General features: G+C 38.7%; 6 protein-coding genes across 14 annotated transcripts; 3 read left to right on the top strand and 3 right to left on the bottom strand.

The window, feature by feature from the left end:
• Positions 1-6092: 6092 nt before the first annotated feature.
• On the bottom strand, positions 6093-103756 carry mtcl1 (microtubule crosslinking factor 1). Of its 7 annotated transcripts, none has more exons than XM_084731655.1 (17): positions 102445-103756; positions 96884-97108; positions 94286-94444; positions 62456-62515; positions 59433-60821; positions 51968-52114; positions 45279-45380; positions 44205-44429; positions 39164-39337; positions 33078-33245; positions 27904-28176; positions 25327-25659; positions 23016-23092; positions 18689-20267; positions 14775-14832; positions 8121-8147; positions 6732-6846 (listed from the first exon to the last, which is right to left on the bottom strand). In XM_084731655.1, the coding sequence occupies exons 1-15, from the start codon at positions 103291-103293 to the stop codon at positions 14794-14796; spliced, it is 5799 nt and encodes a 1932-aa protein (XP_084587781.1). In that variant the 5' UTR covers positions 103294-103756; the 3' UTR covers positions 6732-6846; positions 8121-8147; positions 14775-14793. The 7 variants fall into 7 exon arrangements, 6 of the variants coding, with proteins under 6 accessions (XP_084587783.1, XP_084587777.1, XP_084587779.1 ...); XR_014771626.1 differs by lacking the exon at positions 8121-8147 and adding an exon at positions 18461-18485 and having other exon boundaries at positions 6766-6846; XM_084731657.1 differs by lacking the exon at positions 14775-14832 and having other exon boundaries at positions 6093-6846.
• A 2445-nt stretch (positions 103757-106201) lies between these two features.
• rab12 (RAB12, member RAS oncogene family) lies at positions 106202-118500 on the bottom strand. The gene is made up of 6 exons (XM_084731675.1): positions 118093-118500; positions 116762-116822; positions 111577-111715; positions 110202-110291; positions 109629-109733; positions 106202-109297 (listed from the first exon to the last, which is right to left on the bottom strand). Exons 1-6 carry the CDS (start codon positions 118316-118318, stop codon positions 109190-109192), a joined length of 729 nt encoding a protein of 242 aa, XP_084587801.1. The 5' UTR covers positions 118319-118500; the 3' UTR covers positions 106202-109189.
• Positions 118501-119679: 1179 nt separating this feature from the next.
• Positions 119680-125992, top strand: napgb (N-ethylmaleimide-sensitive factor attachment protein, gamma b). The gene is made up of 12 exons (XM_084731670.1): positions 119680-119869; positions 120151-120218; positions 120679-120763; positions 120852-120869; positions 120958-120988; positions 121091-121200; positions 121515-121581; positions 121687-121757; positions 121997-122075; positions 122953-123032; positions 123186-123315; positions 125719-125992. Exons 1-12 carry the CDS (start codon positions 119814-119816, stop codon positions 125857-125859), a joined length of 936 nt encoding a protein of 311 aa, XP_084587796.1. The 5' UTR covers positions 119680-119813; the 3' UTR covers positions 125860-125992.
• A 3610-nt stretch (positions 125993-129602) lies between these two features.
• On the bottom strand, positions 129603-250208 carry piezo2b (piezo-type mechanosensitive ion channel component 2b). 2 transcript variants are annotated; one of them, XM_084731678.1, is made up of 55 exons: positions 249643-250208; positions 236465-236560; positions 226932-227057; positions 218149-218191; positions 211680-211842; positions 209364-209628; positions 207867-208080; positions 201121-201295; positions 196857-196976; positions 195184-195219; positions 194149-194266; positions 192027-192208; positions 190436-190666; positions 189427-189547; positions 187144-187337; positions 186015-186163; positions 184563-184736; positions 179974-180275; positions 176111-176271; positions 172864-173040; positions 171617-171739; positions 170289-170489; positions 169997-170201; positions 169309-169410; positions 169030-169195; positions 164484-164727; positions 163511-163616; positions 161511-161667; positions 161191-161280; positions 160099-160220; positions 158854-158922; positions 156581-156684; positions 155774-155872; positions 154948-155068; positions 154765-154845; positions 154014-154180; positions 153674-153867; positions 152776-152949; positions 151989-152175; positions 151375-151844; positions 149907-150165; positions 149248-149427; positions 146779-147085; positions 145667-145799; positions 143408-143555; positions 143117-143328; positions 142001-142159; positions 140145-140292; positions 138118-138306; positions 137559-137651; positions 136883-137052; positions 135982-136098; positions 134277-134356; positions 133192-133378; positions 129603-131440 (listed from the first exon to the last, which is right to left on the bottom strand). In XM_084731678.1, the coding sequence occupies exons 1-55, from the start codon at positions 249704-249706 to the stop codon at positions 131188-131190; spliced, it is 8928 nt and encodes a 2975-aa protein (XP_084587804.1). In that variant the 5' UTR covers positions 249707-250208; the 3' UTR covers positions 129603-131187. The 2 variants fall into 2 exon arrangements, with proteins under 2 accessions (XP_084587804.1, XP_084587805.1); XM_084731679.1 differs by lacking the exon at positions 155774-155872 and having other exon boundaries at positions 151375-151856.
• Positions 250209-260146: 9938 nt separating this feature from the next.
• LOC146317849 (cathepsin Z) lies at positions 260147-266029 on the top strand. Its single transcript, XM_084731671.1, has 6 exons — positions 260147-260306; positions 262602-262765; positions 263075-263254; positions 263931-264081; positions 265123-265288; positions 265889-266029. Exons 1-6 carry the CDS (start codon positions 260179-260181, stop codon positions 266015-266017), a joined length of 918 nt encoding a protein of 305 aa, XP_084587797.1. The 5' UTR covers positions 260147-260178; the 3' UTR covers positions 266018-266029.
• A 5956-nt stretch (positions 266030-271985) lies between these two features.
• On the top strand, positions 271986-286576 carry mppe1 (metallophosphoesterase 1). Of its 2 annotated transcripts, none has more exons than XM_084731668.1 (9): positions 271986-272541; positions 272681-272789; positions 276172-276275; positions 278282-278362; positions 279989-280199; positions 280407-280487; positions 283282-283404; positions 283638-283778; positions 285684-286576. In XM_084731668.1, exons 1-9 carry the CDS (start codon positions 272291-272293, stop codon positions 285867-285869), a joined length of 1287 nt encoding a protein of 428 aa, XP_084587794.1. In that variant the 5' UTR covers positions 271986-272290; the 3' UTR covers positions 285870-286576. The 2 variants fall into 2 exon arrangements, with proteins under 2 accessions (XP_084587794.1, XP_084587795.1); XM_084731669.1 differs by having other exon boundaries at positions 271991-272541; positions 279989-280097.
• The last annotated feature ends 1782 nt before the right edge of the window (positions 286577-288358 follow it).

Raw genomic sequence — 288358 nt, 5'->3', positions numbered from 1 at the left:
TTTTAAACATCTTTTGTGGTATTTTGCTCTAAATGTGTGCGGTTACAAAATTTAGTGTCAGGAGTGCAGAACCCTAATAAGACTGCAGACTCTCAGTCTCAGTTTTAGTCTGTAATTTATAATTTAAGGTATATTCCTAATCACTAAATCTCAATGGATTGAGTCAGGACTGAAAAAAAATGGTCTGGAAAAAGGATGTCTGTCCGCTATGGGTACTCTGGATTCCCACTTCATCTCCTTTTGTCTTGTTTGGTTGTTTGTATTTTGATTTGTTTTATTGTGTCTGTAGATTGTCTTTCTTAAAATTTGTTCTGCAAAAAAAATTGTTTGAACAATAAGGTATATTTCTAAATAAAAAATCCCTGCTTTCTGCTGCTTTTAAACAAACAAATCTACACACAGTGACCACAGATTGCTCTGATACCCACTGGACTTCAGCCCTGCAGTGTTCAGATTTAACTGTCAGCTGAAACTTCAGACAGCAGCTGCAAAATCCACACAACAACAACAACAACGAGGCAGGAGAGGAAACGAGAGGCTCGTCTCATCTGTTTAGTCAAACACACAAAGATTTGGGAACACGAGGGGAAACTGCTCTAAACAATCTGACAATGACGCCCAGACCGCCGCCGCTGCATTATTCATCAGAGCTGGAGAGGAAAACATCGCTCTTTTTATCTTTTTCAATCACAGTCAAATGTCAGAGCAAATATTCAAAAGCAGTTTCATTTATACAGGTGGTTTAATGCCGAGGAGGGTTAGACAGTCACAGTTTGAGTCAGTACACTTCAAAAACTCATCTGAACTATCTGTCACCCCTGGTTTGGCGTGAGAAAAAACAAATTCATATTGATTATTCTGTCAGACTTTTTTCATCCCAATGAAATTAGGTTTAGTTTGCAACAAGCGTCCTTCTTCTTGTTCTGATTTATTCATGGATCAGCATTTTTAGTTTTCAAACTGTGGTCTCAAAGCAGTAAAGACAATGCAGTGACCCATCAGAAAGTTTTATAGGTGTGAAACCTTGTCACTTCTTCGTGTGACTTTCGGCCCGCCAAAGACCCAATAATCAGTTTGATCAGCTGGAGATATCTGTCACTGAATGTCCTGACAAACGTCCAGTAGCCATTCTGATGCCTCATTTATCTTGCTTATCATTTAATTGGATCGGTTTCAGGTGACTTTGTAAAGTAGTGTGTAATTTCAGACATGGAATAAACTGTGAGGTGATGACAGACGTAAATCACATAATCCTATTGTTGTTGAAGTCTGATGCGTTTTCAGTTCAGATACATGATAAAATGAAGAGGAGGTGATGGCATTAGACTGAAAATCCTTTTATCAGTTCACCAGAGACAGTCATGGGATGTCAGTACTTTATTTTCAATCCTTTATTCAACCAGCATTTATTGTTACATATAAAATACGTTTTTAACTTTTGTAAAATACTTGAAGTTGGTAGCATGTGACCAGATGTAAAGCCACACACAAAAAAGATGGAGATAATAATTTTTTTCCATTTTTGATTTTGGTATTTTAGGTCCAGAGTGTAAAACTTAGGATGATCCATTGGCAGATTTATTTATAGATAGATATATTTATTTTCATAGGTGATTAATCTGATTATCTTCATTAACCAGTTTACTTAGCTGGTCTATAAAATGTCAGAATATTGATCTATGTCCCTCAAAGCTTAAGATGATGTCCTCCTCAGATGTCCTCAAAGTCTTGTTTTGTCCACAACCCAAAGATATTCAGTTTACTGTCACAAAAGAGTAAAGAAACCAGAAAATGATGGCTTTTATGAAACTGTAATCAGATAATATGAACTGTTTTTCTTAAAAAAAAAAACAAAAAAACAAACAAACAAAAACACTCAAACCAGTGAATCCATAATCAAAACAGGTGGTGTTCGTTTCTATGACATAGAAACAAAACCTAGCTTCTTTTTTTTTTTAAACAGCACAGAAGCTGTGCAATGTGAATACAGGCACTAATTAATATTCTTATATATTGCATATTTAATTGGGGGGAAATGGAGAAAGTCAAGATAAAAAAAAAAATCTTTTGCCCACAAGAAATCTTAAAAATATAAACACTTTCAGCTCCACTCTGGTCCTCCAGCAGACTGTTTCAACACCTCAGAGGTTGAAAGCTAAAAGCTGCTTCATGTCGAGGTTTGTTTGTAGTGAGCTGGGCAGCATTTAGCAAGAGTTCCACCTACAGAAACTTTACTTTCTGAAAATATCAAACATTAATTTTAAAGCAGTTGTCCTCCTCCATATTTGCTTCAGGATAACTTCTGTATTCGTGTGTAACCTCTATTTCACAGAGGTCACACCCTTCTGCTGCAGCTGACATCAGACATTAAAGCACAGTCCAGTGTTTAGAGACTACCAGTGTGTGTGTGTGTGTGTGTGTGTGTGTGTGTGTGTGTGTGTGAGGACTTGAGGGCTGGTGTAAATTATTCAGCAGTGGTGGGTTTCTCTCAGGGCGGATGGAAGTAAAAGCAGAGCATCTTCTTCTCCTTCCCTTCGCTGCCCCGCTCGGTGCCATCAGCAGCTCCCAGCGTGCAGCTGGGCCGCATTAATTATTCATCGTTATAACTCTGTGAAAGGTATACGGAGACCTTCAGCTCTGTCTCTACCTCTTTATCACTCCCTCCTTCCCTCGCTCCCACAATCAGCTCCCCTCCCTCGGAGCCAATAAAAGCTGAGAGCTCTCCGGTAAAAGCCGAGCCATTTTAAATTTACAGATTTAATTCTTGTATCGTGTTTTTCTGCTCAGATGTGAACAGCTGAAAATGAGAAGAATAAAGAAGAAATTTGTGATGTTTGTCTTTATTAGCTGGCAGCAACATCATACTCAAGAGGATGATGCACCTTAAAGATTTGCGGTTTAGACTTTATCTTTTTATTAAAGGATTAGTCTGTCGACACAAAGAAATATTCTTTCATATAAGCACATTTACTCAAGTATTGTATTTAAGCACAACTTTGAGGTTTGTGTAAACTTTACTCTGCTGTCTTTTCTTTCCACAGCTCTTTATACTTATACACCACAATCAGCTTAAGTTATAAATTTACAAATTAAGATTTTTGCATAAACAATATTTGGAGCCCATGAAATAGTTTATACAGTTTATACAAGTTTGTACAAGAACAAGTGAAATGATTTGTTGATAAATCAGACCTGTTTAACAGCACAGAGCTTTTTTGCACTATTCTCTGATCATTTCCTAAGCTGATTCAAACTAAACTCTTGTCTTGCAAATACATCCCTGCAGAACCAAAACTAATCTAAAACTGCTCAAAACATGTTATTTAATGACATATACTGGTAAAAGAGATGACTGAAAATGATCCTTGTGCTTTTTAATGTAGTTGATAAGAAGAACAAAATAGGAATTCTAACTTAGAAAAAAAAAAACTGCACATAGCTTCTTTGCATTAGCCTTTTTACAGCACACATTCTGACACATCACAGTCAGAAAAACACAGGTGTAACTAATAAAATCAGTGATGGCTGAATTCCATTTAGCTGCTTAAGTTTCAGGATCCTGGTATTGTGCATGCTAACTCACTGTCACAGCCTGCTGGGACACCTGAATAGAATGCAGCCATCATTAATATTATTAGTAATACTTGTGTGAAATGTCAAAATGACCTGCTGTGAAAAAGTTCCAGCGGCGGCAAACGTTTCAGTGGCAGAAATCTCACAATTCCGGTATATCAAATCAAAACTATTATATAAAATAGCGTCATATGTAAACACAGGTAAGGGCATGTTAAGAAACTGCAAAAACAGGTGACATTTTAAATAAACTCATCTGGGTTTACAGTGTATCACTGGACTTTATCTTGCGTGACAAACTGAGTAACATGAGTAAGGTGGCACATGTATGACTGTGATGCAAGAGGATTTGACTTCTGGGAGGGAGGACACAATCTTCTTATTCACGTTCTGTGTGTGTGTGTGTGTGTGTGTATCTGTCCCCCCTGACCCACTGTAATCCTGTGGTCTGCAACTGTAATCCACACACACACACACACACACACACACACACACACACACACACACACACACACACACACACGGTTCAGGATCAGTCTCTGCCAAGGGCGCAAACTCAGGTCTAATGAAACAGTGTGTAGGTTATGATGAGCTGTATCTAACCTTTACCATGGAGAGAGAAATATAAAACATGACACACACATGTACACACACACACACACAGGAGGAGGAGGTCTTGTAAATACACATTCATGTTTATTACCATTTACTATTTACATAAGACTATAGATCATTAGACTTTTGACATAGACTTTTCATTTAAAACATTCATATTTTTTCCACAATCCCTTTTTCCTGTCAAAAGAAAAAAGTAATTCATATCCAATAGTAACAACTGTACAAAGACAGCCTGTAGGTACAATAATTTACTTAAAAATTCTTCTTATTTTCAATGCAAATCATGTGACAACAAAAACAACAGCTCAAGAGTTCCCATCACAACATTTTTTTTTCTTTTTCCCCACAGCGGAGCCGAGTGATCACAAATGACTAGAGCTTGTATGTACATGCACTAAAGTGCTAGTGTTCAAAAGGCATGCAAATATTTGACTGATATTTGTACAACTGCCTTCCAAATATGCATAAGGTTATTCAGTTTGTTGTCACCCACCTTCTACATGTTTACAGAGCCAAACATTCATCCCAACGTAAAAATAAATAAGAACATTAGCATCAGAAATGACATCATGTGTCTCTGCTTCAGACCCGATGAAGCAGAAGTTGTTTTTTTTTGTTTGTTTGTTTGCTTGTGTTGTGTTGTGTTGTCCTCTCCTTGAAACAGAAAAGCTTCAAAGTCTGGCAACACAAAAATTAAGGTATGCTCTTATTGAAAAAAACAGCCTGAACATGAATTGATGCAGGACAATGTAAAAGACATTTGCTGTAAAAAAAAAAAAAAAAAAAGAAAGAAAGAAAGAAAGAAAGAAACGTAAACAGATGAAAATAGATGGTGTAAACTTCATACAAATGCAACAGCTGACCTACAGTTTTCACCTGAAAAAAGTTTCAGAATTGACCTTTCCTAAGCACCGCCCCTTTTTGCCCTGTGCTCCAATAACAGCTGAGTGAGCTTGGTACCCAGGGAAACTTGTTTCCCGAACTTAGATATGCTGCTAGGCTTGTCTATGTTGAAAAGAAAACCAAATTTAAGATGTAAAAGCTAAATATAAATCCCATCTTAAATCTACTACATGGAACATTCATATTTTGTTAATTTTGGAGTGCCCTGTGGACAAAAGTGGTAGCAACCACAAAATATAACATCAAACATAAAATGATCTAAATATCCTCCTTATTAACTTGCTAACACATGACTTACTGTTACTTTGGCTGCAAAAATGTAAACACAGGCTTGTTTCATCTGATTTTAGGGAGAATTCAACATGGTGGCAGCTATTAAATATTTGATCTTCTTGCACATGGTCTTATTAACTTATACAGGTCATATAGAGGCATCATTATTAAATTTAGACTATTTCATTGCCCCTTAAAAACTCCTTGTAGATGCTTTAAGTTGCTAATGTGCGCAAAATGCTAGGTAACTTGCTAGCTATAGATTTAGCTAGCATTTTTGCTAACGTTTGCTATCAAATGTAACTAGCTACCTCAGAAATGATTTAGATTAGCTAGCCAGTTAGCTAGTGTTTTGCTAACATTAGCTTTCAGATGTTACTACCTAACTGATGATTGATGTAATTTAGCTAGTTAACTTAAGATGTGACTATATAAAGGCTACATTGTTTGTACAGGTCCCAAGGCAACATATTTTAACCAGGGCCCAACCGACACATGCTGATACTGATGTTAAGGAGAAAAAAAAATCCAATATTGATATATCAGCTGATATTTTTTATTTACATATATAAAATCCAAATGACACCAGTGCACTGAAAAATTGAACAAAGAAAAAGGATCAAATATACACAAAAATGATTCCTATAAAAATAAAAAATTAAATCAAAACAAAACAAGAAATTGGTCGACATATATGTCAGTACTGATACAGACCAATTTGCAAGGCCAATATCTGGCTGATAAAATTGGCTGACTGATACATTGGGTCTATATTTAACCATCTTCAAAATTTGGTTCTCTTTTTAACATAGACGTGCCTAATAAAGAGCACATCTAAGTACAGGAAACAGGAAAAGATAAAGTTGATGGAGGTTCCACCAGCTACCAAGCTTGCTCAACTTTTAGTGGAGCACAGAGTGAAAAGGGGCGGGACTTAAGAGGGGTCAACTGTGACTAAAATATACATATATGTATTAAATACATATATACACACATGTGGGGTGATGAGAAACTCAAGTGTGTGCAGGCACCTCTTATGGAAATGTAGTTTTATGTCTTTTTTGATGGCGTTACAGTACATTCCAGGTTCTTCTACAGAGAAGTTCTGGTTCCTCGATGGTCAGCTGGTGCTACTGGGTGGATCGTGACCCCCCCGCCCCTTCAGGCTCCAGCTATTGGGAGTCTCTAGATTTGAGGGGGTGGGGGTGGTGTCTGAGGTACTGGGTCTTTTAGGCTGAGGTGGAGGAGGGTAAGAGGAGGTAGAGGACGGCCTCACGCTGGCTCCTCTCCCTCCAGGATGGTGGTCTTCCGGTGTCCCGGTGGCGGGAAGGTGAACCTCCTCTTCGAGCCCTCACTCCACTTGGGGGAAGAGGAGGGGGAGCGGGCGGCCCAGCGCGAGGGGGGTCGTCGGTTGGCCGGACGAGCCGGTCTCAGGAAGCAGGAGTCCAAGGGTGGAGCCACCGGAGAGCGAGGCAGGTCCTGCCAATGAGAAGCAGGTGTCAGAGAGGATAAGGGAAAAAAGAGGCGACTGCGGCTGGTCGGCGCCAAAAGAAAGAGGAAGTGAACAAACTGAGAAACATAAATGAAAGAAAGTGAGAGAAGAATGAGCAGGGGGCAGAAGTATAAATGATGTTTGCATAAACTGTTTACAAAAAACTAAACCTTAAAAGGATGATTCTGATTATTGGAAGTAGGGTTGTATAAGGTGTTTATCTATAGTATTACCTAAAGTAGATGGCAGTTGACACGCCCTCAGTTTGGAGAGGCAGAACCAGTGTATGAAGCTGAGCAATGTACTGCTGTGGACAGGGTCAGCAGCAAAATATATTTCAGATACCTAATAAAATCAATATCAGTCTAAGTGTATGCTATATTTAGGATATTTTTAACTGCATTATCTTACCCCCTGACAGCCTTATCAGACAGGAAACTACATTATATAAGCCAAAGAGAGCACGCTCTATTATCAGCCAAACTCCATAGGCAAAATCAGTAATTTTGCCTCACAGAACACTGGAATTGCTGGTCTACCGCTGCCTTGACTGATTAGCTTGTTTGTGTTATTTCTGCGACTAAAGTGAACCTGAACTAACCTTTTAAAACACTTAAGTCACACAATAACGCAAACAAACTAAATGACTGAGGCAGCTGTAGACCAGTGACTCCTGTGTTCTTTGGTCACTTTGGTTAAGTGAGAGAAACGGTGTTATTTAACTTTAATAACAGTGGTTTCCCGTTGGAAAAGGCTGATTAACAGCAAAGTAAAGCCGGTATAGGTATAGCAAACACTTGAACCAGAACATTGCTTAGCTTTCATGCTGGGACTCTGCTCTGCCTCTCCAAACTGTGGGCATGCCGACAGGCATCTACTGTCGCTAATACACTGATAAAATTACCTCATATAAACCCACTTCAAATAATCCAAACTATTACTTTAATGGTGACTTTTGAGGCTGCAGTGCATGATGCATATTCCTAATTTTCTGTACTCCTCATGTATGTAAATGAGGGACAGAAGATCAGAGACAGCTGTAAATAGATGTAATGCTGATAGCCCATATGAAGGGATGATGAGCTACAACTGTGGATAAAGCTGAAGAAAGAAAAAAAACTCAAAAAGTAAAAACAAGAAACAAAACAAAACAACAACAAAAAAATCTCAACAACTTAAAGCTGCAGTAAAAATGAACTGATGAAGCCTCACAGCAGCAACCAGCATTTTAATTTCCCAGCCTCACCTAACTGGAACTTACCATCTGCTCTGGTAAGCATGGGGTCACCTAAACAGGTGCAGGCGTGCAAATAATACACAAACAAAACAGTCATTTAGGATCGCCTAGTTACTGCTCACACTGACATTTACCTGTCCCCAACTTTAATGAACCAGCATTTACTGAAGGACAGTTTGACCCGTCCCACCACACCTTGATGGTGCTCAGTCACTCACTGATTACAGGACCTAATGATGCACACCTGTGTTCACTATCACTATCACAAGCACAACATGAAGATCATTTTAAAAATCCCACGTTTAACAGATTAAATAAAACCACACAAGTTTCAAAGAGTTCTGTTATTTGTGTAAATTTGTCACTGAACTGGCAAAACACTGGAGTAAAATTAATGATATAACACAAGAATAATGGTGGGTAACAAGGCTTATGTCACATTCATTTGATAAAGTTTATTTCTCTCCATTAAAATGTTACTTTCGGCTGTTACTCTTCAGAAAGTGCCAATATATGTGACTTGGCATTTGAGATTTCTGGAAACCAAATAAACATGGATGCAAAAGTCCCTCGTTCAAAGTAATTATACACAAATTCTAACTGATATAGTGTTATATTGTCAATGCACAGTTATTTTAACCCTCACACAACCAAATATGCAGTCATGTGACCATTTTGAGTTGTGCAATGACGTAAATAAGTAAATATGTACATGTTTCCCATCTTTACTGCACAGCCCACATGATATGCAGCATTAGTGAAATGTGAATGAAGGAAGCAGCCTCTTCACAATAAAATTCACTGAAAAATAAAACACTAGCATAAACTACAGCCTCAAAAATTACCATACAGCTGAATCAACACTTCTGTGTCAGTGTGTTGTTCTCACAACACATACGTGTGGAAGTGAAGGACACACAAACTGCTTTAGTGCTGTTAAAGGGATAGTTCAGATTATCTGAAATGGCGATGTATGAGACACTTATCCCTAGTCACTGTATTACCCAACATGTGTACATAGATACTCCATTGGCCTTTGGGTTGTGCATCAATGTTACCACCATTTTATATATGTTTATATGTGTTTATAGACCAGTTAAGACTGGCCTATAAAGCTGCATTTTTTCTGTATAAAATACACTAAAACACTTAGATTTCTTAGCCAATAAATATAGTTGATTTTGATTAAAGGGTTGATGATCTATGTAGAGTAAGTAAGAATTAAAAAGAAACTTTTTTCCTACTCTATGTAGATCATAGACATTTGAATATAACATAACTCACCGACACTCATCAGTTGAGAAATATAAACATTTTAGTGCTTTTTACACATAAAAAACAGCAGCGATGTTGGCGTATTACAACAACAGGCCAAAGCTGTCAATGCAATATCTCCGTATTATATATTTCTATGGATTGCCTACGGTAAAGGTAGATGACTTGCCCCCAGTTTGGAGAATCATCGAGGGCAACTAGCACAGAAGCTAAGAAATGCACTGCTGTGGACAGGGTCATCAGCAAAACATTTTAGCCACCTTTATCAATTTAAATGTACACTATATTTAGAATATTTTATTTGCTTTACTTTGCCGTCAGATAGCAATTTCTGGTGAGAGACCACTGTTGCATAAGCCCAAACACTGGTCCCTTTTACTCAACCAAACTCCATTTGCAAAACCAACAATTTTATCACACAGAACGCAGAGTTGCTGGGCAACCACTGCTACACATACTTTGTGTAATTTAAAAAATAAAAAATAAAGGCACACAGTCACACAAACAGACTAACCAATCGAGGCAGCAGTAAACCAGCAACTCCTGTGTTCTGCGAGGTAAAATTACTGACTTTGCTACGGGTGTCCAGGTAGTTTGGAAAGAGCAATATTAGGTTTATTTAATGATGTAAAAGTCTGTCTGACGGCGAGGAAAAGCAGTGAAAACTGACACTGATTTCACAGCAGTACGTTGCGCTGGTCCTACACTGGTATTCCTGCTGCTTCTCCAAACTGAGGGCGTGTCAACTACCGCTTCCTGTAGTTAATACACAGACTATATATAAGTACCTCATATAAACCCGCTTAAAAGAACATCCAAACGATCCCTTTAAAGGACACTGCTAGAGTCACGTGAAGGACAAAACTGACCTGGTTAATTTCATGGATGTAGAGTGATCACATCCATTTATGTATAAAGCACATAGGTATAATGTGATGCTGACTAAGATGTATAAAACACAGAATAATGCAAACACAAGACCTTATAAATCTGGTGTTTGCATATTTCTGCTGTGGTATATAAACAGATTAATAATTTTTATGTATCTGTCCCCTGGATGAAAAAGAAAAAGTGATGAAAAGTGGAGATGATAAGAAGAAAATAAAGTGTCCGTGGTTGAGTTTCTTTCCCCCTCAGAATGATGTCAGAGTGTGATTGGGTGAACGATCACACCGGGACATCACACCACTGGCCTGGTTTATAAATAGCTCATCTCCAGGAGTTAGATTTCGGCTGAAGGATGGTGGGACATTGAGCCCGCAAAGCAACAATCTAGTTCTGCTAAAAATACACGGCATTGAGGCTGCGGTGGTGTGAGAGAGGATGAACTGAAGGAAAAATATATCAGATGGATGAAATGATGGCTCCACCAGAGAGTGATGTGATACACAACCTGCTGAACAGGCGGGAAAACAAGGCACAGAGATGGATGGGCGGCATCTCCATCAATAAATAATTTGTTTATGAATGTGAGTGATGGATTGTGTACACACCGGAGATACAGACAAGCGGTTGTTTAATGGGCGGCTGGTGGGTTAATACAAGATTCCCTATCAGATCACACAACACCACAGATCATGCACCAGTAATACAGGAAGTCAGTGTACAGGGGCAGCTACAGAAGACAGTAACAACCTTCAAATTAACCCTGACTTCTCAGCAGCTTCAACCTTAAAGGAGAAATCCACCTTAAAACACTTTGACACGGTTAAAACAAATCATTTGGTTTTAGTTGTGGGCATATTCTGTTTTGGTTGGTATTGCTTTTTGTCACCATGGATACTTAACCAATGGCCAAATTGTGTAATTATCACATCCCAAGCAACCCAAAAAGCCTTTTTCCCATAGACTTACATTGTGAAATAAGCCACTGTAAAATGGTTGACACACTTTTTTGAGTGTCACAACCCCCATGAAATAACTTGTGTCACTATCAGTATTTGATGCATTCAGTCCAATAACATTTGCAGCAGCTCATCATCAGAATACTCTAGCGCACTTGCTCTATGAGCTGCACAATGTGGAAGCATATGCGGACATGGAAGTTGACTTCATGCACCACTGAGCAGCTGGTAATACATCTATGGTGCGTCCTCCAAAATTAAAGGGCAATTTCAGTATTTTTATTTATTTATTTATTTTTTACGGATTTTGGGGTCTAAATACTACGAGACGTTTTGGATTTGATTCAGCAGAAACGGGCTGCAATGGCTGCAACATAATCCTTGGGGTTAAATGCATCCATCATGGTATGGCTATGGTGTTTTAACACGTGTTGAAACACTAAAGTCACACAATAACACAAACTAACTGAGGCAGTGGTACACCAGCAACTTCTGTTGTCTGCAAAGTAACGTTACTGCTTTTGTAAATGGAGTCCGGTATCTTTGAAGAGAGTGATATGACAGTTGTTTCTTGGTTAAACAAAAAGAATTTTACTCAAACAAAAATGTCTCTCTGTAGGAAATGTTGCCAGACACTTAATAAAAGTCTGAGAAAAACAAAACCAAAAAAAAAAAAAACATATGTTGATGGGCATATTTGCCCCCAAGGATTATGTTGCAGCCATTCTGGCCTGTTTTGCAGCTGCCAGCTGCAGCAATCTATGGGACAAATTCAAAAAATTTTTTTGTACCTCTTACTTTTTACATTACTGGCAACACAGAGGCCAGCTCAACTTTTGTTTGTAATGTATAACTGGCTTCAAGTCACCAGCTTCCATTGAAAAAGACTTGTAGCCTGAAGCTTTGTCACCAGTAGTCCGACCACACCATATGTGATTTAGACCCCAAAATATGTAAAAACAGTGCCCAGGTTAAAAAATACCAGAATTACCGGTTAATGCTAAAGTCGGGGCAGTTATCAAGATCTGACATACTGTAAAGGCAGCAGCAAACGCTTTACAAATGTCAGAAAGTTTAAAAGACAAACTAATAGAGCTTATACTTACTGTTGCTTTTCCTGCTGTGATCTAATTAACAATACAATAAACTCGCCATGCTCTGTGTCACTATGTTTAATTATGTGTACATTGTGCAGAATTTAAAGTTCAGGGAAGATAATTTAACCTGTTTGCAGGCTAATGGACGTACTTTTTTTTTTTTTTGACTCTCCAGGTACACATGCCACCATCATGGTGTATACAAACTATTACAAGTGTGCGAGTACACCTCAAGACTTTAACGGCAACAGGACCGAACGTCATCTTTTTCTTTTTCAGTCCAGAAAGAGTCTGAGACCAAGGAAGCATTTTACACCAAATTCACATTATCTTTCTCATAATATCCAGCTCTGACTCTGAAATCTCAGTGGCTCTTCCAAGCACTTGGACTCATCAACAAGGGTTAATAAAACAGTCCAGAAAACTGTTTGCTCTAGTCATGATGCCACAGCTACATGCCAGAGACATTTTTCTGCAGATTTTGTTTTTCAAAGGTATTTTGTGTAATGTAGGAAAACACTAACTGAATCACAAGTAGGCGATGGAAGTTGAGGAAAACCAGGAGACTAAATTCCTGCACTGACAGGCTGTAACATGTTGTATAACAGTGTAAGAGTATTTGATGGATTTTTCCTTTGAGCATGCAAAACGGACCAGAGTAACCAGTTAATATCCACCAGGCATCACCCCTCAACCCCCCGCCCTCACAGGTAACAGAGTACAGAAAGTGATGAGTGTTAGCAGCTGTCTTCTTCAGTTAGTCTTTGGAGGACTTGTTAGTGTGAGAGGACATGGCTGAGGTGAACTGTAAGAGGAAAGAAAACACTGTATGGACAAAAAGGGTGAAAAAAGTAAAACATCACAAGAAAACATCACAGTCCATCCAGTCGCACACATAGTGACACAAAGAGGAGGACCTGGTAGAAACACAGTGTTAGAATAATTCAGATAAAGCTGTACAGGTCCGAAAAGACAATAAACCACCTGTGCTGCTGAGGAATGTGTGAAACGTCCAAAAGAGTCGTCTGTTAATGAGTCATGTTTACTGCTTCGTATTTTGGTGCAAATTTGACCAAAATTTGATCAGTAATCCAAGACACAATCTGACAACTCTTTGAGTCACATGAACTGTGAGTTTGTTTTAAAGGACCATACCAACGGTTTTGCAGGATCTATCCCATTAAAGTCACTTATAATTTATATTACAGCCAAACTTATTTCAGTTATTTCTGTATGATATGACAATCAACTTGCTGAAACGTCTAAATTACTTCAGATGCAGACTCCACCACAGTTAACGTTTCGTTCATGGGAAAATCCCACAGCAGAGTTTTGATTACAAAAAACTGCAGAACTGCAGGGATGACGTATTTTTGTAGGTCAGCCCAGAAGTTAGTTTCCTCAACAGAAGGCCAATGGGATTTTTCCATTGGATTTAGGATTAGTGCCAAAAATAAACTAAAGTTTATGATACTGACACATTTTGTTCAGCAAAATAATCTTCACAAACGCCACTTGATTTTTTTGAAGCGTGAATCACTAGAAGTAAAGAGTTGAGACTATAGAGAAGCGAAGTCATGCCCCTTTTGGAGGATCACCATAAAATGGCAGTCCGTGGCAAGAGACAAATTTTTTTCTGATACTGCAACGTATTACATTTACGATGTTTGTCATTTAAAAAACTAATTTTATGTGTCAAGAAAGTCACTGTCTGTCATAACTGTTGAAGTATAAGATTGTGAAGATACATAATTAGAAAGACTACAAACCCAATGGTTCGCTGTAACTGATTACGCTAGTCTGCTAAAGTTGATTTTCATACCATGCTGGCAGAAGCTTAAATTTAAATCTAATAGAGTCCTGCAGGAAGGAGTCCTAAAACCCAGGAATGAGTTAGCATATTAGCATTTCTTGTTCCCCTCATCTTGAAGTCAATGGGTTTTTCTTTTTGTTAAGATGCCTGAAAGGTCAGCGGTTAACACAAGCTTAAGAGATTTTCAATGGAAAAATCCCATTGGCTTTTTGTGGGGGGAACCAGAGCTATGCTAACTTCCAGGTAGCCACAAAAATATGTCATCCCTGCAGCACTCTACAATCTATAAATGCATGATATGGTATTGGAAAACAGTAAATGTGATTTATGGTTAATGGACTAAATGGACTAAAACATGCAAAAACACTATCATGGTCCTTTAAAAAAACAGATGATCTATATCAAAGAAAGTGACCATGCGTGCATTAACACGAAGAAACAGATGGATGGCCGTCGCACAACTTTTGACACCACTGACTCCGATGGCTTCACACACTGTCACTCTGCCGTCCTGTGAAGCATGCATTAATGAAGAGGGTGAGGAAGGGGGGGACGTCTGCAGGGCGTGAGGTGAGAGGTCCGTGTGGCTGGTGAACCCACCGCCAAAGGTCGTAGAGGAAGAGGAGGAGGAGGAGGAAGAGGAACTTACATCACGGAGACAAGCAGAGTTAGAGTCCCCAAGGAGTTGTTAGTATGACAGTGTGGTTCTGGATCAGAGCACAGCGGACAGGGAGGAGGAGGGAGAGATAAAGCCCAGAGGGGGAGGAGACAGGGGGGAAGGAGGGAAGATAGAGCGGGAAATGTTAATCGGTAAAATCGGGCAAAGAGGAAAAATAAGTTTGGCACATCAGAGGCAGAGAGGTTGACCAGGCTGATTTCAGCTTGCAGACCACACAGACAGCAGTAAACACACACCCATTCACTTTAGACCCGGAAAAAACACAAGGGCAGCTGGGACTTTGACCTTGATGCAGACACGCCAAGGCCAGTAGGACAGAGTAACCAAACATTCAATATAAGAAAAGTTACAAATAAACCAATGGGATATTGTTCCTGGGAGTTAATTTCACTGTTCATCATGGGACTGGAACTGAACAGGAAAAAAAAGTCAACTGCACTGGGAATCATAATAACAATATGTCAGTTATTTTATATATATATATATATATATATATATAAATCTGTGGTTCTTGTTTTCTTTGTTTTGAACATAATACTAGTCATTTTGTCATCTTTTTTAGTCTTTTGGTACTCTCTTCTGTCTCCTCCTGGTGGCTGCAGCTCCCTGACTAATGCATGACGTATGTAAACCGTGGTTGACAGGAACAGGACGGGACAGGATTCATTCCTCTGGGATTGGGACGGGACAGGATTTTTCATTCTACTCTGTCATGGGTTTGGGATGGGACAGGAGTATTTTTGAGGGAGTGGGATGGGAAAGGAGGGAAAATACGCTCCCACATCAGAAATAACCAAACAGTCAGTATCGTTAAAAATAAACCAAACTGAAAATTTTCACTCACAACAATTGTTCACTTTTTTATGTAAATATACAGATCTAATATGAATTTTCTTTATTTTGAACATAATGCTAGTGGTTTTATCGTCTATTATAGTCTTTTTTTAATTCTCTCCTGTCTGCTCTGGTGGTTGCAGCTACCCAGCCTTTGGAGTAATGGATTACATGTAACAGCATTACATAAATATGAATACAAAAAAAAAAAAGATACAAAAAAGGTAACTGTATTACAGTTACACATAAAAAAGATGTAATCAGATTCTAGATACATTATTTCAACATTTTTTTCTTTAAATTGATCAATCAGTCAATAAAATGTGCACAACAAAGGAAGCCTAAACTTAACAACGAACATAAAACACTTAGAGCTGCAATGATTAATCTATTATTAGTTAACTAATAAATTAATCTGCATCTATTTTCATAATCATTTAATTTTAATATAAAATGCCAAAAGGAGAGAAAATCTGCTCTCATTTCACCCTCTAATATGACACAAAATGATGACGTTTTGTCTACTGGGAGAGATTTTCCAACACTGATGTAGTTGAAAAAAACATTTGGATTTTGGTATAAGAATACTTTTTTTTTTTTTTACCTCAATGTGATGAAGTACCTTGATTTTATTTCAGTATTTCAGTCACTGCATCAATGGAATGGATGGAAAGAATATTAATGAAAAAATGTGATAATGATTTGTCATTTATTAAGCAAATTTGTCAAATATTTGCAGATTTAAGCTTATCAAAATGTGCTTTTCTCAGTTTTATCCTGCATCACTGTATATTAAATATCTCTCAGTTCTATTCTTTTGTTCAATGTGAAGATGTCACCTTCGGCTCTGGGATTTTTTTATGGACTGTTCTCACTATTTTTATAAAATTAATTGAATAATCTTGAATAACCATTTAACCTTTGATTATATTTCTTTAGAGCTAAAGCTTTACTTTATATGAATAAAGTTATTAGTAGTTTGAATGTAAGACAAATTAAAACTATTTGAGTTGAGCCCCTTGAGACTGTGATTTTTTTACTGATTAAACTATTGACAGTAACCGTTATTTAAAGTACTAATTCACTGGATTAGTTAAAAAAACAACATTTTGAAATAGTACACTTGCTTCACCGGTAAATTCACTGTTGTTCACAACATGCATAAAGTTATCGCAATATTAAATTCCATGTAACATGAATTGGTGTCACAAAAATTTATCCTCATTACCCTTCGTCACACTGATGTTTCAATCAGGTTTATTGGTGGCAATGTGAATGGAGGTCATGTTTGTATTAGGTTTTCTTTTCCCCTCATTTCTCTGTGTGTGTCCATTTGAAGCACGCACAAAATACAGAACTTTACGATCCATATCCAGGTCTGTATTACAATAGTGACACGCTGTGTGTGTAAGTACTGTCACAATCCATTATTTTGCTTTGTTCGAACTGTGACCGTCATCCGCAGAAGTCACGGCATCATTTTAATGAATGACACACTCGACTATGATCCATAAAATCACATATCAGACTCTAATCTTATTCTGTCTGTCCTGCAGATCAGTGAGCAGCAGCTGGTGAAACCCTGATGTTAGTGGACATACTAATCACCATATGTGAGATTATGTTGCTTACTGTTCATGTTATGGTTTCAAATATACAGTAAGTGTCTGATACATTGTTTTAATGTACAGATTTTATACTGCATGACCTACTTTTTTAATCTGTCTATGGAGTGGCAGGCCGGCACGTACAGTAAACTGAATGCATTTTCCTTTCTGTTTCATCACTTAAACATGACCAGAAAGATCATTCGTCTGTCTGTCATTTATTTTTTCCACAGGTCAGCTGAATGGGTGGTGAAAAGGGCCCGACCAACGTGTCAGAGCACTGATTTCATCCAGTAAAATTAGCACTTTTCTTGGTTTATTTTGGTATAGGGAAAATCATTTAAAATTCTGGTTGATCATTTAATTGGAGAGTGCTGATAATGATGAATAACAGGACTTAACTATGATCCCACTTTGATCATTACTGTGAGATCATTATTTTCACTTCTAAAGTTGTCTGACACATCGGGTCGGTCGATCGGGTCTCAGTGATACTTAAAGGGATAGTGTGGATTATTTGAAGTGGAGTTACATCAAGTGCCTGTCCGTAGTCAGTATATTACCTACAGCAGATGATGGTCAACGTGCCCCCAGTTTGGAGAAGAGGCAGGAGTACCAGCATGAAAGCTAAGCAATGCCATTCTGCTGTGACAGTGTCAGCAACAAACCATATTTTTGCCACTTGGAGCTACTACATAAATTTTTACCTGGTAATTGACCAGTCTCAATTTAATACACTGGCAAATAGGTAAAATCAGTGATTTAACTTGCAGAACATGGGAGTTGTCCACTACTCAAACTGTTATTTAGTTTGTTTTATTGTGTGAAGTGGTGAAATATTCTTAATACTGTGTACACTTTCACTAATGTTGATTTTCTTTAGGTGGACCTTATTTAAGTGGCTAAAATACCATTGTTTGCTGACCCTGTCCCGAACAATACCTCTCTGTTTCTCCAAATTAAGAGCATGCTGACTGCCATCTATTGTAGGTAATACACTGACTATTGTTAAGTATCTCATACAGCTGCACGTAAAAAAATAATCCAAACTATTCCATTAAAGCAAAGAAATAAAAGCCACACTACAAGAAAGTTGCTACAGTGAAGAAAAAAGTACAGAAGAAGAAGAAGAAGAGGAAACCTTAAAGAGTGTCTACACACAGCGAGGAAAGAAAGCTCAGTATTATTGAAGAGGGTCAAATATTTTGACATTACCATTGCATCAGTCAGTGCTTTCGATCTGAGAAAAAAGCATTTTAAACATTTTAGTGATGTTATAACAAAGTTGATTAGCTTTTTCTCTGAATAACCACAGAAGCTTTAAAGTTTGTCTTCAACCATTACTGGGAAAATCCAAAGTCATAAATATCTTTGCGTCATAAAACATGGGCCCCAGATCAAATGAATGATGAAGCGATGGATCCAGTGCGCCTGTATATTTACCTCCATACATCCAGACTGTCCTCTGTCTGAGTCGGCCTGCCTGGTGCTGTCTCTGCTGTGGCTGCTCTGTCCTCCAGCCTGCAGCCGTCTCTCCTCTCTAAAGCTCTGCTCCTGTAGCTTCTTATTGAGGATGCGGGCTGCGTTTTCAGCCAGCGTGTAGCCCGGCGGTGCCGACAGGTCCTGCCGTATGCTCACCACCTCTGGGTTTTTGTCCCCCTGCGTCTCCACTATCAGCTGCACGGGGCTGGGTGAGCGCCCGCGAGCAGTCCGCAAGCACTCCTGCACATTCCTGGGGTCCGTGGCGAGAGCCCCCTGAGCAGGGCTGGGCTCAGCGGAGGAGGGAGGGGTGGGGCGGGAGCGACTGGGGGACTTGTTGAACTTCTGCATGGAGTCGTAGGCCACCGGGGTGTGGTCGATGATGTTGAAGAGGCTGGAGAGGCCGTCGTTGATGGTGGTGTGCACGGGGCTGTCGCGGGTGGTGGTGGAGCGGGCCCACGCCGATTCATTGTTGCCCTTCTGCGGCGTGGTGGGGGTGGGGGCGCGGCTGGTGTTGGGGAGATCAGCCTTGTTGGATGAGGACAGTTTGCGTTGGAGCTTGGGTGAGCCGTACTTTGGCGAACAGCAAGGTCGCTCAAACTTGCTTTGGACGACAGGAGAGTACTGCACCTTCCTCATGCTGCGTGATGGCGAAGAAATAGGCGTGCTGCCACCCTTTGGGGTGAGGCAGCGGTGAGGGCTGCTGGTCAGGTTCCTCAGCAGGTCCGTTTGTAGACCTACACTGATGGTTTGGGTGGTCTGAGTGCCTCGGGTGGTGAATCCGTTGGTCTGGCAGGCGCTGTCCCGCACGACGGGCCCTGGCGGAGAGCGGATGGCGTTCCTCACAGAGATGGCCACCTCCTTCATGTCATCACTCAGGTTTCTGGAGAGCTGAAGCTCCAGAGAGGAGGTGTAGCCCACTGTGGGGCAAATAGGAGACTGATTCGGAGAAGTCCTCAATCCCCCACCCTCCAGAAGCCCGCACGGCCACCTCCCACCGCTGAACACCTCATCTGGCCCGCTGACACCCACCCCCGCCTCTCCTCCGCCCCTGGCTTTGGTCCCTTTGGTGTACAGGAAGTCTGGGTCGTGGGCAGTGGGGCGCTCAGCTGCCCCGGGCCTAGTGGGGCTGTGGAGGATGTGAACCCCGCAGTGCTCCACCCCCACCCCTGCTGCCCCTGCTCCGTTGCCCCTCAGCGGGGACTTGTGGCAGTGCTCGGGGCTGCTCAGGGTGCTGGTGGTCAGGGTGGCGCTGGTGGTGAGGAACCAGGAGGCTGGCTGGAATGGATCGAGAACGGGTTCCCCTCCCCGGGCCTCGGGGGGTTTGTCCGTCCACACTTCCCGGGTGCGACCCGGGCCAGATGTGGATGATGGGAAGTCCCAGCCCTTATTGTTGAACTCCTCAATGTACTTGAGGTCATCTGGAGACAGTGGAGGCGTGACATCGTCTTGGCCCTGATCACCATGGCGAGTCTTGTCGGGGAGGAACGGTGAGCTGTCCATTAATCGCTGGAAGTCACTCATGGAACACACAGACTTGGCTCTGCACAGGACACACACACACACACACACAGTTCATTAATATTAACTTGACCTGGGACACTGAAACAAATATCCCAACCCAGTCATGATCTCACCTCCCTTATGTTCCAGCCAGAGGTGGCAAACATTAGCACATTTTTTATCCAAGTAGAAGTACAGATTCTTGTGTAAAAAAAACACAATACAATGGAAATAATGGACATTATTTTTGCTCCAATGTACAAATCAGTTTTCAATGTCAGCAACAGAACTTGAAACACAAGAACACACTTCTGGTCTAATTAAACACTTTTTCTTTTGCTAGAAATTCCCTCATCTCTATAGGTCTCCCAAAATCTTTTGTTCAGAGTCTGCAGAAGCTGTTCTCAAAGTTCTTTGAATCAAGGCGTGCCCCTTTGTGTCTTAAAATCAGTCCTGCAGTGCAAAAAAAAAACGTCTCACAGGCAGATTCTCTAGATGCCCTCTCTCTGCATTGACTCTTCTTCTCTGGTCTGTTTCGTCTTATACATCATTTGTCTTGTTACATCTGTTGTGTTTGTGTGTGATATGCACTGATGGATACACCAAGTGATGGTCATGTATTATTGCCTGATCCATTTAGAATAAAACAAGGGCGGATATTTCATTCCACGCTTGGTGGGGATAATAAACATGGCCCAGCTGCAGCTATGAGTGGGTTCGCTCATGGCGAGTGAGCAAAATGAACCGCATTATTTCCTCTCGTCACTGCTGCCAGAGGAACACTGACTAAGATTACAGCATGCATGGAAACAGTTGACAAAATAATACATTTGTGTACTTTTTTTCACTTTCCCCCTTTTGGCTTGAAAAACTCCCTAGATTTGTTGCTATGGCTATATGTAAATAGTGGGGCGGAATGATTTTGGAAAAAAATATCAAACTGCGATTATCTTGACTGAAACTGCAATTGCAATATGATTTGCATTATTAGAGGGAATGATCATTTTTATATCATTATTCTCATTACATTGAAAACACATTAAAACGATTATAGTGTGATTTTTGTGGGGGTATGTACCAAACACCAGTGTTTTTGGAAGCCTAGAATATGATGTGTAGGTCAGGACACGTCTGCAGCACAATATTTAATTTAAAATTGTATTTTGACTAATATTTTGCCATCAACAAATATTGCATCTCCTGTGATTTGAAAATTTCAGCAGGCCATATCGCAATTTCAATCAAAATTTTGATCAGTTGTTCACCCCTAATGGGTAGTGGACAAAACCAACGTGAGGCATAATGAAGGGGAGACGCAACATAACATCTATAAGTAGCACAGGTGCTTTGTTACAATACTGAATCTCACTAACTAACATTGAGTAGACACTGATGGACAACAGTGGTTATATCTGAATTTTTCTGATCAAAATTATAGCCATGGACAATACGGTGGGTGGGTGGGGGGTTGAAATCACTATTGATGTTGAGAAGGTGGTGCACAATAATGCAAAATAAAAGTAATGGATAATTCCCCTGAAATACATTAAAACTAAGGTAAAAAGCCTGCTTTGAAAATGTTGGGAGTAGAAAGTATTTTTGAAGTTGCCAGAAAATGAATAATTAAAGTACAGACACCTGAAAACAAAGTATTTGTACTTTGTTACCTCTCTGATTCCCGCTAAAAACTAAACTATGCTACCACTACTAACTATTAGATGAATTAGATTTTAGAAGTGTTTTAAGTATACGCTATATTTAGAACATTTTCACTGCTTTATCTTGCAGTCCGACAGCTTCTTCTGATGGGGAAACCACTATTATACAACTCTCTGTTGTTCAACCAGACTCCTTTAGCAAAAACAGTCATTTTACTCTGCAGAACTTTGACTTTGGCGAATCTGAACTAACCCTTTAAAACACAGACTTCACATAATAACACTAACAAACTAACTGATCGGGCAGCGGTAGACCAGCAACTCCCGCATTCTCTGAGGTAAATGGATATCAGTGGAGTCTGGTTGATTTGGAGAGAGCAATATTTGGCTTATATGATGGCGGTTTCTCATCAGAAAAGACTGTCTGCCAGCAAGGTAAAGCAGTGAAAAAAATTCTAAATATAGCATACACCTAAACTGATATTGACCTTTTTAGGTAGGCCTTTTTAAAATAAAAATAATCAAAAATTCCCCTCAAATACATTAGAACAAAAGTAACAAGTCTGTTCTGAAAATGAATAAAGTAGAAAGTTTTAGAAAGGCATTTGTGTAAAAATGTAGGAAATAAAAGTAAAAAGTTGTCAGAAAAATAAATAAGTAAAGTACAGATCCCTGACAAGTCTACATAAGTACAGTAACAAAGTATATTTGTACTCTATTACTTCCCTGCTGCAGAAAAAAAGTGAAAAAGAGTGTGCTTATGTTTTCTGAAAAAGCAACTTAATACCTTTCAATGTTTTAAAACTGTCTGAATTATTTAACAACGCAGTGAAGTGGATCACTACCTCACTATAAGAGAAACTTTCAAAGAAAAGTCACCAGGGGGAAACTTGCTGTCACTTCAAGTAACAGTTAATAGAATCAACATCTGATCTCCAGAGGGATCGATGTGTATGTATGAGCAACAAAAATGCAGCAGGACGCCGAATAATCTGCAGCCAGTGAGACCAGTTTCTCTGTGATGAATTCACTGTTGACATCTATGAAAATGCATCAGCCTTTAAAGCATAATTTGACTGTTAAAACTCTCTTTGAACTCAGTTTGACTTGAAGCTTCGTCATGAGGTTACCTGAGCAGGCTCCCTCCACCCATCTCCTCCTCTGGGTACTCAGGATCACCTTCTCTTGCCGAAATCTCATTCAGAGCCTGAAACACAACGGATACAACAATTTAATCATGTGGGAAAGAGTTCAGTGTAAGACAGCCTTTTGCAACTAAAGGTTCACGTCTGATTGTTGAAAAATTTCAGAGGAACACCTTCCAAAATAATTCTTAAAAAGTAAAAATTGCAATTAAAAAATAATAAAATAAAACATGTGAATAAATAATAAATAAACATTCTCAAATGGCAACTATAGGTTTCCAAATGAGAACAGTAACTTAAAGGGTTATAGGTTAACAGGTGTAAATAAACACCAGCCTAGTAAAGATTAAGGAAAGTAAACAGGTTCTTTAGTTCTTTTGTTTTGGATGCCTCCTGTTCTGTATTTATTATTTTACCTCCATGTTCTCTTGTTACTCTCTTCCTCTGTCAGAGGTGCAGCTGTCTCTCTCATGTCACTTGAGAATGTGGTAAACAAAATCTGTAATTTTACCTCACAGAACACAGAAGGTGCTGGTCTACCACATCCGTGATTTGTTAGTTACTTGGTGTTGTTTTTTGATGTCAGTGAATCTGAACTTTTCTTTTCAAAAAAACACCAAAGTCACACAATAACACAAACTAACAGATCGAGGCAGCGGCAGACCAGGCGAGGAGAGAGTGACATTTGGTTTGTATAACAGTGGTTTCCCATCGGACAAGGCTGTCCAACCGCAAAGTAAAGCGGTGAAAATATTTTAAATATAGTGTGCAGTCAAACTGATATTGATTTATTTGAGGTAGACCTTTTTTTAAAGTGGCTATTATCTATTTGCTGCAGGCCCACATTGCTTTGCTTCAGTACTGGTATTCCTCTGCAGGTAATACGCTGACTGTTGATACATAGCTCATGCAATTCCACTTCAAATAATGCAAACTATACCTTAGGACACATTATGGTCATTCTTTTGATGTTAATAGCTCACAGACACTAGATAATGAATTTGAGAGACTAATTTTTATGCGCTTCAGATTATAATATACTTTTTAATATAACTCCTTTAAGTCTTACTTGATGTTAATGGCTTCTGATAAATGTTTTAGGATGAAACCTCTACTTCAATATATTTTTGTTAAGCAGGTGCAATAAAATGTAATGAATATATATATTAAAAGAAGTTATCCAGGTATACTTTACACTACCACCTAACCTGCCTGGTTTGGTTAAAATGGACACCAGTGTGTCACATCAGGGCTGGTGTGAAAGCTGTCGATTGAACCCTGGTGGGGCTGAAACAACTGGACAGAGACCACTTGATCAGGTGGGACTACACCTATCTGATGAAATCATGAAATCTGTTCAGGAAGCAATCCATTAAAATCCATATATAGGCTATATATATTATGCAAAGCATTTAATAACTATTGTAAAATATATGCACATCAGCGTGAGTATTTTTCCTGACTAATAGCTCAAACGCTGTTAAAACTGTGCTTGTTAATCTGCACTTTGTCAGTTTATTAAGTGCATTAAAAAGTGTGTAACAGCAATTCCACAGTAATAAAGACCTGAATCATTTCTGTACAGTGAGCTTCCTTTTCATCTAGTCTCTACCTGTTAGTTACCATAGTCAGTGTATTAGCTACAGCACATGGTGGTCGACATGCCCCCAGTTTGGAGAAGCAGAAAGGAATACCAGCATAGAAGACTTAATAAAGATCCACATCAGTAAATCACACCATGCACCATATTGAGAATATTTTCAGCACTTAACCTTGTCGTGAGACAGCCTTTTCCAATGGGAAACTACCGTTATATAAGCTAAATATTGCTCTCTCTTGTTCAGCCAGACTCCATTAGCATGATTTTTAGCATTTTACCATGCAGAACACAGGAGTTGCTGGTGTGATCTCTCACACACTAACACAAGTAAAGTAACTGATCAAGGCAGCGGTAGACCAGCAGCTCCCGTGTTCTCTGAGGTAAAATGACTGATTTTGCCAATGGAGACCTGTTGGCGTGAAGAGAGTGATATTTGTGTAATTCAGTGGTTTCCTGTCAGAAAAGGCTGTCTGATGGCAAGATTAACTGGTGACAATATTCTAAATATAGAGTGTACTTAAACTGATATTGATTTTTTTTGGTGGCTAAATTATGTTTTGTTGCTGACCCTGTCCACAGCAGTACATTTTTTAGCTGGATGGATAAATACCTCATACAACCTCACTTCAAATAATCCGAACTGTCCCTTTAAGCCCTACATTTATTAAGTCTTGACTGATGCGCTGTATTTGTTACCTCTTTCATGCAAGGGAACCTCTTCTCACTCTCCAGTCTGGAGGGGGGCGGGACCTCCAGGCCACTGAGGGGGTCCAGAGACAGCGCGTCCAGGAACAGGTTCTCCGTTGGGCCTTTCAGCCTCATCGCAGCCCCCTGCTCCTCCAGCATGGCCTCAGAGTCAGAGTGGGAACGCGTGGGGGGGGCGGGGATAGGGGTGGATGTGCGCGGGGAGCGAGGTGACCGAGGGACGTTGCATGGACTGTCCTGAGGGGAAAACACACCCCTGTGACCTGAGCTGCCATCTTTGACGTCCATGCCCTCTCCTCGCCGGTTGTTCAGCTCCCTCTGCATCTGCACAAAGAATGACATAGAAATTTGGTTGGTAATTTGTTGTACTGATAAACTGTCTTTTCTAATGATGTTGTAATTGCTGATGGTGTGTATCAAACTGGGAATTCAGTATCATTCTTCAGTTGTCTGTGTCAAGGTCGAGGTTTTGTTTCTCAGTTTTTCAGCTTTTAGCTACAATATTTATGGTGCAATACATGAACTGTGTTTTGACCCTGCTGACAAATTTATGAAAACAAACAGATTTTTTCTGTTTAAATAAACAACGCAAAAAAACATTTTTGATACAGATCCCTTAAGAGTAAGATGTGTTTTGTGTGATTGCATTTTGTAAGATTGCGTCTTGCAAAACTGTCATTTCAACATGAATTACTCACCATCTTTCTTAACAAGAAACAGCTGCAACTGGTCTCATCAAACTAACAAGATTCTCTTTGCAAAAACAGTCATTTTAACACTGCAATCTTAACTCAAATTAATCAGAAACACAGTAAAACTCACCAGAACCATCTTGGTTCATCTTTCCACTGTTCTAACAGTCACCAGCTCCAGCTTGGTTGAAATAAACCCATAACTCACCATGTTAAAATGTGAAGAGAGGAGTGAGAGGGAGGGCGACCGTCAGAGAAGCAGCAGGGATAACTCTGTGAATTAAGGGTTTATTGCGACTAAACCAGAACCAGTGATTGTTGGAACAGTGGAAAGACGAACCAAGATGTTTTCTGTGAGTTTTGCAAAGAGAGTCAGGTCAGTTTGGTGAGAGCAATAAAGCAACTGAATTTGATCAAACAACAAGGGTTATGCTGCAGCTCAGTTTTGCCTCTGTTGGGTACAGCACTCTCCTTCAATACTGATAGGATAGTAAATAGGATCTGCATTGAAAAATATATTAATTATCCTATAATCAAGCTCTATAAAACATGCTAAACCCTTACAGTATGTTTAAATTATTCAGGGCTGGCTGTTGTCATACATAAACACCTTACTTTCCCTCAGTGTAACAAACAAACATATTGTTTTCTTCCACTGCACTCCTCGACTATGAGCCACTGAGAAATCCACCTGCACCATTCGGGGTTAAGTGCCTTGTTTAAGGCTCAGTGTTAAAGGAGAACAGCCACATCACTCATTCACTTTCACTCTGCCAGTCTGAGCGGCTCAGCTGTTGACCTGCGCTTTATCGTTTGCTGCAACATCGCTGAATAATGCATCTCCGCTTCCTGCTCTGTGTCTCTATTCAGTGGTGCATCAGCAGTTTTTTTTGTGCGTTTTTGAGCTGGTAAAAGTGAGTGTGCTCCTGTTATTATTATTCCAGTCCCTGCTTTATATTTTAATACTCTCACACTCATTTATTAACAAGTGCTTGCTCCTACCTCCTATACCCTGAACATCACACATAAGCGAGGTGAGACGCTGCAGCTCTTCTAATTAAATCTCACAAAGGACATCAATTATTCAGTAATCCTCAGTATTTTTTATCGCCTTGGGTGCTTTGTCACTGTTTCTTGTATCTACTCGAACACAAACACACTCATACACATTGCTTAACTAGAAAAGGCTTCAGATCGTTTGGTTGTGGTGTGTTTTCCTGGTTAGATCTTTAAAGTGTGTGAAGAAGCAGTTCAGTTTAATGCAATTTTCTATACAGCTACTAATTGTTTTTTATCATCCATTATTCTGTTGATTATTATTCTGTTAATTAATGTCAATAAAATGAAAAAAAAAATAGTTGGAAAAAAGCTCATTAAAAAGTCCTATGACATTAAAGGACAGTTTGGGTAAGTTAGGTTACATGAGGTACTTATATCAGTGTATTACCTACATTAGTGGCAGTCGACAGGCCACAAGTTTGGAGAAGCAGCAGGTGTGCCAGTGTAGGAAGCTAAGTAATGCACTGTTGTGGACAGCATCAGTGGTCTTAGCCATGAGAAAACCTTTTCTGATGGGAAATAGACACTATCTATGCCAAATATCACACTTTCCAAACCTAACAAACTCCATAGGCGAAATCAGTAATTTTACCTTGCAGAACACAGGAGATGCTGGTCTGCTGCTGCCTTGACTTGTTAGTTTATCTTATTTTGTACACAGAAAAATATAAATTTAGAATTTTAAATACCCAGGTATGAACCTGCCTTGACTTTCTCTTCATTTTTCTCCACCTCTTTATGTTTCCCCTCCTCTCATCCCTGCCTTCTTTCTTTTCTTCACCTATAACCCTTCTTTCCACCTCCTCCCTTCTCTCACCCTCTCCATCTTGCGGTGGAGCTCCCTCATGCTGCCGTCCCACTCCTGACGCTCACGGTCGAAGCGTTCCAGCAGCTCGGCCCTCTCGCGGCCCCACCTCTTCTCTCCGTGCTGCAGTTTCCAGCGGAGGTCCAGGGAGGTGCTGTGGCTCTCAGCCAGCAGGCGCCGGTGCTCCTCACGCTCCTGATTCAGGGCCCACTCGGGGTCTCCGACTCGTTCCCCTTCACCTCCCTGAGCTTCGCCTCGCACCTTGCCTTGTGCCTCCTCCTGCAACTGATCAAAGAGCAAAAGACACAGGAATGTTGGGTTGATCATTCATTATTATATAATTAGTATCCTGAATAGTATATAAAAAATAAAACAATGACAATAAACAAAAACAGTGAAGTCAAATGCTTACAAAGCTACAAAATAAAACAGTTGTGTCAAAGCAGAATAAATGATAAGTTAATAATTAATAAGTTCGGCTACAAAGAGTCTCTCACATTAAAACAATTACAAAAATAAAGTTTGATCATCTTCAACATCTTGAATCAACCATCATTGCAGATGAAAATCTATGACATAATTTAGGCAGAAATCATGTTTATGGAGGAGGTAATACACTAGAATTTATTTATGATATATTCTGCCACATTCATCAACTTCCCTTCTCATTTTCTGACAAAAAAATGACCAGTGCGTAGGATCGAGTGGCATCTAGTAGTCAGCTTGCAGAACCACCTTGTCTGACCCTCCCCTTCCAAGTATGCAGGAGAACCTCAGGGTACAGCAAATCTCACACAAACTTTCAGGTGATTATACACTAATGAAAACATAAATATTACATTCCAGTTATATTTTGCCTATAAATCCTCCTAAATCACACTGGTCCTATAAAATTCCCCCAATCTAAAGATACACAGGGTTCACTGGACAGGAAGGATATGCAAAAATGTAATCTGAAAAGCAACCAGTAACTAAATCTGTCAGACAAATGCAGTGGAGAAAAAAGTACAATATTTGCCTCTGACATGTAGAGGAGTCTAAACATTAAGTTTCATCAAATACAACACAGACCTCTGCGTTGTTTTAATGCAGAGCTGTTTTCAGTGAACTACGTGAAGGAATCACACAGTTTTTGTTCTGCAGTCAACAGGGACACACAGTTCAGACTTGAGTGAAGGCTGCCCTCCCAAATTTATATTTCAGACTACTCGCTTGTAGAGGACGTGAACCGAGGATTCAGATGTACTGCAAAAATCTTCAAAGCTGCAGAGCGACAGAGTGAAGCCACTCTGGAAGCTTCTCTTTTCTGGGCAGAACAGAGCTTTGTAATCTTCAGACAGGCTTTGATCCCTCAACATAATGGTACAAACCAGAGTCTGCGGCACTGGAGCTGTGTGAAGAACGAGTCAAGGCTGTCTTCAAACATCAGCTTACATAACTCCCATTCAAAAATGTTTGTCTCACAGACTTTTATATTGGGTTTTAAAACTGTCTTATTACACTCTGTAGAGGATAACATGTACAGTAATAAGAGCCAAGATGTGAGACATTATAAATATAGACGGTTATTTAGGAGGCTTGATGCTGTGCCAGTGACCAAACCAGAGGAAGAAACATGAGCCGCCTTGAGCAATGATATTAATATCTGCTAACAGTGTCTCAAAAAATAATTACTACTTACAGGCAGTGGCCGCTTTATTATGTATACTTGTGTGGAGTTTTTGCTGCTAAATCATGCACCTTTACTTACCGACAATGTTAATTTTATCCATGTATTATTCTTTATTGCTACATCGGAGTTTTCTTGATGATTTTACTCTCGCCTCTCTAATTGTATGCCTGTACTGCGACACCATTGTAAATGGCTGTTCTCCCCGAATTAATTTTCCAAGGATTTAAATTAATAAATGATGAAATGATGATGACAATCTGTTGGTTTGATTGTTTGTTTTCTAGGGTTAGTGGAGATTTACCAAAGTCACTCAATAACACGAACAAACTCACAGATCAGCAACTCATATGTCCTTTACAGAGAGTGATATGTGGCTTGTATGACAACAGGTTTCCTCTTAGAAAAGGTTGTCTGATGACAAAGTAGAACAGTGAAAATATTGTAAATATAGTTTACGCGTAAACTGATATTGATTTTTTTAGCCCCTAAATTGGGGATTAGCCAATCGCCATATATGGATAAGTACCTCAACTCCACTTAAAAAAATCCAAACAATAACTGTAAGGTTAGGGAAAGATCTTGGTGAAGGTTAATACAAAGACGAACATCAAAGGGGGGAAACTTCTAATGTGAATGTAATTCAAGGTACTGGGCTGGAGGTTCAGTCTCGAGCTTCAGAATACAAATGTGTGATAAAATATTGTACAGTTTCAACCCATCTGAGCAAATTTCATTCCACACGATGAAGGCCAGTAGGTGAACTCTGAGTTTGCAGTATTTTATCACAAACATGTTAATTCAAGAAGGGTTTGTCCATGCATTTATGGCAGAGCTGCATTAGACTGTTCATGTGTACCTAATAAAGTGACCACTGAGTGTATATCCACATATAAATACACAGGTGAGAGTAATTTCCAGCTCTGCTCTGCTCTGCTGGGCTGTGTAATAATCACTAATATAAAAAATACAGCAGTTCAGGGGCATATTTCTAAAGTCTTAATCAGGAGGAAGCACAGGAGCAAGAAAAGTATTCAACACGGTGTTATCTGAGGAAACTAAGCAAATTAGTTCTGGTTAAGGTCCACTGTGACCTCTGTTCTGTGGAAGGATATGAACCATGTACAAGATGTAAAGATTAAAAGCATGAGAGTTAAAAGATCCTTCTATAACTCAAACTGCTTAATTGGTTCCCAAAGCTGTAGTTCATCAGAAAAAGCTGAGATAAGACAGCAAACTGCGGTTTTAAATTTTATCTTTCCACACGGCGGTCAAGAGCCAATATGTTCAATATCCTCAACCTGGTTATGAGTTTTGTTTTTTCCACCTTGTTGGCTACCTGTCCTGATTGTGCTCTGCCTCTCAAAGGGAAAGAAAATCTGGAGTTCAAATCAGACACAGCAGACAATAAGGCCCCGACTGTGATGTCCATCTGTACCGCAGAACAACACGGATTCAATATCCCTCTGTGCCACACTGACGTATCTCTCCTGGAAAATCACTTCTCGCTGAAAACTTGATCTTTTCGTCTGCCGTGAAATTGCAATCCAAAATAGCATGTGTAAGGCAGTAGGAGTCAGGATACTGTGCCTTAAACAACAGATACCATCTTGTAATGATGTCCACTGCCTATATAATGAGGTTGGTCCTGTGGACGGTAATGTGCAGAGCTAACACCTCTGCCCCCCGACACATTTGATCCCCAGAACGCTGAGATGAACAAGCAACACATGCAACTGCACCAGTTTTCACTAAGACGGCCTAAATTTTCTGCAAATCAGTCCTTGATTATGTTTGGCTGAGCTATATTTAAATCAGCTGTAAAATACTCAATAACCATACACTTGTATTACTGGGCAAGTGGTAAAAAAGGCATTAAACTGTTTTTATAATCAGCAAGTAAGCAAGTACATTTTTTATGCAGCCTCTCAAACATGGAGATTCACTGCTTTTCTCAATTATTATCATACTACAGTGAATATCTTTGGATTTCTAAGTGACAAAACAAGACATTTAAAGACATCACCATGGACTTTCAGAAAGTGGGCTGGACATTTTTCACTATTCTGACATTTTATAGACATGATATACCTAGACTAAACATTACAAATAACTTGAATCTTTGCTGGTATTTAATAACAACTTATTAGACAGTTTGTACAGGGCCAAGTCAAAACTGACTTTGGGCCCTTTTTTTGAGGGTGAAAACGTTAACGCTGAATCCTGCCGTGCTAAAGAAAATGTTTCAAAATGTTAGATTTTGTTGGAAATTTTGATTTACTAGATGGGCTAAGCATGGATGAATGGCTTAAGTGACAAAAAGTCTAGCAACAAATCTGGGACTGTTAAGCAAAGTATGCTGCCATTTAATGAATGCACAAAAAACTACAAAGATGCTGGTGAAAGAAAAAACAAAGATACACTACTTTGATTTATGTTTAAGCAGCCAGGGAACCCACTATGTCCTGACGTGTCATTGGAGAAATAGGCTACTTCACGTTGCTGCCGCCCAATTCACTGAACTTTTATCACCAACAATAGTACACTTCAATCTATACTAAGTTAATAATGTAACTTTAGCTAGCTTGCAGGTAGGAATAACAATTACATTGTGATAACCTTCCGGATTTTTAAGTCCTGTCTCACAATTTTATAAATTGCTGTGTAGCATTTTGGCATTTGTTAATACTTCAGACTCCTGGATTTGTTACTAATTTCATCATCTTAGCCCCTTGCCTTTATTAATGGTGAATCTTTTTTTTTTGCTGTTTTTTGGTGTGAACAACCAGAAAACCTTAAAAAAAGTGTTTTTTCTTGGGTGCTTTAGTGACCACCAGTGTTGTAAATTCTCATTTGTGAAAAAACAAAGAACCCTTCACTGTAATAACAAATTTAAATATTTTTGATACCGACACAAAAGTCATCTGTTAGCAGCCTCTGAACAAAACGACTTCTATGCGCTTTCATAGCAGCTTTTCATACACATCAGTTGAGATGAAGAATCTATAAAGTCTTTACACTCCCATTAGGAATATAAGAGAGCGCTTTAACAGCTGTTTTGAGTTCAGTAAGAAATGCTTAGAGGCACATCAAACAATTAGGCACAGTGTTGAATTAATTAGTTTGCACAACGATGAATATAGCCATTACATAATGCCAAACAAGTGATTCATCATGTTTTGTCTTATTGGAAGCTGTCCTTCTTTTTTTAATTTAATTTTTGAGGGTGATCATAAATTGGATTCTGTCCATTTGTTTGTCAGTTGTGATATGGATTAAGACACGACTCTGGCCTATTATTCATTTCCATTTCAAAATGACACTGACTGGCTCAGGTCAAAAATTAGAAAAAGATTTGTTGTTTTCGACTTGTTACCACTTTGCCCTGTGTGCGATTTCATCCGTGGAGAAGTCAACATGTTTACTGTCATGTGGCTGCTTACTGAATGCAACGCTAGTGTTCTACACCAGATTGTGTCCTGTCCCTTTAAGGTGGGCGCTGAGACGCCATCTGTACCTGGGCAACCTGGCACTTCATCTCTGCCCACTTGACCTCCCAGGCGGCTTTGTCATTGGCGTAGGACTGCTGCAGTTGGCATCGCCGTGTCTCCTCCTCCTGCAGCTCCTCCCGAAACTCCTCCAGTAGCGTCCGCAGGGCCTGCAGCACCTGCCGGTTCTCCCCAAACTGCACGGAGGAAATTAAGACCGAAAAAAAAAAACCAAAAAAAAAACTAGAGGTTAATGAAGACACACATGAACAAGTTCAGCAAGTTCTTTCCTTATCTCAGTGTCTCTTGTTTTTATCAGTGTCCTTTGTTTCTCTTTAAAGCACTTTGGGACGAACCTGCTTTGTAAGAGCTTTATAAATCAATTTGACTTGATCTTCTCCTTCCTGTTTCCCATCTGCCTCCTTGTCCTATTTTTTAAATCCTTGTTCTTACATCTATTCTTTTTTGACTCCTGACATTCAAAAACAAAAATATAAACACATGGACAGGTCTAAATATCTCTACTATCTGATGAACTGAAATGAACTGAAATTTCTTAGGAACCTCCGAACCTCAGTAACTGAAGAGATATTTCAGAGTTTTTGAAGTGAAGTTGTATGAAAACGCAAATTAGACTTTAAACGTAAGCTATATTTAGAATATTTTCATTGCTTAATACTTTCTGTCACACAGCCTTTTCTGACAGGAAGCCACCATTATATAAGCCAAATATCGCTCTCTGTAAGGCAACCAGACACCTTTAGCAAAAACAGTCATTTTGCCTTGCAGAGCAGGGGAGTTTCTGGTCTACTGCTAAAATTAATGATTTTGGAGGCTTTTGAGAGAGCAGTATTTGGCTTATTTAACAGTTTTTCCCATTGGAAAAGGCTGTCTGATGGCAAAGTAAAGCGGAAAAAAATACTCTAAATATAGCTTGTGCATGAGGGATGCACCTGAGTCTGAACACATTATTCAGGAAATAATGGTATGAAAACAGATATTTCTTCAGCTCAAATTTGCTCATTACTATCCAGAAAAAGTGAGCTTCAGCGTTACCTCGGCACTGTTAGAAAAGGCTGCATCTACCTTAATCAGTCACTGCTTTAGTGCACCAAAATTATTTGCTTCAATTTTCATATACATAAATCTATCATTTGATTTATAAAACATTATATTTGGTTTGTCAGTCATCCAGGTCACGGTATTCGTAGCAAGGATTGTCATAGGCAACTGGACTTGATAGAGTTCTTGAAGACGTTTCGCCTCTCATCCAAGAAGCTTCTTCAGTTTTTATATTTGGTTTCTTATTGCTCAATTAGAGGGAGGTGATGGTGATCTTCAGACAGCTTATAAAACTTAGCTTAGAGAGAGAGACAGCTGAAAAGTTCAATATGAGAAATGTAAATATATTTTACAATTAATTATATGCCAATATCATATGATTTTGATGCTTTGGTGACACAACAATTTCATTAATAGTGAGTATTTGGTTAGATGTGAACAGGAACAGTATAAACTATGCCCACTTCTGGTCTTCTATCCAAATACAGACACAGAGACAGATACTTTTGATGGTTGAGTCAATACAGATACAAATCAAAATAAGTATTTCATACAACCTCACTTCAAATACTCCAAATCATCCCTTTTAAGCCGCAACAAAAACCTTTTGGTGATTTACTTTAGTGCAATTGTGACGCAGGGGGATTGGGGAAGTTTAGACAGTTTTAAGATCTGCATTTGGGTTTATAATAGCTTCAGGCTATATGAGCTGTGACATCGTCTGGGTCACAGTGAAGAGAACAGCATGTTATTCCTGAAATGTCGGCTCAGAGAGGTGTGTGGAGAGCTGTTTGCCTCTGGTGGTCCTGCTGTAGAGAGTCTTCAGGTCTTGGCAGGAGGCAGTGAAGCACAAAGGAGTCTGTGAGTAAAACATCACCTAGAGGTACCACTACAGTGCCATACTCTGCCAGCCTCAGCTGAGAACACAATACGAGCTCAGGTGTTAAAAGGCCAATACACTTCAATACAGTCTAAGTATAACCAGGAAAAAAAAAAAAACAGGAACTCACACGAGAACAACCCCTATAGACCTTATTATTCTCACTTTTTGACAGTTGTGTATCTAAACACACATAAAACATTTTTCATTCAGTGGATTCCCTGATGACAATATATTTGAAGAAAATATCCACAAAATTCCCAAAGACACACTTTTAAGAAAATATATCTAGCAGGCCTGCCTGCGACCGGCTTGCCACCAATAGTGTAGCTTTGTAGGTAGATAGCTAATGAGCTAATTCACTTATTTCATAGGGAAAATTCAGCACTTTTCATGAGGATGTCCAGTCAGTGTTGATTGTAAATGTAGTAAGTTGAATCACTTACATTCTCAGTGCTGCTGTATTTACAGCATGGTACAGCACAATGCATCATGGTACATGTAGGCAGTGCCTACATGTACCATGATGCATTGTGGGTGAGCTTGTGTCTCCCACGCCAAGTTACCTTGTTATCACAATCCTAGCATATACCTACTACTTTGTTGTCCAAAACATAGAATTAGGTTGCAAAAGCACTCATCTAGAACACCTCCTGGTTACCCAGAGGCCGAGACTACAAATCCTAGATGAAATAACCTGTAGTTGTTCCTTAACACCAATGACATCACAGTGACATCACTGGAGGCAGGAAAAACAACAGATTTTGCAGCAGGAAGAATCAACTTTCTCTGTTAATATAGCAGCACTGGCTGACTGCATTTGCTACCATTTACTATATAACTTCAGTTTTCTGTCTAAACACACATTGCTGCCATTTGACAGCAAGGTAAAGTAGTGAAAATATTCTAAATATAGTAAACACTTAAACTGATATATTATTTTAGGTGTACCATTGTTAGGTGGCTAAAATCTGCTGCTGACCCTGTCCACAGCAGTTCATTGCTTAATTTCCTACACTGGTACTCTTCTCCAGAGTGTGAGTGTGCTGACATCCATCTACTGCAGGTAATACACTGACTGTAGATAAGTGCCTCATATAACCCCACTTCAAATAATCCGAACTATCTTTTTAAGCTTTTTTTTTTCTTTCCCTATGGGAAATTCATCCTTTGCAGTTGCTTAGGAGCAGTGGTCAGCGTCCAGGAGCTTTGCCAAGATGGACTAAGTACTTTTAATAATTCACATGCATGTCTGTTGATTTGGGAGGAAACTGTTAACTTTGACACAGAAAGGCCCCAGTCAGGCTCAAACTAAGGGCTCTTGATGCACCACCCAACTAAAACATTTAATATAAAACTTAATTAAATTGCGCCTTTGCAAGTGTCCATATATTTCAAGCTGATTTGCGTTTCTAATCACTTAACCGTTTGTAGTAACACTAGTTTTACATATTACCAAGAAGAATTCCCTGCACTACATTAGAAGAATGTTCACAACCACTGTGTAAAAATATCTCATCATCTCATCTACAGTATTTACAATATTTATATATACTTAAGCACTTCAGCAGTACCAGACGTTAAGAGCTCCAGAGGGAATGAATCAGGATTTTTCCTCACCAGCCTGCCAAACAAATTATGTTCAAGTCTTCACTGAAAACTTAAAGTGACCTCTTTTGGGCTTAATATATATTATCTGACTTTGGCTGCAGGAATTATCATCTGTGCTCTGTTCTACTGTAGTAGCCATATGTGCAAATGCTTACTAAGGCAAGTCCGCATTTCTGCTCTCGTGCATAAACCTTAATATAGTCCACTCTGCACACTTGTTAAAACTGAAAAACTGCTCACAGAGTAAAGCATCAGATCACTGTACAAACCATTTTTTATGATGTTGTGGAAAAATCAAAACACAAGACAAAGTAGAGCACTTAGGGCTGCTTAATAATGCATCTGACCCAAAATGCTTACGTACTTTCTTTACTTCTACAGAGGGGCAAAGCGGTCGACAGACGTGCTGAAAGTGGATCTCGCCACACGCCATGCCATGTCTGAGTAAAAATGTCCTCCTCTGGAACATTCAGCAGCCCGAAGAACACAGCTCCTTTTGTCTCCTTTGCATGTAGCTGAGAGTCAATGTTGTTGTTTGAACAATGAGCCCAAAAACTGGGTGTACTCAAAATAATTACTGCCTCTAACTTGTTATCTAGGCCAAAATTCTTGTCTGCATAATGTGCCAAACAGCTCCAATGATCGACTGCCAAACATTCATTTGAACACAATGAAAGTGAATGAGAAAAATAATGAAAGGATAAATGTCCAAACTCTCACTACACCCATTTACGAGAGAAAATAGAAGTTCCTACTACTTAATGTCTTTACAGTTATTTTGTTCATTATCTGTATGTATTTATATCTGTATATACAGTATCTGACCTGACTGTACATCTTTTTTTTGTACATGCAGTATTCTTTCTTGTCACTATTACTGAAGTCTTTCTATTGTATTTTACTATTTTGTTCTATTTTTTAAAATGTTTCTTGTCTATTTAAACATTTTGTATGTGTAATATGGATCATTGTATTATAAAATGACAATTAAGTTCAATAATAATCCTTGAACATTGTTAGCTACCATGACATTACTGTTAATACTTTAAAGGTCACTTTAAAGTGAGTAAGAGTTACAGGGATTTATTGTCAGAATATGGAATAAACAGAATATAATACTCATAAATATGTCTTCATTAATGGATAATCACCTGAAAATAAGAATTGTTGTATTTTCATTACCTTAGAATTAGTCTTTTGTATCTACAGTGGGAGCAGGTCCTCTTTTAAGGAGGCCGCCATGTTGCTCTGCCATGTTTCTATAGTAACCAAAACGGACAAACCAAACACTAAGGTAAAGAGGGCCTTTTGCAGCTTTTTGCGAGTTACATGCTGGGAAGGGGAGGGTGAGACGAGCTGGTGACAGTCAAACTCACCGCTAGATGCTACTAAGGCCTACACATTGGTCCTTTAATATTTAAACAAATATAAAATTTGATGGTGTCTGACGGTTGTCCTTTAAATGAAGATCTACATGAAGATGTTCAAGCGTTGTGAGCCTGGGATGCCTGAGACTCCATCTCCATAATTTAAAAAAAACAAACAAAACAAAAAACAAAAACAAAAACAAAACAGAGGTAGATAGCCACTCAAGGTGTAGTTTTCTAATTCAGTCAAATCTGTGAATCTGTAAATGGTTCTGATGTGAACTAATGCACATGCTGGTCTCACATATCCAGGGGTACTGGACTGGCCAGATTTGTAAAAAATGATTTGAATTGAATGATATTGTAGATTTGTATGACAGTTCAATATGAGTTTTGGGAGGATGAGGCATTATACCAGAGGGACCTGCTGACAGGATGCAATTGGATAGACCTACAACCAATCAGAGCAGCAAAACGTGTGACAACTGACTAATAAACCTGCACCATCAACACTTCTGGTCAGTCATTGTATAGAAACCACCCCATATAATATAAATGGCTGTGACTGGCCCAACCGGATCCAAGACTGGTGGAAATCTGTCTGAATGGAAGGGAGGCAGACGTATCTGCCAGAGCAAATGAAACGTTTGACAGATAGGTCTGTTTTCCAGGCTGGGGAATACCATCCGTACCGTAATGCTCTCAGTGTGCCTCACTATATCTAATTTATCTAAAAAAAAATACCTCTGTGCCATCAAATACCTTATAAATGCAAAGAATTTTGGAAGGATGTTTCTTGAGCAGTAGCAGCACTCACAGGGAGCAGGCTGGACTATAAACTAGACTAGTTCAGGAAATTACAACTTAAGTTACAATTCAGACCTGCATCACATGCCAGCAATATAAATGGAAGAATATGTCATTTCCAAAGCACAATGAAATTAAATTTGTTTAATAACGTGCTGATGTCAGGCAGCTAGAAAGCTGTGCGCAGGTTTTTAAAAGACTACGGACCTTCTTACCTCCACTGTGTTTTATTTTTCACCAGAAGCTAAGGTTAATATGAGTTTATCTGCCTGAAGGTTTCTTGATCAAAACATGGCTGATGAACTTGAACTTACTGATGTTAAATAATGTTTTTGTCATCATAAAATTCAGCTAAAACCCAGAGGGGGATGTGTGAGTGTGTGCGTACCTGTCTTTGATGCTGCAGGTGTCGATCAGGTGACGGCAGCGGGATGATGGGCCTGGTGTCAGGAACGTCCCCCGGGGTTTGTGGTAAACACAGTCTGCTGTCGTCTCGATCCGACTCCCCCTCCGCCTGCTCCATTATCACTCCCAACTCTGGGATGCCCTCCAACTTCTCAAACTGGAACAGATGATAGAGCCACGAAAAGCCTGCGTTTTAATTCATGCACTCATTTCTCTGTTCCAACACATTCTGTTTCAGGCTCACAGTCGCTGAGCCTTTCCCAGCATGCAATGAGAAAGAAGGCAGAGAAACACCCTGGATGAATCTCCAGGCGTCTGCCATCACAGGGATAATAATACACACAAACAACCTGTCACATTCACATGCATACCTGTGGACAATTACAGTCAAACACAGATTTAGTTTGGGTGTTTTTGGCTAAGTCTGGATGCAAAAATTATTTTCACCAGTTCCAACAGTAGAGCTGGTGATGTTTTCACCTTGAATCAGTGAAGGTCGAACCATGCTGGTACGTCCATGTGCTCCAGCATGTTTGGACCCTTTATTCAAGTCTTTTCTCTAGCAATTATGATCATTATTGATTAGGAGATACCACAGGTTCTGGCAGGTGGGTCAAGTGACAAAGCAGCATTTAACTTACAGAGACATTTAGTCCAATAGTCAATCTTCTACCTTCCTCCTTCTCTGTCACTTTCCCGCTCTGTCTCTCAAACACACACACATGCTGGCTGAAGCGGTGCACAGAGCAACCAGCGCATCTAGTGCACACTTTCAGCTCAGCAGGTTGGTGCTCAAATTGCATCTAAACAGGTTAAATCCTGGAACTGTGGACTCTTCTTTTCCTACACTGTGCAGCCAAAGATGAGACAGTATAGATGCATTTAGGCTGCTGTTTTGTTAAAAGTCAGTTTTAAGATGTGAAGAATGCATGGTGTGCATGTGAGAGAGAAAGGAAAAAGAGGGACACAGAGTTCACGCCTTTAATGGAGGGGTACTTGTTTTGCTGCTATTCAACACTGAAGAAAACTGTTGGGAACAATTCGTCTTTTTATTTAATAGCCTACATCTTCCCACCACTGTGCGCGGGTGAGAAACAGTGCACTCAGCGCGATCCTGACAATTGTGCTACTATAATGCATAAAGTCAGGTGGTGTGGACTGATTCTTATAATGGGTTAGGTGGGTGTGGATCTTTAAAAACCCCGATTGGTTGCATCACTAGACTCTACTATTTTCTTCTAACTGGATCCTCTGCTGACACTTATACGCTGCTCCTTATTTGTCTTAAGAGAGATGCTGTGGTAGGCGAGTAAAGCCACACATATTTGACATGAGATAAAAGTCTGCAGAGAAGAGAATTATATTTACAATCACTTTCTTTCCCAAACATAATCACGCCTTCATATGATAAAGAGCTAGATATATGGGGATCTTGATGCTACACACTTTAGATGGTTTGTACCATCTGAGATAAATATCAGGCGATGCTTTTATAACTCAATTGTAGGTTGGCCCTCTCGGTCGCTAGTATAGATTTATGAAGCCCTTCCAGGAAAACGGCCAATATATCTTGCATCTTATCTATAGTATAGACAAACTCACTGATTTACTCACTGATCTAAAGAGTATCTCTTTCTGGAGGTTTCCCAAACAGAGCTCTGATAGAATAAACTTAAACTTAATAATACTTTTCCACCATTTAATTGTATCCTTACCTTTTATTTGTAGTTGTATAAGTTTTAATGTCAAGTAATAGTTGGTTGAATTTAAACTTTAATTATCCTGTGTACATTGTCCTGTGTAATCTATAAAACAATACTGGACAAGCTTCCAGCCCACCTCAGTACTCTTTCTGCGTCAGCTCTGGTAGTTACCAGCTAAGTGGATGCTTTTTAATGTACCCCGGGTTTTAACTGATGTGGGGGAAACTGCATTTTCCTGCTGCCATGGGCATGGAGCAATCCACAAAAAGATCTCAAATTAGTCATATTTGAATCCATTGATGAATCTAAGAGCATCATAAAGAATATGCTGATGGAGACGTGTGCTTATTTTTCTTGAGAGGCCACCATGTTCAAAAAGTTGTTGTTCTTTTATTGTGGATTTTTGTTTAATATGTTTTATTAGTTGCATTTTGATATGTTGTGATTGGTTGATACCTTGGCCAGGTCTCTCTCATAAAAGAGATATTCACTTTCTGATTAAAGGTAAAATAAATAAAAAAAACAGAAACAGAACAGAACTCATTGCAAACAAGAGGGAACTGCTCTTATTAGATCATCTTTAAAGGCCTATAAAGATTGAGTGAATAAGGTAAATTTGTTCTCGGCAGCTTTTACCCTATTTATGTGTATGTTTTAATGATTTCTGATTTCTCTGTCATTAGGAATGGATCACGAGAACAGGTTCCAGTTGAGAACTGGACCCAAACGGTCTGATTCTCTATAATTAAATTCCTCTGAGCTTATCAATTCCTTTTGTCGATGCCGGCATGCATTCCTGATGGTTGTGCGTTGCAAATCAATGACGTCAAACTTGTGCAAAGAGAGAAATAAACGTTTTGAAGTGTGGCTTTATTTCACAATGAAAGATGACAATAGTGTACATCGTAATATTGTAAAATAGAGCAGCACGTCTGTAGCTGAGAGTAAATATCCCATGTTGTAATAACATTAGTGCCACTCAGGCACGCTTGGCAGACTTTTTCTTTGTCTAAATAAGGGAATCAGATAATGGCACTGGTAGCAATATATCTTATGGATTTCCATCCCTATCTGCCACCATCTTTAACATCAGACCACTAATTCATATTCATATTTCACTAATTCCTCCAACATAGTCAGCAGAATTGCAAGTGTCTTACAAGTGTGCAGAAAAGTTTCAAAAAGTCTACGAGAGTGTGTCCATTACACAGAGGGACGGCCCTGAACATGTGCAGACTAGGGACACTGGAACTGGGCCATTCTCTTTTGTTTCCACCTGGTTTATAAAATTGAGAGACGCTTTGAAACTGTAGCTGTGATTAAAGGCTTTAAAAATAAACACGACTTGAGAAAATGTTCTGCTGGGATTCAAAGTCAAGTCAAGGACGTGTGGTAAACATCCAGCGAGGAGGCACACGTGGGCTCCTCACTGCTGCACCATCTGCAGGAGCAAATTAGGTTTCACGACAAGATGCTGTATGAATAAACTGATGAGTCAGGACAGAGTCAAGAGAAATGAAATTAATCTAAGGAAAAGTAATATAGAATCACATAACAAGTGCTCAAACCAAGATACAATAATAATATTACACAACAAAGCAAGGCGATGTGTATGTAGTTTGTTTAGTATAAACAGGAGGATCTGGGTGGACACTGTCAGAAGTGATATCGAGCACTGCTGAGAAAAAAAAAGCAGTAATTACAGGAATTCAATATACATCAACAGAAACTTCAGGGGGAAAGACTTCACAGAGCTCTGTGATCTCTGGAGAAGTGCAGTGCAGAAATATGAGCGCTTATCGTGTGAAACATCTCAAAAACAAAACAAAACAAAACCAACCAAAACACGAATCTCACAAATTACAAGAAGAACCTGAGAAGATAACAAGAAAAAATGAAGCATCAAGTGCTGAATCAACAAGCTGAACAACAATAGGAGTTACACGATCAACTAATTAACCAAAATATCAATCAGTCCTGCAGACACTCCTGCATTCCAGTGGGAAGAACCTGCACCTCAAAGTTGTGCAGGACTGAGACTGATTTAGGATGAGTCACTGTTTTGTTGCCATTTTTGTCGTCTCACTCCAAATGACTGACTCCAACTACAACCTGATACGCTGTATTGGTTTGTGGATTAAAGGGATAGTTCAGATTTTCTTTAAGCGAGGTTGTGTGAGGTACTTGTCCATAGTCACTAAATCACCAGGAGAGCTAAGGGGTGCACTACCAGACAGAGTCAGCAGCAAAACATATTTTACTCAACTAAAAAAAAGGAATTTATATTAGTTTAAATGTACACTATACTTTGAATATTTTCTCCGCTTTATCTTGCTGTCAGACAGCTTTTCTAATGGGACACCGCTGTTATATAAGCCAAATATCGCCCCCCTTAAATCAACCAAACTCCTACAGCAAAATCACTCATTTTGCATCACAGAACACAGGGGTTGCTTGTCTACTGTCACCTTGATCTGTTCATTTGTTTGTGTCACTGTCACTTTGGTGAATTCTAAGTAACCCTTTAAAACACTGACGTCACACAATATCACAAACAAACTAACAGCTCTTGTGTCCTCCTAGGTAAAATGAGAGCGATTTTTGGCTCATGTAACAGCAGTTTCCCATCAGAAAAGGCTGTCTGACAGCAAGGTACAGTGGTGAAAACACTGCGAATACAGCACACACTTAAACTGATATTGATTTTTTTTAGGTGGCTAAATTACACAGGGTTGCTACAGCTTTTCCAAGTCAAATTCAAGCACTTTTCAGGAGTTTTTAAGGCGCATCTTCAAGCTTTTCCAGCACCTTACCGCTGTGATAAATGACATATTTATATACACATGCTCAAAATCATTATTTTATTTCTTCAACACATTAAATCAGTTGTATTTGTGATATAAACACCCAAAATTTTGTTTCATAATAGCATTCTACAGAGGGCTGATAAATCAAAGCAAAACATAAGGTAGCAATTTATTATGAAAGTAATGCAATTCAAATTTTAAGCAATTTCAAGCACTTTATCCAAAATCCAAGTGTTGTTTAAACCTTGAAAACACTACATTAAAATGTTCTCACAGATTTCCAGCACCTGTAAGAACCCTAAATACATCATGTTGCAGCAGCACATTGCTTTCTGCAATGATCCTCCTGCTGCTTCTCCAAACTGCTAAAGCGCCAACATCAATCTACTGCAGGTCATACACGGATTATGGATAAATGCCTCATAAAACTCCACTTAAGACAATCCAAACTGTCCCTTCAGGAACTGCACTCCATGCACTTAATCTGACCCAACTTATAAAACCTACGACTCACCTCTGGGTGCGCCGTCTCCTCTCCAGAGTCGTCCTTGCGGCCGAGCCGCCAATGCATGAGGATCCACCTGAGTTTCATGTAGAAGATAATGGTGTTGCGTCTGAAGAGGCGGATCTCTTGCTGCAGCATTGCTCTCTCCTGAGTCCACGGCACCTCATGACTCTGAAGTCCCTGCAGCTCCAGACCTCCACGCTGCGCCTCCACACGCAAATGCTCATCTTCCTGCTGCAGTAGGGATCAGGCAAAAGATTGATTCACATAATGAATGAAAAAAATTATTTTAAACTGTCAAACACTTTTTAATGGTAAGTAAGCAGGTGATGTGCGAGTAACCCATCATTTTTATCCATAATCTAAAGGGCTGAAGGAACCTTTCAGGTCCTTGTAAAGAAGATTGTGGGACTTAAAGTCTCAGGAGGCAAAAGCTGTACGGGAAAATCTCCTGCAAGTTAAGAAAACTAGAAAATGACACGTAAATACAGCTGGCGCTTTTTCATTAGTCAGCGGACTAAATTACCTAATGTTCATAGGTTTTTAGACTACAGTGTAAACGTAGACAACAAAAGCCTGGAGGAGTCTTTTAGTTCTTTGGAGAGATCCTGTGAATAAATGATCTGGGCACTTCGGGTGGACAAACACCTTTTGTGTGATTTCAGAACATTTAGAGAACAAAGAAAATATTTACATTTGAGAAGTAAGAACCAGATCATTTTTTGCATTTTCTTTTTATTTTGTTTAAAAGTAGAATTTGTAACAGTAGATGTCATCCTATTCTGAATATCATGTTTAAGTGCATGAAGTTGGTTGGTTTGTTGCAATTACAATAAAAAAGGATTTGGAAATTTTATGTGACACACTGAAGACAGCTTGATGTGAGAAGAAAATGCAGATTTGGCTATTAAAGATGAAATTCAGCAAAACTTTCTTCTCCCTCCAGTGGCGACGCTTAATTAAAACTACTTTAAAATTTCATCAAGGATTGCAGAGCAGGTGAAGTGTGATACTGGTGTTCTTGTGCTCATGTTCATAATCTAAAGGTATTCAAACATGGCGTGACTGACTGCATTATTGTACCTGCGGCAGAGAGACGACGGCCTCCCGTTCCTCCGTCGCTGCTCTCAGCCTTCGTTCATGATCCAGACGAAACTGGATGTCACAAGCTGGCGTGTCCCGGAGCTGAACCCACAACAGCACAGCACACAGTTACTTTACCAACACTTTGGATAAACTACATCACATATTGATGTCTCACTATCACTCTGTTTGTCTCTCTGTAAAGCTTTATTTGATCATCAAACAAAACCACAAGAATTTGTATGAGATGATTAAACTCGATTATATTTGCTCTGCAACTGCAAAACAAAAATTCACTGAGCGGGACTGAAAAACCTCAAATGAGATCCGACTTCCACACAAGCAGAAACCCTTCAAACTGTCTCTTCTGCAACGTCTCAGGAAATTATTATAATTTAATGCTGCACATTTTGAGCTTGACTACACATTTCTTCATCTGGCAACATCAAGGCTTTTTGATCAAACCTTAAATGAAAGTGTGTCAATCTTAAAGGGCTAGTCCGACATTTTGGAAAATTTGCTTCTTTACTTTTTTGGTGAAAGTTAGATGAGAAAAATCAACTGCACTCTCGTGTCCGTCTACTAATATGATGCCTGAGCCAGCACTTAGCTTACTTTAAAGACTGAAGATGCCAACAGCTAGCCTGACTCTGTCCACTGGTAAAGAAAGAAAAGAAATCTGCCTATCAACAACTCTAAAAAACTAAGCTGTAAAAATAATTTCCTTGAATCTTGAGCTCCTTTTTTGCTGGAAAAAAAACACTATCACCCACTGACATCTGCTGGGTTGGGTTAAATGTTAGTTTTTACTTGCCGCTGTACAAATTTGTCTTCAGTGGGAAAAAGTAAAAGCAGCATTTATTCCTGAGTCTAATAACTCTGCAGTAGTCACAGGTATTTATCATCTCCAGCTCTGGTCAGCAGTGATGGAAGCATGACACCTGTGTGGACACGCTAATTTCTGCCCCTTTTGGGCAGAGGCAATAAAAGTTTGTCACCTCCATCAGTAACTTATACTTTTTGCACCTTCTCATTGCACATGTGCTGGGTTGGCTTGACATGGTTTGATTTGGCATGTCAGCCCAGATTTGAATACCCACTTGAAGGTGCGTATTTAACTGAAAAGAACAGAAAGGCAAATTCATCTACTGGCAAATGGAAAGGAGTCACTCGTCTATTTTTAGTGAGTTTAGTCATGTTTAAAAAAAACTGTGCCAATTTTTAGAAGGTATATACAACATGAGGTTGCTGGGCAACCAGTAGAGATTCCAGGACGTCACTGCTGCTCTCAAAGAAACACTTGGGCACATAATTCCCCATAAGACTAGAGCTTAAGATCTGTGCCCAAACCCAATGGGATCCGAAGGAACCCAACAGGTTTGGGCCGGGTCGGGCCTACATTTCTTTTTCTTTCTGATTTTTATTTTTCAGTGTAGTCATTGCCAATCTGCCCCATACATTGTCCCTATCACTGCCATCTCCCACTGTTTGATGTATAGAAGGAAGCTTGTTAAGAAAAATGTCAGGTTGTACTCGGGTTTGGGCTGAAATATGCTATAAGTGTTGGGTTCAAGATGGTTTTGGGAACAATTTTTTCAGGCTTGGGCATCGTTGGACTCAACTATTCAGGCCTGATTAAAGCCCTACATAAAACTGTAAATGCTCTTTTTTCACTTATTCATTTATATGGATTAAACAAACAAGACATCACAGGTTAATTAGAGAGCTTTTGAGGTTCTAGTAGGCAGATTTAGCAACCTTTGGACAGAGCTAGGCTAGATGTTTCCAGCTGTTTCCAGTCTTTATTCTAGGCTAAGATCAAATGAGCTAAGCTAAGCTTACTACCTATTAGAAATATTGAGAGTGGTATCAACGTTCTCAGCAAAACCTGAGCAACAAAGCAAATATGTGTATTTCCCAAAATGTCAAACAATTTATAACTCGTTGGCTACCTTTTTTTTAATTATCAAAAGGTTAGGACGATGGGCAAAATTATACTGCTACTGTATAAATACTGTATATTAAAGGACCAGTGTGTAGGATTTAGTGGTATCTAGTGGTGGAGTTATAGACTGCAACCAAATGAATACTGACTTGCCTCACCATCACTTTCCAAGCGTGTAGAGGAACCTACAGTGGCTGTGAAATTCGCAAATTCCTTCAATATTCTGCCAATAAAGCCCTGTAAATATTACACACTGGAACTTTAAGACCGTTGATGTATTCTATGAGAGCTACAAAATACTGACAAAATAGCTTCATTTCAATTGTGTTTTCCATCTCTAAAATAAAACCAAACATTTCTAAAATGTTATTAATTGTCACAGCTGTAACTCTCAAAAATGCAATTTAAAAAGTAATTATGAAATATTTCTGTACTGAATACAACAATTGCCATAGAAACTGCATGCACATAAGGCTTGATTTGTTTACTATAGGTGAAAAAATGTTCTTAGGGAAATGAGATGCTTATGTTTATGGTTTTGAATGTCATGAATCTCGTTCACAAGACATCTCTGTCTGTCCTTATGAAAAACTCAAAGTGCAGACTCTGACTATTTGGAAATTGCAGCAGTATATAATGTGATTTCTTCTTTCTATCCTGCGTGCGGGCATCATTCGCTGCACCCTCCAACCGTAAGTTGAGCTGTTCAGTGTGTACTGACCCTGGATCACCTTCCTGTCAGCCCAATGTCAAATGCAAATCACACAGGCCGACAGTGCAGTGCTAATCCTGCCATATCCAAGCTGCTTTCCCATTCATTCATTTCACCTCACAGATTACACTGCGGCAGAAAGCACCGGGATAGACAAAAAAAGATCCACACGAATGTGCTCTAACTGTAACTGTAATAGTAATGTGTCACATCACTGCTGCCAGTGCTCTGTATTACATAACAGCGAGCAATTTCTCTATGAACACAAGCATGAGGCAGCGATTATGAATCAGTGTCCTGCGATTACACAGCCGGTTTATTAAACAGCCGAGTCACTGAAGGATTTAACCGATCTGTGTGTGTGTGTGTGTGTGTGTGTGTGTGTGTGTGTGTGTGTGTGTGTGTGTGTGTGTGGCAGCAACGTTACCACTCGCCTCTGTGACTGCGCTCTTTGACTTTCTCAGCGTGTGTTGTTTAAAGTGTATTGTGACACTTCTGTATAAGCTGCACTTTTACATGTATTTAATTTGCTGAGTGAGTCATGACAGTGCAGCCTGTAGTGATGAACCCGTGGCAGAAGGCATCACTACAGAGTGCACTGTGTGCAGAGTCAGCTGTGATACACTTAATAGCGTACGTACATACGCCTCACAAGTCAATATACTGTAGCTGTGCATGGCTGCTGTCTCACTGTTTGAAGGGCAACAAACTGTCTACCAATATGTTCCCTATAACACAACATGTGCAATAAATGAACAAAAATTTCTGAACTACTCTTAAAGGGATAGTTTGTATTTTTGAAGTGGGGTTGTATGACATATTTTCATATTCAGTGTATTACCGACAGTAGATGGTGGTTAACACACACCCAGTTTGGAGAAGCAGCGGGAGTACCGGTGTAGGAAGCTAAGCAATGTACTGATGTGGATAAAGTCAGCAGCCAAATGTATTTTAGTCACTTAAAAAGGACCTACCTAAAAAAATCAGTATCAGTTTAAGCATACACTACATTTAGAATATTTTCACAGTTGTGACTGCCTTTTTTGATGGAAAAGTGCTGTTATATAAGCTAAATAATACTCTCTCCAAAGCAACCCGACTCCACTCACAAAATCAGAAATTTTACCTCCCAGAACAGGGGACTTCCTAGTCTACCACTGCCACAATTGGTTAGTTTGTTTATTTTAATTTGTCACACACTAACAGATTGTGACAGCGGTAGACCAGCAACTCCCAAATTCTGTGTGGTTGAAATTACTGTTTTTGCAAGTGATATTCAGCTAATATAACAGCAGCTTCTTGTCAGAAAAAGGCTGTCTGACAGTGCTAACCTCAAAAGCCACTATCTGTGATGGTATGAGTGTGTGTTAGTGCCCATGGCATTGTGATTAACTGTCACATTTGTGAATGCTGAAAGGCACATACAGGTTTTGGAGCAACATATGCTGCCATCCAGATGACATCCCTGCTGGTTTCAATGAATGAGACAATGCCAAGACACATTCTGCATGTGTTACAACAGCGTGCCTTCGTAGTATGCCATTGCAAATGTGTGGTTCATTATGAAGCGCAAAATATGACAACAGAGACCACAGACTGTTGAGCACCTGCAGTCGTATATCAAGCAAGAATGACAAAGAATTTCACTTTTAAAATGTCAATAATTTCTGATCTCAGTTACCAAACGCTTATTGTATAGTGTTGTTACAAGAAAAGTTGGTGTATCACAGTGTTGTCCCAACATCTTCAGAACATGTTGCAGGCATCAAATTCAAAGTATTGTGAGTACTGTATTCTATTGAATAAAGGTCGAAAAATTTTTGAAAATCACTGCGTTCTGTTTTTATTTACATTTTACACTATATCCCAACTTTTTAGGAAATGGAGTTGGATGTTTTGCTGCTGACCAAGTCTCAAGCAATACTTTTGGTTAGCTTCAGTCACCAACCTTGAAGTGCGATTATGTTTGAATGTTCTGCTCAGAAGTAAATTTATTTTATTTATGAATTAATTTATTGTACTGGTGAACTGATTAGGAGAAGCTCTCCTAATTTCATTGTATAGCTGATGTACAATGACAATCTGCTCCTATAAACTGAAGGCGTGCCAACCGACATCTACTGCAGGTCATACACTGACTATTGATACGTACCTCATACGGCCCCGCTTCAAATAATCTGGACCATCCCTTTGACTACAGAGTACTTTGCGATCTACTTCCTACTTGTTTCTTCAAAGGAGTAAACCAATCACAAAATGTCCAGGGGCACATGGTACGAATTTAAAAAAAGCAATAAGAAGATGTTAAACCAAAAGAGTAATTAAAATGAATAAAGATCAGTGGCTGTAGGAGTGGATATTTAGTGTGAAAGTTGAGTGAGTGAATGAAGTGAAATCGTGTTCAGCATCAAAAAGTGACTGTGGCTGGAGTGTCACTAGACATGCTGGACTGAGCGGCCTTCTGATTATAACAAAAACCTTACTGATAATTTTAATCAAAATCTGCCAAATTCATTGTCCATTTTGGTTAAAAACACTTCATATAATTTGGTGAGATGAAAGGGCTTCTTATGGCAATTTTCCAAATTGACTTTAAATGGATGTATATAGTACTGTAGATAAACTTTTTCATCCTTTTTAATTTTTCTTTGTTTCCTCAGAGACTGTAACTGTAAATGTTATCAATTGCTTCACTGTAGGGCAAGTGAAAAGGATAGTTTGGATTATTTGAAGTGGGGCTGCACAAGGTATTTATCGATAGTCAGTGTATTACCTACAGTGGATGGCAGTCAGAACACATCGCCAGTTTGCAGGAGAGGGTAGGATAAGCAATGAATGGCTGTGGACAGGGTCAGCAGCAAAATGTATTTTAGCCACTTAAAAAAAAGGCCCATTAAAAAAAAACATGTATCAGTTTAAATCTATGCTATATTTGAATTTTTTTTTTTTTACTGATTTAGCTTGTGGTCAAAGAGCCTTTTCTGATGGGAAACCACCCTTATGTAAGCCCAAGTTTGCTCCCTCCAAACCAGCCGGACTCCACTGGCAAAAACAGTAATTTTATCTTGCAGAACACTTGACAACTATCTTGCAGGAATTACTGGCCTCCCACTTCCTTGAGCTGCTAGTTTGTTTGTTTGCAAACTCACAAATTGAGGCAGTAGTAGACAAGCAACTCCCACGTTTTGCAAGGTAAAATGATAGGGGGGGCATTTGGTTTATATAATGGTGCTTTCCTGTTGGAAAAGGCTGTTTCACAGCAAAGTAAAGTGGTGACAATATTCTAAATATAGTGTATGCTAAAACTTATATTAAGTTTTTAGGCGGACCTTTTTTAAGTGGCTAAAATATGATTTGCAGCTGACCCTGTCCACAGCAATGCATTACCTACATGCTGGTACTCCTCGTTTCTTACACAAACTGGGGCCGTGTCCACCAGAATCAACTGTATTAATACACTGATTATCCACAAATACCTCATTCAACCCTACTTCAAATAATCCAAACTGTCTCTTAAAGTCTTTTTTCCCATGGTGCATTGCTTCTTAGGCCAACAGACACTCCAAAAACAAACTCCAGAAGCCCACAGAACCTCGTCTTTTTTTGGTATAATGGCCCTCATTCTGTGCCAACATTCACTCTGTGTCAACTGAAGTTTGACCATGATGTGACAACTTTCAAACTGCATTTAGCAAAAGCATGAATGTAGATCATTTTCATATGCATGTCCTTATATGACTTGTATCACTTATGCAAAATGTAAAAATAATATATTTTAAATTAAATAAAGAAGGCATGCTTTGGGAGCATCTACAGGCCGTGCAGAACTAAATTTCAAAACATCTCACAATGGGAAAGAAAGGATGTTTCGCTCTACAGAGAAGAGACCAAACCAGAATTGTCTTCGGATCAATTTAAATGATTAGACTCTAAAGTATTCAACAGAAGGCCCCTGTACAGGGCTCGTGGTGGAGCCAGTGTCAACTCAGTCCCATAGCTGGAAGGGAGATGGAGGAGGGAGGAGGCACTGACCTCTGCTCTTAAAGCCAGGGGCCTGTGGTACCTAGTGAGTCCCGTGGCTCCCCTGCTCTGGGCCTGGCCCCCACCCTGGCTCTGGCTCTGGGGCTCCACGCCTCGCTCCTGTCCTAGACGCCACTCCAGCTCATCCCTCTGACCGGACTGTGAGTGACGTGGGGTGGGGAAGGGGAGGGAAGGGAAGGGGGGGGTGAGGAGGATGGTGTGTGTGTAAAGGGGATTAGGGGGATGGGTGACAGGTGTGGGATACAGGGGTGCAGGTAGTAGTGGTGATGGTGGTGTCAGGGGGAGATGTGTGAGGTGGATTGTGGACAAAACAGACAGAAGACAACAAACGGGGTGAGGGGGCGAGGAAAGAAAGCAGGGCGGGGAAAACAAACAAAAATAAAACAGAAAATGGGTAAAGAATATAAGCAGAGGGGGGAAATTAACTAACAGACTACACGGTGTGGAGAAGAACAAACGGACTAGAGTACGAAGAAAAGCGCAAAGAGAAAGACCAACTTAAAGATGACGGCGTATGAGAGAGATGAGAAGAGAACGAGAATGAGGATGAACAAAATCATGGGCTGAAACATCTGGCGGGAACACAAAGAGGAACAAAGAGAGGGAATCGGGGGGGAAAAGAATGCAAAACACTTGTTATGAAGCGCATGCAATGAGGGATACATGAGTCCAAACCAACAGCTGAGAGATACCACGGCAAACTGCAGAGCGAGAGCTAGCACGCTAAAGAGTTTCAACACATGCCGGTGCACAGCCGTGTGTGTCAGAGAAGCAGTCAACTAAAGAAAGTTGCGTCTTATGATGCACATTGTTTTCAGACATTACAGCATTTCAAATACACTGGAGGCATTTGAGGCTTCAGTCGAGCTTTAAGACAGTGCCATGCTAGCTGCCCCCTTTGTAGCAGTGCCGACATTTTTTTCCTGTAAGTGAGGATTTTTCAGCTTGCTGGAATGTGCTAATGTGCCAAAAAGGTATCTACAGTGTCTAGCATTCACCAAAGGAAAAATTTGGAGACATATTTTCATAATTATGAATTTTATAGATTAGATAAAATAGATAGATAACTATGACAAGTAATTATAGCAACTACCGTATTATCTCATATTTTTCTTTTAACTCATAATTAAATGTAGTTTATATAATAATAAAATAACAACAACAAAAAAAGTAAGCACACGTTCTCAACAGGTTCATGAATCAAGTTTTTCTCATAATTGACCTTTCCAAAGTCCCGACTCTGTCAACTTTCTGCTTTCCTCTTTCCTGTACTTATATAAGCTGTGAGCTAGGCTTAATTATGTTGAAAAGAAAAGATTTTGCTGTGGGACCTGCAAACACCACATATTATCTCATCTAAATTTAGCTAATATTAACACAATGCTAGCTAACTAATAGAACACTAGGTAGCTAGCATTTTGCTGTGTAGCAAAACATTAGTTAACTAGAGGACAATAACGAATGAATCTGAATTTGAATAGCTAATGTTAGCAAAATGCTTACTAACAAGTGGGCTAATCCACATCAATTATTCGCTAGCCAGTTAGCTAGCATTTTGCTAAAATGAGCTAACTTAAGATGTTACTATAAACCGCTTTTCCAGGTCACCCTGCTACATGAACATCTTTTAACTATCTTCAAAATTTGATTTTCTACACAGATGAGCCTGGCACATTGCATTTAAGTACAAGAAACAGGAAAGGAGAAAAAGGAGAAGTACTCAATTACATGATGCTAATTCATATTTATAGATAGATATCCAAGTCCAAATTATGTGAAAACATTTCTAACATGTACAAGTCAAATATCTCTTACTTACAAGATACATAAATCATTTTAACAAGATAAACATGCATTTCTGAAAAACTATTAGCTCATATTTATACCTTTATCTCATCATTTTCTTGTAAAGATCTCAAAAGTACAAGATCCAAACTTTACTTGATGGCCTGAAGGTCTAGATACTGATCATTAAAGAAATTACAAGGGATTAACACTGTGTGGGACACTTCTGTTAACTCAAGAGCCTAATCTTATAATTACGAGATACAAAAGTCATATTAACAAGAAAACATATTCAACACTTTACAAGATAATTGTGAGATCAAAATCTTAGCTTTTAAAAAAAAATAAAAATAAAAAAAAATAAAATAAAATAGGACTCTGAAGTAATAACTGCAAGAAAACATCACAACTTTTTTCTCTGGTGAATGCACTTCTGTACATATATCTATATTTTTGAAACGTTTTATATACTGTATACATTCACTGTACACCCGACTCTTTGCTGCTGCAGTCACAATTTTTGCTCTGTTGCCTATGACATTTAAAACTCCACTATTCTACAACTGTGATCATCTTCAACAACTCTGAAATGGACGAAGGCCTTAATGCTCTGAACAGGTGTGAGTTGTTAGTGCAGTGGTTAGCTGTGACTAAACCACCCAGCTTCACCCAGACTAACCAGCGAGTCCTACAGGCAGAGGAGCAAAGCAGAAACAAGTCATTGGATAGAATGAGTATGGAGGCAGCTTCGCTATATAATCTCTACAAAGCAGATTGGGATTCTTGAAGTGAGAAATGTTTGTTTTATTCCATACGGCAGTCTGGCTGATTAGAAAAGACATCCAAGATGTCTGCCTGATCATGCAGCACAGAGATAATGAACCTGCTTTGGAAGAGTACACAGTATGTTGACATGTTGACTGAGCTGCAATAAAACAAGAACAGAAAGCAGGATGCCAGCCAGCGAGGTTCTTCCACAGGCAACTCACACAGCACCATGCAACTCTGATTTAGGCTCTTTTTTTTTATTAAACAAGGTTATTTTAGAGACAGTGCACACATTTTTATGGTTCGTCTCCTTGGCAACACCATGGAGTAACCAATCCCACGTGTGTCTGCGTGTGTGTGTGATGATCTGTTGTGCAAACATAACAGCTACACCATTAATGAGTTGTACAAATGACAGCATGGTGTAGCAAAGCTGTAAAGAGACAAATATTTACTAAACTCCATCATGCAACATTTTTTCACTATACCAGGAAAAGCTTTGAGCCAAATGGAAGAAGCTGCCATAACTCCTTTAGTACTCACTCCATTCACACCAAGCACCCTTTCAAGCACCCTCCTAAGCACCCTCCCTTGGCCCTGGCTGACTGGAAGCAGGGCAGCTGCAGACAGTGAGTGCAGGGAGGAGGAGGAGGAGGAGGAGGAGGCAGGCAGGGCTGCTGGCTATGAGGATGTGCATGAAGATGCAGATGTGAATGTGGCGGCAGCACGAAGCGATGGCGGTGGCAGTGGGTCAAGGGAGGGGTGGCAGTGGCAGTTGTGCCAGTGTGGTAGAGCTGGGTGGCTCATGTTGGAGCAGGGGGCCTCTGCTATGTCACACTGTGCTGACACTGAATGCCTTGTTGAGGCTTTAGATGAGAGGTTCGGATCTTTTCAAGTTCATCTAACCTGTGTCATGATGGCCTAATCCCAGTGCACTTTCCCTGTGTGTGAGTGACCAACCTAATGCTTGGAAAAGGCACAGAAGGATCAAAAAGTGGCATATCTGTGAAGACTCGTCCACCACATACTAACTCTTCTGACAAATCCGGCTTAAAACATAAAAAGTCCACAATTTCACGGTCTGTATTCATGCTGGAAATCACTATCAAATTAGCTTTTGTCCTTTTTTTCCTCCCTGACCTCGCAGTGGATGCCCGTTTAACCAACTGACAAGTGACAACTCCCCACCTGTTGTTGTGTGACTCCACTGTGTGAAACAAAGGACAAAAACCACAGTCCATGCATTCTTTAAGTCTCTGAACAACCACACAGGTATTTTCAGTTATTCTATCTTCTTAGACCTCTGTCCAGGTTGAAGGTTGAGCTTTGATGGGAATATATATGGTCACAAATCTCATTTACCCAGATGAATGATAAAGGTGCAGTTTGTCCTGCCCTAACAGGTGCAACAAAGCCAGCAGGAGACTCAGGAAGATGTCAGTCAATTACAGTCTTTACATGCCCACACAGTCCCGAGAAGAGGTCTGATCAGCCAGATTAACTGAAATCACCTTTGTTGGTGTTCACAGGCTGGACAAGAATAACACGTGAAAAACTGCTCTACCTAATCCTGTTTTTGCAACGTTTTGAGCATTTGCTTCACCTCCGATCGGTTTTCTTCAAGGATGTATGTGACTAGTCAACTACACGATTAAACGTCACAATCCTTGCTAGTTGGCAACAGAAATACTGGTCGGTTAAATTATTTATCAGTATTTTATTCATGCACAATACCAGTTAACTGTTGCCTCTAATACGTTATGCAGCCGCCCAGCACTAGTCGGAGCTGCGGCCCCCTAAGACGACGTCAGCCAATGTCATCTCCGTGTGAACGATTTACGATTTACCCCCGTTTACCCTCCAACAATGTGATTCTGTTCAGGCTGAAAAGGTGAAGCATTTAGTGAGCTGTTATGTTTTGAAGGGTAATGTTTAATGTTCACAATGCACGGCGCAAAGTTTAAGTGGCATTTAAAGTACGATGACTTTAATACTCAGTATTTTTTTTTTTTGACAATTTTTAACATCGCTAAATAAACTGTGCTCAGTTTTAACTCCTGTTTTCTTACTGTTAGACTAGTTGACTAGTCTAAATTCAAATTTGCATTTCATCTGTAGTGACATTAGTCGCCAGGGGCATCCCTAGTTTTCTTTGGTCAAAATCAGCGCTAACATCCTTGGTGTTTCTTTTTCCCCTCTAGGCCGTGGTCAACATGAATGACATGAGGCTAATTTACATAGCTGTGAAGCGGCACATATTATATGATTCACAGCATGTTTAGTATGAATAACCTAAAAAAGGATGAGGTCTGGAGGGAGAACTTGGAGTTACAGGTACTATCCCCCAGCTATATAAAAACAAGACTGACTTAAGAAATTTGTGTAAGGTGTGTGAATAAATAACAACTCAATTACTGTACTCATTTGCAGTTTGCTCGCTCACTGTATATGTGTTATTTTAGTTTAATTAATTCAGTAGCTTTGCCGTGGTGAGACATATCCCTCCACTACATTTAAACAAGGAAAGTCTCTTCAGGAAACAAAAAAAGGGGAATTCATACAAAAAAGACCTACACCTACACCCTGTTGTTAACTTATCGCTAATAAAAGCCCCTAACCCTGCATTAACTTTGGCTGGCTTTAAAACAGTTCTCAGTTGATGTAGCATTGCACTCCTGTAACATCGCTGGGAACATTCAGAACCAGAGACATTGTGTTTTTTAATCCACGTATTCTTATTACTTGTTAACATCTGGCGCCTACATTACCAAAAAAGCAATTCGGCCTCCAAAAATTCACTCGAAGATTCACTGTAGCAGCTAAAGTAGCAACAAGCTGCCTCAAGCAGAGGTGATGAACAGTCTACAGAGGTCTGACAGACTCACTCCTTTTTAACTCTACAACTCCACTTTTTTGTAGTCTTCAGTTTAAACCAACACAACATAAACTAAGGCCATTTATCAGCGTTAACACAGCTCCCTCTGGAGCCACAAAGGCTTTATAAATGAGTAAAATTGGCACTCTTTAAGTGTACATTTTTCATGGGACAGTGTCCAGACAGGAACCTCAATCCCAGGAAAGATCTTGCGAGAGTGATCATTTTAACCCAAACCATGATCTTTTCCTAACCGTAAACCAGGTGCTTTCTGTCCCTGAACCTACCCAGATTTTAACTGCAGTGTTGCCATATTATAAAACATAATTGTGTAATGTGCACAATGATGAAAGAACGTCTACAAATCTTGCAAGAGTTTCACAGATAAAGGGTTGCCTTCCAGACCCGATCAACAAGGACTGTGAATTTTCTTTCCCGTTTCTTACAGTGGAGCTGCACTGTTGCCACTATTGAGAAGAGGTCTGATTATAGTGACCCATAACTCTCTCAACTTGCACGAGGATGCGAATATTGTATTAAGATAAACTTGAAAAAATCCGAACCTGTCCTTGAATCTGTTTGCTTGCAACATAATGAGATTCTCATTGACAGTCGAGGCTGTGGATATTATGTGTTCGGCTAAAGATGTACGGCGCTGCCACTGTCTTTAATTAGAGCTGATTTTCTGCACATAGTGCTGACTAAGGATCTCATTTAGTTTATTTTGGCCTTAAATGGTCTTCTAATGACTGCACACTGAGGGCCATTTAAATCAATCCTAAATAAATTCTCACATTTACAAAACACACCAGTGAGTTTTCGCATGGCTGTCTACACATCTGGATTCCGCTGTCTGGAATATTTAATGCTTGTCTTCTGCTATTTTAAAGCAATGAAGCCATCTGGTGTGATCAGTCTTCAGCCTTTCTTTCCTGAAACATGATATCATCTGGACAACCAGGTGGGACACTTCTGAGGTTGAATGTTAATCAAACTTCTTATGCAAGATTTTAAAAGAACATGTTTGCAATGGTCTCAAAGGGATGGTTGGGATTATTTGAAATGGGATTGCAAGAAGTAGTTATTGATAATCAGTGTATTAGCCACAGGAGATGCTGGTCAACACACCCCTACTTTGGAGAAGCAGAGAGGAGTACCAGCATGGAAACTAAGCAATGTACTACTGTTGACAGAGTGAGCAGCAATATGTATTTTGGTGACCTACAAAAGGTTCACCTTAAAAAACAGATATCAGTTTAAGTGTAAACTATATTTAGTTCACCCATTTACTTTGCCCTCAGGCAGCCATTTCCATTGGGAAACTGCCATATAAGCCAAACATTGTATTGAAATACATTGAAATACGTCCATTTAAGACACAGAACATAGGCATTGCAGATCTACCAATTTCTCAATCAGTGGGTTTGTTTGTGTCATTGTGAGACTTTGATGTTTTAAAAGAATAGGTTGGATTCACCAGAATTGCACAATAACACAAACAAGCTAATCAATCGAGGCAGTGGTGGACCAGCAACTCCCATATTCTGCAAGGTGTTTCGTTGTTTGGGACAGAGCAATCTTTGTCTTACATAATGGCAGTTTACAATCGGAAAAGGCGGTCTGACAGCCAGGTAACCCACTGAAAATATTCTAAATATAACGTACACTTAGACTGATGTTGATTGTTTTTAGGTGGACCTTTTTTAAGTGGTATTCCTCTCTGCTTCTCCTACCTGGGGGAGTACTGACCAGCATCTACTGTAGCTAATACACTGACTATCAACGAGTACCTCATACAACTGCACATCAAACAATCTTAACTATCCCTTTAAGAAAATATAGAGTATTGATTTTTTCCCCATCATGGCTGACTGCCATACTTGCTGACAGACCTTCTCCCTTATTATTGATATTTCTCTTTTTGCAAAAGAACAAAGCAGCCACAGAAAGGAAACATGTACATGTACAGAGAGAGGTCACTTCATAAACAGCAGAAAAGGTCACAGGAAGTTGATCCATTGAACTTACCTGGAAGTCTGTCACCAGGTCTCTTCCAAAGGTCCCGATGGGGGAGTCACGGGACATGGAGGTGACTGTGGACAGGAAGCTGCTGGACTCTGTGAGGTTTGGCATGGGTGACAGATCGTCTGTCCTTTCTCTCAGCCCCTCCCCCACATGGTCCAGCTTCTCCATGAAAATGTGCAGCTCAGTGCGGAAAGCCTTCATGCGCGTGTTGATGGTGTCCAGGACTTGGGTGTCTGGTTTGTTTCCAGATGCCGCCCCTCCTTCCAAGCTCTCTCCTGTTGTCACCAGCAGCCTTCCTTCAAAGATCAGACTGTCAGTGTCCGTGATCAGACGGTCCACCGTCTTCCCAAGCCTTTCTGCCTCACGCTTCACGTTGGTGAATGACTCACGCTCTTCCCTCCTGCGGTTGGCCAGTTCAGTGGCACTGAGTTCGCTGCCATCTGAGGGTTTGATGCTTCCGAACCCTGAGGTGGTTGTCGTTTTCTCAAACAGGTCTTCAGAGTCGCTCTCGCCCCCAATGGGGCCCTCCCTCTTGGGGTGGAGGAGAAGAAGTCGCCCTGCCTCCTCTTCCTCAGCAGCCTCTCGCCGGCCTGTGTCGCTTTCTGCGTCGCTGTCTCGAGGGCTGCCAGTACGCAGGCCGAGGTGTGCAGCCAGGTCGCAGCGTTGGACGTTGGACATGAGGACTCGGTTCTCGTATTGCAGCTTCATCACTTTCCCACTGAGCTCGTTTATCTGCATTCTGGCTGATTTAAGCTCCTCCATCATCATCCCGCCACTAGAGCCATTACCGTTCCCGCCATTACCAGGTTTGAATAATCCACTCTCACTTCCCTCCTCACCCACCAGTCCTGAGCTACTGCTGGGGCCAAACTTGAAGCGATTTAGTTCAGACGTCAGCTGCCTGTTGTGGTCTTCAATCTCTGAGATGGAGCGGCGCAGCAGCTCGGCCTCCTCTTCCACAAACTGTAGATGGCGACGCAGCTCACTTGCTGATTCCAACGCATCACCACCATACGGTGATGAGGGCATGCTGGAGAAGGGTTCCCGCCCAAAGCAGTCTCTTTCATATTGACAGCGTATGTCTTCGTTTTCCGCCCGCAGGCTGCGGTTCTCTACCTCCAGCTCCACGATCTTTCTGCCCAGGATGTTCGCTTCCTCCTCCACCAGCTTGAGCCGTAATCGCAGCTCCGCCTCTCGTGTGGTGTGAGGACCGCCGCCAGAACACTCAGCCAGGGGGAGGGGACTGTCCACATCCCCGTAAACTGACTTGTACTTCTGCAGCTCCTGCTCCAGCTCGTCCTTCTCCCGGCCGAGCTTCGCCATCTTTTTCCTCATCAGGCTCGACTCCTCCTTGGCAAACTGGAGCTGGCACCTGAGGTCTGCACTGTCCTCCTGGCAGGGTGAGGATAAATTATTAAGATTAAAAACCTTAAAGGATAAAGTTTGGTATATTTTATACTTTTGTTATTGTCAACAAATCCCCAAAAAGATGAAAACCAGCAAGATGGCCTCAACACCATTCATTCCTACTGAAGATGTGAATCTTCAAAAAATGGGTTAGGACCATTGTATATAGTTTAATTTTTTAAAAAGGCAAGATGATTTTCTAAATTAGCTGAGGACTGTTTAGCAAAGGAAAAAATACTGCATCTATTTTCAGCAGCAGAGTAAGATATCGGGCTTTGGCTACAGAAGCAGTCCTTCTCAATAAGATCTGACTCTTGACAGTCTAAGATTCAAATCATCAGTCAGCGATCACTCCATCGACTGAAATTCTTAAAGTTGAGCAGTTGTTTATTTATTCATTTATTTATTCATTTTCAGTATGTAGTGTGATTTTGGGACATTTCAGTCCTCAGAAGAAACCGCAGAGGGAGCGCTCCTTGCTTTCACGCTGCTCTCTGTGGTAAACTTATTCCACTATGTCGTCCCATCCACTCAGTAAAGATGCCTGTGACAGGTAAAGGCAGCTACAGACCTGGACCCACAGTGAGTTTGAAGGCCTGAATATACTTCCAAACGTACATGTACAAGGACAGCTGTGGACACCAAGGCCAAGGCATCTACCTGGAAGAAGAGGGGCCTTGCCTGCTAGCTGTATGTTCATCCTACTGACAACACAGCTACAAAACGGCCAAATGTCGCCAGCTACATTATTGCTGAGTTGTCAGTGTTGCTAAGTGCTTGCTGACGTCAATAAGCGCTTATGTGTTCTGAGTCAGTAAACATGAGTCATCAAGCTGCATTTTTTTGTTGATGTCGGATGAGGATGAAAGAAAATTGGAAAAACCGGAAAGAACACATTTTTCTTCCACTGTTTATATGGCAAAGCAATTATTGGGGGATGGGATGGGAGGCGGAAAAACAAAAACATATAATTGGTTGATGCGTCACTGCATTATTAGTGCCCTGAAAAAGTTGAGGTCAACTTTACTTTGATTTGTAGCGCCTCACGTCCGACATGCACAAGTGTTGTTCATCAGTTTCTAGGTTCATGTTGCCGGCTTCCATTAAAAATGACGTGTAGTTTGACGCCTTGTAGCAGTGCTGAATTTAGAGCTCACACCAACTTAATACGATACAGTTTTTGGCTTTTGTTTGATAACTAGTGTCAGCAAAAAAAAATGCATATTTCTAATCTGTCTTTAGCATAGTTGGCACAGGGCATGCATTTGGGAGTATATTCCAGGCTTTAACTTGGCTTGTCACTGTCACCCTGAATGTCCTGTGAAAACCCACCCAAAAATCTGACAGCTGATATTAGACAGAAGAAAAAACTTAAGAATGAGTAGTCAAACATTCATATTGCACATATCAATCATATTATCAAATATGATTTGACTGACAAAATTATGATCTTGTAAGATCAATTCATTGTTGGTTTTGCTCTTTTCATGGGAATTGTTGACAATAATAAAAATATTGAGTATCACCAAACAAAAATCTTTTAATGCCTATAACATGGAATATTATACTTTGAATTCACAGGAAGTGAAGAAGTGTGTTTAAGACTCTTTTTTTTTTACCTGACTTGAGGACTTCTTGTCTTTAAATGTTTCCCTGCTCCCTCGTCTCCTTAGTGCAGTCTGTAAAAGAACAGAGAAAAAAGATGCAATCATAAATAAGAAGAGTAATCATATACACTTAAACAATCTTTAAATATTCTTCCAACATTCAGTGGTGCTCCAGGAGGGACACAGAAAATAATATAAACCAACACACAGCACACCAAGGAAAGCAATAAAAAGAGGCTTTTTGAATCCAATAGTGAAGATCTCTGCAGTTTTAAGATGTTATTGATATTTCCATATATCACAGTGTCAGTGTTTATGCACATGTGCAATAACTGACCATCATGGTAATGACGGTACAGTATAACACCAATACAGTGGAACAAATGCATTCACTAACATGTAAGCTAACTCCCCTGATGTGAAGCAGACTCTGCAAAGGGCCAGAAGAACATTAATCTATGTGGACGTCTTACATAACATTTCCATCATCAGGTCAGAGCTAAGTCTAATGAGGAAGTATTTACTCTAATGCAGCTTGCAGATCACATGACATAATTACTGTCTGATTCATGCACATAGTAATGGTAATAGCCTGTATCAGAGGCCAACATCTGGTTACCATGTCAGTCTTAGTATGAGCGAGTTGAGGGGCAGAGTGAACAGACAGGACATGTGATGATTTACATGTTGTGAAGTTAATCGTCCCATTGGACGATTCTGCTCACTATTAAATTCACAAAAACTTCATGATGATGAGGACGTTCGGTTGTGCCTTTTCATAAATGATGCACCAAGGTGCCTGAGATCCAATTCAGAGCTCAGTGTGACAGACATCTTATCCCGGCTCAGATTCAGTGACACATGGATCTTCTACAACACTCTGGGGGGAAGCATCTGCCTGTCCAGTGGTGAAATCTGTGCTGTGGCTAATACTAGGCGTTGCACGCAAAGCCCGGATAAAACGGGGACTTCTGCACGCCAGCTTAGTCTTACCAACTAATAAAATCATTCATTTTTATCAAGTCTGTGCGCTTCCCTTCACCATCAGCTGCAGCATAAGACAGGGAAAAGGTCGTGAGAACGCACAAAGAGAGAGGAAAGGAGTGAGGAAATGAAGACAGGAGGAGAGGAAGAAATCCCCCTCTATAAATGCAGAGTGCAGAGCTTTCAAGTGTGAACCTTTTTTCCAGGAACAGATTGCTGCCCCGGCAGAGTTATTTAAAGGTTCTGATGATCAGTTAAGCCGCGCTCCTTTCTAGGAAGCATAACTTGATATTAATACTTCCGATCTCAGTCACAATCATACCTCAGTGTTCCCCTGCTTGATAAGAAGTGAAAGAAGACAACCACAAATCATTTCAGATCGTTTCACTGAGGCTGCAGCAAATTATTACTTTTTATGTAATATTTTGGATTAATTGTTCAGTTTACAGCAAAATAAAATGCAAAAAAAGTGAGTGTGTATTACAATATACGTGTGATTATCCCATACAATTATCCATATATCTGTACAAGTGAAAGGTGTATATAATGTACATAGCTTGATTTATTATTCATTTATTTCATTCTTACTCTTTTTCTACCTCTATTTTTGACTCTTGAGCTGCTGTAACTGGTAAATTTCCTTGGCGTGGGATCAATAAAATTTATCTTACTTTATCTTAATCTGCTACTTTTAATACAAAAGCTCTCCCTTAAATTCTGCCTATACAATGTTTAATATGTTCAGTTTTAGACTGACATTGCCTGAAAGGTGTGAACTGATTTATATATATACTACTGTTGCCACAGTTAAAAGATGTGATGTTGGTTGATACTGTTAGCAAGCAATCTTTTTTACATGATCAGTTTTAGTATTTTTAGACTTGATTTTGTCTGCTTTGTGAATAAAATGTGTGTGTTCTTTTGCTTGTAACCCCACTTGCCTCAAATTGCCGCTTGAGGGATGAATCAAGTATTTTGAATAGAGCCGACTTTTTCTCCTGTTAAGCCTGAAGCCAGTGAACAGAATATTATTCATCAGTGTTTGAGCTGCTGTTGTTTCAAGCTACAGTGGTCTTTTTCTTCTTCTCTCTTATTTTTGCTATGTATAAAATGAACTCTTCACCGTACAAGCTCTGTTGCCAGCCAAAATAGACCAGTAGGACAGGGTGAATCATTCATGGCCAGACGGATGGAAAGTGTGAGGGTGAACCTGTTTTGCCCGCAGCAGGGACGGACCTTGACTCAGTTGCTGGCTCTGCGACAGGAAGGGAGCGCCCACTTAGAAACAGCACCAAAACATGAACATAAGCATACTGTGGGCAGTCATAGTTACAGAGAGAGATATGCGTCTCCTGATGAGTGTGTGTTTTGTGAACTGAACCTTGAAGTTTCTCTGATGATAAACTCCCTGAAGCGGTGAATCAAATGTATGGCGCAGAAAAAATTTAATTTAGACAGGCTGAAGAGAGCTTTCTTTGCTGCTCAGAAGACCGAAAATGGTTCTTCGTGAAAGGCTGAGGTTCTTACCCAGAACCATTAGCTTATAAAGAAACCTTTTTACAGGAAGGGTTTGTCAAGTGTTCTTTGTAAGACTAGGGGTTCCATTAAGAACCCTTTTTGGAAGAAAGAGGTCTTCACGGATTGTTGAAAGCATGGGTGTTAAAAGATGTTTTCTTAATGTAAAAATCATAAATGGTAACAAATTGTGAAAATGATGGATGACTAATACACATCATACAACAATAATATACCATCTATGTGATTCATCTGTAGAATACAGTATGATTCTTCATGGAAACCACGGAAGACAAGAGAGTCATGCAGGAAACCCTAAAAAATCTATTTTTAGATCCCCATGAGTGGGTTGTACATGAAACCCTTGGAATATAAAAGGGTTTTTGGTAAAACGCCCTGATTGAATTCTTGTTAGCACCCTTGTTGGTGCAACCTAGCTTTAAAGCGTGGAAAGGCTCATGAAGGAACCTCCAGAGAGGGTTCTGGGTAGAACCATTACACTCTAGAAGGGTTCTCTGCAGAACTACGAGTGAAGCTCCGTGCTAGGGTGTGTTTCAGGATCAATATTTTCCTATTTGTCTTTCATCAGCGTGTTGCTGAAGAAAACACTGAACTTCTGAGAGTTTCAAGTTTTGCTCTGTCTGCCCTCTTGTTACCTTCACGGTCTCTTCTGAAGTTTCTGTGTCTGATCCAAACTCAACCTCTGTGCTGGTAAACTCAAAGGGATCAGTTCACCATGAGCTGAAAACAGATAGGTTGATAGTACACAGAGTTTTTTGCCTAGCAGCAATTACATGATGTGTTTGACATGTTGTTTGATCTCGTCATGGCGCAGACTGTCTGGTTTTCCCTTCAAAGGAAGGTAAACAGATTTGTTCGCTCCCAAATTTAACTTGTCAAATTCAATTTTTTAGTTACATGTCAAAATGACTGAGGGTGATGACACCGTGCCATTGTTTAGCTCACGGCAAACTGCACCTCTGCTCATATTTTCTTATAATCCAGATTGGTTCATATGACCCACTTCATCCTCGGGAATCCTCACCAAGACAGTAATTGTTTTTATTTGACGATGACAGACTGTAATTCACTGTTTACTCTAGTTATTTATTTACTGTCTACATCTGACGCGTGAACCCACACCCGTCCCCTCCACCCTCCCCTCCAGTCCAGCCTCAGCTTTGTGTCTGTGTCAGTATCTCCAACACCAGTCGTGGTTTAATTCCCAGCCTGGGTGACAGAGCTAATCTCTCTGGGGAGACGGCGGATTAGACGGCATCTTGTACAAAGCTCCTCAGAACCCCAGACTGCCACAACCAGGGATCCCTGCTGTTTACTGTACACAGAAGTCAAACTGAGGCTCAGAGAGACATCAGTGTGACCAGAGAGGAAAAGTGATGACACAACACTGACTCTAATAGTTTGTCTGAGCCAGTTATCAGTCAATTATTATTATTATTATTATTATTTATTATTAAATGTCTTAGCCACTTCCACCTTGTAAAGTACACAACATATCGTCGTTCACAGGCTATGTGATCAATAATTATCAATATCAACTGATATGAAACTTCACTATCATGATAGGTTTTTCAGCTGATTGAAATTTAGATTTTTTTACGATTTGATTTCAACAAACGTTTAAGTTAAAATCAATCCAATCACGATCATTCAAGATTTTTTTCCGATCACATTTCTTCCTCAAAGATGATGGTTCACCTCTGTCCTCCCAGGTAGCTAGACCTGCAAATGTTGATTAGACAAGTCGTTACTTCATCAGTTGTCAAAAGCAAGCTGCTAAAATGGTCAGTAATTCTCCTGAGATCAAACTTCCTATATGACGGTCTTTCAGTGGAGCTGCTGCTAAATGTAAATGCACACAGGAGACAGTTGAGTTTTGGTGGATACACTCACAACCCTAATCACTCTGTGCAGGATCAATAAGATTAGCATCTCACAAAGCGAGGTCACATAAACAGAGCAGTGAGGGATACAGAAGTCTGACAGAGAGGTCATAACTGCAGGGTTATAGGGTTGCTCTCTGCGGCAGATGGTGTATCTCTCCATACTGAAGTGCCTTAAAGACAAACACTAAACCTCCTCCTGAGTCACCACCTACTGTATGGTGAGATGCAAACACTTTGAGCGTGTTAGTTTAATTTGTTCATCACTTTCCTTTTATTGCCCTTAAAAGAATTCTTCTTCTTCGTCAAAACCTGGCACCTACATTACCCATGATACGACTCAAACGACCAGTAGTTCTGTCTGAGTTTCAGTTGTTTTATGCGAGGAGCAGCTGTAGCCTCAAGCCTGCAGCAGAGATGAGAGCTATAGAGATCTGGTGAGCTCACTTCTTTTTAACTCCACACCACTAGATTTTGTGTAGTTTTCAGCCCCGACACATACCATCACTGGAGGCAACTTATCAGACTTCACACAGCTCCCTCTGGAGCCACAAAAGGCTTTATACTGTACAGCTTTGTTCGCATATGCAATAGTGCCCAACAACACCTGTGAGCACACCTTGATGTGCAAAATCAGTGGACTTCCCCTTGAAGATTTGCCAGATATTCAAGATCAATAACACAATATTAACAATAATATTTTTTTAATATCTATATATGACTTTTGTAACTATACATACAGTACATGCCACTGGTTCCCAACTTTAAGGGTGGGGAGGTGTGCTCTTGATTTTAAGGGGTGTAGGAAAACTGATGCACTTAAGAAAGTATACAGTAAGCTAAAGCTGCAAAGATTAATCAATTATTAATTGATTATTAAATTAATCAGCAACTATTCAGATAATCAAAATATTTTTGGGGGTTTCTTCACTTCTCTCTGACAGTAAACTGAATATTTGTTGGTTGTCAGTAAAACAAGACATTTGAAGAACCATAGTGTCAGAGTATTTCAGTTGAGCTTGTTTCCTTAATCTCTGATGACATTTCATTGTCATTTTATGATACAATACAGTATATATATATTATATTTACTGTAATAATATTTTATATTTCTCCTTTATATATGTGTGTGACCATTAACAATATAAAAATACGCATATAACAGACAAAGAATTGTATAAAACGTCCCTAAAAATATCAGGAAAACTAATCTGTCATGAAATATTCATAGGAAATACTTTGCTCAAAATTCCCCAAATCACTTGTTTTACACAAACTTCCTGCAGTTATTGCATCCACTTTATAAATATTATAAATTTGTATTAATAAATAATAATTTAAATAATTAAATAATAATTATAGAATTAAACAATTAACAGATGAATCAATAATGAAAATAATCATATGCTCATTAGGTGTATTCCTAATTGCAGAACACTACCGGATGCTGTGCATAACTTCTGCTTCAAATATTTAAATTTGACACAACCACTGAGATTATTTTTGCCTCCTGAGCAGTTCTGCCTCTGAGTGTTTGTTGCAGAGCTAAAACCCCAATCTGCAAAACACACACACACACACACACACACACACACACACACACACACACACACACACACACACACACACACACACACACTTCCCTGTTCTTTGTGTGTCTGTATGTTTTCCACTTTAACACACAATTGCACTCATGCACACCATAAAAGCACGCAGGCACAAACACACACACACACATCTCTGTTGATCATCATCTGAATGCACCGCTCTGACAAGCCTGTTAGCATGGGTTAATGGCAGTCAGTCATGCAAGCTGGCAGCAGCTCCAGCTGGTGTGGGAGCGGCTGTAGTACTGGTACGGCTGGTTTTACTCCCCTGAGGCTCTGCCAGCCTGCAGGATTAGCAGATTGTAGTTACACAGTCGTTACCCTGCTGGGACTGAATGAAGCCGGCGCTGTGGGACCTGACTGACTGATTCACTGAGTGACTGACTGACTGACTGTATTTCTGTGGCCTTCTCCTGCACCTCCCTTCTGGACCCCCCCCCCCCAATCCCATTCTGCTTGGTCTTACTCCCTTCCTCCTTCACTCCCCCCTCCTTTTCTTCTCTCCTCCATTCTTTCACACACTATCTCTGGCCTCACACATGTCACCCGTAACGGACATCTGAAAGGTAGGGGGGTGGCTAATGGTGTGTGTGTAGTTTCCATCCTTCTATGACAGGGTTGAGGTTGTGTTATTGTGTGACTTTGGTGTTTTAAATGGTTAGTTCAGATTCACCAAAATTTCTGACTTTGCCAGTGGAGTCTGGTTGCTTTGAAGAGAGCGATATTGGCTTATATAACAGCAATTTCCCATCAGAAATGGCTGTCTGATGGCAAGGTAAAGCAGTGAAAATATTCTTAAAGTAGTGTACACTAAAACTCAAACTAACTCCATTTGCTGCTGACTCTGTCCACAAAAGCACATTGCTTAGCTTCTGTGTAGGTACTGCTTCTCCAAACTGAGGGTGTTCAAACTGCCATCTCCTGACTATAGATAAATATCTCAAACAATCCCACTTCAAACAATCAGACTATCCCTGTAAAGCTTGAACATTAGTTGAAGTTCTTCACAAAGCCAGATGTGGGAGTAAGTCTGCATGTGTTCATGTTAGGGTGTGTAAGCAGATGTAAAGCATTCAGATGAGTATCAGGGATATGTATTGTGTATGTGACAGTGTGTTTATGTTCACAAGTTTTTTCCAGCATTGCTCTCCACTCTGCACTACAATTAGTCAAGAGTCACACACCATTACTGTACAGTGTGTATGTGTGTTTGTAGTTGTGGTACTGATTCTGCCACCCATTAGTGTCACTGCAGTTTTCAGAGGAATATAATCAACAGATGAGTAAAAGCAGATCGTTCAATAGGTAACATGTGCTCAGTGAAGCTCTGCTACTGAAGGAAAAACATGCTGCTGCAACAATCTCACTACATAATCCTGGAAAATCTGTTGCGTTCACAAGGGGCAAGGAGAATATCGTGAACTTGGACACGCCTGTTTGCGTAAGATACCAAAGCATTTTTGGAACAAGCACTGGATGACGTTGTGCAGTGACATCACCGAAAAAAATCCCAACACAGGGAGGAAAAAATATTTTGGGGGTGGAGGGTGAGTAAGAACGGGAACACAGCGAGTGTATTTTCGGCAGCATCTGTACTCAACAGCTTGGCCTATTTATGATTTTGCTCAAAGACTGTAACACGGTGCAGAGAGCGGCGTCTGGCTCTGGTAATGGGATTTAACAGGAAGTGTGGTGTGACCAGTGAAACGGGGTAGGATGTGGGGCTGGTGGGGGAGTGTGGAGGGGGTGGGGTGGGGGGGGGGGGGGGTAGTGGAGCACAAAAGGAGCTGCGACGGCCGCTGGATGCAGATAAACCCCCTCTCAGCCCTGACAGAGGCGCCTAAGACTCCAACACAACAGAATAAATATCGCTCACCCGGCGGGAGAGCTCAGAGAGATAAGTCGCTATGAAATGTTTAGAGGCAGATTATATTAGTGAGATCTGGATGAATGAGTGCTCAATCTGGACTGTAATCCGTTTCAATAAATTAATTAATACCGCACACACACTTGAATGAATGCAGAGAAGTATCACATCCTCTAGTTTAATTTAATTTTTTCGCCATCCAAGGACTCATTCTGATGCACAAGTGTTTTCTTTTAAAGCTCCTGCTACACCATGATTTACAGCACTGTTATTTTTATATGGATGATCAATCTCGGGTGTGCAGCACCTGCAGCAGGACTATACAGTCTAAATATACCGCATCTGGATCTGCTCCATCAGCCAAACATGAACCATGCAGCCCGCTGGAATTCAATTTACCGTTGAAAACGGTGCAGAAACCTCCATAACGGCTACAGCGAGGCCACACTCTGAGAGATAAGGGTTCCAAAAGGGTTCTTCATGAAGGGCTGAGGTTCTTCTTTGCGCCAATATATAAAAGGGTTCTCAGAAGATAGTAGATAGACAGTAAATAAAACCGTAGACCTCCGTAGGTCAGCAGTTCATAAAACCCTTGGAATATAAAGGGGGTTCTCGGTAGAATCTCCTGGGTGGGTTCTAGATGAAACCTTTGGCAAATAAAAAGGCTCTTGGGAGAGCCCTGTTCTTGATAGCACCCTTTGAAGGTGGAAAGAGTCTGAATAGAACCTCCAGAGAGGGTTCTGGGTGGAACCACTGCACCAAAGAAGGGTTATCCTTTAGAACCTCTTAAAGGGGGTTCTACATTTAACCTTTTGTGCTGGATTTTAGGTAGATTTTACCCCCGAAAGGTACCAAAGGGGTTCTTCGATGGGGACAAGTCAAAGAACCCTTCATGGTTCTAGTTATCACTTTTATTTCTCAGAGTGTGCAGGGAAATGCTGTGACAGTGATATTTAAGAAGGCCCTAAACCAATCAAAGCTAACAGAATTAAAGTAATCCAGTAGAGTGCGCTGCTCAACCGACGTGCACACGTGTGTCTGTGTGTACACGCGTGTGTATCTGCAGTCATCAGTCTCCCACATGTCTCAGAACGTGTGGGTGCATGTTTTTGTGCTTTTGTCAGAGTGTGTGCGCCTGCTTCATTGTCCTGCTGCTGCATGTGTGCAAGAAGCAGAGTGTTTTTGTGGGTTTGTATACATCTGCCAGTGTGTGTGCATATGTTTGGCAGTGAGACAGGCAGAATGCAGCACTCTCTGAGGTCACTCCAATGTCAGGCCATCCCCAGCGGATGTGAGCATCTTGTAAACAGACTCTGGCCTCTCTATCGCCCCTGCATCTTGACATCAATAGCTGTCAGGAGATTGCTCTCCACCTCTGTGGTGAATGTGAAATCCTTAATGTTGATATCAAAAGAATTAGGCGTCTGAATGTAGGAGCAAAGCTTTGGAGAGGATGCCAGGCTTGGGACTGCACTTCAAACTTCCCACACATGAAATTTAAGGACATTACAAAATGTTTAGTTTGTGAAATTGAAAATGGATGCATGCCACTGCTCAGCATGAGATATGATAAAGGTCCTTTACATATGATCTTAAAGCTGCACTAATCAATGTTTTTGCATTTAAAAGGGATCAAATGATTATATGTAATAAGAGCATTTGTAGAATTTTTCAGCTCATTATTTCTGTTTTCTGGCCTATAATTGTATTGTTTTGGCCTCATCAACAGAAAAGCTCTGATCAACCCACTGTACACTACAGTGTTTCTCATAACCATACAAAAACAAAAACAAAATTTATGCTGTTGTTCTCTTCCAGAGACATTTATGTTCAGAGACCTTTATTTCGAAATTTTGTTTTGAAATGACCAGCTGACTCTGTGTTCTAATTTATGTGCACTTGTTTCACATAAGCAACAAACAGCAAGCAGACAAAAATAGCCATCAGCTGGTAATAGTGGCACATTTAGCAGCTAAAGAGACAATTATTGCCCTCAGGAGCTGGTTGAGACCAAAACAGAGCTAGAAGGACAGTGACTATTGGACTTACAGGTGGACACAAAAATGACTCCAAATGAACACCAGTGTTGCTCTGTGTCAGCAGGTTGTTTCATATGCAACCGTTTGCCCACATGTTTGCCATATTAACTTTATAAGGTGATAATATGCGAGTGGTATGTTTACAGCTTGTTCTATTGCCCCCAAGTGGCCAAAAATCTGAAAAAAGTGGTGCTGCTCTAAGTTTAGACCTCCTGGCTATATTTTAACTACTGCAGTCTCGGGACAAATATCCATCACAATGCTCCTTGCAGTGTCTGAAGTTCTCATTTTTGGAGGGAAACGGTGACTCTGGGTGCTAGATATCTTGTGATTTTATGCTATTTTCAAAAACCTTCACAATGTTATTTAATTTTCCTCAAATCCAAAAACTTTAAAGGCATTTCGAGTTGAGTGGGAACAGTGAAAAACACCTCTGTCATACAGTAGGTAGACCATGAAACTAACTCTGCCTGCATTCTACAGTTAATTTATAATCTCAATTTCCAACATTTCTCAACAGGAGAGTGTGGAGAGTCTTTCCAACCATGGTAAATGCACTGGTTTGTGTTTAAAGATACTCATAAAGTTTTTTACAAAATTTGAAAACTTAAAGCTACTACTAGGAGTTTATAACTGGCTTTGAAACTGTCTAAGTTTAACAGTGATGTCTCTATATGACCTATGTAACTGAATGGCACAATCTGTGAGAAGACCGTTTTTTTTTATATAGTTATACTTAATGCCTGCATGTCTTTGTTAGATTCTCCTTGAAATCGGAAAATTAGCCTATATATACATTTTCCCTGGCACAGTTACATAGAGTATGATGTTTGGTAGTTAAAAGGACCAAGAGGAGATTTTTATTTAGATAATTTTATTTTTGACATTATATTTTGTGATTATTACAGTGGAAACAGTACAGCTTTTGTCCACAGCAGCCTCCAAAATCAACGTAATATAAAAGGTCCTTGTAATAGCTTTAATATATCTTTAATGCACCCACAGTAGAGCCTAAACCTGCAATTTTGAATGAAATGCAACAAATGAATATAATATCTATGCAGCCACTGGTTAAGAGGTCCTAGATTTCAGATTCTTCTTCCAGTCTGTGAATGCAGCATGTGATCATTGTGTAATACAGGAAATCCATGATCTGTATCAATGCAAAATCAAATCAAACTGATTATTGGACTAAGAATGATCTGTCAAGCATGGGTCAAACAAAGTGAATTGTTGACAAGATATAAAAAGACAAAATAGGACCTTCAGTAAGATGCACAATTGCATTACAAAACAACCTATTGCTGTGTTTGCAATAAACCAGTGGCAATAAAGGCTGTGAATTAACAGGTGTGTTGTATCAGGTGTCAACGGTGCTGCTATTCTTGGTTTCCCATCAGAGATGTGTAGGTCCTATAGCAGACTGCAAAAACATTAAATCTCTTAGGAATCGACCCTGGTAGCTATAGCGACCTATGCTGACATGCACAGGTTATATATCATCCTGTGCTGCAACATGAGCACAATATGCCTGCCTGTATGTGTGTGTGTGTGTGTGTATGTGTGTGTACAATTCAGTGTTTGTGTATGTGTATGTCTGCAGGAGGTTGCGTGTGAGCTGCAGAGGGTCACTCCCATACTGTTCCTCTTCACTAAGCTGCCCCTGACCTCAGTCTGAGACCCGACATGCATTAAAGAGCAGCACAATAGAGCTTTTATGGGGCGTGTCACTCCGCTTTCACTCACGGTTTACAAATCTCCCTGAACAACCCAACAGCCTGGCATGTTGCTCGTAGAAAACACAGTACCACGGTGCCAACTGGCGCGAATCAAAGACACAAAACTGAGACAACTTTTAGGTGAAATAAGTAGTGAGAAATCCACCAGGAGTTTAATCCCTTGCACAGAACAGAGCAGTGTTGTTGTTTCATACTGATACCATAATTAGCTGCTAATAATAATCAGCCATTTTCTTGATTAGGGGATAAGAACTAAACAATTTAGCAAACACAAACAGCGACAAGTGTTGTCCTCTGCAGTAAATCAGGTTTAACAACGTAACACAGGATCAGACTTGTGATTAGTCGCTGTGTCTGTGTGTGAGTGTGTGTTGCATGCATGATACATTAACTTGCTGGCGAACAGGTTTTCGAATGCTGCCTCAAGTGTGTAGCGCTGCATTGGCAGATCCCACGGTAAGGAGGAGGGGGCAGGAGAGAGGAGAGGCTACACTTCACTGAGCGCTCCCATTAGCAGGTTTTAGCTTCTCTCAAATGCATAATTACAATAAGCTCCACCTCAAGGACTCTTCACGATACAGACTTATATTCTGTCATTTTATCTAAAGCTCTGCCCAGTGTGTGTTACAGTAAAGTTAATTTCAATAAAAATGTAAATGTAAGTACGTGTAAGTTTTTTTTATATTCAATATTCTTATTCTCAATGTAATTGTCAACTGGTGTAAAACCTCAGAGAAGAAGAAAGCAACAAATGTAATCATGTTCACTGTGAGCAGGAGGTCAGTTTCTGTATTGAATAACAGATGAAAATCATGAAAATGGATTCATGGTGAGAACGTAGTAGTAATACAACTAAAAACACGGAGAAGGAAGAGAAAGAGAAAGTGAAAACAGAGCTAACAAAAGCCTGTCAGTATCAGGAAAAATATGTTTTAGTGGGATTTACTAGATGGACTGATTTTAAGTTTTTACACTGCAACATGTAATTTTAACAGTTGCTTGGACTATCAGTATCCATCAAGGGACTGGTGTTTGAAATTAGCTTTGGTTATAAATCCGTAAATACTGGACACCGTTTATGCAACTGTCAGTGTTTTTCTGTGCTTGTGCATACCTCACAAATAAATGAATAAACTACAATGATGACACAATGTTGTATTGTACCTCTTGAATTAAAGATTTTTTTTCTACCAAAAACTTTTTTACGCTGGACAAGGGAACTTGGCTGAAATTTTTTTTAATAATATTAAAGTTTGAGATCCACTGCTGTAACCCACAAACTAACTTGTGCCCCTTTGGAGGCTCCCAACCACCAGGTTTGGAACCACTAATCCAGAAGAGCTGACATTTGCACTTCTCACCGTACATATTTTTTTTATTTGTGCTTCTTCTTCTAGTACAGTCTTTTGTAGTCTTACTGGATGGCATATATAATACCAACTAAGTACTAAATTATCCAAAAGAAAAACCTGTGTTTAACAAAAATACAAATGGTTTTCAAGTCTTTGAACTGTTATAATTAACAGAAAAGATGCTGGCTCGCTGTCAGAAGCTACACTGGCTGGTTGCCTTGTGAACAGTAGTAAAGCTGGGAAATCTTCTCACAGTAATTAATGACCCATCTCCTGACTGGGCTGTCCGTCACTGGCTGCCATGGTAATGGATGGTTAGACAGAGGCAGATCGAAAAATCTGACCAGGACATAGTAAGACTGAAACAAAGAGCAGGCGAGGGCCTCTTCAACACAGAAAATTGAAAATTCGTGTAATGGATACAGTTAAGTTGTAAGTATTTCCATGGCATTAACATTTGCTGCTGTTGATACTGTAGAGACTCAGTGACGAGCAGGTATTTGCAATGAACAAAAGGACCAAATGACCATTTGCTAAGTCCCACCTCCAACAGCAACTGTCTGGAGTCTGGACGGTGACATCTTTTCTGTAGTCTCTTAAAAACATGAAACAAAAGGGCACACCTGTAGGGGATGGATTAAGCTCAGTCTTCATCTGCTCTAATATCAGCTGCAAATGTTAGCATGTCCGACTAACTAAGACTAGCTTACTAGCTGTAGTAACTTTACCTCCAGTCAAACTTGTTAGATACCACTGCATCTGTATTTGTTGCATGAGGCTTTGAGATGGAGGATATGGGCTGATGCTGAATCACAGTGAGTCGACGACAATGCATCTCACTCTGGCTCATATAAGATCTAAGCTGAGTTAGTTTAGGTTAGTTGATGATCTTTCTTGGCCTTGCAAGTGATTCTTGGTTACTTGACTGGACATGATAAGGATTCTGATTTACCTTTGAAGAGATAATCACTATTTATGCTTTTGCTTCCTTTAAATTTAAATTTACTACATTATGGTATGGTCTCTATATGTCCTATAGAGAGGCAAAGTCATGCCCTTTCTGGTGTGCCCCATGGAACCTCGGATATGAACTGTAGTCTATGGCGAGAGACAAATAATTTTCTGATACTATTTCAAATGTGACACGAATTACGCATAGCAATCATTTGCAATTTAAAAGACAAGTTTAAATGTCAAGCAAGTCATTGTTTTTGATATGTTTGTTGTACTTTCCAATTTGGTTCTGTAATTTGGATTTTGCTCTTGGTCATATTGCAATTTCAGTAATTTTGCAATTAATTGTGCAGTCTTTACACAAAAGTATTTTGCAATCAATGACCTTCGATCTTTGGCAAACAGATCTGAAGCATAATATGGGCTCTTGGCAAGTTGTGACAACTACTTAGGCAATTTAATTACAAACCACTCTAATCAATCTCTCCTTGTGCTGTTATTAATCATCTTTTAACTTTACGCAATATATTACCCCATAAAATTAAATCTTTAAATTATAGGATACCTTGCAATTTCCATCCAAACACTGTTGCTTTAAAGAAAAAACTGACGGACTACGTGCAGCCATGATCAACAGTGAGTGCTGTGGGCCTGATTTAGCCCTTTCACTGATGTGGAGGGTTGACAAGTGCAGAACTGGCAACCTCCCCCTGTGGTGCAGTGAGACAGAGCGAGTGGTGGAGTCTTAACAGGAAGACAGGTCCCTGACCGCTACAGGCCAGAGGAGGGACGTGGTGATTGATATTTCTGTTATAAAAAGGACATGAAGAGATGGTCAGGCGGCATGAACCAACAGCACTGAACAAGAACATTTTGAGCAGATTTCCAGCCCTGAGACAAGTTTTTTTCCAAACATCTCTTACTATGTCTTTGGTAAAATGTTTCTTATATTGCATGTTAAAGTTTCCTGTATTATGATGTGAAGGACCATATAATCTACGTGGATATAATAGACTGACAGCCTTGGATCTATTCGTGTAAAATCAATAGCTTCAATGTTATTTTTTATTACAGAAAAAACTACAAAAATGAACTCTCTATCGCCTTACTGAATTGTCCTGGTTGGAAAATCATGCATGTCTGGTCTTCAAATGATGTAATAAAACATAAAAAAAGATAAAACCCTATTTGGCGTGTGGCGTCATTGATTTTACTAGCAGGTTGAAAGTCCAAAATGACACTAAAACCAAAGTGTAGGTGGCAATAAAGCCCAGAGGGAAAAGAGGAATAAAATCAACTCTGACACAAAGAAAAATGAATGAGCAGCTTAGTTGTCCCTGGACAGTTATCACATAGCCCTCAGTGAAGCCATGACACTGTAGTGGGCAGCTCCCAGGTGGGAATGTGTGTAACTACGAATGAGCAGCAGGATGGTGCTTTAAAGATCGCGCGCACTCAGCAAAACCTTCCCACGGGAGACACAGGTGACAAAAAGAGACCAATATATCTGAAAAGCATTCACTGCACTGCTGTCTGGAGGTCATCTAAAGCACATCTCATCTAAAAAGCCTGCAGTCGCACCAGAAGTTCACACCCGTGACTTTAAGCGGAGGCTATAAAAAAATCAAATTCAACGTGTCACCAGAGTCGTCCCGTTTGTGGAGCAACACTAACAGCTATAAATGACACTGTGGCTCAGGCAGGCCAGGAGGAGGGAAGAGCTGCCATGTCATCTGCCCGAAAACTCCTCAGCAGGTCCGCCGAGTATTCTGGGACGGCAGACTGGCAGCGTGCCAGCGGTGTGTAATGTGCAGAGATAGAGAGAGCCATGTGGCGAGGGCAGGAGAGGCGAATGTCACTCTGCTCTCATCATGATGTACGGAGGAGACGGATACGATTGGAGGAGAGTTGCACTCAGCTTGGAGCCTCTAGGCAAAATAATGCTGACAAATCACAAGTGGAAAGAGATACTGCATTTCCCATGCTGTTCCTGCCATAACAAATATCACTGGCTCTGACATGTAAAGAACGGGGATCAAGTCTTTTTTTATGTAACCTGTCCTGAACCAGCTGAGATTAAGAATTTCTCTTTCAAAGGAGACTTAAAGGATACAGCTGGTGGTATCTGGTATCTCATTTTATTTGCCAGACAATTTCATCCAAAGCAACATACAAATGAATCTCTCCCTTTGTTACAATCAAAAAAACCCACAGAAAACACCAAAATCAACAATGAATTGATCAGAATGATAGAATCCAAGTGATTGTTGGCAGTCGCTGTTTTCTATTTTCTGCTGCCTATTTTGCCTGTCGTTCTCAGCTGATTGATTTGAACGCAGATCAAAGCAGATTGAGGTTTTGTTTTTTTTTTACCTTTGCCTAAATTTTGGCAAGTGACCCTTCCTTTAGATTGGCTGAAGGATGAGAGTCTTCCTGGCATGAGAAACAGGTGTGTCAATACCACTCAGTATAAATAAAGATGGACAACACATCTCCACTTCCTGCGCTGAACAAAAATGAAGCCAAAATATCCAGCACGAGCGCAGCCATCTTGCACAGGTGACACAAACTCAGCTGAGTTAATTGCAAGCAGAGTGAAGACTTGAACATATATCTGTGTCATAAGAACCAGCTAGAATGACAGAAACCACTATATTTGACATGCATTTTGAATTCTTAGCTTGGCTCTTTATAACCTGCAGCCAGCCACCACGGGACAATCAAGATGCTTTGGCTTCAGTTTTGGAGAGCAGTCATTTTGTTCATCTTTGTATATATAATATGGTTAGCAAGTTAGCTAGCATAAGTATATTTAGCAACAGTAGCATCTTCATCAGCTTATTTCTCTTGACTTATGAGTTAAAGACAATGACGTATGTGACCAAGAGGTGTGGACCTCAACAGCTACAACACAAGCTTAGCAAAGGAGAAGTTCATTTGATAAAATTAACACTAATAAGGAGCTCAGCAAGGATGACATCTTTGCTGGAACCAGAAACCATATCTGATCAGTAATGATCTCTTACAAGCCACACCTTGTACTCTAATGGGGACATTCATAAAATGCACAGTCATTCTTATCTAATGCTTGCTCTATTGACCTATCAGTAAACTAGATTATTGTTCTCTTCCGTAAAGATCCTAAAAACCTATTTTCCCTATAAGCTTTTTATTATGAGTGATGGAGTCCTGGATGAAAACACAACACAACAGCCTTTCAGTAACTATGACGCTTATCTAGTCATATTGCATCCGACTAAAATGACTCAACCCCCCCTTTTAGCATGCACTTTTCTGTGACTGCAGCAACATCACTTCCCACAACAAATTTGCTAGTCTCTGTCTCATAAGGACAGCTTCTTTAAAAGGGGTCTAGTGGCTTTTTGCAGGTGAGAACTCAATGGTTTAACAATGACACAGCTGTCAATGCTTGAAAAAATATTAAAAAATTGGATTGGATTATGAGTATAAAGTGTAAGTCAATTCGAAAAGCGGATTTGAAGAATTTCGACACCCCTAAACATTACCGTGACAACAAATCTGATTCACCTTTTAGAATACTGGATAATACTGGTGATGACATTACATATTTTTTTTATTGTCAAAAAAATCTAATTAAAGGACCAAAAACAAGAATGAATTTATCAAAACCTTTGTCAACACTGTTAGACCTTCAGATGTATCTTATAAGAAACAAAGGTTTGTCAGGGCTCATAATAGTAGATAATGTAGGAGTAGAAAATACCTTTATAGAATCACAAAGATCAGACAATTGAATTCACTGAATCAAATCTCATTCCAGCGTCACAGTGAACAACACAATAAGCCTATTGAGTCTCTGCTACATCTGATTGTTTCTGTAAACAGCCTTCTCAAGATGGCTGCCAGGCCTTAATTAAGCCTTTATCAGCAGCTTATTATCCTTCAGCCCGTGATTATCATTTAGCTAGGGACTGCAGCCTTTTCTAAGATCATCTACTATTCATAATTAGCATCAGCCAAGTTGTTTTTCAAGAGTCTGGGTGTTCATTCTGCCATCATTAAGTGTGCGTCTATGGTAATAAGGCACAGATACATAAACCCTTATAAGCATATGATCATAAACTTTTATCAGTCTATCTGGGACACTGGAGAGGTAGCTGGGATCTCTGTCCCTGTGGGCTCCAGCCACGTTTCTTCTGTGCACTAATGGGAACCAGACAACAGAGTGTTATTCTCGTCTGTGACAGGAGCTCGGATGGGAGGAAGGGGGTGTAGGATGGGAGGCTAAAAAGGGGGGGGGGGGTCTGAGTGGATGGCTAGGCTGTCCAGCTGGCTGATAATGAGGTCGTCCTCACCCCCGCGCCACTTTCCGCCACCCAGTATTTCACTGTCCCCTTGTGTGTTTCAAAAGGCTCACAATAGATTGGTAATAAGAGGGAGGGGCCTTTGCCTCTGCACACATGCCGTCTTTGTGGCTTGGAAGTGGAAGGAGGGGATCCAATAAAGGACAAAAGTGAGATTTGAAATACTGTGTTATTACCAAAGCCCAGAGGACCACCGAGCCACCGCAGAACATTGTAAAAGATAACGAACTCTGAGCTCGGGGGCCAGCAGAGGCCCACAGTAATCTAGAGGGCCGTTACCGGACTTGTTATCAGCCCAGATGGAGGTTCATATCACAGGGTTTGTGTCCAAAGGTTCAACAGCTGCCAGTTAATGTGAAATTTAAAGTTTTTCTGAGACAGTGGAGGTTCTCCTCCCTCAGCGGAGTTGAGCCCGCTCGTGATTCTTAAGAGGAATCCCAGACATAAAGGCAGACTGCAGCCACAGATGACCTTCTTGCTGTAGGACTGATTATCGCTATAATGAAATGAGGAAGTATCCAGCATCAAAAGGTGCTTCACATCTTCTCATTTCACTAAAAACAGAGAGTCGTAGAAGATACCTTTAGAAAAATCTGACAGAAATATTTGCCTAACTTAAGATTTGGACAAAAGTGCTGATTAAATAGGTTTATTCTGCCCTTGAAATTGCTTTTTAAAGTTTTCTGTCTTTATGCTGATGTAGGATCTTTAGATGAGTTGGATATTCTCTTTTACGTTTTACTGTCATCTATTTCTGTGGTAAAACTGTGAACAGTATGGTACCTAAGTACTATTTTTTTTTCCTCTTTTAATAGGCAATCATAACTACTTTACAAGAGGTAGCCTGACACACATACTCATACCATTTAAATTTAATAACTTAATGAGCAAAAACACATTTCTCCACAGTGCAGGAGTGTGAACTCAAACTGAGTTCTTCACAGCATGCTTTAAAGCATGAGTCCTGCATGGGTCAAGTTTTGCAAACCCGCCTCCACCCGCACTCGCAAAGCTGACAACCAGAACTGGGTTGGGGCATTACCGATACAAGGGTTGTATCTTAGCCTTTCACAATAAAATCATTGATTAATACATTTTTAATCAGTTAAATTAATGTTAAAGTTAACAGTGATTAATCGATTAATGATTAATCATTAACATCTGGCTTTATTGTGTTTTCATCCTTGGTGATTTAATGTCTGTAATGACTGTTGTGTAGTGTTATAGATGTTAGTTGTCAAATAAATAAATTAATTCTTATGCACTTTCCTATGCAAGCATTTCCATTAAATTTTCAAATTTGATTTATAATTACAAAATAACACCTTTTATTCTACCTTTGATTTTCTTTTTAAATTTTTTTTGTTCTGTCTTCTTTCTCAATGTCCTCTTGACAATGTAGGTGTAGCATTTTTAAATACTAGCACTATAGTGACAGATAATTTAGACAGATAAACAGTGTGTAAGGGATTCACTGTATATATGTTATATAGAACTACATTTAGGTGCGATGAGGTGCTGACAGCTTACTGAGTGATTTAAAAAAAAAAAGTTTTTTTTATCAATTCCTGTATTAACATGCAGACCCAATGCTTGTAATTCTGTATCATGACTTATCTGTATTTTACAGCATTCTGACATTTAATATTAGTCATGGTAGGGAGGGATTACACAAATCCTGTTGGAAGTAGTAGGAATTCTATATTATTGAAAAACGGTTGGTGATGACAAAGAAGAATCAGGACATGGCTCGTGTCTGCAAAACATCAAACAATAAGGTTTGAATATTAATTTCAGGCTGTTTCAAGTGTCTGCTTAGTGTAAAATATGCAAACACAGCAGCATTTGAGTTTTAGTTTTTAATCTTTACAATTTAGATGATGTTCTTCATTTTAGTGTCATCAGTTACACAGTAAAGGAGGGGTAGGTCTAGGAGACAAGCTACAATATGTGACCCATTCTGTGAAAAGTGGTAGACAAGATATTTAAAAAAAAAATTGCAGACACAAGAAAGACAGGAAGATGGGATTATTTTTCAAAAGAAGAGCTATAGAGAACAAGTAGAACAGGAAGATGGATAAGACCAACTGACACGTCACAGCGTTTGATGAAGTCCTGCCTTGCAGCGTATCAAGCTGTGTAGGCAGGTCTCTGTCTTTATTGTTGAAGTCATCATTTAATCATGACTGCATGCAACATACAACCCCAGAGAGACGGGTGTGCCAGCCTCTGTCTGTCAGCTCAGTCTCTACTTCTTCTCTTCTTCTCTAACGAGCACACATTTCACTTCAAATGAAATTCTATAGGCTTCCACAATGCTCAAATACATGCTGCTGCTGCTTCTCTGGGGATTTTGCCCATGCAGCCTCCAGGACCAGTATATTGCCCAAAATAGAGCACTTTGAATATGATAGAAGACTCAAAGGGATACTGCAAGCTTGACCAAACACGGCTCTGTACTTTTTTCGAGAAGCGTATGTGCTCTGGGATTGTAAAAAAGTTAAAAGCATGGTGAGTTGTTTTTGAAAATACAAAGTCTTGTATACAAGGGAGTTCTGCTTGCTGAAATGTTTACAGGGTCAGATCTAAAGATGGGTATCAAAAAACGGTACCGGATCCTGACTGGTCAGTATCGATACATTAATCGGTAACGTTACGTAAACAACTGACAAGTGTGGACTCACTTTACGAAAGTTAATGAAAATGCAGCAACTCAGGAAACAATTTAACTTGTTACCTCTAAAATAAAATACCTGTTGAATCTCTTTACATCTTTTCATGTCATATCATATATTTTGCAGCAAATTATGGCACGTAGTATCAATAAGAGTATCAATTAGTATTGTATCAATAAGAAATAGCAGTATTGATATCAGTATAAATAAATGACCAGAGTCACCCGGGCAGGAGGCTGGAGTTTGTGTCCCGTGTGAAACCAAAAGTCAACACCGAGTTTCTTAAAGTTTTTTGAAGCTTCATTACATAAATAGCACCTCCATCACGTGACGTACATAACACACTTATTTAATTCAAAACACGATCTTTTCCTAAACCCAACCAAGTAGTTTAGCACGTCTAAACCTAACCAAACTGCTGCTGTTTCACAACATTAACCACACGCTTAATGTCATGTACTGAAAGTTCAGTTTGCTCATCACTGGAACTATTCAGTAGTCACATATGTCAGAGCTAAAACAAAGTGAATAACGGATGTAGATTCATCAGGTGGCCAGGAATTACTTAAAATTAATTCTAATGTTAGTTTGTGAGATGTTTGCTGGAAGTGCAGCCTGAATGGGCCTGAATTTCCCAAACTTTCAGATCAAACTATGAAGAGTTAAACTTTTAACACCTTTTAGAACTTAAAGAGAATGAGAAACTGGTATGAGAGTACTTTTATGTCTTTTTGTGCAGATAATTTCTTAACAAGAACCTGCAAAGACCACATGGATGTGTTTGAATTCTGATGATTGGCAGCTTTCAGTACAGTTTTTAGTCATTTGTGCTATAGAAACATTTCATCCTGTGCTAAAAAGGTGGTTTCATACCAACACTAACTGCGTCTGTCTCTTTTATGACAAAGGATGAGACACTCTTGTAGACAGCCTGTAGAATCCTCCTGCCTGTACTGAACATCAGTCCTGTATCACCCGGCTGCTGTTGGCCAGAACATGGTGACAACCCTGCGTGACTCAGACTGTCTCTGACCACTGCCACATCAGATGAACTCTTTGAGTCCATCAGACTGCAGCCGACCTCACTGACTCCACACACACACCCTGTAGTCTCATCTATAAACAGGGGTACACACAGTTTTTGACATGGAGAGCCGTAGGGCGACACTGAACATGTGACCGACTGAGAACCAGTGCTTCCATCAACACAGTTTTGATTTAAAGGACTATTGCTTTTAGTTCTCAGTCACCAATGAAATATGTCACACAGCTTTGACATATTACAGGCCTTAACAATAAGGCTTGCCCACTTACCCGGGGCAAGTAAAATGCATGTCAGGCTAGTAAATCTACCAACTCACTTGCCCAACCAGGCAAGTGGTAAAAAGAATTAAAATAATAAAACTATTATGATAATTGATTAATGGTTAAAATAATTGTTCAAGCACAAATGTTAGAAATGCAGCTCTAAGCCTTTCAAATACAGAGATTTCCCTGCTTTTCTCCATTTATTAGCCCATTAAATAGAATATCTTTGTGTTTTGAACTAGAAAACAAAATACTAGAAGACATCACACTGGATGTTGAACGGACATTTTTCAGTATTTTTGTGCAAGTTATAGATGCTGCAGCCCTAGATTCAATATGACAATTAATGTTAATCTTTGTTGTTATTTGATAACTGCAAAAAAAACTGTACAGGGTCAAGTAAAAACAGGCAAGAAGATTTCTGAAAAAGAAACATTTATGTTGAACCCTGTATAAGGTTATAACAATGTTTGACAACATAAAAAGTGACTATTTAGAGTTTCTTTCAACTCGATGAATTTGAGTCCAATTTCTAGACCACCAACTCATGAGAAAGATATCCGGCTCTTTAGCTGCTAAATGCTCCATTATTTTCATCAATAAGTTGCTAAATGTGTCTGCTCGCCCTTTGAGAGGGTCGGGTGATAATTCTCTGTGGGTTTGTCAACAAGTGACCCCCTTCCCCTCACCACACAGCCATTTGATCCATGGTTAAAATAGAAATATCAATAATAGTACTTCCCCTTCACCCCATTAGTAGTCTATAAGTCTTTCCTCGCACAGTATATAACTCAGGTGCATAACTCAGATCAAACTCGCCCTCTGCAACCTTTGGCAAATCCTAAAACTGCTTTGTTGAAGACTATATTTCACTCAAGGCTATGGCCCCTAACATACTATTGGGTGCTCTATTTTTCTGATGGCTCGTCTGTTCCTTGTGTTTGGAGGAGAGGTGAGAAACACAATGACTCAGTCTGACTTACAGCCTGCCAAGCTGCTGTCAACCTTCCTAAATATAGCTGCTAATACCATTTGTTACAGTGGAGAAGAGAAGAATCTGAGAAAGCAACCTTGGATGGGTACTGTGTATGTTCTGCTGTTTTCTAGATCTAGGTTAAGCTGAGCAGTGTATTGTGGGATGATGAGATAATGCTTTTCAGCCGTGCTAGCAGCATGGCAGTATTGCTCTGTCTGTCAATTGTTCCACCACTTTGGTCATGCCTGAAATATCTCTGTAGCTATTGGATGGATTGCCGTGAAAGTTTGCACAAACATACAATGGTTCCCAGATGAGGAATCCTACTGACTTTGCTGATCACAATTTTTCATCTTGTGCCATCATTTGTTTAAAAAAATAATTTGTCCAATGCTTTGGTTCATGACAAAATACCTGCAAAACTAACAACATTCCCATCGCCCTCATGGCATGATTCCACCAGGCATGGCCGCATCGCATTATGGCTGCGCCACGTCCACCAGAGATGATTACTTCCATTCAACGCCATGCTTGTGATTCTACTGGCAGCGCCACAGTGCGTCCCAAAAATGACTCTCCATTCTGCTTCGAATACATGCAGAGTTCATGTTTGATCAGTCACAGCACAGAGCAGATTGAACAGGCAGGAAGTCAGGCACAGAAAAACCACAGAGAATCCGGTCAATTTTCAAAATAAAAGACCCCGTACAGACTCACAATCATAAAAATAGACAAAGAAGAAACTGTTTGACTACATGGCCCACTTATCCATGGTGGAAGAATAAAAAGCAAGGAAAGAGGACCACATCAACAAAATCTGAGCAAGTCAACTTTTTGTTTAGTGCCAATTAGTAAATGTTGCCACGTTAACACACTAAGATGGTGAATGTAGTGCATTCATGTCTAGTCTTAATTCTGTATGACGTTACCTTTTCTTCTAGTTTTCTAACATCACCACAAAGGGACCTAAAAAGGTGGCAGCAATTCTGAATGTGGAAGCAGAAATGTTTTTGTGTCCTGTGGTGTTGTTTGCTCCCGTTAACGATGACTTAATCTCAAATTTTGTAGACATTAAAAAAAAACTTTCAGAATATATCTACTGAAATTTAGCATGTTATCATATTTTTACTATTTCAGCATCCTGACAGGTTTTCTGCAAAAAGTCAAATGGACATTTTTCTAGCTTTGATACTTAAGCTGGTGCTTTAAATCAAAATTAAACATTAAATACGACTCAAGTCTCAAGGTTTCTGAAGACTGTATTTAAGATGACTTCAAATGTGTTTTTGAAATGCTTTAAAATGTCCCTTGATGCGTCTAAAGATATTTAAAGGAAAGTGATTGCCGCTATAGGGAATGCTTCAGGATGTTTTATGATTATACAGTGGCAGCTTTGATACTTCTGTAAATTAAAACACTTGCGAAACATGTTCATACGGAGGAGGAATTTCATTTTTCAAGGGTTTTAGACTTCAAAGGACAGAGCTTGAGAATTATAACACATCACTCCAGGGTTTCATGCAGAATTGATGATTTCCCTATTTGCTTTGTGTCGGCGATACTTTGCCTTTAGGGTAACAATGTCATTGCTTTCAAAATACTCAGCAACAGACCATAGTGGTTTGGCCTATTTCAGATGTCATTAAATTTAAGATTAATATACATACTACTGTCATCAGGTTACGACAGTTTTCAGCCTTATTTTCACAACACAGGTCTGACCTTTTAAACTTTTAATTTTAGTGATCTTTACCTGAATAACAGCCAAATTTTATAAGTAAAAAACATCTCCTGTCAATTATGTAAACGGAGAAATCGTGCAAACTGCACAGCCGCCGCATGACGATAAGCTTTATATGGACGCGTGTCACTGCAGCAGATTTCGACTTACAGCAGAGTCCCTACGCTACTCCTCTCCTCACGCCTGCTCTCCTTCCCATTGGTGGAGTCAGACACAAGATATTAACTAGGTCAATGAGATTCCTTCACACTCCTGCAACAGGGAACCACAGCAGAGAAGAGTGGGATACATGAAGGAGACCTGAGAAGCAGAGATGAGAAGAGGAGAATCAGGAGATTCTTCAAAGCCACCGTTTCTTCTGCCAAGATCTTGTGAGGGAGACCTGAGAGCAGCAGCTGCTCTGACATGAAACAAACGATGTCTGCCGTGACTCTCACTCAGACATTGTTGTTGACGCTACTTATTAAGAATGCAGGCATTCCCCTCTCGTACCTTTGTAGTAGCGAAACACGACAACAAAAGACTCGAGGTTGGAGCACCTCTTGGAGACACCCTGGATTCCTATTTTTACTGTTGTGGAAGAAAAATGCAAATACTGCCAATACTCTGATTCTCTGATTAAAGGGATGGTTCTCGTTTTTTGAAGTGGAGCTGTATGAAGTACTTCTCCACAGTCAGCGTTTACCGCTCTGCCTTGCTGTCAGACTACATTTTCAGATGGAAAACTGTCATTATATAAGTTGAATATCGCTCTCTTCAAAGCCACCAGACTACTTTGGGGAAAATAGATATTTTACCTCACAAAACAGAGGAGTTGCTGGTTTGCCTTTGCCTCACTGTCAGTTTTTTGTTATTGTGTGACTTTGGTGAATATAAACTAACCCTTTAAAACACCAAAGTCACACAATAACACAAACAAACTAACAGGTCGAGGCAGCAGGAGGCCTAAAACTCCGATTTTCATTGGAACTACTTTTTACCTAAGAAACGGTTCCAACGAAAGCTGTCAGTATGGCTAAAGAAGATACCACAAACTAATTTGAATGTAAACACATTGGCATTTAGTGTTTTTTTTTTTATTGTGTCCTGTCCTCATGAGATGTGATGTTAGGACAATACTTTCGAACGTCAACAAATGTGACACAAGACATAGCTAGTACTCACTGAGGAGGAAACAGAGCACAAAGGATTATCGTTTTACCGTAATGAAAGATGAACTTATCACAGGAGACAGAGAGCACCTAATAAATCACCTGATGCTCCTGTTATGTATGTTGACATTTCATTAGTTCCATTTCATTACACGTATCAGTGGGCCTTTCTTCAAATGTCAGAGAGGAATGAAAAATATCTCCACCAATCATTGTTCACCTTCGTACTGACCACACAGAGGCAGCAGCAGCAATTTGCTCCTTGGGCCAATACTGTAACAACAGAGGTTCCTGTCAACCGGACCTGCTAAACAGTTTAATATCAGGTCTGTAAGCAGTGGAGCTGTGGTCGTATCGCAGGCAAACAGGGCCTAGAGTCATCTGATTACAGCCATTCTCTGCCACTCCGCCTCTTTGTCTTTTACGCTCATGCTCTCCCCTCCCACCAGAGTGGACAGAAACACGCCAGGCTGTTTTATAACAGGCCTTCTTGTTGGATTAATCCATGCAGGGGTGCCAATCTCTGGGCCAGAGAGTACTGTGGAGCCTGTGATATCAGAGAGAACGGGCACAGAGACAGGAGGAGATGGGATTTAAAGGCCAGAGACGCCGAAACTATCTGAGGTCAGCTGCCCTTTTACCACTGCTGTAAGACCGGAAAAGTAACTGACGAAGATTGTTTGTATTCTAAAAGTACAGTAAAGGGATAGTTCGCATTATCTGAAGTGGGGTTGTATGAGATGGGTGGTCATTTTTTTAGGTGAGCTTTTTCAGGTGGCTAAAACACATTTTACTACTGACTCAGCTGACATTCTGTACATTCATTCGCTTCCTATAAAATTTGGGACATGCCAAACACCATCTACTGTAGGTAATGCATGAGGGGTGTCACGTTTCTCCAAAGATTCGATTTGATGACGTGATTTGATCCATCTTTTACATCTTTTTTTTGCGCTGACAGCTACGTCATTGTTAGATTATCAAGTCTTGATTTGTAAAAATCAACAGATCACCGGTTTTATGCCCTGACAACTGACATTTACATTTCCTCAAATATTCTTTAAAAAAAGATCTAAAGAAGTCTGTATGTTATCAAGTGTAATATAATGGCTGGTAAGCAATGCTGTGTTGTCTCCTAAGTGTTAATTTTTTTGTCCTCAGTCACGCAGTGGACTCTGCAAGTTGTCGGGGTAGAGATAAAGAAAAAGTGAGAATGTACAATACAGAAGAGGCAGTTTGGCTCAAATTATAGCCTTCCTTAACTGTGGCATTCATGCTGTCCACTTTTCCCATGAATTGTGATGTGGTGTTTCTTAAAGACTTTGTTTCTAATGAAAAAGAAGTGAGACTTCTCGGCTAGTCGAGGAAACTGGGGGGCGCTCGCTGCAGTGCGTTACATCCTCAAACGTGTCATATTCCAGCCACTTGAACTCCTGCTTCTATGCGGTCCTAAATTTCTGTTGGCGTGTCATTTTTTCATTGGCCTCCTGTAAGGATCGCGTTAGCAATTTGAGTCAGCTCAGTAACCCCAGACGTCTGTAGCCCTGAAATATCAGTAGCTAGCCAGCATCTTTCTCTTTCTCCAGAATCGCTTAGTGCACCTTTAATGACAAACCATGAAAAGTAATTGATTAAACTTGTTTGTATTCTAAAGGTATGTTACATGGAGGATTTTCTGCTTTTCACTGTGTTGCATTACACCTGGGTCACAATGTACAAGGTCTATTAAAGCAGAAGGGGAAAGGAACAAGCTTTCAGTCCGGTTGAACAACATTCTTATCAGTACAGCGTGTTCCTGTTCTCTCTTCAGTCACTGAGATTTATCTCTGTGACTGAACAACTCAAAGAGCAAAGGGCAGATTCTTAGTTCTATCCATTTAAATTCATCCCTAGCTAAAGGTTTGTAAATACTCTTATCATCCCCCTATCAACATAAAAAAGAATAAATGGGTTACCCACTGTGATTATGAATTTCACAGGAGTTACAGACTTTCTAAATGAGTACATGGTGATTAACTGTCGGAAAAAACTGTGGATTTCATGAAAATATTGGGGCACCGCATTATAAACGCACGCCTCTGGTAAGGAGGAGGGGAAGAGGCATGGCGTCACGTGATGTTGAAGTGCAGATCCAGAGACGGCTTGTGTTTTTCTGGGACAAACCTCAGGGGAACACAAAAAATCTGCAATCATTTGGAGCAGCCGCCGTCTCAGCCTCCCTCTCCTCTTTCTCTGTGTACAAGACAGTCTGTGTTAACCTGTGTTTCTGTATCGCAATCCTGCTCAGAAGTAAGAGTCTGGAGCCGCTGCAAATACTATCACCGTTGTGTAAATTAAAAAACTCCTCATGTGGAGCGTCCTCTCACTCCAGTGCTGCTGTTCTTCATCATTTTTTTCAAAAACGTGTCAAGCAATGACAGCAAAACTGGTATTTACATTTGCTGCATTAACACATTCACACACCACATGGATGCAGCTCAGTCAGGGGCCGATAAGTTGCCTTTACAAACAACAACGTTGCAAAGACAGATAGTTAAGGTCATAAACAACTTCAGAAAATAGATTTTCAATGCGCTGAGGACCTACAGAGGCTTCAAACAGAGGTCAGGAGTCACTATGGCACAAGCCGGGAATCAGACCAGCAGAACATGTGACGACTGTGAAACAGAAACAGTGTCAGCTGCCAAAAGAAAAGCACATCTCCTCACTGGCTGGTCTGGCATTAGCCTACTTTCTCTTTGTTGCCAGACGGCATGTTACCTGCTGTTGTCAAAATCGATTAGTCTAAGCAGCTGAACCGGAGCAGCACTGAGAACAGCCTCCGCTCATCTTATTACCTGTGAGAAGAGCCTCACTTCACTGCTATCAAAGCAAACACTCTCCCCAACCTGAGAGGAACAGTGATACAAAAGTTCAGTGCAGATACCATCAGTAGATCACAATGCAGATATTCAAAACTCTAATGCCAACTGATGTGAAATGTTTGAACTGATTAAAAATAACTCAAATATGACGTGTGTTTGCACAGCTACACTTACTGCTACTAGCTAAAGAATGATGACTTTCTATGGTGCAGGTTCACCAAATTGTAAGCAAACTGGGCTAAGAATTGGGCTCAGGTGCGTCCATAGAAAATGATGCATTCCAGACAACTAAGAACTCAAAAATTCCCAGCTTCCTAACTGGCAAAGTGCAATGGAGCTCCACTCAAAGTTAGAGTTCCCATTTATGAACTACATCAACCCGGACTTCATGAAGAAGCAACTGTCTGGTGTCACACAACAATGGCAGCACCCATGTAAGCCTAAAATAACATATACGACCATATAGTGAAGCTTTTTCTGCCTGTGAATTGAAGTCAAAATATGTTGCCAATGTTATTCAGTGCTGTAAAAAAAAAATCTATAACGGCTAGGGCTGCAAAAAATGATTATTTTCATAGCTGATTAATCAGTTGATTATTTTCTCACTCAGTCGAGTAATTGTTGTTTCCAAATGTCAGAAAACTGTGAAAAATGTCAATCAGTGTTTCCCAAAGTCTAAGAAGACGTCCTCAACTAAAAGATATTCCATTTATTGTCAAAGAGGAGTAAAGAAATCAACAAATATTCACATTTAAGGAGCTGAAATCAGATCAAATTCAAAGTCTATTCCTTAAAAAATTACTCAAACTGATTAATCAATTATCAAAATAGTCCTTGATTAATTTAATAATCAATTAATAAACAATTTTTCATTGTGGACCTAATGATGTGTTGCCTCATGTGTCGTCAGAAGAATGGGGCCGACTTAAGGACACAGTGCCACACTGACATGGCTTGTCGAAGGTATTATTTGATAACCGCTAATAAAATAAAACAATTTGTATAAGAGCAAGTATAGATTGACTTCAGGCAAGTAGACTTCTGAAAAACATTAACGTTATACCCTGCATTCACTGTGTGTTGAAAGGGATTTACAGGCACAAAGAAAAAAAAATATTAAAGAGCATTTATCTTTTTTCATTAAAAGTGTCCAGGATCATATATTCTATCAGTGGAACTGAGGTGGAGTTTTAGGCTCCTGGGAATCAACATCACAGAGAACCTGTCATGGACATCACACATTTCCACCCTGGCAAAGAAGGCTCAGAAACTACAAGCTGTATTTCTTAAGGAAACTTAAGAAGGCAAAATTTCTGTGCCATGTTCTTGTCAACCTCTACAAAGGAACAACTGAAAGCTTCCTGGCTGGAAACATCACAAACTGACATCATGGGATGTGCATGGCCTGGGACTGGAAAAAAAAAACAGTCCAGCAATAAAACCGCCCAGACCACCGTTAGTACTCACCCACCAAGCATCAGTGACATTGGTGAGATAAGGTGTCTGTGCAGAGCCCAAAGGATATAAGACAACACCCACCCCAGCCAAAGCCCGTTAACCCCGCTGCCATCAGTCAGCAGATGCAGAAGTATCCACTGCTGTCCCACCAGACTGAAGAGCAGCTTCTTCCCTCAGGCTGTGACACTGTTCAATTCATCCTCAGCACTTCACCTTCTGAATGACTTAGTTTTACGTTTTTATTTTCTCTTCAACCATTTCCAGTCAATCAATCAAAGAGGGGACTACACTGAAATCTCATTATACAACCTTGTTGTAAATGATAAATAAATCACCCTGTTTCCTTGTACCACTCATGACCAGCTGATTTCTGAGTAGCCTGACATATTCTGAAAATAAAAATATATGACATGCCTTCAGTAGCTAAGACATGCACTGGCACTGCCATAAGACTGTAAATAAAGGAAGTAAAAACCAAGCAAACACAGGCCACCGAGAGACCACTGTTTACACTGCTAAGAAAAAACAAAAAATGACAGTAAAAGACCTGGTTTTGACCAGCTGAATTCACAAATCCCTCATGGCTAGAAGAGGGTGTTGAACTTCTTTCCAGACAGACGTTTATGGGAACTGACCTTGGATTTCGTTTTTTGGCCTGGAGGGTGGTTGCAACCTCAGGTAGTATTGAGTGGTGCTGTAGCACTATCTCAACATCAGTAGTATTCTTGTAGCGCCGAAGAGTTTTAAAGTGTGGACGCATCTAACTCGCCATTTCTGCTGCAAATATTCTACCAGAATTAAGCTTCATTTTCCTGTATTAAAACTAAAACAATATGCATGCTCAGATAGTCTGTGCATGATTGCACAAAGTAGTAGTTTTGAAACGGCTGTCACAGAGCAGTTAAGTGATTGATGAAATTAATTCACTGCACTGACCCTGCTGATCAGACCCCTGCCCATCAGGCATTGATCAGCAACATCATCACGTTAACCGAGATTTCCCCTCATTTATAAGCAGGTAGCAAAGAGGCCACAACACTGATGAGGCTGGACTTTCATCCTGCACAAACAGCTCAGCCACCAACACTGTTTTTTATACTTACAACCACCACAGTTGTCATTTCCACTGTTTTTTGTGACGACAACTACAACTCACTCTCAACACACTCTAATGGTCTCATCATTCATTCACCAAAGGACCAAACAGACTCTCAACATGTTATTTCTGTGTATATCTCAGAATTCTTTGGATTTGTGTTGCTCTGATCAACAATTAACAGCTACTGACACATGAAAGCAAATGTTTTCCCATGCCCTGCAGCAGCCTTGAATCAAAAAACCTGTCTGTTATTATCCTCTCACCTCTTTGGTCCTCTCCAGCTCGTTGTGCAGCGCCTGTTTGGAGATCTCCACTTCGATGATCTTTTGTCTGAGCAGCTCGTTCTCATCCTCGGCTCTGCTGCGTTTGTCCTCCACGCTCTCCAGCTCGTTGTGCAAACGCACCGACACGTCTTTGGCCACCTGAGATCACGGGGACAGATGTGTTCAAGAACAAACACATGCAGTTCAAACAGATAATACCAAATGGGTATATGAATAGTTTATATATGTGCCTTTAACACACATGATACACCACTTATTTATTCATATATGAGCTCACATCTGAACACAAGCACACATACAGTCAGTTCATTGTCTCTGTACACCATCACAGTGGATTTGAAAAATAACAATATATATAATACAAGATTTTCAGCTTTAATTTGACAATTAATTTGTCTGATTACTTTTGCTACCTTAAATATGGGATCTATGTATAAAATAGTCATAATTTCTGGACAATTCACAAAATATTGCTGTCAATACCCTTAAAGAACCCATGTGTAGTATTTAGTGGCATATAGCAGTAAAGTTGTAGACTGCAACCAACTGGATACCCCTCATTGTACCTCACCCTCCCCTTTTCATTATACTAAGATGTCTCCTCACTTCCTTCACTCTTCTTCCTGTCTTAGCTCCTCCCAGTGAGAGAGAGATGCGAGGATGAAACGTGAAGATGGAGGAGCCAAAGCTGCCAAATGGGAAATCCTTAGTTCCATAGTACCAGTTACTTAGGTGCGGCATTTATATGTAACGCCACAGGATACACCTGTGTTTCTTTGTTCTAAGCTTCTTCAGAAGCCCCCTCTCTCCTCATCTCCTCAAGGTGCTTTTAAGGAATTGGAAAATTTTGATTGCAGAGGGGGAATGATTTCCAGGTCACAAGAGGAGAGAGAAAGCAAGAACCATACGTTTATAAAGAAAACATGCCAAGTGTGTAGGAGAACTTACAGTACAGTAGAGATACACCCAAATCCTAATTTACGTTATTCGAGAAAACACAAATACTGTGATGGAAACGGATATTTTGCTGTTCACTATTATTTGCAAAAAGTCAGCTCCAGGATTACCTCAGCATAGTTAAGAAAGTTGCACCTACCCTAATCAATTTAATGCACCAAGATTATTCTACTGAAGGATGTTTTATACACTTGTACTTGTATCTGTAGAGTCTCTATTTCTAAAGCAGAACATAATCTTTTGATTTATAATTTTTTTTTTCCTTTCTGATTTTCGATATCCCCTAGTTAAAGAGGATGTGGTGGTGGGCTTCAGACAGTTCAAAAACTTAGTTTAGCTAAAACTAAAAAGAGATATAGTTGAAAAGTATAATATGAGGATGTGGACTTATGTCATAATCAATTATATGCCAAAATTAAAACACTTTGGTTCGTTGACAGCACAACAATTGCATTGCCAATGAATATTAGATCAGAAAACAATCATTTGCCCGATGTAATATATCTTCCAGTATTAACCACACCTACTTCCAGTCTTCTATTCGAATACAGAGACAGATAATTTTGTTGGTTGAACAAATACAGATAGAAAAAAAAAATATCTCTGTCTACCTCTAACCTAAGTTGGCCTTCAACGGCTGTAGACCCAGTGTTTAGTTTGTCTGTTCTGAGCTACAGTAGAAACATGGCAGCCTCTGTGGAAGAGGGCCCACTCCTTCTGTAGACATAAACAGGCCAACAAAAACAAAATGATTCTTATTTTAAGCTGAGCATACACAAATGAAAACATGCTTATGAATATTATGTTCCATTTCTGCCATATTCTGCCAATAAATCCCCATAATTCTTACACACTGGCTCCTTAAATTTAAGTTGAAAGACTGGACTGAAAGTGTTGTATTTCAAATCCAGTGTGGTGGTGCACACAGCCAAAATAATAAAACTGGTGTCACTGTCCAAATAATTGCAAAGCTGAATGTAAATGCACACCTGGGATAGACTAATTTATCAAGCATATATCTGTGTTAAAAATCACTGAATAAATCCACAATCCTGTCATCCACAGCTGATGTGGCTACTTAATTAACGGTGTAGTGCTGAAATGATTAGTCAATAACTGTAAATTGAATATCAAACAAAACAAGCATTTTTTTTAACACGTCACTCCGGTCTCTAGGAACTTGTATTGGATATTTGCTACTTTTGGCATGACTAAGGGATAAATCTAAGAAATATTAAAACAGTTGTTAGCTGAAGTCAGAGAATTTAGTTGTTAATTTAATATTTAAGGTGGAATTATTGCAAATCAGTAATCCACTGAGGGTCATGCTGTGCCCTATGGTTTTCCTACCACTAAAAAAAAGTTCTGTGGGTCAATACTTTAGAAGTTTCTAACCAAGTTAAGAATATATATATTTCATTAGTTTGGGTTCAGCAGATACCTTTAATGTCTTTATGATTCTGTTTCAAAGCTTGAACTGGTTGCAGTGATAAAGTTCTGGAGAAATGCAATATTCTGCCATGAAAATTGTAAAATCTAAAAACACTGAATAAAAGCACTGATTGAAGGTCAATACAAAGACACAAGCACAAACACAGACATCGGCAGACTCTCACAGACCTTCAAGTCTTGCTCCAGACTTCGGAGCAGCTCTCCGTCCACATGGCCGGTCTGTGCGACCCGCAGGCTCTTCTGCTCAGCCTTTCGCAAGCGGTATTGCAGGATACGGCAGTTCTTGTTGGAGCGGTCCAGTTCCCTCCGTAGTTCCTGCAGCTGGTAGACCTCCTCCTCCAGGTAGCTGTCCCGCATCTCCTCCATCTCCGCCCGCAGCTCGTCCACTTCATCCTGAGGGACACACACAGGAATACAGAGCTGAGCAGATATCCAACATTTGTGCCAGAATTTTTTTTCTTCACACCAGTCATTCAGTAAAACACTGCAGCAAATTTTGCTGACTCTCATGTTTATGCTGTTTTAATGTCTTCATTTTGCTTTGCAAAACAGCAGCAAGTGTGTAAAGGTCAAAGGTAATGACTTGGGTTTTTGTTTACAGGGAATACACTACTATACTACTATACTGTCCAGTTCTGTGGCAACAGAAATCTTTGTAGAGCTGTAGAGTTGTAATGTTACTTGGAGAAGTGCGTTTTTTATACTCACTAGAACAAGTTGCCTTTAGTTTTTAATTAATTGTAAAGTAACTGTAATTGTAAGAGTAACTTTTTGGCAATTTTCACTTGCTCTTCCAATTTTCATTGCAAAAAGATGCTTAAAAACATCACAACATAAATCACAAATTTTTTGAAAAGCTGCTGTAAAATCAGGGATTTGGGAAATGCTGGAGGGACTGAATAACAGTAATGGTGAGGTAAGGTAATATAAGGTTCTTACATTTTTGCAATGCAACAACATAACTTAAAAGAACTTTTAGGCATTTTAGGCATAAATCTATTATAAAGGAGGCGCATTATAATATACCTTTGTAGATTGTGCTAATACTTTCATATGATTACATACGAGTTCCACTAATGCAAGTACTCTTAGTGCTGATGATGTAACATCACTAGCTGGCTCTAAGCATCTTATCTCTTGGATTGGACGTATTCATATTCCCCATCTCCCATCAACATCAAAAAACCCAGCCTTGAATCAAGGTTAAAAGAGAGAGATTTATTTGTAGTACTACGATAGTTTGTTTAGTAACCTCGAGGGTATAAGTTTGTCTCCATTCTGAGGAATCAGTTTGCTCAGTAGATTTCCCCTGGGACGGATATTCCACCGGTTTGACGGGCACCTGATGAAAAGACAGTGGGATGCAGCTGAAGGGAGGAGTGTGTCAATTAATGAAAACTAAATCTATCCTCATTTGGAAAAGCACAGAGCCCATTGTTATCTGAGGAGGGCCCTGGAGGAAGGAGCTAATGACCTCGCACAGGGTTGATCCAATCGATGGCCAGGTTAAAAGCAGGGCCAGAGGCAGAACAGCATCCTGGGAGCAGGTACATTTAGACAATAACACTGATGGTTATGGAGAGCGTGAACAGCGAGTCATCACCAGTTCTTAGTCATCGCTTTAAGGGTGTTAACTGTGGATATCTTGACTGAGCAGCTGCTGTAATTAATTAGAAAACTAATAGTTTTGCTCCTGAATTCCAACTTCATTCAGAGCATGGCACAGGAAGGACTGAAACTAATGATTATTGATTTGTTTGCTGATTCTTTTCTCAATTAATCAATCAATCTTTTCTTCCAGGAAGCGCTTGTTTTCATCAACCAACAGTCCAAAATTAAAAGCATGACAAAGAAAAGCTGCAAATCTCTTAAATTTGAGAAGCCAGACACAGCAACTGCAGACATTTTTGCATGAAAAATGTCTTTAACATTTGATCACTTATCAAGATATATATATATACTGTCATGTTTATAATAAAATAAAATAAAAAAATGTATAATACATTTTCTCTCGATCAGCTCATCAATAATTAACTAAGCTGGAGACACAGGCTTTAAAAAATCACTAGAAATGAGATGTTAAGTTGATTAATTGCTTGCTTGTTTGAGAGATAATTGAAGCAGCAACCATTTTGATAATTAATTAACCATTTAAGTTATTTTTCAAGGAATTAATGCTAAAAAAAAAAAAAACGTGCAGATTCCAGCTTCTAAAATGTGAAGCTTTGTTGCTTTTCTTTGTTTTATAAGATAAGAAAATAAATATAATTTGAGTGTAGGTCTACTTTTCTGAAAAACAAGTGTTTTAAAGATGTCACTTTGGGCTCTGGGAACTTGTGAGGGACATTTACCAATCTTTACACACCATGCAACTGCTCTATCAATCAAAAAGCATTTAGCAAATTAATCAATAATAATAATTAACACAGCGGTTATTTTTTCAGTTTAATTTCATTTTATTATCTCACTTTATACATTGTTTTTAGTGGTGCTACTATGACTTTTGAACGATACCAGTTGTTTTATTAAGATATAATGTAGCTATTTATTGCAATTATTATTATCATCATTCATAGTTTTATTGGTGTTGATGTTTGTGTTTTAATTTTTGTTGTTTACTGTTGTTCTTTTTGATTTTTAATTGCTTTGATGTGTGATGTAATATTTACTTGTGTTGACTCCAGGAAGAGTAGTTGTTATCTGGTTAGTGGATAATGGTGACTCAAATAAACTTAAAAAACTAACTGATTAATTGTTTTATTATTAAATGTTAGAAATACCCATCACAAGTAGAGCTGCAAAGATAAATCAATTAGTTGTCTATTAAATTAATTGTCAACTATTGTGATAGTAGATTCATTCTTAAATGACCACAAAAGGAATATCTTTGTGTTGTGGACAAAACAAAATATGTTAGGAAGTTCTTTTGGGCTTTGGGAAACTCTGATCAACATTTTTCACTATTGTCTGACATTTTATGGACCAAACAATTCATCAATTAACTGAAAAAATAACTGACAGTTTTATCAACAATGACAATAATTGTTACTTTCAGCTGTAATCACAAACTCACAGATCAGAGGGTGACAAATGTTTTCTATTCAATATTCAATTTACAGTCACATTAAATAGAGAAAAACAGCAAATCTTTATGAGTGAGAAGCTGGCAGCAAATATAATGTACTTTTGCTTGACTGATGACTTGAACTGATTGATCAAATATCAGAAAACTTGCATATAAATGTGGTTGCAGCCCCAAAGATCAGTTTCTTGGTGCAACTGTGTAAACACAATACCACTGGTCTTTTCATTTGCTCTTCTTTTCATCTGGGCTGAAACTAATGATCATTTTCATAATTGATTAAGTTTTTTGACAGTTTTCTTGATTCACACATTAGAAAATGGTGAAACTATTGAGCACTACATCCTCAAATGTATTGTTTTGGCCACACAACCCAAAGATATTCAGTTTACTGACCTAGAGAAAACCAGAAAAGATTTACATTTGAGAGGCTCAAATCAGAGAATTTGGTTATTTTTTCTTTAAAAAAATATTCAACACAATTAATCAATTATCAAAATAGTTGGTGGTTAATTTAATAATCGACAGCTAATTGATTAATCATTACAGATCTACTTTTCATGCAACCAACAGAAGCATAAACACAGGAAATTTTATTCTAGAATAAAACATGGTGTCAAAATAAAATAAATGTGATAAGCATGTTTTTCTATGAGCAGCAGATGCAGCGGTGGTGTGGGGACTCCCAGATATTTTGGGGCATGGTGGGTGGGGGAGGTAGAAGAGTCCACCTCAGAGTCCCAGCTGGCAGACTGACAGCCAGGCAGGAGGGCGTTTGAACCCAACACACATGGGACATCTGACTGTTATCAAGTCCTGTGGGATAAAGCCATTACAGCCAGAGCCAGTAAAGCTGATTAACTCTCTTGTGTTTCCAGCAAGCGAGAGAGAGACAGACATGCGTGATCAAGTTTGAAATAATACTCAGAGTAACATGCAAATAAACCTGTCTGTAACCCATCTGAAAAAAAAAAGAAAAACTGCAATATTGTTTGCCGCATTATCTGTTTGCCTCCCCTCCCCAACTTACAGGGGATAGCCTACTTATAAAGAAGAGGGGGAGGAGGCACTCCGCATGATCTTTAAGCAGGATCGTTATGTATTATACGTAAAATACAGCAATAAAATGTTGGCAAACAAAACACTTTGTTAAAATAACTACTGTGTATCCCCGAAGACAATCTGTCCTTCTTTCTTCCTGTGTCCCACATGCAAACAGAAGGGGCTCAAAATGTTGAGTCTTTCTGTTAAAATAGACTTTGACAGTAACAATATCAAAGAAGTGTAAGTCTAAGGACACGCCAGGGTGAAGCTACTATCAATAAAAGTCCCATCAATAAAGGTCACATCCACGGGGAAGCCCGGGAAGGTTACAAAAGACAACATGATGGATGGAGAATCGACACGAGGACTTCATGGGGATGACAGCTGGGCATTAAAGGAGATGTGTTCAGATTATAATAAATTATACATTCAGATCAGGCTTTCATTCGGTGAGCAGGTGGAAGTTGCTCAAGGACACTTCAAAAACAGGTGATGGTGGGGATTGAATCTGAGAAGAGACAGTTTTGGGTTCTCTTTGGAGAACCACTGCTTCTGGACTATAAAGATTAAATGAACCACCAATAAAGATAAGTCTTTTTAAATGTTATTTTCGAATTTGGGTGTTTCTACAAATACATGTCCCTGTTGAAAGAGTTATTTGGGGGTAACTGAGGGTGAAGACTAAACTTGATTGAACAATAAGAATAGTTCCAAATAATTATTAGTTGCAGCCCCTAAAACAAGTTTCTTAGTGCAATCATTTGTTGTTTGGTCCATAAAATGGTGAAAATATTGACACTATATTCTTATCACTATATTCTCAAATGTCTTATATCCACAAAGCCCAAGATGACATCCTGAAATGTCTTGTTGGCATGATTGTGGGTACTGAACCTGAGACTATCCTGTAAAGAGGGTCATCTTTGGAAAACAGCTGCTTTTGGAAAAGAGATTAAATGGACCAACAATAAAAATGAGTCTTATACTTTTAAATTAAGTGTTTATGAACATATTTCCCTGTTGAAGGGTTTTTCTCTTACCCAGTAAAGGGTGATGACCCAAATTGATCATAAGTATAGTTGCAAATAATTACTGTATTAGTTGCAGCCACAATTGCCACTTTCTTGCTGCAGTTACTAGTTGTTTGAGCCGTAAAATGTCAGAAAATGGCAAAATATGTTTCTCAAAGCCCAAGATGACATCTTCAAATGTCTTGTTGGCATGATGGCAGGGATTGAAGTTGACTGTCCTGTGAGGGGACAGTTGTGGGTCCTCTTTGGGAAACAGCTTCATATGGATGAGAGATTAAATGAACCAACAAACAAAATGTGAAGTCTTTTAAAATGTTAATGTTGAATTAGGGGTTTATATGAATGTATTTCCCTGTTAAAGAGATTTTGTGGGGATTCCTTACCCAGTCGAGGGCTTAAATGTCAGAGGGTGCTGCACACTGTACAGATCGTAAAGCTCCCAGAGACAAACTGTAATTTGTAATACTGAGCTATAAAAATAAAATTTGACTCGACTGTAAAGCCTCTGCAACAAATAAGCATAGTGTGCACGTTTATCTGCCCTGTTACTTGCAGAGAAAGCATCGCCGTACCTTGAGGTAGTCGTTTTCAGATCTCAAATCTTCCACCTCCCGCAGCAGGTCCTCCTCGGTCGCATCCTTGGTGCCTGGCAGTCTGAATTGTGCGCTGGATGAAGGTTTCTCCTGCTTGTGTTTCTCTCCGTGCATCCCCGGAGCGGGCTGAGCCTGAGACATGCTTCCCTTGGCGGAGGAAGCCTCGGTTGTTGTGCGCAGCGGAGCATCTGCAGCCGCTCCGCTCGGATTATCTGCTCCCAGCTGATCCCGGTCACTGGAGCCGGTACCCGACTCGGCATCGCTACTAGCGGCCGGTGCCAGCCTCTGCTCGTCCGACAGCGGCTCGGACGGACAGTCTGACAGGTCTGAGCTGCTGTCGGTCTGGCTGACCCGGCCGAGAGGCGCTCCGGTAGGTACGCGGATCGGGGATCCATGGCTAAGAGGGCCCGGGGAGCCCGAGGCTAGTTTCCCCTTCTTGCTCTTGGCGAGGATCGGACTGCTGGTGCTGCTGTCCGTGTGTTTGATGCTGGCGGCTTTGGGCTCGGCTGCTGCATGCTGGGGCACCTTTGTGGGTTTTTTGGCCACAGAAGACTTGGTGTTACTTTTGGCCGTGGCTAGTTTCTCTTTGGACCCGGTGGCGTTGCGTCTGGAGCTGCGGTTCGGATGGGCCAGGGGCAGTGAGGCAGCCTGCTGCTGCTGCTTGTTGAGTTTGGGGGATTTGGGGACGATGGCAGGTGGTTTGGTGGAGCGGGAGTGCACATCCTTGAGGAAAGGTCTGGCCGGGGAAGGCGCTCGGTTCAGTCTCTTCTTCTCCAACTGGTGGTTCTGCGGTTTGGTGTCGCTGCCAGAGCCATTGGAGCTCTCCATTATACACCGACACCGGCAGCAGGAGGGTGATGAAGCAAACGATCAATCCACAACACCGCGGAAAATCTCTGACATGCGACACCAGGAAAACAGCCAGCTTTCTCTACCTTCTTCCTTGTCGGGTTGGGGATGCACATCCTGCGCCGTGCTGGATGTTTTTACTCCATCTCGTCTGCATTCACCAGGTTGTCATTGTAGTCCCCTCTGCCTGTAGCCCCCTCGGAGGAAACGCTGCAATAAAACAGGGATTACTGGGACGGATGGGATGACAGACAGGCTGCATCTGCAGACAGGGCTCGTCAGGCTCAAGTTGTAGAAAATAGTCAGTCCTCCTCGTCTTCCGCAGATCGGCTCTCCATCCCTCTCTTACACCGGGCTGTGAGTGCTGCTGGGCCCCCGCGTCTCGTACCCCTTCCCACTCCCTCCTATCTGACATGTAAGATCTGCAATCGCTGCGGTGTGAGCCTCGACGCCCGTGATTTTCTGCGGGGCGCATGCGCTGCTGCCTCACAAGAGCCCAAGCACACCCCTTGTTTTCTCTGGGACCAGGTCTGACACGCTTTGGTGCGCATGCCCTAATGACACACACACTATTGGCTACTGACCACCTTCACATGAGGTGCCAAGGAGATGAAATACACACCTATTTATATGAAAAATCAATTTCTCTAAATCATATCCTCAAATCAATGCTTTTATACAAGACCCCAATCTAAATGTTCCATAATAATCCAGCAACACTTCTGCAAAATCTTGATGCTACAAAATGATTTGAAGCTCTGTAGTGAAAGACAGGGCACTGAAATTAGGCGAAATATCATGGTGGTACTCCTGGAATCCACTCTAGGAACCCTGGGATGCCATAGATCATCCTTTCGGATAAATAGGTAGCTTGTCCTTTATTTCTCCCAGTGGGAAAATTTCAGTCACAGCAGCAGAGAAAAATAAGGCAGTGAAGAAAAGGATAATAAATAATGGAAAACTAGGTAATACGGTAAAAAAAGAATGACATTCACAGTACTAACAATAATGTGAGAGGGTGCATCAACAGGCATAATAAAGTATAAAATCTGCAGAAAGTTAAAAAAAAAAAAAAAGTGTAATAAAAAATACACATCAACACAATATGAGGTGTGAGATGTGTAAAACAGTGCAAGCTTAAAAAAAAGTCCACACATAGTTAAAAAATGTGAAATGTATAAAGACAGTGCAAACAGACTCCACATGTAACAATCCACATGTAAGACACAAAAGACACAAAGACGAAAACTCAAAGATAATCAGTTCATCAAGTATGACAAAGAAAAGCAGCAAAATCATAGTCATTTCCTAAGGAAAAATGCCCAAACCCTGCTGGTCCCAGTTTCTAAAATGTTTTTTTAAAAAAGTTTTGCAGGTTTTCTTTGCTTTAAATTAGTTTGTTTGAATTTAGGACTATTTTAAAAAAGATAACTATTTTGAAGATGTCACCTTGGGTGCAAAGATGGATTCAGGAGGTATCAATGCTCACCTCTTTCTGTGGAAAATCCTACACAAAGAAGAGAGCCAGATACCCAGGAGGCAAGGTGATGACATAAAGCCAATCCACTCAAGGACTCCACCACAGGTCCTCCTTTTGGAAGGACACAAACATAAAAATTCAAAGATAATTTAATATGACAAAGAAAAGCAAATCATCGCATCGGAGAAGCTGGAGGGGATGTTCATGCATTTTTTTCCTGAAAAAAGTCAAATTATTCACAATTTATCAAAACATGTTGTGATGTTTATAATTGACGAGTAAATTAAAATTGGAGAATCATTTCTCTCAATCAATTCATCAATGATTACACAGGTCATAGGGTAAAATCCAAACAAAAACAACAACAACAACAAAAAAGAAACTGGAACTTTTAACAACACTGGAAATGGGGACAATAATTGTTGAAGTTTTGAAAGTGAAATTCTTTCTCATTCTTGCTTGCTATATAACTTAACATGCTCAACAGTTGAGGGTCTCTGTTGTTGTATTTTATGCTCCATAATGCACTGCACATTTTCAATGGGAGACAGGTCTGGACTGCAGGCAGGTCAGTCTACTACGTGAACTGTTTTGCTGTGAAGCCGCAGTGCAGAATGTGTCTTGACATTGTCTTACTGACATAAGCAGGGAGGCCTCTGAAAAAGACATTGTCTGGATGGCAGCATATGTTGCTCCAAAACCTGCATGTACCTTTTAGCATTAATGGGGGCCTTCACAGATGTGACAGTTACCCATGATGCCATGGGCACTAACACCCCCATCCCATCGCAGATGCTGGCTTTTTGAAGTTAGTGCTGGTCACAATCTGGATGGTCCTTTTCCTCTTTAGTCCAGAGGAAAAGATGATGATTTCCAAATAAAAAAATAAAAAAAAGTAGACTCATCAGACTGCAGCACAGTTTTCCACTTTCTTTCAGTTCATCTCAGATTCGCTTGGGGCCAACAAAGGTTTTCCAAAGTGTTCCCAAGCCCATGTAGTATCCTTTATACAATCCTGTCTGTTTTTACATAGTGCTGCCTGTGGGGCATTCACTGTTGGTTTCTGGCCCCAGCCCCTACCCATGCAGATTTCTCCAGAATGTTTCAATGATATTCTGGATTGTAGATGATGATACTCCTAAATTCCCTGAAATTGTGTTGAGAGATGTTCTTAAACTGTTCAGCTATTTCAAAATGGTGGTGAACTTCACCCCATCCATGCTTGCAGACGACTGAGCCTGTTGAGGATGCCCTTGCAAAATCTCTGGAGTGAAAGAAAAGGGATTAAAATTAAGCAAATTATCATTTTGGAGTTCCTGGAATCTACTCAAGAACCCCTGAGATGCCACAGATCCTTCTTCAGGAAAAATACACACCATCACACAGTAAAAAATATCAAGACAATAATCTGGTAATAAATATAGATATCTTTAATTGCATTTCATTAGTTCAAGAATGCCACAAGTTATAAATATCACAACTCTGCTTTAAACATGCCAAAACTTCTCAAAGACTTATAACAGGTTTAATACAAAGTACAGTCTTCCATCTTAAAGGATACACATTTCAAATAAAAGCATTGTTTTAAAATGTATATTTAAAACACTGAGTAGTATAAGGCTTGGCTATTAAAACAAAGACCACAGGGTTAGTGCCAAATGCTAAAAGTTAGGGGGGACAAATGAAAGGTTTGACACCAAACAAACAAATATCAAAAGATGCTTATCATTTGAAAACACAAGTGATAAAGTTGCCGATAATTTGTATGAACGTGTTGTTTGCTGGCTGAAAATCTTATTGCAAGATGTGCTTGGATGTCAGTTACTGTTTTGTTAGCCAAGGTCTCGCATTTCAACATTTTTATTTTGGTATGAAACTATTCATTTGTTTGAATATATAATGTGCCGTTTTAAGTCCATAAAAGCTTGACGATAACATAAAACTTAAACAAAAAAGTAAAATTAACCAATAGCAAGTCAGTTTAAGCAATTTTAAATCAGGTCCTTTGAATGGGCTTTCCTTCCTCACCCTCAGACACGGGCTTTTACTTCAACATGTAAAAACAAAAACAGAAACACTCACAATGCTACATTGCTAATATTGCATTAATTTAGCAAAAAAAGACGGAAGAATTAAATGATTAAAAGGATAGTTCATTATTTGAAGAGGGGTTGTATGAGGTATTTATCCACAATCAGTGTCATACCTACAGTAAAAGACATCTGACACGCCCCCAGTTTGGAGAAGCAACAGGAGTACCAGCTCGGAAGCTAAGCAACGTACTGCAAGGTCAGCAACAAAAGGTAGTTTAGCCATTAAAAAAAAAATCAGCATCAGTTTGAGTGTATATTTGAGTTTGAATATGTGTATATTTAGAATATTTTCACCATTTTATCTTGCCATCAGACAGTCTTTTTGGATGGCAATCAATCACTATACAAGTATCACTCTGTCCAAACCAACCAGACTCCATAGGTGAAATCACTAATTTTACCTTGCAGAACACAGGAGTCGCTAGCTTACTGCTGCCTCAATCGGTTAGTTTGCTTGTTTTGTGACTTCTGTGTTTTAAAAGGATAGTTTGGATTCACCAAAGTTACACAACAACACAAACAAACTAAAAGATCGAGGCAGCAGATTGCTGATTAGTATGTACAGTGTGATATTTGGCTTGCATAACGACTGTTGGAAAATGTTGTAAAGCAATAAAAATATTTTAAATAAAGCGTACACTTAAACTGATATTGCTTCTCCAAACTGGGGGTGTGCCGACCAGCATATGGTTAAGTGCCTCATACATCAAATAATCTGAGATATCCCTTTAATATCTATGAACACAGGAGGGCTTAACATGCATTGCCTAATTTCTTTGAAAATGTGCAAGTAATGGGATATCTCCATACTGGTCTGTAACAAACTGCCAAATCATAAATTCAAAATTGTGTTCCTCCTCTAAAAAAGTTCCCTTCAAGCACGATTTTTATCAGTAAGTTTCTGTATATATTTATTATGAAACAAATCAAGTCTGCAATAAAAGCCTGTCAAAATGAGCAGATATGAGCCGATCCAAGTTTCCTGAGTCATTCAAATACAAACCAAACCTTCCTGCACTGCACTTTTCTCCCAAAAAGGGAGGCTCAGACATTCCTCTCTAAGTTGTATCTGAATTCAGAGGAAAAACATCAAAAACAAAATGCAATATTAGTAACAAAACCAAAACAAAGGCTAAACCCATGTGTGTATGTAGGTATGTGTACTAGCTATTTAACATCTCTATTTCCTCTAAAAAGCCAGCAACACACATGGAGAATGCCCCTGTGAAAACACCAATCCCTCAAAAACTACATTACCCATCTCTCCTTGCATCACCATCCCACTTCGACAGGTTGTGGAAGAGAGCGGCCACTACTGAGTCAACATTGATCTTCTCTAGCTCTAAAGGTGCAAGTCGTGTACTTTCCTCTACTGCATGTCAGCTTAACTAAGTGAGATGGATTGTAGTGCAAAATTTTACAATTTATACAATTTCAATTTATGTGAAATGAGCTGTTCCAGCCACTTAAATACCTTAAGGCAAATGAATACAAACTGATATGATCACCACCACACAACCACCTTCTGTTGGCCACAAAAATCTGCACCTTGTCCAGTCATTACAGCAACACACCATATTTACATCATGTGCTTTTGTTTACCTCAAGTCAACTCCTCACTTGATAATAAAACCTAGTAATAAGAATATAAAACTACTGTACCAAGACCCAGAATATAAACTAAGCCAAAGAGATATGAGATATTATTATCCCTTTTCTGTAAGCTAGAGAATGCAGAGATACCAGACCGTCGGTGCAACTCAGACAATGTCAAACTTAGTGTACAGTATGTGTGAGGACTATTTTTAAGAAAGAAAACAGGAAGAGAACAAGCTGTAAGGCCCTTAATAATTGCCCCTCCTTGTAAATGTGCAACTGCTACCAGAGGGCTCTCTACCTCAAAGGCACCTGCGGGGCACAGCTATCCTAACGGTCTGAGGAATGAGGTAGTCTGGGGTCAAGTGTAGACAGACGGGTGGTAGGAAGTGGATGATTCAACAGGCCTAAGTGTTAGTGTGGTACTTGTCATAGTGTACAGTTACAAAACAGGAGAAGAAACAAGTGAAGATAATACTGGTTGTTAAAGAGAGTCCATGTATCTTACATCAGCAGTCAATAACTCCAAACTGCTGCTGTTTGCTGCCCTCTTGCGGCCAGATTGGCACTCTGCATGTATGCTGAGCATGTGAAAGAGTGTGTGTGTGTGTGTGTGTGTGTGTGTGTGTGTGTGTGTGTGTGTGTGTGTGTGTGTGTGTGTGTGTGTGCGCGTGCGTGTGTGTTGGATAGGGAACCACACTGTCTCTCAGCAACAGCGCATGCGGGGAGGCGGCAACTCCGGAGGCACTTCCGGTTCAGGCTGCAGAGACAGGACGCTGTTGGAAAGCTCCCTGTTAGGAACTTCCAGAGGCATCTGTTGAATCAGGAACAAAGGACAAGTCAGAGAACATGTGGTTAATACATTGCATTTTTAGGCAGTGTGCTTAAGTTGACATCAACAGAAACACACTGAGTGCAAAAGCTGAACAATCCTCAATTGGTAGAAAAGAATCATTACAAAGAATTACCTGATAATATTGGCTGACAAAAATTTAAGCTGATAAATGACAAAAAACTGCAGCACAGAAGTGCAGAAGACATGTTGTTTAGAAACAGTGTCATCATTACATAGTTTTTCCACCAGGAAGTACTTCAAAGTCAATTTTTCGACAGTTTTGATCAGGTTCTACTGATAACACACAAACCTTGCTAAGGATATCATCCACAAGCTTCAGGAAGATCTCATCGACATTGAAATTATCCTTGGCACTAGCTTCGCAGAAGCGCATTCCACTTATACGAGAGGCAAACTGTAACCCAAATAGAGTAAAATTAGCTCAATGTCAACAAAGAACAACTGAATCAGTCCACATGGAATCTGAAATTCAGATGAACAAAACAGAACAAACTCCCTCAACAGCTGGAAAATTCATGAAATTCATGTCTCCCCTTTAGATTTAATGGAAGTTTTGGATTTGCATGCTGATGTGCTACACATAATGTTAGTGTCTGCAGGAGAGCATCGGTGTCTGTCTCTAAAGTAGAGAAAGTCCATATTCAGAGACAATCCACCGACATACTGAAATCTGCCCAACATTTTAAATTTCCTGCTACAGTTTGTGAGTGGACTGTCATGATGTTCTGCTTACAGTATACATAAATACCTTTCTGTCTGCACTACTGCATTAGATACTTTGATCTGTTTTAATATATAGAAACAAGACTTTTTTTTTTTTTTCATACAATGGTGAATGGGAACATTTGTGTGTTGAACACACCCTCTCTCCCTGCTGTCTGGAGATGATACGATCTGTCTCGCAGTCCAGCTTGTTCCCAACCAGGAGAAGCTCTGCTTCCTCTGAGGCGTACTGACACAAAACAGAAAACAGAGAGGAGAGACAACATCAGGACATCATCAGCCTCCCTTTTCATAAAAGTCAAACCAGATTACTGTGATAAAATCTATTCAGTACACTGTCATCATGAAAACTGGTTCCATAATACAGTAATTAAATAGAGACTTCACAGAGCTTACACAGTGAGCTTCTTATCCTGTATCCTTCTTATCCTGGGTTTGTCAACAATTTTATGCAGTGTGATTTGGGAATGTTCATTTTTTAAAAATTACTTGCATTCTTGTGAATTTACCTATAAAGTGACAGTGAGAGGGCTATGACAGGTTTATGAGGACAGATTTTTTTTATAATTTCTGCATGGTGCTCAGGGCGACTTGCAATGAATATTTAATAATAATGTAAACATAAAAATGGTTGTTACAGAGTCAGGAGTCATCACATATTCCACCCACTTCAAAATGAACAAATACAAGCTGCATGGGACTACATGTTCTACTGTCTACTCAGTACATTTCTTTGTCACAATTGAAAAGAGGAAAATCAATATCAGCCTCAAAAATGCGGTATCCGTTGAGCTATAAATAAGAGTGTTTCTGCAAAAACAAAAATAACACCTTAAAAACACCTCTACCTGTAACTGCTGCCAGAGCAAGTGAGATTACAGTGGAAACAGACAAGTAAGTATTCATTGCACAGTGTAATGGTTATAGAATAATGACAATATCCATGTAGACTGGTTCTCTGTAAGCCTCACTCTCATCTGTCTGCCACTGGGCACGGGAAAATGATGTCTCCAGACTAAATAAATGAACAAAGTAGTTACTTAAACATGTTGCTTAAACATGCTTCTTTTCTCTTAGTCCCAAAGTACTGCTGTTCTTTTCTTTTTGGAGCTAGGGTCTAACTCTGAGGAAAGCGTTCCAGTATTGTGTTCCAACTATGTTCCCCCGTCCAATCATGTTTCCTGCAGTGTTGCCCTCTTTAGTTGAGGTAGATTATGGTTAGCAAATTAAGGTAAGGGGGAGCACATACTGATAGGGGAACAGATTTCAACACAACACTGGTTGTCTTTGCCACAGTGGGACAAGAATAATACCACTTTGAAAAGGAATACTTTTGTTATTGAGAAGGGGAAAAGGGGTGGGGTTTTAACACATACTTTCTGAAATGTCTGGCATATAATAATAGCAGGGGAAGACAAGGACAACAAAGAAAAGTGTCATTTCAACTACTAAGATCTTTAAGAAAAATGTAGCTGCCCACAGAATTCCAGAAGTCTGACATTTTTTTTTTTTACCTTGTCGATCATCTTCATCCATTTGGGCAGGTCGTCAAACGTCTCCTGCTTTGTGATATCATACACCAGCACTATTCCCTTGGCACTTCTGTAGTAGGCTGATGTGATGCTGTTGAACCTCTCCTGGCCCGCAGTGTCCCTGGATGGAAATTAATGAAAAGCAACACAATTAAAGTCTGCGTGGTCAGTGCAGAGTCACAGAGACATCTTGGAATACCAAACAGCTGATTGGCTGATTCGACCCAAGACATTTTTGATCCAAGACAAAAAATCACTAAAGATGACTATTACTAATAGGACAATACTTTAAAAAGAAACACTAAGAACAATTAACAAGAGGAGGAAGTATCAGTTTTGTGACAAGTTATAATCATTTTCATGTCATTAATCAATAATTCTAACAATATATGCAAAGTCAAATATATTTTTGTTAGTATGTATATCATTACATCATACATACATCATTTTAAAGTACTGAATCACTCTTTGTGTGAGCTGGATCTGGTATCCACATGATCTAGCTAAAACAAAATAAAGATCTGAATAGTTTTGTCCCAAAATGAGACATTTATAACATGAGGAAAGATGACACTCCATGAACAAATATGAAATGATTAACTCTTTACTTTAACATCCCATGTTTAGGATTTATAAGCACTATATAAACATTTCATAAAAGGTTTATAACACACTAAAATTGTAAGACTTTGTAAGTGCTGAATAATGTATCTGTGGACACTCAAGTGAAAAGCTACTGTATTAACGGGTGATAAAAGAAAATTTGGTAAAAAACAAGACAGTTACAATAAAGTAAAACAGGTCTTCAGAATACTGCAGATTAAAGGGATGGTTTGGATTATTTTAAGTGGGGTTGTATGAGGTCAACAGTAAGTGTATTACCTGTAGTAGATTGTGATTGGCACACCTCCAATTTGAAGAAGCAGCAAGAGTCCTGGTGCAGGACACTAAGCAATCTGCTGCTGTGGACTGGGTCAGCAACAAAACCTATTTTAGGTGCTTAAATAAAGTCCATTGAAAAACGATCAACATCAGTTTAAGTCTATGCTATATTTGAAAATCTTCATCACTTTACCTTGCTGTTGGGCAGCTTTGCTTGATGAGAAGCTGCCACTACACAAGCTAAATATCACTCTCTGGCTCAACCAGACTCCTTTGGCAAAAAACCCCACATGTTTTTACCTCACAGAACATGGAAGTTGCTGGTTTGGCTTCTGTGTTTTAAAAGGTTAGCTCACATTCACCAAAATCACACAGTGACACAAACAAACAGACTGAGGCAGGTAGATCAGCAACTCCTGTGTTCTGCAAAGTAAAATTACTGATCTTGCCAATTGAGTTTGGTAGATTTCAAGAGAGCGATGTTTGGCTTACATAACGGAGGCTTCCTGTTAGAAAATGCTGTCTGATGGCAAGGTAAAGTGATAAAAATATTCTAAATATAGCATACACTTAAACTGATATTGCTTTTTTTAGTGGACCTTTTTTGGGTGGCTTAAATACGCTTTGCTGCTGACACTGTCCACTGCAGTATGTTGTTTAGCTTTGGGGCTCCTGCTCCTTCTAAGAGCATGCCGACTGTAATCTACTGTTGGCAATAAACTGATTATTGATAAATACCTCACACAACCCCTCTTCTAATAATCCAAACTATCGCCTCAATAAAACTGTCCTTATAGCTGGTTACAACTACATTATGTTATAAACCTGTTATTAAATGTTTATATAATGCTTATGAATGCCAAAAGTAAAGTGTACCATTAACTCAAAATGACTTTTTAAAGCTATAGCAGCTATTATAGGGTGATTAATAAAATTAAAGGTGCAAAAACATTTTTAAATGCATGAGTGGATTAATTTTAGGTGACGTTATGATTCAGCTGATATATTTGAGTCAGCAGCATAATGAGCAGTTGGAGCTCCACTCACAGTGTGTTACTGTACCTTTAGACAGCTAGTCTCTCCCTGTTCCCCATGTGAGTCACAGTCAGGCTTATGAGCAGAAGAGCAGACAGAGACACAGCAGCACAATGGCAGGGTTAGGTGAGGCCGGGTGTAGCAATGATGGAGCTTGATGTGAGTACGTCGACATAAGGGACAAGACACACTGAGGACCGACATTGGATATGGGCAGGCCGAGAGTTGGAAGTGGAGGGGGGGTAAAACGGGAGGGAAGTGGTAGAAAGGGTGGATGTGGAGGTGGGTGGGTGGATGGAATGTTAGTGGACAGGACAGATGTATTGTTGAAATAAGCAATGGAGTTCCCACATTTTATCCCAGCACTGTCAGACACAATCAGTGCAGTCATACACTCAAAGAAAGCTTTCATAACTGTAATCTGTGGCATGTTACTCAGTTTTTTAATCAAACTAGATGCTCTCTAAATATAATTAAGGCCAAGTTAGAGTCACAAGACACAAGGAGAGGACAAAATCAAACCACTGAAAAAATATCCTCCCTGTCACCGGTGGGCAGCAATACTGGCGGTTCAAGATCTCTGAATCATTGCCAACATCTCTGATTTTTACAGTTCAAATAATACACTAGAAAGCTGGTGTGCAACAAAAATTATCAAGCGACAATAACACTGTTTGTCTCTGGTGCACAGTTGCTATACAATTGACCATTTACTGGCATGAAGGATCACGAAATGATTGATGAGGTTATTATAACAAAAGATTAGGACTGTCAAAGTTAACGTTTTAATAACACCTTAACATTTCTTTTGACACCACTAATTTGTTTGACGCGTGATCAACGCACATTCTGTTGTACTGGCCTAACTCATAGTTTGAATCAAAAGCAAGCTTCCCTGTCACCCGACAATGTAAACAGGCTTGTCTGTATAAACAACTGGCTCAATGCAAAGAAACAGAAGTATATGAGGAGGGAGATGAGCGAGTGCTGATCGAGCTGCAGCTCCACCTGAAACCAGGTAAAAGTACAAATAAGGCTGAACCACAGCAGAGAAAAAGAGAGAGAAAGCGTGTGAATATGGACAGATGTGTCAACTTAATATAAAAACTTTTTATGATAATGAATCATAATGTTACTGTACACATCTGTGGTGTGTGATTTTCTTTTACTTCAAGTCTGATTTGTACTTTTAAATACTTAATTACTTCATCCTGATTGATCACAACTGCGAGGGAAGAGGGACGCGGTGTAGAGAGGAGGGAGGGAGGGGTGTGTGAAGCACCGACCGATATAAAAACGTAACTGATGATGAATCCTGATGTTGCTGTATAGTTCTGTGGTTTAAACTCTACAGATTAAAATATCTGTTGCTGCAAAGACCAAACTGACAGATGCTCGTCTCCTCCACAAAACGCTGCATTATTGTAAGTCATGATGAAGAGTCCAGACTCTGTCTCTCCTCTTCATCTCCTCGGTGTGTGTCAGTTTTCAGTTTGCTGTCTGCTGTTGTCTAAAACATCCTCACTGATGTAAATTGTTAGAGTGACACTGATGTAAGTGATCCTGCTGCCTTAATACGAAACATGAATATCGCGCACAATTTCATCATTGTATAGACTGAACTGAATAAAGGTGAGGATTTTTCTCCTCAGAGGACAATATTTTATTAAAGAAATAAAATACTATTAACAATAATACTAAATAAATAAACGGATACATATATATTGCGACTTTTTCCTAAAATACTGCTGGTTCTATGGTGTTGGAATTTTAAATCTGAAGCTTGCAGTGTCCCACAGAAGCTACGATTGACTTTTCTATAGAAGTTTTAATGCGTTTTGGCCTTAATGTTAAATTGAGCAGGTCAATATGTTCATCTGTGCCTGGCGGACTTGGGTTCGTCATATTATTATTTGAGTTTTTTTTATGCCAAATGCAGTGCCTTTAAAGGTTTCTGGACAATATTTGTCATTGTTTTAATTAATGTATTTGATTTAATAATGTTACATTTGAATTACACTTTAAACAGTTGAAAAACCCTTTAAGGTACATTTTGAACAAATAAAAAATGTGCGATTAATTGCAGACAGTCATGCGATTAAATAATTTAATCAATGGACAAAAGATGGATTATTTTTGTCTTGTCAAATTAAATCAAAATCAAAACACCACTGATATTTTATTAGGACTTTAAAAATAATCTGTTAAGTGCTTGTTTTGGACTATATCAATCAATTCTGCAGGTGTGTCAGATTAGTGCAGACTGAAAAAACAAAGAAGAAAATTGGAGTTGGCTTTACCCTACAGAGTAGTTTTTAGTAAACATTCAAACTTGGCTGTACACATACACATACAGTGATACCAACCTGAACATCACTATTACTTGCATTGTATTGTATTGCATTTTAACTGCATTACAAGTGTAATTAACACTTGAAATGAGAGGTGGGATCAGGTATAATTGTGTAAAAATATTATTTTTAATTATTGTGTCTGTTTTCACACATGCATACAAATAAATTCAGTGAAAAATGGTAGACGTAAAGGTAATAACAATAGTACCTGGTGTACCCAAGAATTGCAGAAATGCAACCTTTAGACAACAACATGTTTGATTATCGGTTTCACAATCAACTGTGATAACATTTCCCACAGTATTACCATTTCACATTTTAATTATCATTAAAATGGTGTTTGATTACTGCACTTTGAAAACTAGTAGTACTAGTAAATACTGACAAGCATAAACGTTAGTAAAATCTCCCAGACAAAGGTGCAGCACCAACGTGGGTTTGTTTTGCATCAATGAAAACACTGGCATGCCATTTGAAGTTGTTGAGAGGTTTTAAAACAAACTTGGTGAAATGATTTCTGTGTATATAACAGTACTTTTTGAACATTTTCAGCACATTTTGAGAAAACCATGATAATACTGATAACTGTGGTAATTTTGGTCACTATAATCACAATATGAAAATCTCCTCTAATCTCTGTAATACAGTGAGTGTGATCATGTGCTGTTCCACATGAAGTTTAAAGTCACAGTCCCACTGGAATGGTTGACAAAACATGTTTTGACAATCGAAAACATAAATGATTTTTAGGAAATTTATTGCACATGCATGACCTACCCAGCACCCAGCGAGACACCAGAAGCTTTGTTAGAGCAGCCGGCAGGGTGACAGACCAGAACAGGAAATGTACCGTGCAGGGGAATAAAGGAACTAGGGACTTGTGTCCAGTTACTCACCATATCTGTAGTCTGATCTTCTTCCCTCTCAACTCCACTGTCTTGATTTTGAAGTCAACTCCTATGAAGGAAATCAGAAACACAGATGTGGACAAGTAACAGCACTTGTTGTTTTGGTTTTATGTAGGTATAACATCAGTTAGTTTGTTGGTTTTAGAACAAGCTGCGTGAAAAATGTCTTCCCTTCTGTGTTTTAAAGCATTACATGTGGATAAATTATATTTTTATTTTTATAGCTGCAAAAAAATCAGTAAGGCAGTAACACCTGTGCCATACTTACATACTGTCATACGCTGTACTATCATAATGGCCTTCAATGATTAAGAAATTGTGAGATTAGAAAACTACATCTTCATGCAGACTTGAATGACAAACTGTTCCCTCCATGGTCTCTGTGGTCAAAGATGCACAATATTAGTGACGAGCTGTGTCACAGGACTGACAGGGCAGAAAATGGAGCTCTGCCATAGCAGCTGCTTGTGTGTCTGTGTGACTATTTTGGGACTGTACACTGTGGCTGGCAATAGTTGAACTGGTCACAGGACTGTTTACTCAATTCTACATATTAAGGTTGTTGCTTATTTTAAGGTGGCAGCATCTATAGCTGTGGCATAGCACTTTGTTACATGCTACACTTGGTTTCAATAAAAATACCAGTCATCAATCAATCAGTTAAAGTAATGATATGCTTTTATGTAGAATTATGTCAGTTTATAAAGAAATCTGGAATAACAAAAATACATTTAAATAACACTCATGGGAAAATACTATATCCTTAAAATAATAATAATAATAATAATAATAATAATAATAATAATAATAATAATAATAATAGTAAATAAGTAAAAAACACAAAACAGGTTCCCCAGTAGTAAATTAACTTAATTGATTAGTTACTGGATTACTGTGGATCCATGCTATTCAGGTAACAAGTTGCGAAGTCTCTTCCTTACTGTGTTGGAATCTAAAAATCACTGCTAGGACTTCCTGTAAGTGCCTAACAAATACAACAACAAAACAAAAGATTACTCCAAGCCCCAGACACGTTTGTAATGTAATTCCATAGCAATAAAATTTAATAGCTAAGCCAGTTTTGTTAGCTACACAGTGTTGTTGTTGCCGTTAGCTTAAGTTAGCTAGCTAAAGCCAGTAGTGTAGCCTCTGCTCTGTCCCACTACACAGTAAAATAGGAGATAGCTAATATGTTTATATGTAATATGTTTATGACGTCCAGCCGTTGGTAACTGAACTCTGTTTTCTCCAGCAAGTAGACAGAGCCCTGCTAAATGCTGTCAATAAAAAGTTGACAAAACAAGTCCTCCTGTCCTCACCTACGGTCGACTTGCAAGCTTCGCAGAAAGTGTCGTCGGTGAATCTCTCCATGAGACTGGTTTTACCAACACCACGAGAGCCGATAATGATAATTTGAAGTTTAAAATCAGCGGGTCTGGGAGGCATCTTCCTGCGGCGCGACTGAGCGCCCAGAGCGGGGGACGAGTTCGCGGAGCCTCCGCCGCCACCGGCGGCCCTCCGCGGTATGTCATATCTGGGATCCATCAGTAACTCCACATTTGTAATAACAAGAAAAACAGTCAAACGCGCGTAAACTGTTACACAACCGAGATAATCAGCTATTTCCAACTTTCTTTTGTCTGTGAGGAAGTTTGTGAAAGTTTGTCACTCGCCGACAGTTGTTGTTGTTCAGCCATTAGAGACCGCAGCCGTCATGACGTCATTACCCAGAGTACAACGCATTTCCGCTTCCGTCGCTGGTCTTTAAGTTTCTAACATACATTTTTGTGTAATTTTTTCTGAGGCAATTATTAGTTGTTTTATAGTGATTGAAGAACAGTGAGCTATGGAGATCTGACAGTGTATCACCTGCACTTACTAACATGACTACTATGAGAAAAAAAAATTGACTCACATTAGGAAGAAATAAAGTAGAAAAAAACACCTAATATTTTTATCAAATAAAATAAATAAATAAATAAATAAATAAATAAATAATAATAATAATAATAATAATAATAATAATAATAATAATAATAATCAATCTTGTAATGTCCAGATATGTGGACAGATTTGTGGATGTGCTGATGAAACAGCAGTTTTTCGCTTTTTTACTCTTATAGATATACGTTGTTATTATGACAATATGAGTAACAGATTTCTAAACTGTATATTTGTTTTATTAAAACAAAAAGCAACTGTTTTTTTTAAATATCACATACTATTATGAAACCTGCCAAAGTCATATTAATTGTTTTTTTTCTGATGTCTGTTATTATTAGTTTATTTACAGATTTTTCTGCTTATTTAGAGTATATATTTGTGTCCCATTGCATTGATTTATTTTGTTTTTATCCCTTATTTTTAATATTTACATGTTTTTGTCAGCTGTCCTATATAGTGTTGTGTACTTTTGTGCCAGACATAATATGTAATTTGTTTGTTGATTAAAGTTAAAAAAAAATCTTAATATGTAAAATAACTTGTTATTAAAGCTGCTAGATGAATGTAGTGAGTAAAAAGTGCAATATTTCCCTCTGAGATGCAATGGAGTAGAAGTTGACAGTGGCATGGAAAGAAAGGTACAAACACCTAAAATTTGTACGTAAGTACAGTACTTGAGTAAAGTGCTTCGTTACTTTCCACCACTACTAAAATCACAAATCATTGTTTTGAGAAAAGGCTCAGCTTCTCACTGCAACACTACAGCCAGTGTGTCGTTCGTGGAACCGTTGATTTGCAACAGTCTCGCGAGATCTGTGTGCTTTTTTTCTTCATTGTACGGTCAGGTTTAGGTTCAGAAAACGGGGAAAGAGGTTGGTTTGGATTACTCTCGCGAGATCTGTCGCGGGTCTGGGGTTCCCATCTAGACACGACCCAATTGCATGTACAGTTTGTCCTCGGCGGCAGCCGTAGCCTGCGACATTGGATGACGTTGCGCCTGAGGAGGAGTTCCTGCTAATCCAAACATCGACGAAACAACGTCCACAGCTATTTATCCTTAGCAAATTCATTAAACCTCATCAAGTTAGTTAACAACATGGCTGCTCAGAAGATAAACGAAGCTCATGAGCACATAGCTAAAGCTGAGAAATGGTGAGTCACGATACGTAATGTCGTTTCTTTCTCACACAGGAAACAGCAGTTTGTTTTACTACTGATGTTAGCTAGCTAACGATATAAAGGCCAGTGTTGCATTTTCATCAGGGCTATGCGACGTAAATAGAAAGCATGTTTGTATCGCCTGTTCATTATAGGTGGATTTAATAGACAATAAATGGGCCACAATGTTGTCGTGTTCTGTTGTCCATGAACAGGTGATAGCTGATCCTGCTTACTGTAGCCGTTCATAATTTGCTCGTCATTCTGTTTTGCAGCCTAAAGACAAGTCTGACAAAGTGGAAGCCTGACTTTGACAGTGCTGCTTCAGAATACGCCAAAGCAGGTAACCTATCAATAATTCATTAATTTAAAGTAATCCTGTAATCTCTTCCACTGCACCAATACCATAGCCCATTATTCTTCATAGTAAGGGGTGAAGCAGGAGATTTTCAAGCAAGTCAACAGTATATGTCACGTGCAGCTGTGTCAAGTTTTTCTAGTCATAAATTTGTAATAAACATTGTGCTTTGTTAGGTTCCAATTCAAAAAAGTGTATTAGGACATTATGATTGAGTATATAATGGCCATTCCCATGTTCTATCATGTCTTATAAGTCATTGCAGCACTTTGGAGCGATGTTTACCCACTAAGTAGCAGGATATGGTTGGTATCAGTGGATTCCTTATGTCTGCTCATTTAGTATAATACCAGTATCTTCACTCTAGCTTAAAAATTGAGCCAGCTACAGCCTCTGAAAAAGATTTTACTGCTAACTAACTGTGTCCTGTTTTTTTTGTTTTTAGCTGTGTGCTTCAAGAATGCAAAACAGTATGAACAAGCAAAGGATGCTTATCTGAAGGAAGCTGAATATCACACAGAAAACAAGACGTATCCTCTCTGTACACTGTCCATAGTTTTATGACATGACTCTCCTGCCGTTTTACTTGTTTTGTAATTTCCTTAACGTGTTGTGCAGGCTTTTTCATGCTGCAAAGTAAGTATCTTGTGTTAGAAATCCTGTAATAAGTCAGTAGCAGACATAAAAAACACTTTTTTAATCAAGTTCTCTTCCATTTCCTTAGGGCTATTGAACAGGCAGGCATGATGATGAAGGTGAGCGCACCCACAATTTAAACAGTGAACTTATTTAATGGGTAAATGTAGGTAAAATGTCTGCAGCAGAAGTGTAATTTTGCTGTGTTTGCACTGCACCAGGAGCAAAAGAAGATGCCAGAGGCCATCCAGTACATAGAGAAAGCCTGTATGATGTACATGGAGAATGGGACTCCAGACACTGCGGCCATGGCTCTGGACCGCGCTGGAAAGTAAAAATTGATCCTTATTTTCACTACTTCTACATACATTTGACATTTGCCCTCAGATTAAACATAAATTCTTCAACTGTTAGCTGTCAGTTACACAGAGACAGGATGGAGTTTTACTCAGCGTACAGTATTTGTTGTATTTGTGTTTTCTGTTTGCTTTGCTCATTAATCTGTTTGTTAATCAGCTTGGAGTAGTAGTAATAGTATTATCAGGCACTGAACCTTGTATCTCTTAAAGACAATCCTGCCATGGGGCCAAAAGCTAGACTTTTCTTTAATCTAAAAACTCTTCCTTTTTTTTTTTTTATTCTCAGACTAATAGAGCCTATAAACCTTGAGAAAGCTGTGGACCTGTATCAGAAGGCAGCTGAAGTGTTTGAGGTGAAATTGAGCTTCCTCCAAAAACCCGAGCCAGTTAATTGATGCTGCTTGTTTATTTTATCTCTTTTCAATTATACTGTATATGTTTGCATTTTTTCTCTGTAGAATGAGGACCGCCTGCGTCAGGCAGTTGAGCTGCTGGGAAAAGCCTCCAGACTTCTGGTCAGGTTAAAAAGGTAAAGGGAATAAAGTTAAAGTGGAGACATTGACACTACTAACCTGTGTGGCCAAACTGTATGTGATGACTTTTGCTAAAAATACAGGATCAGTCAAAACTGTCTGTAGTCGTAATAATACCTTCACATATTTGATTTTACCTGCTGCTGTGACAAGTGGAGACAACAGCCTCAAATCTGTTTATCTGTTGCTTTAGATGATGTTAAACTACTGCACATTTCCTAATCTTTCTAACCAGGTTGGATGAAGCAGCAGTGGCTTTGCAGAAAGAGAAGAACATGTACAAAGAGATTGAGAACTTCCCCATGTGCTTCAAGGTGGGTTACTGGCCTTATTGTTGACTGCTGGCCGAAATCCAATTTTTGGCAGATTGAGATTATATCCATCTTGATTTCACAAGGTCTGGACAACAAAAAAACAAACAATGTTACTCCAATCATATTTCTGTAGAGGAAAATCAGTCCCAGAATTATTGCTGTTACTCGCAGACCAGCATGGCAGACAGTACAGAGAAGATGATGAGACGACAGAGGAGTTGTGCGCTGCAACTTGAGTGCAGTTTGTTGGAGGGAGAGATGATGGATCTCTGGTCACCAGCATATGTAGTTACTGACGCTTATATTGTTACCACAGCACCCCATGCTGCTGGTGATGTCTGTCACACAAATCTGATAAGGGCAGTGATGACAGTCTGTCTTAAAGATCTGATTTGAGAAACAAATCTGATTTGCCTGCAGTCTGAGTAAAGCCTTTGTTGATGTCATGTCATTAAATTCTCTTTGCACCTCAGTGAAACTAAATATATCACCACGGTCAGACTGAATTTCCAGAGTAGGTCATATGTTCTGGTGTCTCTGAAAAGTTGAATACATCTTATTTGTATTTTTATCTCTCAGCAGTGTAAAATAGAAATGTTGTTTCAGTGTTAATTAAAGACATTGAACGTATTTGTTGGAATATGTTACAAAATGCAGCAGTATTTCTGTAGTAGTTCTTGCAGTAGTTCTATGGCTTGTGGTGTAAGTAGGATAAATTCATTGTTGGTTTGATATCTTGAAGGGACATTTTGGATTATTTGAAGCAGGGGGTGCACACAAACCGTTTGAAAACCACTGCTGCAGCTAGCTCATGACCTCTGACCTCCCATGAATGCATACTACTAAGAAGTGTTGGTCTGTGCTTTTCACTCTTTAGAAAACAACCGCTCAAGTGCTGATTCATCTTCACAGAGGGGACTACGTCGCCGCTGATAAATGTGTCAGAGAAAGCTACAGGTACTTCTTTTATCCCGTTCTGTCATCTCTGTAATCTGTGTTCTACTGGAACCACAAGGACCTGCTCTTGACATTATTACCTCACGTTCACACTGTAACACCACTGCCACTTAAACCGAGTCATTACATGAAGTGCTGCTTGGTCTCCACCAGTCTGCCCGGCTACAGTGGAAGCGAAGATTGTGTTGCCATGGAGACGCTACTGCAAGGCTACGATGAGCAGGACGAAGACCAGGTCTACCGTGTGTGCAACTCGCCTTTACTGAAGTACATGGACAATGATGTGAGTACTACTGACATATAATTACGAATAAATGTGGTGTGTATACATGAATACTTGCGTTATTTAGCCAACAGTGTCTCAGTCTTTTGGCTTTACTTTTGATTGAGCATATTGAAGTCAAAAGTTTTTCTTTTTTAAATATTAAATAGTAGTTAAAGTTTAAGGGAAAACTTACCTTAACCCCTTCAGGTACATTAACATTACATGGGGAGGTGGAAAATATTTAATGTTCTTGGTAATTTAAGTGAATGTTCTTTGCAGCATTTTAACCATCTAACAGTCTTACAATTTAATTTAGCAGATGCTTTTATCTAAAGAGACGTACATCTGAGAGCTGATTTAAGGGAGCATAGACCTGAATGAGGGGTTGAGGTAGGCGGGGGCAGTTGTGGTTATGTTTCGCAGGCAAGTGTCAGAGTTTTGAATTAGATTCGGGCAGCGACTGGGAGCCAGCGGAGCAATCTGAAGCATGGGGTGACGTCCTGTTTTTTGGTTGATTGAAAACTAGACATGATGCGTGATATGACAAGAGCCTTAACCATGGTGACATTACAGCATGGGGTCTGCACGACAAACCCAAAACAGAATACAGTTCTGTCCATAGACAACATTTCAACAGCCCACCAGTTGATGCACTATTAAAGGGTTTCGCTTAGGGTGAGGGTAAAAATCTATTCTTAGATGCATAGTGAAGTGGACATGGAAGACTCTGCATTGATTCACAGATGTCAAAAATCAATTTTCTGAATGGTAATTAATAACATGGTGCCGACAGAACAAAAAAATGGTGGAATTCACCTGCATCACCCTGACAGACTACAGTGTGTATGCCTATGTGGGACAGATATGATGCATATTGTGAATGCTGTCTACACAGTCACCCAGAAACTGATGTTTGCAGAGCGGAGTAGTGATCAGCAGAAACAACAACAACCACCTGATCAACACACACTGCAGCATTAAACAACTAAAACCAGCTCCGCGGTGAACAAAATTACTGTTTGTTTCTGCGCTCACTCTGCGGCAGCAATGTCTGTCCCCAGAGCCAGTGGTGCAGTGGGGACCGTCCTCTCCACTGCTGGAGACATGACGTTAATAACAACACAGCAGAGCACTCCACTGCCCCCTCATTTTGTTATTTCGTCATATAGACGGCAGACTGTAAGAAGCTTTCAGATAAATAACTTCAGTAATTAATGCAACTTTCTTAAATAAAAAGGCTGCTGATGCTCATATTATATTTTAGTGGAATAAGGACACTAGTAAATGGTTTGGCACATAGTATACTGGAGCAAGAGATTGAAAATGTGCCCCCTCTTCTATTCTGCTTTTGAAATTAAGAATGGATTGATATTGAATATCTTTGATATTCCTAGTGAGTGCCAATAATTTTTACATCGCACGCCATCACAAGCACTCTCGTCAATGAGTAGATTTCAGGGGAGAAAAAATCAATTCTCTTAAGTATCAGGATTCTTTTTTATGAATGGCTTTTTTTGATTGCTAAAATGATCTTTTATATAAAATAAATGAATGATTTATATCAAATAAAACAAACTAAGACCTGCTGATTTCACTCTGCTAACTTAAGCTCATACTCTTATCTTTAACACTCTACACTGCCCAGCTACAACATCCCAGAAGGGTCAAAACTTATTTTGGCCTAACAGCTCATTTTATTTGTTATTTTCTTATGGCAGTAGGGAGGCACTGATGAGCAGGTACAGGTAAATGTAGCAATTTACTTTAAAAGGGATTTTATTTACCACTTTTATATGCTGTAAAGCAATGATGCTGCTGAAATAAAATGAAGAGCTAATAAAAGAGAAACGGATTGACACGGGACATGCATTGATTTAAGCTTTTTACACGGTCTAGTGTTTTTAAAAAAGCGAAGAAAATTTGTAATGAATCATGGTAGAATTGCAACACTTAAGTATCACAAAACATATCAAATCAGCACCCAAGTATAATTTCTTCTGCTTGATGATGCAGTTGTAGTTCAATCTAGGTTGATAAGTAGCACTACTGGTTGGAATAAAAACGTGTATTTTTGATTTTGGGGTGAGCTGTGCCTTTAAATGTTAACACACAAAAACTCAGCTAATCTACTTTATCTGTGAACTGTGGTTTGACCAGATTTAACCAATAGTGGCCTGAAACAGCTGTCATTAGATTTAAATTCATATGTTATTTAACGCCTTGGGTGATGTGATCGGTGCACAATAATATGACAAAACAGAGATGCAGTAATCTCTCATATGAAATAACAAAGACCTTTGCATAAAACAAGTTTATGATGGACTCCATCAAACTTAGTAAGAACCTGACTAAGAAACTACATTTTCAGCGTCCTTAAAATCTCGGATCTCATGACACATTCTATTCTCTGGTGCCTCGCAGTATGCCAAACTGGCCATCTCCCTGCGGGTACCCGGAGGAGGAGGAAAGAAGAAGAAGGCTGCTGCCGCTCCACAAGGTGGTGCTAGCGGGGCGCCAGCCGCCGCTGAGGAGGAAGATGATTATGAGGGAGGGCTGTGTTAGCCTTCAGCCTCAGTCAGAGCACCGACTCGACCTGTTTGCTGCTGCACCACTACATCCTCTGTGACCGAGTTCAACACCTTGACAAACCCTCTCAGCTCTGGAGCCCAGACATGTGGCTGTTTGATCTTTATTGTGTTTAAAAAAAAAAAAGAAAGCCAAGAAGAAATCTCATTTAAAACCCACAAAAGGTACGGTTGGTGTTGCAGAAGAGGCGAGTTAAAGCAGCCTTTTAATTAGTGTTTCTTTGAGGTGGATCCTCGGTGTCATGAGAAATCTTCAATAATGTATGAAAGCCTGTTGTATGTAAATGTTCTATTATTTCTCGTCTCTGTGAAGCTGTAAATTCTGCTGTTATTGTGAGTGTGAATAGAGTCTTAAGATTGCTATAAGTATATTAAAGGGATAGTTCAGATTATTTGAAGTGCGGTTGTATGAGATACTTATTGATAGTCAGTGTATTACCTACAGTAGATGGTGGTTAACATGCCCACAATTTGGAAAAGCAGAGTACTAGCATGGAATATAAGCAGCCTATATAGATCTTAACTCTGTCAGTTTTTAACTGTACCCTGTATTACCCTGTACCCCTCTTTAAACTAGGGGCATGCTGTAGGTAATACAGTGCTATACAACCCCACATCAAACAATATGAACTATCCCTTTAAAATCAGAAACACTCTAAATATTCTCTAATGGGTTGATCAGTGTATAGGTGTTTATTTGTACAGAGTTAATTTATTCAGTATTCATGGCTGCGGCCTGTTGAAGATGTTACTGGAACAATATATGCAATCGGTTTGGCAATGCATGTCTGGAATAAATCCAAATCAAAACTATGATTTTGTGAATATTAATGCTTAAAAATGATTGGCACTTGTCTTCTACATCAGCGCTTATTCAAGAGAATTCAAACAACAGTACAGCTCTTGGTGGCGCAGCCTGTAGCCAACTGTAGACTGTTTTTGTTTGTCTACCTCGAGGTGTGTGTGTTATCTTCCACCTTTTAACTAAAAAATACTCACGGCTGTGTCTTTATTCCCGATTTCCACAGTACAATCCTTGAATCAAAGTGGCTAAAACTTAAAAAAAGGGACCATGCAATGATGTTTTCAGTGCATTTCCCTATTGATTTCCTTCCTAATGCTGAATTTGTGTATTTGTGATTTAAAGGTGAGAATCCCATTAATAGGACAAGATCATTTACATGCCAATTAAAAATACTGTAACTAAAAGGTGATAAAGGGATTGTTTACATTTTTTTTATTTGTGCTGTTGCCCACTTCTTGTATATTCCTCAAAAGCAGCATATCTCCAAACGTTGCACATGCATCAATAAACATTTCCATTGTGTGGCACTTTATGGTCTCTGTACATTTTCTTAAATGAGTTAGCAGACAGATTTTTCCAAATCAGCGTCGGCAGATGTCTGGACCAAAATGGCCCCTGACAGACATGTAATGACTGTGTAGCATTCTAAGACATATTTACCTTTGGTGAGGGTAATTCTTTCTCTGTTAAATGGTATTTAATACACACACAGTTGTGCTACTTATGATGCTACCACCCCCCTTCTTAAATGACTCCGTGATGCATGTGTGCATAAGAAAGATAAAAACTGGATATATATGTTGCCATTGGTGAAAATAAAAATGCTAAACTGTTCTTTCTGTGTGTTATTTACCTGAAATGTAGCTTTTTTCTGTATCAATTAATCTGTCAATCATTTTCTTGATTAATCAATTAGTTGTTTGGTCTATAAAATATATGAAAATAATGGGAAATGTTGAAAAGTGTTTCTCAAAGCTCAAAATGACATCCTGAAAAAGTCTTGTTTTGGCCACAGCCCAAAGATATTCAGTTTACTGTCATAGAAGAGTAAAGAAATCAGAAAATATTGACATTTGAGAAGCTGAAATCTGAGAATTTTGACATTTTTTCTTAAAATATTACTCAAACAATTAATCAGTTACCAAAATAGGTGGTGATTAATTGAATAGTTGGCAATTAATTAATTAATCAATGATCATTGCAGCTCTAGTTTTGAGTATTTTTCAAAGGACTTCATTAGATCAGGCAGTGTGTGAGCACAGCTGACCTCAGAGGCCAGCAGATCAGACTGTGGTTGTACTGGGTAGCTTCCAGGGCGTTCCTGAAAAAGAAAGCATTGCTGTCAGTGAATGAAACTGAAAAACTGAATGAAAAAAAAAAAAAAACAAAGGATGGCAACTTAATGAGATGGAGCAAAAACAAGTGCACTAAGGCTCCATAAACCCACATTTATAAAGTTGAAGGAAAAGGGAAGAACAACAGATTTTGCAGCAGGAGAACTCAGCTTTCTTGGTCAATACAGCAGTAAGAAATCCATTGATTCATCTGACTACATTTACCATCAACACTGACAGGATATCCACACATTAAATGTGGTGAATTTTCCCTTTAAACTGTACAGAATACAAATAAATCAAAATAAAAGTTAAGTTCAGAGAAGTAGAGTGGTCTAGTGGGTTAGAAAGGCCCATGTTCAGTTGGTTCATTATTCGTCAAAATCCTACAAACACTCGTGACCAACACACAGATTCTCCAGCTGCTCACTCACCATCCTTTCTCACATGCAAACTGCAGCTGAATGCAAAACGTGACACCTTTCCAGATGTTTTATTAGCAGATCTCTGGACCTCTATCATACCACATTGTCTTAACATACAGGTAAAGTTTCACATTTCATTCCACCCTGACCTGTCCCCCTTAAACTTGTATGTACATGTAATGAAAATTAGTCATGACAATAATGAAGTTTTTCTATCATGCTACAATGTCCTCTAATGCATAGTTTGGACCAAAGGGCGTCTTTGCGTCTCAGCCCTTCACGTGTCTGCTCGTTTCTTCCTCGGTGACTGAATGCGCAGCTGCGGGAGACGCAGTTAAAAACAGCGAATGGGTCACAAGTGATGTGCAAGAGTCGACCACCTGATGCATGTTACCCTGATTCAGAAACAGCCCTCTGCTGGTCTCGACTCTTGCCAAACCTGTAGATGATTCAGAACATGGATGATTGGCAAATAATCTCATCTGTGTGAGGAAAACAGTCCACAGCCATACTTTTACTTTCTTAATACAGCCTTAAAGGGATAGCTTGGGTTTTTTGAAGTGTGATTGTATGATATACTTATCAATAGTCAGTGTATTACCTACAGCTGTTACGTACAGCTGTGGACAGGGTCAGCAGCAAATTTATATTTCAGCCACAGAAAATAATCAATCAGTTGAAGTGCACATTATATTTACTGCTTTACCTTGCCATCAGACAGCCTTTTTTTGATGAGAAACTACCATTATATAATCCAAATACCGCTCTATCCAAACCAACCAGACTCTGCTGGCAAAATCATTTTACCTCACAGAACATAGGAGTTGCTGTGTGTTAAAAGGTTATTTTTCAGCCTCACCAAAGTTACAGAAACACAAGAAAACTATTAGATCAGGTAAGCTGTAGACCAGCAGCTCCCGTGTTCTGTGAGGTAAAATCAATATTTGGCTCATTAAACAGTGAACAGCATCAAACAGTTTATGAAAGAAATGTCAACCAGATAGTGATTTTTTTTACTTTAATAGTTTAGGTACATTTCAGAGCCTGTACTTTTTCACTTTTGAAGTGAAGTTGGACTAGTACATATGCTTTCTGTCTTTCTTTCTTTTTTTCCTTAATACAAGTATCTATACTTCTACTTGAGGGAAGAATGTATGTACTTTTGCCACCTCTGGGCTTCGGCAAATCCAAACTGACCCTTTAATACATGTCAATAAAATAACAAACTAATTGGCTGAGGCAGCAGTAGTTCTATAAGTTAAATTATTGCTTTTGTCAAAGTAATATGATGGCTTTGGAAAGAGTGATATTTGGCTTTTATAGCAGTGGTTTTCTATCAGAAAAGGTTGTCTGCTGGCAAAGATTATAAATATAGAAAAAGGAAGATGTAATATATTTACTGTGCTTAATCATAAAACGACCATGATATGTCAAATGTATATTACATAAACAGTAAGTTAACAGCAATACTATTTTTTTAATGTAAGAACATGGTTCCTGCTATTCCTCCTTTAAACTGATATTGATTTTTGCTGATCTGTCCACAGTTAACATAGATGATTTGCTGACCCTGTGCACAGCAGTACATTGCTTAGATTCCTACACCTGTACTCCTGTTTCTTCTGCAAACTGGGACCATGCCGACTACCATCTAATGTAGGCAGTACACAAACTATGGGTACATCATACAATCCCATTTCATTAAAAAAAACCTATCTCTTTAAACTGCTCCCTTGTGCAGTAAACATAATTTATCAGTCCATCTGAACAACATCCACATTAAATTTCATGCCATTTAAATAGTTTTTCATCGTTTCTACAATCTCATATTCTTTAAGATCCATCAAAGCCTACATGTTGTAACATATAACGATGAATATCTGTGAAAACAGCTCTTCCTGAGAAAGATATGTAGTTGATAAGAGTTTCAGTTCTTCTCATACAAACAAAATAAGGCAAGTAAAGATTGTCTGATCATGTTTTTTTCGGCATCGTGTCTCTGGCGAGGCTCCAATGTGGCCTTTAAAAAAAGAAAAAAAAGGTGGTCTTTATGTTCATGTTTCTTTTGTCTTTTTCCTCGGCCTACATCCATCGAAAAACCTGGAGGAAAGAGAGCTCGGTATTGCACAGTCCCATGATCCAAGAGTTCCAGTTGGAGAAAATATTAGAGATTGTGCTCATGTGGTCATTATTGTGCACTTATTTGTCGGTGGGAAGCCCTTAAAGATTAATGCTGCGTTCAGTTTGAGCTCCTCTTTGCCTGCCATGCGATTGAAAATGTTGGAGGCAGGCGTGAAAAGCAACAAGGCTTCTGGGCATTTGAGTTTAAAAATCTACCTTTATATTAGGGTTAGCAGTTTTTATAACTTAAGAAAATTGTCCTAAAGGATTTCTTTGTCTCTAACTGAATACCAGCTGCTTATTTTATCCACTGGATGCCAAATGGAGCCAGATTTTGCAAGATAAATACAGCACCAGCAAATTTGTCCTCAATTGTGAATAATACGACTGCAGACGTTTTTCAGTAAATAGTAGAAAATGCCAGTTTATAACTCAAACAAGTGTTTCAGTGTGGAGCTAATGCTGTATCACTGCTGTCAGGCCTCAGTTGAAGAGGGCAGAGTCGATCCTCAGCAGGTGACTGGGCTCGTACAGCTGCTCCCACCAACAGAGCGACTGCCCAGTTTCTCTGAACGGGCGGCTCTTGTTCGTCTCATTGGTCAACATCATCTCGCCGAGTCTCACTGAGTTTTCTCTCTGGTCCACTTGATCATCGTCTCTGGGGAGCGGTAGAGGAAGATGAGTTTGGCGTACATGTCCTCCTCCAGGTCCAGCTCCCCCGTCTCTCGCACCAGGAAGATGTCGGTGCACAGCTTGAGGATGCGGTCCACGTTGGGCAGCTCCTCAAACATGATGGTATGGGAGATGCCGCTGAAAAACTCGCGCACGAACTTGCCTATGACCAGAACCACAGAGGCGTACAGGCCCATGATCCTAGACAGGGAAGAAAGAAAAGGAAATTATTAAAGATGCAGAGATTCCAGTTTTCTTGGCTGATTTCCTGAAGGTCCTGGCCTGCCGATACCAATTCTGGCCAGTTTTGATTTTCAGTCTAAGAGCTATAAATGACAGCATTCACAAACATTTTTTCACAACTTTTATTGTAAAATTAAATTGGATTTCCATAACAAAACACCAAATATTAAACATTACACGACAATCTAATGAAGACTCAGCCAAGATGTTTCTAAAGTTGTAATATGATTGTGTTTTGTTTTGTCCACGAGGGGTGCTGCTTCACTGCTGTCTGTTGATTCATTGTTATAGGATGTTTGGAAATGGAAATGTGTCACTGAAGTTCACTAAGTTTACTTAACAATTTAAATATTACTTTACAGGGATGGAGTTTGATTTCAAAACTTTACAGCACTTGGGACAGAATCAGTCATTTAAGACGCAGCGTGCTTGGCTCATTTGAAGTAAATATGATATTAATGAGCCCTTAATAACAAATAAGGTGGTCTGAGTGAGTGCGCCTGTATTTTACTGTACAAAAATAAACAACAAATAACTCAACAAGTCCATGCCTTCAGCATTATGTTGTGTGTAAAATCTTCCCATTTATCTTGTACTCTTCCCATGGCGCCGTGCTGCAATTATTTCGTGTATTTTGACAGTATTATCTGTGTTAGATCATCGCTGTTTAAAAGTATGTCTTTGTTATAATGTGTAGTGTTGTGTGGGGCTGTAACGTAGCGGTCCATTTGGCCACAGCCTCGAGAAAATGCCGTTAATGAGCATGTTCGGGTTATTTTGCTCGAGTGGCTTCTGGCACAGGGAGACCTTATTACTTTGCTCTGGTGAGACAGAGACCAGCCCAGCGCGATCTTGCAAATATTATATTACTTAAATTGGTGTTTTCATAGGTGTCTGCTATGTAGTGCTTGCTTAAACAATAATTTTCACCACAGTAGACATGAGATGCAACATTTAAAATCACAAGTAAATATGTTGGTGAATATGTGACGAATCTGGTGACAGGAGCACACACAGCTGCTGAACACAACACACACACTCCAGTGGTAACCAGTTAAATTGAAAACCAGAAGGAATTCAACACCGGTCACGTTGAAAACCAGCCGGTTCCGGTTTCTGGTCAGTCATCCCTGGAAATTGTCACATTTCTGCATTGAAATGTCTTGTGTTATCCAAAATGTTTTCAGTAATAGTCAAACCCACAGAAATATGTACTTTATTCAAGGTAACAGTGTATTTCATGCTAGCCATTGCTAGTTCCATTAAAACAGGGGATACGTCAGAGAGTGCAGCTGGAAGACAGTGAACATGACTAATTGTAACCTTAATTCCTTTGTCCATGAACAGAGTCATGTCAGATAAATTTTCATCGGCTATGGTGTGAAGAAAACAACTCCCAAGATCCCACACAAGTTCACAATGTCAACAAACAATGTCTTCTGTTATTATTTTAATGTGAAAAGACCCCTAGCTGCAGAATTTACATAGTGGGCGTTTCCAAAGGAGGGGCTTGAAGATTCAATATTATCCATTAATAACAAAAAAAACTGCTGTTCTCCCATGCAAGTAAGGTGAATAACCACCAAACCCCTGCATGTTCTCTGGTTGTACAACTTTAGATAAAAATACTAGATAAAATGTAAAATATCCCCTGAAAGTAAACACAGACATCTTAGTCAAACACCAAAGCAGGACTGATGGCTACATACCCATATCCAGCAAGAAAGCCCAGACTTGGGGGGCTGACTTGGTCGCTGAACACGTAGAGCTCCAGTCCTGGTTTTTCAGAACTAATGTTTATCGGGCCCATCTCTGTCTGGTTCACAACCCACCACTGCTGGTTCTGATCCTTGTCATCTCGCCTCAAGGTCAAGGTTATGTTCAGCCATTTATTTTCTGTTTTGATGAAGAATGATATTGTGTTATTTCATCAGAATAAAGCTACAAAAATAATTTCATTTTGTTGATTTTGAAAAAAAAAACAAAAACAGGACACTTAAACATTTACAAAAGACCCAGTAACAAAACATTGTATGATATCAAAGTTTAGTTTCTCATTAAGTATTCACTCAGATCTGAATGAAAATAAACATTCAAAACTATTAGAAAACCTGAATCAAATACAGCTAATTTTGCTGTTTAGACCATTTTCCAAGAGTGTGTGGGCAAAACATATTTTAGCCACAAAAACAAAGGAACACCTAAAAACAAATCAATATGGTTTTACATGTACGCTGTAGTCAGAACATGTTCGCTGCTTTACTTTGTCGTCAGGCAGCGTTTTACAATGGGGAACTGAAGCCGCCATTTCTGCTCTCTTTACAAACCACAAGACTCCATGGACAGAAACCTCGCACAACACGGGAGTTGAAGAAGTTTGTGCTTGTTAGTTAGTTTGTGTTATTGTTTAACTTTGGTGTTTTAACACATTTGTTCGGGTCTGACCTAACATTACTTGTTGCACATCGAGGCAGCGATAAACCAGCAGCTTCCGTGTCCTGCAGGGGAGTTTTTCAGTGGAGTTTTGTGGTTGTAAAGAGAGCACAGACGATGGCTTCAGTTCACTGTCAGTAAAGGCTGTCTGTCAGTAAGGCAGGGAAAATGTTCTAAACACAGTGGACACTTGACAACTGATGTGGACAACTGATATTGCTTTGATTTGAACATTTTACTCAGATATGAACATACGAAGATGACCCAAAGCTTTATACATATTCCTACAAGCACTGAGTCGACCTTTGTTGTAACCCAACCACGTAACATCTGCAGAAGAGCACAGTCTGAAGATGTTCACCTGTAAGAAGCTGCTCAACGGGCTTGGCATCTGAGTCACTGGGAGCTCGAATAAAACGAGGGAAGACCTCATTTATGGTCCTGCAGAGGGAGAGATATGGAATCATATTAATGAATGAGCACAGAAGGACTCAGATGTATTCCAAGATATATATATATATAAGGTGCCTATAAAAAGTATTGTATGTTGTATGTTTTCCCATTTTTATTGCTTTTAAAAATGGAATCATGGTCAATATAATTTGGCTTTTTTGACAAAAAAGGGCAAAAAAAAAACTTGTGAAAACAGATTTCTACAAAGTAATGTCGATTAAATAAAGATAAAGTATGTAAAATAAATTATTGCATAAATATTCACCCCCTTCAAGTCAGTATTTAGTAGATGCACCTTTGGCGACAATCACAGCTCTGAGCGCTGTGTGGATAGGTCTCAATCAGGCTTGCACATCAGGACACTCCATTCTTCTTCAACTGCTCACTCTGTCAGGTTGTACAGAGGTCGGGCATGAACAGCCCTCTTTAAGTCCAGCCACAAATTCTTTATCGGATTGAGGTTTAGGCTTTGACTCAGCCACTTCAGAACATTCACCTTGTTGTCCTTAAACGCTTCAGGTACTTCAGGTTCTTGTCTTGCTGGAAAATAAATCTTCTCCCAAGTTGTAGCTCTCTTGCAGACTGAATCAGATTATCCTCCAGGATTTCACTATATTTTGCAGCATTCGTTTTTTTCTTCTACCTTTACAAGCCTTCCAGGGCCTGCTGCCAAGAAGCATCCCCACAGCATGACGCTGCCACGACCATGCTTCACAGTGGGGATGGTGTGTTTGGTGTCTGCCAAACATGGCGTCTAATCTGATAGCCAAAACTCTAGTCGAGATTTAATCTGAGCTTTTCCAACAGTGGCTTTCTCTTTGCCACTCTCCTATAAAGCTTTGACTGCTGAAGAACCCGGGCAACAGTTGCTGTATGTAGAGTCTCTCCCATCTCAGCTGCTGAAGCTTTTAACTCCTTCAGAGTAGTCGTAAGTGTCTTGTGGTCTCCCTCACTAGTCTCCTCCTTGCACAGTTTCTCAGTTTGTGAGGACAGCCTGCTCTAGGCATATTTACACCTATGCCATATTCCTTCCACTTCTTAATGATGGATTTAACTGAACTCCAGGAGATGTTCACCGACTTGGATCCATCCCCTGAGTTATACCTTTCAATAACCTTTTCTCGGAGTTACTTAGAGCGTTGTTTTCATGGTGTAATTGTAGCCAGGACTTTCCAGACACAGGTGTTTTTATACTACAATCACTTGAGACACATTCACGGCACTCAGACGATCTCCATTTCATTAATTGTGAGACCAATTGAGCATCAACTGGCTGAACCTCTGTTGAATTAGGTCAGTCACTTATAAGGGGGTGAATATTTATGGAATCACTTATTTTACAGTACATGTTTTTATTTGATTGACATTACTGTGGAAATCTGTTTTCACTTCGACATTGAATTACATTTACATTTAATTTGTTTGTCAAAAAAGCCAAATTATATTGACCATGACTCCATTTAAAAAAGCAATGAGAGAGAAAAACATCCAAGGGGGTAAACAGATTTGTAGGTGCTGTTTAGAAATATTTTCTAATGCACACAGAAATATTTATCATTGCATAAAAGTGTGAAAAAAAGACATGCAAAAAATGGAGTAGCTGATATACTCACACGGAGGCATTTCTTGTCCCATTTAAGAGCTCTCTGAGTTCATTCTTTATGTGCTGCTGAAGAGGCTTCACTTCTTTTCCAGATGCTGTTTCAGCCTTGGCACCAAGTGTCAGGTTTCTGAGAACAAAACAAGAGGAAAAACAAACAGACATTACTTTCAAGGAATTTTCACCTCATGAAACTGCAGCTGTACATCTTTAAATATTGATTATTAATTTATTTGATGAATTTGCTATATACCAGCAGCCCCTATTCAAGCAGGACAGTTTGTTTTCAAGGTATCATTGATTGACATTTTACAACACAGGGTTGTAGAATGAAATGCAAGAGAACACATATACAAATATTAAATATATATTTACAATCAAATTAAATAAATTAAAACAATACATTCATATACTTATATACTGTACATATATACAGTATCTATACATGTATACGCCCAGAAAGTATATACAGTATGTCATGTTCATGTAAAGTTCCATGCCAATTATTTACAAATCCCAATACCAAAAAAAGGACATTGAGTAAAACAGATATTTGCAGATATTTGCAAATAATTTTCCACTTATATTCAATTAAACACAGTACAAAGACAAGATATTAAATATTCAAACTGCTAAACGTTTTCTGAATTTGATGATTATAACTTGTTTAAAAAAAGTTGAGACGGGCAACAAAATACTGTGAAAACCATGGAATGCTCAAGAAGCATCTGTTTGAAACATTAATGAGGTTAACAGGTTGATGAATTGATTTTAGGTGACAGTATCATGTTTGGTTAATAAAAGGGTATCAGCTGTTCAAAAAATTTATTAATTACCACTGTCATTAATTGTCACTTAGTTGCACGTGCACATGGTGAACAAACAAGAAGCGGGGATATTTCCACATTGTGTACCTTTGCACGGACCAGGACACGGTTATGAGGAACTCCTCTGTGGAGTCCAGCATCTCCATCAGGTTGGTTCTGCTGGGCGGACTGATGGTCCACAGAGAGTTGGAGCTACCTTTCAGCTGTGCGATGCACAGGTCCTCAGCCATGTAGCCCTCCAGCCACTGCAAGGCCTCCTACCAGTGTGACAAAACCACATATTAGGAACAGAATATAACAAAATTTCAATGGACCATTTTGTCTTAATTTTACCATGTCTAAATTAGATGTAAAGATGTTCAAGTTAAGGGACAGTTAGAATAGCATAGAAAATACTTTGTCTACTAATTGTGTGCAAAGGGCAGAAATTTGCCTTTGCTTTGAGTCCCTAATTACCCTCTAACTGTGGGAAAAATAACACACTTTAGTTTACAGCACAGTTATGTTGTAATGTGCCCCTAATTTCCCTATAATAACATCTAATAAGGGTCTAATAAATGGTCGAATACTGTCGTATGAAGAACACGTTTCTAGGTTTTTGTCTAATTTGACACAAAGTACAGCTTATTGTGTCTTATCAGTGTACTTCTCTGGCTTTTACTCACATTATACTCTCACTACTCTGTTTGAATACAGTGAATGGCATGAATATGCATCATAAACACAACGACTGACATATTGTATTTGTATTTCATGTACTTACATCATCATGTTTATACTTTTCTAAAAATGTCTGATAGTCACTCGGTTTCACACCCTGCAGCTGGTTTTGCTGAGCGCTCATGGTGAAGATGGGCTGAGAGAAGAGGAAAATGCATTTGTAAATAAGCAAATGTCTTCTTAAGGTTGAAAGCATGTTACATGTTAAACGTGAATATGCCCAAGATACACAAACATTAAACCCTGCAGCCAGAATACTCACACAAGCTAAAAAGATATGATCACAATCCTCTGGCTTCTCTTTCCCCTCACAGACCAGGAGTAATCACACAAACTGATCAAAGAGCGCCACTTCAAAACACTCAAATAAAGACCTGGCTTTACCTTAGACTGAATCACAGATTTATTGACTTCATCCAGATCTACTTGGAGTCTACTCAGAGGAATTCATTTCCCTTCAAACGGATTTGTGCAGGATTAGGATTTTGCGCAGAGCATCTCTTTGTTCTCCTGTTATTTCTGTTTGGTCTTTGTTTCTCAGTAATGCACTTGGCAAGCATGATTTGGCTCAAATGAGTTGATGAAAGAAACTGTGTCCACACCTGAAAACCAGCCAGCGTGATTTCAAACGAAACGTCCAGCGGCGGGTTGACAACTCCAGCCACAGACTTAACGAGGGACATGAAGAGCAGCGGGAACCAGACGATACAGATCAGCAGCACTACGATCATCCCTCCCATCCCGTACTTCACCACCTTCTTCTTCTTCTGGCCTCGTGGCTGAGGATACCTCTGCAGAAGGATGAGATGAAAGACAGTGACCTGCATGCAGACTAAAACAGCTGCTGTTCTTACATCAGACAGCAGGTATTTTATAAGCAGTCCTCATGAAACTTGGTATCATCTTTACTCCAGCAGCCCTGATGCTGTCTACACCTGGACTGAGGGGGTTATAAAGGTAAAGATTAATTGACTGGTTGCACATTTATGACGATTCCCCAGGCCTAACGACAAGATGCAGTTTGAGGTTAGGGTATTCTCGTCTGAAAAACAGGGTCGACTAAGACTCTTCTCATGGACTAACAGTTAAGTGGACTATTAGGTGACAGCCCTGGAAATATTTAACTTTTTTTTTCCATTCAGTGTATAGACTACAAATTTTGTCAATAGGAAAATGTAAGATTTGCTTTAGACCTACAACAATGTTAAATGAAAATTCAACATATATTTCAGAAGGAAAATTGAATTTTTAAAAGTTCTTCGACTGACAGCAGCCTTCATTTCTATCAGTTTGATCTGCAACAGATGAACTCATTTTTATCTATGCAGCTGTCTGCAAAGGCTCCATGCAGGTTCGTATCTCAGGGAAGTAACAGTGAACTCAAGTGTTTATTGACACTTGAAGTACATTTTTTTTAACGATATGCACATTAACGCAAATTTGATGCCCAGTAAAAAGGCACTGAATGAATATATTTATCTACATGCTGCTGCCTATGCAGGGCAGATGGTGCTGCTCTCTGGCTCTCTGCTTATAATAGTTTGTAATCAGTCTGTCCAGAACATGGTCACATTGGTTTAATTGTCATATTTGTGCTGGTTCATAGCTTTAACCATTAGTGAGGTGGCTGGAACTTTCCTGACACCAGATGAAACATTTTCACACCCTTTTCATTCCCTCACTTCTGAAATAAATCCAGCGCTGTTTGTAACATGTTTCTTTACATAGTAAATATAATAGAATTACCAAAATCCCCCTTAGGAATGCATTGTGATACTTCTTTACTGCTAAAAGTAATATATTTCTGTAACATGTTACCCCAACACTGTTGTAGAGTGCATTAGTTACTGTACTTTAGAGTTACTGTACTTTCAGAACATCAATGCTTGTGTCCTCACTAAGACCAGAAAGATGGATCACATCTCTCCAGGTCTGAAGTTGTTACAGTGGCTTCCTGTCTGCCAAAGAACTGCTTTAAAATCCTGCTGTCTGTTTATAAAGCACTGAATGGTTTAGGGCCAAAATACATTTCTGATGTCCTCACAGTCAAAACTAAACATTGAGAGACATCATTAGTTTTGATGCGCCACATATCTGAAAATCTGTTCTGCTGCAACTCTCAGTTCTTTTAAATCAAGAGTGAAGACAACTCTTCTCGCCTAATCTGTGGCTTTTGATCACTAACTTAAAATATCTTAAACTGTACTTTAACTTTTACTTTCCTGTTTTATCTTTTTATTTTCTGTTTAACTCTTAATTATGTTGAAATCTATTTTGTATTGCCTTATGCTTCTTTTACATTATGTCTTGTTGTTGAACAGTGCTGTACAAATAAACCTGCCTTGCCTAATGGCACATAGAATATACATGTTTTTAGTCCACTGTTGGGAATATTATATTATATATTTATATATATAAATATGTATATAATTTCTTGTTATTTAATATGTATTTCATTGCATAAAGTGAGAAGCCAGCCAATCCAGATGAGAATTCAATCTTCACATTTTTAAAAAAGATCTACATCAACAAATCACATAAGTAAATTTCAGCATGAATTCCAACATGACAGACTTTGGCTTTAAATCTGATTCTTCTCACACTAGACTGACGCCACAATGATAAACACCTTCTCAGACTCTCTCCAGCATTTGAGGATGAAGATGTGAGCGTAGATGTCCTCTACACAGATCCAGCTGGACAGAGACAGCGAGGTATCGGTCCAAACCCAGTCCATCACGGCTCGCAGCTCCGTCAGGAACGGTACCAGACGGAAACTACAAACAACAGACAAGTCTTTTAGTTATTGTGGCAAAATGTGAAGCTGAAATAAAATCAGATTTAATGTCGGTATTCAGAAAACCATCCTCATGAATTTCTTAAATTTGTCCAAGAGAAGGGCAGGCATAATAGGCTGGGACTTTAGCTCACATTTTAGTCATTGCTAACATGTTTTTACTGTTGACACATATAGAAATGGAAAACATTACAGTCTCCTGGTGGTGGGCTGCAGTACAGATCATAAAACCCACCCCCTCCATGTCAGCAGATTCAACATGTACCAAACTAAAACATCAAATAAACTTCTCCCAAAGATGGTGTCTGTCATTATGGGAAATTCTTATCATGCCAATGAATGTTCAAGTGTTCATTTTTCTGATAAGTTTGATTTTAATTAGTTATTTAATACTATAAAAACTGGGTTTCACATTACGATTAACAGCTTAGCTCTGCTAGCGTTTCAGTCAGCTGGGTGTAAACTCGATATTTTGGTTTCATTTTGGTACAGTGGGAGGAAGTGGAACCAGTGTCCATCTTTATTTACATCAATCACCTTTTTTGGTACAATGATTGAATACCTACAATAAAAGAAAAACAAAAAGTTTGGCTTTTTTGAGCACTGATATTCTGCATGTTTCTCTAATCAGAGACCAAAACATCAACAATGATCTCAGTTAAAATAATTTAAGAGTTATATGACTGACAGCCCTAAAATAATCTTGCACAATTTAGACCACTAGTGCACAAATAGTCAGCAGAAGTACAAACACAAAGCTGATTAAAAATGTAAATATGCTGGAGAGAATTTCTTCTCCTTTTAACATAAATCTAATAAGTAACTGGAGATGTGGTATCTTAATGGATGTTATTGAAAATGTACACACATTAAATACTTTACAAATGAGAAATTAATACATTGAGGATGAGCTACCACTCACTGTTTTTGTTTCCTGTAAGATTTCAACATACTTCATAAATTAGACAAAATAAGTGTGGTATTAGACGACATTAATCAGCTGTTTTTCTCTGTCATCAGTAAAACAAATTACACATATTAAATGCTTTAATAAAGGTGTACTGCAGATATAAATCTTGCATGTGCAGAATGTTAAAAGTCTTTTATTTATTTGGCAACCCAAATAAAATTCTCTGTGACCCACCTAATGGTCACAACCCAGAATCTGGGAGTGACTGGTTCTAGAAAACTGATTCCCTTCAACTGGAAAAGGGCGCCAATGTCCCATAAATGGTGGGTGGAGGAGATGATGGCAAACTTCAGCAACTAAAACTTACTGTCCAAGGCTCTTTTCAAAAATTCTATGTCTGGCAACCATTTCTATTTTATTTTGAACACAAAATCCCTTCTGCTCGTATCGTATAATCAAAAACCCTCACTTCCCCTTTGTAAGCATAGGTGTAACTGTGTAAAAATGTTATGGAATGCATAATGTAAATAGAACTTCTGAGTTAAAATGTTGCAAAATTCAATAAAAAAAACATTTTAACAAAAGAGCTGAATACTGATCATTTTAGTTCATTTCCTCCTTAACAAAAGTCTTGTTTTTTGCAACAAATAACTGCAGGTATAACCCCTTTATCTGTCTCCTTCCACTCTTGCATCAGCAGCTTGTTGACACCATCATGACCAGACCTTGACCCTGTTTGCCTAGCTGGAAGAAAAGATACTCCGCCAGGATAACTCACCCTTGAAACAGGAAGAGGTTGACATAATTGTAGCTCTTGGTGAGGAAGTTTCCCAAAACGCGGGTGGGGTAACCACAGCGGATCTGATAGGCTGAGAGGCCAAAGTAGACACACTTGACAAAATACCACATCTGAGCAACTATGTTCTCGCTGAAACGCCTGCGGGGGGAAAAGAAAAGAGACAGTTGAGTGAGTACTGAGTGATAAAGTAGTCTGGTTCTTTTGTTCTTTTGTTTATAGGCAGCACAAAAAACAGTATTCTGATTTTTTTTTAAAGAGACTCAAATCATACAGGTTTTACCCTGGGCTGTTTTATTTATCTAGATTTTTCTGGAGTGTTTCTTTCCAAAAATTATGACCCGTTTATGACCCAGACTGACTGTCCCTTTAAGCTTTGCAAACAAAACCTGCACTGTAAAAATAAACTTTGCTTTGACTCATTCTTACAAAGTAAAAACATAACTACAGGAAATTGCTACAAGTTTGTTTAGAAAGCAAAACATTGTTTTCAGCATAACACCGCAACTCTTGTGATCATGTGTTTTTGTTATGTGAACACAAATTATTTGTTTTATTGAAAAAGAAATTGACCACATGTCATATTAGCATAAAACCATTGAGTGCATATTTTTGTAACCATGTCTTAGTTCATTCAGTTGCACCGTGTGTGTGTTAAGGTCTTGAGCTAATCAGGTTATATTGGACTTGTACATTTTAGTAAAATTAACTTAAAAATCAGAACTTGTTAACTTAATAAAATAGCATGTAAATCTCACAAGGGATGGGTGTTTTGGCAAGTGAACATAAAGGGCAGAAAACTGTTGCGTCATGGCTGAACTGAGGTTTACAGTCGCAACTCCTTTCAGCTATAAAACATTTGTAACTAAAAACTTTCTAAATCTAAAACACATTAATACAAAACATCTTTTAATCATTTTTTCTTTATTCAAATAGTAACAGTTAGAAGAGAGAGGTGACTGGCATGAACCAAAGCCATATTTAACCATATCTGAAACCTATGACATACAAACTTTGGCACCTCAAAATATTGAACTTTAATCAAATTAATCAGGACATTAAAGAACATATCAATGTGAAGTAAGATTGAGTTCTTACTTTTGTGTGACTCCTGGCAAGATAAAGAACATCCAGAAGTGGATACCAAAGAGCAGGATGACCTGGAAGATGACTTTTCCCATGACAGACTTTCTGAGGTAGAGGGCCCGGTCCACCACCATCGTTCCGAACTGGATCAAGACCATGACCAGGAAAGGTCCCGGCACCTGATCCTCCGACAGAGACGATGTGATGTCCGCCGCTGAGTGTTTCTGGAAGGGAAATGCATGAATGTTAATGTTGATAGAAGTAACAGAATAAATTTAATCTGAATCTATTTTTAAAACCTACACCAAACGCCCAGAATCCAAACACAATGATGATGAAGTCAACTGTGTCAGCGAGGAACATCAGAACGTAGACATCTGTGACTGCGCTGTACTCTGGATGGATCAAGTTATGGAAGAATTGCCTCATAGGAAGGTAGATCTCCATGAACCTACAAAGAAATAAGAAGAAACAATGTCACGAGCAAAGAAACTAATGGTATTCTGTTGCCGTTATCATGGTTCATGAGTTGGTTCACTCGTGGCGGGTGAATGAAATGTACCAGGTAACTTCTGCTCATCATTACACATCTTGTGGTGCAACTACTACTGCCTTCAAATGTGCTGATACAGTTAGACTTGGCTTTGACAAAACACATAACACCACTATGAAGAAAAGTTAGAGTTGGAACAGAAAAGAAGGGAGGAGGAGGAGGGAAATGCCTCAGCATCCAGACCCTCAACACAGAGCTGACTGGTCTTTTCAGAGACAAAGAAGAGTTAGTCAATATTTTAGTCAAAAGTTACATTCAAACTGAAATTGCTCTTGAATAACTGTCTTTAGTCGATGAGTTAACCTGAACATATATTCAGTCATTCAAATAATATATTCACCTCATTGAAACTTATTATCTAGAATAATTGTTTTAATGGAGCTGAAAAAAAAATATATACCTTAAACCTGAAATACGTAAATTGCTGAAATGAATAAGGTACACAATAAGGTTATTGTGTAAGTGTAAAATGATTCCTACATTCAGGCAGATTTGACCTATTAATAATGCATTCACTTCCTAAATAATGACAAACTGTTCTCCCCAGTATGAAAGTAAATGAGTTGCTTTTAGTAATAAATAGCACCTGTATCAAAACTGGTGATTCTGTCCACGTATTACTTGGTGTCGGATCAAAGCCAGATTTTGTGGTATCACCCACCCCTGCAATTTTGGCAGTAAAAAAAGGCCTGTGGCTATAGGTATTCAGTGGACCAAACCACTGTGAGGCTTGAATGAGAGACATGCAATCTCACTTGGAAACACATTGTACTGCATCTATATTTAACACAGGTGCTTTGTCATGACACTGACACAATGTGATGTTGTGAAGTTTGATAAATTTTGGCATTAAAATGACATACATCACTGCAAATGAAAAGGTCACAGTTGTTAGCTTGTTTACATTCCCATGTGTCATTAGGCACTAATGTGCCATTTTCAGTGTGTAGGTTGCAACTAGGAGGTTGTTCTCGTTTCCCAGGGATTTTGAAAACACAGATGCCGTTTGAAGCAAGCAACCAATGACAGGACTTAAACCTGCAGTGTGCATCGGGTGAGTCAGACTATTGCACCATTGAAATATGACATACAAAAACATAAGTTCGTTGGTTAACATAATAAATGTTCTCTAAACATGCAAATAACACTAATTTCAAAGTTAAGAAAAGGAAATAAAAAGCTTAAAGCTATATATGTATACATATACATTTGAAATTTATGTCCTATCTTTTCTACCTGATCGAGAACCTGTTGCAAAATTGTGTAAAAGTTGATGGCACAAACTCTTGTAGCATGATTTTTTTTCTTCTGTCAGATGATGCAATTGGTCTCTAATCCATAGTTTCAAAGTTGGAGGAAATCTTTCTCTAAGTGTAGGAGGACTATTTTAAAATACTGTGACAGTCTCACTAACTTATTGTTTTGGATTAGTTTTATATATTTGTATGGTTCACAACAGGGCACCATTTAGGTTTAGGATAAAACATCTGCATTTTAAAGGGTTTTATAATAGGATTCCCTTTAATTATGACTTTACTGCATATATTGTATTTCTTATGTTGTTTGTCTATAACGGATTGTTATTACTACCTATCTTTGCCAGAACCTTCCTGACAAAGAGATATTTAATCTCCATGAGGATGTAATGTTTAAATAAAATGATTCAAAAATGATCTAAATATCTCTGTATTTCAGTTACTGTTCTCAGAAACCACTTGTCCTGCTGTGATTACATTTAGAACAATAACAATAACAGCACTTACAAAAATTAGACTGACTGGCCTAACGGGAACGCTGTAATTAAACATCTAAATTTAGACCTTTGAAAGGTTTTAGCTGCTGTATCACCGATACGATTTCCACAGTGCATCACCATTATTCGTCTGAGCACAGTTCTCATCAATGCCCTCATAAAGTTACGCACTTTCTTGTATAATTACAGCCGGTAAGAAGCCATGAATGGAGATCAAGAGACAAAAATTTTATGATCCAGCTCCGCTTCATTGTACCGCTTTATGATGAAAGCTTTTCCTTTGAAGAGCTGCTCCCTCAGCTTCTCCATGATCATCTGTTTGCGGGTCTTCTGATGGACGCTGGCCTCGCTGCCATCCTTGTGGCTGCTGTTTTTGGAAGCGGTACTTCCTGTGGAAACAATTTACATTTCAAGTTGTAAATGAACCATGACGAGGCGTGGAGACACTGGTACATCCTGAGATCCACAAACACAGAGACCAAATCCAAGGGTCAACGCAGGAGACCACAGGAAATTGAGTTTTGTTGTGATACACACCCAGAGGATTCCTTCTATTTTATAGTGCTGCAATGGTTATTATTGTTAGAGGAGACACAGTTATATTTACTAGAAAATTACACATTAATCCAAGGTAAGGGCACCAGACCCACTGCAGAAGTGGGGCCAAAAACTGAGTGTGGGTCTTTTTACTGGAATGTGCCAGAGGCACACATTTGAATTAACAACTAAAAGAGAAATTTTCTGCAATATAGAGCCTTCAGCCACAATTAATAAAGCTGCTCTTTCACCATAAAACTCAGTTTAAATTACACTATCATAATTCTGTCATATCAAACACTGCCAAACTCCTTTTAAGAAATATGGCATATTAGTAAATTCCTTCATGCTCAAAAACACATAACCATAGAAACAAAAGCTAAAGGGAGTTATATGTTGATAGTCTTATCATCATTTTGGCATCAATATAATCCCTGTTGAATGTTCGATTTTATCAGAATATCAGCTCTGGTAGCGTAGAGTTTTGTGATCACCTTACAGATGATTGATTGTGGAACATTTTGTTTTTGTTTCTGATTTGATTAGTGATTTTTTTTTTGCCATGGTGGCAAAGATTTAACCTGAATGTAATTCAGATTTTTAAAAATAGCGAATTTGTGTGATCAAAAAGTGGGGATGCAAAAGCACACATTTGCTCCCACAAGTCTAAAAGCAGGGATGCAGCTCTCGCATTTTCTCAATTGCTCAGGTGCCTATTATTGCAACTTAAATAAATGTGTCCCATTTGGGACAGTGTGGGAAGACTGTCTCATGTTTCACACCAGATGTTCAGTTAGTAGTAAGAAAAAGACAGTAGACAAGGATGTTCACCTCTCTTGGACCGTGCAGACGAGTGGAGAGACCGGTGAGAAATGTGCGAGCCTCCGCTGGAGCTCTTGCGGCGCTGGTAGGTCTGCTGCTGTGGGTAATGAACCTGGACGTGTCCTGAGTCAATGGAAGTCCCAAAGTTCATGGATCTCAAGGTGTGAGTGGAGCCTCTCCTCTCACTGATCAGTGAGGAGGCGGGTTCAGACTCCCTGTCGCTCTCCTCCTTGTCTTTCCTCTCGTCCTCTGACTCACTCTGTCGAGACGCCGCTCTCTTTTCTTTGGGGTCATCCTCGTCCCACAGACCGTGGCACTAGATATGGAAAAAGGAGGAAAATGCAAGGATTTGTAAGGATTGTGTCATATTTCATGCTTAGGTGAATTGAAAGTCTGGTACAGCTGCATACAAACATTTTATAATACATCTTAAACAATCACAGTCACAGTATTTGACCCAAAAGAGCTAACAGTGAACTCTACAGAGCTTCTTTCATTTGTAAAGAAAGAAGGAAAAGTTCATGAAACAGAAGGAGGATTCAATCTGTGCAGCAGGGCCACACACACACCCTAACTGGGTCAATACTGGCCTTTTATTCAATACTGGATATCAGCCAGCCTGTGCTGCTGGAAGTTAATATAATGGGTTCTTCTGTGATCATAAATGCAAAATTAATCAGAGAAATTTCATTTTAAATATTTTCTGTTTAGATTTCTTATCATGTGTTAAGCAGGACAACTAAAAAAGATAATGTACTTAAAAAATGCAAACCGTGCCTGAACAGAAAGAGTTCAAAGTGAATTAATAACTAAAAGATGAATGAGCAACAGGCTGACAGGGGTAGCAGTCCATAAGACAGTAAACAAAAGATGGCAAAATCCCAAAATCAAAACAAGGTAAAAGTAAAAAATGACAAGGAAAATATAGAAAGGGCTGGGATTCTCAACACTGAGGAAAAAAACAAACTGAAACAGAAACAGATGAACACATGAACTAAATAGACAAGCAACATATCAGCAACAGGTAAAAGAAATGACAATAAAAAAGAGGTGGAAAAGAACAAAGACAGGAAGTAAAGTCAAAGAAACGAGTGAAGGCAATGACTACAAAATAAAATGGGAAATAACTAACAAAAAAACAAACAAAACCATGACATTTCTGTTGTCTGTAAAATCATTCCGAATTAATCCTGTGATATGTATCATATTGCTCAGATTCTTGCCATTACACAGCCCTAATATAAAAAATTATCAACTTTATTTAAAAATACTGGCATTAGCTTTAAAGCATAGATTCGCAATTTATAAGTCTGTCTTAAGACAACAGTCAGGTGCTGCTATGAACACCGAAAACAGGTTTTGCTTGCTGAAATATTCCTCTTCATTCTGGCCAATCTCTTCCATGCACGGTAAATTCATGTAAAGTCTAAAACGCCCCTCCCAGCCTTTCCCAAAATAAACCGAAAGCTGTTCTGGAACCATTTGAAGTACATGCATAGTTTTGGTCTCTTTTGAAAGGTGATACTCTTAAGTTTTTTTTCAGAGTCAGCAGAGCAGTCAGAGTCACTGTTAGTACGACTTGCATTGAGTGATAGAAATCTGAACACACTGAAGTAGAAGATTTTAACTTTGGTCTGAATATTTTTCTGCAAACAAATGCCTGCAGATGACCTATAACTGGGACTTATTATCTGGAAAACTCAATCAAACCACAGCATTTAGCTTTGCAAAGTCTTCAGTACAAATTTGACAAGAATACCACAGAAAATGAGTGTTTTTCTGAGGGGATGTCTAGGACTTTTCAAAAGAAGACAATTTGGAGACCCTCAAACACCCTGCCTCAGGGTAACTGCAGCATAAACACATTATAGTGTTTTTTTTTCTTCTTGAAAACATAGTTTGTGCATATAAAGTTGTCAAAACAAGCGCTGTGGTAAAAAAAACAGTAGTTTATATAAAAAGCAACTCCACAAACTACCTACACATAAAAACTGCATGTCATAATTTTCTGGATTTAATTGTCTATATTGTACAAAGTGCCAGCCCTCAGCACAATTTGTTCCAACAGGCTCAGTCTTTACACAAGAGAAGAGGAGCAGGCACCTCCAGCATGATTAAATGATCCTTTTCTATTGCATGTCTAATGTAAGTGATGCAGGACAAAATCTAAATATCAGGCTTAGACAAATCAAGTGGACATCTTCCACAGTTAAAGTCCTTTTAGTACAACATGTCCTCTTTTTCTGTGTGATATTTTTTCTTGTTCTAGATGTATCTATGTTTCATTGACTTTATCAGTTTGTCTCCTGTTGCTGCCTCTTGGCCAGGTTGTTATTGTAAATAATAATAAATAATTCTCAATTAACTTATCTGGTTAAATTAAAGTAAAATGAAACATTAAGTAAAGGTATCACCATATTTATCCTTACATATGACACACATATTCAGGTTGTCCAAATGTTGTGAATGTGCAGGTACCTTCAGAATGGATCTGTGAAAGAAGAGAGCCAATAACTGGACCAGGTCGTAGTGGACGTAACCATCCTTCTTCTCCACTCCGATGATGTTGGGAGGGTGATATGGTTTATTCTTATCTATTTTGTTCTGGTTGAAGGGGAAGAAGCCAAATTGGAAGAAGTACTTGATGACGATGGTGACCTGGAGGGAAAACAAAATGAATCTCAGTGAAACTGTAAGGACTATGTCGAGGTTTTTCAATTAAACATAAGCAAGACTGTTGTACAAAAATGAGTAAATTGATTAAGATTAAGACGAGAATGAACTAATCATTAATTAGACTGCAGTGCAATTTGTCTTGTCTGTTTCTTTTGTGCATTGAAATGTCCATTCTGATTGACACATAAATGCAACAAATTAATCTTTATACTCCTGATACTAACTCTAAGCTGATATTTGTTATTGTAAAATAGTCTTCAAAAATATGATAAATAAACTTAATAAACTTAACAATTTAGCCCAGGTATGTAACAGATCACCCAATGAAAAATAGAAAGAAGAAAGAATTTACCAATACTTAGAAAGTAAAAAATGACACAAAATTTACTTTGATTTGACTTTTTTGTAAATGTTTTGAAAAGCTGATGTTCAGGAAGTGGCGCCTTCATATCCGACTGTACCTCAGTATAGATAATGGCAGTCATCCAGTAGCGCTTGCTGGGCCGGGGCACTGACAGCATGGCCCAGAGGAAGATGGTGATGGGAAGGACCAGGGTAGCACAGGAGGCAGACACCATGTGGTTGATGATGATGACCAGGTAGCACACCATCTCTGAGTGGGCCACCAGCATGTTGTAGAGGGCGTAGCAGAGCTGGAGGATCAGGGGCTGGCCTTGGTAAAATTTATCCGACTGCTCCAGCTCCTCATCATAAAACATCCTGCACAGACAAAGAGAGATCAGCTGACTGAACAAAAGGAGGATAGTGAACTTAACTTGATCAACTGATGCATATAAGACATAAAAGACATATAACAAACACCTTGTATGACAAATATAAAAGACAAAACTCAAAAAATTAACCTGTCCAGGTAAAACAGAAGTGGAAGAGGGAATTGGGGAGATATCTGCGGATGATTACAATAATATTAAGGAGGGTCAGGCTAACACTACTGACACAAAATCCTGGCAAGATTTCTGCTGGATGAACATAATACTCACTTTACAGGTACTGTTTTTGTTGTCATGAGATGCAGCAGTTTATTTTAGAAAAGTACAATCTAGTTACTGCCTGAAATTTTAAAGGATCATGTTAAATTTCTCGAGTAAGATACGAGAATTTTGGTGCCAATACCTGAAACATACTTGTTTGAATTCCTTACCCTGAGGACAATGATCAACAAGGAAATCATTTTTTGTTTATTACGGAAAAAAAGACTCTTAACTTCTCTATGTTTTTTAAAAACATCCAAGGTATTAAATGTGGGAATTCTTCAAAATTATATAAAAAATGGTATTGAATATCCATATTTTCCAAGGCACTGGGTACAGAAGTTAGAAATTCCAGTATTGTGACAACACTAATTTCATCAGTCCATCCATTCATTGTCTGTAACAGCTTATCCTGACAGGTCACAGGGGACTAGAGTCTATCCCAGCTGACATTGCGTGAGAGGCGGGGTTCACCCCGGACAGGTCGCCAGTTCATCACAGGGCTGGACACACAGAGTCAAACAATGACTCACACTTACACTCACACCTAAGGGCAATTTAGAGTTATCAATTAACCTATTACACTGCATGTCTATGGACTGTGGGAGGACGCCAGAGTATCCGGAGAAAACCCACGCAGACACGAGGAGAACATGCAAACTCTGCACAGAAAGGTGCAAAGTTATAGTTTAAATCCAGTCACATCTGATTAAAAAAGGAAACATTCAAAGGTAACTTTGACAGTTTTCAATACTCAGTAATACAGAAACATTTCGGGAAGAACTCAAGAAGTATATAGGTCCAGACCTGTGGATGGCATTAGGATGAACTATCTTTTGCTATTTTTTTTTAATTATCTTCAGCAAAGTATCTGAGAAAAAATAACTGTTGATTTGGATCCCTGTGATAACCAGACATAAGTTGTATTTTGACTTACTTGTTGAGCAGCAGCTCGCTGGCGGTCAGCTCAGTGGTCATCGAGGGCAACATGATGTCTGACCTGCTGTCTGAGCGGCTGTCAGAGGTCATAACCATACGTCTCTTCCTGTCCATGTCACTCTCATCGTCACTAACTTCCAGACGGTCAAAGCTGACCGCCTTGCTGTAGCTGGGAGGCACGTCGGCATCAGACGTTTTAGAAGCATCAGTATCGGGGGTGTAGAGGAGGCCTACTCGGCCCTCTGTCTGCATGAAGTCCTGCTGTCCTCCCCCGTCCTCACTCTCAGTGGTGAAGTCCTTCTCCTGGACAGAAGGGGCAGACTCTCCCTCCTCCAGCCTGAGGGAGGGGCCCTCATCTGGGCCAAAGGACTCCCAGGGAGTCTCTTCTTTGCTCTCCTGTTCCTTCGGTTCTTCTACTCCTTCCTCACCCTCCTCACCCTCCAGTCTCTCCTCCTCCTCCTCCTCCTCCTCCTCCTCCTCCTCGTCCTCCTCCTCGTCCTCCTCCTCGTCCTCCTCCTCGTCCTCCTCCTCCTCCTTCTCCTCCCCCTCCTCCTCCCCCTCCTTCTCCTCCTTCTCCTCCTCCCCCTCCTCCCCCTCCTCCTCCTCCTCCACCTCCTCCTCCTCTCTGGGTTCTCTGTCACTCCAAGGACCACCCTCAGCCCCCTGACTCTCATCTATCTGTTGAGACTCCCAGAGGACCTGCTGCTTGTCTTCCCCTTGATCCTGTTCATCCTCCACTTCTTCTATGGTGTCTGTGGTGCCCTGTCTGGAGTAGAGTGTAACACACTGGGTCGCTTCACTGCAGAAGGAAAAAACAGCAGAGACTGTGTCAGTCTTTTCGCCACTAAAATTAAAGAATCTGTCTCACAATTTATACAGAATAAAATCTCTTGCTTTCTTCAGGGTCCTAGGGGTGCTGAGATGGATTGGTGTATTTTTATACAAACCCATATTTACTAAAGCCTTTTTATTTTTAATGTGGGAAACGTTTGGTAACCCCTGTATAAACCATTTATTAAAGGTTTATAAAATCAATCATGAGGGAGGTAAAGTTATGGTTACATCAAATAAACTGATGTATGATGCAGTGTGTCTCAACAAGTGAAACAAGAAAAGTGATGTTTATTCTGAACCTAAACAACAGAAAGGAAGCTGTTGAGGAGGATCGGACCATACACTATAAACTTGTTTTTCACATCACTGTTATTGGTTGTAATCCTTGTGTTTCAAAATGAAGAAAAGGCATGCATGCTTCTGAAAAACTGTGTTTTTGACAGGATGTGAGAAACAAAGGGGTTACAGAAAAGTCATGCAATGATTCAGCTGAAAATCAAAATGGACCTGGAGACATTTTTTGAGTAAGACAGGTGTGTATATAGATGATGCAGAGGCCAGGCACCTGGACATGAAGCTGCTGCCACTGTCCATTGATGAATTGGACACGTCCAGGCCATACATCTTACGCAGTTTGGGCCTGGCTCGCTCGCTGGTTTTGGGAATGCACTCTGGCATGCCATCAAGGTCTTCCAGGGTGGATTGGCGAGAAAAGAGTGTGGTTGCCTCGGTGAAGGCACTGAGAGATGGTGAGAGTGACAGATGCAGTGATCAGTGACAACAAGGGTGAGATGGGATCTATGTTAGGTTACACAGACAGATGATTCCTCATACAGTGTGTAATGAAAGTATTTTAAGCAAATGTAAAATGAAAAATGATCTTGTTGTTTATCTCATCAAAAAACATGACATGCAGCAAAGAATGAGGATGAAATGACTCAGTGTGATGATAACTACAAGATATTATTGAACAACCTCACAACTATAAAAAGTTGACAAATATTAAAGGGTCAGTTCACCCAAAGGTAAAAAAACATATAAGAGGATATTGTTCATTTATTTCTTCCTGCATCAGGCCCAAATTACCCAGATTATCCACACAACACACTTTCTTCTGCAGAAAAGTAGTTCAAGTGAAACTGCTCACCAATATTGGTGTTGAAAATGTCAAATGTCATTTTAAATGTCGTCTCAAAACCTGAACAAATAAAACCAAATCTATCAGCATGTTTAAATAGCACAAGAGGGAAATAAGTATGTTTTTTGGTAATTTGGGTGAAACGACCCTTTAATGTGTAGAATATATCATATACATTGCTGAGTGAATTGTGCATGGCTGGACAGGCTATAAACATGTCAAGAAACTAGACTCTATTTTTGTCTGTCTCAGCACTGGTAAACACTCGCTGCAACATCTCGTCTCCCATGCTGCATTGCTGCTGTCACCATCACACTCTGTGTACCTTGATATGCTGTCTCTGGAAGCAGTAGAGTCCTGGCTTTCCATCCGGTAGCCTCCTCGCCTCCTTCGGACTCTACTGGAGCCCGATGCCGACTCGTCCTCGCTCAGTTGATCCATACTGGCCTGCCTGGACATGTTGAGCCTCATGGCTTTCTGGTAGTAGACGTGGATGCTCTCTCTGGATGGCACATTACCCTGGTTGAAGGAGAGGAGTTGATCATTAACTGCTTCTCTTAATCACACTCACATCCTTCAATTAGCTTAAAAAAAGAAAGTGACTGCTTTTGAAACAAGGTAACTCTTCTTCTACATGTCAAAGTCGATGTGGAGGTTCTTGGTACCTTTTTGACCTCTCTGGTCAACATACAGCGCTCTATACGTAGCACAGTGGAGATGTCGATGTACTCCCTGCACATGTCGTTCATCCACTTGGTGAAGCTGTCCACCGTCGTCTGGAAGAGCACCCAGGTGAACTTGATGATGTTAAACACTCGTTTGATGATGTTATCTAAAGGAGAACATACAACACATTAATTTACAAAGAACTTGCAAATTGGTAGCTCCTGTTGGCAGCAAGAAATAGCAGACTTTTGTATGTTTATCCAATTATGCAAACTTTGTTTGTTTGTTTGTTTTTAACCAACAGTGGCTTTAATACAAGGTTGTACAATGGGTCAGTGTGGTTTGGAAGTTTGTGAAATGGCACCAAAACACTTCCTGTAGAGAAGTGTCCTTATCCAACACCAGAATTTAATAAAGACATGAAGGTGAATCAGTGGAAAAAAAGAAAGTGATTTTTTGCAGACAATAACTTAGTTAGAATGATCCTTCCACATGTTTTCACATTCTACAGTTTTATAATAAGCTTTATTGTTCAAATCATGAAGTTATCATCCCTCATCTTCCCTATTCACAGCCATAGAATAAAGGGTTAGAAAACAAATAGAGTACTGATCAATACTCATGATTACATTTTAAATTCAGTGTCTCAAGCTTATGTTCAGACTCAGCAGGTGGAACATAATAGCACAAAATCAAGTTAATTGTTTCTTTCAAGAACTCATAAAACATTTTTCTTAAGGAAAAACCAACCTGGACCACCAGACTTCTTGTGCTCGTCTCCTTTTTCTTGTCCATCTGAGAGCTCACCGACCTCTATGGCCACATGACCTGCTGAGGTACAGGAAACACACCTCACTATGGCTGAAACAGCTTTCAAACAAATAACGTGAAAGTTTGTTTCATGTGAGTTTTTGGTCTTTTGAACCTGCCTACCATCTTTCTTGCTTTTTCTGTGTCTAACTCCTTTGGTGTATTTTTTCCAAAATTTGCGTTTCTCTTTGCCTCGTGCTCTCAGGGCAGCTTTGGGGTCTGTGATCCAGGCATGATACAGAAACTGGAGAATAGAGAGACAGAGTTTAGAAACAATGAAAGGATGAGAAGAAGAGGAGCTAAATCATGCAACAACAAGTGAAAGGAAAAATCAGACACCAGTTTAAGGTGGATTTGCATGTTTTAGTCTATTAATTACAAATCATGCACAGTTTATATTACTGCCAACCATTTTTGAAGAAAAGCAAATCAACAAAGAAGACTTAACATTCCTGGTGATCAACTGTTCAACTGATCAACACCCTAAGATCTATGAAATGCCTTGAAAAAAAAAAAGTCAGCCATGTTCTTAAGAATTAACATTTTCTCAGCTAATGCACTGAAACATGCACAACCACCAGGGTGACATGAAACATAAACAATGTCCTTCATCAGAGACGAGGCCTGAGCTGCTAATACTGTTGTTGCTTCACTGCTCATGACGGGACACACAGGAAACACAACAACCATTACTATGCCAGAATAAAGCTCCACTTCATGCAACCCATTTCAAACCAATCAGCCAGAGAACAACATGCCAAACATCGAAGCATTTCCATTCCAGTTTGTTTTTTATGATTTATGCCAAATTAGTGTTGCCTGTAATAAAATGTGTTTAATATTTGCTCTTTTTTTGCCAAACATGAGCTGGAAAGGCAGTATTTTTTGTTTCTGAAAATGGCAGATGTTCATACAGGAAGCAGGTTGTGTTAGTTGCGGTGGTGAGTACCTTTCCTGCCTTGACTATATACTGCAGTATAGTTTTAGGCAGCTTAATGATAGACTTGGGCAAAGCCAGTACAGCAGAGACAAACTTCCCAATAGCTCGCTACAGAGAGACAACAGAGTGGGAGAGGATTAGTGGAAAATTATTTCATATCATCAGAAACAAACAAAGGTTAATTGTGTTAGAAGACAGTGAACAAGAGAGGATTGTGCAGTCCAGGATGCTGTACAGCTGAAGTTACAATGTTGGCATTCAAAATCTTTAATCCTTAGAAGCAATAAAAATAAGTTAAAATTACAATTACCGATATGTACTCTAGAAAAGAAATGTAATTCACACAAGAAATGTTGCAATATTTTCCACATCACAGGCAGTGCATCCCGTTCTGTTAGTTTAAGACATTAGTTTATTGGATGTTTGGATGCACCTAAAATTTCAACTTGCATGACACAAGTAACTACTGGATACAGCCAGTGGTGGAAAATACACCACATTTCAGAGGGAAAGACTGTACTTTTTACTCAACTAAATTTATCTAGCAGCTGGAGTAAAAAGTACATTTCCCTACAAAATGTAGCCCCATAGAAATTAAGTCATACAAAACGGAAATATTTAAGCAAAGTGCCAGTATTTCAAACCTGTACTTGAGTAAACATACTTTGTTATTCTTTACCTCTGATGAATGAAAAATCCACATCAGAAATAAAAATATATCATCTTGTAAATGATTAGATAACTGTGACAGGGACAGAATTAAAACCTGGTTTCACACTAAAACTGAGGGAAAAATGAACAACTACTTGAAATCACCTGAAACGCCGACTTCTTCGGTGGTTCATCGTCTTTTTTCTCCTCCTCCTCCTCTTCTTCCTCACTGTCAGTTTCAAACAAGTAATAGTCTCCACTTCTAACCACTGAGGGGTGCAGAGGGTAAAGTGTTGTTACACTCAGTCAAACAGAGGCTGAAGTCATTCATCGTTTTCACATTTAAAAGAGGTTCAGAGAAGGTTCCCTCGCTGAAAGGAAGAGCAAACTACTTACCTGTTAATTCTAAGTAATTCACTACATATCAAACATTTAATTGGCTCTTCACTAAGTCATGATATAATTGTACTTTAAAAACATCAGACATGAGAGGATGAAACAGAAAATGCAGAAAGCACACAACACACACTGAAAATGTTAGTATGACTGATATAACTATGAGCACAAGGCACAATGGAGGATGTCTATAGAGACTCTTATTCCAGTAAGCACCGTCGCCTTTAAGCTATTCCAAGAGACTCCTGTCTGCATTAGTTAAGTGTTAGAAGCAATGGGATAGACAAGGCTGACTTATGTCCTTGAACAGAACCGCAGTGGGCGGGAGGTGAGGGAGGATGCTGGGATATGGAGATGAAACATCAAATGACAAAGAGATAAAAATGGAGAAATAATTTGAAAATGTCATGTGGGGGTGGAGTACGATATGAGACATGAGGTCAAACCAAACAGGCCACACTGACTCAGAAAGATGCTTTTTCTTTACCACAAGGAGGCCACAAAGGTTGTAATTTTATATACTCAATCGTCGGTCCAATCATGTCCTTGTCCTGTTTTATTTTCTCCCAATTAACACCTGTTTGGAGATCATGTCTACAGGCAAAGAATGAACGAACCCTCCGTCCTTTATTCCAGTACTGAGAATAAAGGCGGGTCGACTTCATATCTTTGCATGAAAATGTTTCACATGAGCAATTCTCTACTGTGGGCTCTTTAGGTGAGACTGTTGATGATATTCATGTTTTAAACCAGTGGTTCCCAACCTTTTTCCTTAACATACCCCTTTTTCTATCATTGAGTAAACTGATCACGCCTGACTAAGTGACATATTCTAGAGATATTTCACATTTTATTCAATACATAAATAATATATTTAGCACAATAGGGAACAGTTATGAGGACAAGCGGAGCTGAAAATGCTAAGAACTGAATGATAATGAACCGTACTAATATTTACTTAACTATTTCTTCTATTTTCATGTATTTATCTGTGTTCCTTTCTGCAATGGGTTGACAATCTATATGTTAAATTGTTTAAAATGTTAAATAATAATAAAAATAATAACAAAATGATCTGTTTAAGAAATCAGCCTTCTGAGTAGCTATCAGTATAAAATCAGTCCACAATCCAGATAGAAAAGGTCCATTTTATTCCAGCTCAAACTGGCCATCATATTGGTGAATTTCTCGCCTAAATCAAAATCGGTATTTTTGTAAAAAATGCCATATCAGCCAGGCTCTAAAACAGAGATATGCCTTCCTGATATTTTTAGGCACTTCTGTCTGTGTTAGGTATCTTATTAACTTTTAACAATCATACATACTTATTAGGCTTATTTTTGTTAACAGATTCAGTGTTTTTTTCTCCGATGCTTGGCCACTGTTCTATTAGCTCTTTGGTTGTTTTAACTGCTTGCTTTTAATTCAGGATAAGCCTGTTTAGCAGAGAGCTGCTTGTGTTCAGGTTTTCACCATGCCCTTTCCCATCCGGTGAGGTTTTCCAAAGTTTATATCTTAAATAAATCCAAACTTTAAAAACAATCATTTCATTTTTTCTTCACAGAAGTGAATAAAATGCTGAGATATAGGCCTTCCTGTATAGTTTTAAATGTTTCCTTACAATCCTTAACATCAAGAAGGTCTTGTGACCCTCCCATGAAGCGCTGATGGCTTTATTGGGGCTCAGGATCCCCAGGTTGGGAACCAGGGTTTTAAACAATGTCGGGTACAAACCTCCAGCCATTAGTCCTTTTCTCTTTCTTCATCGTGTCTATTTAAGGCAACCCTACACTCACACGGTCTTACAGATCATCTTAAAATGCCTCTCCACACACTGTGCACAGCCACATGAGAGCTACAGGTTACAAGAGCCCTTAAATAGAGACAGAAAAGGACTAAAAGTCTGGATGGAGCGAGGCTATTGTGTGCTGGTGCCTTCAGAGCCCAGGGGCAGTATGGGAATCCTCAGCATTCTGGTCAAGGACACAAGGGCCAATCAAAGTGGAGGAAGAGAAAAAAGGGGGGTTGGGTGGTCAACCTACTGGAAGCATGGTCAACCCACGGCCTCCACCACTGCTTTTTTTTGGTCTTGGTTTTCGTTCGCTGTGCTCCTAAAATTTCACAAATACAGCAATGCAACAGTTCATAAGAAAATTATTTTTTCTGTAAACTTCAAGGTATATTTTCACTATATTAAGCTGCTCTTTTAGATCAAATGCTAATGAAAATGCAGCATTACATAACATATGTTAAAGAGTAACTTCAGTATTTTTCAACCTGGACTAAGTGACTAATCGGGCAACCGTTTTTTCGGGCAATCGGTCCAGTATTTAGCGAGACTGCTGCAGCTGTCAGCTGCTCACGAAATGAGCTGCAATGTAATCGTCAAAGTAAGTCCACTAAAAGAGCTTGTTTTTGTCACTGACAGATTCAGATTGTTACTCTAAAAGTCTGACAACATTATGAAGAGGATCCCTACAGGGAGAGACTTTGTTTAAGCAAGAACACTGTTTTTCAACCAGAAACAGCTTTTTTATTTGTCCAACCAGACTCCATTTACAGAATTATAATTTTATCATCATAAAACTTTGTAACATTCAACTGTTTCAAGAATCGCCACTTCTGGTTGTGCCATCAAAATAAACTTTTAATACACGGAGTTAGATGTGAAAATATTTTCTAATCCAACATAGTGAATTAAGGGTTTATTTTTATCAAGACAGATGAAGGTGACAAGTCATCATTTCCTCCACCAAAAAGGGTTGTAAAAAAAAAACAGCGTGTCCACCCAGGTGTCATGTTTCCATCACTGCCAATCAGAGCTGGAGCCGATAAATACCTGTGACTACTGCAGAGTCATTTGACCCAGGATTGAATGCTGATTGTACCATTCCCCACTGTAGGCAAAAGCCACATGTTAGTGAGTTTTTTGTCCAGTGTAAAAAGGGCTTTAGAACAGCAATCTGATCCTGTCAGCGGCCAAACACTTAGTGGACAGATATTGATGGTGTGCAATTGCTTATAAGGATTACACTGCAGCCTATTTCACAGTCGACAGCCACACTGGACCAATTTCAAAAAGCGATGTCCCCACCTAGACACAAAAAACATGGGAAACTAGAGTCTAAGTTAAAACATAGTGAAGTTACCCTTTAATAATTTAGGTTGATTAGGCATTAATACATTCAGTCATTTTTCTTGATCACCATTAGCAATCATATAACCTCAACACCAACTTTTCTAAAATTGACTGTACAGAGAGAGGCCCCTGGCAGCCTTCGTCATACCGTCGTCATCATCCTCCTCAGGCTGGACGAGGGTCTGTCCTTCTCCGGACTCCTGCGCTATGCTCAGCATCTTCTCTTTGCCCCTCTTAAACTTTTGCTGCCTCACCTTAATGCGCTCCATCCTGATTAGATCAGAGAGACAGTGAAGAGACACAAAGTATCGACACAGAGGAACATCACTGACTGCCCAACAGACTGACCATAAACATCTCCAGGCTTCATATGGAAATTAGTGTACGTTATGTAACAGTGGAGTGCTCATTAGAGCACAGGGTGAGTGGATATTATGAGTAACTGAGGTAACTGTAAGTGGTGGAAGTACATTGACTTTATGTAGCATGATATACTGAGAGAAAGCTTCCTGGAAACGGTAAAGATGGAGCCAGGAGTTGCTTTTAATCAGGAACAGATTTTAAACGGCTTTTTGAATTAAATTAGGTACAATGTATGTTAACCTGCTGCTGAAAAGAGTCCGCAGCAAATACATTTATTTACGTCAGTTTGACTAACTTTTGTTAAAAACCACCGACTGACACGGTGTGAGTGCCACATCCCTTAAATGGAAGAACAACAACCATTCACAATGAGAATTAGGCAGCATTGAAAAAGTTTTTTTTTTTTTTAAAGGGTATTAATAATTTCATCTCATGTCATTCAAGTTTTTTCTGTATCTTTACAAGAAATGTTTCAGATTAAACCAACAGTGTGCAAAGCTATCATCAAAGCAAAGGGTGGCTACTTTGAAGAATCTACAATATCAAAGAGCAAAAAACATTTCCACACTTGTAGGTTAACAGGTGAAACAATAAAAAGCAAAAAGACTCTCGGGAACTGTCTTCTGTGCTTGCATTCAAAGATTTGTTGTTAATTCTTTGATTACAGGTGCAGAAGACTGTGCAAGAGTCCTTTTGATTTTTTAAGAATCTAAAACATAAAATACATTTTGCAATCCAGACAAAGTCAACTACAAGGTATGTGCATGTAAATGGATACATTTTAAGAATAATTTCAAGTCTTAATATTGCATATTGTACACAAACACCCCAACACAACATTAAACAAAATGGAGTGAATCAAATATTTGAGTCTCACTGTCTCTTCAGCTGCTCCACAGATTTGCGCTCCTCCTCCAGTCGGGCTCTCACCGCCTTCACTATAGTGGCCTGGAAAAGCTCCGCCCCTCTGAAACACACCGTATGGAGCAACGTGACTTTATTTTGACCACTGAGACAAATTTAGGATCTCATTTGAGACAACTGAGTTTTCTTTGAGATCTCACTGTCATCTCAAGAGCTGATTGGTTTAGACAAATTCAGTGCAGTGAGACAAAAAAAAGGAAGTTTTTAATATCTTCAACTGGGAAGAATCAGCACCCCTGGGTCTCAACCTCGGAGTTGTGTACAGTTGTGTACCTGGATGCAAGGATCTGTGATGCTCTGATATCGGCCACCACGTGGAGGAAGTAGTAGCTCATGAAGACTCGTCTCTGCAGCAGCAAGAAGGCAAAGCAGATACTGTCCCAGATGATCCCGGCCTCACCCTTGGGCAGCTCACAGTTATTATTATCACCTGGAATATACATACAACACAGTCAAATTCATTTTGAAGAATTAAGCTACTGATTTGTTCATACTATAGTAATTAATCAGTGGAATAAAAGTCATTGATCAGCAATGAACATTGTGAATATTATCATCTGATCATGATGACCTCCAACAACAAGTGCAGAAAGCAACAAGTGAGGACATTTATAAGTGTAAATTGCACAGACTCTCAATGATGGTAATGTAGACTGTTTCACTGTGTATTGTAGCATTGTTGTGTGTTCACAGTAAATTATTTGCCCAATGGGATTAAGATACAGACTGTGCCAACCAACTGAACCAAACTGGCCTGAAAAATAAACTATGTAGGTTTAATATCAGCTTCTTGGGAAACACAATCTTGGACTCACAATCTGGCATCGACATGCTATGTATGACTAATTGTTGTAGCAAAAATGTGGATCTATGCTTCATTTATTACTGAGTGGGATATCTCACCTTCATGTTTAATTATTTTTTCCAAAACAAACAATGGCAATCATAAGATGCACAAACAACAAAATCAGTGCAACATTATAGATGCTATGGGAACTGTTTAATTGAGAAGTTTTGTTTATTTATTTTTACCAGGCCACCAAAGCCAGAGTATTCCCAAAGGAAAGAGATGTCTCCCATTCATTCATAACTTTAACGTCCTTTCTGTTGGTACAGAAAGAAATGCACAAAAGAAAATAAGACAAATTTCTCCACACAAAATAAATATATAATGAAATCGCTTCAGATTCAAATAAGACTATTTTTTACATTATCTGCTTATTACTTTTTTCTTTTTCTTTTTTTACTTCCTGCTAGTAGTATTTGTACCAAGTATCTGTCATATCTGTCATTTTCAGCCAAGTTGGCTAGTTCAGGGTTGTTACTTTGTGATTTTTTAAAATTTTATGGAGTTTTATGGAGTTATACAAAACATTAAAATGTTTTTCCAGGTGAATTCCTTCCACAAATCTTGTGGTAGTAGACATTGTCCTGCATATGTTTAACTTTATGTTAGACTCTTTCTCCCACCTTGATTTGACAGACATTGTGGAAAGACCCCTTTCTAACTGTAGAGATGAATAAATCCTAGAGATTCATTTCCTGTTACTATTACCTTTAATTGTTAATTGTTTACTTAATTTAATTTAATTTAATTGTTTAATTTTTACCTTTAATTTATTACCTTTAATTGATAAATATCTTAATCAAACTCATTCCTGAAGATACCTGAAGAAATCATGTTTTTCTAACTTATAAGTTTCTGACAGTTGTTGAAAGGTATCTAAACCTTTACTGGAGGATATCGTGCAGTTTGAAATGATACCTGCACTTGTCCAAAGTTCAAATCTGTTGTTAAATTTGGGTGGTGTGGATTCTGTATCATATGCCACCCAAAGTCATATTCATGCATTCTTCTCAAATGTCAGGTCTTCAAGTTCTTTATGTAAAAACCTCACCCCTCTGCAGACAGTTGAAATGTCTGAAATAAAATCCTAGGTCTTTGCTTGAAATCATTCGTGAAATTCACTGAATTGCTCGGGACAGAAAAAGAAAAAGCAGCCTGGGTAATATATTCATCTTTATAGCATGTATTTGATTACACATAAGTATTTATTATTATTGTTTGTTTATTGTTTATTTATTAGCATTTTTTTGTTTTTCCTCTGTCCTTGGAGCCTTTGAGTGCTTTTATTGCGTTTGTCTGTGGTGTTTGTAAGTGTTAAATGTGTGTAAAGTTAGATACCTTGTCTTCTACTGCAAACTAAATCTTCCTAATAGTACAAATAAAGTAACCTGAACCTGAAAGAAGTGCTGAGTCAACTCAGATTTACCTTGCACGCCGATTTTGTACTCCTTGATGGTGCAGGCCAGACTGAACAACTGGATCAACCAGCAGTGGTTCACAATCAGAGAGTTGATGTAGCCACAAGCCAAGATCTAAGAACAAGAATTCATTATTATTTCCTTAAATGCAATAAGTTATTTCCCATTTGTTATTATATCTTTAAATAACTTAATATTTAATTGTATAAACTGATACAATTAAACATCAGTTAAAGTCTTTGTTTTCACATAACACAGAGGAATCTTCCTCTGTATGCCAAGATACTCAGAACAAAGAAGTTTATAGTGAATGTATTTTTCTTCTCCAGGACACACATTCATGCAGACAGTTGTTTTCAAATCTAAACATTATATCTGCTCATTTGTACAGGATGCAGGATTTGTCTGTCTCATAGTTTACAGGAAAATTCACTGTGTTTTATGTATCTAATCAGTGTTGATGGAATATGTAGTCAAGTGAAGCAATAATGTCTTCAGTGTGTGCTATATTGCACAAGCAGGAGTTCTGCTGCAAAGTCTGTTGTTCTTCCAACACCAGTGCTGTCATTTGACAGGCAAGGTGATGTAGTTGGCGTTAAGGAAGAACTATAGGCCAGTTCAGCTTCGATTTCTATCATCCATCCCTGGATAGACAGGGGCTGTGCTACTGCTGGAGGTGTTTTGGCCAACAATTGTCTTTTCTATGTGCTATTGTCTCATCCATTGAGGTTGAAATCAGTCTTGATATTGGGAAAGCAGTACCAAATAATAATAATGCAAAAAAAGAAAAGAAGAAGAATGGTGCAAGCTGTAGCTTGTTTGCATGCAACTCATCCTGGTACATGTAGGCATTCATGGTTAATATGGCACACACTGAGGAAATTATTGCCTCACCTGACTGTTTTAACAGTGAAGGACAGTCAAATGGCAAGTGGTGAAATTTTCACTGATATAATATTCAATTTAAGAAAGATGACTCACAGACAAAATGTTCTTCATGGTGATTACAAAGATGTTGTAGGCTATAAGGAAGTCCCAGTAGTGCAAGATCTTTTTGATTGGCTTGAGCAACAGCTCACCACCAAAGAGCAGGAAGTAGAAGCAGGCCACCAGGTAGCCCATGCAGAAGACGCTGATGCGTGTAGTTCCCGTGATGAAGATGATGGTGAGAACAAACCAGAACAGGTAGCTGAACATGATGACCTTCAGCATGTCCAGGTAGGACCTGGATGACAGTGGTGAAACCAAAATGTTAGGGTTTAAAAATTCAGCATTCAATTTTATGTTTTTTGGAAGCATGCGTCTACTCATGGATGAGAGGCTTGTGTTTGTGACACTGTGGGATGTAAACATTCTCAGCTGAGCTGGAACACTAGCACTACTAAGCTAATGGATTAACATGAGTGTCCAGATCATGATTGCTGGAAAGGGGCATTGCTGTTGAGTTTTTCAGATTTGTTTTTCTTTTTGTCTTTAGCGCCACAAGTGACATGTAGTTCTATTATACTCAAGAGAAGACAAATATCCTAGAGCTTATATCTCCAAAGCACTGCAACTCACACCAAAACAGTCTAGATGAATAAATAACACTACAGTTAAGAGGGAAAATATGTATTTTTTAATTTGGGGTGACCTGCACCTTTAACAGCTTTTTCCAGAGCTTTCAACCATCTCTTTTCAGCTGCAGATTAAAATCATGTTAACAAAACCAATACTATGACGCCCAAGGATACATCTGCCAATGAAACTCTACAAAAAGCCAGGAAGTGGAGTTACAGTAAGAAAGTACTTTACAGGTGTGGATTTACCATGTTTTTATTTAAATTACAATGGCTCTTTAAGTATGTAACTTCTGCCACTGGGAGTCTCTCTGACATTAAAACAATAACAAAAACATAGTTTGATGATGTCATTAAGTAGCTTGGAATCATGGGAGTTGTTGTTTTCATTGTAAACAACCAACATAACTGATAGAAAAATATTTGACATGACTCAGACTGAAATTATTGTTGAGGTCATTTTAATAAAATTCAGTTTCATTACACTTCACTCTCTGATGTATCCAGCGTAACCCATGTTTTCCCAGAAGTTATAACAGCTAACAGCTAGCAGGAAGCACATAGTTACCTTGAATAAATTACAGATTTCTCTGTTTGACCGTTGTTGGAAACAATAACTATTAACATGGTAAAAGAGGAATGTATAGGCTAGAAACAAAGTGCGCTGACATATTCAAAGATAACCCAGGACGTTATGTAAATTTTTAAAACAAAAAATTGGTTAGAGAATCAGGCAACCAGGCTATAGGGAGAGAGTATTAAAGAGTATTAAATTGTTAACTCCATAAAATCTGACTTTTGTACATAAGAAACCCATTTAAACCATAATTTTTTTTTTCCATTGTATATATTTCATTAACAATGTCAGCCCATTCTTCTTTTGTGGGGGAGTCGAGATGCAACCAGTGTCTAGTAATGGTTTTCTTACCAGCAGATATCAGAACACCAAAGAAATAGTCACTGACGTGCTCTGTATGAAAGTCAGTTTTTCCTAACTGTCAATTTTCATACCATGGTCTACCACTGCAACCCTAGTAGTGACAGGAAAGATTTGAGATTTGGGACAAGTTCATTTCAGCCGCACAACGTTGAAAGTAGACAGCATGGACCCCAGCCAGCTGAGCTAAGTTGCTAATAAGGATGCATGTTTCCCACATAATCAAAGTCTAAACAACATTTCAGTTCATTCTGCTGCTGTGTGCATAATCTGCCCATCAATCACACTTAGTGCATCACTTAGTGTCAGGACACCGGGAAGAGTCTGATCGATGAACGTGAAGCACAGCTGAAACCCGACTCCTGTCACTCAGCTCAGGTACACTACTGCATGTGTCTAACATGCTAAAAGCATGCACACGGATCCTGTGTGATCATGTCAGAGCCCATTAACATGATGTGTGGAGTGAAAACATAGGAAGCAACGTGCACTAATTTGATGGAAAACAGGGGACCGCAACAACGTCTGCAGTGTTTAGGAAGCAGCTCTGATGAAGTGGGTTTGGATCGGACGACACGTTGATGGGCCGGAATAGCTGAGTGAGTGTCCTTCTTCATCATGGGGAGAAAATACCTTTTCCATACTTAAAAGCTATTTATTGAGTTAGAGTACAGGGCAAAAGCGTCTGAGTCGCGGAGTGACGGACAGAGTGTTTTTGTGGATTATGGATTTCTCCCCCACCCCGTATCCGTAATTCGATCCTGGAGGGAAACGATGGAATAAGTGCAGAGCTGCTGTGGCGTGGACAGACGGGCAGTACAGCTCGCTTTCTTTCTACTAGGGCTTGTTGATGGACACAGAGTGCGTTAATAAAAGACTTGTCCACTTTGGGCATCAAAACAGTGGAATGTGAAGAGCACATAATCAATGACTGTGGACAGGTCAGGATGCTCTCGCTGTCTTTCTAACTCGCTCTGCCTCTGAAATCCTTCCCTTCAACCTTTTTTAATGTCAGTATCCAGCTCTAGATTCAGATGTCGGACGACAGCCAAAACTCTGAATTATGTATACGTGGGTATTCAATAATAGCTCTCACTAAGCTACTGACATGAGCTACTGTCATCTGTCAGTTTTTTTTCTCACCTTTATTTATCTAGGATAAGAGATTTGCTGAGTGAGTATGTTCTTATTCAGCACCACCCCACTTAAGATTTCTACAGTTACACAGTTAGCAGCCAAAAACAACATATTTTTTTACTGAGTTCGCTCTGAGAAGCCTCACTGGAGAGGTTGAGGTCCACAGTAACCATCTGACTCAACTGTACCTCAGTGGTTGTTGCTCAAATTAGGGAGAATGACACCTTTTCACAAAATGTTTCTAATACAAATTTACCCAAACACTGAGGGGATGAACATTTGCAACCATGTGCTACCAGCCTTCTTCTCCACCTTCTAGCCCATCAGTTTAAAGATGAACTTGATAACTGCTGGTTTAATGGAAAAACAAGGTGAGATTCCTGACAGTTAGTATTAACATGTGAAACTTTAATTATCATTAAAAGTGTTCAATATCATACTATGAAAAACTCATGGTAAACACTGTCTAACTGCATCAGTGAGCCACAGTCACCCAGATGCAGGTGTGCATGTTAAGTGTGCATCACGCATTTGTTTGGGGTAATGAAAACATGGCAGAAGTCAGTGACAGTGCTGCTCAGGAGATATTTTTGGGAAACTTGATTCAAGATGGTTGTTCTGTCTGCAACATGCAGACAAAAAAAGCTTCTGCAAGTCTTCGTGACCACCACCCACTACGGCCTAGCAACCGCAAAGTTAGTGGGGTGGGGGAGGGAGGACTTCAGAATGAGGGTTTGTGTGTCTAACAGTAATAGCTTGTCAATAATAGAAACTGATGCTTTAAGTGTAAAAACTAAGCTTTGTCATGTTATCGTTCGTGTGACTGCTGCAGACTGTAGTCACTGCACGTTATGTAGTTTGGTCACCCAGCCAACATATTATGTTCATTTAAAATCTTTTGAACATTTTCAGCACAACAACACCGTAACAATATCAGTAACTGTGATAATTGAGGGTGGAAGATACAAGTTGTGAACACAACACTCAGTATGTTTACATGCACATTAATGTTCCACTATTATTCAAAGTATGATAGTATTTCAAATTCGATATGGTTCATGTAAACAGAATATTCCGTTTGGATATCCCAAATTAGGCCTTATTCTAAATGTGGTATTACTGAATTAAGACATCAGTATTCATATTATTGGGGTTTTAGGAACATTCCTTGGACATGTTGTATATACAGCGCTCTCAGACTGATGTGTCTCAATTGGAGTTTTTCACACAGTTTACATTCAGCTCTGTGCGTTGTACACAAACCAACTGGCCAAAAGTTTCCAAGGCTGGGAGTAGAGATGTACGCACAAAAGAAAAGCTCACATTTCTGATAAGAAGCAGAAACACACCTGCATTATAAGAGACTTGGATATCATCAGGTTTCTGGATACACAATTTGGATATACCGCTATAGGATGTACATCATTATATTAAGTGTATTATGCACAGCTACATGTAAACAGGCATATTAGTGGAATATACAACATTAGCAATGTAAACAACTTAGTAAGAATATTGGCTTTTTTAAAAATATTTCTAAATATTTCTTTTTTTTTTTTTAATATCTCTCATACCTGATTCTGTTGGATGAATGTAGGAAATTGATTGTTTTGAACATATTTCACTTTTGACTTAATTGTAGGAATCTAACATCATTAAGCATCAATTAAGCTGGCTATTTCACTTCCTTTCCATTTCATTGTATTGTTGTCTTCCATGTTAATGCCTGTTCAGTCAAGCTCCAATGGCAACAAAATTATGACAACTGTTTCTAGTGAATCTAATGTAAATGTAATGGGATCTATTCCCATATACTCTATCCACGCGGCCCTAATAGGAATACATACTCGGGCCTCTTCCTCCTGCAGCATGATGTCAGTGTAAGCTGCCATACCTGCAGTGGATGAAGTCAGGGACAGGGTTGTGGACACTGAAAGAAGCTGCATCTAGATCTCTGCAGATCTCCACGTTGTCTCCGGCCATGAGGCGGACGGCCGCCTTGTTCTCATCATCAAAGACCTGCCTCTGGAGCGAGGCACACAGCAGCAACATGAAGTCATCTAGAAAAGAGGAGAGGAGAAATCTAATTTTGAAACTATAATGACAACCATCGGCATCATAACCACCACATTTATATCCACTCGTGTCTATAGAGCCACACAGATACACATACAGATGAGGAACGTTGAATTGGGTTTGGTGTGGAAATCTGGAACATAGAGCCACTTGACCACATTGGAGTCTGTAGCAGAGTTGGGAAATCTCCAGGGATAGTCTGAAATTAAAACATGCAACATTATCATTGGACCCATGTATGAACAACATGAAAATTGTCATGTAAATTTATGAAGCACTTTAAAGAGACCGGTCAAAAAGTACATATTTTTCATCTTACCTGTAGTGTTATTTATCCATGTAGATAGTTCTGGTGTGAGGTGCCAAGTTTTGAAGATGTTGGCCATAGAAATGTCTGCCTATAATGCGATACATGATTTCTATTGATAGAGACATCACTGTTTTTTAAATTTACTTTTTGGCACTTTGAGCACCACAACCCGAGTGACATGTAGTTCCATTATGTTCGAGAGAAGGCAGACATTTCTACGGCCGATATCTCCAAAACCCAGCAACTCACATCAGAACTATCTAGATGGATAAAAAGTAAAAATATTCATTTTTGATTTTGCATTGACTTGTCCCTTGGACTGGCAACAAGAGCCTTGACATGGTGACACAAAACAAATACAAAACAGAGGAAGTGTGTCACAAAGAGAGAGGAACAACAGGCTTTATGTATGTTGTATTTTCATAATTATGTGAACAATTCCAAAGTATAATCTGGCCAAGTTGATTATACAGACCTGTGCAGGCTGCAGGTGGGATCCCGATGCAGACAAAGTACTGGAATGTCAGCATGCAGGCCAGGAAGCAGCAGTACTTGGGCCAGATCTCAGCAATGGCTTTCCTCCTGCGTTTATACATGACCGCTATCAAGGCGAAGGCGTGAAGCATGGCATAGAAGTCCATACGCTGCCCGATTACATTGACCCCTAACAGCAGGCACGTCTGAAGTAAACACATGAGGAATATGCACATGAAGTGACGGAGATAAACAGTTTTCAGACATTTTTAGCTCTTTTCACTTGTCTCTACCTCCAGTCCGAACTTGTAGAAGAAGTAGTTGATGAAGTATTTGACAAAGCTGATGATGCCAATGTCCAGATGCTGCCGTGTGATATCATGGAAGATAATCCGGGCAGCAGGAGGTGACAGTTTGTTCCTCAGTCTGTAGTACTTCTGATGGCGGTAGATAGTCACCTCGAATGCTAACAGAGCGAGCATCAAGAGGTTGTTCTGCACAGAGAATATTTTTACATATTAATTCTTTTTGTTGAATCATGCAGACAGTTTAAATAAAACTAACTATTTTTAACTCATTCATTTCCTTTCATTTCTGTCAATTTTGTTAGGAACATTTGTCATGTTTTCTAATATTTTATACTCAAAAACTTAGTTTATGCAAACAGTAAATAAAGTTTATCTGCAACATTTTCACTGTATTAGCATAATATTGGACACCCTTACGGTTAAGAAAATACTCTTTCTGCTACTGAAATACTTTGACAGTGTGCACTACAGGACTTTGTATTTTTCTGAAGATTATGTGTGGGACTGTTTCATGGAGATGCGGACTGACTTCCTACAGTTATAATCCACCTGTAAAACAACATATTTCTATTTTTATACCAGACTGAGTTGCATCAACAAAGATAAACATAATATAAATAAGTAAATCCAGACATAAAATTGAGCAGAGCTTTGCTGCACCATTAAAAACTAATATCCATTTAGTAAATACACGTTTACTAAAACCCAACTTTACTAGAGTTTAATCAATATAAAGATGTGTGCTTACCAAAATCAAAATAAATAAATGACTGAAAAATAAACTAGAGTGCTGTTGCTAAAGCACCATGAATTGGCTTGTGTCTGAATGGTGCTACATGTATATAAATAAACTTGCCTTGCCTTGTTGGGGTCTACAGTATCAAGCATTAAAGAGGGGGGCAAAGCCATTAAGTTTTGACTGCTCTGTATTCCTTAACAAAACCTTACATTGTTTGGTGGCTAGCTAAGAAGTTAGTTAGCCTAGTTAGTCTACTCATGATGGCTCAGCAGAGAAACTAATTTGGATCACATCTGTAATGGAGTTTAAATTCAAAGTTAAACTATAATTTAATCAGGTTTAAAAATAAATCCTGCACAATCTAGCCACAGACATCGACCAAGCACAGATTAAACAAATGAGCCATAACATGTTAATAATTAAACTTTCTGATAGGTAGATTTTGTTTCCAGTCTTTCTGCAGAGCTTAACTAACTGCCGGCCAGCTTTGGCTTCAGAATTAAAAAATACAAGTACTTGCCAAAACTTTCTTTCATTTGTATCTGTTTAGTGAATAAATGTGTCCGCTCCTCACCCTGAGGTAGCCCAGCAGGTCATCGGACTTCCTGAGGCCCACCCAGTGTGCTGGTTCCACAGGTTCCTTATACAGCAGAGAGTCCTTCAGCTCAGTCTCCTGTTCCTTTGTGTAGTTTTGTGGCTGTGGACAGAAAATATGTTGTTGGCTCTGACAAAATGTAAACATGCTTTAGAGCTATTTACTTAATATAATATAAAATCATCTGAATCTGAATATTGTGTGTATATTCTGCATGTATGTGTTGTGAAATAAATACTGTATGTTGTTTGAAACAGGACTTAATTAATTAAGGACAGTACTGTAAAAGAGATAGATTGGATTACTTGATATGGGGATGTATGATGTACTTATCCTTAGTAAGTGTATTACCTACAGTAGATGCCGGTCAGCCCCAATTAGGAGAAGCAGCAGGAATTCCAGCATGGAAGCTAAGCAATGTACAGCTGCTGACAAGGTCAGCAATAAAAGCTATTTTATCTACTTAAAGAAGGTCCACCTATTTTAAAAAATCTATTCAGTTTTATTTCAGTTTAAGTGTATAATTAGAATATTTTGACCACTTTTCTTTTCCACGAGACAGCATTTGGTGGTGGGATACTGCCGTTCTTTAAGACATACCACTCTCTCCAAACCAACCAAAATCCATAGGCAAAATCAGTCATTTTACTGTGCAGAATACGGGAGCTGCTGGCCTGCTGCTGCCCCACTTTGTTTGTTTGTTTGTGTTATTATGTGATTTCAGTGAATCCAAACTATCCTTTTAAGGCACCAAAGTCACACAATAACACACACAAACAAACAAAGTGGGGCAGCGGCAGGCCAGCAACTCTAAGGATATACTGCAAGATAAAGTTACCGATTTTGCCAATGGAGTTTGGTTTGGAGAGAGAGCTATTTGGCTTGTATAATGGCAGTTTCCCATCAGAAAAGTCTGTCTGATGGCAAAGTAAAGCAATGAAAATATTCTAAATATAGTGCACACTTAAACTGATATTGATTTTTTAGCTGGACCTTTTTAAGTAGTTATACCTTTTTGTTGCCCACTCCATCAACAACAGTTAATTGCTTAGCTTTCTTGCCGGTGTTCCTCTCTGCTTCTCCAGAGTGTGAGCATGTCAACTGGCATTTACTGTAGGTAATACACTGAGTAATGATAAGTAACTCATACAGCCAAACCTCAAATAATCTGAACTATGATTTTAGGCAGAAAATAGGGTCAAAAAGCATGTTCTGACTATATTTACCATAGTGCAGTTCTTGGAGTACGAGGGCGGGTTTATAGACTTCAGCTGGTACAACATTTTGCATACGATGATGACACACGTCCACACAGTGCAAACACTGGAGGCCAGGGGCCGATACTGACTGTAGGGCAGTGCAAAGGCCCAGGATGCCAGGAACACATAGTTGAACAAAGACACCTAGAGAGGACACAATACAGGCGATGAGGACAAAAAAAAGCTCACATAACTCCTTTTTCCACTGACACCCTCATCCTTCTCCTACTAAAACTACTATAATCAATATTTTTTTCTGTACATGTTTACACAGCACTTTAAATAACATGCAGGCGAAAAAAAGTAAAGAATAATGTGAGGCAAATAAAAAAAAACAACAAAAAGCACACACATAAAACTTCAGATGAAGAACCATAAATAAAAGATTATTACGTTACATAAATCTAAGTCTATAAAAGTGAGTTTTAATATGAATCTAATAGACTGAGCCTGACGAGCTTATAAAGGATAAACCTCTCAGCCAGTTTTTTCCAAACTTAAAGAGCCCTGATGGCAAGAAAAATGTGGATTAAGGGATTTTTTTTCATCCAGAAACTATAACGGTTTTTACAGTTTGCCCTAGACTATCATCTGGCTAGTGTGCAGTGTTGTAGTTCTGTCCTCTCCTGGTTCATTTCAAATTGCTCCAAGTTGGCTCCATGTTGCAGGAGATCAATTTATTTTATGCAGCGTCTGAGCAACAAAATCAACAAATAAAATGTGCATGACGATTATGATCGTTAGAGCTTTTCCCAATTGTTTAAACACATTTATTGAGAGTATAGCTCAATTTCTCAAAACTCTACACACAAAACTGACTTTGTCAAAACTCCACAAATCTCCACAAATTTTGTCTTCACAAGGATATATAGAATTGTCTAGAATTTTTTTTCTCATTTTTAACTGTGAAGTTCAGGGGACAGCTCACCCCGAAATCACTGTAGTCCTTCTCTTCTTCTCAATACAACTGACAGTCAGCTAGTGGTGCTCAAAACACCAAAAAAAATACTCAAGATAATCCACAGACCTTGTTGTGAGCAGTTTCATGTAGGAGCCACTTTATTTCTGCAGTAGAATCTATTGGAACTACTTTCTGCCTGCTTGAAAATGCTCACAGCAAGGTCTGTGAATTGTCATGAGTCATGATTTCTAGAGACAGACACTAGTTTTCAGTTTTTTATGTTTTTGAGTGTGTGTGTGTGTGTGTGTGTGTGTGTGTGTGTGTGTTTTGGGCAGAAAAAGCTGAGTGCCATTTAGTCCCATTATCCTAGAGAGAGGACATACATCTCTACAACCAATCTCTACAAAACTCTGCAAATCTAGATAGATAAATAGCACAACAGGAAGGAGAAAAATATATATCTTTGATTTTGGGAAGAACTGTCCCTTTAAAATTTATACCACAACATTTTTAGAGGTCACAAATGTTACTGAATATATTTTGGCAAACTCACAGTGCAGAAATATAACAGCTCTGTACCTCAGAGTTGCAGAATACTTACTGGTAGCAGATAGTCTCATGACAGTTGTTTATGTACAAACAAGTAAATGACCTCAGGATGCTGCTGTCATTCATTTTACATGTTGAGCCTGAACACAGCCTACTAGAAGCTTTGATAGTTTTCAGAGCTTCTAGTCTGTTTTACGTTGTGCCAGGGCAGCATGTGGCACAACTATGTGAACACAATCTGGAGCTTGATTTCTTGGATAAAATCCACTTTGCAGAGTCAGGCTTTCTGGCACGACTTCTCTGACTGAGAAAAATGAAAAGCTCTCCTAAAGGGTCGAGCTCCAGCAACAGCTTTTAGTTTAAGAACAAGTTTATTCTCAGACCAGAATAAAATTGACTGTGAACGTCTTACTATCATTGAAAATACCTTTCATCTACTGTTCAAACATCAGTCTACTGTCTACTGTAGCATGTGCAAGATAAAAGCAACATGCAGATGAAACCAGCAGATACTAATATACAAGCAGAAATGCTATATATTACACAATAATGACATTTATCTGTTTTAGTGAGTTTGCATTTCCAAAGTATATTTATCAATTGTATTGAAGTGAAAATTATACATACAGTATACTGCTGTGTCAAGTGCTCATTTTCATAACATGAAAGAACTATAAAATTATATTAGTGTACATTCACAGATATAAAGCAGACGATATATAAGCATAATGATTGTATTTGGGACTGGAACAGTATCAAAAATAAACAAATTCAAAACATAAAGAGAAAACTTTAAAATAAAGAAAAATAATTATATAAAATAAAAAATAAGATAAACAAACAGATAAATAAACATATGCTTTAAAAAAAAAATAAAATTATTTGTGTATAAGTGTACTAAATTAAAGACTTTAGAGGATTTAGAGTAAAAGGTGCAGAGCCATAGATAAAGGCTATAACGCACATGTAAGGTGAGGAAATATTAAAACATGTTTTTAATTCTGTATTTAGGCTGCATAGTCTTATAATAGGGGAATGTAAGAATTACATTAGGCCTTTAACAGCATAAAGGAATAAATAAAAGTTAAAAAGTTAAACAAAATCATTTCCATATAATTTTTTGTCAAAGCCACAGAGAGCCACTGGAGAGGAGCAAAAAGAGCTGCAATCACTTCTGGAGACACAGGTTGCAGACAATTGGGTGAGTTTGTTTGTGTTATAGTGCGACTTTGATGAATCTGAAATGACCTTTTAAAACAATAAAGTCACAAAATAACACAAACAAACTAACAGATTGAGGCAACAGCAGACCAGCAATGCCTGTGTTCTGTGAGGTAAAATTAATGTTTTTGCCAAAGGAGTCTGGTTTCTCTGGAGAGTTATATAAGACAAATATCGCTCTCTCAACCAGACTCCACTGGAAAAAACAGTAATTTTACCTCACAGAATAAGGGAGCTGCTCTTCAACCACTGCCATTTGTGTTATTGTGTGACTTTTTTTTAATTCTAACTAAACATTTAAAACACCAAATGTCACACAATGACACAAACTGCTGCCTATCTTAACTATCCCTTTAAGAGAAAAGAGCATTTAGCTCCCTCTTTGCAGTATCTTCACGACAGGAACATCTGGATTCTGGAAGTCTGGCTGTTGTAAAGCCGACCAGTCAAATCACTCAGTCAAGCTCAGACAGAATTCAGTAAGCGGACATGACTACCTGTTGTTGCACTGATGCTGTCTGATTGTACCTCAGCCTTTCATACCTCTCTGACAGAGACCAGGACAATGTAGCAGGACACGATCTTGATGATGTGGATCTCCAGCAGCCACCAGATGAACAGCTGCAGTTTGTGGAAATACTCCAGGAACTTGAGGAAGAGCACAGTCAGACGGTCGACCACCAGGTGCCATTTATTCTTCAGATCTGAAGAAGACGAGATAAAAACCAGATACACTTTAATGGAAAAACAACAAGACTGAGGAGGTGCAAATGGAAAGTGTTTCCTGGATTCACCTCTTAATTACAGCAGCATGTCCTCTGTTTAAACACTATTATCCCTCCGCTAGCACTTTGCTTACGTGTCTTCTAATACACCGACTCAAGCTGGAACAGACTGATAATATCATTGTCTTCTTACTCTTCAGGAATAAATCTGGTGATAGTCTATGTTTCTCTTATTGTCAACAAACCACACAAAAACACAAAGTGCGTATTGTACATTGAGCCAAAGTCTATATTGATGATTAACATAGCTGTGTATTAATGAACTGTTAAGTCCTGGTTTTGTCTTTTGTACACCAATAATCCTAAAACTAAATATGGAGCTTCATCCCAGATCAAACACTGAAACACTGAAGAGCCTTGAATATTGTTTTCTGTGATTGTTTAAAGTATTTGTTTTTGTTTCTTGTTTTTTTTTTTAATTTTGTTTCTTGATTTTTCTTCTCTTTTCTGTAATGTTGCAAATGAAGCTGCTGTGACACAAGAAAAATCTCAGGATTATTCTGATAATCAATTAGATTTTATTTCAATATATATATACCAAGCTACATTTAAAGGTCGTCAGAAAACACAAATCATGAGTCAAAACAATTGGGTGATGAATTAATTAGTCCATCAAAAGAAAAGAAGGCATTTTTAACTAAAAGTGGCAAATTTCATCTTCTCACAGGTGATTTTTACTGATTTGTCTTCTATTCTAGGAAGCTGTTGTAGTATTGGTTGGATAAACTAAGACATTTGAAAATGTCACCTTAGGTTTCAGGAATTAATATTTGCTGACATTTTTGAGGCCAAACCATTAAAGCAACATTATGCAACTATTCTACCTTAAAATAACAGCTTCAAAATAATTTTGAAATCATTTTGATGTCACACTGACTTGTCATAGAGTGAATGGTGCCTCTGTCATCCCAGTTGCTGAGGAGCAACTTTATGAATTTTGTGATACGCTGGTAATGAGAAAGTCTTAATTATTTCTTATAAAGTCTCTAATTGGTATTTAAGTATTATATCTAATGATATGTCTGACAGAATATGATTCATTTCCCACCTGCACTGCTTTCATTTTCCATACAGTTCTGTTGAACAGCTCGTCTCTTTGAGTGTTCACGGCACAGAAGAGAAGGCATCTGTGACTAGAGGCTGTATAGATCTGTATTAATCAGCCTAGAATTTGACTTAACACCTGCTCATGGCTAGACGTAAGATTTATACCCAGTCTTAGCGAGAAGAAGGCTTATGCCTAGATGGTACAACCAGTGTAACTATTAGGTTGGACTTGCCAAGTTAAGATCGACTTAACTTAAGACGAGTCATAAGTCCTGTTGGTGCAACCAACCCCTGATGGACAGCAAAGTAAACTGGGAGTAAACCGGGAGGAGGACATTTTCAGGCCTGGGTTGGGGGTGGATGCTGACAGGGAGCAGCAGAACAAGATTTGCATGAGGGGATAACAATAACCATGACCAGCGGCCTCAGCAGACATCATGCCAGAGGCTGAAGACTGAACAGGATGTCAACAGGGGGAGCTAAGAAGAGAAAAAGAGAGCGACCGAGCAGGAGGCCACTGGACAATAGTAAATCTAACATTTAGTTGCTGGAAAGAGCTTCATGAAATAAAAGAATGAAAGACAGGCGGTGAGCTGGGCTTCTTGCTGTTGGACTGGTAAGTAATATGAGCTGGCTCGCTATCTCTTGTGTTGCAAAGTTGTTGACTCTGTAGTTTTTGATGCAAGTCTACAGCAGATCAAATTTACAACAACAGTGTGTAAATGAATTGCACTCTGAAAGTGGAGGCGTTAAATTGCATAAAATACTAAATCTTACATAATGTTGCTTTAACCAAGAAGTAATCTGTAGTTTATTGGATGATGGAAGTAATCATAAGCTCCAGCCCTACAAGTCATCTCATAGGAGGTATGTATGTGGAAATCAAACTAGCCATTAGAATAATTATTTATTAAGTGTGTTAAAGCGACATGTATGACAATCTGGATTTTAGTGAGAAAAAAGGAGATTTCAGTAACTATATCATTTTAATCCCAAGCGTATTTGGGGTCAATGTAACTATTACATGTATTCTGAAACTATAAAAGGTTTATTTATGTTTTTTTCTTCCATATGCAGTGTGCCAAGATGTTGGAAACATGCCTGAAATCTGCATTAATAAACAAACTCCAAACTGTTGCTTTAATTACCTCAGAATTAAGACTTAATACTTGGTTTTATATTCTCACAAAGCATATAAAAACTCCAGTCGTGGTGTGGTGGTGGGTGAATGTTTCTACACAAGCCATATTATCTGAGGTTTTAATAGAGGTTTCATTGTTTGGATAAGAAACTCTCAGAGAACATATAGCGCATATAGCTTGCGGCGCATTATAAACGAAGAGGCCCTGCAGGGTTGTTTTAACACCCATTTTATTTTCTGTGTATATAAACAACATTTTAATTTAAGAGCAGTGTGAGTGTCTGTGTAAATATGCTAATGGTGCAGGGTTAGTTGTCCATAGTAGGACGATGTAATGGCTGAAAGTAAGCACTTGAGCTACGTGCTGTGTCAGAACAGAGAGCTGGAGGTAAATCTTACTGAACCCAAAAATCTGCAATACAACAGATTTTTACTGCTTTGCTTGAGATGATTAATGTGTGGCTGCTGGGAGTGCAGGCAGCAGATACTTGGGCAGCAGCAGACTGAGCTTCTCTCAGAGAGCTCTGGCTTTTAAAGATTGTATGCAACATATGTCTTCTGAGCAGACTGGAGAGCTGCAGGCTGAGAGAGATCTGAAAGAAAAGGTCTCCACACTCATGACTGAAAGTCCTCTGCAGCCGCCACAGAACAGCACGAGTCTCAGCTGTAAACACAGTGAGACGAGCAAACGTGGCCAGAAGTTTGGGAAGCTTTAATATGCTTTGGAGAAAAACAACAGTCTGAGCATCACACACAAACGCTCACAAGAGAAGTTTTTAAATAAAACTCTGAAAAATGTGCTCAGACACACGGCCTGTATCCTCAGGAACCTCAGGCTGGAGTTACTGTGGTGAGAATCAAGTCAAGTTCAGTCCCTGGTGTAAATCAAGTCAGTCAAGTCGTTGTTCAGGTCAAGCAAGTCACATGAAATTCTTATGATCATGACAGTTATCATGATCAATTAAGTTCCAGACAGATGAACTTAAAGTAAAGTTTTGTTTTGTTTTTAAGTGTGTAGGCAAAAAAAAAACCGGTAGTCATAAAGTTCTCAAAAAAAAAAAAAAAAAGGTGCGAAAGGACCTATTTGGAGCCAGCGCCTGGTTTGTCTGTTCTGGGCTAATGTAGAAACATGTTGATGCAACACCTCCTTGGAAGATGACCTGCACCTTCTCTAGATATAAAGGGCTCATAAAAAGATAATGAAAACAAAATATTTTTTATTTTCATGTGATTTCATGTAAATGAAAACATACTTATGAATATTATATTCCATCATCTGCCATATTTTAGCAATAAATTCCTGTAACTTAATTAACTTAATTCCTGTAAATTAACTAACCTAACCTTTAATTCTTGATGAAAATGATAGTCAGTTGCAGCCCTGATGTGATTCTCTGTATGCTCTTGTTGAAGTTTGTGGACCTGCTCAGTACCTGAGCTCTGCTCTGTGCTCGGCTCTTGCTCCGTCCCCGTCCTCGTCCCCGCACTGCAGTGGTGGCTGTCCTCAGTGCTGGACTGCCGCGGGTCGGAGAAGCTCCTGGGCTTCTCGCCAGTCATGTCCGTGTCATCCATCACCACCACCAGGGCCTCCTCCTTCTCCTTCTCGTCCGATCGCCACTCCCCTTGCTCTTCCCGCTCCTCCTGCAGCTCCGGCTGCTCTCTGGACAGCGTTGCCTCCACTGAGCTGGCACTGAGCATGGTGAGGTCTGCCAGGCTGCCATCCTGGTGCACCAGTCTGAAGACAAGTGAGAAGTTGTTACACACAAACACACAAGTATCCAGACACACACACACATCTGCATTTATATACTTATGAGGACCTTTATGATTTGAGGATTTATTTTTTTTTTTAACTGCCTTTATGTTATTTTTAGGGGTATTTTTGGGGCAATTTTATCAAATTAATACTTGACAAAAATCTTTCCACACAGGTCTATTTAGTAGTTTTTCTGAAGCCTTTGATCATATCACACAATGTTCCTCAGTAGAAGGAGTTGCCAGTTGTCATGTCAAATAGTGAGGCCAAACAAAACCAAGACAAAGTTGAGCTAAAGTAAAAATAATAAAGTAAATTTAAAACACTAAGCCAGATATGCAAAACATAGTAGAAATAAGATAGAACAATAAAAGACATAACAATAAGAACAAGAAAAAACATATATAATAAATATAAATAAATATAAATAAAAACAAAGAATAAAAACAAAACATCATCTTGTTAATATAAATAAATATGAAAGAATGAAAATAAAAAGACAACATCACATAAAATCAAGTCTATGTTCATGTTTGTGTTTGTTAAGAGGGAATTAGTACAACTACTGTTTGGTATAAACGGTTAATTCCTTGGTGCAAGTGTTGACTGAAATATATTGTCAGACAGTGTTTCTATATTATGTCAGTAGTTTTATGTTTCACTGATGTAGTAGTTTGTGTTGGTTGACTCTTTCTCCTGCTGCCTGTTGTCATTTTTTTTTCATCCCCATGAGACATTTCCCGGACAGAGACTCCTCTACATAAACCACAGGCCACATGGGACTGCGCCCAGTAATGAATGAAATAAAATTACAACTGGTGAAATGACTGGTGTTGACCAGCTTCTAACTTCAGGATTATTTCCTAAAATTTCAAGAGCTTTTTATTGTTTGTTTTTGCTTATTTAAAGCATCTATAAACGTCTAACCCTGCCTTGCTTTTTTTTTTCAGTATTTAAATTTTTCACAAGTCTTTCTAAAAACATTTTCCAACATGACCTGACATTGGTTTCTGCATGATGACGTCAGCACCGTAAACTATGCCACTGACTTTTTGTTAACAGATGAAAACCTGAAAAACAAAGCAGATGATGAGGACTCAGTATTTATGCGGTGAAAATTCCACACGTTTAAGGGTTTTCTTTACATTCCTATCTTTTCTGAAGGCATTATGTCCTCATAAGTATATAAATACAACACACACTCATACACATGGCCCAGGTGATTCTCAAAAGGTTCCAATGCAAATGTCTGGATTCATCAGGCATTGTATCTGATAAGCAGTGCACATTCCTTCTGCATTACTTGAAACAATCTGTGTTGTTTTGTTTTGCTTTTCTTTGTTTTTTTTTCTGAGGGATTTTCTTCTTGCAGCAGATAAATGGCAGCAGCTGAAGGGAGGCATTAACCCTTTAAATTCTTCTCAGGCAATAGGGCGAGGTCAAAGGTCAGGTTTGACTTGCATGAACCGGCCGCATATCAAGGCAAGCATTTCGTTATCCAGGGGTCACACTTACTTGCTCTTCTGAGTGGGAATTTTTTGCTTGATGCTGCTCAGAACAATAAAGTTACAACAGAAGTCAAGATGAACAGTGAGGAGAGAAACCAACAAAGGCAAGCTGAAACTGACACTTGATTTTAAAATGTCCACATAGTTTTATTAAAATGCATGAAATCTGGCCAAAAGGCTCCTGTGGTTTGGGGTAGGCGAGCTTTTTCAGGAAGGGGGTAATTTTTCTGAGGTTCAGTGCAGAGAAGGGGGGTGTGGATCATTGGCAAGATACTGGAAAGGAAGAACAGTTCTTTCAGATTCAAACATGCTTGTTTGACAGTTAGTGAAACCATTGCAGAGAAGTATAAACCCCATTTACAGACAAGTTTGGAGGCAAAAAACGTAAATAAAAACAGAATGCAATGATTTTCTAGAAACCTTTTCAACCTACATTCACTTGGACACAGTACAAAGACAAGATATTTCATGTTCAAACTGAACTTTACTGTTTCTATAAACACTCATTCTGGATTTGATGCCTGCAACATTTTCCACTGTGATACATCACCACTATTTTTTTTTTTAGCAACACTCAGTAAGCATTTGGGAACTGAGGACAACAATTACTGAAGCTTTGAAAGTGAAATTCTTCCCTGTTCTTCCTTGATATATGACCTCAGGTGCTCAAGAGTGTGGGGATTCTGTTGCTGTATTTTTTGCCTCTCAATGAACCACACATTTTCAATAGGAGGTAAGTCTGGACTGCAGGCAGGTCAGTCTAGGACCTTAACTCTTCCACTAAGAAGCCACACTGTTGGACCACAGGCAGAATGTGTCTTGGGATTGTTAAGCTCATCAGGTTGAACATTAAACATCTTGTCCTTGTACTGTATTCAGTTGAAAACAAGTCTGAACACATTTGCAAATCACTGCATTCTGTTTTTATTTGTTTTACACAACATCCCAACTTTGTTGGAATTGGGGTAAGTAGACTGGTTGTATTGGGGAAAGAGGGAGGTTAATATAGATCCAGAAAGATAACAGAGATCCCAAAAAGAGAAGGCTACAGGCAAAATAACAAAATCCAAAACCCAAAAACAAACATCATTCATGTCGGTAAAATACATAAACTCCAGGAGTGAAATGATTCAGAAGATCATCAATGTATCATCATTGGCAAAAATGGTAAAAGGGACAAGTCAGTGTCAAGAGGAAAGGACATATTGCAACAGGAGGAGGAAGGTGAGACTCAGAGGTGAAATGGGATGGTGGTGGATGCCACAGAAAGCGAGCAGATACCCACCTATTCGCGATCAGATAGACACGCCCATTGACTTTAGCGTGGCTGTGTGAGAAGGGTGGCAGAGGAGAGATGGCAGCAGGTCACACAGAGAGAAGCAGAGCAGAGACGAGCTGAGCAAGCAGCAGCGAAACGATGGAAAACCCACAACAACACAACAATAAAGTCACACACGCCACAGCACAGACTGTGAAAATGTTAATGTTATGTAACATTTAACACACGGTGACAGATGGGTGATGAGAACAGCGGTTAGAATGGGTGTTCAATAAGGTGTGACTATCCAGAACAGTGTGAGATGAAGACACCTCGTGTTCAACTGAGGTGGTCGGGTGTAACATGGATAATTTTTCTTTTTTCACACAAACAAGTAACTACAGCAGAGGCTTGCATTAGAGTTAGTTATTAATTTGGCCTATAATGGAGACAAAATTTTCCTGGGAAAATTCATGTCCTGTGGCAGACAAATTGCACAGTGAAAGTGAGGGTTACAGAGAATCAATGTAATGTCAGGCGTCATAGTCATTACACTGTGCAATGATCACTTTCTTCATAATAAGTTAAAGCAAAAAAAGTCATCTATTTCCACTTTAACACTGACTCAAATGTTGACACATGAGAGGAACAAATTGGATCTAATTGTGTTGATATAATTATATATTATTATTCTATTGTGCTGATGCCCAAATTAATGATTGCAAGCAAGTTATAATTAAAGTTAAAAAAAGATACTGAACTTTTGATTTTACAGAGTCTGGGCTGATATATTGCATAACAGTGGAACACAATTCAGTGAACTGAACATTGCAGTTTGATTATTTTATATGTGATTTTGCATAGATTGGTCATATTGTGAAATATATTTTTGTGTTATGTTCTTCTTAATCCCATAATCTTATTAATAAGATTATGTAGATGCAGGGTTTTTCTGCAGTGTTTTGAAGAAATAAAGAGAAAAGACACAGTTGTAAGGACATAAATTGACACCAGTTACTGTAACCAGCATGAGTGTCTTGAAATACAGACACACTAAAGGATAAATACTGTCTGGACTGATGCTCATACACAGCTTCGTGTTATTAAAGGTCTCAAGAAAGAATATTATTATTTCTTAAATGTGAAAGATTTCATTTTGAAACAGGATATTGGGGTTAGACATCACAGTGGACAGTGAGAGATCAATTTTAAGTGCAAACTAATAGCTTACTAGTTAAGTGAGAAAGAGAAAAATGATAAGAATGACAGGAATGTTAAAAATTTGATGTGTTTATTGATCAGACTTTTTAGACTTCTCAGAATTTTAAAACCAAAGACTGCAAACTAAGAATAAAGCGACCAGAATGAAATCTGGCATCTCCCTTTCTTACTTTTGTTCAAAATTTGCAGTTTGTTTGTATTTCAGTTGTAAAAGTTAAATAATAAGTAAATTTCTAAGTAATGGTTTGGACACAAGAAAACAAAGAGAACGTGTCTCACCTGTAGATCGTGCTCTCCTCTTTGGCCACTACAGCCTGGAGGTCGGTGAGCTCGAGGAAGCGCTCGTGGAAGTAGTGCAGGTGGAGAATACACACCAACAAGAAGGAAGTAGGAATAAAAATCCTTGCGAACAACTTGGAGACATAAAACCGCTCCAGGCCGAGGTCGTTCAAGCTGCACACAGGGAAAAATGAGAGGAAACAGAAAAAAATATTATAATATATAATATAATATTAAAAAAATACTTCAGTTTTTTTTTAAGTATCTGAATGAGGAAGCTCTCAGGTGTGAATATAAGTACCCGTTTCAGTGAACAGAAGACTGAAGAAGTAAGACTAATGGAAAACTTCAACCATAATATATGTACATTACCTGATATTTAATTGGCCACATTATGCTTTATGTTCTTTTTTATGTTATACGGCTTTTTATGTATGTAAAAGCTCTGCAAAGTTACAAAACCCCAAGTTCACGCCAAAGGGACTCTTTCTTACAGAAAACAATGCTTCTAAACTGCTTGAAACGCCTCGTCTGCGATCAAGATTTTTCTTCCATTACTCAGTTAGACAGTTGAGTTCTTAATCCTGGATAATATATATGAATAAACAATCAATCAAACTTTACACATATACACATACACACACAAAGCAAAGCCTTTGTAATGGCAAAGACTAAAACAAGAACAGCACTCATTAAAAAACAGGAATAACAACAGTGTGCTCTTTAGAAAATAACAACATAATCAGTGCAGAGCTGAAACTATGATCAGTGATCATTAATTTGGCAACTCATCATATGATTGCACTTACATCATGTAGGTCTGATGAAAACCCTCCCAGCATGCACTGGGGCAAGTCTCATTTTGTGTGTGTTGTATTGTATCAATCCATGTATATCTATCTGTACTCAAATCTGGGCTCAAATGACCAAACCCCAACATAATATCATATTCAAATGTCCTATTGCCTGTTTCCTTTGATCTTTTAGCAACCAAAAAAAAATCAGATTATGTATTTCTTTTTTAAGGGTTCTTATTTTATTCTGTTGTGTATTTAATCATACTCAAGTGCTATATTTAACTTTCTATTGTGAAACTTAAATTGTTTAAAGCAACAGATGAAAACAGTTTCACAATAACCTGCACGCTTCAATCTAAAATCACAAAATTTTCATCATACCTTTAACAAACCTGCTCTTCTGCAGGTTTGGGCTTAAGGACTTGTTGCTGCAAACAGAGTTTAAACCAGCCTCAAAGAACTGAAAAATTCAGACATCTGTCCTCATCACAAATCAAATCCAGGGGCAAGTTAAGAAAATACAAAAATGGATGGTTTGATAACTAAACTGTGTCAAAGTTTAAAATCCAACTGTCCTTGTTAGCAGTCTGGGCAGTGAGAGCAGCAGTGAGTCAGTAAGCTGCTGCTCAGACGTGTGGTGCTCAGTGGAGCTCACCTCTTCTCCTCCATCCCCGTCATGTTGTACCAGATTCTCGGCGAGCTGTCAAACTGGAAGGTGTAGACCAGGGTGAGGACCAACATGGTGTACATCACCACCGACATCCAGAAGTACTTCAGGATCCTTCGCCACCACTCAAAGTGCACCTAGATGAGAATAACTGTGATCATTGTGTGTCGGGGGTGATGAATTCTCTGACATTAACAGCTGTAATGAATTAAATACGGTGCACAGAGGACGTCTGGATTTAGGGCGACTGCTTAGTTTTATTGTGGAGGGGGTTATAAAACAGTCAAGAATACACTGTGGATTATGAGCCTGCTGTACACAAACTTTATGACATACTAAAATTGTCAGCACCTTCTGTCTTTGGGAAATTGAATTTGGAAACTTTACAGCGTCTTACCCATAAGCTAATTTTAAAATACACACATGCAGCACCACTGTATGTGTGCCCTGTTTTGCCTTTTCAGCAAAATAAATCTTTGGTCTAAGGTTTCTGCAAATTACAGACAACTGTAATTAAATTTCTTTTATGTAGTCAGGATGTTCCATGGATATTAAATAGATTTGACTGATTTTATATAAATGTGTATTGCAGACCTATACAATTACTTTTTTAGAAGAGCCAGATTTGACAAAAGTAAAATGCCAAGGGCCAGGATATTTACAGTTCATACAGCTGACCTGTATAGTTTGGAATTTAAATATGTAAAACAAGGCACCTTTTTATTGTTTCTGATCTTCATTCGTGTTCACAGTTGGAAAGGAATCATTATGAACACACATAAAGGAAAAAACATGCACCTTTGTCCAAAATCCCCTCTGCTTAATCAGCCTGAGTTAAAACTCTTTAAAATAATATGAGTCTCTGTGCTTACCAACATAACCAGTGAATGGACTACTTAGCTACTAATAAAATGATCTTCTAATAAACAAGGTAAATACCCATAAACTTAGAATATTAGCAGATTATTTATATAAAATCACAAGGATTAAGGATTTAGATTTCCAGTGATTTCTTATTCCAGTGTTTAATTAGTGTGGCTAAAACGTGAAATAAAGTAGTGTACACAACGGAAAAATGTACACAGCACTTACAGTCATGATCAGTGTGTTTTGGTACCTGATAGAGCGCCACACAGGAGAGGAACATCATCATGTAGATGATTTTGTACATGACGATTTTTCCCTCGAAGCTGACGAAGAAGAACATGCCGCCACAGATGTAGATCCAGTATTTAACCAGCAGAGCCATGACCATGTTGCCCAGAACCTGCATGAGGTCCTGCTCCTCTCCCTCCTCAGACTCCTCTTCCTCTATATAAAACACAGCAGCCAATCAGAAAACTCTGCACTGACTTAGAACTAGGACACAAAATACATATACACAACATATATACTACATTATAAAAAAAAAGTTGTGCACGTACAGTTGGAAGCTGAAGGCTTTTTACAAAGATTTTTCCTAAAAAATCAAACCAAGATGAACAAATTACTTAAAATTTAATTTTAAACAGAACCCCTCCCCCTCTCTCAGAGACACTATGATGTCATAGTAAATGGTGTGCAATATCTATGTTTTTTGTATTAATTTGAATGACCAGGATAACTTATATCTATAGTTAACAACAATTTGCAACAATTTGAGAATGTTTTACACTACAGCAGACAGCAAACTTGAAAACCAACATACTTCCAACTGGGAAATTTGGACTTTCTAGTCCAAACTGAACGCACCACAGTGCATGAGACCTGCAGTGAGACGAAAACCAAATCTATCTGCCTGTTTCTCTCTGTAACAGAGACGCCAGTCTGCAGCGTAAGCCAAATATAAGCACACTCTCTCTCTGCGGCGAGTCTGCATCACACTTTTTTTAAATTAGCTGACGTGTGCTAAGTGTTGTTAAGTGTTGTTAAGTGAATGACAAAGACTTTATCTGAAGCATTTCACAAGGACATTCAACCTAGCGTTGAACTGGCAATCTTTGGAGTCTCTGAAAGTTTCTGCTTGGATGAATGACTTGATGTTATTCCTCAAGTTAGAAAAGATTAAATACTCAATTAGAGGGTCAACCCAAAAATTCCATACTACATGGGATCCTTTGGTACTTTATTTCAAAAGACTTAAGACTCTCCTGCAAAACAAGGCAGGATCTGTATTCTTTATTGTTCATGAATGGCCCTCTCCAGGGACCACTTACGAAGCTCTCAATATGCCAGAGTGTAGTTATAAGAGTTGTGGGTAAATTTTCCTATATACTAGAAGATCCACAGTTTTGATTTATTCATATTTCTACATATTTATTTGTATTATGTTGTCTGTGAAGTGTTTTATTGAAAAAAATAAAATGTTTTTTGTCAATTGCTGGTAAGAAATGCCCTTTCTCTCAAATAAATATATGTTAAAAAAAAAAAAAGGAGTGAACGACACTTAAGTTCACTTTCATTAGTTACAAACTGATCTGTTCACGTGAGCACAGTCATGCACAACACTGGATGGGAATATAGTTACATTATCTGAAATTTTATTATTCTATTAAAGTTTGTATAAGACTTCATGTTAACCTATCTTATTTGGCATTTACAAGCAGAGTAAACATTTAATAGATGTTTACAACACACAAGGACATTTTTAAGTGTTTATTAATGTACATCACTTGTCTATAGCTTCTCTTAAGAAGAAATTTCATATTATCAGTATAATTACCCATTTATAGACCAGCTGCTACTAATGGGCGAGTTATAGTTGTTGACAAATACACAAAACTAAATAAAACAAACTAAAACTAAATAAAACTGCATTTTAGTTTGTTATAAACCATATTAAATATTTGCATACTGCTTGTAGTAGTTAAACAGGGCAGAATAAGAAAATAAAGATGGTGCACAGTGGACATAAGTTTGACTGGATATTCTTGCTGTATTATTGTACTGATGTTTTGCTGTTTCCTGTTGCAATGCATGGCTTGTGCTCTGTCTTGAAAAGGTTTGTGGGGTCTTTGTGGCATCTTGTTGTCTTTTGTCTGTAAATTTTAACCATAAAAACATCCCACCAAAGAACTACAGCTGAAAATCGGCCAGCTGGCTAACACAGGCACAACTACAGAAATGCTGATAAACAAATGAAATCAAATCAAATCCAAACAAGGGGAAGAACCTCAAAACTACTGAACCTGAAACTACTAAAATAAATTTAAAATCAGGTGGTTGCACACCAGAGCTGTACATTACAGCTGTGTATTAGGGCTAGTTGTCAGCTGAAAAAGCAAGTCATGAAAAATGTGTTTAAAGACAGGATTTAAAAGCAGAAACAATGTCTCCAGGTTGAATACTAAATAAAAGTTATGTTGCAGTATCCTACAGTAATCCTAATATAACATAAATAAAATAAGAGTCCAGTGCTTACCCTTCTTCTTCTGATCCTCCACATGAACGCCTGAGAGATCAGCGTTGTCCTCCTTTTGTTTTTCCTGTCTCTCTGTGAGTGTCTGCCTCAGCAGCAGCCAGAAGCTCAGCAGACACAGGACCTACACACAATAAATAAAATGACAAGAAAAGATGAACTCAATAAACAGTTCAGGAGTCACAACAACATGGGGAAAGATATATATATATATATATATATAAATCAGAATTTAGTTTCGAAGCGTAAAGTCATTGCCTGAACTTTCAGGCATGCACTGCATTCATCTGGCATTTCAAATAAACGTTAAAAATACAGTTTAACTCAGGTGTGAAGAATATGAAAAAGTCTGCAGTGGCCTACTGATATATAACACCTCATTCTAGACACAATTAGGTCAGGCTCAGTAACAGCCAACATGAAAGTCTTTGAGCTCGTCCAAAAGTTGTCAAAACACCACAAACCTGACCTTCTCCTGCAGGAGTGCATTGTCTGACTGTCTTCTCTTATTTAGGTAATTGACTATTAGACAAACACAGTTTGACAATGTTTAGTGTCAGAATCTAAAAAATATATTCTGTTAGCTGCATGCAGAACACATCTGAAATTCTTGCACATATTAAATCACATTTGTGTTTTTGGATCACAGGCTATAATTAGGGCTCTATGAATTGTCTTTTTTTCAAATTTGAAGCTTTGATTCAGGTTTTCAAATGAAACATCAAATGTCTATAATATTTTCTGATGTCATCACGGCAAAAGAATTTAAATCTTCCAACAAAATCCTTAGTTTGAATTATGTGATTCACCGGATTCAATCACATAATTGTTTTTATTAGAAAGAAAAAACATATTGTCACTTCTGTAAAGTTATTCTATTAGTCCATTTTCAATAAATTTAAACTTTCGGACTTGACAATTCTCTGAACTCATTGGAAATGTCTGGAAACAAGTTGGAAACAATGTTATGGAGCCACCACTGGAATATGTTTACTATACATAACTCACAAACCTTGGATGAAAGTGAGTGGAACGGGTTGTCCTTCTTGACAGAGAGTCCGTCGATTGGATCCAGGCTGTCAAAACTCCAAATGTACTGCAGAACTATCAACAGGTTGCCATAGGCCACCATGAAGGGAGAAGACAGCATGGCGTAACGCCTCCGGTCCCTCACCATCCATAGCATACAAGACCAGATGAGGAAGACAAATGTCAGCCAGCTGACGTATGTGATGCTCCATGCCTGTAGACAACACATAACATGAAAATTATTGATGAATACAGTTAAGTTTTACGCAGTTGTTTGGGTTTCTATGAATGGACAGAGGAGAAAGTGGTTTTAAAACAAATGTAATGACTAACTTCAATAGATATCTCTGATTACATAAATATCCTTGATATACCAAAAATAGCGACGCCTGCGAGCTAGTTCAGGCAGTCAACTCGAGCTGCACCACCAATCACATGTGACATGCCTCACTCTTCGTAGTACATACCAAACACACCCTTCCAATGTGGTGATCTATTTAAACTGTTAAAGCTTCCCATCTCTCCCTCTGCCTGTTAATGTACTGTTGCCTCGCACTAGTGTCACTGCCTGTTCTTTTAGCTCCACCACCACCCCAGCATCAACCTGCAGGAGATCAAGATTCTTCCTCATCACTCCCTAATATCTCTATGCAAACATAATTTGTGGGGAGTGATGAGGTCAGAGCTTAGATGCCAAACTCTATGTTTTGCTACTAAACATTCTAAAACGTGACTTGTCTGACTGAACTGTAATTTCTTCACAATCTATTTATAATTTGAGTTCATTTCAATTTTTTTTATACTAAAATTCCTACACATTGGGGTGCCTGGGTAGCTCAGTTGGTAGAGCGCATGCCCCATGTATGGAGGCTGTGAGTCCTCTGCAGCAGCCATGGGTCAGAATCCCACCTTGCTGCGTGTCATTCCCCTACTCTCTCTCCCCATTTCCTGTCATATCTTCTGCTGTCTTGTCCTTTAAAGGCAAAAAAAAAGTGCCCCAAAAATCACACGTTGCACCTTAAACTGAGAACAGATGCTCTTCTTTGGAAATATCACTGCCAATCCTGTAGAAGCTGCCCTGTACAACCACAGTTTCCGCCTGCTGGTCAGCCAGTGGTTCCACTGGAGCAGAGATGGCAGATCAGTGCTTTGTTCAAGGGTATTTTAAACGAAGTTGATCGAGGAGGCAGAAGTGTTTGTCATGTACTAACCACACCAGTGTATTTCCAGCAAGTCTGTGGGTTTGAACTGGTGACTTTCTGGTTAAAATGCTCCACTCATGTCATGTCGAATCAAACTGTAAAAATAAGCCGAAGGCTGGAAAACAACAGTCACATCTTGGTTTTAAGAAGTATAATGTGTTTTGGGGATTTTTTTTTTTGTCAATTACACTCACACTAACGCAGCCAGTTCTACTTAAGGAGAGTCATTTTTATGGTTTATGGTCAATTTTAAATTCACAACTAAAAGTGATTTTGGATGTTTTCCTTCTTAACATCCAAATGCATGACTCAAATGCATCTTAAGCCAGCTTCTGTAACTCTGTAACACCATCTGCGGGCTGCATTACTCACCATCATTGCTATAAGAGCACAGATGTAGCTCTGTTTCATGATGAAGTGGAAGATTTTGACCATCGTACTGACTCCTCTTTTCTTCATCCCGTCCTTGCTTTCCTCAGACTTCTCCTCTCCTCCCTCCAAGGCCGAATCCTCCAGGGGCAAACACACCTCATACACACACTCATCCTTCTTCTCTGCATGGACACAAAAACACAAATCACTGTTACTGATAATTACAGTAGTCTGTGCCATTACTGAGTTAAGTACAGAACTACAGTGATTTGGTATTGAGCTTCCATAAAGTTGAGTATAAGCATGACTAGGGGTGTCATGATTTACTGGTGTTGCCAATAACTGTGACATTTAAAAAATGAAATACTGATATTTTGTTAATATTACACTCATGATTGGGCAAATAACAAACATGTTAGGATGATATAGGAAAAAGACTTGGGCTACATTTGATGAAAAAACATAGGAGAGAATTCTTCACAACAACGGACTACAATACAAAATACTTCATAGATGAAATGTGTCTAATTAAAGACAGTTTATGTTGGAAAAGTGAAACAGAACATGAACCCATTTTTAGATTTTGTACAAATGTGACCTGCCTACATTGCCTAGGTTGTGTCTTCTTGAGGACAGAACTGTGGTACCACAGCTAAGTAAATCTGCATTCAGAGTTCTAACAAGTGGCTTCACAACTTGTGCTCTGATGATTCTTAGATGTTGGAAAGAGCCCCAAACTCCCACACTGAATACGTGGATGGAACAATCATGGAGATAGTTGCATGTGAAAAGAAGCTGAGGAGACTGAACTGCAAAAACGATATGGTTAAAGGACAGCTTTAGTGGATATATGTGTGGCCTGACCTTGACAAGAATTTGAGGGTTTAATACAGTATTATGTGATTATGGTCATGTATTAATGCCCACTACATTATTATAATGAAATAATGACCTTTCCTATATCAATGACTGTTTGGTTACCTGCCTGGTTTTTACTCATTTTATTTTATGACATTTTATTTTTGTTTTGTTTTGCTTTGCTTTTCCTGTTTAATATTACTGATAAAACCTAATAAAACTTCAAATTCTAAAAAAAAAACTCACAAATGATAATATTGTGTGAATGATCCAGTGCTCTTAAACACACTGTATGCTATTCAATTGTTTTCATTACTTTTAAAACTTAAATGAATTTGAAACCTCTCCACAAGAGGAAAGGCAATCACTGAAGTCAGTAGGATTCATCCTCTGCACACCCTGAATACCAATACAAAATTTCATGGCAATTCATCCTGTAGTTCTTTGGATTTTCAGTCTGGCCTGAACTGGTTGACTGACAGACCAACAGCCACTAGTGTAGGCTGAAAGCTTGTTGTCTTCTAAGCACAAAGCAAAATTGCTCAAGTGAGTTCTCAGATTTTACGAGGTTCCTTCAGAGTCTCAGAAGATGTTGAACAGCTGTATTCATGGGCTGTCGAGTACCCCCTGTGACTAGTAAACTGACTGTAAAATCAGTGAGGTGCCCCTTTAAGATAATTATGTGACATCGGTTCCGACAAACTGCAAAAGTAAAAGTACAAAGAAACAGTCAAGACAGAAAGTTTTGTGCAATCAAAACAAAGAAAATGTCTGAGTCTAAGGCAAATAAATTCAATGATAGGACAGTTTATGGACAGTTTATAAATCTTCAAAATGTTCATTTTGTTTCTTTATAGTGTAAATTGTGTTACTATTATTATTACTATCAAGTTTAATGTCACCCTTCCAGAAACTAGGAAAAAGCAGCCAAAATTTTAGTTTTTTGTTTGTCTCATAGTTTGTCTCAGCCTACAAAAAAACATTTAGCCCTATGAGGTAATCTTAAAAATGCAATTAACCATAATATGCTTTACAAGATATCCACATGGCAGCAGTGCTCGTTTAAAATGTAACTAGACACAAAAGCAGCATAAACTGGCTTTGTTAATGTCACCACCATCTGTAACCTGTTTTTTTTTTTTTCAGTTTTATAGTAATTTAGTTTAGCATTAATTCTGCAGTAGTCCTACTCCATCTTCACGTTATTCAGTTTGTTCTTTTAAAGAAAAGTTAGAGAGAAGATGGTAGAGGGTAAACAGCTCACCTGTACCATCACTGGGCTGGTCCATTTTGTACTGGGGGGTGGAGTACAGGTCCAAACAGACGGGTCCATTCTCAGTTGTGACGAAGTCAAAAGACGTCCCATTTGAGATGGGCACAGCCTGGAGATCATCATAAATTACAAATACATTTCTGCAATTCAGGAAAGGATTTAATGTGGTATCATATGACTGTACAGCCTTCTGCCCCACAAAGGCAAACAGGAGTAACTTAACTGATTTTATCTGATTAAATGATTTGCAGCTGGATATGATGGTTTTTCACCAGAAAAAAATATATTACACGTGGGTTTTTCTTAGTTTCAGGTAGTCTGTTTACCACTTAGTTACCACACTTTGGCTTCGTAGGGCAGAAAAGGGAGCTTTTCTACTTTTCACACTGCACATTCTTTACTTTGATTCTTTAATTTAACACTGCACAACCTGTGTTATGGCCCAGAGCTAACAAGTATTAGTATAATAAACAGAGCATTTTTTCTGAGGTGAATGCAATAAGAGTCTCGTGCAAGCTCTGTTTTTGTTTTTTGGCTTTCAACTGAGAACTGTGGATGTGGTTTCTTAGTCAGGATCCAGAGTGGCAATAGGTTATTATTTGCACACTGAAGTGGGAGAAAAATGTCACTACTGCAAATCCTGGTAAAATACGAAAAATTCAATTCAAACATCTTCAAATAGTCAAAGACAAAGTCATAGACAAAAATGCTTACTGTGGTCGGTTTTTAAATGGAAAAAGGCTCACCAGCATCACTGGATATGTTTCCTTCAGCTTTACTGTGTTACATTTTAAGGCTTTATGATTACAGCTTGACCACTAAACAGGTCTAGTGCAGTATTAATAGAATATATGGTCTGACAGGCTAAATACGAAAAAGAGATAAACTTGAACTTGGTTTAAGTTTAACTCTGTTCTATGAGGGTGCAGTGTGAAAAGCACTTTGCAGAGATTAATTTTCTTGCATTAAGACTAAAAGGGATGATGCCGGGTAAGATACACAGATTTAATCCAGAGCGGCCCCCACCTCAGTTGTACTGATGCCATCCTGGGTGGAGAGCAGCTTGGAGGAGAAAAGAGCATACAAGGCAAGGTGTGTTATCGATGAGCTGCTGAAGTCAAAGGCCTCCTTGTTCTTTATAGTCGCTGATAAGCAGGAACAAAGTCGAGCAGCACTACTCTGTAAAACGAGCCCATCACTCATCTGTGTCTGCACGCCCTAAAAGCTTTTTAAACCTCAGGAGGTGGCCGGTGGAGACAGACTACGGACCTTGATATGGGAACAAGGTCAGAATATGTGTGTGTGTGTGTATTTTCAGCTGAAATCTTTCCAGGTATGAGACTATAATGAAGGTGAAAGCTTGGCTAAAACAAGAAGTAAGCTTGTGAAAACAATCAACAGCTACAGCTTGAGTTTATTATTTAACAAAAAGTCAGTTTAAGTCTGTTTATTTTTTTATTATTACTGAACTAAAACACTACAAGATTTTTCCAGTCACCTTTATTATTACTTGAAAGCTAAACTTAATCAGGCAGTTCCTGGACAACATTAGCTATCAGAAATGTGTTGTGTGGGTTTGTTGAAAGAAGATGAGCATTTCAGAAGTTAAGGAAATATATTCTAAACTGACATGACATTTTCAACAATATATGGATTTTACACATTTTTCCCATATGCTAGAAAACACAGTTTCTTTTAAAGTTCAGTTCATCACCTTTTATACTATTTTACAGGCCATGGAAGCCTGATAAGCGAGACAGAGCAGGGACCCCCTATTAAATATATTGCATTATTAAAAAAAAAAAATTATTAAACAATAGTTTGGTGACCCCCCTCCAGTAACTTGGAGGACGCCCCAGAGATCATAGGCCCTCTGTTGAAGACCAATGATCTAGACTGTTTTGAAGTGAGTTGTCAAGTTTTGGAGATATAGGTTAGAGCTCAGCTGAGGAGAATGTCACTAAAGTAGAAACAGTCAGGTTTTTCAACAGTCACATTTTCAAATGGTATTATTGTTAATCCTGCTGTCACAAAGACAACACCTGTACACAACATCAGATCATTGTTCTTCAGAGCTTAGCTCCATGGAGAAATGATCGACACAACTTTGGAAATAAGAGAAAAGAAAGAAGCAAAGATAAACTAAAAGCCTTTGTAATGATGTGCATTGCTTAGCCGTTATTGTTTAGCCATTACAGTGTGCAATGAACATGTACTTCATAATAATAAATTAAAGCAGAAAAAAGCTGTCACAAGCTCGACCCTCTAGATGCATGCTTCGTCCTGCTCCATGATACGGTTGCCAGGTGTAATTTGGTAGAGGAAAATAGTTCCTACATTAAACTGTTCAAAAGAAGGTCTGTGGATTATCCTGAGGAACCTGGTCATGATTTATGGAAAGAGTTTCTCAAAAGTATTTTGGCACTTTGAGTACCACAAGCTGAGTGCCATCTAGTTCCATTATGTTCAAGGAAGTCATACACCTCTACGGCTGATGTCTCCAAACCTTGGCAACTCACACCACATCTGTAAATAGCACTAAAGATAAGAGGAAAAATAGGCATTTTGGGGTGAACTGTCCCTTTAAACATGCATTCATGTTTTTTACAATGTACAAATATTATACAATGGTATGCTAACCAAAGGATCATTACTTTATAAACGCATTGTTAGTCATGTGTGATTTAACACTGACATACGTTTTTCTCGTCTGTGCCCTGACGTGACTCCCACCACAGCTGCCTCTTCCTGTTGGCTGAGTTATTTGTTCTGTTTCCGACCAGATCTTCCTCCTCGCACATATCTCCGTCCTTGTCATCCTGTAAAAACATAGATAGTTCATTAGGGTAAGGGTTACTTTGAAGTCAGTCCACTAGTGTGCAACAGAGAAGGTACTCTGAAGAATCACAGTTTCAATCAGCTCCCGCTGAACACTGATTTTAAGTGTAGTACAATCTGAGGAGGAGCTGGATGACCTTTAAAAAGGAAATTATGTAGTTTTATTGCAAGTTAGCAGCATTTCCTTCCATTGATTTTATTCACAACAAACAGAGAAGCATCTGGGCAGGTCCAGGTGACTCAGATACCAGAAAACACTGAAGACACTACACAAAAAGTATTTCACCCGCAGGCTCTTCAACATTTAGGACTATATCACTATGATCTTCTTCAATTCATATTGGAAAGACAAGGCAATGCTGTACTAGAAAACAAAACTCAATCCAATAATGTGTTGAAACGGGTTAAATTGTGGGAGGATGTAAATGTAAAATGTTTTTATTCATGGAAATTAATCAACAGCCACAGTGGACATCTACTGACAATGAAACCCATTTGTTGCAGCTGTTTAAGTTACATCTATAGAATAATTATGAACTCTGATGAAACAATTTCAGAACATTTTTGTCCGAGGTTAACCAACAATTTGGCAGAAGTAGGGATATACAGATCACCACTGCAAACTGCACCCAAGTATTATGGATGAATGACAGATAAAATCACTTGTTAAGTCTTTGATATTCTGCATTAACGATTTCAATATTCAGCAGAATCAGAATTCGTCTTTCATACACAGAAAGTTAATGCAGCAGCATCACCTGAAAAAAAATTCCAGTTCTCATAATTGGTTCTTAGCTCATTTCTAGTTGTATTTCTACTGCTGGTTATGGTAATAAATACGTTTTCCTTAGAACTAAAAGAAAATAAATTGCACACTTGTGGATTCAACACAATAAATTGTTAATAAAACCAATATGAAGTCCAAACTGCACAATCAAATTTTTCGCTCTTAATTATTATACCAAAGCTATTGTGTGTTCCATAATTTGCATTTCATTGTTTTCAGTCAATAGTCAGATATAAATTCCTCATGTCTCATTTCTTCAGATACATTTATTAAAATTGGATTGAATTATTCTTCTCACAGTTGTTACTACACCATTGAACTACTGCTGAATAAACACAGGAGTATGAGCTACCAATCAAACATTAAATCAATTGAGAAATGGTAACGGTGCGTTTGGATTTTTCTTGTCTTTTTGGCAATGATGAGCTCCATCATAATCTGGCATCTTCAGTATCGAACAAACCTGTCAGCTGCTGATTTATCTTGTCATCATGTTTATTATTAGCGTCGTAAAAAGTGTAAGGGTAGGTGAAAACACACACACACGCAAGCACGCAAGCACGCACGCACGCGCGCGCGCACGCGCACACACACACACACACACACACACACACACACACACACACACAGTTCTCCATGGAGAGATCAATAATGCATACAGTCTCGCAGGTTTACAGGGAAGTATTGACCCCTCTATAAAAACACTGATCTATAACTCCATTACAGGACAGAGGAGCTGGGCCTCCAGCTCTGAGAAGATGGGGTGAGTTCAGGAGCAACGGTCATCAGGACATTTAAGTTCACTACTTCCCACATTGCATGACATTTCACTGAGAACTGCAGTAGTTCAATGATGGGATACAACAGTCCACATCACATTTTTTTGAAGGGAAAAATGTGCAGAAAAAAAAGCATTATAATGAAATACTATAGTGCTGCTTAGATGCCTGGTCTAAATATCTTGTTCTCCACATGCAAGAAAACATCTGGAGAACAACTTCAGATAAACTTCAGAGTAGGTTTGGGTGATTGGATGATTATTTGATTATTTATCTGGAGAGGATGGGAGGAGTTGGAAGGGGGGACAATAATACCGTTTAGAAAATTTAACATATCACCTAACTCTACTTCAGGGTTCGCTCAAAATGAGTTGTTGTTGTTGTTGTTTATAGTCCGAGTTCACAGATTGATGCACATGTCAATAAGACTAAGATATAGTCTAAAACTTCATACTAACTGACCTCAGTTTTGGAAATAAATATAAATATGACAGTGAGCTTAATTTGTAAACATTTGTGCAATAAGTACAACAATGATTGATCAAATTTGGACCAGTGATGTCAGAGTTGTTATGTAATAGTTATATTCATATTCCCCTGTAGAGAACTGTTAACTCAGCTTTGTTACAGTCATGTGTTGTCAAAATTAGACCAACAGTGTCTCAGATAACACCTGAGCTACAGCGGACAGATCCAACCAGTGATCAATTGTCCTGGAATCTTCCATCAATACAGTTTCTCTGATCATGAGGCCACCTGGCTGCCCGTTTAATTCAGTCTGCTTTCTATTTCAGTTCACTGTCTGGAATTCACTGAGGAGCCATGTTGGAAGTGTTTGCGTCTTTGACACTAATCCACCCAGTTTTACATGAACTGCAAATCCATCTCTCACTGAGCAAGAAGCTAATTAAAGAGGGGAAACAACAAGTTCAATCACAGATTGTTTGTGGGGAGAAAAGAAGGCTACTTTATCTAGAGACAGTAATCTACATCCATTCTCTGCATTTGAATTTTCTGTTTTACTTCAGGGTTGTAATTAAAGACAAACCCACCCTCAGATGCTTTAACACTGTCATTATTCAGTTTAGCTGTGATTTTATGATTATGTGTAGTAATAAGTCTAAATTACACACATTACCCCTTTATTGTACTACATGTATTGTTTTGTCTGGTCACTTAATTTCTCTGCTGTATCTCCCAGAATCTCTTCTCAATCCTACAGACAACAGGTGTGAACTCGTGTGCTAGAAGTTGGAACTGAATGACAAACCATGTGGGAAACATTTTATACTGTGGCGGCCCCTGCTTATGCTGCTCAGGCTGCTCACTCTGCTTCTCTGCTTGACTGTGAGTTAAATGTGTGTGTTGTCTTTCAAGGCACCAACCAGATCAGGAGCACCTGGGCCCAGCACTCTGATGGATATACAAGTGCCGCTTCCAGCATGACACTGCTCTCTCTCCACCAGCACCTGCACCTCTCTGTTTGCTTAGCCTTTTGTTCATTTCAACTCCACAACACCTCACCTTACATCATCCACACACCCACGTGTTCATTACTGAGCCTGTTGACCTCCACACCTCATGCCTGCAGCTAATCTTAAGTTTATCTTGCTTTGGGCCAGGTTATGGCAAAAAGGGGGCTAGTCTGAGTCTATTTGAGGCTGGCTCCTTCTATTGCTCTTTCTCTTCTTTAACAGGGCTCCCACACATTTTTACCAATGAATTTTCAAAATCTTTCCATAACAGTTGTATGCTATTGTACCTCATTCCCATGACTTTATTTGAGTAGCTGGAAACAGGTAGGCCTGAAGCTGCAAAAGGGTCTTCATTAGCATTTGCTAACTAGCTCAGTAGACATTCAGCTGTGTAAGCTGCATATGCCAACGTATGTCATGTGATACTAGAAACGGATTTTGTGTAAGGTTAAGACATGTTTAGGGATTTTCATGAAGATATTTTTAACGACAATCTATTTTCAAAATGTTTCCAAACCATTTCCTGATCTGGAAAATTGAATACATTGGAAAAGTATCATATTTTTACATTATTTTTCAATCTCCTGAAAAGATCTCTCTAACTTAGGCCACTTATGTAGAGTACATCACAAATCATCAGGTCTTTAGGGTATATTTTCCCTTTAAGGCCCTTCACCTTTATGAAACTGACTGAATTATTTAAGTATTAGGCCCAAATTAAGGGAAAAAAGATGAGGAAGAAGACATTTTCTAAATTTTGAGAATTAAAAAAAAAGATTTTGAAGTGATATTTCAACTTTATTCCTAACATTTCAAATTTATTCACAAAAACTTAAAAAAAAAAAAAAAACTTCCTCCTATGACTTATTTTCATACACCTGTGACTAACACTGAAAGTTCAACTATACAACATTTTAAATTTATTCTCAAAATTCAAAATTAAGTGTTTCTCCTATACCTTGCCCTAACACTCCTCCATACCTTTTGGTCCAGGTCACCTAATAGGACATCTTTTACTGGAATTGAACTTAAAAAGGTCTGCTCTCATACGTTCTCACTGCATTTCTGTGTGCTGTGTCCTCACCATCAGCTGGTCGATAGGTTCCTGCAGCCAGAGACGGATGAGCGTGGCCAGGGTATAGTAGAGAATCAGTAGCATGATGGGATTGACAAAGTGGTACCACTTACGATCCGGGTGCACAATGAGCTTCCACGTGTAGGAACAGTTGCTTTGAATAATGGGGGAGATGCCAAATAGACTGCAGAGACAGAAAGACAGGTATATGAGGACAGGAACAGATCTGAGTCATAAAATCGGGAACTTTGAGTTTAAATTACTAAAAGAAACATTATATAAAGATAAACATATAGTAGATTAAACATTTGATAACGTCATCATGTCATTGTGGTGTAAAGGTGTGATTACCAAACAAGATCATAATCAATTAATCAATTAAGTCATTTTTCATTAAAAAAGATGACAGTTCCAGGATCTCATGTGTAAAAACTTACTGCTTTTTTTAGTCTTACATCATGGTAAATTTAATATTTTGCTGGTTTGCACTGTTGGTCAGAAAACATTTCACACGTCACATTGTTCTTAAGAAAATTGTGATGGATATTTTTCTTTTTGATGTTTTACAGACCAAACAATTAAAACATTCATCAAGTGAATAACTGGCAGATCAAGTTAGAATTTGTTAGTTAAACTAAATTAAAAAATTAAATTAGTATAAGCCCTACTCTGTTTCCCAAAGTTTTACCGTCTATCCTAACTAATGAAGCTGCTTTAGATTTTGTAGCTGACATATGAAAGGAAGAGAAAATGCACAAATGCTCAAGCTTAAATCTTATGTGAACTGGCCCAAAGTCATTAATCAGTGGATTCTATCGTTCTCATTGAGATAAGTGTATTGTTCAATTCATTAGATTCGATTCAGCGCAGGAGGGGTTCTCCATCTTTAAAACTAATTATCGATTCCAGAAACAAAGCCAGGATGGATGAGGTGAAGCAAACATAACAAAAGATTGTGGGAACTGCAGAGTCATGTTGTCTGTGCTCAGCAGCCGATATACTGTATACCATAGTTTGTCAAAGTGTGGCTTGCTGGCCAATGGCAGCCCATAGAAACATTTCATCCAGCCAAGTGAATGTATTTTAATTTTTAACAGGCTACATTCAGTATACTTCTCTTGTGCAGCCCTCAAACATGCTGTTTCCCTTAACTGGCAATCAGTCATCAAAACCTGGAGAGCCCCTGAAGGTGATGATTAAAGGGGTAAGAAAAAAAAAGCTATTTAATTCAAAATGTTTTTTCATTTATTTATATATATTTTTCTTGATAAATGGCAATTGCTTTCACCTCTTCAGGCCTGTAAGGAGCTTTCAAATCAAACATTAGTCTCTGGTTACATGCTCGTGTCTACACTGGGGTCAGACGCTGTGATGAGAGAGTTCACAAGTAGATATGTAGATATGGCTTTATTATCAGGGGTCACAAGGGTCAAAAGGTTTTAAACAAGTGCTAAATACTATCAGGCCAGAGTTGAGCAGTTTTTGGCTGGACTGCAGGGGTAAGCTGGATGACTGAGCAACTAAGTTAGTAAATAAAAAGTAATGATAACAAAAATTCATCTATATGTCACAACAACCCTTTGAATTTGGGATATACTAGGTTTCACCTTGTTTTGTTCTAAGTAATTTGAGCTGGAAGTGAGGTGCTGCCCCAAAGGAAGGGGTTTCAGTATTTTGGGAGTGTGAGATCGACAGACAGTTGGTGTGGCGTCAGCACTAATACACGCGTTGCACCGCACCACTGTGGTGAAGAGAGAGCTGAGCCTGAAGGCAAAGCTTTCAATTTACCAGTCGATCTATCTGTCACCTATTATCAAAAGTTTTGTGACCAAGAATGAGATCACATATTTCTGTATTTCTGTCGCATGTTTCCTCTGTTGGGTGGCAGGGCGCAGCCTCAGAGTCTTGGAGCAGAGTCGCTGCTCTTTGTGTCAAAAGGAGCAAGTTAAGGTGATTCACTCATTTGATAAAGATGCCTCCTAGACACCTCCCTGCAGAGTTTTTTAGAGATCATATATCTCATTTCTTTGTGATAATTTTCTTTTTTTTTATAATTTTACTGACAATTGGTGCATTTATTCAGCAGTAGTAAAAATAGCAAAAAAGGACAGCATTTGTCATGTTGTCTAATAACAGTGTGCTTAATCAAGGAAAAAAGAGAGGCTTCATGTGGCTTGGGAACGTCTCGGGATCTTCCAGGAAGAGCAGGAAGAAGGTGCTGGGGAGAGGAAGTCTGAACTACAGCCTGCTGCTACTGCAACAAGTGCCATGGATATGTGGCAGTTTAAGTTTAGTTTGGTGCTTAATCTTGGTGTTGCCTCTTCAGAGCATTCTTAATTCTTAGAAATTTGGTAAATACGGGTTTAGGTGATATACTACCATGATAAAACTATGTACACTGGAAATATCAATGGAGAAAATATACTGTCAATCAAGTAAATAAGTGTGGAAAGGCAAGTTACAGCAATCCCAAGAATATTAAAGGGATAGCAGTTATCCATAGTCAATGGCCGGCAGGCCCCCGGTTTGGAGAAGAAGGGGTGTAGGAAGCTAAGTCATATGCTGCTGTGGACAGGGTCAGCAGCAAAACATATTTTAGCAAAGTCAGTTCAAATGTACACTATTGTTAGAGTATTTTCACTACTTTATCTTGCAGTCAGACAACCTTTTTCAGTGGGAAACCATCATTATATAAGCCAAATATGCCTCTTTCCAAAGCAAGACTTCACTGACAAAACAGTAATTTTACTTTGTGGAACACTGATTAGAGCCAAGTATCTTATTCAAGCCCACTTCAAATAATCTTTACTACCCCTTAAGCTACTTTATCCTACAGTTGACTTGCCCTCATGTAAACAACTTTAGAAATTAGGTGTAATCTATGTGTGTAGTCTAGAATTTCTGATAAATGACATTCCTGCAAAGAAAATCTCCCTCTACACCCTAACCTTGGAATCTGAAAAATGCACTGAGGCTTAAAATCTGTTTGTACCACAAAGGATGCCCCATGATTCACTCTGTTTCCTCTGAGCAGAATGAAGGTCATCCACTCCACAGGAAGTGCACTGACGTAGTCCAGTGACAACCACACAGATTTAGATGCCTCCTGAGTCTTTTCTTTCTGTGCCATGTGGAGGAGGGAACACTCCCCTATGACCCCATCATGCTTCCTGAACGGTTCCTTGTTGCAGCTGGGAAAGGCCCACTGGTCACATGACTGGGGACTTCCATTGTAATGAGGAGAGGCAGGAAGTGGAGTGGAAGCCAGGCCTCTCAACAGTCTCACTCAACACCCAGATGGCGGCAAGGCCAAGTCACTGTCAACAAGCACAATTAGGGCAGGCACTAAGGTAGCCTATTGTCCAATGGGGGGCTGCACATAGTTACGGCCGTAGGATTTTCCCTCTGACCGTGTCTGAGGGTGTGCAGAGAGGAAACAGGCCAGATCAGAGGAGAACGTGTTACTTTTATCATCACATTGGGCCTCAGTTTTCATGCAGCTGCCGACAGAAATACCTCAGCGCTGTGGAAAGTCAACATGAACGCAATGTGGAGACGGCAGATGATGAAATAGTTGGCCTGTTCGTGTAAAGAGCTATCAAAGAAGAATCCACACCTTCACAAACTCTCCAAATTTAGGACTTCAAATATACAAATAAAGAGCTTCTGTCCAAAATGAAGTCTGCTCACCCATATTTACTGCTAGAAGCTAAACAAAGCAAATTTAAAAGTTTGTAATGTAGTCAAGTGTCATCATTGGTGAAAACTCGGCTTTTTTGGTAATATTTGTGTTACAAAGTAGTTTGGATCAATGGTTCCCAGCATTTTTGCCATATGACCATTTAAATGAAGCAACACGCACTTGTGACCCCTCATCACAGGTTATGCCCTCAGTATAGTGATGAGTTATGAGCAGTATTTTTTTAGTCTCATTTGTGATATTGTGATATTTAGTCTCAGATCTGATATTGTGACAATATGGCTATTGGTGTTTTCACAACATATCAACCCAATGAGGTTTTTGATAAATAATCATCATTAAAGTGGACATAATGAGTAAGTGAGTAAAGGCAAATAACAGAACAGCTAGAACAGTCTGATAAGTTCAAAAAATTACATCACTTTACAGAAATGCAGCCTTTAAAACCAAGAAATTACAATATTTATGCCATATCATGATGAAACAACATCTAAAACCGAAGACAATATCTAGATTAATATCACAATATTCAGTTGATTGATTGATTTAATATTGATTTGGTACCACTTTGAATTTGATACAATATCAATATAGTATGTTTTTACTAACATTAAGGACTTTTAGAGGCCCAAAGAGGTGAAAGTATCTAGTATTATACTAATTTTAGGGATTGGTTGAGGCTGGAAGAAGTTAGAGTACAATATCAGACTCCAAAGAAAATAATCCTTCTCAATCATCACTAGAAGTGTGTGTCAGAGTCTGTATCTGCAGACACCTGTGTTTGCCTGCATTTTCTTATTTTGCTGTGTTTGCAATACTTCTGGGTTTCTGGGTGTGCAGCCCTCAGCCAATAACAGCACGCAGGGTGTGAAGGCAGGAAAACGTAGCAACCAGCCAAGCCGTTGAGCCAGGCAGGAGTGGCCAACTTTGAATGTTGTGTTTACAACCTGCAACAGACAAACCCTACTCATTCTGACTTAAAATACTATTAGAGTTCTGAAGAAATAAATGTATTCAGTATTGCATGAGAAAAAAAAGAAAAAAAATACAGATTCTAAAAACTTTTTTATGCCTCTAATAGTTTAGTGAGCCCTCAGATTTACCATAGGACCCTAACTCAGATGTTGCTGTATACAGCACTCATAGTTTAAATAGACTATTGACTGTGCGAGGAGCCCATTAATTGAAATGAGTTTGTTTTTAATGAGAAGTCCTTCAATGCAGTGCTGTAATCACACCTTATCTGCCATCTGAACCAGGAGAGGGATAGGGAGGACACAAGGTTTGTCCAAGGCAGTTTCAGCTATACATAGCTGTAAATAACCTCGGTCCTGACACACAGCAGCACAGCTTTCAAATGAGAAACTGTGAGATCAATAAAACCCTGCAACACCAAGGGCACTGAGACAACAGCTACAGTGAGACAACAGCTGCAGTAAGACAACAACAACTACTACAACTTCTCAGTTTTAAAATACATCATTATTTAAGGTTCACATGACATTAATGGAACAACTGAAAAAAAACATGGTGCATATCATTTTTTGAGAATGCTTTCTATTTTATTTGTGTTTTAGCTGTTTGCATCTGACTATATCTTTGTAGTTTCACTTAAGTAAACCTACTTGTACTTACTTGTAATACAGGTACATAAAAAAAACATCCACACCCTCAAATCAATGCAAAAAATCAATGCAAAAATCTTTTTAATTAGCAAGCTTTTGGTCAGAAAGCTTCTAATTAAAAAGATTTGTTCCTATCCCTTTAAAAGATCTCTGACTGAAAACTAGTTCTATTATACTGGAGAGAAGTCAGACATCTCTACAGCCACACTGATACCATGAAAAAAATGTGGATGGATAAATAGCACCACAGGCCAGAGGCAAAATACGTAACTGTCTATTTCATAAATATCTTTTTAATCACTAATTAATGCATTTAAGCCTTCTTTTAATTATATTTATTGTATGGACGTTCCTTTCAGTTTTATCTGTGTGAAGCGCACTTAATTGCCCCGTGTAGGAAATGTGCTATATAAATAAACTTATCTGCTTAAGAAATATATACATTTATTAGTATTAATAAGGAATTTATTATTTTAAATGATTTGAACAGGTTAAATGTTCCTCCTTTCCTGCTATAGCAAAAAAAGTCACCTCTTTGTCAAACATGTGCGGTGGTAGCCTTGATGTTTAATTTTCATTAGTGAGTAAATAAACAGCATTCTTTGCATTCCAGGTTGTCAGTTGAACACAATGAGCTTAGTGACCTGAGGTACTTTCTGCTACAGAGTCTGTATTCATTACAACTGTGACTAATGTATGTTGGCAAGATGTGCAACAATGTGGCTTCACTCCAACCACAACGCTTCACCGCTGCAGCCACAGACAGCTGATTGTCTCCTTTTCTCATGCATAATAAAACAACACTGGTTGTAGTGAAGAGCCTAAAAGCTCTGCTGCTGATATTGATGTGCTGTGAGTGGGAGTTTGATACATCTCCCGTCCAGCTGGGTTTGCCTTTTCCTTTGCCTTCTTGTTTGTAACAATAGTAAATATTTATTATCGTTTAAACAAACTTGCCTAGGGCGCAGTAAATATCGTCGAGTCAAAGGAGCTCTGGCTGCTGTGCTCTATCATCACGTCATGTATTTTCACATTATTAAGGTGCCAGACAGCATTAGTATGGGTGTGTGCTGTTTAACTAGAGAAATACACTTCCAACAACTTATCAAAGAGACGGGAGATCTGATGCTGGCAAGTTTAACTTTCTCTGGATTGATCCATCGCTTACTGTTGTGTGGGAGACAGTTTGTATTTTATTGTTAAGGTTTGATTCATCTCCTTCTGTCGGCAGAACTGAAGTCAAGTGTACTGACAAAGTTTAAACTGGAGAAATTATCCAAACCTGTTGCATCTTACTAAGCAGATATATTGTAAATTAAAACACTTTTTGATTTTGGTTGATGGAAATTAATTGAAATGACACTAAAAAGTAACAGACATACTAGGTAAACTAGAGGATTTTCAGTTTCAGTCCTCTGCGTGTCTCTGACCTGATGTATCTATCCTGCGGCGAGATGGACTCCTGGAAGAACTGGAACTGGTAGAGGTAGAGCACAATGATGTGTCCAGCGCTGAAGATGGCCATCAGGACACACATGCAGCTGAAGATGAGCGTGTCAAAGGTGCGGCAGAGGGACCACCAGGTGCACAGGAACAGAAAGATGAAGAAGTAAACGGCCGAGGTCAATGAGGGCAGCATGATGCCTGCAAACACAAACACAGCAGAGACAAAGTCAGAGGACTGTGGTTTACTTATCTGATCAAGACGGTATACTGTGTAATTATCAGGATTTTTTGGTTTTACATATTTTTTCGTCAAAAACAACAGCACAATACAGCATCACTGCCAGGCACAATGATATCCATAATGTCCAAATAACAAAGATGATATATTATGGATAATAAACTGTGGTTTTTATCCAGCACTATATAATTTGTATACAAGTCTCCATGATTGGCAGAGCATACAGCAGAAGGAAATGACATTTTAAGTGGTGAGGATGAGAAGGGTGAGCCATGACTATGTTCCTTTTTCCAGCAACAATTATCCATTTTCTTCATTTTCTCCACTTTGCAATCTGTCAGCCTCTGTTTGACTTAACTAGAGAACTCACTTACTTTCTTATATTATATAACCCAAAGACAAGCGCAATTAGTGATGGTAGGTCACAAGTACACAGTGGCTTGTTTTATTAAGCTGCAAGTTGAAAAAGTTTGCTTGTTTTATTTTTTGTCAAAGTTTTTCTTTATCAGTGTTTCATGGCAATGCTAATGCCATCTTTTGCAGCTTATGTTTTAAGAACACCTTGTGTTGTGTTCAGCGCCTTCTGGGAAAACTGTACGAAAAAAAATGTTTTTCTCAATTACAATCTTAAAATCAAACCCACACAACAAATAAGAAGGGCATTTTGTGAATAAGATGTTACTTTCATTTCTCTCTTGCAGCTGACTCTCGTATTTCAACTGAATGCTTTTTAAACCTATTTGCCTGCACTAAATTACCACAAAATACAAACCAACACAACAGTAACTGAAAAAGGTAACCAAAAGTACAGTTCCCCTCAAAATGAAAGATGCAGGTTTTTCCTCTTACCTGTAATGCTATTTATCCATCTAGATTGTTTTGGCGTGAGCTGCAGAGTTTTAGAGATATCAGCTGTAGAGATGTCTGCTTTCTCTCCAACATAAAGGAACTAGATGACACATGGATTGTGTGCAGTACATTTGAAAATCAACAGCATTATCTCTTCTCACACACGCACTTTCTTCTGTGCAACATAAAGACAATAGTTCCTACATGAAACTGCTTACAACAAGGTCTATGAGCACGCAGACATCTCTACGACTGATATCTCCAAAACTCTTTCTCAAGGAAGTTGTAAGAATTTTCATAGAATACTGATATATTATAAACTGTATATAAATATTCAAATGTAACACAAAAAAATCAAGATTCACGTCACGTCAAGTCATGCAAACCTGCTAACCTGTCATGCCCAGCAAGATGGTGACCACCACCTTCCCAGCGGTGGTGATCAAGTTCCCGATGATCTCCTTCACTTTGGCTGCGAACTCTGCCACAAACCGCAGGATTTTCCTCTTGGTGCTCTCCTTTGCCTCCTCCTCTTCTTCCTCTTCCTCCTCCTCCTCTTCCTCCTCGTCCAGCTCCTCATCCTCCTCAGCCTCGTACCCCGCTTCATAGTCTTCCTCCAGCAAGATGTTGTCGTCCAGGCTCAGCTTCTCCTCTTCTTCCTTTGAGGTGGATCACAGTGACACATTTCAGTAATGAATGATGAACGGTGCAGCGTGGAGGTCAGAGCTCTCCATGGTGCTGAAAACACTTTCCGACAGGTAGCAGTTACATAACAATCCCTGCAGAGACTCCAGTTGAGACTGTGTTTAAACATATATGTGGTCTGTGTGGCTGCTTGAGCGACCCTTGGCAGATGTTTTCCTCTGGAACCATAGAGTGGCTTCAGATCTAATCCGGTGAGTTCCTCTTTGGCTCTAACTAACTACCTGTCCCACTTTTCCTCAACTAAATAGAGACATAATAGCAAGTGAGCCATTAACAGTGATTTATCTGGAACACATAAGGCACCAGACAAAGAAAGTAGCAGGTGGTGTGAACCCTGTTTTGAATCAAACACTAGTCTCAGCTCACTGACGGAAATAAAAGCCTGAACACAACGCAGGCTCTACAGATGAATTCCTGGTGTTTCTCAGTAATGGGGAGTGATGCCATCTGTGCCAGCACAGTCGAAGAGAAAGTGAATGTGGATTTAATTAAAACTGAGTCATAAAGAGGAGGGAGAACTTGCCAGGGGATGGGGGCTGTGCTCCAAGTCATCAACACTCACAGGGAACTCTCTATTCAAACTGCGGCTCCACTCCTCCCAGCTGATGAAGCTCAATGTGGACATTATGTAGCAGGAGAAACGACTGTCCACTCCACTGACTACTGACCTCTTCAGCAAGTAGTTATGACTCACAGAAGGTGGTACTTTTTGTTTGCTTACATTAAATACCAGTGAACCAAGAGAAATGCCATCCATTACCACTACAACCTGTCAGAGACCTGAACTGTAGTCTGGAAATCAGTTTGTGTACATTTCTGAGTCATTTGAGGTGTTCGGAAAAAAATACTTCAACCAAGTTAAGACATTTTTGTCTTCGTATTTATAAAAACAATGGACCTCATTCACCAATGTCTTTGCAAGTTTTTTTCTTAAATTTGTTCAAAGTCCCAAGAAAAGTCTAACCTAGATTCTCAACAGCATTCTTAAAACGCAAAATTTTTTGTATCCGAGGTGACCTGGTAGTGTTAAGTGTTACTTAAATGCTAAGTTTGTACTCAAATTTTAAACATTTACTTTTATTGTATAGATCAAACATTGCACAATTTAAATCCTCAACCTCACTACGATGATTCTATTTTCATGATTCATTTACCTCCAGGTCCTATTTAACCGCCCCAGATCTGACCCCAGATCAGACACTACAAATTTAAAAGACGCAGTGAAATCTGTTTGATTTGTGATGTGTTTCTTTCTTGAGCTCAATTGTAAGCTAGAAAAAAAATTTATTTATTTATTTATTTGAAAGACCATAATGCTTTGTCAAATATTGAAAATAATTATTAAAATATAAATTGTAAAAATACTTGCATTAATTTAAATCCTATAATATTATATAAATGTGGAATTGAGGAAAACAAATTATTTTGCACAACACTAAAATGTGGTGAATGCCAGAATCTACATAAGTGGGTTTTAAGAAGAAATTTCTTCTTAAGAATGGTTGGTGAATGAGTCCCATTGTCATTAAGAAAGTTTTTAATTCTTCAGTTTAGTTTTATAAACATAAAGTTTGGCTTGTGCAGTTTTTTTAAAGATGGTTTTAGATGTTTAACTCAACACATACTCACATTCTTTACTTCTCATTCAATTAGGGCTGAATCAATAAGTCAATTAATCTATTAGTCCAGTGGTTCCCAAGCTTTTTAAAACCACAACATTACTTCATCTTGATTTTTTTTTAATGGCATCAACTTTTTTGCCTCTTTCCATTGCTTTCTCTTATAATCACTGCAGGATGAGTCAAGACCATGTTGCTTTACATCAGGATCCTCGCAATAATGACCTTCTCACTACACATTATCCCTTACTTAATGTACCACATTACTAATAAATAAATAATTTAATGCAGACAGACAGACAGATAGAGAGATCGGACAGACAGATAGACAAAAGTCAGACAGTGTTTCTGTCAGGACTTTGCGTGTCACCACAAATGAAACCCACTTGTTCCTCTGCTTCAAAGTCTGCATTGTACTGGGCCATGTCCTCAGGCGGCCTCTTCTGGACCAGACTGCGACACAGCAGCCAGATGGCCAAGCCGGCCACGAACATGCCGATGTCAGGGATGAACACGCGGATGCCGTTCCCTGCATCTGCACCAATCACACTGGGGACAAACAGAAAACAGAGGACACTCACTGACAGACAGAAAGCAGACGCTCGTTTCCTGAAAGTGAGGTTGAATCCTAGTATCTCCCAAAAACTGGGATTTGGAGCAATCTCTCAGGCTGTGATCACAACCAAATGATGGAAAATGGGACAGAGTACAACACACTTAACTGTCCATGGACGATCGCTTCTAATCTGAAACAGTTTTTCTAAGAAACCAAGGGACTTGTGGTTGCTGCTTATTAAGTTCGCTTGGATAACTGCACCGTCGTGTGTTGGAATCTGGCCTTGGATATTTGTCACATGACACCTCGCTCTGTCTCTCCCAATCTTTCATGACTCCTCTGACTGTTTAAAAAAGACAAAAAATGGTTCAACAATCTTGAAAAAACACATACACTTGCATTATGTCCATGTAATCTGTGTTCACACAAGCTCTGATGTGAAGGGATATATTGCAGCAATTATATCTTTCAGAAAACACTACCTGTTCACATGAACTCATGGGAATCCAGCTTTTTCCATGACTCAAGTGTTCTTTTAATATGTGTTGTGTTGAATGCTTCAGCTTTTATATGGGGTACCACCCACTTTAATGAAATCTGGCTTGCCTGTTTTAAATGTATTGCTGTTAACAAGTGAGTGAAATTCCATTCAAGCAAAAAGGCCATGAGAGAGCGAGGTATTTTTTCTTTAACTGAACTGTGAAAAACAAGTTTACTCCCATGAAAATAGCATCCTTTGTTCATAATAAGGTGGTGTGAACAATAAGCCCACGTTTTCCTTATTAAACTGTGTAAAATGAAGTGAAAAGGATTGAAACTAGTTTAGATTTTTCTGATTTTATGTGGTACTTAAGGTATGATGATGACACTCTATGAAGTCTCCTCATATCAAACCATGTGTGAAATCAGCTTAACATGTCATTAGATTCTGTAATAATGAGGAAGAGGAGAACCAGGCATACTGAAGCTGAAGGCTGGTAAGAAACTAAAAAAAAAAATAAAACTTCAAGGGAAGAGTTCAAAATATTTTCTTTATAATAATGGAATGATATTTAATTTCATTTTATTACTTTGTTACTTACTCAGATTGTTAAGCTTGTTGATATATTGATTGTTGTTGTGTATTTACTTTTGTTTGGATGTATAGGTTTGACTTTAGTGTGATTCTGGTGTTGTGTTTGTTGGTTTGTTCATTCCCTTGTGCATTATTTTATGTTTTTGTTATTAAATAAAATATTACAAAGTAGAAAAGCATAATATGAAATGGGGAAATATTTATTAGTGTGAAAAGTTGGAACATATAACACCCTAAATACACCTGCATGTATATTTCAGGTTCTAGATGTGTTGGTACTGTCATTATAATTATTTGAATTACTTCTCTTATTTATGTTTCTTCTGTTTTGTCTAATTGTCTTTTTTAATTTTTTGAGGTTATATCAAATCCAAATTTTGCTATTATATGCAGAGGCAGTTATGTAATATAACAAGTAGATACATTTTTATGTGCTTACATTTATAGACAGTCCTTTGAGGACAACCATAATGCTGATGTGGCCCTTGTCCTCATATCGTCATGCGTGTGATATGATTATTTGCTTGTATTAATCAAATAGGTTTAAGAAAACAAAAACAAATAATATTTATCCTTGTTCTGTTCCGCACAGTGTGTATTTTTCATTAATCCACTAAAATATGACATTGTTTGAAGTGTTGTGGTTATATCGCTGTAAGCAAACACAGCTTTTGTAACATTTGTTATTTGATTAGTCTGCTCACCTCTAACTAAATACCAAAAGGGTTGTTCAAACAGGAAGCTAAACAGTGGCTGCTGACTGTTGCCATGACAGCTACAGTAACATCAGGCTTCAAATGATCCAGTGAGATGGATTTGTGCAGCCTGAGGACAAGTTTTATGAGGTGTCATGATTGCATGTACAATTAAAGCAAATAAAAATTGTCCTTGAAATGGCTAACAGGTTTCAAAAGCTTTAAAACTCACTTTTATCATCCTAACCAATTTCTATTTCAGTTTTACGACAATCACACTGCATCCTGTGTTTGGCCACCAAAGAGTGTTCTTTACATTTCGTGCTGAGCTCCAAGTTTAATTAAGCTGTTTACAGTAAACAAAACTGGTGATTCGGCTGCAGAGAACAAGTTGACCAAATGTTTGGATCAAGTTATAAAGCCGCCTGGCCATTTCAAACAGACCCAATCTCACTCTGGCCTTGAATGGATATAAAGCTTATAAAAGTTAACAAGTTGAAAACAGAGTGCTAATCAACACGATGGAAAACGCGCACTCAGATAAATAGTTGGGCCTCTGGCTGCTGCTGCTGGCGAGTTTAATCTAATCAAGGACGTCTTTTTCCATGTGCTTTATTGTTGTGAAGCTTTGTGCATCCTCACATGGATGAAAGAGATGGAAACCGTCAGAGCCAGACGAGACTGAGCCAGCAGCTTTAATGACTCCTACTTTCCCCTGCTTATCATGTGAGAGAATTACAATAACATCAGCAGTGTGAAGACCTGTCCTCACTGCCCAAGGCCGCAAGGGTAATTACTCATGAGGCTTCAGTGAAAAGCTACAAATACGGAGACCGCAAAATCTGCTCTAAACCATATAAATATTTGGTATTTATAGGGGATTTGAAAAGGTCATCGTTGAGGAAACTGCAGGATCTTTCTGGGTGAGAAGACACACAGCAGCTGTGTAGACTCCTTTAAAGTACCAGTCAAAAGTTTGGACACATCTTCTTTTTCTATTTTTATACAAAATTGTTCAGACAGCAACAGTGTGCAAAGCGGTAATCAAAGCAGAAGGCGCCCACTTTGACAAATTTAAAACATCAAAGAGCAAAAACTTTTCACATTCTTGTAAGTCGACAGGTGCAAAATGAGACAAAAGACCAAGGCTCAACAATAAAAAAAAAAAAAGCAAAACGATTCGCACACTGCTTCTGCACTTGTATTTAAAGATTTGATTTTGAAATCGTTGATTACAAGTGCAGAAGATAGTGTGTGGGAAGCTTTTTGCTTTTTAAGAATCTAAACTTTAAAACATACTATGCCTTGTTTTCACACTTTTCCTTCTTACATAATTTCAGATAACTCCATATTTCATAGTTTTGATGTTTCCGGTATTAATTTACAACATTAAAAAAAATAAAGAAAAATAAAGAAAAAACATTGGATCAGAAGATGTGTTCAAACTTTTGACTGGTGCTGTAAATCCTATTCTCAGTCTGAAAATCTATTTGGAAAAGAGACAGCAATGTGACACTGAAGGATTCACCTGTGGAGAACCCCAGGGATAGGTGTAACTTTTTATATTCTACATTAATGATATAGTCAATCTAACTGAATTGTTAAAATTTGTCATTTTTACAGATGATATAAATATGCTTTGAAGAAACTTTCGTTTAAAATTGAAATGGAGCTAGAAACCGTCAAAACAGTTCAGGAAGTTCATCCCAAAATCAAAAATACATATTTTTTCCACCTGGTGCTATTTATCCATGTAGATTTTTTTGGTGTGAGTTGCTGAGTTTTTAAGATATCAGCTAATGGGATTTAATGGCGCACAGCTTGTGTTGTTCAAAGCACAAAAAAAACCCATTTGAGTCTTACTGCAAATATCATGATCCAAATACTCAAGATAATCCACAGACCTTGTTGTGAGCAGCAAAGGCCAATATCTACAGCCAATATTTCCAAAACTAAGTAACTCACATGAAAACAGCAGAAGAAAAATATCAGAATCAGAAAGAAATTGATGGGGATGTTGAATTAAAAAGATGTGATGTTGAAACTTTTAGAATGTTTATTCAGCAGCAGAACATAATTTCAGTTTGGGGTCTGAGCTGTGACTTCATCACTCCCCGCAGGTTAAGTTACACAGAGATATAAGCCCCCCCCCCCGTCGGAGCCTGCAGGTGGATGCTGGGGTGGTGGAGGGGCTAAAATGAGCAGGCAGCAACACTACTGCAGAGCAGCAATGCACTAGCAGACAGAGGGAGAAATGGGAAGTTTAGCAGTTTAAACAGACCGCCAGATTTGGTACGTACTACTGAGAGTGAGGCATGTCACATGTGACTGGCGGTGTAGCTCGAGTTGACTGCCTGAACTAGCTCGCAGGCGTCGCCACATTAATGTTCAGGGCTAAATCAAAGTCACTCCCTGAATGCGTACAAAGGTCTACTGTAATGCAGGAGCACAAGTTATTTGAGAGATGTTTGTAAATTTACCATACAAAAAGCTAAAAAAAAAGGAATTAAAAGGAGATATTAAGAATGTGTAACTCACTTTTGCTTCTCAAAAGAATGTTTAAGGAAGCTATTATTTGTATTTCTGGGGAGTAAGTTAAAGTGATAAGAATGTAAGAAAGGCATCCATCTGCCTTTGCCTTTTTAGTCACTAATTAATAAATAAACTCTTTGACTATGTTTCTACTATCTATATTGTTTATATTCATTTTATATCATACTCTACATACCGTATACTGTTTATTCATACTGTATTGTGTGTGATGACTGAATAAAAAAAAACACTACTGCTGCCATTACAACTACTAAAAATCTGACTGGAGGGCTTCATTTTCCTCCATACAGGCAGTAAAAGCGAGAAAGCATCCGCCTGTGCAACAAATGCAGCTGTAAATATTGTATATACTATGCATGATCCTCAACACAAACAGGTAAATGCAGGCAGGATAAAATGTTTATGGCTCTACTTCCGCCACTTACAGTATACTATCCACCGATGGCTGTTGAGTACTGGAAAAAGGATGTGGCTGAGTTTGGACATTCCCGTACTTAGCAAACCACATCTAACACGATCATGAGAGTATGAGGAGACAGACACAGCGGCAAAAGCTTTGAAAAATAGGCCTGTCAACTGATTGTCAGATGTAAATGGGTTTAGCATTCATCAAGAATCCACACAGGGACAAGTTAGGAGCATTTATAAACCTGTCAGATGACGAGCCAGCGTGGCTAAATGCAAAAAGTGGTGGTTAATGTTATTGTGGGGTTGCTATATTTAGGACACTTTGCACAGACAATGCAACCTTCTAAATACAGTGGAAGAGAGGCACATGTCTAACATTTGACAAGTGAATTAAAAATTTTAATTTTAAGGCTTTTGATGTTGATTCTGAATAAAAACAGCATTTGGTAATGCTTAAATTTCCAAGTCCCATAATTTCATGGTAAATAGGTGGTAATTTGCAAGTAATATATATGAAATTTCTTAGAAATTACCCACAAATTTCTCCAAATTACCCCACATTTCATGGTTAAGTATGTGATAATTAGCGAGTACCATTTTCATGTGGTTGGTGATAATTACAAAGCAAAATATTTGCAATTTCTCTGAATTTACCCGCAAACTACTACTTATTTCATGGTTGAGAAAACTGGCTAAGAAATTTCAAATATATTTCTTGGTAATTACCATCTACTACATGAAAATGGGACTTATTAATTATTACATAATTAATCGTGAAATTAAGGGATAATGTGGAGGTAATCTGTGGGTAAATAAAAAATATAATACTGGTAATTACCACCTTTTAACCATGAAATTGAAACAACTATGACATCCTGTTTCATGGTGTAACAGTTGTTATAATATTGACCTTCCCTTTTATCAGCAAACAGTCACTGAACTGAGTCCTACCACTTCCTGGCTGGATTTCCCAACTGAGAGAAAGATTCACGCTCAGTTAAACAAAATCCACACTTGCATATTTTATGCTGCTGCATGACTAAAGACTTTTTTGAAGGCATTATCCCAATAAAACTTAAGATGTACAGTCTCAGTAAATTATGGTGTTGACTGGTCATGCTGACATGATGCAGATTTATTGTGAGACAACCGAAAGCAGTCGCATCTTTGTCATATGAGCACTGGATTGAACCAGCGTCCAACAAAGCAAGGTTTGAACGAGTCGTATCTAGACTCTCAGGATACAAAAGATGGACATGGAGCCCATTCCTGGACAATATTAACAATAGACAAAAAGACCAAGGACTGATCTCACACATCAAGCACAGTAAATGTCAACTGATAAAGCCCTCCGCTAATATGTGTACATTATCATCATTTATTTATTCATTCATTTATATTTATGATTTTTACTGTTTAATTTATTTTACATTCAAAGCTATGCTGATAAATGTATTTTTCAGTGCTGTACTGTTGCTCATTAATATTCTCTGTATCACTGATATAGCTATGGATATAGGGGAGGCTTTCTGATACATGTAAAACTGTAAAATTCATCATTATCTTACCTCTCAAAGCCAATCTGCCTTATGGATTTCTCCCACGTGGAACCTGGACAAAGACATGAAGTCAGTTAGTAAATATGGATATAATTGGCAAAGAAATACACCTCAACACCTTTAATAACATTTTTATACATCGGTCATTAAAATAAATGATGGTGTTCAAGTGGTGGTCAAGCATCTGTTGAGATGATGATTTCCATTACTGTATCCAGAATATACATAGAGCCAATAACCTCTGTTTATTATCCATTTTTACTATAGTATAAAGAATGAAAATCTAGTCTGTAAAAGAGCCTCTGACAATAAACCCTTAATAAGGTGAGCTTTAAATTATTTGTGAGAGCCAGGATATTCTTTTTTTTTTTTTTTTTTTTTTTATTTTCAGGTGGAGTAAAATAATTCATCTTCCTGTGCTCACTGTTGGGATAACTTACATATAAAAACATGAAAATAAAAACATTTCATGTGAGCTTTGTTTCCACAGCTTGGACTGGTTGAAGTGTTCCTGAACGTCACTCCAGCACTCAAAGAGAGATTTCCAGGTATTCAACAGTCTGAGAAGAACTGCCAAAAGTTTGACTGGCCTTTGTTCTGCTGCCATAGAAAACATAACATCAGCTGGTGACTTGAGCACCGCGACTCAATGACATATCGAAATATCCGGCTGTTTTGCCAGCATATTAGCCCAGTAATTAGGTGCCGAACTGCTGCAGTGCTGAAGCTGCTGATTTACAGAGCGCGGGGAGGTGAGTGAAGATGTTAAACACACTTTGGTGACAGCGCTCGACTCAGACGATAACTCGAAACAGACAGCTCTTCATCAGAATGACTACCTCTGTGCAAACTATAGTCTACTTCCAGGAGGTTATTAAGCTCAAAAACATTCTTGCAGTAACTCTTGTTGGAACAGGAAACCTCAATTCCATAGTGGCAGATAAAAGAAAGAAATAAAACTACAGCATTACTTTGGGATGATGGTTCTGATATTTTTTATGACCTGCTACCTACAGTTCTAAAAGTTCCATCAATCTTTTTCAATGGTAGGTATCACTTTGAAAAGCTTTCGGAGGATAATAGATTCGGTGTAAAGTAGAAGTCAAAAGATAAGACAAATGACAATCTCAAGGGATTTCTCCTAAATGAAACACACACCAAGTATCCAGTAAAGGAGTGAGTCATACTATGAGGCACTTTGTCAAAAACAGGAAACACACTCTAAATTCCACTCAAGGTGAATAAAACAGTAATGTACTGTCAGCACAAAGGCTGGTGTATCTGTATTACTCATCACTGACAAAAATAACTGCAAGAACAGCTTTACTGTCACAGATGTGATGTGTGTTATGTGGTTTTTGTAGGACCAGTGGTCAGTGAACATCATCTGTGATGGGAGGAGCCCACATGACTAAACCCTGACATAACCTCTGACATCGCACACCTCACCCACAGCCCTCCTCCGACTGAACTGTTAAGACATCAAAGGAATCTGTCCACCTCCACGCGTCTACTCTCATTTTAAACTGCTCAGTGAATGAGGACAGACGGTGCTATGCCTGACTGAACTGTGTTACACGTAGAGGCCAAAAAGTCAAAACAACAAACACAAATCAGTTATTATTCTGTGGGTACAGCAAAGGTTTGTGATCTGTGAGGTGTCAGCCAGGTGACACGACTTGACATGAAAATAAGATCAAGATAATTTTTCCAAATTTACCTCAATTACAATTTCTTTAAGCCTTGGTGCCATTTTTTTCTATCATTAAAGATCTTTATCTACTGATAAAAAGAAGGTTGATCTGTTGATCTTTACAAATCAAGACTTGATAGTTAAAAAATGTTTAAATTAAAAAAAAAATTAACTGAATTAAAAAAAAAAAAATTCAAGAAAAGGAATGCTGCATATAATCATAGCTCAACATATTAAAAAATGAAAATATTTAATAGAGACACAATCAATAATTTGAATCACGAATGAGGATGATGAATGATCACGCTCTCTTCTGAGGCCTCCTTGGCCTCCTGCCTTATAGTAAAGATGTATACTATATAAATGCAATGTCACTTCATTTTCTAGCAGGGGTCCTTGTCCCCTGCTAGAAATGAAGCTAGAAATGATTCTCAAAACTCTGTATCGGGATCTTCTGATGCATGCAAAGATTCATGGTGGTTAATTCTGTGTCTGTCTGATTGTATCTCTTGAAGCAATAAATTCCTGTGTTTGCTATATTGACAAAGAAAGCTGAGTTCTCCTGCTGCAAAATTGGTTGTTCTCTCTGTATGCAGTGATGTCATAGTGATATCATTGATGGTAAGGAAGAAGTACAGGTTATTTCTGCTTGGATTTCGTCCCCACCTCTGGGTACCCAGGGGGCACGCTAGATGCATATTTTTGTCACTTCACACTATGTTTTGGCCAATAAAGTAATAGCTATAGTCAAGGGTGGTGATACACAGCAACATAGGTGTGGGCATTAGAAGCTCATGTGCAATGCATCCTGGCACATGTAGGCACTGCTAACAAGGCTCCACGAGCAGGAGAACTCAGCTTTCTTGGTCAATATAGCACACAGGAACTTATTGCTTAATTCCCTACATTAAGCATTAAAACTGACCGGACATCCACATAAAAAGTGGCAAATATTCATTACACTAGTCTAATTAGTTTGCTACTTAATGGTTTGTGTCATTTACAAGCCAGAGAAAATTAAGTGAACATTGTGAGTGGGATGCCAAAAACTTGCACAGGAGGAGATCAGGTTCACTGATGTTATTGTAATCCCCAATAATCACCAGAAAGGTTGATAAAGGTCATAGATTACTTAATGTCCCATTTAAATCTTTAAATAGAAACTCTTCAGCCGAAAATGTCAGCCCAGTGACCACAGGCAAAACAGAGTCTGTTTCAGTAATCCCTAAATCCAAACATCTGCAACACCTAACTTCACCCAGCCCAAACTGAGCTTACAGGTGTGAGAGGAAAACCATCCTGCATGTGATATCAGACATGAGGAATGCCAGAGATAAAGTCAGGCCAGTCTGATCCATAGGGTGAGGGGAGGAATGTTGTGTAATGTACTCTGAAATCAGCATGGAGACTTCTGGAAAAGACTGTAAGAGTTTCTGCCCGTCGAGGCGAGGCTGCTTTCCACCCCAGCTGAGCACCAAAAATACCTGTCCTCCGACTTTATGTGAGCATCATAAAACACCCTTTGTACTTGCTGGGCCGTTAACCTCTCAGCACAGCATTTCTTTGCACTCTTGCTTCTATCTCCGGGGCCTAATGCCAGTTGCCTTTTTCCGCAGAGACTGGTGATATGCAGCGTCAACATTTCAGCACGTCATAACTATAATCAGAGGGAGAAGGCAGTGAATGTCTCACATTTGTGGAATGGTGGACAGGACATGTGTTGATACGGAGGGTGGCAAAGGTCAACAATGCTGGCTAAGGGACGTAATGAAGACTATCCCTAAAGGAACTGGTTCTAAACAGGCCATGCAACAGCCCGTTTACTCCTTATGAGCTGGTGAAATATTTATTGCTGTCAGATATGGGCCAAATCAAACCTGCACATCCTTTATGTTTTTTAAGCTACTTCATTGCCAAGTGAGTGGGGAACAAAAACTGCCAAAAAAGTTATGGGTGACACACTTGTCTCTCTTTTTCTTCTGGAGAACCACTGTTTGAAGTGATTATGTTCTAGATAAAACCTATGGAATATAAAAAGGTTTTCAAAAAAAAAACCTGGGTGGGTAGAATCTCTCACAGAAGGTTCTAGGTGAAATCTTTCAGACAGTTCTACATATAACCCTGCATGTTGGTTTCTAAGTAGAACTCTCTGAAACAGTTCCTATACAAGATTCTACCAGGAACCAAAAATGGTTCTCCTTTGGGGACAAGCTGAGGAACCTTTTATGGTTCTAGTTAGCATCTTTATTTCTACCAGTCCAGGTTGATCTGTAATACTATTGTTATTGTTACTGTTATGTCTTTTAATTTGCACTGTATTTGTTTTTAAGACCAATAAAAAGAATTTGAAAAAATGTGGGGCTGCAGGAAAAGCCAGATAATACAAAATCCAATCCGAAATTTGATACATTACAACACGTCCAGCAGATATTTCAGTCTGCACCAAAGTGGTGGACAGTGTTGTACATGAACATGCTAAAAGAGCGGCCTTTGTTGAACTTGTTCATATTTCTGGTGAACGGTGAACTGAACAGGTCAGTTTGCAATTAATGATTGTGAAATTGAGCGTTATTCACTCCTGAGATAACAACGCTCACATCGTCAGCTGATTTTTAAAAAACGCCGTCACATATGGACAGAAATGTTGACATGATATAAACATTATTTTCAGCAGCATGACGTGCATGAACTACACTGCAGACTGGAGTCTGTGTTACAGTGAGAAAGAAGCCAATATATCCACGTTGTATACGCTCATCACCTCTGTCTCTTCACCCTCCTCATCTCTCTGCAGCTCTCTTGCATTATGGTGTGTTGATGTTGAACTAGAGAGTGTAAATTTTGACCTCCAGTTGAAAATTTGACCAGTATGTCGGTGTTAAATTTTACTGACTTCTATGGTGTAAAATGCTCTCAAATGGTTGTTAGTTGTTGTTAACTATAGATATAGGTTGTCCTATATCAATAGGATTTATCTAATTATTTTGTTAACAAAACAGACTAAATAAATATGAACTAGTTGATTTTGATCTCTGTGAACTGAAGTTGAAGTTAGCTCTTATTAAGTGTGAACTTACACAGCACTGAGAACTGGTCACAAATCACATTCAATAGGCCGTTTACTCCTTACAAGCTGGTGAAATGTCCATTGCCGTCAGAAATGGGACAAATCTAACTTGCGAGTCCCTTCTTAACCTCCTTAGTTGCCAGATGTGTGGGGGTTGTTACGAAGGGCAATCACTGCCAAAAGGTTCAGACAATCACAGGAAAGTATTTTGAAAGTCAGTTTGGTGATTTATTTTGTCACTATCTGACAATTTAGTTGACATTATCTGAAATGAAGTGAGCTCCACCCATCTGGTGCTCTCTGATGGCTAATGCAAACGCTCCTGACTGTTTGTAAACGCAGTTCCCACCATGTCCAGTCAGCACTGAAGAATGACAGATGACTCCAAAGGAAGCCGGCCCGCGCTCATCTGGTGACCAGTCACTGACCCGCTCGAACAGCTGGAGGTGTTAGCTTTTCTGGAAAGGTTCTCTCATTCATACTCAACTCAGTTTACTGCCCTAATGGTGTATTTGGCTACAGCGAACAGAGGAAATTATATGAAGATATCTGCAGGGAGGATAACCGCCTCACCGCAACGGACTCGTTGTTTATACTTGGCTGCCAAAAGGAAAAGGGTGTCAAGGGGCTAAATGCCAAATATAGAAACCTGAGATAAGGCATTTACTCAGAATGTAGGCGGCGGATCAAGGGGACAAAGAGTAATGTCTAACTTCCTGTCACATATGTCTCCCAAAAATAAAAACAGGGATAGGATGACAATAACTTCAGGAAGTACAAATCCCAACAATATGTATACAAATCATCACTGCGGCTTTCAAACATATCTCTTTGTTTTCTCAGCAACATGCTATAGAAAACTTTTGAGACATTTTGTGATTTTTTAATGACATTCTTTAGTGTCTCTTATGAAGTTTTTCATCATGAGTTTGTGAGTTTGCATTTCTATACCCTGTGCCTCATTAATTGTCAAATGACAGCCAGGATCCACCAGCTGTTTCATTATAAAGCCATTCCTGAGCAGCCCAGTGCTCATACAGGGCCTCTGATGTTAAATGTTGCAGATAATGACTCAAGATGGTATTCATTAAAGTGCCAGTGGAGCTTTATGATGTACAAAAGAGTCTTAAATAAATTTCTTAATACTCTGACTTACAGTTAGCCATAGTGCATATTCAGCAGCTTTACAGCACCAGGATGATGGTGTATTCATGATTCGTCCTAAAGAATACCATGTAGCCAGAAAACAACATTTTACACTAGAGGAGAGAGACAACCGACCACTGATTATTAATAGTGACTTTTTTAGTCATGATTGTAATGTTTGTTACTGCTATTCAAAGGTGCACAGAGACATCATTATCTGCATCTAAAATATAGGAGGAATAAGATATATTTAGGGTCTTGCTACAGGCAATAATAATTGTTAGGATCAGTTCATTTTAGGTTTTGGTCTTCATTATTTGTTTATAATAGGACAACTATAAAATATCACCAAACCTATGCTATAAAAGCTGCTTGTTGTGCTTTTCTCATAAAGTTCTACATGCTATGTGGTCTTAACGGTCATGGTTTTTAATTATCTTAATATTAATATTGGTAATGAAAGATTCTCATTTTAACATTTAACCATTGTTATACAGTCTATTGCATTCTGTACTTTCTGATCTATACATACAAATTAACAAAACAAATAATCAATTAATTGGTTGACTGGCTAGCATGAAATTAAATTATGCTGCAAAGATTTATTTGTTTCACAATTTCTGATCCCGTTCCTGCAAGTAGCTGTAGTTGAAATAAACAGACAGAATAAACAGATAAATGCAGCAGATGGATAAAATTTATGATTTCTTCACAGCAGGGTTTGATCTGCCAAAAACTGTGGCCCTTGAGACCTCCATAATAAAGATCTCCTTGAGTGAATATTTAGTCTACCCTCTCTGAACGGCTCTGTGTGTTCCTGCTGGAGGCGATAAGGTCCGTTCTGCCTTCTGAGCAAACTTGGCTGCACTTCGACGTTGGAAAGCGACTCACCTCCATTAGAAGGAACAAGTCATTAGAACACAAGGTCAGGGTCTGTCCCGTCTAGACACATCCAAATTTTACAGTTTGATACAGAGTTTCATGAGAAGCCTAAGGCCAACTATTAGCACCTTCCCAACTCTGACTCAGTAGCTTACAGTGTTTGCTTTACAGGCAGCAAGAATCTCCTTTTTTTCTACATCGCCATATGGCACAAGGAAGCTAATTACATCGAGGAATGTGTTAGATTCATAAATCCTCATGATGTGACAAAATGCAATAAGAGTAAGGATATTTCTAGAAATTGTGAATCATTATTAGAGAGCATATTTTATATGCACGCCTGCAAATGGAGCATGTCTTCACCTAGTTTTTCTGGATGGAAACTTTCCCTCAGGCTAAAAAAACTACACCTTCTGCGGTGATATATAACTTTGTGACACAGCATCAATAGCTCAGGTCAGAGTTTAAGCACAAAACGGCCTGTGTGATGGATGGGACACACGTGTGCACACAGTCTGTTAGGAACGTGGCCTAACAAGAAGAGATTTCAGTTTTACATGAGTGCTCAGAGTGAGTAAATTGTTTTAGAAAAGGAGTCTTTGAGAAAGCCACAAAGCACTAACATTGGCAGGGTTTCCTGGGGTTTGATTCCTGTTCAGACCACCTGAAACTGTCTGTACTGTCGTTTATGGAACTTTGTGGTATCTTTGTGGTATTTTTCCTTCATTTTTGTCACATTGAGGAAAAATAATTCATAAATATACCTACACAAAATCACAGTCACAAAATGTCCATACATTATATCTGTAAAACAAAACATTATTCTCAATTAAGGTTGATCTTCAAACTGTCAGGTAAATAAGACAATGCTTACCATTTAGTGCAGCTTTAACTTTTATGCATGCAATGATTTTATCTCAACTGTCATTTTGCATAACCTCTTGGTCTCAGGCATCAACCTCCATCATTAATCATCTCTTTACAACCGAGCTATCAAAGTCCTGGACAGGAAACTAGGGATGCACCAATCGACCGGCCAGAGACCGGAATCGGCTGGTTTTCAGCATGACCGGCCCTGACTGGTAACTGGCCGGTCAGCATCACATATCCAATTCTGTGCCCATCATTGTCACACACATGTTCTCCACAATGGTCACGTCATGCACATAGCAGACAAATTGACCATAATATCACACCCACCACAGCGCTGATCACAGCTACACACACTCAGACACATGCTTGCATAAGTTGGTGTCAGCAAGAGATTCCAACAGAGAAGGAAGAGAAACAGCCCCAATTTTTTTTATCACAGTTACCATGTTGAGTATCCGTCTATTGTTGTGTGAGTGCTATAAATATGAGAAATCTAACAGTGAACTGTAAATCAAGACCTACAATGTCAGTATCTGTGACGGGACTTCCTTGATCCCTATGTGTCAAGCATAAATCAAGCTTTAGGCTCTTACAACTCTTAGTTAAGGTTTGGGACAGAGGGTGGTCTTGTTTAAACATTACATAACTAATGGGACAGGACTTGTTTACTTTTTAATTTTTTTAAACAGAATAACCACAATCTTTCCCTAACCTTAACCAAAGTGATTTAGTAGCCTGAAGACAATCACACATGGGACTCAGGATGTAAAGCCCTCCAGTGTCAAGTCTAAGGCCACTATCCATCCAACCCCCCTTTGTATATATCTAATACTAGCAGACTACTAGATACCACAAAAAATGTTGGCAACATATTTTTTTAGAAGACAAGGTTGCCACTATCATAATTTAACAAATTGAGTGCAAAATTTAGAAAATTCCATGTAAAGGGTTGATTGTGTCAAGCATCTTCTTGTATGCCTTGCAAAAGGTTTGCAGAGAGCAACAAACTGAAATTAGTCCACTCCACGCCTTCTTCATGGATTCTTGACCTGTGAGTCACTTTGATTTTAATAAACACAACAAACCTCACTGCCTTTAGAGCCTTTACCATAAAGGCTGCAGTGTACTCACAGTTAAAGTCCGAGGTGATGGAGTTTCCCGCCAGGAGGCTGTTGACGGTAATCTGATAGATGATGTGAAGCAGCAGGAAGGACATACTGGTGAAGCAGAGGGACTGCAGCAGACGCCCTGTGTGGCCTGGAGGAGGAGAACAGTTACAGTGAGTTCACCACCACCACCACTCAGTTTAAGGATTTCCACATGTTAATACTGCCGCTCATGCACTGAAACCCAGAAAAAAATCTCTTTGCTGGTTAATTTGTCTAAAAACAGAGAACTTGGTCGAACACAAGGGTGAAATTTTTGTTTCTTTTAAGTGTGCAACATTAAAAAAGTGCCAGAGGGTGGCTCGGCTGGTGGAGCGTGCCCCCCTTGTGCCGAGGCTGTTAGTCCTGCAGCAGCCATAGGCTTGACTCCCGCTTGCAGCCCCTTGCTGTGTATCATTGTCCCTCTCTCTCTCTCCCCCTTTCCTGTCCTCACCTCAGCTGTCCCATTGATTAAAGGCATAAAAACCTAAACACATTTTGAAAAAAATATTCAAACTATTAAAACTATTTATGAATTATTATTGTACTCTTAGACTAGGTTGCTAAAATTAATTAGATTCACTCTAATCAGAGTTTAGCCAAACAAGGATTAAAATGAGCAAATCTGCATTTAAAATATAAGTTTAATTTGGGTTACCAAGCATCTCTTCGCAAGCTAGCTAGTTTTTTTTAAATACATTACATTGTTTGCTAGCTAGCTAAAACTCTACGAAGCATGAGATTGTTTGCTAGCTAGGTAAAAAAGTTAAAACATTACATTGTTTGCTACAGGGCTAAAAAGTTAAGATAAGAATACATTGTTGGCTAGCTAGCCAGAAAGTTTACAAAACTTTACATTGTTCGATAGCTAGCTAAAAAGTTAACAAATATTACATTGCTTGCTGTTGCTCATGATGGAGAGACGCTCTAATTCTTCTTTTGTGAAAAACGTGACAGCAATAACAAACATAACAGAAGACAACACAGTAAGAAAAAAAAATGTCTGAAGAAAAGACTTTGAGGAACATGGTTATTTTCCATCCACAAAAGGCAGCTATTCCTCAAGTGTTAGTTTAAAGTTAATACTGGACCACAAGTCATAATAAAATTTTATCTCATTTTAGTGTAAAACAAAATTGAGGTTTACAGAAGGGTTTAAACTTAATGTTTCTTAACTTTCAGCTAGTTTAAAAGTTTGGCACAACATAAGTTTAAGTTAATCAAATGAATCACTGTTGGTGCAACCCAGCTTTAGAGCAGAGCAAGGAGAACATTAATTCATATTCATGCGATGTACTGTGAAGTCTGGTGCTGTTTGGAATGAATTTGTTAAAAGAAAAAGGTGAAGGTGACTGGGAGAGCACCCAAATGGAGATTTTCTGTGGATCAGAATACATATCCTGGTTAAGAACTGGCAACACTGCCATAGAGCAAAGCTTATTTCTGTTCAGAAGTCAAATAAACATTCTGGTGTACCACAAGACCTCTAATTCTCTCTGAGTCTCTGATTCATCCTGGATAGAGCAAAACCAGCCTTTATACCCGATTTGATCCTTTGGTTTCTGGCTTTGGTGGCTGTTCTTGTTTGTAAGAAACAACTTGGCTGTCCAAAACCGTAAGATCACCATGCGCTGTAGGTTTTGACTGACCCAGTGTCCTTCGCTAATGTAGGTAAAGAATACAGCTGTCAGTGGATATTACTAATCCTGGGAGGGAAGGATGAGAGCAGTCTGTGGAGCTGCCACAGCTGCTCCACACATGGCTATTTTATAGTGCACCTACAGGTATTTGGGATAATTTCAGCAGTTGTTATGGTGATAATTCTCTACAGTAGGATTTCTCGGACCCCCTCTTATTGCAAAAATGAAAGTGTTCACCCTCAGGGAAGAACTAGCTTGATGGGGCTCTTCTTGTTTGAGGAAGAGATGACCGTAACACCCTGGAAGATTAAACGGTACCACATATCTGCACGTTTTGGTCGACTGGTTCTGCACAGAGCAACATCTCCATCTTATTATATTTACTGCATCCTAGTGGGGGAACACATAACAGTTTTATGATAGTGTATGGCACAATATCCTGGCTAAGGTGAAGCACTACTGCTGGGCCTGAGGCAATCGAGGGCTAACCTTATCAAATGTGTGCAACAACAGACCACAGCAGGCAAATTAAATGTTGAAGTGAAAACAATTTGTGCTAATTTCCCATTGCAATTCCCTGGGCTTTCACAAAGAGGGAAAAGAATGCTTGTAAATATGAGGTATGAGGACTGTTAGCGAGCTCCTACGTCCAAATTGGTCCTAAGGCCCTGGACAACAACTGCTTTGGCTCCGTTCCCCCTTTTTCCTATTTGTAATAGAGCATTTTTGTTGTGTGACGGCCATCTGTCCTGAGTGCCTGACGCTCATCTTGAATTAGTATTTTCCTTTTCTTTGTTATTCAGTCTGAAAACGCCATCCCAAGAGTAATTTTTAAAGGGATCCAAAACAGAGGGCATTGTTCAGTTTTAGCAGCTGCTGCTGTTTTTTGTTTTTATCAGTTTTAATCGATAAGAGATTTGTGTCCATTCGACAACATTAAGGCCAGATTTAACCACATGACCTTATCAAATCTTAGACCCTGTTTATTCCTGGTATTAACATGTGTCCTGAGTAATCCGATCACAAGTGAACAGCTCAAAATACAGGCCTCAATGCACCCGAGATACGTTGATGATGTTTTGATATAAAGAATGAAAATAAGGTTGAATGTTGGCTGTGCCAGAATAAACTGGTATGTAACCATTCCACTGGAACTATGCATAACCACATTCAACACAGACACGGACATTAACCCACAAGCAGAGCAGACTTCTGCTGCTAGCACTGCTAATGTTAGCCATTTTGTAGGTTAATGCGCAATGTTCATATTGCACAGCAAAAAAGTGGCACACATTTCATCAGCATTTAAAATACAATTTGGCAATTGTGGACTGTGATTAACGGCTTCAAATGGCTCTTAATACACACAGTATTTTTCAGACAGTGTCAATTAATAAATTGTGCTCAATTTAACTGCTTTCTGAGTGTTTTCTTACTGTTAAACTAATTGACTAGTCTAAATTAAAATGTGTGTTTAATCAACAGGGAAATTAGTCACCAGGAAAATCCATACCTGATATTGGAATTTAGTGTGGCGATAAACTAAAAAAACATGAGTGAATGGTCAAATCTTCATACTGAACAGCCAAATTAACAGTAATGCCCATTAAACCCACAAAACAGACCTCGAGCACAGAAGTGAGATCTGTTCTGTTCAAGTGGTCAGTCAAGATAGATCTGAAGGCACATTGTAATGCCTGGTCAGGTGTGAACTCGCGCAGGGTTTGAATTACACAGTGGCTTTCGGGGCAGCCCTGTTTTACTGGTGCGCACACCAGTTAACAGGTCACATGCACGCGCATACATATAAAGCCGCAGCAGCGCAGTCAACGGCAGGGTTGCTGCGAAAAACATACTATTACTATGATAGGCAGTTAATACTGTCAGTAACATTTCATAGAGGCAATATAACAACAACATAAGAATCAAAGACGACATTCATGTGTTTCCACTCAATCCATTACTTCCTTGTCCAGTTTAAAGGTAACGATGCATCACCGGGTTCAGGCCCAGGTTCGCAGCTGCAGGTGGCGGCCGTGGTGTCTCGCGCTGAGGCCTCTCCCTCTGCGGAGCTCTCAACTGCCAGCAGGACTCGCTTCGCGGCGCCGGGCTAGCTGTAGTCGGTGCACTGTTGTCATCATTCGTTGTCGTCTTGGTTTGTTTGGTGAATCCAAATTGTCCGAGGCTTGGTTGTTTCCGTTTTGACATTCTGACTTATCCATAAACCGCCAGAAAAATTAAAGCGCTATTTGTTTTACGATTTACCGCGCCAAGTCGACTCAGTGATGAGAAGGTCAGGTGACTACGTAAACCCAGTAATTTTGTGTAGCGCCGCCACGTATGGACTGCCACAGCAGGAATGGACAAAGAATTGTGTCAATTTGTGAGGACAGATTTGTGAAAATGGAATATAATGAGCAAATAAACACACATCATTGACATACATAATATTTTTTATTTTGTTTAAGGAACCTAAATGTACGAAAAATAAAATATAATTTGTAACACAAATAAGGACAATTTTTTGAGCCCCCCCTAAACGTCTCAGATGATGCTTTCAGGGGAGCTGCCCTTTTCAGGTGAGCTGAGCTCCCCTTAGCTCCCCCATAATTCGAACCATGAACCCATGTATATAAAGCTGTCCATATGTAACTGAATCACCTGAGACACATGTCAGGGTAATGTTTTGAACATTTGGATTGTTTTGAGTCATCCCCACCACACAATAGAAAGGAGAAAATTGCCTCAGGTCTTCAAAAAAGTATGATAAAGATGGATTATTTAAAAAAAAAAAAAAGCCAGACTAGTAGAGTTGTTGAAGCCAGACATCGTCTGTTAGAAGTCTACTAGCTAAAACGTAAATCCGATAAATCATCCAAAACATCAAATATTTATACAAATTCATACAACAGTTCTAAAAGACTCCCCAAAGGGAAATTGTCATGTCAGTGCCCATTCAACAAGGCATATAGCACCCACTGTAAAGGCTCTTAAAATGTCTGCTGCCCATATGAGAGCAACAGTTTAGATTTTGTTCACCTCCACTGAGAATTGAATGCCTTCAAGGGGATCTGGAGCCAAATACAGCAATTATGACATTAGAGAGTAAATCACAAACAACAACAACAAGTTGCATAAGATATTGTTTGTCTCCAGTAAGAACTGGAGTCTTGTACACTGGCATATCCTTGGGCACACCACACTGCTGTGGCTTTTTAAAGCAAATTACACCTAATGAATTATTCATGCACAACATTTGGTTTAAATTAACTTTACTGATTTAACTGCCACATGTCATTTAAGATTCAACAGACAAAATGAAACAGACCATCAAAACAAAGCACTGAATTTAGCTCAATCCCTCTCCTAATTCCCTCTAAAACAATTCAAAAATGTCTCTTTCTGCACAATCAGACTGTATTTTTTTAAGTTAGTACTTTCAGTGTGTATCCTGCATGTCTACAGTAGGTTTTCATATGTTAATTAAGTGAACAAATTAAATGTAATATCTCACAACCAGGAGGAAGGAGATAACTGTCAACTTCAGGTTGTGATTATCTGCTCAGGATTATGTGTGAGTGTGAGTGTGAGTGTGAGAGTGTGGGTGTGTGTGTGTGATCAACGGGGCTGGAGCTACTGTCCGCAGCTAATTTCACAGACTACTGGACTCACCAACCAAACATTTTTGTGCACATTTATGACTGTATGCTCGAGGACCTCCTGTGGGAGCAGTGATTCACAATTTTTGGAAAAACCCTGACAAACCTGTTTTATAGACTGCTGACTCCTCACTCCTCTTAACCGGCCAGGCTAAAACATGGCTTATCTAGTCTGTTGCAGGTCACAATCTGGCCTTTGTAGTGGCTCAAAAACTGAGCCTATAGAATCATCTTAAACTGGAGCCTTTGCAGATTAATGCCATACCTGATATGTTATTATCAACTAAAGTTAGACACGATACGAGAGGAATAAATCCCCGTTTTGTTAGTTTCACCACCATCTCCACTGTGGGTCTGCACGGTTCACGTTTTGTAGTGTTCAAGGTCCACTAGTAAACAAATTAGAGTTGAAAATTTCACTACAAAATCAACTTGCTTAATTTTGAACCAGCTGTCATGAAATTTAGTTTGTTGTAAACATGAGAAATTGCGCTTGATAGTGGTTACTTATTGGAATTTAGTTCAGTTACTGAAGGTGATCAAATCAGCTCTTTGCCAAAACTTTAACCTTCTGAATACTTTCTACTGGGACACGCAGGCGTTTTCAGTTTTTGAGAGTTTCTCCAGAAATGTTCATTTCTATGTCTATTATATTATGTAAAGCCACCTTGATACTTGTTCTGTTCTAAATCTAAATAAATAAAATGTTATCAATAAATAGCAAAATGTTGTAAATAAATAATGTTTAAATTGAGAAGTTCAGACTTACTGTCCTGTTTATTGTTTTCTAATTAAGTTACAGATACAATAACATCACACTAGTCTATGCGTCTTAAAGAAAACTGAAACTATGCCACACAACAATATATTACAAAAACGTACAGTTTACAACACAGAAAGCATAAAGCTTGTTGCATCTGGCAGTTGCGGTGGCAGTGAGGTAGATGTTTCATCATCTGTTGCCTGGCAGAGATCTGCACTCTACTTAATGACCTCTTCTACTTCATTCATATCATCACGATTACTTTAAACCTACTTTTGATCCTAAATGTATACAATCTGAAGTTAAATGGACAACTTATTATTTGCAGCACAAATTATTTTTGGCAGTGGCATCACAGTCATCCTCAACCACGACCAGCTGCTGTTCAAAATTTAATCACATGCTGCCCAAACACAAATACATTTTCCTTGAATAATCAGATGGATATTTACCTAAAATAATGTGCAATTATTATAGATTCCAGTCATTTCATAATCAGCCCAAACATAATCCTGTTAGGACGACCCTGCTCACTGAAACGTCCTCATACTGTGGCCCTTTCATCCTGCGGTTCCCTTCACTGATGACAGACAGGTGAGGCAGACAGATGGGATATGTTGACTGTGGCAGGTGTTACACTGGAAGAATATCTCAGACTATCTGTGCCTGTGGCAATTTACATGTGTGATATTCACTTCTTTTGTGTTTTTGCTTCTTTTCCTTTCATTCTATTGTCTGGTGAAAGGTTACATGAAAATAAGCTGGGGAAAATGTGTCACATCAACTCCAGTTGACGAGCAGGGCTTCCTGGAAAATAAGCGTTTCAATGCTTCAATGAAATGTTTATTTAACTATGCTTTTCAAGAACGACAATGGACAAGGTTAGCATTTAGAGCATTTTGAGGTTGTTCTGTTGTGAGCTGGCTCATTTACCAGAACCTGCTTCAAATTTTCTGACATTTGAAAGCTTGTTTATTTCAAAAATATAAAACAGTACTACTGGCAAACAAAAAACAAAATATACCGAAAAGCTGTGAATCATTTTTAATTACACTACAGTTGTTTCCAGGAAACAGCTCTTTGAGAAAAACCCAACTTGCTGCTCAGGAAGCACCATGCCTGAATGATGATCTGCAAAATGTTGATGTTAAATGTGTTAATTTATGCGTTTGTAATTCTTAATGCAAACTTCAGTGAATTATGATTAGGACTGTGTACTGGCAAAAATCTGGCATATTCCAATATATTGCAATACTGTAAGCAAGGAGACATATCGCTATTTTTAATCTAATTTTTGAAAAACTGTCAGCAGTTTGGGGTTTAAACAAAACACAATGTGACACAGTGCCACCAATCTTTGCATGCATCACAATATTACAATACAATGTTCAATAATCAATACAATATTACATAATACTGGTATTTGTATCAGTATTTTCATACACCCCTAATTAATATGTACCAAAAGAATAAAAAATAGCATCTGTTATATGTTTCTGTATATATTGTTAATGTTAGTAAAAGAACCAGTGAAAGTTTTTGACTGTATATATATTAATAAAAAATATTAATATATAAATATATAGTATTATAATATTAATATTATAAAATATATTTTTACTCCCTAACATCAGTATTAGCCCCAAACATCTATCATTATTTAGTTACATTAATAAGTCAGTTAATTTAAATAATTTCAAAGAAAGTTGAGTTATCGGCCTCTTATTTTTTTATTTTTCTACAAGTGATTTAAATAATTCTCAATATTTGTTTTTATTAAATGGCACCTGGCTTCCTGTCGTTTTGCAAACGTGGCCCCCAGGCAAAGTAAGTTGAGTATCTCTGGGCGAGGGTGATGTTGGACTAACGTACTGTAAATGTTGTAATATTAAGGGACGGTCAAGAGAAACTGTGTGAACATTAAGCCTTCATTTGAAGTCATTTGTAAAAAAAAAAAAAACAAAAAGTGGTGCCAGTGGTGCATATTGTGCTGTTGAGCCAACCATAATCACTGCAGGGGAAATTCTTTCAGCACGACAGCCCTACTGAGGAGAGAATGAATGAGGTAACTGGAACAACATTCCTTTGCAATCTAAATATACACCAAATTAACTGTTATGTGCCTATAAAAAAACATCATTGGTTGAATCACTTGAATTTCAATTTGCCATTTCTTGTTGGTGTTAGATAATCTCCATTCAGACATTTTGGCTACAGGCCCACCTCATGTTTAGCCTAATCAAACAGTAAAGTGTCATATTTATAAAAAAAAAAAAGAAAAAAAAAAAAGACCATGTCGATTCTGACTTAACTGCCCTGTGTTGACTTATGTTTGAAGTCAACAGCGATCAGACACGTGAGCTTTACTAGAAGACTTCTCTCTTTAACTATTGATGAGAGTGTAAGTGGTCCACTCTCTCTGCTCCCTCCTTTCCCTCCTTTACTTCCTGATTGTTTTTTCAGCTGGAGACGAGCACAGACAGCTCTCGCGCTGGATGTTGTTCCCTCCACCAATATGGCTTTATGTATTATTAAACACTGCATGTGGTCTCTGACAGAAACCCATATTATGTTGAGTATTTTTGCGGTGAGGGGAGTGCGTAAAGGTGCAGCTCAAGTTGGCGACCGCAATCCCACATTCAACGCCTGTAAGGAGAACAGTCACCCCCGTCACTTCTCATAAACCTCAGCCATGATTTATGTTTCTTTGGAGGACGAGTGGCTGCTGTGTAGCTGTCAAAAGGCATTGTGGGAGCTACTTTGACAGCTTTCATTTGCTGAACTCTTTTCAAAACCAAAACGCTCAAAGATTAAAAGATTAAATACTTCAACTTTCACATTGGCTGAATTAACTAATAATACTTGTCAAGTGCAGACAGATCATGGTATTAGGGAATGAAAACCATCTAAAGAGTCAGTGGAGGCTTCGGCGCAACTTTTACATCCCCCTCTGATAATTGAAGTGGTTTGTCTTTATCAAAAACAGCCTTCATCCCAATTGTTCTTTTTCTTTCACCGACTCTTTTGGATTTCTTTTCTCAACTGTAAAGCTTTTTTCGCACGGTTTTCTTCTCTCTTCTTCTTTTTAAGAATTTATCTGAACATTATTTTCTCAAATAAATCAAACCTCAGTATAAATGTTAATTTTCACCATGTGGCTCTCATGGATTGTGTCTTTCTTATCTCTGATCTTACTGGCCATGGATCATGTTATTATTATTATTGTTACAGATGGATTCATGCCCGCACAAACCAGTATTACCTTTCATGGCCTGAACTATGCGCCAAATCCGTCCTCATCTCAAGGAAATTCAAGTCCTCTGGAGAAGGGCTGGTTTACATTACAGAGAACAATATTGCAATTCAAACTGGAGGCTTTTGGGAAACCGTCAAGATTCTCCAGACGAAAGACAAATCCAGAACCGCTGAACGTGTGAAGTTTAAACAGAGATCTTACCCTGCATTGTTGTGCTTGTGGGCTCCGCGAAGAGTGGAATAAGCAGGAGGTAGATGAGGTAGACGAAGGACAGGGCATTGTACCTGAACAGGCAGGCTGCAGAGACATGAGACACAAATAAAGATTGAACAGCGTAATAAACAATAACAAAACTCCATTTAAACAGCACTTATTCAATAGAGTCTTTACCAAGTGGGAAGTGACAAATACTTCAGACTTCAAATGTAAGTACAAATACTTAGTTACTGTACTTGAGTAGAGTTTTTAGGTATCTGTACTTCACTTGACTATTTTCTGACTGGGAATTATTGTCTATTTTTATTTTGCATCATCATGTGCCACCTTCCCAACATCAAAACTGATTTCAAACTACATGGATGAGAAAATAACACTAAAAAAAGACGATTTCTTAGTGTATCTACCACTGTGTATCACACACAACAGATTTAAGAAGACAAAAACAGCCTAAAAGACATAATAAGACGAAAACAACATAAAAGATGTAACAAGACGAAAACAACCTAAAAGATATAACAGCGACAATGTAATAAGATGAAAATTATGTAAAAGACATAACAAGACAAATAAGTTGTAAAAAGACAAAACATCATACCAAACTGAAAACCACGTAAAAGACATAAGATTAAAATATTGTAAAAGACACAACAAGACAAAAACAGTAACAGACGTAACGGGCAGAGAAGGAGACTTGCCTGTGGAGAAAAGTTGAGTATAAATACTCTGTAGAGGGCGACTTTTTACTTTTATGCCCGTGTGCATTTGTGCATGTCAGAGCCTGTCTTTTTTCACTGTTACTTGATAAAAGAACTTGAATCAGTACTGTGCACTTTATCCACCTCTGGTCCTCTCTGCTTTGTGTGCATTACTTAACGTTTACCAGTAAATAAAGTGCAGAAGCTGGCAGTGGTAGCCAGCTGCCTGCTCAGGAGTCGTCACTGAGATAAACTAAACACAGATTCGAGAGAAACATGTGGTGAAACTCATTAAAATGTTCCTGGTGTAGAAAAGCTGCTGCTCATAGTAATAAAAAGCCAGAACATTCCTGTAACCAAACTTTACACTCACAAGCCTCATTATCTGTTCATGTGGCCTGCCTCACCAAAAGAGCGTGAGCCCAATTCAGTCATTCAGGGAATTGATGTTTTGTTTTTGAAGTACAGAAATCACCCAATAGTCTTTGGGTGTTCGAGAGATGAATAACTGCCTGAGCAGCCAGAGGTCAGCTCTGCCTCCGTCCGTGCTGCGCAGAGCCTCACAGAGCGCAGCTTTGTATCATATGTGAAGATTTCATTTTGCAAGAATCCCATGGTGTTTCATGGATTGTGAGCGTTATTGAACCTGGATCATTTTTCATGATAAAACTCAAAACAACACAAATTGTCTGTGGCGTCACACACCAGATGCCCCTAAAATGCATGATGTACCTCAGAGTTTTGAAAACAGGAAAATGGCTTTTTATTTGCCAAAACTTAAAATAAAACACAGCCACATAGAGCGAGAAGTGTGAGACATCACAGCCAGTGTCTGAAAAAGATTCAGTGTTTGGTTTTAGTCTTTTTAATCGAAGACTAAAATCAGATTTTATACCTTATGTTGATTAATTTGAACTTTTTGTAATATTTCAACCACAATATTTGAATTTTCTACATTCCCTTGATTTCTTAAAGGAGGCATTTGTCAGCTGCTGTTTCTAAACCCAAGAGATGGATAGTTGATTGTTGAGTCTCATTCCCAGCACATCAAACACAGATGTTTTAGGTTGGTAAAACATCTCTGATTTCAGCTTCTCAAATGGGAATATTTTCTAGTTGCTTTAGTCCTCTACAACAGTCAACTGTCTATGTGTTGTGGACAAAACAAGACATTTGAGGTTGTCACCTTTGGCTTTAGGAAACAGTGATCAACATTTTTCACCATTAACTAATCGAGAAAATAATTGACAATCACTTGATAATAATGAAAATAATAACATCAGATGTGAGGATTTGTAGATTTTGTAGTGTGAGGGACATTTTGTCACTGATTTTCTTTCTAACAGTTAATTGATTAATCAACAGACTGTTTAAGCTCCATATTACTCTACTTTAAATTCAGTCGACCTTGAGTTTAATGCACTGTTTCAGTATTTAAGATGTGTCACCACACATGACACTGAATTATGTAACTCCACACACTCACCCTTTCCCGAACACTCCCCCTATATACACACGAATACACACAAATACACACACACACACACACACACACACACACACACAAACATACATAAACACACCCTGTTGAGGCACATGAAGGAAGTCTTTACAGCTCATGATCAAAGTAAAAACACTTAAGTGCAAACATGACTTCCAAAAACCATTAATTGATGTATTGATCCTTAACGCACCTCATTTCCCAGAGTCAGACTGACCATCTGCCCTGATCGGGGCTTTTACCAGTTAAACGGCTCTCATCACCTGCTCACTGAACATCAATTAACGCAGCCAAAATGAACCACACTGTAAACTGCAAACACTCACCCATTTCACCACTGAAGCCTCTATACATAATAATAATAATAATAATAATTCATTATACTTATATAGCGCTTTTCAAAATACTCAAAGACACTTCACAAAAGACAAGAGAAAGGAAGAAACAACATACAAAAAAAACAAACAAACAAGGGATGAGGAGAAGAAACTGTCAATGGTTGAAAGCGGTGTTGAACAGATGAGTCTGAGTACTTTTTGCTGTAAAATCAGCTCAAATACTGCAGACACTGAGGTTTTTCTAGACCTGGGCAATAAAACTATAGTGATATGTATCAGCAGGGCACTTCATATCAGATAACTGTTCGTTGAACTGTTCAATAATTCACTGCATTTAGCTTAAATGCAAACCACCATGAAAGCACATAACAAATATGTCCCAATGATAATGGAGCGTGCTAAGGATGACATGCAAACAGCCATTCGTGTACAAGGTGTGTTGTTCAGTTACGCCACTGACCACATGTCACACAACAACAAACAAACAGTTTCAGGGGAAACTCAGTGAATGGAAGAGGAAAAAAATATTACATTAGTTACCAAAAAGACATTGCAATTACATAGAATAACTTAAATGTTCCTCATTTTCCCAGAGTCAGAAACTAATAAATGCATTTGAGCAGACCTTTATAATGTATTTGGTGAACTCTGAAGTCATGTAAAAGAGCAAAATTAGGCTATCTTGGCTCAAATGTTGAGGATCTATAATATAATCATGATGCCATTAATAGTGTTGCAATGATTACTCAATTAACTGGCAACTACTTTGCTGACCTATTATTTTATTTATTTATTTTTTTAAACAAAAGAAAAGTCTGATTTCAGTTTCTCAAATATGAATATTTTCTGACCTCTGTAGTCCCCTAAGTACATAATCTGAATATCTTTGGGTTGTTGACAAAACAAGACATTTGAGGACGTCACCTTGAGTTTTAGGGAACGGTGATCTGATTTTTCACCAATTTCTGACATTTTATTGACCGAATAACTAATCAGTTAATCAAGTAAATAATTGGCAGATTAATCAAAAATTAAAATAATTGTAGTTGCAGCCCTGTCCCATAGACATCCTGAATGTGAGCAAACTAAGGAGGTCGCCTTTTTCCAAGGTTTGACTGAGGGGAGGTCCACAGTCTCAGACTTCGACCCCTATCAATCTATAATTATATCAAATCAAATAAAACACTTTATCATAATACATTTTTCAGCTCAGTCCTAGACTTTCCTTGAGTGTGCACAAAATATATTCCCACCTTACATCTCTCTGAACATTTTTAGGTCAGGAGGTAGCGCACAGTAAACTTGCACAAAATGTGGACACAGTCTGACCTCCTGAATTTCTCTTTGCGGTTAAATCAACAGGCACACAGTTTACAACCCGGTCGGCGGCATGAGTGAGTTACCGTCTCAGTCATAGAGATCTACAGCTACTGGTCCTGAACTTCTGAAAAACTACACCTAACTGCTGAAAAATGGTGCTTTTATTTATCTTTGCAAACTCAATGGACCTATTCATTTACTTTTGACTTGGCTCTGACTTTTCCCTTGCTGGAGCCCTACAGTAAGTGAACCTCCTTGTTTCTTCTGTGCTCAGATCCAGACTAATGAAAACTAACAACGGTTAATAAATGTTATGGTACCTGTCATCTTTGAGAAAACCACCAACATCTGCAGATTATTTATGTGATTCAGAAAACACGAAGGCTTGATAATGCAGGTAACCAAAGCAATGATATAACAACAGTAAAAAAGTTTCTCATCATTGTTCATCGTTTTTTCTTTCCTTTTCAAACTTTTCAAACGTGCATTTGAGATGGTTTTTCAGCTTTAGCCTCTGAGGAAGGAATGACTCACAATCTCAAATTTTTGGTCTCACTTTCTGCACCATTCCTCTCCCCACCCACTTCATTTTATCTTTGTTAAATGTGCCATTAAATAAGCTCTAACTGTGCCTATTTTGCCCAAGTTGGCAGTCTGGAGCCTTCCATTATTCATCTGCTTGCAGTTACAAATCTAAAGAAGTCATTTTGCATCTATAGAGACACAGATCATCTCTCTGTATCTGCATGGCTCTGCTCCCGCTGTTAGCCTGCAGACACTGGACCGCAGTCTTCCTGACCATTTGCCTTCTGTGTATGACTCACCATCTGAGGATTTTTACACGGGGAATGAAAATAAACTGCCGTTGTTTTCAGACATCAGATTACTGTAAAAATCCCCATTCACATCTGAATCGGACTTTTGTCTCTCCCAGTAAAAAGCTATTATTGCAGCCACACAAAGCCTGAACACAAGAAGGGCAAGCCAGCCTTTAGATGTGAAGTGAAGGCCAACTGACTTCAGAATTTGAGTCCAAAAACAAAAATGTCAAGAAAGAAGAAGATGAGGTGGTGCGGTGCCTGGCCAGACCAAGCACGGCGTGATAACAGTGGAATTTATACCCCCCTGAAGAAAGTAATGAAGAGCATACCACAGTCTATACCACCGCTGTACAGAGGGTTACTGCTTTCATCAAATCAAATCATTTTCTCAAATAATTGTTTTGTCTATGAAAAATCAACAAAATGTTATTTTGTCCGGTTGACAGTTTAAATACAAACATTTGTTCAGATTTCTTTAAGTGGGGCTGTATGACGTACTTATCCATAGTCAATGTATTACTTACAGTAGATGCGATCAACATGCTTGGAAAGGCAGCAGGTACTGCTGATCAGCAGCAAATATACAATATTTAGAATATTTTCACAGCTTCACCTTGCCATCAGGAAGACCTTTCTGACCATAGACCTCTGTTTTATAGGCCAAATATTTCTCTCTCAGGACCAACCAAACTCCATTGGCAAAATCAGTCATTTTAAATAGCAGAACACAGGAGGTGCTGGCGTGCCGCTGCCTCGATCTGTCGGTTTGTTTGTATCTTTGTTTGACTTCAGTGTTTTGAGGTCACCAAAGACACATAATGACACAAACGAACTAACAGATTGAAGCAGTGGTAGATGAGCAACTCCTGTTTTCCATGAGGAAAATTACTGTTTTTTTTTTTGTTTTGTTTTGGGTTTTTTTTTTGTCTGGTGAGTCTGGTGAGCAACAGACAGCAATATTCCCATAGAAAAAGGCTGTCTCACAGCAAGGTAAAGTGGTAAAATATTCTAAACATACCGTACATTTAAAATCATAATGATTTTTTAGGTGGCTAAAATACATTTTATTGCTGACCCTGTCCACAGCACTATATTGCTTACCTTTAACGATGAATGAATTTTCACACATTTTACAGCTTCACATGGTCTTTGATTTGTGAAATGACTGTACCAAAGTAACTTAAATTAAATTTCTACCACATTTTAACTGCTAACTTTTCTGTTTCTGCTTGCTTTACACACCTGAATGTGATTTTGACTGAACAGTTCTGTTCCTATGTTTTTAAATATTTGAATAGGCAATGCATGTCTGATTACAGTTAGTTAAAAACATTATTTTTACACGACTACATCTCCTCTGGACTCTGGCTCTCAGGCAGCAGTTAAGCATCTGCATGTCACCCTCCACCTCTGTTTGTGTTCAGTGTTGTGCTGCTTTCCTCTGCTTCAAACTGCCCGACTCACACCACAACTTTAATATCGGATCACACATTTTGGTGCAAGTGCGCGCTCATAATCATGTTCACACTCCAAACTCTGCCAGTAAACACACAAACAGCAGCGGTGTGTTTGATCAGAGAAACTGAAATTGTGTGTAAATGTGTGTGTGTGTGGTTGGGGGACTGTGTACACACAGGCCCAGCAGCAGTTCTGTGCTTTTCAATAGAGGTGCTGTCAGATGGCCGACAGGAAACACAGACTATGTAACGTCAGCAGACAGGTCTTTCACTAGGACGTGAGAAAAGCAGTGAGGTGCAACATATATTACACCACTGAACATATACTGTCAGGGTAATGAACGTGTCTGGAATCAGATAACGTGCTGTGCTGCAGTGTGTTTCTCCTCTGTTCATAGCAAGAAGTGGCCATAACTAAAACCCCTTTTCATTCTATTTTGCCCCAAAAAATCATTGTGCGATTAGAGTTCATTGTACAGGCCAGTGGACATCTTCCCTCTATTTTTTGCCCTTAATCTTAATTGTACTTTTTTTTCTATCATTTAATTGTTTCCTCTGTGTACAATTGTTTTCCCTGCACTAGGTTGTTTACTTCTCTATTTAAAAAGTTTATTCTAATATTTTTCAAGCATTTTATGTCTTGATAAGCCTGTATCTAAGACTGGTACATTTTTTTGTTACTGTTTCTTGTGATGTTTTTATGGGGATGTTTTATTGATACAACCATTTTTTTTAATCAAATGTATCATCCTTTTCTAATATATAGTAATTGGTCTACATTTACACTGAGATATTTTTGGAAAAAATATACAACGTATGTGATTAAACTGCTTTCTTATGATGTTTTTAATGAACCAGGTGGCTCTCTGCTCCTCCCACAACATGTTAATGTAATTGAGGACACTCCTACCTGTGAGGAGACACACGTGTCTAATCCTGTATTTTCTGCTGCTAGAAGAATGTATTTATTTATTTATTTATTGCAAAATGCTTTGTATATTTAATGAATAAGAATTAAATTTTTAAACACACAATATGTAAATTCTGCTGCTCTCTATCACATTAAAACAATATTAAAAAATGTAGTTTGATGATGTTGTGACATAGCATGGGATCATGGGAGTTACATTTAGTCACATGCAGCAATTCCCTTCCTCACTCTCTGACATAATCAACGTATCCCAAGTTTTCCAAGACATTAAATAGCAATTAACACCAAATAGGAGATGCACAGTTACCTTGAATAAATTATGGATTTTTCTGCGCTTGAACATTTTTGGAAACGTTTGGATAAATAACTTACCAAATATATGACATAGGTCTAGGGGGACATATATGAGAGGGGTTCCTGGTCATGAAAGGGGTCCTGGCTGAAGAGAAATTGAGAACCTCTGCTCTGTTTAATGTCTGGTGAGCTTTTTGTCCTTCAATAACAATATAATAACATAATAATAACAAACCCTGAAGAAGATTGTCATGTCAAAACATTGGTAAATTATAAAAATATTATTTTTGCATCATGGCAATATTTTCTCCCACATCCTGCCCCAAAATTATATGACAGGAAAAGTCAGTTAATAAAGACAAAAAAGAAATAAAACCTAAAATAATCTTCCAACCACAAGTGTGACAAATGTTAAAGAAAAATAAACAATCTGCTTTACTCTGTGAGCTGATGGCTTGATGGTTACTGATTTACATCAAATCCCACTCAGTTTTAATCAAGATGAGATCTTTGACTCAAACAGAAACAAAGAAGGAAAAGTCAGCTGATGATCCATAAATACCTTCTCTCTTCTTGCACACCTTTCCCTCTTTTCCACTTTACATTTCCTCCATCCTGTCAGTTACTGTGTGCAGCTGCAGTGAATGACAAGTGCTCATTTGCACTTTGAAAAAACATAAAATATTAAAGGTATGTTTACGATAAAAGGGGAAGGCAATGCTTCTCTCCCTCACAACCGCATTATTAATTCATACTGTTAAAACGACTTTCCACGAATTAATGGAGACAATGCATGGCCTCACAATTGCTTTTGGAAATAAAGGGGGCGTCGGGCTGTCAAGTGATGCATTATGGTGGTACTGAGTGGGTCTTATCTATAGAAAGCATGCTGTTAGCTTTAAAACTACCTCAGTAACCTCATAAGTCTCGCGCAGACAAAACAGTGGAACCACAGTGGCAGTTAGACAGTAATCATCTTCACTTGTGGCCTACCACAGAATTAAAACACACAAGTAAACTGCATTTAATAGTCTGCATTCAAAGTGTGATCATACCTCAACTCCCAAAACTCTAAATCAGGCTTTTAATGAGTGAAACTAGTAATATCTTAAAGCTGTGTAGAATCTGACAATATAATACGTATCATGATACAAGATTATTCAAATCAACATGGGTGTACGAATGACTTGGGTATCGTGATTAGAGATGCACCAATCCACCTTTTTTCAGTTAAGATCTGATTCTGATATCTGAATTTAGATATCTGCTGATACTATACTGCTGTTTTTCTCTTTATTATCATTATTATTAGTAGTAGTGGTTAGATTACATGAGGCTGAAACTGATCTTCAATTTAGTGGTGAAAAGTTCAGGTGCACATTCAGTCAGTCTTTTTCCTCTGAAAAGCTTATGTAGTTTGTGTAATGTAACTTGTGTAATGGCATCATTCAACCATTGTAAGACACTGTAGTATTTTGGCTTGTGACATTAGGTAAGTTCAAGATGAGCGAGGCCTGCACAGGAATCGATTACCAGTGCTCGCCCCACAGTCCATGTTGCTTTCATTTGTGTCTGACTTGATCCCAATTTACTCTGACATCATGCACACGTGCGCAATAATAACCTCACGAGATCAAGGCAGCTGCAGTTTTTATTGCCAGGTGCCACAGTTGCTCTCTGCAACCGCAACTGTGACTGTAAGGCCTGGCTGTCTCCTGATTGATGAGCTGATTGACTCCAGTTGGCTCATTAGTTTTGACAGCAAACACCACGTGTTGTGTAAAATCTAATTTTCAGTGCAATTGTGATATTTAATGCTGGATCTATTGGTCTTATATTGTGCAATTAAGTTTTTATCTTTTAACAAACATAATTTTGTTGCTGCTTTATAAGGGAGTTAAAAGAGGGTCATGTGACAGTGCGGGGGGTCTTGATCAGCGATCAAAAACACATTTTATTTCTTCAGCTATGAACGTGGTCTGCAGATTACAGGTAGCCTACAGATGATCTAAGAGGATGTATATGTTTCTGACACTTCCTGTACATTCTGTGAAGGCTGCTGGAAGCTGTCCAACTTGACTGCAGCTTTTTGCCATCGCCTCCTGCTGCTGCCGCCTGGTCTCATCTACTATCCAGGCGAGGCGCAATTAATCTCGAACAAGCCTATTTATATGAACATGGTGGTTTATGGTCGGTAAATTTCGTTTTTGCGCTGCTTTACTGCTACACCATGAGTGAGGTGGCCTGTATTTCTTCACTCCAGCTGTATGTCCATCTTTGAATGTGTTTCCCTCGTAATATATACTAATTCAAAAAAGATGTGAAAGGCACTAGTAAACTGCACACAGTAGTAAAGCACTTGGCATTGTGGGACAAGTTCAGGGCCCGGATCAGTCCGACACCTGATGAATAACTACAGATATCGGATCTGATCGGTCCCATCTCTTATCATGATATTATGTTTTGTGATACTGTATAAATTCTCAAAAATACTCTATCGTGATATGATACAAGCAAAGTTTCATGGCAGCGGTTCGTTTTGTGTTGGGTTTAAGCCCACGACCACAAGACTGTATGTCTGCAAAGTTGGACAGATAATATCTCGTAAAGAGCGCAGTTTGTCAGTATTTCGATGTAGAATGAAAATAAGGTTGTATGTAGGCTATAACCACTCAACCACAGCAATAAGTAACCATACTCAGCACAGACATGTGGATGTTAACCTGCAAAGAGAGCTGCTGCTGCTGCTGCTGCTGCTGCTGCTGCTGTTGCTGCTAACACTGCAGGCATTAGACTCCCCATGTGGCTCATGACATCAGCTCTGGGTAAACAATGTTGTTTACCTGTAAATCTGCTCAATCTGAAATTTTGTGAGTTGTTGTCATGTTCTGTAGAATAATATGTAATGTTCATAATGCCACATATTGCATATCATATCATACAGCTACATAAAATAAAAAATGATTTGGTTATTAAAGAATGTTAATAATGTCTTCAAGTGGCTCTTAATATTTCCAATATTTTCTCAAAAAATGTTTAACATTATCAATTGTGCATTATTACTTTTCAACAAGTCAACTAGTCTAAATTAAAATATCCATTTAATCGACAGAGAAATTAGTTGCTCGATATGTATCATCAAATTCCTGCCAGCACACAGCCCTGTGATTCACTATATTGCAATATGTTCTGATACTGTAAACAAGGCAATATAATGTGATAATTTGAAGAAAACCATATCGGTACATCTGTATTGATACGTGTATCTATAAGTATAAAAAATATTTACTAACACACCTGTAATGTCTGATGAGATGAGGATGAGACATTTCCAGTCTGTTTAAAGCTGCTAAAAGTCCTACGTAAAAAAAAAAAAAAACTGCCAGGATTGACTGAGTCATCTTCTAAATCTGCATAGCAAAAGAGTGAATCAAACAAAACATTCACTAACACAGAATCAAAACTTCATCTGTGCAGAGCACTTTTCTTAACAAAGTTATAAATCCTGTAAACAAACCAAAAAAGCTCCACTGCTGACTAAAAGTCGGAGGAATGTGCAGCAACACAGACATGCAGCTCTAACAGTCAAGGCAATATAAATGATAATTAACTGTATTAACTGAATGTCCCGTCAGCAGCTTAACAGTCAATAACAACATGACAGAAACCACAAATATTAATGTCTAATGCTTTAGTCATATACTTAATACAGTTGAGCTGCAATTTGATTCATTCTTTGAACCACACAGGCGACTTAACAGTGAGGAATAGCTTTCATTAACACAGTAAATTGATTTATGAGTTGATTATACAGCTGCAATGATTAGTCAATTAATTGATTAGTTGTCAACTATCAAATTAATCAGCAGCTATTTTGATAATTGAATAATCATCAATCATTAAGACAAAAAAGTCCAAACTGTCTGATTTCTTCTTAAATAGGAATATTTTCTGGTTTCTTTACTCCTATATGACAGCAAACTGAGCATCTTTGGGTTGTGGACAAAATAAGACATTTGAGGAGAAAAAAATATGACCAGATTAATCAGTAATAACTCAGTTGCAGTTCTATTTAATTATTTTAACATTTCAAACTTTGACAAGAGAGAAAGACACTTAATATTTACCTGTTCTTAACATTTCTAGACATACAAACTGAGACGGTGTGCAGAGTGCAGAGACTCCATGAGGTTGCTCTGGATGCACACTCTGAGTCTGCAGTGACTGGATGGATGCTCTGCTGTCGGCTTTGCTTCCTTTACTAAATCCAATAAAAGGTGACAGCCAGGTGAGGAACAGTGCCGCTACACCACTGTTCTGGTGGGTAATCTATATATAATTGCTGGTATATGATGACTCTGTGCAGTCTACTATTGCTTTCGTTTGGGCCCGATTTTAGAGCTGAACTGTGACCTCCAGCATCATGAGGTCAATCACACAAATCATCATAAAAATCGATTACATTTTTACACCACGAAGCATTTGAGTTCTGCTCTACATACTCAGATACTTTAAGTATGTGCTAGTGTACCTCAGATTTTGAAATAATAAAAATGAATTTCTTTTTACTTTATTGCCATTGTCATACAATAACAGGTAATTAACATTCTAAAACAAAACCACATTGAGATTGGGCTTCACTTCACATACATGTCCATGTACAATAAATGAAATAACACCCTTCAGGGGTAGAACACAACCAAATCTACCTATATGCACTTAGACGAATTACACATCACATATAAAGTCAAGTACCAAGCTACAATACAGACATGTTTGATTTTTTTCTAACCACTTAACAATTGTGGGAGGGTTAGGCTTCATCCAGTAATCACCAACTATTTTAATAATCGATTAATCATTACAGTAAAGTTCATGCAAAAATGGCAGAGGAAATGCTGTTTTGAGCATCTCAGATATGGAAATTTCCTGCTTTTCTCGGTTTTATGTCAAATTAAACTGAATATGATATATTGATATTGATGTGTTGGATTTTGGACTGACAAAATAAGACATTTAAGGACATCATCTTGGACTCTGTGAAACTGGGATGGACATGTTTCACTGATTTTCTGACATTTTAAAGGCCAAACATTAAATGATAATTAGTAATTGGTAATCTGTCATTCTGGTTCACTTTTAATCACAAACATGGTGAGATGATGAATACTTCTTATGTATATTATGCTTTTAGCTGCAGTATGTTCTTAAAGAAATGTTATTTCAAAGCACTGCATAATCAAATTTAATATTAATTTAAATAAATATCATAAAATTGTTATGCTGATGTTAAAATGCAGTAACATTCATACATTACCTGTTATTAAACTGAGATTTATGACAGTGGTGACAACATTGTATTTAATGTGGGAAAATGTGTAATTTAAGTGAAATAAGTCACTGATATTTGGTGTGTTTTACAATATTTAAGTATATTTTTCTGTTTGCTGTTTATATTTATATTTCTTGCGTTTTCTTTAAATCATTGAAAGGTTTTTCACCTAATGGCTATAAATGAAACAAATGGAAAAATACATTAAAGAAGAAAATGAGGAAAGCCGTTTGGTCACTGAGTAGAAACCAGTTAAAAACCTCTGGGGAGACGGATCAGTCTCTGCAAATATTCTGACATAACTTGTCAGCTACAGCCCTAACTGAGTCACAATGTTAAAAAAAATATATATATCAGATAACATCAACTGTTAGATAAACTATTAATTGATCAATCACCCATCAACACTTGGCACGCAGGTCAATTAACATGTGTAAAAAAAAAAAGTGGGGATTAAAGAAAAAAACTCACCAGCTGCGAGACATATTGGCAGCAGTAACCTGAAGATCAACCCGCACACCACCTCAGAGGCCATGGCAGCTCCGGGCAGCCCGTGTTGAATCCAGGTGAAAGAAGCGGAGGATTGTCTCTCTAAGGTTTCTCTTTCATCCCAAACTCCTCAAATCCCAGCTGACATCAAACTGCTGCGCTCCTCCAGACGGCCACATCAGCTCCTGCTGATGACACCTGGACTCCGCCGGTTATTCCACAGTGAAGGTTCACCACAGCGGGCATGACACCGGTCATAAATGTCACCATGATGGTTCAGATGCTCGGATGCGTTAAAGTCATGTTGACGCTGCGTACACTGAGCAGCGGACAGACTCAGGTGCGCAAACAGCTGCGCTGGCACAGCAGCGCGCAAAAAATGCCGGAGAGAAGGAGCCAACAAGTCCTCAAGTCCAATTAACCTCCTTTTTGCTACAAACCCACATTAACAAGAAAGGTTTAAAATATAATTTAAGTCTAATTTCACTTCTTTACTGTGAAGCTTGACCGGAGCTCTCAGAGCAACCGGATAATTCACCTTCCCGTTTTGTCCCCTTGGTGAAATTTGACTTTCTGACTTCTGGTGTGGATTGTACTCGCCAACAGGAGGCTACAGGACGAGCCTGTGATTGACAGCTGGCTCAGCCAATCAGAAGTCTCTGTCTGCTGGCCGGTCCAGCCCCCTTTGATAATTGGAAGCAAGAGGTGGGACGCAGAGAGGGATGCAAATACCACAAGTATGAAAAGATAACGTCTCTCAGATCCACAGCTTTTGTATGATTTCTCAAAGCATTTTAGCATAAAGTCTGAATCTTTGAGTTGATAGACATTAAATAAATTCAACCACTTCTAAGAATCTTTTATAAATGTCCTGAGACTTTCACTGATCATCATCTCTTCAGGTCGGCTGTCCAGCTGTTCATCAGAGGGAAACAGCGCCACCTATTGGTTTGAAAGCAGCCTGCACAAATTAAAACTTCGATCTAATCCCTGTTACCACAAACAGGCCTGTCAGATTTCTCCCTGCAGGAAGGAAAAATATTTTTACCAAAATGTTTTCATTCTTACAATGATTGAAAACACTGCAGCAAAAAAAAAAAAAAAAATCTTCTCTGGTTACGTTTAATTCAGTTGTATTCTGGGTAAACAGACAAACATGTATTATGACTCAAACCTCAACTCCAAAGTGAACAGATCTGTTTGTGAATTTTCTCCAGAAATGTTGGGGACATATAAGCAGATTTGTGTGATGTAAGGGAGACCAGGGGTGTTTATGGGTAGGGGCTGGGGGAGCAGTGGCCACCCCTGAAATCTGATTAGCTACCCCAATGACAGCATGACGACTATATACAGCAAATGAGTAAATAAATAATTAATAGAAAGTAGAAATAATAAAAGTAAAACTTTTTTTTCATGGTGGAATGCTGAGAACGAGTTTCACACCCTGAAGATTAATATACCATTTCTTTTTAAGGACTTAAAGAATAAAGTATGGAAGCTTTATATTATATTTGTATAGTGCCACTCTGTTGCTTTGTATGTGGTTGAACTTTATAATTATTAAATAAAAATTTCAACACAAGAAACTGTAATGTTAGATATGAGAAATGGTAAATTACTGCAATTCTGACATTTGTGTGTGTGCATGCGTATACATGAGTGTGTCTTCACACACTTCATGCCAGCCCAGTCATAAAAGTCTGTACACGCCCCCTCTTGAAGAAAACATGCAGCTAAGAAAAAGATTCCCGTTAAGGTGACCAGTGAGGTTAATGATATTTACATTTGAGGACAACGTTGTTAAAAATTTGATTTTAAAAAACTGTTAAACAGTCTATAAATTAATTGCATTAAAAGAGATAGTTCATCCCAAAATCTAAAAAAAACCAAAACATTTTTCCTCCTACTTGTAGTGCTATTTATCCATATAGATACAGTCAGACTGTCTGTGAACAGTGCTGTGCTGCTAGATAACGTTAGCCTGAAGGGCTAGAAAGTGTGCTGTTGTTAGACGATGATGTCAGCTGCTCAGCTGCTCTGCCTGATCTGTCTTCTCTCTTTTTGTGTTCTTGGAATCCATCGCTGACACCAGCTTCACACAGGAATGCGTCTGAGTGTGTGTGGCTGTGACCAGCAGTGCTGTAGCTGTGATGTTACAGTCTGTGTTGCTGTGAGCATAACCTGGCCATCGTGCAGAGTGTGTGTGTAAATTTGACTGGAACAGAATCGGATATGTGATTCTGACCAGTCACCGGTCACTGATCGTGCTGAAAACCGTATGTATATAAATGTATATATTTATATATTATATGTGTGTGTGTGTGTGTGAAAACTGACATATTATTTGATTCCTGTTCTGCTCACTCCTGTTTGTGAAAAAACGGTAGTGGGCTCTATTTTTGAGTAAAATAATTTCACGCAAAATTAAGATGGTGAGAACAAATGTAGACTGTGTATAAAGATGGACGATGTGTCTCTACAAAAATGAGGCCAAAATGTCCCAGATACAGGTGTTGTCATTTTGAGCCACAGTCTGTGCAGAAGTGATCAGGGTTGGAGGACTTGCCGACACAGCCAGCATACTGGTCAGAAAAATTAACACTCGAATGAACATCAGTATCATAAAAACCACCTAAACTGACTTTCAGGGAGCTGTCAGGTCATCTGTCTTAATATGCAGTCAGTGGGTGAGCACGGTTAACATTATACCAGCATTTAGCTAAAAGCACCACCGTGTCTGAGTACAGGCTCATTTTTAGTCTAGTTTATGCCAGAGTAGGACGATTGTTGCATGGAAATACCTGCATTCATCGTGTTATCCCACCCACTTCTTCTGGGTCATTAATGAGTCATCAAAATTTAAAACTCCTGTGTACACTGAGAATTTGTGTTGACTCACATAACATTTACTTTAGCTTCATTTTAAAACAATGGAAAGAAGCATGTGTCCATAAACACATGAACTTTCCAAGGGAGTCTGAATATATATACATATATGCGTGTATATATGTTTCTTTATATATACATATTTACTAACTTCTTTTTCTTTTCTTTTCTTTTCAGATTGCATTGTTATTACATTCACAAGTACGGTAATAAAAAAGTGGATATGCAGGTGTTGAGAAAAACATCCAGAGGAAGATACACACAACAGGAAAAACTAATATAAAGAAAAGAAAAAAATATTGTGGTTTGAATACTGGTGCATAAATGTTACAGTTAAATATCTGGACACCTAAAAAAAAATACATTAAGTCAAAAATAAATAAACAAAAAATATTTACGTTCTGTCAGTTCATTATCTGATGAAAATCAGGTCTTAGAGGTCTGACATACTGCACCAATTTTTCACTTTTTCATCCATTTTCATCAAAGTGCTTCATTAATATAACATTACAGATATTTTAGTTGTTATTTGTGTCTATTATGGCACAAATAAATCTTCCTATTTACTTCCCACAGCACTAAAATGAAGACTAATATGATGTTCATGATAGTACTGATTGCTGTAAAAAAAAATATATATAAAAGCAGAAGTAACACAAGATTTAAACTAAAACTGTGATGTGTTTTTCTCTTATTTCCCAGATATCAAAAATACTTCAAACTCCACTTTAGGTTATTTATCACCACTATTAAAAGAAACTGCTGAGGCGTGCTGACCTCATGTTTATTTGCTGTGTATACGATGAGGAGGAGCAGCCAACTTTTAACTGGAGCATTAACATATGATTACTACCAATCAATCATGCATTCTTTGATATATTTAATGACCATATTGATATATTTAATGACCATACTGACAAGAAAATGATCCATGCTGTTGTTTCCACTGAAGTGCATTATGCAGGAGGAGAGCAAGGTATGATTGGAGTCATCAGGGCCGAGCCAAGCGACCCTCCTCAACCTCCAACACAGGGCACTTAAAGCAGCAGAGGTCCTGCTCGTGATGTGATGAATCATTGCCTGGACTAATCACCAAACTGGATTCAGTTTATGAAAAGAAGAAAAATAAACAGCTGAATGCTTCTGAGGGAAAACCTGACTCTGGAAAATCGTCAACATGCTTGTTGCCAACCTCTCTGCCCTGAAGCGTCACTTTCCCCTGGAAATCCAGAGCGGCTGGATACATGTGGGAGCAGTCAGAGAGTCACCCACGAGGCCCTGATCTGCAGCCAGCCATAATCAATAACCAACCTCAAAACATGTCAGCCCTCGATTTGTTTCTGCTGTTTGAAGTCCAGACCTGCTGATCTAATCCCTCAGATGAATGTGAATCTTAAGTAACGTTTGTCTTTGATCCATTATTCATCCGATTCTTGAGAGGGAGTTATTGATAAGCTCCTGAGCCAAATGGACACAGCAGTTTTAGAGAACACACGGTGAAGGTTCAGCTCATACTGACCTGCTGCACATTAATGCTTCTTCTTTTGAGGCCTTCAAATGGGCATTATTGTGTGTCGAAAATTACACTTCTGTAGTCTTAGTTATGTGAAAGAGCAACACAAAACAGATGTATTAGAAAGATATTGGACATGCATTAAAATTATTTGCACTGTTTCAATACAGAACATCCACAAAACAATACAACTGACATTAATTCAATTAGCTGCAAATATAAATGTACCTAAACAAAATATCAAAGGCAAATCAAGAGAAAAGGGCTAATTGGAAGGGCATTTTCACTGTGATATTTTAAAAAGACTTTGAAAACACCTTGAAAAGACTTTTAAAAGACTTCAGGCTGACACCCTCTCACATCTCTTTGTTGCCAGATTAAAACAAATCAAATAATCAAACACCATGTGGGAATGTCATTAGTTTGGCAGGTATTTGATCAAAAGTTGACCCGAGGATGACCCAGAAGGAAAAGCCAGGGGGTAACTTGAATAATTATGATTCAATATGAGGTGAATACGCTACCAAATGTCATGATAATCCATCTTGTCTTGATATTTCATTCAAAACCACAAAGTCATTAGGATTCATCCTCTGGGAAGCATGAACATCTGTATACAATTTCATGGCAATCCAGCTGCAGAAATATCTCAGTCTGGACCTAAAAATGTTCCTTTTTGTCTGGTCTGTCAGAAATATACTTGCAAAAGTAGAAAACTAGGTGGATAAATAGAATATTGATTGTCCCTCTTAGATAATAGCACAGAAAGTCTGCCAGCCTTAAATATTCACGCAAACCTCCTGAAAATCTTTCTAAAAGCTGAATTTGTTGTAATTTCACTGGAGATCCCACATTGCCAGTCTGCAGCAGCTTTTGCCAAGAAGAAAACAGAAGTGCAAATGAGATTAACGTCCAGATTGCTTCAATATTGATCCGCGAGTGAAATCCAAACTGTGTGTTTGTTCAATATTTACATGGATGCACTTTCCATGCACTCTAAAGGTGCCTCTGCTTAAGTGGGCTTTTTAGTGTCTTTCTGTGGTGACTGCGGCTAGATCGTCTCTTTTGGAATTCAGACACTGTAGTCATATGAAAACCTTGTAACTCCAGTTTGGATGATTTTCACGTTTTAACTGCACACCAGTGAATTGAGGTTTATTCTGTGATCTTTGCGCTCTTAAATATGTCGACTATACGGGTTTAACATGCAAATACATAGATAATCAGGCTTCTTCAGAGGTATAATCTGCAACATTTTCTCATAAAAACAATGTAGAGACTCATATTACATAACCCCTTTCAATCATCACTTATGAATCACTAAAAGTGTGTGGTGGTGACTGTATTTGCAGATAGCCGCCCTCTGCCTGTAAATCCTTTTTTTTTTTTTCATTATTTTGCTCTTATTTTGCTTGGAACATTTCACCAAGCCAAGACTTTGGTATTTTATGTTCTGATGTGTTTACGAACAGCTCAAACAAATCCTACTGACTCTTTAAAACATGATGGTTTGACACTGTACAGGGTTTTTTTCCATTCATTATGTAACAAGATTAAGAATCTGCAGCCACACTGTGAGGCTGTACTTTAGCTGAATGCTAAGATCAGGATGCTAACATTCCCACAATTACAATGTTAACATGCTAACATTTAGCATACATTTGCTAATTAGGTTTAGGAAAGGGGGGTGTAAGCCAAATGTTGCTCTCTCCAAAGCCACGAGACTCCTATCACAAAAACAGCCATTTTACCTTATATATAACAGCAGTTTCCTGTTGGAAAAGGCAAGGTAAAGCCATGAAATTATTCAAAATATAGCATACAGTCAAACCAAAATTGTTCTTTTTTTTTTAAGTATCTAAAATACATTTTGCGGCTGACACTGTCCACAGCATAACATCGCTTAGCTTCCTACAGCGGGACTCCTCCTGTTTCTCCAGACTGGAGGCATGTCGACTTCCATCTACTGTAGGTAATACACTCACCATAAATAAGTGCCTCATATAACCCCACTTCAAAAGGTCACAACTATCCCTTTAAAAACTCAAGCTTCACTCCTAAACAGCCGTCACTGGACACAAAGAGCAGTCTATGCATCAGTTACAGACATGATACCTGACTTATGGAGAGGCGAGACAAATGTACAGAGCTAAAATTACAGCGTGATTGTCTTATAATATGTATGGATGTAAGAGACCAGCTTCAGAAGCTATTTTATATTGCAAATTGAAGAAAGATAATAGCATTCATTCACTGATGATTGAAAATATGTTTAGTGGTGTCATTAAAGCTTATATCACTTCAGCATTAGCAGGCAGGAAGATGCTCATGTTAATGCACATATCCAGGATGTCAGCCTCATCATAAAGAGCTGATATGTTGAAAGATGCCTTGTATTACCTCTGAGCTGTTTGTAACATTACATTACATCCTGAAGGATTTACAGCACTCAGACCAAAGAGCTACATTATGATGTATTATTGAGGACTGTTTGTGCTCTGAAGGAGTCTCAAAGTAGGACAGAGATGAGCTTTTAACACAGCGACGATGACCTAAGAGGTCAAAGGTCATCGGGACTTCATTCCTCTGGTCCTGCAGCGGACAACAGCTTCTGTGTTTCATTACACAAAGGACTTCTTAGGAGGAGTGGGCGGTGTCTGCTCTCAGAGACAACTCAGAGTAAGTGACTTGATGAGGAGAAGCGCCGTTTGATAACAAAATGCAGTTTTAGTTAATAAGATACAGAATTATAGCTGCTTACACTGTTATTATCTTAACATTTCATCTAGCAGCCAGAGCTAGGTTTGTTTTGTGAAGCTTTAAAATACAGTCTAATAAATTATTTGAGGTCAGTGACTCCTTCTGGGAACACTCAACCTCCCTGTACGCTCTGTCACATATATCATAATTTTCTGACTCATGATTCAGTGTTTGCTTTGTGATGAAGTGCTGTTTATATTTTTTTGATACCTACTTTACTCGAGCCTCTCTGAACGACCCGCACAGCAAGCAGTGATGTCCTATACATTTCTCAGAACGACCCTCAATGTTCATCTGAATACACTGTTTTTATATGTTAAGGTTAGAAAGCTACAAAAAAGTCCACAGGCTGAGATTAATGCAAAAATAGTCTATTTAATTAAAACATGAGTGTTCAGACAAAAAGGTGTGAGTGCTCTCATGTAACTGGTAACTGGCTTTCTAGTCCAGCCAAATTGGTGTGTAGGTATCTCCTTTGCCGACCTTATTCCATCTACATGCATTTTGTAATGTATTGGTTTTTGTTTTGTTGAAGTGTTGAAGCTGAGAAAGTGATGTATATGTTGGTGATGCTGCAGGGTGTTCAAGACTGAGGAATTCTGTCAGAGGACGTTTCTGCAACTGACATTACCTGAGCAAGCAGTAAGTAAGTAAGTACATTGTGGATTGAAACACAGCCTCTATGTCCTCATCCACTCTATTAGTGCTGAAAGTATGAAAAGCAAAAAATGCACAAAAAGGGCCATGTGACTGTTATACTTTTACACATTAATTATAACTCTGCATGCATTATTGTAAAAGCATGTAAAAGCAAGATGGAACTAATTCTTACCTGTTTTATTTAAGCCTGAAATTAATGATTATTTTCATAATGGATTCCCCCTCTGTTCCTTTGATAAATGTAGTAAAAAGTACATTTTCCTCTGAAATGTAGTGGCACGAAAAGATAATGGAGTAAACTACAGGTGTCACTTGAAAGCAAGATAAGGTAGTGAAAACATCTTGTCTCTTTGATTCATTTGTTCACATTTTCCATCCTGCTGTGGTTGGGACTCAGTAAGAGGTATCAAACGTTTTCTCATCTTCTACATTTAACACCGACATCAACATATGACATCATAGATCATCCATTGCTCTTTCTGCTGAACAGCTTTTACACGAGCTGCTCAGCAGCATCAGCATCAGGAGAAAGACCACAGTCTGAAGATGGATCACACAACAAACAACAGCTGCTGAGTGATTTATCTAGTGTTCCTGTTGAGGGTTCATTAGGTGCCTAATGCACATCTAATCTGATTCTAGTTTTAATCATTAAAAGCACAAACAATAGTGCTTCCCCCTCACAAAAAAACAGACCTTGATTGAAGTGGAGCCTCATCCTGTGATATAATAACCTTGTTAAAAGCTGCATATATCCCAACCCGTCATCAGGCCCTGCATTAGGTGTAATGTGATTGTAACTGAGTATGTTATTTAAAAGTTTCCTGCTGAGCCTGCAAAACCTGCACTCCTCTAACACCCATTTTAATTAAGAGACACTCATTTATTTGGCACTTTGGTGAAAGGCATAAAAAAGAGTCACTAGAGGCAAAAGAATTATAAGAATTATAAGACATAATAAAGTGCTTTAAGTTATATAAATGATAAAATCTTACAAATGGTGAAGAAAAGTACTATTTTAATTTGAGGAAAGGATTAGTATTTATTTGATTTATTTATTTTTACTGAGAATATCATGATTAACATGGATTTAGGGTGATAAACAAGTATTAAATCCTTTGCAAATATGTGAATAAGTTTAAAGTTTTTACTCGTATGCCAAATTTAAGCGCTGTGAAAAAACATTTTAATGGTCTTTTTATCGATGAAGAGCATGAGATGGTGTGTGTGTGTGTGTGTGTGTGTGTGTGTGTGTGTGTGTGTGTGTGTGTGTGTGTGTGTGTGAGTGACCGACAGGGCTGGATCTTATCCGCAGCTAATCTCACTTACTAATTATCCCATCAGCCTAAATCTTTTGGACACATTTGTTACTGTGTGCTCAAGGAGCTGCTGTGGTTGTGCTGATTCACAACTTTTCAAAAAGGACAAAGTTGGAATTCTTAGTGCACTGCAGTGCATTACACATGTTGTGTCTTTGCTGAAGATGAAAGCCATGAAATCTGTCCTTTTTCTAATTTGCTTCATATACGTGGCATATAAATCAAAGATACTGTCCAGCATTTGGGGATAAGACTTTATAAAGCAGAAAAAAAATGCACACAAAATTGAATTTTGACCAAATGGTTCAGTATATGTTTATTTAGAGAATATGATTACAAAGAAGAATTATTTTTCTTAAAGGCTGAAGGCCTTTCAAGGTCTGTACATGCATTATGCATCACTTTCTGCACATATACTCTCCCAAATGAAATTTATGAAGGTGTTGGTTTACAATTACTTAATTTAAGAATAATATGCATTACATTAGCAGAGATATTTTGTATAGCAGTAAAGATAATGGGGCCTCGAGACTGGCTTACACCAACAAAGACTAATTTAATCCAAATTTTCATCAGAGAATCACAGAAAACTATATTTAAAATGAAATGAAATGAAAATGAATTAATCAAGATTTCAAATTAAGCTGTTTCCCAATTCAAAACTAATCTCAGTTAAGTAAATTCAAGTTTAGTAATGTAAACCGTAATTGTGTTTAATCAACATGGAGATGCTTGGTTACCCATTAATAATAATAATAATAATAATAATAATAATAATAATAATAATAATAATAATAATAATAATGTTAACAAAATTGCTGGCTTGCTAGCTAAAAGGTAAAAAAAAAAAAGTTATATTGTTTGCTGTCTATCTAAAAAGTTAGCCAACTCACGGTGGATCAGCAGAGTAGCTCTAATTTCTCCTTTGATGAAAACTTGTCGGCCATATTATCAGCTAGAGTAAAAGAAAGAAGAGACGAATCATAAAACTCAATTGGGTTGAATCTGTCACTTCACTTTCTGTGAGGAACTCAGTTAGTTTTCTCAACCCGTCTCAAAAATGCAGCTATTTCAAAAGTTAAACCTCTTCAAGTATAAGTTTAAAATTAATACTGGATCACATTTTAAATTGGAGTTTAAGTCTTGCTGCAAGATAACTATTTTTTCATTTTAAAAGTCTGGGGCAACATAATTTGAAGTTTAACCATGATTTAATTGTTAAATGTTATTGTTGTGTGAAACTGACTTTAAGCAACAAAGATGAGGGGATTAATATTGAATTGACAGCACCGTGCTCAGTCTGTCAGTGAAGGGTGTCGTGATAGTAGGTGCCGACAGGGGGCGCTCTGAGAGTGCGTCACATGAGGGAGAGGAGCCAACATGGCGTCTTTAATGTTTGTACTGCTGCTGTTTTGCGTAGCATTGTTTTCGATTCAAAGTTGCTCTTCCAAATTTTTATCTGAGCCTTGTTACAAACCCATCAAAGACGACAGACCAGACTCTGTCAGGTAGGTGACGAGAAAATGTACGTTTTCTACGAAGAGTGACACAGTTTATAATGATGTAGGCTTGTAGTTTACCTCTGTCGTGGCTAGAGGGGAACCCCAGACCCGCAAAAGATCTCGCGAGAGTAATCATTTTAACCCAAACCGTGATCCCTCTCTAACTTTAACCAAGTGTTTCTTGTCCATAAACACACCGAGTTATTAATTACGGCATTGTCACATTACACAACATAATTCGTGTGCACGACATGCACAAGAAATAAACATTCCCTGCAAATCTCGCGAGGTTTTTTTTTTCTCTCTCTCTTTTTTTTTTTTAAAATCAGGGTTCCTTTCTTTTACGTTGACATACATTATTGAGGACTATACTGGGCTAGTATGGGTATTTGACCTTTACATGTGTTTCCTACAACATATTTGTCAAGTTTTATATTGCAAAAGTATTCCTCAATCTTATATAGCATTCAGTAGTGAGTTTATAGTAATCTTCGTTAAAGTCTAGCATTAAAAATTACATTTACTCAATTACTGTACACAGTTGAGAAGCTTGTACCTTACTTGAGCACATTAATTCACATTAATATACTTTGTACTTCTACTCCATCACCTTTTGCAGCCAAATATTTACCATTTTTTATTTTTATTTTTATTTTTTTACTACATTTGTTTGAGAATTCGAGTTGCTAGTTTCTCCAAGAGTACTATAAATATTATAATAGGTTAGGATAGTGTATATAAATTAGCCCCACCTTTACCAGCTGCAACATTAAAGCGATGTGCACATTAATGCATCACTATAATCCAGTAATATAGCCTAATATATATGATTCTGAAATGAGCCATTCTGCACAATGAGTAATCTTTTTTCTTAGTAGTTTAAAGGGACAGTTTGCCCCTAAATCAAACATGCATATTCTCCCTTGTACCTGTAGTGCTGTATCTAGATTTTTGTTTTTTGTTTTGTTTTTTGCTTTGCTTACATTTTTTTTTTTTTTTTTTTACAATTAGTGGTTATCAAGTGACAACAAAGACCTAAGTTCTCATGTCATTGTCATGTTTAATTTAGTGCTGCAAAGTCCATAAAATGCCAGGCAATAGTGAAAAACGTTAATTCCAAAGATGTCTTTAAATTTCTCGTTTTTCCACTGCAAATCCAAAGATATTCTGTTTAATAGGATAATAAACAAAAATATATGAAAATCTCCACATTTGAGAGGCTGAAAACAGCATTTCCTGCCATGTTTGCAAAAATGTTTCAACACCTTGGTTTGTTTTTTCTCTACTTTGCTACTTTTACTGTATTATTTATTTATTTAGCATCCTGTTTTATTTCAACTTAAGTCTTTGTGATCAATTAAATCTAAATCTTACTAGGATTTAACATTACCTGATCAGGTATAAGTTTTACATGTGTAATGTTTGTGCTGTAAAATAGGAAATAAGTGAAAATTCATTTAATGAAACTTGCGGAGATATCACATGCCCAAGAGCACATGCTTGTAGCTTATTATATTATATTATTATGAACGACAGCTCAGTAGTTATCTCTGGAATGTTTCCAAATTCTCCATTGGTGAGGATAACAAAAATGCCAGCAGGAATATCATAAAAGTAGGGCTGCAACTAAGGATTGCTTTCATTATGGATTAATCTGTTAATTATTTTCTCGATTAATCGATTAGTTGTTTGATCTGTAAAATGTCAGGAAATGGTAAAAAATGGTGGCCACTGTTTTTCCAAACCCCAAGCTGATGTTCTCAAATGTTTTGTCCACAACCAGAGATTGACCAGTTTACTGTAATAGAGGAGGAAAAAGCCGGAAAATATTCACATTATAGCTGAAACCAGAGCAATGTGGACATTTTTATTTTAAAAATACTTAAAACAATTAATAAATTGCTAAAATAGTTGGTGGTTAATTTAATAATCTGTTAATAATCGATTAATTAATTGTTGCAGCGCTGCATAAAAGTAGGGGTATCATCAGAATTTTTTCATTTATTCATTTGTGGAAGGACACGACAATTTTTCATGCCTTTTCTGTATTATTATTAAAGTGGAAACACTAGTTAAATTAATTAAAAGTTCTTTAGATAATCTCTGGCTTATTACCTATATTTTTAGTGAATTTGAAATGAATTTCATGCAAATCAATTAAATGTTTTTAAATCTTTTTGCTTTTTCAAAGGGAAAGAAGACTTTGTGATATTACATGTTGCCGTATTTATTAAGCATGTGTTCTGACTGTTCTGATTTCTATTGGAAATAGTAACATTCACAGCCGTTTACTTATTTCAGGACGGAGGCTCGCCCACATGAGTACATGAAAGTGTCGGACCTTCCTCTGTCCTGGGACTGGAGAAACATTGAGGGGAAGAATTATGTGAGCGTCACACGGAACCAGCATATCCCCCAGTACTGTGGGTCCTGCTGGGCCATGGGAGCCACCAGTGCTCTAGCTGGTAACTATGGCAACGGAGGGAGGGATGGAGGGAACGATAAGAATAGAGGGATGCATGGAAGATGGGGTTTATGTGAAATATGCGTATTTTATCTCTACTTTAGATGGATTTGTTACACAGTCTGTTTACACAACATGTAGTATTATATAGATATATTGTGCAGGTTTTTTTTACTAAACAGTGTGACATTAGTGTGGCAGAGCGAACATGGAGAGCAGCTTCCACCCTGCAGGCTGGCATCAGAAAGAACAGACCATGATTCCCATTTCAGCATGGTAATATTTATTTATTCTGATTCTTTCCCCAAAGACCGTATCAACATCAAGCGTGGAGGGGCGTGGCCGTCGGCCTACCTGTCAGTCCAGAACGTGATAGACTGTGGCGGGGCGGGCTCTTGTTATGGAGGAGATCACCTGAGGGTCTACGCCTACGCACACAAGAGAGGCATTCCTGATGAGACCTGCAACAACTACCAAGCCAAAAATCAAAGTAAAACACACAGTTTCTATCTTTTTTTTTTTTTCTTTTTTTTTTTAACTCTGACCACTCTTACTGCTGTTAAATTTACACCCTATAGTCAAATGTAAGTGGACACCCTGTGTAGTTTTGGTCTGGAGCTGTCTTTCTTCGATGGTCTGGGCTTACCCCTTAGAACCCCTTAAGGCTGCAGCACATCAGCAGACAAAAATCGGCTTTGAACTTGGTACATGACAAAACCTGCACAAAGAGTAACATTCTGGATTTTGTCATGTCGTTTCCTGTTTTATTTTGTAATGCTACCTCTTGTGTCATTTCAATTTCCTGTGTTTTAACAAAGTTAAGTCTATAAAGTAGTGGTTTCCCAGTTTAGTGAGGAAAGACTTGGCCTACACCGATTGCTGACCTCAACCCCATCCAACACCATCAGGATGAACTGAACATCAGTGTCGGACATCACTGAGCTCTTGTGGTTTAATGTTTCTTTTTACTTTTGTTATTTTTAAATGGCAGCTGTGTTCTTTCAGTAGTAGGGTGTAAACAGCAGCTTCTGTGAGTCTTGAAGATAATTTTACATTACACTGTAAAAAAAAAAACAACACACTGGTCATTTTAAGTTTTACATAATGGATGGAAGTGAATGAGCGCTGTGTAAATCATTAGAAATAATCCTCTCCTTTTGTTTCAGAGTGTGAGCAGTTTAACCAGTGTGGCACCTGCTCCTTCTTCCAATCCTGTGCTGTTGTGAAGAACTACACTGTGTGGAAAGTGGGCGACTATGGAGAAGTTTCCGGAAGAGATGAGATGAAAGCTGAAATTTACACCAACGGGCCCATCAGGTAGAGTAAGTCATCCTCCCCAGTCACTTCTAATTATCCATCCGCCTACAGTACACCCTCGGCGTGAAGGAAACTTTTCACCGAGCGATTCTTAATCATACTGAAGTTTTTATCAGTGGATACATATTTAATCATTCTTAAAACCTCTGAGAAACATAACAGCACTCTGTGTAATTTTATTTCACTCAGATAAGATATAAAATACAGTTAATTATATGAATTTAAAACCTTATAACTTACATATAGGCTTTTTATCATGCATTCACTTTATTTAATACAACCAAGCTTTATGTCACATAACAATTTACTGATGTTCTACCTCTTATCCTGTACAGTTATAGTTTCACATCTTACATTAGCTGTTATTCTTTAATTAAAGTTCTGGCTTTGGCAGCTTTTATATTATCTTGAAATTAATTCCATGCAGTATTAACAAGATCTTAAAAAGTCTTGAGTGTTTGTAATATCTTAGTTTCTAATACCTTTAACTTTTTTCCCCCAAAATTCCCTTTTTATTGGATTATATCAAGGTTCATACAAACAATTTAAACATTTTCATAGGACTTGCAATAAAAGCTTAATCTCTCTGAGCTTTACAGAGGGAAAAAATGTAAGAAACAAATAAATAAAACAAGCCAGAGGTTCACATTAAACAAATGATGGCCGTGCAGGTGTAATGTACACAATCCAGCTGTCCTGTATATCCCATAAATCCTTAAATTTTGTCATCAGTTGTCTTTTGAAATTCGTGGGCTTAAATAAGAGTTCATGAGATTTTGACATGAAGAATTTCAAATGCTGTGAAGCTTTACAAAAATGTGGAAAAAAGGAAGAGAAAGCTGCGTGACATTTTAAGTTTGTGAGTAGCAAAAAAAGTTTCATTGTGAAAAGAGCAGAAAATATTGTGTGAACATTACCATTCAAAGTTCCCAGACTAAAAGAGACACATTTAAGTTACAAGTGAAAACAAAACAAAAATAGACGTGTAGGACTTTGCTCCACCTGATTGAAGGACTCAAGAAACTCTTCACTGTCTTTCAGTTGTGCCCTGATGGCGACCGATGGCCTGGAGGAGTACTCTGGAGGGATCTTCTCAGAGTTTCACCCACTGTCTTTGCCCAATCACATCGTGTCTGTGGCTGGCTGGGGAGTGGCGGAGGATGGCACTGAGTACTGGATCGTCAGGAACTCCTGGGGAGAGTTTTGGGTTGGTCTCTCTCTTTGTGTTCACCACGCCCTGCCTGCTCAACCTGCTTTCAGTCTGACGTCAGTCAGCTCTACAGCTCTATAAGTCTATATCTTACTTGAAGTGAGATCGTATGAGGTACTTGTCTATAGTCAGTACATTACCTTAAAGCAGATGACGGTCGACACGGCCCCAGTTTGGAGCAGCAGAGATGAGCACCAGCATGGAAGCAAAGCAGTGAACTGCTATATATGGGATCAGCAGCAAGACATATTTTAGACACCTAAAAAATCAATATCACTTTAAGTGTACGCTGTATTTAGAATATTTTCATGGTCTTACATTATTATGGTTATTGTGTGACTTCTGTGTTTTAAAGGGATACTCTATATTCACCAAAGCCACGCAAGGAGTTAGACTTTATTAGGTGGGCCCTTTTTAAAGATGCCATTTCCTGTAGGTAATACAATCTTAAGTACCTCATACAGCCCCACTTCAAATAATCCAAGCTATTCCGTCACACAGGAAGGTTTCAGAATAGAACAGCCAGCGTTTTTGAAGACGATGGTGTTGGGTTTCTTGCACGCAGAATAATTAACATTTATTTTGTTTTGTTTTCAGGGAGAACATGGCTGGGCAAGAATCGTCACCAGTGCCTATAAAGGAGGAAAAGGCAATTGGTTCAACCTTGGTGTTGAGAAAAACTGTGCCTTTGGAGACCCTGTTGTAACAGATGCTGAATTAAAATGATAGAAAGACTAATTTTGTCAAGGCTGTTATAACTGTTGATAATTCAAATAATTAGAAAAATTTATGGAATAATTCAATATTATGTTTATTTGTTTTCTTGTGGGATTAAATCCAAATAGAAAAAAAAATGACAATTCATTGTGTTTTGTGTATTTTTTGCCAAAGTATTTCTTGGACAGTAGCAGTAACCTCCTGGTGGCTCTGCAGGTTGCCAGGCAACTAGTTCAGGCCAAGAAAAGTTTGGCACACAACTCACTCAGAAACCTCAATGTGTCATTTTTTACACTTTGGTTTTTAAACAAATTAGAGATAGCATATAATAATGTTAATTAGTGAGCCTTAGATTTTCTGTTAGGTGGATTTTGTTACCTTCAGACAGAGCCAGGCTAGTTGTTTCCACCTGTTTCCAGTCTTTATGATAAGCTAAGCTAATCAGCATACAGCTATATATTTACCTTACAGACACAAGAGTGGTAACAAGCCACTCATCTAACTTTGGGGAAGGAAGCAAATAAGCTAATCTCCCAAAATGTCAGACTGTTCCTAGAAGTTAAAGGGATAGTTCAGAGTTTTTGAAGTGGGGTTGTATGAGGTACTCATCTATAGTCAGTGTATCATCTACAGTAGATGGCAGTCAGCACACTCTCAGCTGCTGTGGGCAAAGTCAACAGCAAGACATGCTTTTTTTTCACCTGAAAAATGTTTTCATAGCTTTAGCTTGCCATCACAGAGCCTTTCCTGATGGGAAACCACCATTATATTCACTCTGTCTCACTCAACCAGCCTTCATTTGCAAAAACAGTAATTTTACCTTTGCTTATCTACCATTGCCTGGATCACTAAATTAGTCAGTGCTATTGTGTGATTTCTGTGAGTCCGAACTAACCTCTTAAAACGCCAAAGTCACACAATAACACAAACTAACAGATCAAAGCAGTGATAGACCAGCAACTCCAATCTTCTGCAGGGTAAAATTAGTGATTTTGCCTGAGCGAGAGAGTGATATTCAGCTTGTATAACAGCAGTTTCGCGTCAGAAAAGGCTGTCTCATGGTGGTGAAAATATTCTAAATATAGCTTACACTTAAAATGATAAGATTTTTTTTTTAAAGTCGGCTAAAATATGTTTTGCTCCTGACCCTGTCCAGAGCCTTACATTGCTTAGTTTCTTGCTCCAGTACTGCTGCTTCTCCAAACATGGGGCATGTCTACTGTAGGTAATACGCTGAATACACAATCACAATCAGTAAATGATTACTCATAAAACCCGAAAATAAAAACTGGACAGAATGCAGCTATATAAAATTTTAAGCTTGAATAACTAGAAAAAAGTCTTTCATTTCAGATCTATTATCACATATTTCTAAGGAAAGTATTTATTCCCTCAATCGACAGATGAGCTGAGTCACTCATTTAAATTCACCTGTGGTGAAACAGTCTTGGCAGGGCTCAAGACAGGGGAGCTTACAGTGACATTTTTCCTCCGACACGCTGTGCAACATCTGCATAGCATAACAACAGCCTCTAATGAGAGTCTGGAGGCTGACCGGTTGGACTAATTTAGCATGAATCAATCTGGTGGGACACAGTATCACAGAGAACCAGCACAATACTGTTACCACCTCCCTTTAACACAAGTGGGGAGTCCTTTTTCACATGCAAACCTGACTCAGATGGAAATGTCTTCTTTGTTAAGTTAATGACTACATGAATCAGTGTTTCCTGCAGATTTGAAGAAAAGAGGGCCATTAAGGACACTGAGGTCGTGTCCTCCTCCACATCCTATAAATATACACTGTCACTTGGTGGATATTTTATTTCAGCATTTTTCGACTGTGGCGGTTTACTTATATTGCTCTTATGTTGCGACCTTGTTTCAAAGCCATCTCCACAATGTCAGGAATAAAATTCAGTCTTCATTTGTTTGTTTATTAATTAATATTTGAGAGCGGTTAAAGCTGATGATGTTCATTGTTTTTCTATTTTTCAATAAATCCCATGAAAAGACCGAAGACAACACTTAATTGATCCACATATCTCTTATGAATCGTGATATATTTGTTCCTCTGTGCCATTAGAGCTCCACTGATGTCCAAAAATTACTAAAAACATTCAATGAGCCACACTGCTGCTCTGTGTGACATGCTTCTTCTTTATACAGTACTTTGAGTCAATCCTCAAACATATAACTACCTCAGGCATTCAGAGGGCCTTTTTAACGCCCCATTTATGTGTTCAATTGTTCTTCTAGTTCTTCCAATAATTATTATGATATGATATGATATGTGTCCTACATGTCTTTACATTCAGCTCAAATCTAGGCTGAATCCACCTTTCAGTTAGGATCAAGGTATTCCAGATTTTTACCATCAAAACTATCTTAATTTCACCTTGGAGTTTTGAAATACTCAAAATAACATGTGATCTGGATTCTGGGTAGGATTAGGTTATCAAATCTGTATCCCAAATTTGTAGGATCAAGATCACATATCCTGGTTTTGAAATACACAATTTTGAAAGTTAATCCTATCTGGATCAGTCTGATCCAGATGAAAAGATTTGAAATACAGGCACCAGGTGATAAACAACTCAAAATCTAAAGTAGTGTACAACAAAAACTAAATTAGAAGTACATTAATCTAAAACATATTTCAAACATAAAAAAAAACTGATAACCTACACAAAAGCTCTATCTCAAATCTCTGCAAATTTGAAATTTTCCTGTTAATATGCAACACATTCTCACTGCCAACTCATCAAATATGGCAGTTTGGTCAGTGCCCCTGTGCTTCAAACTCTGATGCTGTAGGTACCCCTTTAGGCGCCCCTCTAGTGTTGTGTTTTGATGTGACGAAGTTTAAGAGCAAGAAAGCCCACAAGTGGAGGAGGAGGAGGAGGAGGAAGAGGGGTGGATGGAAGTGTCAAACAAACACTGGACTTTCACCCAGGAGAACAGGGTTTGTGTGTTATATGAAATGGTCGGAATTGACTTCTTTTTAACTTACTAAACATGCGCAACACATTTAAGTTAAGCTGCTGTATTTTATGCACTGGGAGTAAGAATGGGCTGATGGACTCATGGACTCATGACCTCAGTGTTTGTAAAATCTGGGCTATGATCCTGGAACGGAAAGAGTATTTTATAGACCACAGTGCAAAATGTGGAGAGACAGTTGCTGTCAAAAGGGCCAACATCCTTTATTATTTTAATTCCCATCATGACAGTTGTAATGGTGTTAAAGCCCTCTCAACACTGTCAGGAATGAGGAACTGAATACTGGTCTAGTCAAAAAAACAAAACAAAAAAAAAAAAAACTGACATTATTCTAAGAATTGTGTAATTTTAAATGAGATCTTATGTTCGCCCAAGGTTGCTAACCAACCCCCTAAATTCCCTGAAAACCCGCCTACATGACCTCACACTAACAAAAATTTCCTGTTTGATCTAGTTAAATGAAGGTTTTTTTTTTTTTTTGCATCATATCATTGTCTTTGTACAAACTACTCAGTTTGTACAGAAAAAAGTCATTTGGAATTAAAATCAAATTAATTTTAGAAGTTGCATTAATGAGCTACTTAATTTTAAAAGTTTCAGTGTCTGTTTTTTAAGTGAAACCAGCTTCAGCTTTGGGAAGTGTGGGATCCACTCTGTTTTTGCAGATGTGCTAATGTCATTTTAATGTTACATCTATTCACATTTTCTAGTTATCAACTGAGTATTTACTATATTTTGGGAGGTGGGGGTTGGTTTATGTCAGCCTTACTTTTCAGGGGAATGTGAGCTGAGTGTGAATGGGGTTTATAAATATGTTTCAGCCTGAGAGAGGAAAAGTCATGTGGGGTTTTCAACACATGAATGGACATGAATCATTAGTACAAACACAGAGCAACTGTGTTGAAATAATTCAGGTTTGTCCAAGAATATATAGAATATAAAATATGTACGTTCTTCTATAATATGTAACAAAAATAATATCACATTAGTATAACAGAAATATAAACACAAGTATTTTAAAAAGATGGGTGCCTTGTTCTCTAATCTGTAGCAGCAGATATGTCAATATTCATATAGGATATTAAATATCTTGGAAAATAGAAGAAATAGAAAATTACAAATGTCAAGAACTATGTACACTAATGTGCACCAGATTGCAATATATAACAATTTACAAAAGGTTCTACCTGGAAGAAGAAAAAGGTTCTCTTATGAGGACAAGCAGAACTCTTTATGGTTCTAGTTACAAATTTTATTTCCAGGAATGTGGACTGCGAGGAGTTAAATGGGGCAGCTTCGGTTTCAGGGTTTCAAACTAAGTTAGGCATTTGAAGGGCAGTTGACAGTTTAACACAAGAACTTTTTAAGTCCTCAAAGCCTGTTGTGAGTGGAGCAAAGCCAGACTGCACATCTGGAGGGGGAGCAGGGTCTTATGTCTCCACCCTTTTGGGTTTCTAGAGACAAAAATGTTCATTCATGATCTCATAGAAATCATAAATCAGAAAACTGAGATGTCTTTCCTTTGAATCATGCTGTCATGCGTCACTTTCCCTCTGTGCTGCTGCTGTTGTTGCAGTGCTCTACTTATCACTCCTGCAGCTTCCCCACTCTGCGCCAGTCAAATCTCACACCGAACATCTGCTGCTGCTGCTGCTGCTGCTGGGACAAATGTTTGAGGGTCAGGGTTAGGACAGGTCAGGAATGAAGGGCCACAAAATTCCTGCTTGTCTTTAATATGTGTGAGCAGGATATGCATGTGGAACCAGACATGCAAACCAACTGGTTCAGCAGGAAACTAACTCTGAGGCCATAATTACCACAGTCTCATTAGAGCAGGTTCTTATGTGAATCAAAGTCCAGTCTCCCACTCTGGTTCCAGTTTCAGAGCTGACAGACAGACAGACAGACAGACAGACAGACACAGAGCTGCACACACAGCACAGCAGTCTTTCCTGCTGATTAGATTTCTGCTCTTAAGCACTTAATCTCATTTGTCCCATAGTTGTTGGCTCCTTTCCTTCTCTTAGTATTTGTGTTTCTGTGTGAACAGAAGCCAGTTTGTCTCATCACTGATTAGACGAACATGTATCAATAGTTTTATAGTTTACAGATTGCTAACTGGGCTGTTTAATAACTTTTAGTTTAAGTGTTTGAACCCTTTCCTCCCCCTCTCCTCGCCCCCGTGCGCTGAAGAACACACAAACACGACGGTAAAGCTAGCAGCTGTTAGCACGAGAGAAACCGGAAGTTGGCCTAGTTTTCTTTTAAATTCAGTTTGCCATGTGTGAAAAGAATAATGTGTTACACTGTAAGCTTAAAATACAAACAAAAAAACAAGCAAAACTTTTTGGCCGTTTGGCAGACTGCACAGACAAATTTCTTTTCACAATTGGTGTTGGAAAGTTTCTTTATTATTTAAAATAAGATTTTATTTTCAATTTCTAGTATATACATTTTCCACATCAACAAAACTTTCAAGTTTTTTTTTTTTTCATTTTCTTGCTACTTTATTAGAGTCCCACAACCGCCAAAATAAATGAAATAATTTCATAATATGCAATTTAATGTGCAAAAAGATTAAATTTGGGCACTAATTAATTAATAAAAGATTACATAAATTGATATTTCTGTTTTCATTTGCTTTTGTATTTATTTACAATTGTGTTAGGCTAATCCTTTCATTATCTATATATAACACAAATAAATTGAAATAGCTCAATCCAAAGTAGTAGAAAACATTATCCTCCTACATTAGACATGTGCAAAGTTGAAGGTTTGTTTTCTTAAATTAAAAATAGGTAGGGTCGTAATATAAAAATGTGCAATACATCTTTATCTTTGTAGATGTACTTGAATAAATGTACTCAATCCCAATCCACCATTACACAAAACACATCACTTTACCAGTAGATGTGATCCTTATTGTGAAAGAGTGTATTCACCGTTTTATTTTGTAAAACGAAAGACCGGAAATGTGTGTGTGACTTGACGGTTTTGAGCCGAGAGGAGCTGCGATTGAGACCCAGCAGCAGGCTGCTGATCTCTGTCAGTCTCTTCAGAAAAGAGGACGATTTTAACTTTTTATCTTAACATTTTAACCGCCTGGACTCGACACGGAGCTTTTCTTCTATCGGCCTCAGACTCGGGCACCTTGCCATGAGCATCCCCCGGCTGGAGAGCTGAACAGTCGGGTCTGGAAGAGGGGAAGATGCCTCATGGACCGCTCCATCACCACCAGTGCGCCACTTCAGGGCATCCCAAACGCCGAATAACAAAGAAATGCCGAGGTTCAGCGTCAGATGGATGGTCGCCGCGCTGCTGATTCTCGTGGTCGGCGGCGCTTTCTTCTTCTGCGAGTATCTCATCTACTTCCCCACCATCCTCAAGTGCTCCTGGCCGAAGACCAGCCATGCCCGGGGCGGAGAGGGCATCGACGGCCGGCCGGTGGACTCGGCGGTCCGCGCTATGGTGCTCTCGGACACCCACCTCCTGGGAGCCGTCGGGGGACACTGGTTTGACAAGCTGAGGAGGTAAAAATGTCATTGTCTATTTTTAAAGCCGTCCATCACCATTCCTCCCCTCCCTCCGTCCTGTGTCTGTGCTGCTGGCTCTGCAGGATTTGTAAACAAAAACAACAAATAATACTTGTTGTCTCCAAATAACGCGCAGGGAATGGCAGATGGAGAGAGCTTTCCAGACCGCTCTGTGGCTGCTCAGGCCCGAAATAGTGTTTATTCTCGGGGATATCTTCGACGAAGGCAAGTGGAGCTCACAGAAGGTAAAGCAAAGCTCCCTTTTTTTATCCTTGTTGCTTTGTCTGCAAACCCACAGTGCTGCTCATGATGATGATGATGATGATGATGGTGGTGGTGGTGAGAAAACGGTATGTGGATGCAGATGCCGGTCATCATCATCATCATCATCTTTGTACCATCCAGGCCCGAGAGGCTGCAGGTTTTTGAGGAAAACACCACCAACAACAATATCAGCTGCAGCCTGCATCCTCTCAGCCCTACATGGTACATCAGGAGCAAAAAATCCCCTGGGAATCCTCACACATCAGTGACTGGATTGTCAAATGAGATACATCAAGTCAGCTAGAAGAAAGAGTAAAAGTGCAGCACACAGCAAAGCCTCATTAAAAAAGGGAAACAGAGCTGCAGACTGTAAAATCTTCTCTAATCTTCCATGTTCCCTCTCCAGCTTCCTCCTTCGTTTCGCTCTAGGTTGGCATCTCGTATGCAATGTCTATTCAGCTGACTGTTTTTGCAAGAGGAAGGACTCAAATCCTTGAATTTGCAGAAAGACAAATGCTGACAGCAGGTCTGCAACTAGAGATTTTATGACTAATCAGTTTATTGTTGGGTTTACATGTCAGAAAATAGTGAAACATGCCGATCAAAAGTTACTAGAGCTGCATTTAATGATTATTTTCACTGTCGATTAATGTGCTGCTGCAGCTCAGTACATGACAGGGACGCCTCAATCGGTGCCTTCTTAAGTGTTTCCTAAAGCCCAAGATGATGTCCTCAAATCTTGTTTTTAATCCACAACCAAAAGATATTTAGTTTACTGTCACAGAGGAATAAAGAAACTAGAAAATATTCACATTTGAGGAGGTGAAATCAGAGATTTCTGTCTTAAAAATAATTTAATACTTGACAACTACTCTTAATCATTCCAGCTTACAAAACTCAGGAGGAAATTGCTTGTTTCATCTCAAACACGGCAGCAACTAACAATTATTTTAATTGTCAATTATTCTAACAGTTCATTAGTTAAAGTTAAAGTCAATTAATTATGTGGTTTACATGTGCTGAAAATACAGAAAAATTAGTTCCCAGACTTCAAAGTAATGTCTGCACTTCGTTTTGTTTTTTGTCTGAAAAAGGGCTGCCACTAACTTATTATTTTAATTGTTGATTAGTGTGTCAGTTATTTTCTTGATTAATTGATGAACCATGTGGTTCTTGTCATAAAATAGTGAAATATGAGTTCCCAGCCCCCCAAAATAATGCATGTGATTTGTTTTTGTCTGAAAAACCAAAACCCATGATATTCTATTTAAATAAATATTTGGCATTTTAGCTTGATACACTTAATCGGTTATTTAAATTAAAGACTATTGTACTACTATTATACACTACTGTTATACAGTTACATTACACACATGGTTATTGATGTATTTGAAGATATTTAATTTGTTTTGTAGTATTATTTTCTGTAATATGCTCCTTTGTTATAGTATTTTTAGTTTTTTGTAGAATGTGATTTGTTATAGCTTTTTTCAGTGTGGTTTTATGTTTAGCATTTATAGAAATGCTTTGCTTTGGCAATATGTACAGTTTCATGTCAATAAAGCAATTTGAATTTGAATTTGACTAATTGTTCCAGGCTTCCTCTGGCCCAATTTAGAATGTGCAGAAAGAGAAGCGCTGAAAACAGATCTGCAGATACAGATTGTTCTCTTAATGCATTGTCCTCATTATCAATCTTAATTATTTTCTTGACTAATTGGTTTATTGTTTGGTTTACGTGTCAGGTAATAGTGAAACATGTTGTTCAAAAGTTACCAGAACCCAAGATGACATCTTGAAATTGCTTGTTTTGTCTGAAATGAGGCTGCAGCTAAAAAATTCATTGTTGATTAATCTACTCTGTTATTTTCAGAGTATCCATTAATCATGTGGCCCACACAGCACACAACAGTGAAAAATATGTTTTCATATTCCAAACTAATGTCTTGTTTTGCCTGAAAAGCTTTCCAAAACCCAAACATGCTCTATTTAAAATGATGTAAAACAATGAAAAGCAGTTAATCTTCATGCTTTAGAACTTGAAACCAGCAAATATTTGGGATTTTAGCTCAATACATGACTTAAATGATTTATTTACTTATTCTTCAGGCTGCCTATTGCAGAATTCAAAGCTTTGACTTGCAGAAAAGGAAATAATATTAAAAGCAGGGCTGCAGTGAATACACAGTTCATGATAATGACAAGTAACCATCACAGTTTCCTAAAACCCAAAGTGACATCTTCAACTTGCTTGTTTTTCCTGAAAAGCTTTCCAAAACCCCAAAATGTTCTAATTAAAATTAAATGAAGCACAAAAAAAAAGCAGCAAATTCTCATGTTTTAGGACTTGAAACTAGCAAGTATTTGGCATTTTTTGCTTGACACAAGATTCTTTTTTTTTTTTATTCATGTTAATTACCTACTCTTCTCAGGCTTCTTGCAGAATTCAAAGCTCTGAATTTGCAGAATGAGGAACACTGAAAGTGGGCCTGCAACTAGATATTGTTTTCATTTTTGGTCAATCTATCAGTTATTTTCTTGGCTGATTGGTTGATTGTTTGGTTACCGAAAAGCAAAAAGTTACCAAACCCAAGGTGACATCTTGAAATTGCTTTTTAAAAGTGAAAAAAAAAATAAAATGTTTGTTTGGTCTGAAAAAAATGTCCAGAATACAGAAAAGCAGCAACACTTCATGTTTTAGAACTTGAAACCCTTTTTGCTTGATACATACATTTCATGGTTCCACCTGCAGATTTCAAAACTTTGTTTGATAAAAGTAGGGCTGTAACTAATGAATAAAAATGCTGGAAAACAGTAACAAATAACAATTACAGTTTCTTAAAACCCAAAGTGCCGTCTTAAAAAAAAGCTTGTTTTGTCCAACTAACAGTCCAAAACTCAAATATATTTCACTTAAAATTGTGTAAAATATTTAAAAAAAAAGAAGCAAATCTGCACATTTTAGCATCTAAAACCAGCAAATATTTGGTAGTTTTGCAATAAAATAATACTAAACTACTGAAAATGAATCAGTGAATTAATTATTTCATGGTTAATTAAAAGTAGCATCATGGAGTCGTTTACAGACACATCAGTATGAGAAACACCATGTAAACACACAACAGCAGCAGTGATGTAATTAGAGGTCTCTTGTGTGCAGTTTCAACCCCTGCAGGTGCAAAAATTGAATCTGGAGTCTGAATCAAAGCGGCGCAGCTCAGCCACCCATGGGTCCTGCTGGGTGACCCTCAGAGATCCCATTATCTGTCATGAGCTTCCCGGGGGACTTCTGTCTTATGAAAGGGCTGTACACCGAAACCCGCCTCAGTTTGTGTTTGTGTCGTTCTCTCTGTCTCTCTGCAGCACTGGGAGGACGACGTGCGCCGCTTCCACAGGATGTTCAGACATTCCACTGACACAGAACTGGTTGTACTGGTTGGGAACCACGACATCGGTTTCCATTACGAGTAAGAACAAGATTTACAGGTGTACGGTTTTACTGTTTTTATGGGTCGACCTTTAGTCTCAGATACGGCCTGATCAGCTGCTCCCGAAAAGCTGTGAGTCGCCATAAAGTCAGGACTTTGACTTCACTGTCTGTCACTTTGTGTTCCTCTGTGACTCCGACTAGAGAAGACAGGTATCAGCTGGCAAAAAAAAAAAAAGTCAATAAAAGCCTCATACTGTTACACCGCAGAGAGAGCAAACAATTAGAATGAAGGGACTTTGTCCACATTGTCCACATTGTAAAACCTTTGAGGAAATATTTGGCTATGAGCCAATTAGATTACAGAGATTACAGAGATATTGTGCAGAGAGGCTGAACAAAGTAAAAGCGGTCATGGCCGCAGGTACCTGTGAGGACGCTGAGGTCACGTCTGATGTGTTGTTTTTAGGAATTTGCAGCACACACAGACTTAATTACAGTGAACATGGACACTATAGTTTATTTGGAGTCAATCCCTCATAGTTTACCCTCATAATCCACAATAAATGTAGTATTTACTCCTATTTGGGTAACATTAGTTAAAAACTATGGAGGACTAAAACTACCAAAATAAATAAATAAATGAATACAGAAGCAAATTAAAACAGAAATATCAATTTATGCCACATTTTAAATTAATTAATGCCTACATTTGTTTTAAATTTTATTATGGAAACATTAATGGCATATCATATTTATTAGTCATTTATTTGCTTATTTAGTTTAGCAGTTTTGGTCCTCCATGAAAAAAAATTCTTCACAGTAAGACAAATATATATAAATGCCAGCATTACCTTTTAAAGACCAGACAAATTTGCTTTCTACAATTGTATAAAAACTTGAAGGGGTAGTTTGGATTTTTCAGTCAGTGTATTGCCCACAATAGATGGTGGTCAGCAGCAGAAGTACCTTCGTATGAAGCTAAGCAATGTACTGCTGTGGGCAGGGTCAGTACCAAGACATATTATGATTAAAATCAAAATTAATATCAGTTTCAGTGTTTTTCAACAGGCACTTGCTGTTATATAAGCCAACTATCATTCTCTCCCAAGCAAACAAAATCATGTTGGCAGGGCACGTCGACAAAATCAGTATTTTTAACTCGAAGGACACGGGAGTTGCTGGTCTGTTGCTGCCACAATCTGTCCGGTGGTGTTTTTGTGTCACTTCTTTGTTATAAAAGATTAGTTCAAATTCACCAAAGTCGCACAAATAACACAAACAGACTAACAACGTTTTTGCCTGTGGAGTCTGGTTGGTTTGCAGAGAGCGATATTTGGCTTGTATGACGGCAGCGTTCCATCTACTGTGGGTAAACGACAGATAAAACTCCATACAACTGCACTTTAAAAAGTCACTTTAACTTCCTCAGTTTCTGAAGGGTGATTATGACATTTTTTAGACTCCGTATCCTTAAATTTGAGGTGGTAGTGGTAGTTGAGGTAGTGGTAAGTTTTGCATGTTACGAGCCCCTAACACTTCGCTTTGAAGTCAAGACAAAGTCCTTAAGTATTTCAAGTCCCAAACAAGTCAGACAGACATAATTCATTTAATGTGTACCTGTATAATAGCACATATATATTAAGTTTTTATGAAGTCTTTATTCAGCTTAATGGTTATTTTTGAGGCTGTGTGTTTGTGTTTGTTATTTTGTATTGCATTGTATTGCAGAGATGTTGCGTTTATTGTGTCCACCCCCTGAATGTGACACCGTTTTAGTTGGAATCTGTCGTTGTTAATTTCTCCGGGGAGGAGGCAGTGAAAACATGAAACCATCCTACAGTTTAGTGTTGGATGCGTGTGGTTCAGAGATGTGGGATTATGTCGACATGCAGCAGCAGCTCGTGTGTGCTTTGATTTGACTCGTGCAACAGGAAGCGGGATGGCACAGCTCTTATGTAACAGCGCCGGATGACAGACAGACGTGACAGCCTGAGCAGCAGGTTTTTGTTGCCGTGTGATGAGCACGTTGTGTCTCCCCTGCAGGATGGACTGGTTCAAGCTGCAGCGCTTTGAGAAGGTCTTCAACGCCTCCTCCACCAGGATCGTCACCAAGAAGGGAGTCAAGTGAGTGACGGGACTCAACACACACAGTGACCCGTGACACAGCTGCAGGACTGTGACTCAGCGGGCTGGAAGGTCACAGGTTTAATCCCCTGAGTTGGTCTGTGCCAAAAATGTGATTTTACATAAGATGACAGGCAGGAAACTGTTCCAGAAATCCTAAATATATACGCAAATGACAAAGTGCATTCCTATTTTCACGTGACAACACAGACACATTTTCCTGAAATCTATGACGGGAGTAGGAATATTTTATTTTGTCTCCACTGCAAATCAACTAGTTTTAAATGCAAACCTTAAAAGTTATCAATTCTGGTGTGTTGACCTGCCTTATTCTTTTCTTCTTCTTCTCCCAACATTTGATATGGAGAATTTTCTAATTAAATAAACTCAACTCAGCTTTATTTCTTGGCACATTTTCATACACACATGCAGCCCAAAGTGTCTGACACACAACAAAAATAATACTAAAAAAACAAAACTAAATAAACAGCAATAAAATAAAATGAAATAAAACAGAATAAAAATGTTACAAGAATAGCAACTGCAACAATAAACAAAAAATGCTAAATAAACGCTTCATAAACAAGTAAAAGAAGATGAAAATCACTTCCAATCCAATCAAAAAAAAAAAAAAAAAAGTTTAACATCAGACACTGAATGAAGTGTAATATAATATATATGTTTACAAATTCATGATGTATTCATGACAACAAAACTGTTAATTATTTCCAAAACTTAACCCATACAAAAAACTATTAAACTTTAACTGAAATCAGTTAAAACTACAACCAAATATCTATTATTAAAATGTATATTTATGGTGAAAATATGTAGTATTAAATATAGTGGCCTCCATGGAAGAGGACCTGCACCCTCTGTTAATATAAACAGCTCATTCTACACCAACAAAAACACAATTATTATTATTTTCAGGTCATTATACACAAATGAAAACATACTTATTAATATTATATTCAATTTCTGCCATATTCTGCCAATAAATCCCTGTAAATCTTACACACTAAACCTTTAACTGTAAGAAAAGTTATATATGTTTTTGTTTTTTATCCTTTTGTCGATGAAGGAGTGTGTTTTTTTCTATTATTATATGCCTATAAATATTGAGAAGTGTATTCAGTTGTATGAAGACAATAAAACTTAAAACAAATTTTAACACATAAACATGATCTATAATCAATTAAAAGTATAACCGAGTATTTATTATAAAACAGTGTATTTGTGATGAAAATATTTAATATTAAACACCATATAAAGGTGTGTATTTTCGCTCTACTGTCCATACATTAACTTGCTGCTGCACCGTAAGAAAAAAATTCTCACATGAAAATGACAATGAGTCTTAAGTCATCTTGTCTTAAGTACAAGAGACCTCACCTGATCACACGTACCTGCCATCATGGTACCTTTAAACTCAAAGAGTTCAGTGAGTGCAGCTATGTTTTTCCTCCATACAAGATGAAGTGGGAAGTTATTCTTTAAAGATCTCAATTTCACTGAAGCGCCCAGAATAAAAACATTATAATATGACGATTCTCTGCATCCTCTCTCTCAGCTCTCCTGCACTTCACGCCAGAGTTACTGAGATGTTTTTCTCCCTCTCTTCAGTTTTCTGCTGGTGAACAGCGTGGCCCTGCACGGTGACGGCTGCCCCATATGCCAGTCGGTGGAGAAGGAGCTGATCAAACTCTCCAGAGACCTCAATTGTTCTCTTCAGGTGGGGAGAAGTCTCTGGAAGTCAGTAGCACACTTTCACACTGTCAGCACCTCCAACACACTCCACTGCTGCCGCTCATCAAGTGTGAAAGACTCAAGTCAAGTGAGGAAGAAGGAGAAAATACACTCATACCCAAAAGCTCAGTCGCACCTGGAGCGGCTGTTCTGTTCTTTTTTAACAAATGCAGTGTTTGTAGAAGCAGATTAAAAGTGGCGGCTGATTGCAGACAGAAGGAGGAGGGATATGAAGGAAAAATGTTGGCTGATGTTTGAGACAGTTGATGAATTCTTTGTGTCGTCTTTTCTGCAGAGCGCACAGTCAGGCAGCGGAGTGACAGACAGCTGTGAGGGCACACAGGTCTACCCTCCCACACCCCCCATCATGTTACAGGTGAGCTGCAGGTCTGCTCTACAGCCAACTGGAAACCCCTATATATGGCCGATGTGAAACGTGTGTCCAAGTTTTTACAGTTTTGTCCCTTTTCATTCATTTTGGATGTAACAGTTCATACAAAAGTGTCCTAACAGAATTTGACCTTACATAGCTCATCTATTCAGTTTGGTAATCCCATAAACCACCAGGCCAAAAAGAGGACTCAGATGCTGGACTCAATCAAGGGGTTTTAATGAAGAAACGTGAGCAGGCAAAACAGGAACACAAAAAGCAAGAACAGGTCCAAAAGTAGGATATGTCTAGAAAAACTGTGGAGCTAGAGCACACTCTCAAACAAAGAGACGAACTGGCACAGACAAAGGGTGGCACAAGGACTAAATAAGCAAGGGAGGAGGGCTAATGAGGGACAGGTGAAACCAATCAGGGTGGGGCAGGCAATCACACAGGAGGGAAACACACAGGGGCAGGAAGTGAAGTGCCTGAAACGAGAGACAAGGGTGAGAACTAAAATAAAACAGGAAAAACTGACAAAAACAGAAAACAAGGAAAACATAACCTTCAGGATGTGACACCATCTACACTACCACTGACCATAACTTTTACTTTTCACACCCACCTTCCCTTCCATTGCATATCTTGTGTCAGTTCACAATTTGTCATATTATATTATATTATATTATATTATATTATATTATTAAATTGTCATCTATAGGCTCAGCAGAATAGATTGAACCTGGTTGCCAAGAGTTACATGTTGGGCAATTTGAGTAATTAGCATAATGTTATGAAACGGTATGTTAATTTAATTGCCCCTAGCTGACGTTAGCTACCTGCACAAACTTGTGTTTCTTACTATTTTCTTGTCGCTGGTTAGCCAATTAATAGCTTAAGAATAATTGCAACTGCAAGCATCATTAAAAGGGATAGATCACCCAAAAATGAAAATTCAGTCATTATGTATTCACGCTCACGCCGAGTGAAGGTCAGGTTTAGCTTTTTAGTTCACAAAACACTGCTGGAGTTTCACAGGAAAACAGTGTTGCAGAATCTCCCAAACAATTAAAGTGACCAATTTTCAGAACAAGTCGGAAAAACGTTGAAGGTGCAAAGAGGACGGTGGATTTTGTCTCCCATCACTTACATTAAAACAGATGACTTCGCAGCCAGCATGCACAGGAGGAATGATTATTACAGTAACTGTTTCAACATACTTAAGGGCATTTGAATATTGTATTAAGACAGATTTAAACATTCCTGAACCCATCCTTAAAACAAATCTAGTAAAGAAAATGATTTAAGCTGTTGATTTATGGTTTAAACTTATTCATGAAAGCACAAATGCCAAACATTATCTGGTTCTCAAATGAGAATATTTGCTGCAGCTGCAGTTTTATAGCATTACCCAGCCATGACAGCAGAGCATTGTTTTTCACCTTGTGAGTGTGTGTGTGTGTGTGTGTCACCATAACAAAAGTGATCCTGGAGACACCTACTGGAACAGGAAGTACCAGAATCTGTTGCCAGGTCTGTGGACAGACAGACAGACAGACAGACAGTTATGTGTGTAGTTTATATCAAAATGAAGGCTGAGTTTAAAGATGGAAGTGGTCTGACAAAGGAGACCTGAAGTCGGGGAGAAGGAAGTAGGGAAGGGGTCACAGTCTTCCCAACCGTACGCTTCTGTCCCACATGTGTTTTAAAGTCCCTGTAAAGGAAAAAGGGAGTTTTTGTTCCAAACACATTACACACGTCAGAAAACATCTGCTGAAAACATGTGGAAACACTGAGAGCTATGTAGTGTTGACTTGTGGAGGTATACTGTTAAACTGTTCAGTTTCTGTTGTCAGGATTTTTTTTTGGGCAGACCTGAACCATGGCTCGGTGACGTGCCGGAGCCATGGTGCCCTGTAGCCCTCTTTTCTTGATTCTTGATCCACGACACAGAAACGACACCACCTCCCCTCAACATCCCGATCAATAACAAACGTACCTTCAGTGACTCTCTCAGTCTGAATGAGCCCAGCAGTTCACTTCAGCTCGCTCAAGTTCCAACAACATGACACAGAAGAAAAAAAAAAACACCACCCTGTCACCATCCTCTGGCTCTGGTGTGGTTTGTGACGCTGAGACAGCGGAGCGCCACTTCGAGATTTTTTTAAATCGTTCAAATTTGGCTGGGTTACTAATAACACATGTTCCTGTGGTGTGACAAACTCAGAACACAGTGGACAAAATAAATTACTCATTTTGACTGACCAACAAAAATATTCAATTTACAGTCACATAAACCAGAAAAAACAAAATCCTCACATTTGAGAAACTTGAACCAGCAAACATTTGGTATTTTTCCTTGATAAACGAATGAAATTATTACTCAGCCACCAAATTTTCTCCATTAATTTTGTTGATTGACCAGTTTATTTATTTATTTTTTTTTGTCTTTTTTACAAATCTTTTACAAATCTACGTTATTGGGGCATCACATCCTACTTTCAGTGCATCTACAGTCCACTTTTATATTTGTTCAAAAAGGAACACAGATATTCATACAGATGAACAAATGAAAATAGAAATGACAAAAGTAAAATAACAAAATACCGTGGACTAATTTATTATTTGATTATTTGTTTTAGAACAAGTGATAATGCAGTTTTGTGTAATTTTTTCCACAGTTCCTTAGCTACATGTTTGTTGTTGCAGCACAATATTTGGACTAAAGTATCCCATTATCTTTGCTGCACATAAACTCCTGTCAGTATTATTAAAATATCCTCTTGTCCCTGTTCTCCAGCACTATCCTCTGTACAGAGTGAGTGATGCCGGCTGCACAGGACAGGACGCGGCGCCGCCTGAAGAGCGACACCTGCTGTTCAGAGAGAAGTATGACGTGCTGTCGAAGGAGGCCTCACAGAGGGTGAGCACTCTGCAGTCTGATCACACCTCCTCTGCTCTCTCTCTCTCTCAAAAAGCACCGATCTGTTCTGAAGCGGTTTCATCCAATTAAAATACAGTACGGCCGTCTGCTGTCAGAAATAGTCCCGTCTAGAAACAGCATATGATGATGGTGATGGTGATGAAACTGATGATGTAAGCGAGCAGCAACCGGTCTCTGAGGTGAATGTGTGTGTGTGTGTTCTCTGTCCTCAGCTGCTGCAGTGGTTTAAGCCCCGCCTCATCCTGAGTGGACACACCCACAGCGGATGTGAGGTTCTCCATGACAACAAATACCCAGAAATCAGCGTGCCATCCTTCAGCTGGAGGAACAGGAACAACCCCAGCTTCATCCTGGTGAGTAAAACAACACCCACCAGAGAGTTCAGCTCCAAATCATTAACAAATCAAAATGAAAAGCAGAAAAATAAAACTCTATTTGTCTGAATTTTTATGTATAAAAATAATCAATCATTTTTTATAATAACAATATATCAAGATGACACTGTAAAAGAAGGATTTCTCATAGAGATGAACAGAGAACAGACCTTTTTATAGAAGCCATTTTGACACGAAAGTAGAGAAAACACAGGTATTACCAATGATACTTAAGGTTTCGTTCCATTCAGGTCAAACAGAGTCAGAGTGCTGCTATTGTGCATATCACCTCACTGGAAAAAGGCTCTGCTACACTAAATGGAACAGGACCTTAATTAGTATCACGGTGACATCTGTTTCATATCAATGTGGCTGCAGTAAAAAAAGGTCTCTCATCACCAGAATCCCTCTTTATAGCCAGTTTCAGCTCATTGTTGAGGTGTCCGGCTCACAACTTCACTGTTTTCACTGTAGCTTTGTTTTCTCTCAAAGCTTAAAAAGCCACATCACACCATCTGCACAGAGACATGGTGAACATACAGGGCTAGGGATCATTTAAATGAGTACTTTGTTAAAGGGAAGCACGATATTGGATTTTTGCTCTTTTCCAACTCATTTTGGCCGACTGCCATACTGATCCACCAAATTGCAGAGAACATTAAGTCTCTCCTGTAGAGGAATTAACATACTGTTATTCCTACTCTTTCAGAATGCAGACAAAATATACAGTGATTTTCAAATGTACAACTACTGCTGACAGATATTCTTCTATGGTGCCTGTTCCTCAAAGGTTTCATAATAATCAGGAGGACAGCTCTTAAGATGGGCGATTCAATATGTAATGTGGAAGGAATGCACATGATCAATGCTGAACAATCATTACAGAAGCAACTCTGATATCCATTTCAGACACTTTACTCTATATTTGCATCACATTAACGTAATTAGCATCATCTTATCAACCTGTCGTATCGGCAGAAATCTTTATTTCAGGCGAGTCTGACTCACCAAATGCACAGTGAGGGTGTAAGTCTGCTATTGGTCGCTTGCTTCAAGCGGCTTTGCAGCGTCCGCTATCAATGTTTTAAAGTCCTCGGGAAACAAGAACAACCTCTGAGCTGCAGCCTACATGCTGAAAACAGCAAATTAGTTCCTGGGACGCAAATAGTGGAACTTTCAACTGTATCACATGATTACCCTCATGGAGTTTGCAAGATGAATATTTACAATAAATATAATTGAATGTTTCAAATAGCACCCTTACATCATGTTATTGGAGGCTATGAAAAATCAGAGATGGGATTTTTTTAAAATGGTACAATTAAGATAAAAACATGCAGCAAGTAACCAAATAAAAGTTCACATTTTCTGTTTTTGGAGGCCCCCTGGTGGCTGAGGAGCCTCGTCTGCTAAAAACACCAGTGAATATTTATTTACATACATAACTTCAGTGTTGGACGTCAGCGCAGGAGCTTATCGAAGCTGCTCTCAGGACTGGAACAATTCATGCTGCTTGTGTCGCTTTAAATATGAATTTGCTGATAATTTTGAGAGACTTTAAAAACATGTTTAGAAATCTTTTTTCTTTTTCTTATCATTTTCCTGTTTTTTGTTCCTTTTAACATGTAAATTGCTTTAATCATGAATTATCTTAAACTGCTGATATCTGAGCTTTTATTTTCTTTAAAAAAAAAAGTTTTCCTGTTCTTTGTTCTTGTTTTGTTTATATTGTATTTCCGCGTTTTTTGCCAAATGTAATCTCAGCATTATTTACAATGAGGGCCACCCCTCAATGTATCCCCAAGCAGTAAATAACGGTTGAATAAATGAAAAATTGACACTGATCATCACCTCTAACTCATTCATTCTCCTCTTCTCTCTCAGGCGTCGGTGTCACCTGGCAGTTACGCTCTGTCCAAGTGTTTCCTGCCTGAGGAGAGCACAGTGATCGGCGTGTACTGTTCAGCCGGTGCCTGTCTGCTGCTGCTCTTCCTGGCTCACTGTATGTGGATGAAAGGCCTGCTGCAGTGCCTCAGCCTCTGCCTGCTGGGGAAGCACAAGTCTCTGTGAACTCCACTACCCAGAGTGCACCACACGTCCCAGGACCGAGAGCCACGGAGTTGGTAAACACCTGATGTGAGGATTTGGAAAATGTGACGTTCCTCTCCCGAACGGGTCAAAAATCTGTTCGTGCAACCTCGATCTGTTTGTCCAAATGTTTTGCGGCACTGTGAAGGACATGAGTATATATTTTAAATGTCTTTAAAGGACTCAAACGTTTATCACTACTGATGATGATGTGGGCCAAATTGTTGTTAGAGCTCCTCACCGGTGTTTGTTTTACCTTCCTTGGAGTGCCAGACAGGTGGAGCTTATTGCACCATGAAGTTTTAATCACAGAAAAGTTAAGTGTCACTGACTTTTTCCTGTCACTGGCTGAATCATTAGAAAGTACACAACACATGTGGCATTAAGTGAGACAAATCAAACATGTACATATGTAAATACTAAGTGTCCCTGGTCAGATGGTGGTTTATGTCTCCTCACTCTGATGTTAACTGTGATCTGATGTAAACACACTGATCATCTCGCATTATGAACACTGTTTGTTTCTCTTGTTGATGTCTGATGATCCATCCAGGTTTCTTGTTATTTTTATGATGCATATCTGAATATATTTATTGCTGACTTTCTGTGCCAAATGTTTGTGAGGGTTTTTGCCAAATTGTTCAAACGTTTATGATGAACTGTACATAATAAATAAATCAGAATCTTGACGCCCTGTTTTAGAGATGTGTGGTGTAAACCAGAGGTTGATGTGCACCAATCAGCTTCTTAGTGGAATAGAAAAAACTTTTTGGGGGGTGCGGGTGCAGTTTTCAGTTGCATCAGCACTTTCATAATTGCTAATAATAACTTCATAATTAAAAAAAAAACACTCTAAAACCAATGCAACATGCCTAATAATTTTATATAAAATGAAATCAGGCATTTTAGGCCACAACAATCTCAAAAAAGGCCTGTGAAATCCCGGAAGGACTGAAATATCATGGGATGTTAAAGGGACAGTTACCTGTGGTGTTATTTCTCCATTTAGATCTAGACTGAAAGACTAGACTGACTGTTGTTACTCAAGATAATAAACAGACCTTGTTGTGAGCTCTACACCCACCAGCTGTGTCACCATGCAGAAGGAAGCATGCATCTACTCATGGACGAAAGGCTCGTGCTTGTGGCAGTGTGGGATGTAAAGCTTAATGGTGGCCTCCTCGGCTGAAATGCAACCTCTCGTCCATGAGCGGATGCACACTTCCTTTTTCACAGCAATAAGATTGATGGGTGCTGTTTAGTAGAAAGACAGCAGTTCCTACATGGAACTGCCCACAACCAGGTCTGTGGATTATCTTGAGTAATTGTCAAAGTGGCCAGCTAGTTCCATTATATTCAAGAGAAGGCAGCTGATATCTTCAAAACTCTGCAACTCACATCAGAACAAACACTCTAAATGGATAAATAGCACTAAAGGTAAGAGTTATAATGTACTTTTGATTTTGGGGTGAACTGTCCCTTTAAAGTCTGTGAACGTGATGAATGCAAAAGAAAAAAAGGAGTTAATTGTCTTCCTGATACTGAGATACAGTTCACATTTCACTGGTCTTAAAGCTAAAAAAAATCCCTCTTTTATTCATCTGCTTCTATTTTTGGGCTGCAACTAACAATTATTTCAATATTTATGATTCTTTTTAATGTTTTCTCAATTAATCAGTTAGTTCTTTGGTTCATAAAGTGTCATTAATTGGTGAAAAATGCTGATCACTATCCAAAGGCCATCCTCAAATATTCAGTTTACTGTCATAAAAGATCAAATAAATAAAAAAATAATGTCAGAAGCTGAAATCAGAGAATCTTTCTTCCTCTTCTTTCTTACAAAACTGGCTTAAAACACCTAACTGATTAACTATCAAAATAGCTGCTGATTAATTTAATAGTTGACAGCTAATTGATTAATTGACTAATCATTGCAGCTCTATTCTTTAGGGTTAGACAATACAAACATGTAAACTGTGAGACAGTATACATTTGTCTGAGTTTTTATATCGTGGTGGTGTAATATCCTGGTATGTATCAGGTAATCAGTAATGTTGTAAACCAGTGAGCACCAAATGCTGGATTTTTAAATGATTTCTGTATCAGTATGATGATTTATCAGGTTTAAATAATGGGATTATTCAAGTATAGGGCTGCAACTAACAATTATTTTTAGTATCAATGAATCTATCTTTTTTTTTTCTTCCAACAGTAATTGCTTAGTCAATATAGCACCAAACACTTGTGAAAAAGTCTGACAAGTTCTCAGCCCAAAGTGAAGTCTTCAAATTTCTTGTTTCGTTTGACCAACAGACAAAAGTTTTCAAATAGAGGAGGAATTTTATCCATATTGCCCTGCTATGGCCCTAGTCTTTATCTTCTTTGTGACTGGGACAGATTAACGCTGGAAAGTCGGTGAAAGATGTTAACCTGGATTCAAGCCACTGGTGCTTGACTTTTTAGAATCAGAC

The sequence above is a fragment of the Lutjanus erythropterus genome, chromosome 12 (assembly GCF_056507025.1).
Source record: "Lutjanus erythropterus isolate fLutEry1 chromosome 12, fLutEry1.hap2, whole genome shotgun sequence".
Taxonomy (NCBI): Eukaryota; Metazoa; Chordata; class Actinopteri; order Lutjaniformes; family Lutjanidae; genus Lutjanus; species Lutjanus erythropterus.
This window is presented reverse-complemented; position numbering and strand designations above follow the sequence as displayed.

What these genes read in the sequence shown, in the direction of transcription:
- piezo2b (XM_084731678.1), bottom strand. Translation starts at nt 249,706, where the DNA reads ATGGCCTCTGAGGTGGTGTGCGGGTTGATCTTCAGGTTACTGCTGCCA. An exon ending in CGAAGAAGTCGGCGTTTCAG is followed by an intron (nt 155,873 to 156,580) that starts GTGATTTCAAGT and finishes GTCTCTCTGTAG; the next exon opens with CGAGCTATTGGGAAGTTTGT. An exon ending in TGACCAGAGAGGTCAAAAAG is followed by an intron (nt 153,868 to 154,013) that starts GTACCAAGAACC and finishes TCCTTCAACCAG; the next exon opens with GGTAATGTGCCATCCAGAGA.
- rab12 (XM_084731675.1), bottom strand. Translation starts at nt 118,318, where the DNA reads ATGGATCCCAGATATGACATACCGCGGAGGGCCGCCGGTGGCGGCGGA. An exon ending in GGATGAAGATGATCGACAAG is followed by an intron (nt 110,292 to 111,576) that starts GTAAAAAAAAAA and finishes GTTTTGTGTCAG; the next exon opens with TACGCCTCAGAGGAAGCAGA. An exon ending in CCAGACAGCAGGGAGAGAGG is followed by an intron (nt 109,734 to 110,201) that starts GTGTGTTCAACA and finishes TTTGGGTTACAG; the next exon opens with TTTGCCTCTCGTATAAGTGG.
- mppe1 (XM_084731668.1), top strand. Translation starts at nt 272,291, where the DNA reads ATGCCGAGGTTCAGCGTCAGATGGATGGTCGCCGCGCTGCTGATTCTC. An exon ending in GACATCGGTTTCCATTACGA is followed by an intron (nt 276,276 to 278,281) that starts GTAAGAACAAGA and finishes TCTCCCCTGCAG; the next exon opens with GATGGACTGGTTCAAGCTGC. An exon ending in CACCCCCCATCATGTTACAG is followed by an intron (nt 280,488 to 283,281) that starts GTGAGCTGCAGG and finishes CCTGTTCTCCAG; the next exon opens with CACTATCCTCTGTACAGAGT.
- LOC146317849 (XM_084731671.1), top strand. Translation starts at nt 260,179, where the DNA reads ATGGCGTCTTTAATGTTTGTACTGCTGCTGTTTTGCGTAGCATTGTTT. An exon ending in CTACCAAGCCAAAAATCAAA is followed by an intron (nt 263,255 to 263,930) that starts GTAAAACACACA and finishes CTTTTGTTTCAG; the next exon opens with AGTGTGAGCAGTTTAACCAG. An exon ending in ACTCCTGGGGAGAGTTTTGG is followed by an intron (nt 265,289 to 265,888) that starts GTTGGTCTCTCT and finishes TTTTGTTTTCAG; the next exon opens with GGAGAACATGGCTGGGCAAG.
- mtcl1 (XM_084731657.1), bottom strand. Translation starts at nt 103,293, where the DNA reads ATGGAGAGCTCCAATGGCTCTGGCAGCGACACCAAACCGCAGAACCAC. An exon ending in CCGTCGTCTCTCTGCCGCAG is followed by an intron (nt 44,430 to 45,278) that starts GTACAATAATGC and finishes TCCCTACTGCAG; the next exon opens with CAGGAAGATGAGCATTTGCG. An exon ending in GGTGGAGGGAGCCTGCTCAG is followed by an intron (nt 20,268 to 23,015) that starts GTAACCTCATGA and finishes TGTCCTGTGCAG; the next exon opens with AGCCAAGTCTGTGTGTTCCA.
- napgb (XM_084731670.1), top strand. Translation starts at nt 119,814, where the DNA reads ATGGCTGCTCAGAAGATAAACGAAGCTCATGAGCACATAGCTAAAGCT. An exon ending in TTCAGAATACGCCAAAGCAG is followed by an intron (nt 120,219 to 120,678) that starts GTAACCTATCAA and finishes TTTTGTTTTTAG; the next exon opens with CTGTGTGCTTCAAGAATGCA. An exon ending in TGAAGTACATGGACAATGAT is followed by an intron (nt 123,316 to 125,718) that starts GTGAGTACTACT and finishes GGTGCCTCGCAG; the next exon opens with TATGCCAAACTGGCCATCTC.